Source organism: Trichosurus vulpecula, chromosome 3 (genome assembly GCF_011100635.1).
Source record: "Trichosurus vulpecula isolate mTriVul1 chromosome 3, mTriVul1.pri, whole genome shotgun sequence".
NCBI classification, from domain to species: domain Eukaryota; kingdom Metazoa; phylum Chordata; class Mammalia; order Diprotodontia; family Phalangeridae; genus Trichosurus; species Trichosurus vulpecula.
The window spans coordinates 233,025,675-233,314,032 of NC_050575.1; the positions used below are offsets into that span (position 1 = coordinate 233,025,675).

At 37.3% G+C, this 288,358-nt stretch overlaps 2 protein-coding genes across 6 annotated transcripts; one reads left to right on the forward strand and one right to left on the reverse strand.

The window, feature by feature from the left end:
• Nucleotides 1–426: 426 nt before the first annotated feature.
• Nucleotides 427–169,488, forward strand: KIDINS220 (kinase D interacting substrate 220). Of its 5 annotated transcripts, none has more exons than XM_036748322.1 (32): nucleotides 432–575; nucleotides 13,581–13,725; nucleotides 23,827–23,925; nucleotides 24,505–24,603; nucleotides 30,454–30,552; nucleotides 31,672–31,773; nucleotides 33,646–33,744; nucleotides 35,922–36,119; nucleotides 41,245–41,343; nucleotides 47,737–47,835; nucleotides 48,571–48,669; nucleotides 50,536–50,713; nucleotides 51,312–51,476; nucleotides 53,380–53,559; nucleotides 54,367–54,532; nucleotides 56,478–56,629; nucleotides 56,823–57,112; nucleotides 60,402–60,542; nucleotides 63,712–63,955; nucleotides 64,112–64,200; nucleotides 66,575–66,719; nucleotides 69,362–69,524; nucleotides 115,453–115,631; nucleotides 128,918–129,132; nucleotides 131,682–131,795; nucleotides 132,608–132,664; nucleotides 136,291–136,326; nucleotides 137,892–137,924; nucleotides 154,570–154,695; nucleotides 158,006–158,104; nucleotides 163,143–163,379; nucleotides 166,267–169,488. In XM_036748322.1, the coding sequence occupies exons 2-32, from the start codon at nucleotides 13,618–13,620 to the stop codon at nucleotides 167,539–167,541; spliced, it is 5,385 nt and encodes a 1,794-aa protein (XP_036604217.1). In that variant the 5' UTR covers nucleotides 432–575; nucleotides 13,581–13,617; the 3' UTR covers nucleotides 167,542–169,488. The 5 variants fall into 5 exon arrangements, with proteins under 5 accessions (XP_036604221.1, XP_036604220.1, XP_036604217.1 ...); XM_036748323.1 differs by having other exon boundaries at nucleotides 137,895–137,924; XM_036748324.1 differs by lacking the exon at nucleotides 136,291–136,326.
• Nucleotides 169,489–214,330: 44,842 nt separating this feature from the next.
• ID2 (inhibitor of DNA binding 2) lies at nucleotides 214,331–216,786 on the reverse strand. Its single transcript, XM_036752616.1, has 3 exons — nucleotides 216,325–216,786; nucleotides 215,902–215,965; nucleotides 214,331–215,109 (listed from the first exon to the last, which is right to left on the reverse strand). Exons 1-2 carry the CDS (start codon nucleotides 216,670–216,672, stop codon nucleotides 215,909–215,911), a joined length of 405 nt encoding a protein of 134 aa, XP_036608511.1. The 5' UTR covers nucleotides 216,673–216,786; the 3' UTR covers nucleotides 214,331–215,109; nucleotides 215,902–215,908.
• Nucleotides 216,787–288,358: the final 71,572 nt, after the last annotated feature.

Here is a 288,358-nt window from a genome sequence, read left to right on the forward strand (position 1 = left end):
CCTCCAAATCCACTTCCCATTACATCTGGGAAGAACTGGTATTTGGTGACCCGTATATCCTTGCTTCCCCTCCCCTCTCCCTCCTTTCCTCCCTCTTTCTCCCCTCCCCTCCTCCCCCTTCCTACTTTCTTCCTTCCTTTCCTCCTCCTCCCCGCTTCCCTCCCCCCTCCCCTCCCTTCTTTTTATTCCCCCTTGCCCTTCCCTCCCCTCTCCTCCTTTTCCTCCTCCCCCTCTCCGTCCCTCCCCTTCCCCTACTCCTCTTCCTCCCTCCCCTCTCCTCCTCCCTACCCTTCTCCTCCTCCTCCCCCTCTCCCCCTCTCCCTCCCTGTCCCGCAGCCTCCTTCTCCCTCCTTTCTGTCCCCACCCCCTCCTGGCCCGGCCCTCTCCTCAGACGCCCCTCCTTTTTCCCCCGTGGCGGCACGTGATCTGTCAGTTTGAGGGAGAAGGAGGAAAATGGCCGCTCGGGCTGAGCGGTAGACGGCGGCTCGGAGTCTCCTTTTCAGTCTGACAGCGCCGGTCGTATAGAGGGCTCCTCCGCGGGGGCCAGAAAGAGGCCCCAGCCGGGCTTCCAGACGGTGAGTGGTGGACGGCGGGGCCGGGGAGCGGGACGTTCGCTCCTTAGGGCGGTGGCAGCGGCTTTGTGGGGAGCAGGGAGGGGCGGCTGGTGGCGCCGGCGGGGCCGGGAGGGAGGGAGAGTCTGTGTGTGCGTGAGTGTGGACACGGGAGGGAGCGAGCGGGGCGCGATTGTGTGTGTGCGTGTGTGCGCGCGCACGAGTGAGCTGGCGGCGTGTGTGTGTTCAGGAGGATCTAGCGGGGTGTGTGTGCGTGCGTGTGTATTCACTTAGGGAGCTAGTGAGGTGTGTGGGTGTGTTCGTGTGTTCATGGAGGGAGCTAGCGGTGCATGTGTGTGTTCGTAGAGGAGGGGTTTAGCGAGGGGTGTGTGTTCAGAGAAGGGAGCTAGCGAGGTGTGTGGGTGCGTTCATAGGAGTGAGCTAGCGGTGTGTGTGGTGTGTATGTTCAGGGAGGGAGACAGCAGGGTGTGTTGTGCGCACAGAGGAGAGCTGTTTGTGTTCACGGGAGGGAGCCAGGGTGGGTGTGTGCGCGCGCGTGCACCGGAGGGATCTAGCGGGGCGTGTGTGTGTGTTCATAGAGGGAGCTAGGTGGGTGTGTTGTGTGCACAGAGGTGTGTGGGTGTGTTCATAGGGAGCTAGCGGTGTGTGTGGTGTGTGTGTTTAGAGGATGGAGCTAGCGGGAGGGGGTGTGTGAGTGTAGGGTTACATTTTTCTCGTCTGAGGTGAGGAAATTGAACGGAATGGGCTCCCAGGTGTCTGCAGCTGAACACTGAAGCCGTGAACGTGTGGGAGAGACAGAAGCGATGGCTCAGTACGCGCGTGTGTGTGCATTTGTGCACACACGCCGATCTAAAAACATGATGTGCGGTGCGTGTACGTGTGTCTCCCAGTACGAGCTTTGCACAGCCCCGTGCCTGCCCCCGGCCCCCGGAGGGTCTCCGCGGAGGCTGATAAACAAAAGGTGGCGGTGCGCTTTAGGGTGGGGCTGCCGCAGCCGCCACGGTGTTTTTTCTCCGCTTCAGTTCCTTCCAGGTGGGGGGCGGGGCTGGGCTGCTCCTCTCTGGGGCCGGGACTTCGGAGATGAAAGCGGTCTCTCGTGCCTCTTCCCACCCTTGCGGTTCCTTGATAACCTTGCTTGTTTCTGTAGCCCTTTCCTTTAGGGTTTTTCCCTTTAGTTTTATTTTAAGGTTCAGAGCCAGCCTCTGCCGCTTACCATTCCGTGTGACCTTGGGCAGGCGGGCCTTAGTTTCCCCAACTGTAAAGAGATTTAGCTTCTAAGGTACTTCCGTCCCTAAAATATAAAGTTCTCTGAAGCACAGCCGTGTGAGGGAGGAGGGAGACGACGCAAGTTGATCGATCAGGACTGTTTTGTAGACGAGGAATCTGAGGTTGAGGCAAGTAACGACGTGGCCCGCAAACGTCAGAAACCGAATGTACCCGGGTCTTTTGCCTCTCGAGTCCTTTGTCCTCCTCTTTGCACGAGGCTTTGGGATGTACGGTAGTGCCCAGGGGCAGCTAGGTGGCACGGTGGACAGAGCGTTGGCCTTGGAATTGGAGAGACTCATCTTCACGAATTCAGATCTGGTCTCAGGCGGTAGCGGTGGGATCCTGGGCAAGTCACTTGATGTCTTTTGCCTGTCTCCTTACCAGTAAAATGAATTGGAGAAGGAAATGTGGAACCACTCCAGTATCTCTGCTACGAAGACCTCAGATGGAGTCGAGAAGAGTCAGACACAAAGACAAAGTGATAAAGCATCAAAAATTATATGTGTGTATGCATGTATGTACACATATACGTACACATACATTCACACATGCACACACTCCCTGAAGACCCACTGGCCCTCAGCTGAAGAGCCCTAGATGATCTTTTACACCCTTTCCAGTTTTGTAACACAAATTTTTAAATATTTGGCTAAATACTGTATGTGTGTATGTATGTATGTGTGTCTCTCTATTCATATACACACTATTATTACAAGCACCTTTGCAGAATTGAACTCGATGACATTCAGCCAATCATTTTAAAATCTGGGAGCTCAAATTACAGAATTTAGAACTAGATAAAGGATCTTGAAGATGATCTAATCCTTTTACTAAGGCTCAGAAAAATGAAGTTAGAGGTATCCTGGGAAATGTTTAACTGCTGACTCTCAAGAAAAAAAATGTACCGGCAAACAAACAATACATTAAGCCCTGATTTGTAGCATTGGGTTTCCAGGATGTAACTGCTCATACTGAAAATCTAACAATCAACTTGAACTAGTTCGAGCTGGCTCCAGAACCCCCATGGGTGAAGTCCTGCTATAAATGCCAGTCAAATTGAAGTGACTTATTTAGCATCGTTCACGTTCTGGATTTGAGCCTTAGATTATTTGACTCTAAATCCTGAATTCTTTCTGCTACACCAGACTGCCCCATCGTGGCAGTGTTCTTTAATGCCTTTCAGACCAAACAGTAAGAGTCTTTTTCTTAAGTTCCTTTGTGTGGTGAATTTTAAGAAAAAATTCTTTTTAGAGGGCTTCATATTCTTGGTGTGGAAATAATGTAAAATGTGAATTGTAAAATGAGGATGTTCCACTAAATGAGGCTTGGTTTTTATTAACTTTTGTGCGCGTGTGTGTCTGTGTCTGTCTGTGTGTCTTAGACCCTTTGGCAGTTTGGTGAAGTAACATAGATTATTCTGAGAATAATAATGTTTTATATAATATAAAATAAACTATAAAATATTGTATAAAATAAATATATATAAAATAAAAATACAAAAATATATTTTATAAAATAAATATGAATATATATTTAATATAAAATATAAATACAATATAAAATAAAATACAAAAGACTACAAAGGGAACCAGTTATGTTGAAATAGTTATTAAAATATTTGAAAAACAACTTCATGGACCTCCCATTAAGAATACCTGGACTAGGTGATCTCTCAGACCCTTTCCAGGTTTGTAACACACATTTATAAATAGCTAAATTTTATCAAATCAGACTTTCAATGCTATCCTTTTCAAAAGTGAATGCAAATAACTTTCATTAATATAGTCCATCAGGGTTACAAAAAAAAAAAGTTTTCGAGCATTATCTCTGATTCTCACAGCCACCTTGGTAGGTAGGTGGTACGTTATTGCTCGTGGTTTTTTTTTTATATGTATTCGGTGGGCTTTTTTTTTTTTTTACTACTAAACTATGCCTTTGTTACAGCACTTAGCTCTTGAGATAGAGATTTAGTGACACTGCCTTAGAGCTTTAGTGCCACTTTTATGTAGGAATAGTAAATGGACTAACAGGGAAAGCTGTGACCTCTAAAGACTCACTGGTTAATTCTGGGCAGAAAGATTCTCTCAGTCTTTAGCACTGGCTTGGATGCTCAGGCCCATTCAGATAAGTAGTTTATAATTTACAAGAAATGCCTTCTTGGTTCAGAACAGATCTGTATTTGGAGAGACATGGAAAAAGCCACAGACTAGGAGCCAAAAGACTCAGTTTCTTGTTTCTTACTCAATATTGTGGAGTCTTGGACAACACTTCAATGTCTCTCAAACTTAGTTACTTCATTTTAAAAACTTGAATATTATAATTTTTGCCTTGCTGACAGGTTTATTGTATCAGTGAGATAATGTGTGTGAAAATGCTTTGTAAGCTGTAATACTGAAGTAATTTTTTCCGTATTCAACTTTGTTTTATATTAAATTTTCTTTGCATATTTTCTGTCCTAGTCAAACTGACCTGCTGGCTTTTTCTGATACTTAATACTCCATTTCCTTCCTCTGTACATTTGGATAAGACCCTTCCTCACCCTTACCCTTTTACTCTTCCTTGTAGAATCCCTAAGTTTCTTTCTTTCCTTATTTTTTTATTTTAAAAATTTAAACAGTCTTTCAAATTCAGTTTTATTTTAATTTCAGCTGTGAATTTTTTCCTTTCCTTCCCCTGACCCCCTTAAGAAAGCCAGACAAAAACCAAACTATGGGAGTACTTTTTTAAAAGGACCTGTGCCTTGCACATAGTAGGTACTTATTAAATGTTTATCGAATTGCATTTGTCTTGTCTTGTCTTTATCAACTGCTACAGCTAAGTCATCCTCTGGTGATCAATTCTCTGTATCAGTGTAAGTTATTTAGATCATTGGGTTAAGCATGTTTGTCTTTAGGTACTATTTACTGACCCTATGGCAGGACTTAAGTTATAAAAATTTCTGTTTCTTGACAATTCTGTGATTCTACTAGAGAAATAAATGGAACAACATAATTTCAAGCTGGAAGGACATCGTGAAATCATGAAAAATCCTGGAAAACTGGAACAATAATGCTTAACCATTTTACTTACTGATAAATCTCTGACTGATAAATTCTGTGTTCCGCACTATAAAGGCTCCACCTGATGCTCTGCCAATAACTGCTCTTTGACCTTGAGCAGGTCATGTGACCTCCCTGAACCTCAATTTCCCATTGTATAAGTAGGACTTTGGTGTGTGAGAAAATGAAAAGTTGTACTGATTTAGGGGCAGCTGGTGGCACAGTGGACAGAGCGCAGCGCCTCTTGGAGTCAGTAAGACGAGTTCAGATGCAGCCTCAGACACTTACTAACTTTGGGACCCTCACTGAATAACTGTTTGTCTCAATTCTCATCTATAAAATAGGAATAGTAAGAGCGCCTACCTTCCAGTGTTGTCATGAGGATCAAATGAGATAATAGCTGTAGAGCCTGACCCAGAGTAAGCACAATAGAAATGGTAGCTGTTTTTATTATTAGATGACCTCTGAGGTCCGTTTGAACTCTTAATCTGTAGATCCTACATACAAGCATATTTATCCTAGATTTAGTTAGCTAGGTGTTTGTACAAATAACATAAATACTGCAATTTTGGTAAAAATATTTACACGTCAGCTTCTGTATGCTAATTAACACATAGGAATTAAAAAGTTTGTCTTGGAGATAGGTAGAATTGAAGGTACTGTCTCAGGATTGTGTGGATGGAAAATCCTTTTCGAAAGAATAGTTTAGAGAGCAATTAATTGTGGATTTAGAGTCGGAGGATTTGGGTTTGAATTTTGACTGTACCACTGATTGGCAGTCTATGAAACCTTGGGCAAGTAACTTCACTTATCTGGCTTCAGTTCCCTCTTGTGAAATGAAGGAGTGAACTAGCTGACTTTTGAAGTTCCTTCTACCTATAAAATGTGATCCTATGATTGCCTAAGGTTCTAGGTAGCTAGTGTGTGGCCTTTAGGTCAAATTAAGCTTGTCCAAAATTTTTAGCCACAAAAATTCATACCTAATTAGCCAGCATATACGAATTAGTAAGCAAGTAGAATTTAAGCATCTGTGTACCCCTATGGTTGTATATGTTAGATTTTATGCTAGCGGGTTTGAGTCACGAAATGTAATTGAAACTAAAAGTAAAGATCTAATTCAGGTAACACATATTTCTGGTCATGTGGCCCACTATTGAATGAAAAACACATAGATAACCCTGGTCCAAGACATAGTGCATGGTGGGATGTTGTTGTTTGTCCTTTGTTTTGAAGAGGACCGATGACATCATGAAGGTGATGACTTGTGAGCGAATTGGATTTAAGGTGAGGCAGTGTTTCACAAAGTTACCAGCTTAAGCATGTTGGACTTGGAATCAGGAGTTCAGTTCAGTTCAAGCTCTGAGACTTTCTAGCTTTGTGACTTTGGCCACTTCTCTGGTAAAATGAAGATAGTAATACTTCTAACGTATTCTCTGCTTCACAAAGCCATGCCAAGTACAGTGCTTGTAGTGCTTATAGCTTAAAGCTATATAAATATATGAGACCATTATAAAGCATGAGCCCTTGTTTATTCTCTTCCCAAAGATTTTTTGCTTCAGCCTTGTCAAATGGTAGGTTAAACATGGCTAATTTTTATTTTAGTCAGTCAGTAAACATTCGTTAAGCTCCTACCTTGTGCCAGGCATTGTGCCAAGTGCTGGGGATACAAATAAAAGCAAAGGCAAGGCCTGCCCTCAGAGAGCTTATAAGCTAATAGGAGAAAATAACACAAAAAAACTAGCTAAAAAGGAGGTTGGCAAAGAAGGTACCCGATAGAGGGTTGTGTTAGAGAGGTTCAGAGAAGTACAGAATCAATGAGGTTCATGAGAAGTGGAGGTAAAAACTGCTGAGTCCCCTCTTTAAGTAGAGGCCCTGGAGGCCGTTGCCCTTCCCTCCATCAGAGGGTCCAGTCAGAGGGAAGAGTATGCTAATGAGATGTGAGGACCAGGCAGATTCAGTCTTTTAGAATAATGAAATTTCACAATGATAAGTTTCACAGGGAAGGAAGATATGTTAGAGAGTTCCAACATAGGTGGTTTACTCATTTAAAAAGCACAAACTGGGGGCAGCTAGGTGGTGCAGTGAGTAGAGAACTGACCCTGGAGTCAGGAGGACATGAGTTCAAATCCGGCCTCAGACACTTGACACATATACCAGCTGTGTGACCTTGGGCAAGTAACTTAACCCCAATTGCCCTGCCAAAAAGCAAAAAAAAAAAAAAAAAAGCACAAACTTACTGCAATAAGGAAATTTTCATTTTTTTGATTTGGTGGTTCTGGGGGGAATAAGTAGCAAGATGTGGGATTTTAAATTTTGTAATGAATTTGTTACAAAAAAAAGCAATTGCCACTTCAAGCTTCATTGTTGAAAATGTATGTAACAAGAATGTTTAGTGAAGGGGGAGGGAAGGAGATTGGAGGCTGAGAAGTTTGCGTAGGAAGTTTGAATCTGATTTCCGTTTTTATCAATTGAAGATCAAGAATCAGGGAATTAAGTAGGGAAGCTCAAAGGGCTAGAGGCAAGATGTGGTATCTGAAGTAGAGTCAAAATGAGGAATTCTAACAATGTTTGGAGATTTGTTGGATATGTTTGTAGTGGAGATTCCTTTTTTGAGAATGGAATTAAATGGCCTTTTCCAGCTGTAAAATTACGTGATTCTGTGGTTCTCAATACCAGCCAAATGAAGGAATTGAACTAGACAAAGAGAGATCTCAGTTGTACTCAGTTTGACCATGCTTCTCCTGAAGCGTCTTAAGCTGTTGGTCCTGCCGTTATTATTTTCCGTGATAACAAAAAAGATCCTGCAGCTTATGTGAAAAAAAGTCCACAGTCTTGAGTTTTTATTTCCATTATTCAAGAAAATATATAAAGCTTTTGTTACAAGTGACCCATAGCAGTGTTTGTGAGAATGGTCTGTCAGTTCTTGCTATTCACATGGATTTGTGATCTCATCAATTTGGCTGTTGGAGGTCACAGCCCATGTATCTGTTCATCCTGTGAAGCTATTGTTCATGTTCTCCCATAATTCTTCACAGAGGTCAGCCCAGTGTGATAGAGACCTTCCTCATTTTCTCTTGATGCAATAGGACCAGCCCTTATCATTCCTATCATCTTAATGACATTTTAATGAAGGCGATAAGCATGGGTAGCATCTATCCATCACTTTAAGGTTTGCAAAGCACTTTCACAGTAATCCTGGGAGGTTGATGCTATTATTATTCTATTTTACAGTTGAGGAAATTGAGGCAGACAGCAGTTAACTGTCTTGCCCTAGGTCACGCAGCTAGTGCCTTTGGCAGCATTTGAATTCAGATCTTTGTGACTCCAGGCCCATTCATTTTCTCCACTGTGCCACCTTGCTGACTATCTTTTATTCTTGTTCTTAAAAGTTCCCTACTGATTGTATGTTCTACCTGCTCAACCTCACCATGTTCCTCCCTTGTCTTCTCTGTGATACTCACTTCCGTTTCTTTGGAGAGTGCTGTATATCATGTTTTGCTGCCTTACAGCATCACTGATAGAATGCTGATATTAGAAAGATGTGTTATTCTTCTTGGGAAGAGCATTGTGTCACTAAAGGAGCTTTGTGGTTTCCTAAAGACAATCCAGAGGCAGCTAGGTGGCTCAGTGGATAGAGTGCCTGGTCTGGAGTCAGGAAAGACCTGAGTTCAAATATGGTCTCAGATACTTACTAGCTATGTGACCCTGAGCTAATCACTTAACCTCTGTTTGCCAAAATTCACTGGAGAAGGAAATGGCAAACCACTCCAGTGTCCTTGCCAAGAAAACCCCATGGACAGTATTGACATGCTCTGGCCCACAGGGCCACAAAAGTAGGATATTATGACTGAAAGACTGAACAACAATAAAGGCAATCCAGCATACTTTGATCCTGTTCCACTCTAGGCCCATCTCATTGTCCATTTGTGCTGCCTGTTGTAGATGTGAATGTGTCTCATCCAGTTACTCTTCTCATCTCTCATATTTTTAGTGACAGTTCTACTTTTCTTAGAACCAGATCTAGGACTATGAATTAGAGCCCAAGGGTGGTGCCTCTTGATGGTGAAAATGATTTGTTATTATTAGCTTTTTCATGTTTTTCTTCTTTGTTGCCCTATTTCCATTAGATTAAGACTGTGGAAAATTTTGCAGATATATAGTCAGCTTAATTATTTATATATATATATATATATGTATACACACACACATATATATGTATATATGTGTGTGTGTATAAAACATAAACAGTATATAATAATATATTATGCAAAAACATTATGTCACCCAGGTGAGACTGGATTATTGAAGACTAAGCCAGTAGAACGTGAATTTCAGGAGGTTCTACCATTTTGGAAAGGCTTTGAGTATTAATGCCAGATAATAGAATGAGTCTGTTCTTTCTGGACCACCCCCCTAAATATAGTCAGCCTAATTGTATTGTGTGCATATGTGATCACATATGATATATTACATAATTATATAATGTATAATCTTTGTGTTATATATAATTAAGCTGACTGTCAGAACAGCAATATATCATCCTTCAAGAAAAGAGAAAACAGCTATGTGAATAATTACACATTTGGCATTGGCTACACCAACAAGTTTTTCCTGCAAGAAAATACAGCTTAGCATAATAAATGGAGGGGACTCTAGTCAAATAAACTTTTAACATTTTTTAAAGCCTGTATGTGAATGAATTCATTTTCAATTTTCAACATTCATTTCCATAAGTTTTAAATTTTCTCCCCCTCCCTCCCCAAGACAGCATGCAATCCAGTATGGGCCCTACACATACATTCCTATTAAACACATTTTCACATTAGTTATGTTGCATAGAAGAGAAACCTTGAGAAAGAAAACAAAACAAAATAAAAGAGTAAAGAGTCTGCTTCACTCTGCATTCCAACTCCATAGTTTTTTCTCTGGATATGGATGGCATTTTCCATCATGAGTCCTTTGGAAAAGTTTTAGGTCCTTGCATTGCTGAGAAGGGTTAATTCTATCAAAATCAATCCTCGAACACTGTGGCTGTTACTGTGTACAATGTTCTCCTGGTTCTGCTCACTTCACGCAGCATCAGTTCATATGTCTTTCCAGGTTTTCCCAAAGTCCACCTGCTCATCATTTCTTATAGCACAATAGTATTCCATTACATTCATATACCACAACTTGTGCAGCCATTCCTCAACTGATGGGCATCCCTTCGATTTCCAGTTCTTGGCCTATGTAAATGAATTCTAAAGTGAAAAATAATCAATTCATACTCTTAATATTATACAGAGACAAAAGATTTATTTTTGGTTTTGTTCAGTCGTTTAGTTATGACTGAGTCTTTGTGACCCCATGGACCATAACACGACAAGCCTTTCTGTCCTCCGTTATCTCTCAAAGTCTGTCCAAGTTCATGTTTGTTGTTTTTGTCATGACACTGTCTATACATCTCAACCCCTGCTGTTCCTCTTTCCTTTTGCTTTTGATCTTTCCCAACATGAGAGTTTTCTCCAGTGAGTCCCATCTACTCATTATGTGGCCAAAGTATTTAAGCTTCATTTTCAGTATTTGACTTTCCAATGAATAGCCTTAATTAATTCCTTTGAGTGTTTGACTTATTTGATCTTCTTGCTGTGCAAGGGACTCCCAAAAGTCTTCTCTAGCACCACAGTTTGAAAGTGTTGATTCTTTGGCCCTCGGCTTTTCTTATAGACCAACTCTCACAGCTAGACATCGGTACTGGAACCCTATCTTTGACTATATGGACCTTTGTCAACAAGATGATGTTTCTGCTCTTTGGTATTCTGTTCAGATTTGCCATAACTTTCCTTCCAAGGAGCAAGCAACTTTTAATTTCAGGGCTTCAGTTGCTGTCGGCAATGATCTTTGAGCTCAAGAATATAATACTTACAGTTTCCATTTCTTCTCCCTCTATTTTCTGGGTAGTGATGGGTTCATTTGCTAAGTTCTTGGTTTTTTGGATGTTAGCTTCAAGTTGGCTTTTATACTCTACTCTTTTAATTTCACCAAGAGGTTTCTTAATTCTTCTTCATTTTCTGCCATCAGATTGGTATCCTCTGCATATCTGAGATTATTTCTCCTGGCAGCCTTAATTGCATCTTTTGGTTCATCCAGCTTGGCATTTTGCATGATGTACTCTGCATATAAATTAAATAAATAAGGTGCCAATATAAAACCCTGTTATATTCCTTTTTCAATCTTAAGTCAGCCAGTTATTCCATGTTTGATTCTAACTTTTGCTTCTTGGCCTGCATATGTAGGTTCCTCAGGAGACAAGTAAAATGATCTGGACTCCCATCTCTTTGAGGATTTGCTACATTTTGTTGTGATCTACAAAGTCAAAAAGTTTTAGTGTAGTCAATGAAGCAAAAGTAGATGTTTTTCTGGAACTGCCTTGCTTTCTCCATAATCCAGTGAATGTTGGCAATTTGGTGGCTAGTTCCTCTGCCTTTTTGAAAACCGGCCTGCTGTTCTGATAATTTTCAGTTTACATATTGCTGAAGACTTTCTTGAGGAATCAAGTATAACCTTGCTGGTGTGTGAAATGAGTGCAATTGTTCAGTAATTTGAGTGTTCCTTCTCATTGCCCTTCTTAAGGATTGTGTTGTAAACTGATCTTTCAAATCCAGCGGCCACTCTTTGAGATTATCAAATCTGCTGGCATATTGAGTGCAGCTCTTTAATAGCATCATCTTTTAGGATTTCAAATAGCTCGGCTGGAATTCCATCACCTCTACCAGCCTTATTGTTACCAATGCTTCCTAGGCCCACTTGACTTCATTCTCCAAGATGTCTGACTCTAGATCAGTAACCGCACCATTGTAAGTATCAGTGATGTTAAATCTTTCTTATATAGTTCTTTTGTGTTTTCTTGCCACTTCTTAATCATTTCTGCTTCTGTTAAATCCTCACCATTTGATCCCTACCAATGATCCACTGGAGAAGGAAATGGCAAATCACTTTAGTATCTTTGCCAAGGAAACTCCATGGACACTGTTGGAAGGTGTCCAAAGCTCTGCTGGGGAAGAGTGGAGTTCAACTACACATAGTTTCAGTACTAATGAAGTGGTGGCTAGGATAAATCTGAAGGGAAGCTCAGCTGTAGAGGTATCTGGTGATGAAAGGAAATTCGAGTGCTGTAAAGATTGATATTGCAAAAGAACCTGGAATGTAAGGTCTGTGAATCAAAGAAAGCTGAATGTGGTTAAACAGGAGACGGAAAGATTAAACATCAATATATTAGTTATCAGTGAACTTAAATGGATGTGAATGAGTGAATTTAATTCAGGTGCTCTTCACATATACTACAGTGGGCAAGAATCCCTTAGAAGAAATAGAATAGCTCTCATAGTCAATAAAACTGTCGGGTTTAATCTCAAAAATGACTGGATGATATCTGTTGGATTCCAAAGGAAACCGTTCAACATCACAGTAATACAAATCTATGCTCCAACTACTGATACCAAAGAGGCCAAAGTTGGTCAAGTCTATGAAGACCTAGAACATCTTTTAGAAATAACACCATAAAAGATGTCACATTCATCATAAAGGATAGGAATGCTAATGTAGGAAATCAAAAGATAATTGGAATAGCAGGCTGGATTGGACTTGGCATACACAATGAAGCAGGGCAGAGACTATTAATAGAGTTTTGTCAAGATAACTACTCTTTTTTAACAACCCAAAAGGCTACTTCTACACATGGACGTTGCCAGATGGTCAATATAGAAATCAGATTGATTATATACTTTGCAGTCAGAGGTGGAGAAACATGACCTAGAGCTGTCTGTGGCTGAGATCATGAGCTTCTTATTGCAAGATTCAGACTTAGATTGAAGAAAGTAGGGAAAACTATCACACAATATAGGTATGACCTAAATAACATCCCTTATGAATATAAAGTGGAGGTGATGAATGGATTTAAGGGTTAGATCTGGTAGTTAGAGTGCCTGAAGAACTATGCACAGAGGTTTGCAGTGTTGTACAGGAGGCAACAACAAAAATCATTCCAAAGAAGAGGAAGAAAGCACAATGGCTGTCTGATGAAGCTTTACAATTAATTGATGAAAGAAGGAAAGTGAAAGATAAAGGAGAAGGGAGAGATATGCCCAACTGAATTCAGAATTCCAGAGGATAGCAAGGAGAGAGAAAGTTTTCTTAAATGAGCAATGCAAAGATTTATTAGAGTGTTCTAAGCCGCTGTTCTGTGATATGTGTTAAGAAATGACGGTTAAAACCCTAAATGTTCCATTTGTTCATATACCATGTGATAATGATTGCTTTAAGTTGTGTAAAGAGCTTTACATAGATTTTCATTTCATCTTCATCTTATGGCTTTTCCTGTAGAGTTAGAGTTTTGATTAATTAGTAACAAAAGACTTTGGTGATGATGGTAAATAAATATAAGATCATTTGTAGGATTTGTGTTGTGGTCAGAAACTGGGCTGCTCTGGGAAGGACTAAAAACAGAATTATACATTTGGAAATCTAGAAAGAAATATGAAATTAGTGACTGAATTCTAAGATTTCTACTAAAGAACTTTTCACCATAGTTTGTTGACAATAAGTAAAAAAAGACTGATTTAAAATGACGTCTTTAGAAGGCATGGATTTGTAGATGACTTTTAATGTCTTTTTTGTTTTTGCTTTCTAGTTATGTTTTTAAATATACTTTAATTTTTTTAAATAGGCACTGAAATACAGCTAACTGAAGCTTTTCTGTGAAGATGGCGAACCTTTTGAGTGATAGTCTGCTGACTTATGTGGAAGAGGAAAATATTCCTGGCCTGAGAGCATTTCTAGAAAAATGCAAGGATGTGGATGAAAGAAATGAGGTAAGACAAAGAAGCAGAATCTTTTCTTAGATTGTTCATTTAATTGAAAATATAAATTCTGTATTTTCATTTAAAAATAGTTTGTTATTTTTATTTTTCAAATAACAACTATTTTTAAAATATGTCCCTCTCACTATTCCCCCTCACTCAAGTGACCAAATGAAAAAACAGCAAAAAACCCCCAAAAGTTCCTCAATATGTGGCTATGTTGTCCAGCAAAACAAATTCCCACATAAGTCATGTATGAAAGTGAGTATCTCTTTCTGCATTTTAAATTCATCACTTCTATTAGGACTGAAATGGTTTGTTTCATCTTCATTCTTTTGGACTCAAGGTTTATTATTGCTGCGATCAGAATCTGAAAGTCTTTTCGGTTTTTTTCTCCCTATAATGTTGTCATCATTGTATAAATTGTTCTTTTGGTCCTGTTTGTTTTCTGCTTCAGTTCACAAAAGCATTCCCAGTTTCCTCTGAAATGGTCCATTTTATCATATTCACTAATATTCTATTACATTAATATACTGCAATTTATTTAGTCATTTCCCATTGGGGTACCCTGCCTTAGTTTCCAGTTTTTGGCTACTTCAAAAAGAGCTGCAATAAATCTTTTTATAAATATAGATACTTTTCCATTTTTGTTGATTTCTTTTGGGGGTGTAGGCCTAGTAGTAGTGATGTAGCTAGAACAAAACGGAATGCACAATTTGGTTATTTTCTGGGCATATTGCTTTGCAGAGTGATTAGATCAATTCACAGCTCAGCCAACAGAGTACCAGTATACTTGTTTTTGATAGCCCTTCCAACATTTATCATTTTCTTTTTTGTCATCTTTGCCACTCCGATGGTTGTTATATGGAACCTCAAAGTTGCTTTAATTTATATTTCTACAATTATTAGTGATTTTGAGCTTTTTTTCCACATTGTTTTTGATAGCTTGGATTTCTTTCTTTAAAAACTGCCTATTCATATCCTTTGACCATTTATCCATGGGGGGAAATGGCTCTTTGTCTTATAAGTTGTATGATTCCTTTTATTTTTGGATACGAGACCCTTATCAGAAAAATTTGTTAACAGAGATTTTTTTTTCCAGTTACCTGTTTCCCTTCAAAATTTTACTGCATTTGATTTTTTTGTGCAGAAACTTTTAAATTTTATATATTTGAATTTGTCCATTTTATCTTTCGTGATCTCTGTCACTTGTTTATTCATGAACTCCCATCCGTAGAGCTGAAAGGTAGTTTCTTCTTTGCTCTTTCAACTTGCTCCTCCAATTATGTGACCATTGATATCTAGATTATGTGTCCATTTGGAGCTAATCATGGTATATAGTGTGTGAGTTGTTCTAAAATTAATTTGTGCCATTTGTTGTTGTTGACTGCTATCCAATTTTCCCAGAAGTTTTAAGTATCTCAGAATTAAGTCATTCCATCAGGGCAGCTAGGTGATGCCGGGAATAGGGTTCTGGCCCTAGAGTTAGGAAGACTCACCTTCCTGATTTCAAATCTGCCCTCACTTACCAGCTATGTTACCCTGGGCAAGTCGCTTAACCTTCTTTGCCTCAGTTTTCTCATCTGTAGAATGAGCTGGAGAAGCCAAGAAAACCCTAAATGGGGTCACAAAGAGTCTGACACAACTGAAAAATGACTGAACAACAAAACCTCTGACCCCAAAGCCAGTGCTCTTTCCATGACATCCTACTGCTTAGGGAGGGTTGATTCTATAGGTTTTCTAAGTAAACTGGTATATGCAGAGAGCAATAATTTTGTTTCTTCTTTGCCTGTGCCTATTTATTTTCTCATTTCTTTTTCTTCTCCACTGTTATATTTGGCATTCAGCTTAGCATTTAGCTTCAGTATTCATCAAGAATATTGGTCTGTAAAATTTTCTGTTTTTGGAAGTACATCATTTTTAATTTATTAGAAGTTTTGAGTTAAATTGTATATTTGTCTTTAGAGTTGGCATTTTTATTTCATGGATTGTAATTTGATTCCTAAATAAGGACATAGAGCCGTGGAATCAGAAGTCATATTTAGGCCCTGCAGCTAATTAGCTGTGTAGCCTTAGGCAATTAGCTTAACCTCTCTAGATCACCTTAGTCTCATCTGTAAGATGAGAAGGTGTTGGCTCTGATAATTTCTAAGGTCACCTAGCTCTGAAATATACTTCTTTGACCTTATAAAATCCTATAGTGATTATATCATCTCTGTTTCCAGACTGATCAACACATACAGTATAGATAGTTGTCTGTTTTCTTGAAAATCTCTGTCAGTTGGAGATTCCAAAGTGTTCCTTTTATACCTCATTCAAATGTTCTGTTATCCTGATGGTCAGAAGTTAAATTTGTATGGATATTTATATGGATCTGTGTTCACATTAGTGTGGTGCAGATCATATATAGCCCTTTTACAGCTTATCATCCTGTGCAGTTCTTGTTCATGGTTTTTGTGTGTATCCTCTGTAGAAATTCACTTAGAAATGTAATCAGAAAACCAAGGAACATTTTATATTTATTTATTTTTTATTGATAGCCAAGGCCAAAGTAAAGTATATCACTGATCATTAGCCTTCTTGTGATAACCTTCTCTATATTTAACTAGGCTAATTATTGGATAGCAGACACAATTGAAGTTGAAAATTGGATCCATACTGAAAGCCTTTCTAGTTTAGTAAAACCTGCCAGAATTCATTTTTTTTACTGACATAGTCTTTGAGAACCCAAAGTCACTGCAGCCTCATAAGGCAGGATTAGAATAGGAATTTTGTACTAATAGGACTTTTTTGTATTAATAATTGAAGCAGTACAAAAGATGCTATCAGGGAGTTCTATGACTGGAAAAGAAGGTAGGCAAGTGGGCAGCCATGTGGCAAGAACAAAGAATAACTGATACCACCTGCTCCATTGGTGTCTCAATTTAATTCAGTAAATATTTATTAAGCTCCTACTATGTTCTAGGTACTGTACTGAGCGCTAAAGATACAAATAAAAAAAAAGACAGCCCCTGATCTCAAGGAACTAACAATCTAATGGGGAAAGATAGTGCACAAGTGGAAGCTGGAAAATAGGGTCACCTTGGGGTACCCAGTGTGAGAGCATCTTGTACTACAGAGTTGAGACCATGCAGAGCTGCAGGTGGAAAGTGGAGTCAGCTGTAAAATCTAGGGTCTGCCCTTTATAAAAGAAGGTTTTGAGTTTAGTTCTCCATTCAGCCCCCTGGTGGATTCAGAGGGCAGAAGAGGTTAAGGGATTTGGGAAAGTATTGAGTATATTTGAGGCTTTGTATCTAATTGCCACATTGTTAAGATAATTAGAGGAAGTTAATTGCCTGATTTCAAATTATTTTATAAAACAGTAATCATAAAAGGGGCAACTAGGTGGCACAATGGATAGAATGCTGGACCTGGAGTCAGGAAGACTCTTCCTGAATTCAGATCTGGCCTCAGATGCTTAGTAGCTTAGTGACCCTGGCCAAGTGACTTAACCCTGTTTGTGTCTGAAATGGAGAAGGAAATGGCAAACTACTGTAGTTATCTTTTCCAGGAATACTCCAAATGGGGTCACAAAGAGTTGGATACAACTGAAAACAACTGAAAAACAACAACCACAACAACAACAAATTATGAAAATTATTTGACGTGTTAAAAAAATAGAAAAGTAGACCTGAGAAACTGGGTTAGGCAAGACCCAAAAGCATTTGAACATAGCAACCCAGTTTTAAATGAACCCGAAAATATTCTGGTTGGGGAAAACCTTTATTCTTGAGAACTTACGGGAAAACAGTTTAGTAGAAATTAAGATTAGGACCATCACTGGCCATCTCCTCAAGTCTGAAATGCACTCTCTCCTCACCTCTGCCTCAGAATCCCTTACTTTCTTCAAAACGCAGCTCAAGCATCACTTTTTACATGATGCCTTTTCTTAACACTCCAATTCCTAATGCTTCTCTCTTTAAATACCTTGTATTTCTTTGTTTTTATACGTACATATTGTCTTCTGGTGGGTGTAAGCTCTTTGATAGCAGAGATATTTTCTTTTTTTTCTTTTTATTCTCTGTACCTTCAAACTGTTTGTTATATAATAGGAACATAACAAATCATTATTGATTCTCCAGAACCAAAATAGTAATCATTACTGGTTTAATGTCAGCTTAGAAGGAATCTGTGATTGGCCCTGTGTTTAACAATTTTATTGGTAGCTTGGATATAAGTATAGATGGTTTGCTTATCAGATTATCTGATGGCCACAAAGCTAGGGAAGATAGCTGATTTATTATATCACAGGATCCAAAAAGATATCAACTGGATTGAATGTTAGGTTGAATTTAATAAGGCCCAATTGAATAGGGATAAATATAAAAGTCTTACTCTTGGGTTAAAAAAAGGTGGTGTCATGAGAGCAAAATGGGATAGACTTAAGTATATAGATGTTTGAAAAAGAATGGGAGATTTTAGTGGACTGTAGGCTCAATATTAGTCATTTGTGTGATTCTCCAGTGCATCACTAGATATGTGTTCTTACTTATGGGTATTCCTTCCGGTGATGTGGATTATATCACATCCATGCTGGTTCCTTGATTTATGTGACTATTGTCCATTTATTCCCACAAGTTCACCTTGGTTGATGGGAATTGGTGGTATTCAACATTCTCTTCCTCTAGCTCTTTTGAAATCATGTTAATACCAATAGAGCAAGCTATCCATTAGTTATCTCTCTTACTACGTGACCATACATATTAGCAAGGCAATAAACACAACATAGATGATAATTGTCAATATGCCTATCTGGTTCTGTGTCACAAAATATAAGAGACTCTCCATATAGAAGGTAGAAGTAAACCATTTATTCAGACACCAAAGAACCAGATCCCAAAACAATAAACCAAATCTGTCACAGCAGCAAAGAATTCAATACACAATATCATAGCCGAGAACCACTCCATTCCATAACGTTCCTGCCCCTTGCTGGGGCCTTGCCACCAACAAACTCACAGCACAGCACATGTCTGCTTCTTCCCTCAGTTCTAACTGCTCTCCCTCTGAGCATTTCCTGTGACACACTTTCCTTTCCTGGTCAGGAAGCCCCTCCCACCACATGTGACTTAGGCTTCCTGTGATGTAAGCAGGTCACATGGCCTATTAATGAGTGGGAAAGATTTTCAAATCTAAACTACCATTATAGCATATTGAATTAAAAATAAGAGTATATATTGGAACTAATGAATACTTATCACATGGTTAACATAGAAATGAAGTTTTCTAGTGAGGCATCTTAGAAAAGGACTAATTTTGCTAATTTTAAAAATCTTTTATTAGAAACCTTTGTTTGGCCTTCACTTGGATTTAGTAGACATTTACTGAGTGCCTACAGACCTATTGTGAAACTTGAGATACAATTCTTTTATAGTCATTCTTATTTAGAATAGCAAATTGTAAATAGATTTCTTCTTTGGAAGACAGAGGAATCTACTTCATAGCTGTTTTAATAGTCAAAATGAATCAGAACAAATAATTTCATTTGGAAAAGAAAAAAAAGATGACATCAGTAGACATTTAAAAAGAGCTTTTTGATTTTGTTGCCATAACGAATGTGGTGTACCCATTATAGTATATAACATAGGCTTATGCACAAAATACTGCTTAATGAACATGTGAATATCATTTCTAGTCAGTGAATGATTATATCTAATTAAATTTGATGAAAATTGGTTATGGTTCCCTCTAAAGCTTAGGGAAATACTATCAAATATTTTGATTCTTTAACTGCTGTACATTATTTTATTTTCACAAAAGTCTAAAGAAACTTCCATCTGCTATTCTTCACCCTTTAGTACCCCAAGTAAACTATTTAGGCAGTTTTATTTTTTCTCTCTGAAGACTAATACCCAGTAATATAACATCCAGTGTATGTATGACTAAATTGAAATATAGTAAACTCTTGTTAAGCTAGAATGCTAATTAATTTGTGTTCTAGCTAATGGAATTTTTCTGGCTGAGTGTTTATCAGAAAGCAGAAAACATTTTTTTGTATTAGTTCTTGTTGAAAATCTTTCATAAAATGATTTTATCCACTTTCTTGCATTAAGAAACATATAATGAGAAAAAACTCATGCGTTTCACACAGAATTATTGTAGTGATCAGATAAGACAATGTGAATATACGTTTTTATATTGTTAAACATGGCTTAGATATACTAAGAGTAGTTACTAAAGTAATATGACTAACTTTAAAAACCTTTATCACAATTTTATCTAAATGAGTGTTATCCCCTTTCAAGTTAGTTTCTTTGAGATCAACCATTCCAGGGTATTAATAATAAATAATGATACATACCTCCTGACAGAGGTAGTGGACTCATTTTGTTAGATGAGATATACATTTTTGTATATAACTGTTGTGAGAATTTGTTTTGCTTGATTAACCATATTTGTCAGAGGTTTTGTTTTTTCCTGAAGGCTTTGGGAAGTGGGGAGAATAAATAATTGTTAATTGAAAAATAATTGATTGAAAAAAGAAAAGAAACAGTTAATTGCCTTGAGAGGTTATATACTTGTTCCAATAATGCTGGCATTGCTTAAAATTGCTTTAAGTTCTATGATTCTATTTTGGAATTTTCTTTGGAGTTTGCAGCACTTTCTTTGAAATATTAAAAATTAAGGCAAATCTTCATCCTTTCAAGAGTGTATTTGATTTTTTTTTTTTGCCAAAAATCACTAGGTGTCAAATCTAATTAGTAAAGTAGGTGAACAAGCTGGACAATCTTATTTTGTGTTTAAAAGACAAATGTGGCTATAAAATGATAAAACCAAAATTCTTTCATTATTATTTTTTTGGAGGGGGGGGAGGCAGGGCAATTGGGGTTAAGCAACTTGCCCAAGGTCACACAGCTAATAAGTGTGTCAGGCGTCTGAGGCTGGATTTGAACTCAGGTGCCCCTGACTCTGGAGCTGGTGCTCTTATCGCTGTACCACCTAGCTGTCCCAAAAACCAAAATTCTTGTTTGGGAAACTGGTTCTGAAGATATTTCCGAAGGAGACATTTCCAGAAACACTTAAAAGCGTAAGCATACTTGAAATAAGTAGATAGCCTCCCAAGGATACTACTTTAAAGGACAACAGTGAACAGAATATATGATATGTTTATAACAAACCAGTTTTTTTCCATTTATTACTAGAATCCTCCTTGCTGATAAAGGACCGTGCAATGACCCAGGATGATTATTTCTGAAAATCACTTGGTTTTGTTTGGTATTGTAAACATAGGAGGTTTAATATTTTGGGTTTAAATGTTGTCTTTTTCATAAGCTATCTTTTAACTTGGTCCCTATTTTCAGCCAATTTTTGTTGTCATGTGCTGTTCTTTCTGAGCCTTCTGTGGACAGTATTTCAAGATTCGTGGACTTGTCAGATTAAATGAAATAGCCACTGCTAGTCCTTAACTTAATTTCTGCTGAGCTGCTTTCCAGTTTTCCTATCAGTTTTTAATCTCATATATTAATACTTATACTACACATTTATGTCCCTCCTTGAAAACAAACACATGAGGAAATATAGATTTAGAGTGAGAAAGCAGAGACCATTTATTCCCTCCCCCTCATTTTACAGGTGAGGAAATAATCTCGGAAGGTCAAGTGATTGCCTCAAGTTACACATGCAGCAGAGCTGGGATTTGAATTAGGGTTCCTTTGACCCTAAATCTTATGTTCTTTTTACTGTACAGCATATAAAATTTGAAAGATATATAAATTTTTTCAGATAATTTTAGATGACAGAAATAAAGACAAAAATAGGAATAAAGCATCATTTATTATAATATATAAATTAGTTTACTTAAAGGACAAGTGAGAGTGGGGGTGGGGCAGAGACTGAACTCCAAAATATTAAATTCAGTACATCCATGAAAGGAAGGGAGTGTACCTAAGATGGTGCTAGGGCTAGATTAAAAAAAAATACAAACATTGAAAAGTGAGGGACGATGGGAAGGGTAGTACCTTTGGAAAAATAAAAAAGATAATAAGATACCTTTTAGGGTATAGACTGTATTTATCAGGATCACTTTCAATAACTTGTAGGTATGGTTTATTCTGAAAAAGTTAGGGAGAATATAAGAGCTTCATGGCTAAGACTGAAATGTGAAAATATTAACCTGATTTTTATAAGAGAAAAGAAGATAGAGTCTTTATATAAGCAGCCAGTGATGTTCATTTAGATTCCTGGCAAAATTCTAGAATGTATTATTAAAGAGATGGCTTGTGAGCATTTAGTCTTCTCAGATTTAACCTAATTTAATTTAGGCAAGGTTCTTAGATTGCTAGATCAGGGGAATGTTCTACATATTATATATCAGCAATTTAGCCAAGTATGGAATAGCAGAGATGGAGAGAAGTGGACTGATAAATTAATTGGTGGTTTTGGAGCTATTTAAATGATCAGAATAGTAATTAAAAGGTAATGTGGTATATGATTGTGACGGAATACTACTGTGCTATAAGAAATGATGAGCAGGTTGATTTTAGAAAAACATGAAAATGCTTGCATGAAATAAGTGAAATGAGCAGAACCAAGAGAATGTTGGATATAGTAACAGCTGTATTGTTCAAAGAATAACTGTGAATGACTGATCTATTATGAGTATTATGAATATTCAAATCAACTACAAAGGACCCATGAAGGAATATACTATCAACTTCCAAAGAACTGATAAATGTAAGTATGCATAGTATGGTTCTATATATATGTACACACACACAGGTATCAAATGGTGCCCTTCTCTAGTGTGGGATGGGGAGGAAGGGAGGGGCAGAGACAGTTTAGGGCTTAAAATGTAGCAAAAAATAATAAAGAAAAGGTAATGTTGATATCCCCTTTCATCCAGCTATCAACTGCTAGGCCTATGTCACAAAGAGATCACAGGAGGAAAAATTCCTATATGTACAAAAATATTTATAGCATCTCTTTTTGTGGTGGCAAAAAACTGGAAACTGAAGAAATGTCCCTCAATTTGGTAATAGCTGAACAAATTATGGTTTATGAATGTAATGGAATTCTGTTGTGCTATGAAAAATAAGGAAATAGATGATTTCAAAGTGACGTGGAAAGACTTGTATGAAGTGAAGCGGAATGAAGTGAGCATATACTATATTTATACTATAATATTAATATTTTTAAAATGTACAATTTTGAAGTCTTATATAAACTGATGAAGAATGAATTGAGCAGAACCAGGAGACCAATTTATAAGAACAACACCGTAAAAACAAACAACTTTGAAAGCTTTAAGAACTCTGGTTATAACAGTGACCAAGATTCCAAAGGATTGATGACAAAACATGTTATCTGTCACCTGACAGAAAGGTGGTGGAATCAGAGTGCAGAATGAGACATTTTTAAAATACAGCCATTGAAGAAATTTGTTTTTCTTGACTATACATATTTGTTACAAGGAAATTCTTTTTCTTCTAATGGGGTAGGGGCTTGGAAGGAGAGAAAATGGATTGATGTTAATAAAATTTAATTTGCTTACCTTTTGAGTGCCACAGCGGCCTCTCTCTTCAGCACCTGTTTGTCTAGAATTTTCACAAGTGACAGATTAAGTCACAGCCTACTTATTAAGTGTCCTGGGGACTTTAAACTTAAAGATAAAACTAATCTATTGGTTGACAGACGATGGCTAGAATGATGAGCTAAACCTAATAAGATGAAATTAAATGGGGATAAATGTAAAGCACTGTAATTCAGCTCAGAATATCAGCTGAACAAATGCAGGATGAGGGAAGCAAGGCTAAGTAACAATTTATGTGAAATAGGTCTTAGGGTTTCAAGGCCGATTGAACTTGTTATAAGGAACTTTCTAAAAATTACAGTGCTTTCACAACAGCAGTGAAAAGCCAACTGTACATGTCAACAGAAGGGTTGCAATATGCATTAGTGGAAAGAGTATCTACATCAGGAAATCAAAGATAACTGGAATATTAAAAGTTTCAGTAATATTTCTGAATCAAAGCATAATGTCCAGATAGCTAGACTTTTAATCTTAACTTCATGAAAATCCTGTAAGTCTGTTGTATTTGACTTGGCATTTTAATAAAAGCCTGTTTTTTATTTCAGTGTGGCCAGACTCCATTGATGTTAGCTGCTGAAAATGGCAATCTTGAGATAGTAAAAGAGCTAATTAAGAATGGAGCTAACTGCAATCTGGAAGATGTGGTATGAAATTCATTCATATCCTCTTTATTATTTCTTTGCTTAAAAAAAACCCCCTTGATATTTAAATAAGTTTAAAATTTTTATTTCCACACATACACGTCAAATAACCATGTCAGTACTAGTTTTTTTGTTCAACTCTTTCTTTGAATTTATACATATGAAAAGGAATTATAGTACAAAGTGTATCTCCTTTGTTTTTAAAAGTCTGACAGCTGTTTTGGTCTGTTGCCTGAAGTAAATCATTTTGGGGTTTTTCTTTAGTAGATCGTGAATCATTTTCATAAGCATCATTACATAGTCTTTAATTTTTAGTTATAGTAAGTAATTGATTACTTAAGTTAATATTCTGTTAGGAATTTAGTGAAATGCCAGGACAAACAGTTGTAAAATAATTTTTAAACTATTATTGCCTGAATAATTTTAGGATACAGTAGACAGATAAATGTAATAGTGAAGTTGCATTTTAGTGCTAATCAAACCAGTCCAATGTCCACTTCATTTTGTATGTACTTTAAATATTTTTTTCTGTTTTGAATGGCTTATTTTTTTTGAAATGGTAAAATATGTGTGTTTTTTAAGGATAACTGGACAGCTCTTATATCAGCAGCAAAAGAAGGCCATGTAGCTATTGTGAAGGAGCTACTTAAATGCAATGTTAGTTTGGAGCATAAAGATATGGTATGTATATTTCCTAATATATTGCTAATTGTATACATTTTAGAGGCATAGAGTCTTATTTTTAAATCAGTGAAATGATACTAAAGCATTTTAAGCTATGCAATTACCTATAAGATGTAGTGAAATTTTATCCATTAAATCTATTGTGAGTATAGACCTTTTAGGAATTTTTTAAGTCAGTGTCATTTTATTTCAGAGCTTAATATTCTGATATCTCTTTCAACATAGCTTATTGTCTTTGGAGACTTTTTTATAGGACTGCTTTGCTACATTTAAAAACATTTGGAAAAATTACTTTGGTTTTCTTCAAGTATGAATTTGGGAGGTAGAAAGCACAGTATTTTTATACTGCCCCCTTTAAAAAAATTGTCATTGTTGAAGATTACAGCTTTCAAGATATTATTTTAGCATTTTTAATAATTTAGTTCAGTTTAGGCATGATTCTTAATTCTCACTAGGTAGTTTTGACATTCTTAGAAAATGTAGAAATGAACAAAGGAAATTCATATTTGTTGGATTTGATGTTCAGTTGTTACTTTAATTATTATCAGATGTAACTTTATTTTGTCCAATTATCTTCCTTTGTGTATTAAACCATCCCCTGCCAATTGACCATAAAATTGGTCTTATTGAATATTCCTAGAAATGTACATCTCTAATTTGGTCTAAAACAAATCCTGTAAAAACTTTAAGTTGCTGATTAATATTTATATTGTTGCTTCTCAATCATAAAACATATATGAAAGGCTTACTATTTTCCAGGCATTGTGATAGGAGCTGGCAATAGAAAGACAGAAATGAAATAGTTCCTGTTCTCAGGGAGCTTACATTTTATCAGGGAGAAAGCATGTACAGAACTGAAAAGAATAGATGATCCCTCCAGGTATTGTGGCAGAGTTTCTTGCTGCTCATTGGAGAAGTTATGTATGGCCCTGCCCAAAAAGCAAGCATCACTATCACTGAAAGTAGGTCCATAGCATTGACTTGTCTGGACAACTGCAGTGGCAAGCGGAGTGGGACTTTTTGCTGTTTTTTGTTTTGGAGTGCTTCTTAGCACTAAGGCAGTCAGGTGCCTTTGAGTCTTGTCTTTGTTTCAATCAAGAGTCTTTGATTGATTGGGGAGTCTTTGATGACCTGCTTAAGTCATGGGAAGGTCTAGGTCACATGGGTTTGGATGGCATGGTTATGATGCCCTCTGACCCTGAAGAAGCATATATGTACTCTGAGGTTAGTATTTTGCTTGGGGGCTCATTCATTGGAAGACTGTCATGTGGAGACTCTGGGTAGCCATTAAGGAGCCACCCTAGCATGAAAACCCAGATGTTGGTGCCTCTCTCTCTCTCTGGTAACTATGTATGTATAGCTTTGGTCAGATAGCTACAAGCCTGTCTGTTTATTTGTGTTATTTTCTCTGTTTATAATTTCTGTTTGTATTTGCTCTGAAGTTCAGGGTGCTGGCTTTTCCCTCTGAACTAAGTGAATGATATATGTATGTTTAATTAAAGTGAAATTGTTAACCCCTTAAAGTTGCTTTCCTTAGAAAAACAGATCAGAGAACCTATGCTAGCAGCCCTCCTGTGTGCTGGTGTTATTGGCCTTACACAGCCATAGTAGCTGCAAGTAACATTGTTGTTATAACAACGTGGACCCTTATTGTGGTGATTGTGGTAGATGGAAGATTGAGAATCCATTAGAGGCAGCCTGGTATCGTTCAAAGAATGCTGGATTTGGGATAGAAGAACCTGGACCTCTTCCTTGCCACCTGAGGCTTTGAAGCATGCCTTTTGTTGTGATGGATTCCTTTTGCAGTCTGGGGAAGCCTCTGGACTCCTTTTCAGAATAATATTCTTAAAAGCATAAAACACTAAGGAAATGAATTATATTGCAATACAGTTTTCAAAATATTTTAAAACAAGGTTTTGAACTCTAGATCAAGAACTTCTGGCATAGTGGAAAGAATTCTAGATTTGGAGTTGAGAGGGCCAATCATGGCTTTGCCATGGCACTTTACTCCTCAGCACCCTTAGCTACCCCCATCCCTCTGATTTGAAGCCTGTAGGTCAGAGCAATAAACTCCCAAATTCCTTTCCTTTATAGAAGGCTCAGGACTTGCCAGCTAAACTCTTCATTTTGTGTGAGCTTCACTGCTTGGTTTCACCTTCATGAACAGCCACTCCACCCCATCCCTTTTAGGTGTTATCTTCCCCTATTAGTTTGTAAGCTCCTTGAAAGCAGGGACTGTCTTTTTCTTATTTGTATCCTCCTTAGCAGAGTGCCTGACTCATAGTGGAAATACTCTTTGTTGCTATGACTGTGACTACCCATGTGACCTTGGGTGAGCCACTTAAACTTTTTGGGCTCCAATTTCCTCAGCTGCAGAATGAAGGGTTTGCAGTGTATCAAATGGGCAGCAGTAATTAAAAGCAGTGAAACAAAAGTCCCTTGACATCAGAGACGGTTATGGTCTTGGTATCCTCAGTGCTCGTAGCAGAGTTCTTGGCACCTAAGTCTTTGATTAATGCTTGCTGACTGACTGACTGACTGACTGACTGACTGACACTCATTGCTGAGGAGATTGTGCAGATAGGCATACTCATTGATTGCTGTTAGAATCGCAAACTTGTAACATTTTGAAGAGCATTTTGGCAGTTTTTAGTGAAAATTTTTTTTAAAAATCGTATCCTTTGACACAGTAATTCTCTTGTTGAAACTGTACCCTGAAAGTCTTATCAGGAGTGAAGAAAGGGCCTATGTTCAGAGATTATCGTAGAGGTATTATATAGAATAAAAAAAAACTAGGGGAATGGTTAAATAAATTGTGGTATGTTAATGCAATGGAATGCTTAAATGCAACCAAGATAGACAAGTATGAGGAATACAAATGAGTCCATGAGCAGTTTTAGTTAAGTGACGAGGTCCAAAGCCAGCTGCATGGGGCTGAGAAGTGAATGAGAAAAAAGAAAGGAAGAGAAATGTGAGGAGCCCATTTTCCTCAGAAGGTTGGATGCTAGCTTGAGAATTACTCACGTGACGATTTTTTTAAAATTGAGGAAGTGTGGTCATTCTGTCTCTTTACCTCTCTGGGCCTTAGTTTCTTCATCTACAAAATGAATTGCCTGTACTGGGTGTTCTCTGGGGCCGCTTTCATTAATAAGTATTTGTGTTTTTGCTTCTTTGGATTCTGTCTGAGTTGTTTCACATTTCTGTTTAGCACTCTACATTTAGGCCAATGTATTTTTTAGGAAAAATTTCCTAAAACCAAATAGGAATTGGTTTGATTTTTATGCAATATATTATATGTATAAGCTATCAAGTTTTAACTTGCTTTTACTAATTTTTACCAACTTTTAGTAACTTATCTCCTTGTCTCCATGTGATTCTATAATAATAGACTGCTATCTCTTCTGGTCTCATCTTCCACATAAGATTTTATTCTATTCCAGACTGCTTTTCTCCCTCACTCCCCATGCTTGATATAATTTATTTCCCATTTATATGATCTTTTTCATCTTAAAAAATAAAATTAAAAAATTTTTAATTTTTGTATATCTTAATGACCTGTACTTTAGTTTTAAAGGAAATATATTAATTTCCCCAGTTTAAAAAAAGGCAGTTGTTTTGATTTAATTAGTACTGGTTTGATTATCTTTTTCCTTTTTACTATGACATTTGATGTTGTAATGTACTATCTCTGACTAGATCTAATGGTTATTTTAATATTATTAATTTTAGTATTTTTAAATATACACATATTTTATAATAGATTCTGTCACTGACGAAGATCTAGATAGGTCTGGAAAACAGTAAGAAGCTGTAGACTAAATAGGGATAGTAGGAGAAATAATAAGGAAAGGGATAGGTTAGTAAGACTAGTTGATTATTTTTGTGAGGGTCATGGTTCGGGTTAGAATGAAGGATAATAGTAGGGAAAGGAGTTAGGAAAACAATTTTAGTTCATAGGGCTAAATTAGGAGTCATTAGCGCAATTTAAAATCAATTTTTATTTTCTGTTTGCTTAGAAAATTATTATCGAAAACTAGCCCTGAGTCAGTGGCCTTAAATGAAGATAATACTAATTTAGAAAATTATTTAATAGACTTCCCATTGGCTGTAGATTTTACATGTCAGATTTGTGACTTATTCCAAAATTCCATAAAATGCATGGAGACTTACCTAAACTTGCCTTTAAATGTGCTAGATGTCAGGTAGTATTAAGGAATTTAGAAAACACCGACAAGGAAACACAGCTTCATGCAACAAATTAAAACCAGCGATGGAGTCTTTGATGATAATAAGGCAAGTTTCATCCTTTTTTATGCCTACAGAGTGGCAGGTGGCTTCAGAAAGTCAGCAACTAGGAAACAAAAGGCTAATATCAGAACAAACAAAACTTTCCAACAAAGATGTTAAGGAGCTAACTTATACAGAGGGCCTTAGGAATGTGAGATCTATATTATGTTCTCTAAATTAAAGATTAGTATGAGGTATGCTAGTCTGATGAAGAAGCTGATGGTATGGAACTCTTTATCAGGTGGAGCAGGGACATATACATAGAGCATATAACCAGAGTTAGGCAGTATGCAGAATGAACTCTTGATATGAATATAGTAAGAAACGACAGTGCTTCCTTATTGATTTATACCCAGTATTCCATGAATTTTCCATGTGATCTGTTTAATGATTAATGTTCATCTCTTTGGATTTTATATTGCACTCTTACTATTATGAAGTATTTGATTGTTTAACCCTATAAAATGTAGCACGTGATTGAAATGCCTATAAACCTGTTTACTTAACCATTAGTGTTTATAAAACATAGTAATTCACTTTTTGTTATTTTATAGATGAGGAAACTAAAGTTCTAGGAATTAATGATTTGATCAGGATTATAGATTAAGGAATATTAAGTTATGATTTGAACCCAGGTCTCTTGAGATCAAGTCTAGTGCTTTTTTCATTACAGTCTCCATAGTCTTAAATGTCAGTATTACTAGATAACAGGAGTCTTTAAATACATGACACCTAGCATCTAATAGACCCTTGATAAATAAATGTATGAATTTAATGTCCTAGAGAGCAGGATATCTTTTTAGCTATGTAGGATTTAAAGAGATTGTTCCAAAGTTATGATCTATTGCATGGTATATTACAACTTTCCCCCATGAGGAGAAAGAGCTTCTGAAGCTGTTGTGTCTTAGAAGTTGACATGTTGCGATGTCTTGTAATCTTCAAAATGTCTTTAGATCCAGGGTGAGTCATTTACTGTAATATGGTTTTTCAAGAAGGGATCTGGAGTGCTACCAGTAGTGAGTGTATCTGGACAGGTGTGGAGTGCTTGCTGAGAGGGAACAACTATCAATACAACAAAGCCTCTTTTTCTGTTGCAAGTTAAATGCTATAGAGGAGTGCTTATGGCAGCACTGTAAGGAGAGGCAATGGGATGTAACGGAAATGGTGCTAGATTTTGAGTCAAGATACATGGGTTCAGATCATAGGTGTACGCCTTATGATATCACGGGTCTTCAGTTTCCTCATCTACAAAAAGAAATAGATTATCCAACTCTTCTATCTCAAAATTCTATTATCTGTAAAATCCCAATAATCCTGTTAGGAGACCTGATTCCTGTTCCCTGTAGTATTGTTGGTTTTGTGATGACCTCAGGAAAATAATTTCAATCCTCTTTAGTGTTATACCTGCTCTTTACTTTTCTACCCCTTCTCATAATGATTTTGTTAGGATTAGTGGTAGCTAATATATGCAAGTACTTTTTTGTCATAGGCTAAATGGCCTATGATAAATCTCTACTGGAAAAAAATAGAGATTTTTATAATGTTCTTTGTTTTCTTTAGGGAGGATGGACAGCTCTTATGTGGGCATGTTATAAAGGCCGTACAGAAGTAGTAGATTTGCTCCTTTCAAAAGGTGCCAATCCAAACGTCACTGGACTGGTAAGCTTTCATTAAAAATAATTGGTAAAAGGAAACAGTTATATTTCTTTGGAAACCAGAAATTGATTAGAGTTTATCTTTTCTATTACTTAAATTTAAATGTTGATGAATTAGTTGTTCCATTTAAGAAAATTTCATCACAGTTGCAGGATAGATAGAATGCTAAAGATTATCATGAACAAACAGTGAGTACACTACTGAAAATTTATTTTTTTCCAATTATTTGCTCCTGATTATTTTGAGCAGTTACCATAAGACTCTAATGTTATTTGTAAGAAATCACAAAAGTAAAATGCTAATATTTTAAATGGTAAGCGATCTCACCAGGCATGGTAGCACATAACTACCATGCCTGGTACTAAGGATGCTGAGTCTAATGGATTGCTTGAATTTAGGAGTTCTGAGCTGCAGTTGGGCTAAAGCCTCTTGGGTGTCCACACTAAGTCTGGCACCAATATGATAATCTCCTAGGAGCAGGTGACCACAAGACTGCCTTAGGTGGGACAAACCAGCCCAGGACAGAAACAAAACAGGATGAGCTTCTGCACTGATGGGTCACAGTGGGATTGGGTCCATGACTAGCCTGGGTGAGATAGGGAGACCCAGTCTCAAAAAAATTTTTTTTTTGAAGTTTAGTTTTCAATTCCTACTAATTTTAATGAGAAGTAAATTCTGTCTTAAGCATTTAGAAATATTCATAAATTCTAGGTACCATGTCAGATTTTAGTGGAATTTAGTACTTCTGTACTATGAATGCTAAGTTATTTGCAAGACTGATAAAGAAAGTTTTATATTCTTATATTCTTATACCGGCTGAACTAGTTACTCAAATGAAGTGTATCTGGTATGTAAAATTCTTCAAGGCTGATTTGTGTCCTTTAATGCTTTTATTAATAATTCAAATTTCCTCAGTATAGAGAAGTATGTTTGTAGGGGATATGCAGTATGTAGATTTCACCTGCTTTTTTGACATTTATTTTGAGTATTTTTGATAATTTCTTACTAGTTATATAAATATTTGTTAAGTATAAATGTAAGACCATTAATATACAAAATATATAACCACAAAAAGATGGACTTCTTATACCTAAGATTTTTTTTATGTTTTCAATATTTCAGCAATATAACGTATATCCAATCATTTGGGCTGCTGGGCGAGGCCATGCAGATATTGTATATCTGTTACTGAAAAATGGAGCTAAAGTCAATTGTACTGATAAGGTAGGTTTATTTAAAGCCTGCTCATAGTCAGTTTAGAGTTGATATTATGCCCCTCTTGGTATATCCAAGAACTGAGAGATACCCTGTGCAAGAACAGGCTTTGCTGGAGGAACTTTGTTTTTAATGCTAATGAACTTCTGGTTGACAGCTCTTAGGGAAAAATCAGTTAAAAAAATAGAACATAATGCCTTCTTGCAGAACACAGTGGGATCTTGTATTGTCTTTGTCTTTCAGTCAGTTGTTTAATTGTAAAAATGTGTTCTGCTATAAAATGTTATTTGCAAAAAATTGCCTGTTCCTCTCATACCTTCAGCAAGGATGCTCTTGATGTATATGTAGGCAATTCTTATCAAAACCTTTAGAGCATTAAAAAGAGGCATGTATTGTAGCTATTAATAGTCTTCATTACCTTTAGGTAATAATATTCTGAAACTTTTTTCAGGCCTTTAGTAAACTTTCTCTCTCAAATACCTAGAATATCAGTCCTTAATGCCCTCAAAACTGTCATCTCCAGCATGGATCTCTTCCATGTGTATATACTTATCTAGTCAAAGTGTTCTTTCTATTTTTGTTTTCTTCAGTACCATTTCTATTTCCTCAAGTCAAAATGTGGTGCCTCTACTCTGACTTAGAGAAAAGATATCATTGTATACTTTTTTGAAATTTCTTTTCCATTCATTATCTCTTAGTTGACTTTTCCTTAGGTTTATTATTCTTTACAAGCTTCAGCTAATTTTAGGCTCCTTCTTCTTATCTTATCTGCTTATCTTCTAGGTGCTATTGTTAGAAGGGCTTCCTAGTCTTTTGTATTCGGTATATACTCTCTTGACTTTTTGAAGTCAGGTAGTTAGGTAGGGTGCTTCTCAGGTAGCCAAATCTGTGTCTGTTTAGTCCTTTTTATTTTTCATTGGACTCATTTGTAATTCTATTTTTAAAATCTTGTTCTTGTGAGCTTCTCATTCTTTTTGCTTAAGTGTCCCTTTTAGAATATTGGTCTGTGGGATTGATTATGCCTGTCTTTTCTGTGAAGTTTTTGAATATATTTGAGCAACAGTAAGTAGGCTAGGTATGCAAAGTTTGTGTAAAAGAGTAGGGGGAAGTAAGATTGAATAAGTAGCTGGTGGTGAGGTTGTAGAAGATTTTGAATACTAGTTCTAAATCTTTGATTCTGCAATCCTATGAAGAGAAGCAAAATAGGTCACTGGAGAATGGTAGTAGAGTTAAGGGCAGGTTTTTTCTCTTAGGATGAGGAAACTTAAGCATACTTATACTCAGAAGAGAAAGAATCTCTAGAACCAGGGAGACTAAAGGTGTAACAAAAATGGTTTAATTAATGGAGCAAGGCCCTAAAGGAATCAGAAGGGGATGAGGATCAAGAACATTGTGAAGTAGGAGTTAGCTTTAATAAGGAGGTCAATCTTATACTCTGATGCAGGAGGCAGAGGAAAAGAATTTAATTAAAAGATGGAAATATTAAGGTTTTGGTAAATGGAGTTAGGTGGGACAGTGAAGGATCTTGTACTATACAGTCCTGGCCCTCCCATTAGAGCAGGAGGCAAGTTTATCTGCTGAGAGTGAGGAAGGCAGAGGTGGGGTTGGAAGCTTGAGGAATGTGAAAAAAAAATTAGGAAATACAGTGGACAAAAAGATACAGAGTCCATAAAGAATGAATAAAAGATTTACCAAATAGTAATAAAGGCCTAATTGAAACATGAATTTGTATGATTAAAGTGATAAAGTTCTAAGATTGACATAACTAGTATAGTTACATAAATCATTTCAAAGTATGATTTTAGTCAAATTGAATGTGAATCTTTTTTCATGACATATACTTAATATATACATGTTAATAACTTTAAATTTGTCTTACAGTATGGAACTACCCCCTTAGTTTGGGCTGCACGTAAGGGCCATTTGGAATGTGTTAAGCACTTATTGAATATGGGAGCAGATGTCGATCAAGAAGGAGCTGTAAGTTATGTGTGTTTTTGTGTGCTTGTGTGTATGTGTGTGTGTGTGTGTGTGTATGTGTATATATATGGGTTAAAACTGGAAGAGCCATAAGACTTCGTATTTTTTATTTATCCAAGGAGAAAGATGATTAAATTTTAGGCAGTAAAAATAAATATCTCTGCATATATATATAATATATATACGTTATATATATATACACACACACACATATATATATATATACACATATATATGAAGTTGTTTTCCACATTTAGATAAAATTAACATGGAGAAAATTTTTCCTTTAAAGTAGTCGCGTAGTAGATTACTTACATGTTGTGTTTTTAAATTTTTGCATTTAGGAATTTAATGGTAACATGAATATTTTTGTGGGTTTGTTAATTTTAGTAAATGGCAAAACTTAAAATTTCTAAGTAAAGTGGAAAAATAATTCAAATTATTTTCAGATCCATAGTTTTAAAGATTATTTGTATACTACATTAAAAGACTTTCTCAAACATTTGTAAATGAATATTATTTTTATACTTGGTAGCATATAGCTTATATTGCCTTTTGAGCAAACAGATTAAAACTGGCATAGAATCAAAGGTGAAACTTTTTACATTGTTAAGCATATCAACATATGTCTTTTGATCATCTATTAGTGACAAATTTTATGCTACATAATACTGTGAGATACTGAGGAGGAACCTAAGATTATTTTCCCTTGGAGAGTTTTAATTGGGGCATATGCTTCACGAACAGTATAAAATAGCATATAATGAAATGCTAAAAATGTGTGTTAATGGGTAAGGTGTAGGTATAGTGTTAAAAGAATTTACAGAAAAGATTACCACTATTTTTTATTTCCACAAGACTACAGTAAGGATAATTCGCTGCCTGATTTTTTTAACCAATGTTAGCTTCTTGAAAGCTAGCTTTCTACCTACCCCAAATGAAGATAAAATTTTCTGAGAAATATAACATGATTTTAGCCAATGGCAGTAACCACCGGTTTGCATAAGCCTTTTACTACTTAATTCAGTAAACATTTATCAGACGCTCAGTTTTTAAATGTTACTCTTGGTCTCTGACAATACATAGTTGGATATGGTAGACTTTGTTGGATGAATAAATTGACATATTGCATAACTATTGACAGTATTCTTTAGTTATTAACTGCTGAAGTGGAAGTTACAAGACAGTGTGATTTTTAAATTGAAGAACATTATGGATGTTATTGAATTGGTTCAACCCTCAGTTCATATTATATTAATTGGTTCTTGAAACTTAAGATCTGGATAATTATATTAACAACTCATTTTTCTAAATGATACAGGTTTATAAAATGCTTTCTACACAACCTTAAGAGGTAGAATCCAAAGAATCATAGGATTCAGACCTGAGTTCAGATTTGACCTTAAGAGACTGAATGACTTTTCCTAAGGTCATAGTCCAGAGAGACCACAAATTGTCATATGGAAATTGTTTAATTTGAGGGAGAGAAATATCCCTAGAGAGTGTATTATGCCTCTTCTTTTTAAGAGTAAAATCTTAATACAAAGTGAATTCCTTGTAGAAAAATAGGTGTTTGGGAGGGACGGTCACTCTTTTAGAGTACAAAATAGTGTATTGTCATGACTTGAAAGAGAGCCCCCCCCCCCTTTCAGAAAAAGAAGAATTGCTGAGACATACTGGCAAATACAGTTTTTAAACTACCATGAAAGATAAAATGTATCGTATTTCTTGATGTTGGCTTATCATTGTTACCATATTGATATTTTTGCTGTTTAGTTAGAGCATATTGTCACGTCTTGATTTGTGTATGGTAGACTTTGATTTAACGAAACAGGTAGTTTTGATTGTTGTTTAAAACTTGATTGTGTTATAAGAGAGCAAGTTGCTTTTTATATATTAACTCTTGAAACACATGGCTGTGAAGAGGTAATGAACCCAATAATGAATTAAACAACTGAGCATTTTATTTCTTCATCATTACTAGATAAATTGCGACACTTATGTCAGTGAGATCACAAAGCCGTTGACATATCACTAGTATTTCTTTGGTTTATTATTTCCTTGAGCGTTTTAGGACCAAAGGACTTTTATCAAGTATATCAGATTTTTAAGAGTGACAGTCTTAAAAATATAATTGATCTTCTTCAGTATGCACTAATCTTTTTTTTTAATTACAGAATTCAATGACTGCACTTATTGTGGCAGTAAAGGGTGGCTACACACAGTCAGTAAAGGAAATTTTGAAAAGGAATCCAAATGTGAATTTAACAGATAAAGATGGAAATACAGCTTTGATGATTGCATCAAAGGAGGGACACACTGAAATTGTACAGGATTTACTTGATGCTGGAACATATGTGAATATTCCTGATAGGGTGAGTGATGGGTCATGAAAATTTCCTTCCAAAGAGGAATAACTACATTAACCAATGAAATTGATTAGAAAATGTCGTATATACTTGTATTACATATTCCTCAGATGCTTAGTGTATATTTTTTGCCATTAGTTAACAAATTTCTTTTAATTCATTTCAATTCACCAAGAATCTATTAAGATTCTGTTATATGCTAAGCACTGTATTAGGTGCTGAGGATATAAAGACAAAAAAGAGCCAGTCCCTTTCTTTGAGGAGCTCACATTTTACTGAAAGGAACAGCATGTATACAGAAAATACAACATGTTTTTTTCAGTATAGGGAGCTCCTAGGAAGAAATGCCTTTTTTTTAAAGTACAGATGAGGAAATTATGGTCTTACAGAGGGGCCTAGGTGCACTGAGAGTTTGGGTGACATGCCCTGAACCAGAGTGGGTTTGTATGTGTCTAATGGATCTTCCTGATTCTAAAGTGAGCTATCTACTACCATGATACCTCTCTTTAAATGCAGTGTTTATACATAGTCATTTAAAAATACACTTTGAAATCAGCATTATTAAAAACTAATCAGTTTATGACAAAATTTTGTGGTTTTGTTATTTGAAGGACATCACATAATATTAATATATAATTACCCTTACTTTTCTTGCTCACTCTACATTATCACAGACAACAGCAATTTAATATTGATTGCTGTCAATCTAATAGTTTATTTTAATCATCCTAAGTAGGAGTACTTAAAAGTGTATTTAAAAGACTAATCATTAAAAGGTTAGAATAAAGGTAACATAAAAACAAAATGTCTCATTTTTTCAAGTTTAATAAGTACATTTTCCACTTCTAGGCCCCTGATGAAACTAGTTGCCTTCAATTCAACCATCAGATTATCAATACCTTATGTTCCACACTTGTAGTTGCATGTTTTCTTTCTTTTTTGGGTGGGGGACAGTTTTGAGTTTTTGTTTTTAAAGTGAAGTCTGTATGTTATCATCAAGTGCCCAGGTTTGGTGGGGGAGGGGGGGATGTCACTAATCCAAAGGCTCCTGCCCACAGCAAGTACTCCTTTCTCCATTAGCTTTGTTACCTTTGAACAGTTGAAGTGAGTGGAGGTACCAGGTCTCCTACCTAATACTCTGTGTGGGAGAATGGGCTTTCATTCTTGACCCCTCATTATTTTAGAGGCCTCCCCTACCCCTCTGAAATAACCTACTGCTGCTTGTGGAGGAAATATTACCTCTTCCTTGGTTCCCTTAACCATTCTGGGAAAACAATGTCTCAACCTTCTGTTACCACTGAGTGCCACAGGACCAGATTTGGAGGCATTTTCACCCAAGATCTTACTTCCTTGTGTGGAGGGACTACTTTCCCCTGTCCTACTTTACCAAACTCTAATGTAAGTAACAGTGTTTCACTTCTCTCCTAACCATCTCATGCCCAGACTTCAGATCTAGAATCAGGTACCAAATACCAGAATCAAATACCAAACTAGCCAAAAGCCAAGTGCATATCATTGTTCTGGATATCTTTTGGGTGTGTATTATCCTCAGTGCCTTGAGAGGAAGGAAAGAAACTGGAGTCATTTTTGAGCATAATTGGTCCTTGGGGACCTGGTCTTTTGAGGTCTTTACTGATCCAGACACTAAACCTGATATCTTTTCCTAATTAAATTCCTTTTTTTCTGTAATTGGAGAGAGAAGATGCCACCTTTTGACTCTGATGCCAGCTTCTTTCAACTAAGGATCTTCACTTGATACTTGCCCCACTCCACCTCACCCCCCACAATCTCCCTGCTTTTAGTGTTGCCAGCTTCTAATGAAAATGCTTTTCTGATCACTCCTTGCTTTTTCATCTCCATCCACTTCAGTTTTTAGTGACTTCATTCTTTGCCCTCCTAACCTTCCCTTCTATTATGTATACCTTATGTAATCCTGGTACCATCATTTAAAAACTCTCCTTCATCCTAAATTTCTTACTTTCACATTGTTCCTAATTTCTGGCATTAATGGATATTTGGGTCTCTCTAGGAAAGAATGTATCTTGTTCTCCTGCTACAGTATGGGGCATTCCTTCTTAAGCCCCTGACACATTGGGCCAGGAGAAAGCACAGATATACTTTTTCCTTGTTGCCACTTCTAGGCCATGCATTTGTATGGCCTTTAGCAACTTTCCTTATTTTTAAGGTTTCACTTCCTATGCCTCTGACTACTAGTAAAGACTTTTGTTGAAGTCTGTCAGCTTCCAGATCTTTCTTTTTTCTCAAGGAGTTTCTCAGATACTAGTCTGGCTTATAGTTTTCTCCTCTACTCTAAAGCTTACCCTCTTTCTGAGGGTATTTCAGTATACACATTATTCATGTCACCTTGAACACCATTCTTATGACTTAGATTTTCCCACATTCTAGGTTATACCATCGCCTCTTCCTAGGTCATCTTGATTCTGAAATTCTTCTCTCTGAACCCAACTTACTTTTCGGTCGCCTCCTCAGCTTCCCTTCTCTCAAACGTTCTGACCGCACCATCCAAGCCCTCTACCCTTTCCTCTTTTCCCAGTCTGTCCGCCTTGATCTGATGTAACTTTCTTCTTTTCATAGTCAGCATCTCATTGCTGACATTTTTGCCTCCCCCAGTATCCCACATTCATTTGCCTTTACCACTCAGAGCTCTACCCTGGGCTATTCTTACCATTCTCTTTTCTCTGTTTCTCCTTGCAGTCTAGTGAAGCCTACAGACCCCTTTGTTTAAATGCTTGAAATAAGATAAATAGGATTACAAAGGAAACTAATTTTGTTGAAATAAAGTTATCAAAATATTTTTAAAAACTCAGGTTCATGGATGCTGGATTAAGAACTCCTATACTGTCATGTTGAACATTGTTGAAAAAAGTCACCACGTAACTCTACTAACTAGGTCCATTATGAAGTTCAATTACCTTATTTCAGATGGGCCCTTATTGCTGCATGGCAGTCTTTTAATTTTTTTTCCTGATTGACTCCTCGTAACACACCCCACAGTAGCTGTAATAAGCTTTCTCTTCTGTCCTCAGGCCCCTCCATACTATCCCTACCTCCTCCCTTAAAGTAGAGGACCTCTTCTTCTACTGGGAAAAGAGTCAAAATGGACATAATTTCTCTTTTCTCTTCTTGCAAACCTTAAAACACCTCTACATCATTCCTCATTCTTCTTTTCCTGTGGTCTTTTATGTGAAGAGGTAGGGGGTCCTTCTTCCCAAAGTTAATCCTTCTTGTGCCTTTGGTATTGTCCTGTTCTATTTCTTTTGGCCATTTTCTTTCTTTAATCTTAAATTTTTCATTGTTTACTGATTCTTTCCTTGTGGCTTGCTTTTGGGGATAGCATACTACAGTCGGGAAGACTTGTGTTTGAATACCAGTGCAGATACAGTTTCCTCATCTGTTAAAAAAAAGGTGGGGAGAATAATAATAATAGCACCTTCCACATAGGGTCATAATGATAAGCATATGAAATAGTGTATGTGATATACTTTGTAAACCTTAAAAACTATATAAATGTGAGCTACTGTGTTATGACACCATGCATATACCTCTTCTGTCCTTCTAAAAACACGTTCAACTTTGCTTCAAGCCATCACCCCATGATAATTCTACTTTTACAATTAGATTACTAGAAAAGAGCCATCAGCAGCTATTGCTTCCATTTCTTCACTTCTGCTTACTTTTCTACCTCTGTAGTCTAGTTTCTAACCCTGCTGCTAAACTGAAACCCCTCTCAAGGATTGCCAGTGATAGCTTAATAGCTATTAAGCTATATAATGTGTGTTTCCCTCCCCTTGGGTCTCAACGTATTTTTCCTCTCTTCAACTTACTTTCAAGCTGCTCTATAATACAATTAAGATTAAGATTCCCTAGTCCAGGGGTGGGGAACCTGTGGCCTCAAGGTCACATGTGGCCTTCCATGTCCTTGGGTGTGGCCTTTTGACTGAGTCCCAAATTTTATAGAGCGAATCCTTTTATTAAGTTTGCCTCTATTCTCTTCTAGGTATTACAAATATATTGTTATAAGGACTAAGGCCAGCTGACTCTGTCAACTAGGTCTTATTTGGCATTAAACTGTTTATCACCATGATTCCAAATCTTCATGGGATCTCAATGCACAGTTCTTTCAGCATTGAGTCAACATTGCCCTGAAATCACTGCTATCCAGATTCATACAGAACTCATTTATAAATCAGAAAATTAATTTATTAATTTTCAGTATGAGATGTTTCTGTCACAAAACCCAAATACTTATTTCTCTTCAGCATATTTATTCCCTTCTTAGCCCCAGAATAGTTGGGATGTTAATGATCAGAAATTACATTTTGAAAATAGTCATAGGGGCAAAAGGGAGTCATATAATCATATGACTATATATGACCATATATAACCATATAGGGAGTATTTTCATCAGCCTTTTCATTGGCCTTCTAAGAAGTTACCTTTCTATACTGTATGATTGTAGAGGAGGTAAGGGAATAAGCATTACCCCTTGAATGGGACTGAGACGTGCTGAAAGGGTACTATTGTCTAACTCCTTTTTCTGGATTTCGCAGTGACCATTACCTTTCTTTTTGCACTTATTGTGGAATCACTATTCCAGCATGTTTTTATCATGCTATAATTTCCAAATTTATGTTGTATGTACTGGCAGCTTTATCAGTAATGATAGTTTGCCTTTCTTTAATGTGCTCTGATGCTTCATTGTTGCATAAGCAATTACTCTAGTTTCAAAAGCTGTACTAGCAAGATACAAACTTTAGCATGTTCTTCCAAAGTGTGAAAGCTTGGGATGAGTGTCATTCTAGAAACAACCTTGTTAATGTTTAGAGAGGCTTGTAAGAAGGTTATCCACCAAACTTTTAATTACAGGATGTCACAAAACTGTCTCCTGAGACATAGAGGAATTGCAGTCTACATTGGCAGAGGTAGTACCTAGTCCCAGCAAACTTCTAAATCTTTTCAAGCCACCATCTTGGCTCCACCCCCATCTTCAAAATCTTTTGAAGTACTAAAGATACATGCTTTACTCCAAATCAGATTTTCAAGAAAATATATTTTATTAAATTTCAAATCTAAGTTTATCCTTTCTCATCATCAATTCATTTTTTTTCAGAGTGGGGACACTGTGCTAATTGGTGCTGTCAGGGGTAGTCATGTTGAAATTGTTCGAGCCCTTCTACAAAAATATGCTGACATAGATATTAGAGGACATGTAAGTACAACTACATTATTTTTAGTTGGAATATAAATGAGATGTTTTGGCAAACATCTACTATCTTAAAACCTAAAAACTTTTAACTTGTAAAACCTAGCAGGTTTTGTATATTTTTGTTATTCTAAAATTCCTTTGGAAAAAATCCTGTGAATCAGGGATGGGAGTAAGGACTGGTCTTGTAATTTCATTGTGATAGGGAATTCCCTCCTGAGGGAGTATTCTTTGCTGGTGTAGGTCTTCTCTGCAGTTTATAGAGAGTTTTCCATAGAACTGACTGACAGTTAAGCAACTTACTGAGAGTCACACAGCCAGCATGTGTCAGAGGCAGGCTTTGAACCCAGGTCTTTCTTGCTTTAACCCTAGCTTTCTATCTACTGCTCCATGCTATGTGAAGTAAGATTACTTTTCTTAGCCTGTAGGATTTTTTCTTAGGATAAAAAGTAGAATTTTATCAATTTCTACCCATTTTAATTTCTATGTTTTTCTCTCCTTATGCCTCTCCAAAACAGTTTTAATGAGCATCCATACTAAGAAAGAAAAAAGTAGAGCCTGTACACAAAATATGTATCTGAATGAGACTTATTGGAAGATACTCTTTATGGCTAAGGCTGAAAGACTGAAAATGCTGCAGAGTTTGAAATCTGAATCAGATCATCTTTGTTTGAGAGGAAGGTAGCAGCTGCAGAGATGGTTTGCAGCTTTCCCATTTGTTTGGAAAAGGTCCTATATCTGATATATGTCAGTGATATTTTACCAGGTACTTGGTTACCTGCGATTCTAACGCATTGACTGGTGGGGAAGTAAGGTGTTGTCTGTTACCATTTTGGAAGTTCTAAGCTTTGGGATCATTGAGAATTGTAATTTCAGTTTAACTGGGATGAAGGGCACAGAATTATAATACTCATTTCATTTCTCACTGCTAAGAGTTTATTAACAAGGGACTAAGAAGATCTATTATCTATGAATCAGGAATAGGAGTAAGGACTGGATTTGTAATTTCATTGTGATAGAGAATTCCCATCTGAGGGAGATATCCACAGGTGCTGTGGGAGAATATCTTCAGGATGTCTTCTCATATGAGAGGGTAAAGGCTCTTGGATAGAGTAGAGGGGAGGGCTTACAGTTTTCCTTTGATGCTTTATATGTGAATGCTATTTCAGATTCTGGAAAAAAAGGATACAGGGAAGTTTATGTAGTGGAGAAAAAAACTGACACACCAATGATTTTAATTTTAGAGGAAAAACTATCAATATATTAGTGAATAAATGTGTAAAAGCACCTGTATATTGTCTAAAAAGCAGTGTTAATTCATTTACATTCATCAAGGAAGATGGCACTTGCAGTCACAAAAATCCTAAATAGTGAATATTATATTAAGGGTTACAGCAGTGGAGCCAAGATGGAGGCTGGAAAGCAGGGACTTGGGTAAGCTCTCCCGCATATCCCTCCAAACACCTGTAAAAAATGGCTCTGAACGAATTCTAGAGCTGCAGAACACACAAAATAGCAGAGGGGAACAGGTCTCCAGCCCAGGAGAGCACAGTGCTGAGAGCGGAGGGCTGCCCAGCGTGGGCTGCGCTAGGACAGACCAGACCCTGCGTCAGCCAGCTGGAACAGGCCTGTGGGGCCATGAAACAGTGAGCTGTGGCAGTTATCAGACTTCTCAACCCACAAACGCCAAAGAACAGATTAGGGGAAAACTGTGGGATCGAGTTGAGAGCGGTCCAGCTGCCAACTCTGGGGGTGGAGGAAGTGGTGCAATGGTGGTCATAGCAGGAGCAGCAAGCTCCTTAGGCTGCTTCCAGAGTGTCAGCTGCTTCCTGAGTCCCTGGCTCACATGGTGGGAAGAATCTAACAGCGAATCAGAGTGGGAGTACAAGGACCACTCAGTGGGCACAAAGGCAGATTCTCTTGCTGTGCCCTTCTTGGATCTGCATTGTGGTCCTGGTTGGCAGTTCTTGGGGGAGGAGGAGCCTGGGGTGACTGTGGAGTAGAAGTAGCTCCGAAAACAGCAGTGCTTGGGACAAAGTACTCTCTACTCTACAAGCAGTCATACCCCAACTAAAAGCTCAAGGGTCAAGTAGTTGGCTGGCAACATGAGCAGGCAGTGAAAACGAACTCAGACTCAAACTTAAACTCTAGATTCCTTTTTTGGTGACAGAGAAGACCAAAACATACAGCCAGAAGAAGTCAACAAAGTCAAAGAGCCTACATCAAAAGCCTCCAAGAAAAACAAGAACTGGTCTCAGGCCATGGAAGAGCTCAAAAAGGATTTGGAAAAGCAAGTTAGAGAAGTAGAGGAAAAATTGGGAAGAGAAATGAGAAGGATGCGAGAAAACCATGAAAAACAAGTCAATGACTTGCTAAAGGAGACTCAAAAAAATACTGAAGAAAATAGCACCTTAATAAATAGACTAACTCAAATGGCAAAAGGGCTCCAAAAAGCCAATGAGGAGAAGAATGCCTTGAAAGGCAGTATTAGCCAAATGGAAAACGAGGTCCGAAAGACCACTGAAGAAAATACCACCTTAAAAATTAGATTGGAGCAAGTGGAAGCTAGTGACTTGATGAGAAATCAAGATATTATACAACAGAACCAAAGGAATGCAAAAATGGAACACAATGCGAAATATCTCATTGGAAAAAACCACTGACCTGGAGAATAGATCCAGGAGAGATAATTTAAAAATTATTGGACTACCTGAAAGCCATGATCAAAAAAAGAGCCTAGATATCATCTTTCAAGAAATTATCAAGGAAAGCTGTCCTGATATTCTAGAGCCACAGGGTAAAATAGAAATTGAAAGAATCTACTGATCACCTCTTGAAAAAGATCCCAAAAAAGAAAACTCCTAGGAATATTGTCACCAAATTCCAGAGTTTCCAGGTCAAGGAGAAAATACTGCAAGCAGCCAGAAAGAAACAATTTGAATATTGTTGAAACATAATCAGGATAACACAAGATCTAGCAGCTTCTACTTTTAAGGAATTGAAGGGCTTGGAATATGATATTCTGGAGGTCAAAAGAGCTAGGATTAAAACCAAGAATAACCTGCCCAGCAAAACTGAGTATCATACTCCAGGGCAAAATATGGATTTGCAATATAATAGAGGACTTCACGCTTTCTCAAGGAAAAGACCAGAGCTGAATAGAAAATTTGACTTTCAAATACAAGAACCAAGAGAAGTATGAAAAGGTAAACAAGAAAGAGAATTCATAAGGGACTTACTAAAGTTGAACTGTTTTGTTTACATTCCTATATGGAGGGATGATGTGTGTAATTGATGAGACCTTTCTCAGTATTAGCGGAGTTGAAGGGAATATAGACAGAGGGCACAGGATGAGTTGAATATGAACGGATGATATCTAAAAAAATGAAATAAATTTAAGGGGTGAGAGAGGAATATATTGAGAGAGGGAGAAAGGGAGAGATAGAATGGGGTAAATTATCTCACATGAAAGTGGCAAAAAAAAAGCAGTTCTGTTGGAAGGGAAGAGGGGGCAGGTGAGGGGGAATGAGTGAATCTTATTCTCATCGGATTCAACTTGAGGAGGGAATAACATACACAATCAATTGGGTATCTTCACAGGAAAGTAAGGGGAAGGAGATTAAAAAAGGGGGGGATGATAGAAGGGAGGTCAGGTAGGGGGAGGAGTTAAGCAAAAGCAAACACCTTTGAAAAGGGACAGGAATGTATTTATTCTAGCTATTCTTTTCACTAGTGTCACTGAACACACTTCCACAGCACTTGTTTTAAATTTTCATATTTAAGCTCCCATTTTCACCCCAATCCTTTCTCAATCAACAAGTGACTTTTCCTCCTACTCTGCTGAGAAAATTGAGGCCCTAATTTCTCATCACACATTAATACTGCTTTATATCCTCACTTACCATTTTCTCTACATGCAGAGAATAAGGTTGCCCTTCTCCTTGCTCATTCTAACCACTACAATTGTCCCTTTTCTATCTGTTTTAGGAGCTTGCTTCAGTGATCATTCAGTTTTTTATCTTTAGATTCTCCCTTTATCTAACTGCTTTTCTGTTGCCTGCAAACATGCTCATATATCCCCTATTCTTAGAAAACCTTTATGTGACCTTCCAAACTCTCAGGCTCTTGTCTTAAATCTTCCTTTCTTTTCCCTGCTTATTTCCCAGAGTACCCTGCACCCTAACCCTTTCTTATCACTCCTTATTAATTCTAACCCTTTACTGTCAAGCTTGTGAAGTTACCACTGTAATGCAACTACTCTCTCTAAGGTGACCAGAGACCTCTTAATCCAGCCAGTCGAGAAGCATTTATTAAAAGTTTACTATGGGGCAGCTAGATGGTGCAGTGAGTAGAGCACTAGCCCTGGAGTCAGGAGGACCTGAGTTCAAATCCAGCCTCAGACATGTGGCACACTTACTGGCTGTGTGACCTTGGGCAAGTCACTTAACCCAAATTGCCCTGCCTACTCCCCTCCGAAGAAAAAAAGTAAAAAAAAGTTTACTATGTAGTGTGTGTTGCGCTAAGGAATGAGGATACAAAGAAAAACAAAAACCCCAACCCTTTCCCCCCCAAAAGAACCCCAACCTAGTTCCTACCCTGAAGGAACAAACAGTTGAATGGGGGAGATAATATGAAAAATACAAGGTAATTACAGAGTAGGTAGAAAGTAATCTTAAAGAGGAAAGCACTAGCAACTGGAGGAACAGGACAGGCCTCTTACAGAAGGTGGCGTTTGAACCCAGCCTTGAAGGAAACCAGGCAAAGTTAAGTAGTAGAGATGGAACATTGTAGGCATGGGGGATAGGCAGTAGTACAAAGTCACAGAGATGCAAGATTAAACATTTTGTGTTAGGAACAGTAAGTAGACCAGTATGGCTGGAGGAAAGTGTTAGAAGACTAGAAAGGTAGGAAGGAGTCATTATGAGGAACTCTGATTGTAAAATGCAGAAATTTCTCTTTGATCCTGGAGGTAACAGGGAGCTCCTGGAGCTCATTCAGCAGGCTAGACTTATATTGTGTTGTGAAAAAAAATTTTGGCAGCACAATGGAAGGATTGGAGTGGAGAGAGACTTGATACTGGAAGAACAATTAAAAGATTATTCTGGTAGCTTAAGTGACAAGTGTTAAGGACCTAAGCCAGGGTTGTCATTCTGTGATGGGAGAGAAGGGGACATATACAAGTGGCATTGTGATGGTAGTAATGATAAGAATTGGCAGTGGATTGGCTATGTGGAGTGAGTTAAAATGGGAAGTGTCCTAAGTCTGGGTGAGTGGGAGAACAGTGTTGCCCTCAGCATTAGTAAGGAAGTTTAGAAGTAGGGAGGTTTGGGGGCAGAGAGATATTGAGTTGTCTTTCAGATATGTTGTGTTTGAGATGTCCAGTGTACATCCAATTTAGATGTCCAAGAGGCAGCCTTACATGTAGCTTAGCAGAAAGACTAGGGCTTTAGATATTTAAACCCTTTGGAGCTGATGATATCATCAAGTAAAATAGTGTTGAATAAAAAGAGAAAGGGTCTAGGCCTGAGCCTTGGATATCACCCACAGTTAGTGGGTGTGGTATGGATGAAGAACCAACAGAGGAGGCAATGAAGAAGTCTTCTGACAGATAGGAAAAGAACTACGAGACAGCATTGTCACAAAAACCTAGAGAGGAGAGGATCCAGCAAGAGCAGGTGGGTAGTAGACTCAAATTGCTGTAAGGTCAGGGAGTATCAGGATTGAGAATAGGCCATTAAATCAATTAGTAATCACTCAGTAAATGTTTATTAAGCACCTTCTATGTGCCTAGCACTGTGCTAATGCAGATTTGGCAATTAAGAGATTATTGGTAACTTTAGAGAGAGTTGCAGTTAAATAATGAGTTTAGAAACCAGCTTACAGAAGGTTTAGAAAGAGTGAGGAGAAGAGTTGTGGAGGCACTATTGACAAACTGTTTTTTTCAAGGAGTGTAGCCACCAAAGTGGGGAGAGATATAGGATGACAGTGAGTGGGATTAGGTAGATCTAGTGAGGGTTTTTTAAGGATGGGGCAGTTGTGGATGTGATTGTAGGCAGTAAAAAAGCAACTAGTAGACAAGGAGAGATTTAAGATGAGAAACAGTAGAGAAGGGAGTAGGGGCATTTTTCTGGAGAAGATGGGTTTGGATAGGCCAATACTTAGTAGCTGTGTGATGGTGGATAAATCACTTAATATCTGCCTAAGTTTTCTTGTCTGTAAAATGACAGCTTTGATACCTACCTTACAGGATTGTTGTTAGGCTCAAATAAAATGATGTATGCTATGCATACCTTAGAGCGAATAGTTATTATTTCTGCCATGAATGTTAATGATATTTTATATCACCACAATACCATTTTTATATTATATTTTGTATTAAAATATCTGATAATTTTATAGGATAATAAAACTGCTTTGTATTGGGCTGTTGAAAAAGGCAATGCAGCAATGGTGAGAGATATCCTGCAGTGCAATCCAGATACTGAAATATGCTCAAAGGTATGTGCTTAGCTTAATAAAAATTCAAATAAAACAGGAGTATTTAGTTCCCTTGGTCTCATCATATCATTAAAAAAAGTTCATTTTTTTGTAGATTTCTCTTTATAATTGAAAATCTTCAGGCAGGTACTATTCTAGTGAAGATAGTCCTAATTTATCCACAATAAATTATGGTTAACATCATGGGAGCAAGTGGTTAAGAGTTACACAGAATGAGAAGGTGTAGATGAGATTGGCATTATTAGAGGGAGGACCCCCATCAATATGGATATAGATATATTTGAATGTTGTAAAGTAACTTTGTGGAATGTATCCAGGCTCTTAAGATACATTTCTGGTTTGCAGTATTTTTCACATTTGCATTTTATTGTGTCTAGTTGCTAACTTAAAGTACATTTTAGCAATATTAATATAACAATATAGTATTATAATAATTACATTGTTATAATGTGTGATATATAATTTAATAATGATTATGTTGTATAAATAATTATAATATTAATGAATATAAAATTAATTTCAGACAGCTTAGGTAAAGAAAAACTTTTATTTTAAGGCAGATTTTTAACATGAGACCATCTTAAACTGAACTCTGTTAACCATATATAACTCCTTTATTTTTTAGGACTTGTAAATTCTTTAAATCCATAACACTAGTATAATTTGTTTTTTAAAATACCATTGTTAATTAAAAATTTTAGGTTAGTAAACATAAAAAAACATCTTTGTCCTTAGGATGGTGAAACACCCCTCATAAAGGCCACGAAGATGAGAAATATTGAAGTGGTTGAACTTCTGCTAGATAAAGGAGCTAAGGTGTCTGCTGTAGATAAGGTAAAAAAAGGGGAAAACCCCACAAACTTATACCAGTAATTTCTATGTAGAGGTAATATTTTGGATGGCAGTGCTTGGTCTGACCAGTTTTGTTCATTCAGGCTCAAGAGTGTTAAGGTCTGTTTTTGTGGAGAGAAGGGGTAGTTTGAGTAGTTACGTGTATGATTGCAAAATTGTATTGTCTTTTCCATTGGTATTAATATGTCATGTCAAAATAAGGGACTAGTGTGATAAAAAAAATCTGCTTAAATTTCTTTTTATATTAGTTATAATAGCCCATTGTAGGACAAACGTTTGAACCCTTTCCAACTTAGTGTATATATGTATTACGTATAAACCCTGTGCTTTAGATGTTATTTCTGGTTCTTTTTGGTCTGTTTTTTGAGAAATCTGTCAGTGAAAGGAAGGAAAGTTTTGAGAGTAGCTGAAGAGAAGCAAGAAAAAATTTTTAAATGATAGGAGAGACTTAAATATATTTGTAGGGAAAGCAAAAGAAAGAAAACTATCTTACAACAGAGAAAGGGATTATTTGAAGGAGTAAGGTTCTAAAGAAAATTAGAAAAGATGAAAACCAGTAAACAGATGGAAAGAAAACATCTTTCTCTTAAAAAGGAGGGAAAGATTAAAGTAGATAAAATTAGTGATGTTATTGAATGGATAGGGGAGGGTATGGTGATAGATGGAATGGGAAGAAGAGTACAAAGAGCATTTGCCAGATAATTTCAATAAAATAGGAGATGCATTCCTCTAGTGATGATGAGAGATGTGGGTTAGAATCATTCATTTGAGAAATACTGAAAAAGTTTGAAAGAGCTGATGTGTGACTGAATTAAGAGATAATTTAAAGGATTTCCAAAAAGCAATTGAAGCCTTTTTAAGGTTAGATAACATTAATCTGTAGCAGATCTAGTTAACATATTTTCTAGACTTTGTAACAGCATTGCTAGATTTCCCAGGAATGGAATTAGGAAAAAAAAAACAGAATTGGAATGCGACAAGTTGGTAATTGGCATAGAAAGCATAATAATCACAGAAAATGAAATTAAACACACCATAAAAGAAATAATAAAAAAAAGAAATTCTGTTGTGGACAGATTTAGAGGAGGATCTAACCAAATATTTAAAGATAAATTAATTCCCATGACACCTGGCTCATTCTTACTGACAAGAAAATTACTCAACAAAATATCTTTTATGAGACAGATATGTTCCTAATACCTAAACCAGGCAGGGCCAAGCAGAGAAAGAGAGATGTTGAACATCACTAATAGATACTGATACAACAATTTTAAATAAAATTGTAGTGAAAACACTGCACCAGAATAGTAAAAAATATTTCTTTATGACCAGGTTAGAATTATCCAGGAATTCACAAATAATTGTAGTAATGAAGACTTGGAAAGAAAGTGGAGTCTCTTTGATTAGGGAGAGGTCAAAAAAATTGTTTCGTATCAGTGTAATGCAATATAAGAAGCAATAAATATGGGGAATTCAGAAAAACACAGGAAGACATATCAACTGATGTAGCACAATGTAAGCAGACCCAAGGAGACAAACTAAATAATGACTAAAACAATGTAAATGGAAAGAAAAAAAGTAATAATAAAGTCTCCACAGTCCCAAAGACTCTACTTGGCCCTAGTTGGATTTTTTTCACTGCTTCTGTTTTTTGTTACCAGGAACAGTTCTGATATTCTAGATGGGCATGAGATTAAAGGGGAGATTGTGACTTAGAATAGTTAAGTGTCGATGAAAAGGGTAATGATACTTTTAACTAATTCAGGCTGTTTCTCATTTAGTTTGAATTTGTGAGGTTTGATTGTGTATAAATATATGAAAACCCAAATATTTGTCATGATTTTATAGAAAGGAGATACTCCTCTCCATATTGCCATTCGTGGCAGAAGCCGGAAGTTAGCAGAACTCCTTTTAAGAAATCCAAAAGATGGACGACTGCTTTATAGGCCAAACAAAGCAGGAGAGACACCATACAACATTGACTGTAGCCATCAGAAAAGTATTTTAACTCAAATATTTGGAGCCAGTAAGTATTGTTTTATGTCTGAGTGAGTTTATTTTTCTTTAACGAAATACACTTCCTTTATGAAAGTATAAAGTAATCAAATATTTCAAGGAATGTGTTTGTGTGTGTGTGTGAGTATATGCATTCATTGATTTAATTGACCTGTCTACCTCTATCATATCTATGGAACAAGAGTTCCTGAACTACTTTTACATTGTCACATACTTGAAATAGATATTCTGTGAAATATCAAATATGCAAGGTTTTAATGTGGGAAAAGATGAACATTATAAAGTAAGTGTTCATATGTGGCCTTTAAAATATATTAGGGAAGCTTTAAACACAATTTATGAATATTTGTGATAGATCCAGAAAACAATTTGAGGCACAAAGGTTCTAAAAGCCTTTCCATTTGTTTTTTTATTTTGGTATACATTTATTTAGATTTAATTTTTAATATTTTTGAAGGCTGTTTACGTCATCTCTTTATTTGAAAGGTAATTTTTTTGTTTTCCTTGATTATATGAATCCAAAGAAAGTAATACTATTTCATATTACTTTCAAATGATACGAATAAAATCATCTTTTAATACAATTGTGTGATATTTTTAATTTACAGGACACTTATCTCCTACTGATGCTGATGGAGACATGCTCGGTTATGACTTGTATAGCAGTGCTCTGGCTGATATTCTTAGTGAACCAACCATGCAACCCCCGATTTGTGTGGGATTGTATGCCCAGTGGGGAAGTGGGAAATCTTTTTTGCTCAAGAAATTAGAAGGTAAAGTGATTGAACTAATTTTTATATGTATATATCTAAAGAGCACATTTCTAAGAATTTCTTATGTAGTAAGTTTTTAGATTATCATTAAAAATATTTTTAAAGAAAAGAATTTTATGTAAGATTTTGTAAAGCATGATATAATCCCTGTTGTGGCACCTCAAGCTCTGGCCTTACCTGGATGAAGTTCAGTTTCTAGGGGCTGGCCTCAAATCATATCTCCTGAGAGTGCTTTTTTTTTTTTTGGCCTTTTTTGTATCTCCAGTATTTAGTGCTGTGTGTCTGTCAATAATAAGTGCTTAATAAATGTTAATTGACTGACTGCCTTTGGCTTATTTTGTCCCCACCTAGAGTTCATTTTGAAACCTCAAAATACAGCTTGTGTCTAGGTCTTCACCAACTAGTGTGGTTAAAAGGATCTTAACTTGTGTGCAACCGTGCAAGACAACAAAGCATAGTAGGCACAAGACAGCTTTTTTTTTACTTCACAGAAAATGTAAAAGCACGTAAGAGATTCACAGTGGCCTGGAAATTGTCAGTAAAATTATTTTTCCCTTTCCATTATTTCTTTTCACCCTGGGGACTTTTATAGGCCTTTCGCCTTACAGTACTACCTGAAAGGGTTTACTCTCCTTAGGAGAGAAATGCATTTGGAATTGTAATAGAGTCACCCCAACATTCTGGTGGCCCTTGCATTTTACCTTAACCATCTATAATGGCCTGTAGCTATATGGTCCCAAGAACTTGAACTTTTCCCTAGAAGGAAGTGAACCTAGGTTTCTTAAAGAAGCAACCTCTTTCCCATCTGAATTGTATAAGTAGAATAATTTGTGGTAGTAGCAGATGTCAAAGTCCAGGTTTTTGCTTCTCTATATCAGGGTTCAGTCCTTTAGCTGTAGGGCCAGATGTGTGATCCTCAGTCTAAGAACTCTTGATATTCCTCCAGAAGGCTTGAAATCTGAAACTCTATCTGATGACATAGATTCCCTCACAATAACAAAATACCATTCCTCAGTCTGAGAGGTCAGGTCCCTGCCTCTCTACAGCTAAACCCAAGAACCCCTCTATTTAGGATATTTTGTAATATGGCTCCATTGGCTTCTGCAACCACTTGGTTAAGAGGTCCCATCACTATTATCTCATTGCCATGGCCAGGGAAACGCTATGCAGTTGTATGTGTGAGTGAGAGCATTTGCAACTAATGTACATGGTATTCCTATCCTTCCCTTCCCTGATTTTCCAGTTTGCTCTTAAGTCTCTGTTTTTTGGTACATGCACAGCTCTCATACAATAAATAGCCTGAACCAGTCAGATCATCCTGAAATTCTAAGATTTAATCATCTCTCCTCAGTAAGTAAAGTAAGTTAACTAACAAATATTCAACATTCATTGCCCCCAAATGTCCTTGATTTGCTCATCAGATATCTTCATTAGGCAGGTAAAAATGACAAATAATGCTTTACCTCTGCAACCAGAAGTGGATCAGACAATCTTGATCACATTTATCTCCTATTGAGACAGATGGAGACATACTTGATTATGAAATAGGCAAGGGTGCTTGTATGGAATTGTGTATGCACGTTGGAAAAGTGGGAAATCTATCAGTTTCAAAAAAAAATTGGAAAATGAAGTAGTTGACCTAATTGGTAGATTTACACCTGCTTTCAAGGTGTGTTTTCAAAAAGTTATCACACCACGAGTTTTTATAAGCAAATTGTTTTGTTGTAAATTGCTTGAAAAATGAAAAATTTTATGTCGAATGAGACAGCAAAAATTACTTAAAATGCTTTTATTCTGATTTTTTTCAAAATGTTTTATAGATATTTTGAAAATATTAGAACTTAAAATGATTTTGTATCTGTGCATTTCTGTTCTTAAGAATTTTACCCTATTTCTCTTTCAGATGAAATGAAGACTTTTGCTGGACAACAAATTGAACCTCTTTTCCAGTTCTCATGGCTTATAGTATTTCTCACACTGTTGCTTTGTGGAGGGTTGGGTTTATTGCTTGCTTTTACTGTGGACCTGAAACTTGGAATAGCAGTGGCATTAAGCTTCTTGGCACTTCTGTATATATTCTTTAGTAAGTCTTTGCTTTTATTCTTTTCATTCATTGAAAAACATGTCAGACTTCATTGTTTTACTTAATATGATTGACATTTTGATTTTTTTTTTCATTGAAAGTTAAAATTACTATTGCTGGAAGTATAACGTATAATAATATGAGTGGAAAAGTTTAACCATAAATTACGTACACTTGCCTACTAATTCTTTTTACCATACTAATTGGCTCAGAAAAAAAGCTATATTCTAATTGGTTTCAGTGTCTTACAAAATCTATGTAAAATTTCTTTTACCAGACATAAGCATTATTATAAGAAAGTCTCTTAGTTTTATATTGCTTCCATTAGACTTTATTTAAATAAAATTATATTGTTATATTTTTCTAGTTGCAGAATTGAATAACTCCTCTAGTTTAGGGGAGCACTGGCTATCACTGCATTTTTCCTGAAACAAGGGAGATAAAAATAATCCCTAATCCCTCTTCTGAGTGTTGTCTTCATTTGTAAGAAAAGAACTATTTGTGTATTCTACTACTATGTGAACCATAGATTTGTTTTTCTAATCATGTTTTCCTTAGGCAAACATTAAATGTGTCTATAGACCATAAATGTACACCAGTGAGAGGTGGGTGGTGGGTAGTATAATTGGATGCCTCAGGATTATAGCATTTAGTATAGGGAAGTTGGCATTAAATTTAAAACTAATGTAGTACATAATTCACTTGTGAGTCGAATGAAACCTGACTACTTGAATTTTATTCCTTAGGGAAATGAATATGAAAGTGATTACCTAAAATGATTTCATTGGGTTTATTTTTACATTTCAGCTGTAATTTACTTTGGTGGTCGAAGGGAAGGGGAAAGTTGGAATTGGGCCTGGGTGGTAAGCACTAGGTTGGCAAGACATATTGGCTACTTGGAACTCCTCCTCAAACTGATGTTCGTAAACCCCCCTGAACTGCCAGAGCAAACTACAAAAGCTTTACCCGTCAGGTGAGCTGAATAATTTTTGTTTCTCATTTCTTCCTTTGAAATACTGTGCTGCGTTCAGTCAAAAGTAAAAATTTAATGGATTAAGGAAAAAATTATCTTCTGGATATGTTAATTTTTTAGTATGTACAAAATTCTATGGAATGTATAATTTAAAAAGTTTTCTTTGGTGGTTTAGTAGCTAAATCTCTTAATTTGTCGCCATGAAAGATTTAATGTTAAAAAAAAAGAAAGATTTAATGTTTTTTTTTTATTTGTAAACATTTCCCAATTAAGCTTAATAGTAAGTTGATAAAGATTTTATATTCATAATTGTATTTTGGATATGGAAACTCAGAGGCAAAGATGCCTTAGTCTTCTCAGAAAATCAGCTACACTTGTAACAGAAACTAGATTATGAGTAATTTTATTTAGAATTCATTTTATTTTCTTAAATTTATTTTGCAATTTGAAAGTATTATTTACTATGAATTTTTATCTTGTTCCTTTTGGCTTTAGAGCATATATCAAAGAACAATAGGGGAAGGTTGCAAAAAGGCAAATTCAGCCTTGATATCAGGAAAAACATATTTGCCATCATTAGCTATCTGAAGGCAGAATGAGAGGCTTCAGGAGGTAGCAGAATGGGTTTCCCTGATTGGCAGGATGACTACTTAGGATCATATCCAGGCCAACAACTCATGCCAGAAATGGAATATTTACTGCAAGATGAGCAAACCAGTGATTACGTAGCCTTTGCTTGAAGATAACCAATGAATAGAGCTCACCTCTCAACCCTCCTTCCCCTCCCTCTGCCAAGACAACTCATTCCACTTTGATTACATAAAGAACTGAAGAAAGATACACCTACTATTTCATATGGAAACATGTCTTAGTTGTGTCTCAGATTCTGGTCTCAGATTCTTGGATACACTGAAACTGAGGGAATGAAAGGGGCTGTGTAGAGGAGTGATAATAGGCAGATTGTACTGGGGCTCATCATAGTGTTGATCAAATAGAAATTATGTGGAAAAAGATATTCTACTGTTCATATCCTTTGATACAGTGATCACATTCCTCATCTTACTATAGGGAAATTTAAAAAACAGAAATAAACCTCCAATATATGATAAAACATTTATAGCATTTCTTTGTGTCCAAAAACAGAGTAGGTGCCTGTTAATTAGTGAAATGACCGAACTATAGTACATGAATGTATGGAACATTCTTGTGCACTAAGAAATGAATTTCCTGCCGTGTTCTCCCTTCTAATATCTGTGTGCCTCTTGGATTCAAGACACAACTAAAATTCTGCTTTCTTCAGGAATTCTTTCTTGATCAGTCTTAATTCAAGTGCTTTCCCGCTGTTGATTATATCCAATTTATACTGTCTGTGTGTGTGTGTGTGTGTGTGTGTGTGTGTGTATAGATCTACCTGGTTTTCTTTCTATCTTGTGTGTGTAGATCTACCTGGTTTTCTTTCTATCTCTCTAGCCAGCTATCTAGCTTGCACATAGTTGTTTGAATGTTGTATCTTCCATTAGACTTTGAACTCCTTGAGAATAGAGACTGTCTTTTTTGCCTTTCTTTGTATCCCGAGCACTTAGCACAGTGCCTGGCACATAATAGTAGGTGCTTAATAAATGTTTATTGATTAGTGGCTGAATATGAGGAATTCAGAGAAACTTTGGAATATTTGTTTGGATCTGATGCAAAGTAAAATAAAGAGAACCAGAAGAACAATAAACACAATTCCCCTAATAATGCACTTGAAAAGAATAATAAAAATAAAAGTAACTCTACTTAAGTATTATAACCAATCTGTTCCTGAAGAACAACCAGTAATGCACAACTTCTTTGTCTAAGCAGAGAGGACAGAATCTGAATGCATTGTCAGACTTAGTCATTGTATGAGTTTTTGTTTTTGGTTTATTCAAATAATGAAATATATTTTTCTTTTTTTAAAAAGATTTTTATTTACAGATTACAATAGACTCTCTAGTGTGGGTGGAGAAACTTCATTGGCTGAGATGATTGCAACTCTTTCTGATGCTTGTGAAAGGGAATTTGGTTTCTTAGCCACAAGACTTTTTCGAGTATTCAAGACTGAAGATACACAGGGTAGAACTTTTATATTTCTCTTTTTGTGTATTTTAGCATAATAGTTTTGTTTATTTCTTTTTACGTATTTTAAATTCCTCACAGTATGTTATCTTGTATCCTAATAATTTTATATTGTACTTTGACTGTTGAATTAAGCTATCTAGACAGTAAAAGCATCAATAATGGCCAAAACTCTTTTTATGTGTTACAGGAAAAAAAAAGTGGAAGAAAACTTGCTGCCTCCCATCTTTTGTCATCTTCATTTTCATCTTGGGGTGTATTATTGCTGGAATCACTCTCCTTGCTATCTTTAGAGTTGACCAAAAACATATGACAGTGAATGCTATTCTTATATCAATTGCCTCTATTGTTGGTTTGGCCTTCATCTTAAACTGTCGTACTTGGTGGAAAGTACTAGACTCTATCCTAAATTCTCAGCGTAAACGTCTCCATAAAGCTGCCACCAAACTGCATAAGTTGAAAAGTGAAGGTTTCATGAAGGTAAGTAAACATTGAAATATTTATAACAAAAGCTCTAGCTCATGAATTTCCTAGGATTATAAGCATTGAGCTTTGTTTAAAACATTGTGATCTTTAAAAATTTTAGTTTTAATTTCATTTGGAATTAAATTCAAGTACATTCCCTAACTGTGGGTACACTCGAAAGCCTTCTCTTGGCATCCCTTATCCACTCAGATTAATTGTTATCTCTACACTGATAACTGTTGTTGGCTGCTGTCTACGTGAAACTTTTCCTGATTTCATTAGCTGCTTGTTTTGTTCTTTCCCCTCAATTTACTGGGTACATCTTTGTAAATTCATGTTGTCTTCTTTGATAAAATGTGATCTTCTTGAGGACAGGAACTGTTTAATTTTTGTCATTGTTTCCTTACTGTCTAGAATGGTGCCTGGCACCTGGTAAGTGCTTTGTAAACCCTTGGTGATTGATGAATACGTATCCTGCTGTAATGTGTGTGTGTGTGTGTGTGTGTGTGTGTATCTTTCTACATATGCTATTCTATATCCCCTCTGTTTAGCTTCAGTCCCACATTACCAACTGGCTTCTGGACCTTTTGAATTGGATGCTGTATAGATATCTCAAACTCAGTGTTCAAAACAATATTCATTAACCTCCATCAAGTGAATTTACCTTTTTCTGTTGAGGTCACCAGTGTTCTCCCAGTCATGAAGATTCACTTCCTTGGAGTCATCCTCTAATACTCATTTGCTTACTGTCCACATATCTACTTACTTGTCAGGTCTCATCAATTCTTCCTTTACAACATCTCTTGCATTTGTTTCTTTCTCTCCACTTACATGGCCACCACACTAGTTCAGGCTCTTGTTACAGCTTTTCCTGAACTATTACAGTAGCTTTCTAATTGGTCTCTCCATCTCAGATCTGTCTTCTGCACAGGTCTGACCATGTCACTCACTCCAGTAACTCCTTATTACTTCTAGGATCAATACAAATTATTCCCTTTTTGGTATTTAAAGTCATTCACTAGCTGTCCTCAACTGACCTCTACAGCCTTAATATACATTCCTTTAGTCTTGCTGTTTCTCACGTACAACAGTTTATTTCCATCTACGTGACTTTGTTTTGATTGTTGCCCATGTCCTAGAATGTACTCTCTTTTCATCTCTGCCCTTGAGAATTTATACTTTCTTTGAAGCTCAGCTCAGACCTCACTTCTTACGTGAGGCCTTTCCTTATGCTTCTAGTTTCTATTGTTTCCCTTCCTCCCAATTACCTTGTGTTTCTTTTGTACATACTAATCCGTACGGTTCTCTCTTGTTAGAATGTAAGTTCCTTGAGGGCAGAGATTATTTCATTTTTATGGGTGTGTGTGTGTATGTGTGTATGTATTCCTAGTGCCTAATATAGTGTTTGGCATGTAGAAGGTGATTGATAAATTACTATTGGTTGATTTGACGGGTTAATTTTTGAGATGAAATGCAAACGATAATATCTTTTTAAGGCAAGAAACTATCATTTCTAAGGACTTCAAAGGGATTTTCAGGGCTTTCCATAAACAGTAATTATTTCCTTTAGAGCAGAAAAAAGGAATAGATATTAGCTCTGCCCAGGGAAGCTGAGGCAAGGCAGAATGGCATAATAGAAAAAGTATTGGTAGTTTGGAGACCTGGATTCAAGTTCTAGTCTGTTCTTTATTAGTAGTGAGATTCTCTGAGCCTTAGTTTTCTTACTTGTAAAATGAAAGCACTAGATCGTGATGTCTAAGCTCCCTTCCAGTGGTGAATTTTTTAATTCCTAGTACCTTGATCATAGATAGACCAATAATGTGTAAATGATCTCTCTTTGATCAGTTTTCCAGGTAAGTTGTTTTCCTATCAGATATTTCATCTTTTCTTCTACTTTTTTGAGTCTTTTACTTTGTTTTGTTATTTCTTGATATCTCATGGAGTCATTAAATTCCATTTGGCCAGTTCTAATTTTTAAGGTGTTATTTTCTGCAGTAAGGTTTTGTACCTATTTTATCAAGCTGTTAATTCTCTTTTCATAACTTTCTTGGTTAGCTCTTATTTCTTTTCCCATTTTTTCCTCTACCTTTCTTATTTAGTTTTTTAAATCACTTTTTTAAAGCTCTTACTTTAAACACTTCTAGGCATTCTTTTTGGGCTAATGTCCAATCTGCATTTTTTTCTTGAGGCTTTGCTTGTAGATATTTTCAAGTCACTTTTTCCTTCTGTGTTGGGTCTTGAGTTTCCCTGTGACCATAGTAACTATTTTGGCCAGCTTCTTTTTTTGTTTGTTTGCTCTTTCTTCTAGCCAACTTCTTCACTTTGGACTTTATGTTAGTGTTGGGCTCTCCTTGTTTCTGGCAGGATATAAGATATCTGACCTGAGTTTGTCACTTTCACAGCTCAATCTGGGGGAACCTGCAAGCTTTTGGTGCTTCTAAAGTGATGGGATCCAAGGAGAGTTCTGTTCACAGCCCTCCTGGTCTGAGCTCTGGAAGTTCCTGACCCCGGTTTGGGTTTCTTGACTTATATGTGGTTGAGTTTCGGTAGTGTGTAGCTGGACTCAGTCACTGTTAGCCTACTGTGAGGTTCTGCAGTTTCAGAGAGACTGAGCTGCTGGCTGCCCTTTGATCTTAGTCTCCTGCCCTCGTTTTTCCAGTCTTTGTTCTGGTCTAAAAGTTAGAACTGAGTCATTTCGTTGATTGTAGGCTCAGAGCCACACAAGCTCAGTTTCTGGAATTTGTGCTCATTATTCATCTAGGGCCCTTTGCTTGGTAACAGCTGTTGCTCTGCATTCTTGGATCTGTGACCTAGAACTGGGCATTGAGTGACAGAGCTGCCAGATGGCTCATGCTCCCAGCACTAATTAAGAAGTCCTCTGGGAGTCTGCCCCAGTGCTAGCTCCTGTCTCACTGCCACTATCACCAACCCTGTACTCCTGACCAGCCTCTATATTAGCATTTGTAGACTTTTCCGTTTATTTTCCTAAGTTGCCCTGAGCTGGAAAAATGACTGATTGTGACTTTTTCTTGGTTTTCTGTCAGTCTGGCATGTTTTCTAAGTTGTTGTGGAGATGTGTTGATAGAGGTAGGCAAAAATCCCACTCTGCCATCTTGACTCCACCCTCTAAGTAACTTGTTTAAAGGAATGTAATATCATGAGTGAAGCCAGAATTTGAAGCTTGGATTCTAGACTCTTGAATCTGTATTTGTTTTACTGGATTATTTTGCATTAATATTAAAATAAAAAACAACTTTCTTTTATGAAATATTTCCTTATAACTTAAATGTTTTCTTTTGAGCAGGTTCTGAAATGTGAAGTGGAATTGATGGCTAGAAAGGCAAAAACCATAGACAGCTTCACACAGAATCAGACGAGACTAGTGGTCATCATTGATGGGCTGGATGCTTGTGAGCAAGACAAAGTCCTACAGATGCTAGACACAGTATGTTTTCAGTCATTTTAACTTACTCAAAGAATTTTATATATTTGGTGGTTGACTATAGAGGCCAAATTTGATATTATTTTAATTGAAGTAAATTTGAGAGTTTTGTATTAAGTAGATGCCATGGGGTATAGTATGTGTCCTTTTTCATTAATATTCTTTTTTAAAAGTAATTTTCAACTCTTTTCATGGTTTTGATTTATCTGTAGTAATATAAGATAGCATTTCTCATATGGAAACATGAAGGTATGACAGCTGAAAAAGCAATATGGTAAAGAGCAATGAATTTGGAGTCAGGGGGATACAAAATTGAGTTTTGGCTCTGCTGTTCAGTAACTCTGTGACCTTGGACCAATCATTTAACCTCTTAGTTCAGTTCTCTTGTCTGTAAAATGAAGCTGTTAGACCAGATGGCCTCCTCTAAGTTCTTTTCTAATCTTATAACTTATATTTTAAGTCTAATGAGAATGCATGATAGAAAGGGCGAAGATCTTTCTTTAGGGGTTTCTGTGAGTCACTATGGATGCTTGTGGACAGAATTCGAGGTGGTAGTGGGGAACCCTAAGTGCTGTTAATAAATAGGCCACATGAGGTATACTTCTAAGTAGTAGCATAAAGTGCCCCACTGTGGACCATAATGATGAGTAACAAATGGTGCCTGTCGTCAGTCTAATTGAGAAAAAGGCTATAGAAATAATTATGGAGGGACCAAATCATAGAGCAATGTGTGTATGGGAAAGTGGAAGAGGAGAAGTGGGGAATCTCTGGTGTACTTGAAGGACTGTCCCTTACTCACTCCCCCCAACCCCCCAAAAAACACTTGAGAAATTTGAATCACAGTGGAGAGAAGTGATCAGTATTCAGTGGGTTGACAAAAAATGTACCAGTCATATCCATTACACTAAAGGCAAGTAAGCCTAAAGAAATTAGTTCAACTCTTACTCCTAAAACTTTTTCAATCAAAGCAGTTCATACTGAAGATGACTATAGTGAATCAGAAAACATGCACCACCAGAAGGAAAGATGCAAAATAAGAGTATTTAGAGTGATACATCTCTATCAGCAGGACTTAACCTCGAACAAAGAAAAGCATTCTGATAACTCTTTTCTTTGGGCACAAAATGTGAAAAACTTTGGAAATGTCCATGACCAAGATGATGACTAAATGTTATGTTTTGAGATTGATTGGGCTGTGGGGTAGATGTGATGTTAAACAACTTTATTTTTTTAAGAATTGCTTAAAATAATTATAGATGTTACTTTTAAAATTGTTATATTAATAAACGAAAGTTTGAAATTAGAGATAATTCATGCTTTATATGCAGATTTCAAAGCATGTGCTAATTTAGTAGTTTCATATGATTAGTTTCAAAGAATTGTAGATAATAAAAAGGTAATGCAATACTTTTGGAAGAATGCATATCTAGTCACAGTTATTAGCACATTAAGGAGGAAACACTATGTCTTTTTAAATGTTTTTAAATTTTTAATTGTATATGGAATTCTTTAAATTATGAGCCATTTGGAAAAATCTGCACTAGACTTTTAAAAAGCTTTGCCATAAAATGATATTTTCTTGAAAATTCCTTCAATGTTAAATTTGAAGATGGCTTCAGACTTTTCTACTAGTGGTAAATGTCGATTAAGATGCTGGCTGACTTTTAATATATATTTCTAATACTTTTATCCAGTTGCATCTATATTTAAAATAAGCCCCAAGTAAAAAACTGAAAATGTGTATAGAACTATCAGTTCTTCCTTATTCACTTAATCACATCAAAATACATAAATTTACATTTAGATGCTTTAGGCAAATTTTGCATTTTTGTCCATTTTATTATTAGTTTTAAAGTGGGAGTTCTTTATCTTTTTTTGTGTCGTGGTCTCCTTTAGCATTGTGGTAAAGACTATGGAACTATGGACCCCTTCTCAGTAAATGTTTTTAAATGCGTAAAATAAAATACATAGGATTACAAAGGTAACTAATTGTATTGAAATATACTTATCAAAATAATAATTTAATAAAGACCATATATCTGAAGTTAACACCTGCCTGATTTAAAGTACGAATTCTTCTGAGTATTTTCCTGATTCAAATGAAATAACAGTCTTAAAATGGGAGAGAAAATTGAATGAGAAGATGAGTGTCTCTCCTAAAATACCAATGAATTTTGTTAAACTCAAACAGTAAAAATAATTATAATGTAAAGGATCATTTGATAAGAGTTTGGAGAGATGTAAAAGAAAAAAATACCATGAAATATTTGGTTGGTGTCAAGGAAAACTTTATAAACAAAGCAGTATCTGCTGACCTTGGAGAATGAGTGAGTTTCGAAAGATGAAAAAGGTAGAATAATGTATTTATTCTAGGTCTAGGGGCAGCACAAAACAAATATTAAATGTGTAACAAAAGATCACTTTAAGGTTTGCAAAGCACTTCACAATAAGTTTAGAGTGTAGGTAATGCAAGCAATGTTATCTTCATTTTACAGATCAAGCAACTGAGGCTCAGAAACATAAAGTAAATTGCCACTAGTCACACTACTAATAAATATCCGAATTGGGGGTTGGATTTGGGTCTTTAGACTTCTGAAAACCAATGCTTTTTTTTCATTGCACTACTTCTTGAAGATATTTATCTTGCTTCTGTTACCATCAATAGCATTTTAGAGATCTCAAGGAAAGAAAAGATGAAGGGAGGGAGGGAGGGAAGGAGGGAAGGAGAGAGAGAGAGAGAGATCACCTTCTATGTGCCAGCCACTATGCTGAACTTTTTACAGATATTATTTGATCCTCATAACAATCCTGGAAGGTAGGTGCTATTCAATTGAGGAAACCGTGGTAGAGAGAAGATAAGTGATTTGTCCAGGGTCACACATCCAGCGTTTGAGGTCATAATTAAACTCAGGTATTCTTGACCTCCACGCTCAGAGATCTAGCTGCCTCAAAAAGGACACATTTCATTTGTCTCATACAGAGATTGTAAGCTCTTGAGAGAAGTGGATGATGTCTCCTATTGCATTTCATAGCACTGATTGTTGCTCAATATAGTGTTTCTCATTAAATTAATTTATATGAAATTTAGGTGTATATGTGTGACTATATATGTGAATATATATATATATATATGTGAAGATATATATGTATGTAAACTTCTCTTATGTTACAGGTCCGAGTTCTGTTTTCAAAAGGTCCATTCATTGCTATTTTTGCAAGTGATCCACACATTATCATAAAGGCAATTAACCAGAACCTCAATAGTGTACTTCGTGATTCAAATATAAATGGTCATGACTATATGCGCAATATAGTTCATTTGCCTGTTTTCCTTAATAGTCGTGGATTAAGCAGCGCAAGAAAATTTCTCGTAACTGCCACTCCAAATGGAGAAGTTGTATGTTCTGATAGCACAGGTAAAAACCAAACTGCTAAACTATTGAAGTTCTTAGAATAGTTAAAAATTAGATTTGCTTTGGAAGAGAATACTTTTAACTTAATAATACTTTGGAGAGTTGTGCTTCTTAAAGTAACACAGAAGTATTTCAGTGTGTAAATTGTCTTATTTTAAGGATTACATGAAGATGCTGACAGAAGAGTTTCACAGAACAGCCTTGGGGAAATGACCAAACTTGGCAGCAAGACAGCCCTCAACAGAAGGGTAAGATGCTTGTTTTCAGTCAGACTTCTGTGTTATAATACATTTGAAAGAAAGGTAAAATGTGTTATTAAAATCTTTTATAGCTATCGATTTATTACTTTTCAAATGAAATTTATCATTGGATTTCCTTGCAGCAGCTTCAGGTGGGCTTTCAGGGACTGTCTAAATGTAGAGCCATAGTAACTCAAATCTACTGTATACTTAGATGTGCCCCATCTTGCTCCTTTGTAACTTTCTTCACTTAACCCATGTCCAGGTTTACTCAAAAGAATCTACTGTGAGGAAAAAGTAAAACAAATGTAAGGAATGAGAAATAAGGATTGTTTGTGCAGAGACTCTTCTGCTTTTTCCTGCCTACCAATTTACCTCCTTTATCTGAAGCCTACGAGGTTTTTTCTCCCTTTCTGTATATTGCTAGACCTTTCCGCCCTCTTTACCACTTGAAATGGATGACTTTTGCCAAATCCTTCAATCAGCAGTGCTTGTTGTAGGATTTATTCAGTGGCCAAGGCAGTCTTTAATTGTTACAGCTTCTAGGGAAGAACTTAGACTACAGATACGTGATGGAAGCCATATCTGTCTTCATTCACCTTAAATGAAGCTGAGCAGTTTGTTGTCTTTTCACACAGTTTTGAGAAGATGAAAGATAAAAGGTAGTAAAGAGTTGGAAGTCAAAGGGAATTTCAAGATCGAGGTAGGTGTAGTTGTAACATTTCAGGATCATTGATAGAATGTGTTTGCAGCAAGTCAAGCAATGGAACGTTTCTCATAGTTCTTTAAGATGGAAATGTCTAGCTTACCTATAGCATCTTGTAGTAATTTCAGGCTCTGAATAAGTGTAACAAAACAAGTCCTAGGATCTTGATTGCACACACTGTTCTTCATTCTCCAAAGCCCCTTTCAGTGTCTGCTTCAGATCAAGATAGTGTCATGAAACAGCTTACCTTATAGGTGAGTTCTGAGACTATCACTTGTTCAGCATCAGAGAGTGGAATTTGGCATAGACAGAATGAGTAGGAAAGTTGTGTTACCATTAAATTAGCAACTGATGCTTTGCTTACATTCTGTGCTCCCTCCCCCCAAATCCAGTTTCAGGAAGACCTGAGTTCAGATGCAGCTTCAGACACTTAGTAGCTGTGTGACCCTGGGCAAGCCATTTAACCTTTGCTTCAGTTTCCTTAATTGTAAAATAGGGATAATAATAGTACCGATCTCCCAGAGTTGTTGTAAGGATATTTATAAAAAAGTGTTTAGCATAGTGTCTAGAACATATAAGGTACTGTATAAATGCTTTTTCCTTCCCTCCTTTCCAGAACTGATTCTTGTTTTAGGTCTGGCACTAACTTACTGCTTGATATTGGACAGATGTTTACTACTGGTGAGAGGCAGTGTAGGGTAGTAGAATGAGCTCACGATGTGGAATCAGAGGACCTAGGTTTGAATTCTGCCTCTTCTGCTTACTACCTATATGACCTGGGCCAAATCGCTTACATTCTCTAGGCCTCAATTTTACCATCTCTAAAATGGAGAGATTGGACTAGATGATCTCTAAGCTCTCTCCCAGGTTTGAATATGATTCTTTGATCCTGTGATCCTATTGTGGTAAATGACTGATATCTGGCCCTGAGAAAAAGTGCCTTGAGCAATTAGGATAAGGCATTATATAAACTCAGAGTGAGTGGAATTAGCTACAATGTACCCTCTTTTAGGCAAAACCAAATAGTGGATGCATGATAAATATTAATTACATTTAAAGGGAAAATCTCAACTTCAAAACTTGTACAAACCAGGTAGTAATTATTGTGTCTTTAAAGAGTGAGCTTCTTCAGTGGTCATAAGTCATGTCTCTTTACAAGATTAATACTTATTGTATTAACATAGCTCCATAAATTAAGTCACATCTGTATTTGAAACTATAGGCAGCTAAGTCATGAAATTTGATGGAGTAGATTGATCATTCTCTGTTTTTTGTTGAGAATCTGAATTTTTGTGGTAGCATAGTATTGATGAGAATGTTTTCTTCTTTTGAGAGGCAGACACCATAGCATAGTGGAGAGAGCCAGCCTTGAAGGTCGGAGGGTACAAGTTCAAGTCTTGCCTCTGACATGTATTGTCTGTTTTATCCCTGGACAAATCACAACTGCTCTCTGCTCGAGGCAACTCTGTAAGGCTATAAGTTGTATAAAAGGTGTCAACTTGGCATTTTTCCGGAGTTTCCTCATCTGAAAGAAAGTGGTGTAAGAAATTTCTTACACCAGTGAAAGGATGGGTCCAGCCCCTCTCACTATTCACTTTCACTGTTTTCTTTTTCAAGTTGCTAGATTCTCAGTCTTGTCATATAAATGAATTCTCGTTTGTACTGTGTTGTTTTTAGGATACTTACCGAAGAAGACAGATGCAGCGGAGCATTACACGTCAGATGTCTTTTGATCTTACAAAGCTATTAGTAACAGAAGACTGGTTCAGTGACATCAGTCCTCAGACTATGAGAAGACTACTTAATATTGTTTCTGTGACAGGTAAGTCTTTTACTCTTGTTTTCTTTAGTATAGGAAATAATCTTTGACAGTAATAAATGACATTTTCAGAAACAAGTTAAAGTAACACAGTATAGTGTGCTTATAAGATTTACATTACTAAGAATGCAGTAGAAGCTATTTTTAAACCATTTGTTACTTCTTTAAAACCTCATTCTATAATGCAACTAATGCTTAATGAAATAACAAGAAGCCACACAACTAAAATTCAGCTTATGTTTGGGCTGTTACAAAATATGTTGATAATCAAACGTTTGAAAGCTCGAATGGATCTTTCATCTCATTGAAATTCTCTCCAATCCTATAGATCAAAATTCATTTTTGCTCATTCTGAATGTTTTTTTTTTCGTTCTTTAAGTCAGATTCACCTCAGGGTTCGCTCCTCATGCTATGGGCTTTCCTCAGTTTCTTTTAACATTATACTGATATCAGGAATAGGAACTATCTAATGGTTTTGCAAATACTTACTTATGACTGCTGCAGCACAAGGTGACCAAATGTCTCATGAAATGGTGATTCTTGTTGTCTTTGAACACATTATAAAATAAACTTCCCCAAAGAATCAGTGATTCATTGTTTCATTTAGTTGTAATGTGCTTTTTTGCCTTCTGTTTTTATTTATGTATGTTAATTAAGATTAACATGATTCAGTTCCTCCAGGGATATGTCCTCTCAATGATCCACTAATGTTTCTCTCTCCCTCCCAAATGACCCCTAACATTTACGTTGTATCGCTTATATACATAAAAGTATTGTCTCTGTGGATAAATTAAAATTTCTTTGAAAGCAGGGACTGTTTCTTTTCTGTCCTTGTATACCACATGCTTAGCACAGTGCATGCATGCAACATAATAGGTGCTGAATTAGCTTGTTGACTGATTGGTCACTGGCTAAGGATTTCACATGTAGAATATCAACATTTAAATTAATGTATATAAATAGTTTTCAAACAACGTGAATCTTGGTTCCCTTTATCACCCTTTTGTATCACTTTGTGATTATCCCTGCAGGAGTGGATTGGAGATGCATCACGGGTTACTGTGACCACCAAAGAGTTCCACCCGAAGTGTGGTGTGGAATTCCTACTCATTTAATTTGATCCTTAGAAAAAAATCTGTTACAGTTACCATACTCAAAGCCTTTCTAGCATTTTAGGACCCACTAGAGACTCTGTGCTCTTGTCATAAATATCAAGAACACAGGGAAATTTCCATTCCATGATGAGTCATTAGAGTAGGACTTTCTAGAGATTTTTCTTATGATAGGGGAAAAATCTGATTTTGAACTCAGATTAAATTTTATATAAAGTTTTGTTTTTATATAATTTACCATAGTAACAATCACATTAGTGTAGGGATTTAATATTTACAGAACTAGTTTTTATAGTAATTATCTCATTCATTGAAAGAAAAGAGTTTGAATTTTATAGAAGATAATCACACAGATTTTTTAAGTGCCTGTCATGCCCCAACCAATGAGCTAGACCCTGAGGATACAAACAGAAAAGGGGAGACAGTTCTTGTGTCAAGGAGCATTTATTTTACTCGAGGAAAGAGTGTTTTATGTTCACAGATAAATAAACATAATGTACATGTGAAATAAAAACAAATGATTTTTTGGGGAGGAAAAGGAGAAGGGCTGGAACTAACATAAAGGGTAATCAGGAAAGGCCTTTTAGAAGTCAGTAGTGTTGGAGCTGATCCTGGAAGAGAGCTGAATTCTCAAGCAGTGAAGGGGAAGAGGAGAACATTCCAGGGTGAGGGGCAGTCTTATAAACATGAAGGCAAGAAGGAATTCTGTGTACAGGGAACTGGAAGCAGGCCAATTAAGTAGATTGCCTGAGTAATCAGGCATCTTATGGAGAGTAATGTGTATCTGCTTGGAAAGATAGGCAGGCTAGCTAGGTGTCGCATTGTATAGAGTGCTGGGCCACATTTATGAGCCTGTACACTTTTTTCCTAGTTCTTTTCATTTCTAAGTGATAGAGCAGTAATATACTTAAATCCTTTAAATTCTCTGCATAATATCCATGAATTTCATTATCACTGTTCTGGTTTTGTTTAAATGTTTTCAGGATCTTACCTGTTTGTTTTTTTAGGCTAGGACTACAATCATGAGTCCCTGGCTCTAAAGCATCTTAGAGATTTATGTAATCTGAATGACTTTATTAACCAGCATAACCTATTTTCATAAAGCCAGTCTATACTTTGACTTGCTGAATAACTTGCTACAGAGGGCCATATATGAATCATATCTAAAGTAGGTAGTATTAGAATTCCTGAAATGTACAGCAAGATACATATAATCTTTAGGATAGTTTAAGATATTACAGTTCTGGAATAAACATAGAAACACTCTTTTCAGGTAGGTTTATGAGATCTTGGTTTTCATTGTGTATATGTGTAAAATACCCCAAAAAATCATTATCCTAAAAACTATAATCAAGTTATTGCTTAAAAAACTAGAAAATTCACAACAACTCAGATGATCACAAAATATAAAATCATCATTTGACATGCTTGGCGTTTCACTTTGTTTAGAGCAAAGTTACTTGGACAGTTTGCTGATTTTTTTTGCTTTTACTTATGTTAACTTATAAAACGTTTTCTTTTCATACTCTATAGGACGATTATTGAGAGCCAATCAAATTAGTTTCAATTGGGATAGGCTTGCTAGCTGGATCAACATTACAGAACAATGGCCCTACCGAACTTCATGGCTCATACTGTATCTGGAGGAAACTGAAGGCGTTCCAGATCAAATGACATTAAAAACGATCTATGAGAGGTACTACAATTGCTAACTTATGCTTTTTTTATGTCTTCGAGTTGAATTTGTAGTTTCTTTATGTGTTAAAAGTGTTCTGGGAGAGTATGCAAAGTGAATATTCGCATATTGAATCAAATTTTTCTTTTATATTTGCTATAATTTCAGAGTTGTGTTCCCATATATCCTTTTGTGCCAGTATGTAATAGATTCAGCACTTTCATGAAGCAACCTTTTGCCTTTATCAGTATAGCACATGTACAGGAAATTTTCCAAATTAATAGTTAGTATACATATTCTTTTGGATGGACATACACACATGTGTAAACACACACGTATACTTTCATTGACTGTTTATATTTACTACGGGGAATAATGAAAGCAGTTATACCATCCAAACTGTTATTTAGTTATTTAGGAAGATGTCATGCTTGGAAGACCTATGTGGAAGTGCTTTCTTAGGTAGCTTAGAAAATACTAATTATTCATGATTATTATTAAACAATAAAGTATTGGTATCCCTTAAAATTAAGTGGTGTGTTACTTGATAAACCTTAAACATAAATTGACCGTAATAAATTAAGTTAAAGAAGTTCATCTAATTTCTTCATCTAATAAGAAGTGTTGACATACTGCAGTCCTGGCTCTGACTCAAAATAAAAGATTTGTTTGATCTTGTGATTGCCACATTTTGTCAGATTTACAAATTGGAACTTAAGTGAGTGTAGTTAAAGTGAAGTTTCTCTGTAGTTACTCCACAAGCATTCATTGTATTCTGTGGTATCTCAGAAATGTTTGTAAGATGACAAATTACTAAGTGAAGAACTCATCCACAGTTACTACCATGCATAGCCAGTTATTTGCCTAGTCTTGTTAATTTTGCTCTCTCAAGATGCCTGTCCCCTTCTTACCATTTACAGAGCTACTATTCTAGTTCAGTCCCTCGTAATCTGTCTCCTTAACTGTTGCAGTCACCTCCTATCTGTGTCCTCTCCAATTTATCTTCCAGTAAGCTGCCAAAATAATTTCCATAAAATATACATTTTACCACATGAGTAACTTTCTTAAGAAACTTTTTTGGCTTATTTTTCTATGATAAAGTACAAACTCCTTTTCTTGGCTTGTAAAGTTTTTCACAGTTTAACTCCAACTCTTTTCTATACTTTCATATTACCTTCCGTATACCTGTTACCTTCTAGCCATACTGACTTGTTCCTATTTACCAAACAAGAATTTTGTTTCCCACTTGTGTGACTTTGCATAGGATTTCCCCAGTGTCTGGAAATGCTTTTTTCTTGTCTTTTTTTCTGATAAACTTCATTCAAGGTTCAGCTCATCTGCCACCTCCTGTAGGAAACCTTTCCTGATTCCCCTACTTTTTGTGCTCAGATCATAATGTATATTTTTTATCAGTTCATATTTTGTATCTCCTCCTTGAGAGTTTTCGTAGTTAAACATGCTGCTAGCTTGGTGATCTGCAGATAGTGAGCACTTAAATGCTTGTTGGATTGGATGAGATGATATTGCTAGAAATACTTACAGACATAGTCTTGCCATTGTGGAGTGAAAATTATGCTTTTTACCAGACCAGAAGTTTAGAACTTAGAAACAATTAATATGTGGGCGTGAAGATTTAATTCTTTTACGATTTAAGTATATGGACATTAGCTTTATAGGTTTTCTTTCATTGTTAGAGGTTAGCTTCTTATTCTTTCAGTTTCATTTCAGAAGTCTGCTAACTGTAGGTGGCCTACAAGTTAGCCCTTTTTTCTCCTCCCTCTATACTACTTCACTTAGGGATCCTTCAGAGCCCATAGATTTAATTCCCGTATCTATGATTCTTAAATCTACCTTTCCTACTCCAGTCTCTCTGCTCTCCTCCAGTATCACATCTCCAGCTGCCTTTCAGATACCTTGAGCTGGATGGAGATATCTTAAACTCAACATGTTCAGAACAGAACTCGTTATCTTTGCCCCTAAACCATCTTCCCTCCCCATCTTCCCTATTACCATAGAGGGCAATACTATCCTCTCAGCCTCTTAGGCTTGCAACCTAAGAGTCATGCTAGATTTCCCACTATCTCTCCATTTGCCATATCTAAGCTGTTGCCAAGGCCTTTTGATTTCACCTTTGCAACAGTTCTTGAATATGCCCTCTTCTTACCTTTGACACTGTCACCACTCTGGTATAGGCCCTCATCATCTTATACTTGGACTGTTGTAATAATCTGCTGTGGGTCTGCCTTCCTCAAATATCTCCCTATAACAATTCTTTTCAGCCTCTTTTCAGCCACTGAAGTGATTTTACTAAAACACAGATCTGCCCATGTCATCAGCCTACTTGGTGAACTCAGTTGGCTCCCTCTTACCTCTAAGAACAAATTCAAAATGCTCTTTTTGGCTTTCAAAGCCCTTTATAACCTAGCCCCACCCTGTCTTTCCAGTCTTCTTAAATTTTACTCTCCAACATGTACTGTTTGATCCAGCGATTGTGGGCTCTTGGGTGTTCCATAAACAAGGCGTTCCATTTCTTAGCTCTGAGCATTTTCTCTCGCTGTCCTCCTACCTGGAATGCTCTTTCTCCTCATTTCTGCCTTCTGGCTTCCCTGGCTTCTTTTAAGTCTCAACAAAAATTCCTTTCAATCATTTCTTATTCATCATATATATATATATATATATATACATATATATATATATATATATGTGTACATATATATGTACATATATACATACATACACACATACATACATATATATCACTTGTTTTTGTATATTTGCTCGTTTGTTGTCCCCCAACTAGATGTGAACTACTCAAGGGTAGAGACTGTCTTTTGTCTCTTTTTGAATCCCCAGCCCTTAACACAGAATCTGGGATTTAGTAAACACTTAATGTTTGTTAATTGTGATTATTTACCATGCTATGCTTTTATGTTATTTAATTATTGAAGTTCTTTTAGCATTGATCATTATGTTAAATTCACACTTTGTACATAAAAGGCAGTTAGTTGTTGAATTACTGAGTTGTTCAGAATTGAAGCTGTTAATTTGGTGCAAAGTTTAAGTTGTTTTCTTTAATTACTAATCTACTAAGGGTAACAAAATATTTTGGTAGTATTTTGTTTCAGTCATTCTTAATGTATAAACTTTAAATTCATGTTCTCAACTGTTAGCTAAGTATTTTCTTTCCATTTATGTATTACAAGATTTAAATATGTATACACATTAACCATCCCCCCGCCAAAAAAAATCTGGTTGGCTAATAAAGTTACTCAAGGGGATATGTGATCACATCAGGTTGGATGTTTCCTCCAATTATGCAAATTGTAGATCATAACCCAACCATACCTGCCCATCTTATGGCTTCCCATAATTTCATCACAAGGGGCTGGAAGTCTTTCCTGATTTCTCCAGACATCATGAAGATACCAGTGGAGCACTCTGTCTAGGCACTTGTCATCTCTACTCTTTACCACATGACCACTTTGTCTTTCTTTGCATTTTCCTGATGACTTCTTTTACTCTTTTCTCTTTCAAAGTACTTCATTGGTTATATGTTGTAGCCTCCACAAACCTACCATATACCTCTCCATTGCTCTCTATGTCATAATTTTCAGTTCATTGGAGACTGTATGATGTGTCACAGCCATAGGTCAATTCTGACACAGTATTGATATTAAAAAGATGGGCCTTAGGTTCTGGGAAATGGGATCATTAAAAGAACTTGTCAGTTTCTTGAAGATACTGCATCCTGCTCTATTCCTCCTCTTTAATTCTGGCCTAGGCTATCCATTTGTATTATCTATCTATAGTACCCATGAACAATCTATTTAGGTTATCTTTCCAAAAATATGTCATAATCTTAGCAGAAGACATTCTTCATCCACTTAGCTTTTCCTTTCTGGATGAGGAGGCTAAACTTTTTTCAGTGGTTATGTATTTATTTTAAGAGCCATTTCACTAATGTGAAGTTTAATTCTTCCATGACAAAGTCATCTACAAATAAGAACATATGGAGGATTTTGCCATTCAGAAAGTCCTTCTTTAATTGGACTCTGCGCTGGATCATCTCCATTATAAGATGAACCCTCTTTTTGAGTCTTGCTTGATATTTTATTATTAGAGAATCATTGAACACTGTTATTTCTGTTTTAATATCATTCAAACAATATGGAATGATTTTGCTAAATGGATGGGGAGGCACCTGGTTGGAAAAGAGCCTTCAAGGTGGTGTTCTACTCTACCAACTAAGGTATTTTTCCATTATCAACAAACATTAAGCACAGTGGGATCGTATATACTCTACTTCTTTCAGTTAATTTGGAGGTGGTGAAGGTGTGATTGATTGTAATGTTACTTGGTTTTTTTTAATATTTTATTTCCCCAAGTACATGTAAAAACAATTTTTGACATTTTTTTAAAGTTTTGAATTTCAGATATTATCCTTCTCTCCCTCCCTTATGCCCTCCCTGTGGTGGTAAGCAATCTGATATAGGGTATACATGTGCAATCATGTGAAACATTTCTGTATTCATTGTTTGGTACGAGGAGACTGAAAGGAAGGAAGGAAGGAGGAAAGAAAGAGCATACTTCAGTCTGGATTCAGACAACACCAGTTCTTTCTCTGGAGGTGGATAGCAGTTTTCATCATAAGTCCTTTGGGGTTGTCTTGGATCATTGTATTGCTGAGAATAGCTAAGTCATTTATAGTTAATCATCATAAAATATTGCTGTTCCTGTGTACAGCCTTCTAGTTCTGCTCACTTCACTTTGTGTCAGTTCATATAAGTCTTTCCAGGTTTTCTGAGCTCATCCTGCTTATCATTTCTTTTAGCACAATAATATTCCATTACAATCATATACCACAACTTGTTTAGCCATTTCCCAATTGATGGACATCCCCTCAATTTCCAGTTTCTTGGCCACTACAAAAAGAGCTGCTGTAAATATTTTTGTGCAAGTAAGTCCTTTTCCCTTTTTTTCCTCATGTCTTTGAGATATAGATCTAGTAGCAGTATTGCTGGATCAAAGGGTATGCACAATTTTATAGCCCTTTTGGCACAGTAGCATGTCACTTGTGGCAGTCTCTGATCAATACTAATAAACTTATTGAGGATATCTTTGATATTTGTATAGAAGAATCATAAATCTTTTTTCAGAAGGAAAAAATATAAGCACTTAGGTTTGTGTTTGCTATCATTTTCTTGTTTACCTTTTTTAGAATTAACAATTTCAGAGATTTTTTTTTCCATTGATGTGGTGGATCTTCAGATACTTTGTGAATTGATCCCACAAATGTCCTGCTGGTTGTGTTGCTTCCAGTCTGTATCTTCTATATGTATGTACACTTAGTCTATCCTGGCTGCTTTTTTCTTCTTTGTTCTCTTTAGTGCCATTTTTACCCACTCTATAAACATATCTAGGACTACGATTTTAGAGTCCAAGTAGAGTACCTCTACTGTTCTTGCTGGGGAACAGGGTTTGTTATGAAAATCTTTGTAAACGTTTTCCATTTTTTCTTTTGTTTATTTATTCAGCTTTCATTTTTAAATTCTCTTAAGATAACTTGACTTAGTTGGATCTCTGGCCAAACTTCTTCCTTCTACTCTGCGAGGTAGACATCATCATAGTCTTATCCTCATCCAATCATCTATCATCTTTCCTCCTAAAATTTTTACAAATGTGTTTAGGGTAGAAAGAGTGCTGGATTTGAAATCAAGAGATCCTGGATTCAAATTCTGTCTTGCCACTTAAGACCTTAACTTCTCTGGGCCTCATTTTCCTAAAATCAAATAAACATCTATTTAGTGTCTGTAATATGCCAGACACTATGCTAAGCACCAGGGATACAAAGAAGGGCTAAAGATATATCCTGTTCACAGAAAACAGTTATGTAAAAATAAGATATATGCAGGATAAATTGGAGATAATCTTAAGGGGGAAGTCACTAATATTAAGGAGGAATCAGGAAAGTTTTCCTGTAGAAGGCGGGATTTTAGCTGGGACTTGAAGGAAGCAGGGATAGGTGGAAGATAGAGATGAAAGGGAGAGAATACTAGTCATGGTGGATATCCAGGGAAAATATCCAGAGTTGAGAGATGCAGTTTCTTGAATGAGGAATAGCAAAGAGGTCAGTGTTACTGGGTCACTGAATACAGTGGTGGGAGATTGATGGGATGTAACATGTAAGAATACCAGAAAGATCGGAAGGTACTAAGTTATGAAAGTCTTAAACTACAAACAGGATTTTGTATTTGATCTTGGAGATAATAGGGAATCACTGGAGTTTATTGACCAGTGTTTTAGGGAGATCACTTTGGCAGCTGAGTGAAGGATGAACTGGAATTGGTAGAGGCTTGTGGCATTGATACCATCATGCAGGTTATTGCAATAATCTGGATGTGAGGTGATAAGAACCAGCACCAGGGTGGTGGTAGTGTTAGAAGAGAGAAGGGGATGTATACATTTATCTCCTGAACTGTAAAATGATGGGCTTGGATCAGATAATCTAGAAAAATCCCTTTTTTCAGTAATTTTGTAATGGTATAATCCTATATTTGAAATTGTTGTTGCCTGGCTACCTTCTTATGCCAGTTTGCAAATATGTACAGTGTTGCTTACTGAGGCATTTTTTTTCCATGTTTTTGGTTGTTGATTTACATTGGTTAAAGTTCTGTATTAAATTATTTTAGTCAATGTCAATCTAATTTCTGCTATTTATAACCTATTTTCATTATCAGTTGCTTAAAAAGTTCAGGATACCAGTTGCTCATTTAAAATTTATAGACAATCAAAAAACCAACAGTTACTTTGTTATAAAAAGGGTGGAGCACTTAAAAATTATCTTTATAACGTTGGAACTTTTAAATAGAACTGATTCACGATTCTAGAAAACCCATACTTGATTTATAGTACAGTTTTAAAGCATTTCACATGTAATATGTGTAGGGCTTTATGTGATTTGACAGTCTTTGACTTGGAAGAGCTTGGGAGTGTGTAACAACATAACGCACTTATTTCAAAGGGATGTAAAAGTGTCAAATTAATATTGGGAGTGAAATTTGCAGTAAGAATGCATAAGCCTTTATTATTATTTTAAAAAAATATACCTCATGCCTTTAAAAGATGAAGGTGCTCTTCTAGATTTCTTTCTATCTCTGAAAAAGATAAACAGAAACATTCAAAATTAATTTTAAAAACATCACCGTTGTAAATAACTGTTTAGCACATAGAAGTGAAACTTTATAATAAGTACTTTAAAAAGATGTTTGATAATTTTTTACCTACTACCTACTAAAACTTTTGCTCTAGTATTATAAAGTATTAGTAGTATTTATATTTCGTTCATGGATTTTCATTCTTCTAAGTTTTACCTTGTTTAAATTCAACATTAAATCACTATAAAAAGTGTACACACTGTGCTAAGTGTTCCAGTAGATGGCAGTGCTGCATAATTATTTAGGGCCTTTGAAAAAGAATTAAATTCTATCTGGTCTTCCATAATTTAGAAAACCATTTTTCTGTTTGCAAAATTAATGACTTGATTTCTTTCCTCTTGGTACTGTTATAATATTAAGTTTTATTACCAAAAATTAAATGCTTCTCTCTATATACAAGTACTTAATTATGAATGTTCAGTAGACTATAACAAAGTAATTTTGTGTAATTAAAAAGTTAGATTCCATGCATCTATTGGAAAATATTTGACTTTAACTTATTACAAAATATTTTTACTATTTAATGTAGCATTTGTGTTAATACTTAAGACATTTCTTTTCCTTAAATGTATGGTAATAATTGAATTAAGTATGGGATGTTCCTTCTAGATGTTCCCTTTATTATTTAGAAACCAATTCTTTGCCCTTGGAGAAAAAATGATGTCTGAGGGATGGGATGGCGTTTTGTAGAGGAACTATGGGCCTTGGTTGGCATTTCAGGAGAAGCTTAGGAGAGTCTGAAGGTATTTTGAGGAAGGAATGTCTGAATTGCATGGTATTTCTCTGGAATTAGTGTGTTGGGGACAATTTCTTCACTCCTGATGTTACTGAGGAAAGGTATTTGAACTTCATGAATTGTATTTGTATCCTACTGGAACAAGTGCCTCCTGGGGTTCAAGTATTAAGGTGAAACAAGGAAGTGAGAAATGATATAATTTAAATTATCTGAAATTAATAAATATTAAAAGTAATAATGCTAGCACATATTTATGTTGTGTTATGCAACTTACATAATGTTTTCTTCAGAAGAACCCTCCGGGGATAGATGGTTCCAATGTGTTCCCCATTATGCTATTGGGGAGAAGCTCTGAGAGGTCAAATGATCTCCTTGCCAGAGATCCTATGACCAATAAGTGGTGGAAGCCCAGTTCTTTTTTCTTTTAAAATAATTTTTTGATATTATGAATCTAGCAGTCAACAAACATGAACTTTAGTATATACGATGAACAGAAAAAGAGGATTGTATATGAAAATGCAAATTTCTCTTACATAGTTTCTTTTATTTAAAAGTCTATAATAAATTCAGCATGTTAATTTCAAGATGATTCCACTTGTTTCTTTTTCTCAGAACTTCCTTATGTTCTCTTTTGTCCATTTTTGGCATCTCTATCATCAGCTCCTGCCCCTTTCCCTAATCTGTCCCCTCTTTCCAAATGAAAAATGACCCTCCCTCATAACAAATGGGAACAATCAAACAAAACAAATCAACACATTGACTATGTTCTTCTTTTCTTTCTTTCTTTCTTTCTTTGTTTATTTAATATTTTTAGTTTTCAGCATTGATTTTCACAAGAGTTTGAATTACAAATTTTCTCCCCATTCCTACCCTCCCCCCACTCCAAGATGGCATATATGCTGATTGCCCTGTTCCCCAGTCAGCCCTCCCTTCTGTCACCCCACTCCACCCCATCCCCTTTTCCCTTACTTTCTTGTAAGGCAGGATAGATTTCTATGCCCCATTGCCTGTATATCTTATTTCCTAGTTGCATGCAAAAACTTTTTTTTAACATCTGCTTTTAAAACTTTGAGTTCCAAATTCTCTCCCCTCTTCCCTTCCTACCCACTCTCCCTAAGAAGGCAAGCAATTCAACATAGGCCACATGTGTATCATTATGCAAAACCCTTCCACAATACTCATGTTTTTTGCTCCTTCCTATCCTATCCCCCTTTGTTCAATTTTCTTCCTTGACCCTGTCCCTTTTCGAAAGTTTGTTTTTGATTACCTCTTCCCCCATGTGCCCTCCCTTCTATTGTCCCCCCTTTTTTATCTCCTTCCTTCTTTCCTGTGGGGTAAGATACCCAATTGAGTGTGCATGTTATTCCCTCCTCAGGTCAAATCCGATGAGGGCAAGATTCACTCATTCCCCCTCACCTTTCCTGAAAGGCATTCTTCTCCTCATTGGCTTTTTGGAGCTCTTTTGCCATTTGAGTTAGTCTATTTTTAAGGTGTTATTTTCCTCAGTATTTTTTTGGGTCTCCTTTAGCAAGTCATTGACTTGTTCTTCATGGTTTTCCCACATCACTCTCATTTCTCTTCCCAATTTTTCCTCTACTTCTCTGACTTGCTTTTCCAAATCCTTTTTGAGCTCTTCCATGGCCCGATACCAGTTCATATTTTTCTTGGAGTCTTTTGATATAGGCTCTTTGACTTTGTTGACTTCTTCTGACTGTATGTTTTGGTCTTCTTTGTCACCAAAGAAAGATTCCAAAGTCTGAGTCTGAATCTGAGTGCACTTTCGCTGCCTGGCCATGCTCCCAGCCAACTACTTGACCCTTGAGTTTTTTGTCATGGTATGACTGCTTGTAGAGTAAAGAGTACTTTGTCCCAAGCTTGAGGGGCTGTGCTGTTGTTTTCAGAGCTTTTTCTACTCAGCAAGCTCTGCCACACCAGCACTCCTCCTCCCCCAAGAACCACCAACCCGGGTGACTAAGATCTGAGCAGGTTCTGCACTGCTGCTCTGATCCGCCACTTAATTCCTCCCTCCAGGTGGGCCTAGGGCCAGAAGCAACTGCAGCTGTAGTTCTGTAGCTGTACCACCTCCACTGCCCCCCCCCCCCCCCCCCCCCCCGGGGTAGTGGCCAAACTGCAAACTCCTTTCACTCTGTCCCCTGCAGCTTTTCCCACTAACCTTCTGTTTTGTCTTTGGTATTTGTGGGTTGAGAAGTCTGGTAACTGCCACAGCTCACTGACTCAGGGCACTAGGGCCTGTTCCGCCCTGCTCCTGGTCTGGTTGCTCCTGGCGCAGCCCATGCTGGGCTCTGCTCTGCTCCCAGCTCCGTGGGTGATAGACCTTACCCCGCGACCATCCAGGCTGTCCTGGGCTGGAGCCTTGCTTTCCTCTGCTATTTCGTGGGTTCTGCAGTGCTAGAATTTGTTCAGAGCCATTTTTATAGGTGTTTGAAGGGTCCTGGGGGAGAGCTTTAGGTATGTCCCTGCTTTCTAGCTGCCATCTTGGCTCTACCCCACCATGTTCTTCTTTAAAAGAAAATCTTGCTCTGCTAGATATCCTTCATTACTTAGTTCTGTGTCTCATTTTGTGCCTGTAGTTCATCACCTTTCTGTCAAGAGTTGGGAAGCACATTTTACAGTCATTCTCTGGAATCATGACTGGTCATTGTATTGATCAGAGCTCTTGACCCTTTTGGAATTGCTTTTCCTTACAATGTTATAGTCATGCATAAATCAGGGGTTCTTAACCCAGAGCCTAGGAACTTATTTTGTAATATTTTCATATATATATTTCATTATATTTAAGTTATAATTTTTATTATATTTTTATTATTTTATTCATAAATTTATAAATATTTCTATAGTTCATATGTAATTATATATTTAAACATTATAATTAACTTCTTTGTTTTGATATCTGTTTCATTATAATTAACTTCTTTGCTGACCCCTGTTTCAAGTGTCAATAGTGAGATCAATTCATATTTGTTCCTGAGTCTATTTCCTGGGCTTGTATTGAAAGCTTTCACCTCTCTTGATGTTTCCACCATCAGAATACTGTTAGACTTAATGATCTCTGTTCAGAGCTTTGTATTCTTCTGGCCTCACTGGGGGTATTCCCCTTAAGGTGCTGCTTCCATCTTTAGTCTGTGTATTGCTGTGGGCTTCTGGCCTGTTCATTTGAGCTAGTGCTGGTTTCCCTGGTGGTACCTGACTTCTTCGAGCATCTGTGGCTTCTGTTGATCTTTCTGTGTAGTCCTGGGATGGTTGAGGGAGCTTATCATGTTTCTCTTTGAATCACTTTATCATTATTCAGTCTGTTACTCTTTTTGATAATTGCTGGGTTGTATTTTGAAGAGTTTGTATCTTCTATGGACTTTCATGCTGTTGTTCAGTGCTCTTTTATTCAATGATCTTTCAGTTATATAATTTTAAAGGATGATATAGTTGGATATCAGCGAACTTTTACTTTTTCTCATTCCCTTGTATATACTCCGGTATACTTTATAGAAATATTGAAGTGGCATGCTGCTGTTAGGCATTTGTGTTGGTGATCATTAATAGTGTTTTGTTAATAGAATATTTTATATCATTTCTATTATTGAATATGTATTTCATAATTTGAAAATGTCTATATAAAGCAAATGATTCTGTAGTGTTTATTGTATTTTGAAAGCCATTTTTAGCCTCATCAGAAGTTCATATCTCCTTCAGTTTAGTGTTCACTTTAAAAAAGTAATTTCTATTGGCTTTTATAATTCCTACAAAGTTTTTGATATTAGAGTACAAAAAAGCTGATAGGATGTACAGTTTCTTCAACTTTTAGGTGACAAGATACTAGACAGAGTAGCTAATATTGGCAGACAAAATTGGAATCTTTCCACCCCTTTTCCTCTCCCAAAATTTCAAAACAGCAATTTTAGAAATGCAGGAACTATAGTTTAGAAAGCAGTTCAAATGAAAGAGACTTGGGGGCTTTAGTGGATTCTGTCATAATACTCAGTATAAGTCAGCAATTTGATGTTGTATCCAAATGTAATCTTAGTCTTTCATTGATAATAACATGTGGCATTTTAAGATTTACAAAGTGCTTTGTTTATAAAAATTCTGTGATGGTAAATAGTACAAGTATCATTGTTCCCATTTTGTAGATGAGGAAGCTGAGAAGTTAACTGACTTTCATTCTGGAATTCTCACTATAATGATGGAAACCCTAGAAAAGTGGGAGCATCTCTAATGCTCTTCAGAGATGGTATTTTTTTTAACGGAAAGCTAGAAAGCTTTGTTGAGCACTGCAGCATTTCCACAGTCTGGATATAGATTTAAAGGTTCAGTAGAGCTTGTGCATTCTTCCTTTTCTCTTCTCTGCTGCAGGCATTGGGGGGTTACCATGTAGCTTATTTGGAGAGGCACTTGCCAATAAATGAAGGAGTCATCGCCGAGGCTCCTTATTTTAAAGTCTGCCATCTTAGAGAACACTTCATTCTGATTGCTGTAGTTGGTGGTCCTTGTTTAGTTACCTTGGTAAAATTACTTCACATATTGAATTTTGGTTTACTCACCAACTAAAAATGGTATAAAACAGTATTTTTACTAACTGCTTAACAGGGTTGTTTTCAAGAAAATATTTTATAAACCTTGAAGTGCTAAAAAGATATATAAATTATATATAAAAGACATATATAATATAAACATGTATAAAGATCTTGTATATAAAGATATAAAGATCTTTATAAAGATATATAAATATATAATCTATAAAGATATATAAATAACCAGTTAACAAGAGTGTATTAAGCACTTAGTATATGCCAGACTCTAGGAATTAAAAGACAAAGTTGAAATAATCACTGTTCTCAAGGAGCCTACATTCTGTAAGGGAAATAATGTATAAGTATATACAGTATCCATATACAGCAAATACAAGATAATTGAGAGTGGTGGGAGTACTAACAGCTTGAGTGTGTGGGGAATTCTTCACGTAGGAGGTGGTGAGTGGACTCAGCTTTGAAGGAAACTAGGGATTCCAAGATGTGGAGGTGAGGGAAGCTGTGTATTCCAGATTGGTGGCAGATGGTTTGTGCTAAGATCTGGAGATAGATGAGAGATAAAATTTTATTTGTGAGGTCATGCAAGATCAGTGTGACTTGACCATAGAGTGAATGAAGAGGGGAATAATATGTAACAAGTATTGAAAGGTAGATTGGAGCCAGTTGTGAAGAACTTTAAGTGCCAAACAGAGGAGTATGTATGTGATCCAGGAGGCAGGAAAGACCCACTGGAGTTTTTTTGAATAGCATCATGCTTCATGATTTATAGTCATATGGCATTGTGGGGAGAAATGATGTTACAAAGATAGATTTTTGTGTTAGAGCTAAGGCTCTCTGCAGAGTTTTCCAAATGCTCTAGTCTCTCCTTCCATTTATTTTAGGACCCAGGTTATTGTTCATTTGCAGTGCTTGTCACAGATATGTTTATTATTAGATAAACTCAGGCTGTACCTTCAACTGAATGTCATAATTTATATTAAGTATTCACTTATCACTTTAGAGAGTGGCTGTGGGACTTGCTGAGGAATCTTTGGAGTATTCTGGACCTTGGTGTAATCACCACAATGACATCCAGGAGCACTTTGAAAACCTCCTTGTCTTCCATTTGGACTTAGCTCAGGACATCCTCCGTAATAGTAATAAACTTTTTGGGTCAGTAGTACAAGTATAGGGTTTTATGCTCTAATGAATTCTTTTCCTAAATTTCATTTGAGGATGCACCCCTGCCACCCATGCTCTCTGCAAACCTAGAGTAGCTCATGACTCCCCAGATACTACTTCTCCACCTTGCCCTTGTGTGGGGAACTGATTCCACTTCCAACCCCCAATTCTTTCCTTTTACGTTTTAGCTCTTTTATGTATTGTCTTCTTCCACTAGAATGTATGCTCCTTAAATTTAGGGATTGTCTTCTTTTGTGTTTGTGGTTGTATTCTCAACACAGCATATTCTTGGCACCTAGTAAGCACTTAGTAAGTACTTATTCTGTCCATTTAGTTTTGCTTGATATTAGCCATCAGAGGATTGTCATTGAACAGTTTTTTCGTTAATTTTATCTGTCAAGGAATTTTGTATGATCCTCTGCATGAATGAACATGTTTGAATATGTTCATGGAAAATTCATGGTTTTATTGCTTTAAAAAACCTAGTTGAGAAGATGTTAGTAACTGCCAACTTATATACTTCTTTACTTCCTGGCTATCATCTTACTGTACTCTCTCCCTGCAGATTTCTAGTTCTAGAATCATAATCAAATCAATGCTACCCTTGCTTTGAAAAAGGGCACGTCACTCTACTCTCCTAGGAGTCTCCTAACTATCTCTGTAGCTTTGCAAACCACAATGCCCTTCCTTGGTCACCCCTCTCTTTTCCAAGATGCTTTGTCTTCCTCTACTAACATACAAGCTCCTTGAACGTAAAGACAGGTGGTCTTTGCTTGTTTCCAGAGTATCTTTGATGAAAATATTAGAAGAGAACAGGTAGGCTTTCCTAGGTGGTTTTCTACTGAGAGAACATATCTTTTTTTTAGTTATAATTGACTGAAGTAAAGAATGCCCAATTATCTTGTGGTTATTACTTGTTGCTTTTATTAAAAAGGCATTTTTAAAAAAATGGTTGAATTGTTTTCAATCAGCAAAAATCCACCTTCTTGCCTTCCCTTCAATACCACCCCCCCCTTCAATTGAGAATAAAAGAAAAATAAAACCAGTTATAAATGTGTAATCAATTGAAGCAAATTTCTACATTGACATGTCTGCAAACAGTCTGGCTCATTATGCACTTTGAGTCCTTCACCTTTCTCTATCAGGAGGTAGGTGGCCTCATTAGTCCTTTGGAATCATATTTGGTTATTACGTTGATGTGAGTTCCTGATTCTTTCAAAATTGACTGAACCTAGTCAGAATAACATTTTGTAAGGGAGAATACATACACACGCAGAGTTGGATACATAAATACATTTCACTCCAAATGGAAATAGGAAAGAAAGAATAGAAGAAGGAAGAGGGAGTTAGAAGAGTAGACTAAGGAAAGGAGTATTCTTAAGCAAAATAAACTAAATATGTACAAAAATATTTACAGCTGTTTTTAGGGGGGCAAAGAATAGGAATCTGATGGGGTACTCATAAATTGGGAAATGGATGAATAAGTTATGGTATATAAATGTAATGGAATACTATTGTGCTATAAAATATGGAGATCATTTATCAGGAACACAGTTTATGTAAACAACAACAATATGGTAAAGGTAAACAATTTTGATGATAGAAAATTGCCAGGGTAGAGAGCTAAATGGTATGTGAAGTATGCTGCGGTCTGAGGTCAGATGAAGGGCATTGAATCCATCTCATATGTGAATAGGTTGATGTAATTAGGGATATTTCAACTAGAGAAGATGGGTGCAGGGGCAGAGGAAGGAGAGAAAGAGAACTGATCACTTTAAGCCATCTCTTTAAGTCAAGTATTTGGAGGGCTGTCGTGAGGGAGAAGCTAGACTCTGTCTGTTTGGCCCCAGAGGTAAGAACCATGATCAGTGGGTGGGAATTACATGGAGATAAATTTAGGTTTGATATCAGGAAAAAAGTCAGTATAATTAGAGCAGTCCAAAAGTGGAATAGGATGCCTTAGGAAGTAGTAATTTCCTCTTCGTTGGAAGTATTTGGGTTGGATGACCATTTGTTTGATATGTTAGTTATAATAGGGTTTCTTTTTGGGTATGGGTAAGTGGACTTTGAGGTCTTGTGGTAGCAGTGGTATCTGTTTTGAGAAGGTTGTGTTGGTTTTTCTTTAAAGGGGCAAGGAGGCTGTCTTCATGATTTGATTGGTCTTAGGGATTAGAGCTTGAACAAATGGTGAGGCTTCCTGGCTGCTTGAGATATTTAAAAGCCCAGCCTATGAGGAGGCTTCTCAGGCCTCGTTGAATTCTACTGCCTTGTGAGTCGATATACCTCTCTGATTAGATGGTGCCACCATGACAGATGTTGAGGTAGAGGGGAGCCACTTATACCTAAATCAATATTGTATCCTTATTGGTTTTGTGGTTGAATAAACTTCCCCTTATTAAATATGAGTGTCAGTGAGTCAGAACTACTGTCCTGGCCTGTTAAACCTGGCCCAGAAGAAGTCTCTTTTAACTGAAAACCTATGTTGTTCATTATGTAGTATTCTCTTGAATATAGCTTGCTCTGTTTAAGTTTTATATGTTATTTGCTTTAAGCAAATGAACAAAGAATGTGATAGTGGCATAAGTTTATTCTTGGCTTTCTTATATCCATTTATTATTTTTTCATCCAACAGGCCTTTTACTGAAGACTTTTGTGTACCTAGGACTACCTAACTTTGTTGCACATATATTTAAGGATGCAGAGTGTAATGGGGAGGGAGAAAGATACAAAGAAAAATGAGGTACTGCAGTCATCTTGAGGAACTCATAGTCTGATTGGGGTATAAAACAGTCTTTTAAAAAGAGGCAGAAAAGTTACAAATAATTTTTAAAATCTTATTTGTACCAAATGGCCAATTTTGGTGTGTTTTTCATATTTGATCACGTTTGCTAAATTACTTATCTTTCATTTCAGCAGGGCATTTAACCTAAAAAATGTTTTGAAGTATTAAATTTTTTTCATGTCAGAACTTATGTGGGCTTCTTGAAAGACAATTAATTGACGAATACTTTATGCTTTATTTATAGAGAATGACATAAAGCTTTTCCAGTAAGAAATAAGATAAACCAGTTAGCCTTTTTGGAGAATTAATAAGGAAATGACATAACATAGTAAACACACTAAAATGTATTTGTAATAATGAAATCTTAGATGATAACTTGGTCATCCTATTATATTTAAATTAGAATGATATCATTCTGTTTCTAGTTAAATAGTAGTTAATACTTTTACTTTTGTCACTTGAATATGAAAAAAAGTTGCATTTATAGGCTGAAAGCATCAGTAGGATATAACTGGCATACATTCCTCTGATTATTAAGGAAATCTGATTTAGTAAAACAATCAGAAAATAGTATTTTTTAGCACTAGTAGTAAAATTTATTTTTTTCCCATAAAAAGCCTCATTTATTTTTATAGCAATTTGATGACACATCTGCTTGCTTTATGCAGCTGAAAAAGAAAATGTTGGTTCTTGGTGTTTGGTAAAATTGCTTTGTTAAATTATTTTCTAAATTGTTCAACTTTTAACAAATGACATTTGATACTAACACTGGAAAGCAATTTCAGCTAATTAAGTAGATCCTTCTATAAACCATTGGAACATTAAGATGACATACTGTTCATTCAGGATTATTTTAATTGGTACAATTATTGTAATTTTGTTGCAATTATGTGTTGAGCTAAAAGCTTTTGTCTAAATCATTTGAGGGTTTTTGTTAACATACATAAGTAAAAAAAAGAGTAAAATAAAAACTGAAGATAAGCATTATCCTGTCTACTTTTTTATTATAGTATTTTAGACAACCATTGAATTATTTCTGTATAAAACTCTACTTCAGATATTTTCATTAAACCTTTTAAACAGTGACAGAAAAATTTAAAAGATCAGATTAAACATAGTTTTCTTAAAGATGATCATATTTTTAATTTCTGTTTTGACACTATTTAACAGTTATTTTAGGAAGATATTTTAAGAATACCTTTATGATAGTGGAGCAGAGTACCTTAAGGTTATTTTGATTTTATTAATAGTTAGTAATTTCATAAGTTCTGAAGTTATTTCAGCATGATATGTATTTTCCATTGCATTCATATATGAAGGTCTCTGGTTCATTTCCTTGTCAGCCCACAGAATTCTAGTCTATTTTTAAATAATTCAAGGAGTGGTGTTTCTATTGCTTTTCTTAGGAGACTTTTCATAATAAAAGATGGTATTATATTATGATACTTTTCCTAACATTAAGCTAAGTTTTCATTAACTTAATTTTATGTCTTTGTATTATTTTATTTCTCCCTTGACTCTCACTAGTTTCCTTTTTCTTCACGTGTTAGTTGACTGTTATGAAATCTCTCCAGTATTTTGCCCAAATTATACACAGTCTCCTTTCTTTTACATACCTATCAAAGTTGTAAGTGTGATTTGGAGTAAAAATAAGATGCTAGTTGTGTGGATTATTGAGTCTATCCCTTTTGTTATTTTTGGTAAGTTTGCTTTACTTTTCTAATTTTGAGTTACCAAGATAAGTACTATGTACTGATCCATGAATTGTTTTATGAGTGTCATATCGATGTCTTTGTATGTCCCCCAGAAAGTGTCTTCTTGCATACAGTAAGCACTTAATAAGTACATAATACTTTCAGTTGAATTGAATCATCCTCACATCTCTTCCAGGGTGCCTTCTTAAACAAAGAGAAGTGATGGCTTCCTCTAGCCTCACTTTAAGTATAGAAGTTAATCATTCAACAAACATTTATTTATCAGCTACCTTGTGTATAATTATTTCCCCCCTCTTCACTCCACAAATATACCTATGCTTATTTAAAAAACATGCCTATGCTTTATTAATTATTCAACATTTATATTCTCCTTCCAGTGCCGTATCATGCTGTGAAGGTGATGCTGGGTTTTAGAAGCTTATTTTAGCAGGTTGTGAGCAGCGATAGATTTTCCCACACTGGAAGTTTAATTCACAACCATTTATGATGTGCCTGTTACCTTGTTAGATGCTGATGATACAAAGGTGAAACAAAAGACTGTTGGGCCTGGTGAAAGAATGTATGTCTGTAATTGGAGGGCTATCCTAGTTATATTCAGAGAGACTCATCCCTAGAGAGTTCAAGTGAGAAATATTTTTTGAGCACAGCCACTCATGAATTAACTCCATGCAGGTTATTCATCTTTGTTCGAATGGGGAATTAAAAAACAAATTTTTTTTTGTTTTAAACAATAATCCTGGTTTAGCTCTCCCCTAAAATTTATTCCTTGCTGAGTAATGATTTGTTTTGTGTTTTGCTGGTTGGTTTCTCTACTTTTTGTGGAGAATTTTTGATTAGCTGTGTAACAACTCTTAGGAATGTTGTAAGGGTTGAACTAATTGACCTTTATGGGCCCTGTCAACTCTGAAACTCCATGATTTAGTCATTTCCTATTTTTGACTTTAAAATGACAACCTGGATCTCTTAAATGGCTTTATACCTTTCCACAGAATAAAAGAATCACAAAATTTGAGAGTTAGAAGGGAATTTATCAGCCAACTAATCAAACCCACACATGAAAGGAATCTCCACTATAGCATACCTACCTGACAAGTGGATGTCCAGCCTCTGCATGAAGGACATCCAAAGAGGGGGACATCTCTTGAGGCAGGCTGTTTTACTTTTGGACTGCTCTGATTACTAGCAAGTTTTTCATGAAATCATGAATTGATTTTCCTCTTTGTAACTTCTACACATTGCTCCTGATTTTAGCCTCTGGAGCCAGATGACAAGTGTAATCTCTTTGCCACCTGACAGCCCTTCAAGTACATGAAAACATCTATCATATTCTCTCTAGTCCCCTCTTCTCCAGGTAAAACATGCCCAGTTTCTTCAGTTGATTCTCATATGACATTAAGTCAAGGTCCTTCACTATCCTGGTTGTACTCCTCTGTCTACTTTCCAGCTTATCAATGATACTCTTAAACCCCTTCTCAGAACTGAACACAGTAACTCCAGAAGAGAATACATTTAGAGCATCACCTCACTATTCCTGAAAACTGTGTCTCCTCTTAATGTATCCCAAGATCACATAAGCTTTTTTGGCTTCCACATTACACTGATTCATGTTGAGCTTGCAATCCATTAAAATCCCTAAATCTTTTTCAAAACAACTGCTATCTTGCCATGCTTTCCCAGGCTTATATATGTGAAGATGATTTCTTTACCAATGTGGAAACTTTTACATTTATATCTTTGTTGCATTTCAGCTTAATTAGATTTTAACCTGTCGTGATTCAGTTGGTTCCTGATTCTGTTGGTTCCTGATTCTGTTAGCTGTCTTACATAGCTATGCAAACTTGATGAGTCATCTGTGTCATTATATAAGTCAGTGAGAAAAATGTTAAACAACACAAGGTCAGTCATAGATTCCTGGGACTACTCCACTGAAGACCTCCTGCCATGCTGATATCGGATTATTAACAATTTTGGATTGTTGATATTGAACCAACAAACTGTCTTTGAATAGCCATTCAATGAGTTCTGAATCTATTTAACTGTATTATTGTCTAATTCATATCTTGCCATCTTTACCACGAGTCGTGTAAGATATTTTATCAGATTCTTTGCTAAAGTCTAGTAAAACTATACCCACAGAATTTTTATCATCTACTAGTTTAGTAAGTCTGTTCAAAAAGGAAGTAAGACTTGTCTGGCGTGACTTCTTTTATCGATGAAACCATATTGACCCTTTGTAATCAACACTTATGTCTGCCAATAATCTCATCAACTATCCATTTTAGAATTTCTCTAGAATCCAGTGTGGTTGAGACATGAATTTTTTCAAAAAATATTTTTGGTTTTACATAGTTTTATAATTGAATCAAAAGATATAAAAGTAATTGTACTGAGGCTTGCTTATTTTCATAAAGTTTATTTAATTTTCACTGATTATCTACCAATCATATTTATTAATTGCAGTATCTGAACACTTCTTAGTGCGCCTTTAATTATTTGGAAGGCTAACTTTATCTTTTTCAGAAGTGAAAAACATGTATAATTGATATTATTTTGTTTGCCTTTTCAGTGGGTAGGGGAAGGGCTGGGAGGAGGGAAGGAATTTAGATCTCAAAATTTAAGAAAAAATAAGGCTAAAATAGATAGGTAAAATGAAAGAACAAAAGGTAGAAAGAGAAAAACTAAAAAATGGAAAAATTAAACAATCTATGTAACACCCCAAGTAGTCACCTTCATAGTACTGATCTGTTCTTGGTTCTAGCCACAGGTTTTGCCTGGACATCTTTTAGAATATCATTTTTAATGTAACAAATTGGTATGTTTGTTTGCAAAAGCTTTTGCAACAATTTATATTGATCAAAGGGCTCTGACTTTTGCAAGGTAGCTTTGTCAAAGTATAGCCTTATTTGAATAAGGAAAAACATTCTAAAACATTTTTTTTATTCATGATGGAGTTTTCAGTGTTTTATGTTAATTAATCATGAAAAGTAAGGTCATAAATTTAGAGCAAGGCTAGTCATTGAAGAAGTGGGCATTTGAACCCAAGGGTTTTTCTTTCAAATACAGTACTCTTTTCACCATACTAGTTTACATGTAATCTTTTTAAGCGTTCTAAATATTGCTGATTAGCAGTATAAAGACCCAAGACAATTTTGAAGGACCTGTGATGAAAAATGCTCTCTACTTCCGGAGAAAAAGCTGCTGGAATCTGAATGCTTATAGAAACATACTTTTTTTTTAAACTTTATTTTTCTTGTTTGTTTTTGTTTGTTTATGTGTGCATGCATGTGTGTATTTTCTTTTTACAACATGACTAAGATGGAAAAATTAAGTAAATATTGCTGGTTATTCATGGTTGAATTTTTCTTGAAGTCAGTTGTGAATTGAATGTAGTCACTTTTCCAAAATATTATGTAGAAATTTTTCATTAATTTTTTTTAGGTTTCCAGTATTAAATATAATTTTAAAAGGAAGATTAAAGAGAATGAAATAAGGAAAAAAATATTTCTTCTCTGTTATAAAAGCAAACTCCAAGTGTATTCTTTGGAGTATAGAGTTCATTCTTTTCTCAGTTTTCCTTGACCTTGATGTTCTTCATTCACTGGCCTCCTGGGCCATTGCTAGTTGTCTTGACTTTTGTCTTATCACTATACTTTGATGACTCTGGAGTGGAGAGTGAAGCTAATGACTCTGCAGCTCCGTCTCACTTAAATCCAGTTCACATGCAAGTGAAGACATTACTTTTGTGATGTCATTGGTTCTCTTTGAGAATGAAGGATGAACAACAACATGCATTCAGATTTAAGAGTTGAGTTTGAGATATCAAGATTTCCAGTGATATATCTAGATTCAAGTCTACACTCTGCTATTAAGTAGTTGTGTGACCTTGTATAATAAGTTACTTAACTTCTCTGGGCCCCAGCTCCTTCATCAGTCAATGATCTCTATGATCCCTTTGATTCTATTAGTTTTCTAAGCAGTTAATGTCATTAGAGTTTGGGACAGGTTAGGTGGGTGCGTGGGATGATATTTATTCAATAATATTTTGTATTTCAAAATCAAAGACTCTTCAAAGAATCTAATTTTAGAACAAAATAAAAGCAAAATACAGTGAATTTTTAAGCAGAAGGATAAAAGGAATTTTAGGGTTCTAGTTAACAGTGTGACACAAATGGTCTTTGGTGGTATTATCTTAAAAGTCCACAAGATGGTGATATTTCTTATGCAAGTACAGTAGGCTTTTCAAACCAGATAATGAAGTTCAGTTCCTTTCCCTACCTTTCTGGTATAAAAAATGAGAAGACAGGACTGTGTGAACACCTGTGTTTAGAAACTTTAATTAGGATTTTTGGCTCTTTATATAATTATTTATGTATGGTGTTTTAAAAAACATGCAGAATCAATAAATTTAGTGAAACTCTCAAGTGTTTATTAATGACCTTACTTAATACCTCACTTAATGCCATATTGAGTCTTATGGGGGATACTTACCTGTCTCCAAAAGGTCCACTAAGTTAGATGTATGCCTTATATGTTTCCATAATTAGTTAAATTCAAAACCATAGGCAAATGATGGGGTATATTTCTTTTTATCAGGAGGTATGTTTGCTTTGACTTCAATAATATATTTTGTGAGCTTATTCTTTTGATACCAAGTTGTGCAAAAATATATATAAACTTTTGGTGGTGCTATGGACTAGTCCAACTATTTTGGAAAACAGTTTAGAGTTAAGGTTTAAAAAAAATGTGCCTCTTCCCTTCATGGAGAGGTAGGAGACTGAGTATGTAATACATAGACTGTCTGGCATAGTTGATGTGGTAGTCTTCTGAACTGCTTTTTCCCCCTCTTTTTAATCTTTGTTATAATCTTTGCTTGGTAGGGCACTGGGGAAATGGGAGCTATCAGTAATAGGCATCAATACTTTTTTAAAGGAATATCATTTTGGCATCAGTTTGGAGGATGGATTGCAGAGTGGGCAGGCAAAAGGCTGGGAGACAAATTAAACCCTAAAATGCGAAGTGTGACTTGACTGAAAAGCATTGAGATCGGTTTTCTTGTGTGACTTAATAATCAGGTTCTTAAAAGCATTTCAAAAAAGAAATTTTAAAAAATACTTAGAACAGTAGCAAATGCATAATTTTCCATCTTTTGAAAGACAGCACATGTGTGATTTGTGACTATTCTTTTGGTATTTAAAAAAGGAAAAGTAAAATTAAATCTGCCTCAGTACTTTTTAGTGAGAGTTTTCAGTGTTCTGTGATGGGGGAAATAACACATCTTAAGGTCACTCATTGAAATATATAATTTTTTTCTGGCTATCAGCATACTAACATACTTAAAATATTTAATTCTTTATCTAAATCAAGTACTGAGCAGAAATAATGTTTCTAAATATTATGTTTGGGAGTCTAATCCCAGTCAAAAATATCAGGTCCTTTCTTGGAACAAGCCCTCTGTAATGGTAATTAAGGTGGGACTCTTTTAGAATGCTAAAGTAATCAAGTGCCTTTGATTAAGTCTTACTAGGTGCTAAGCCCCAGGCTCACACCCTTTTGCTGATTAGGTTTGAAACCATCCAGCCCTGAACAGGGTATATAACTCAGAGTTCAGCATTTTGTTTGGGGCTTTTACTCACTGAAAGAGTGTTGGTGTGGAGACTTGGGTAGCCGCTGGAGCCCCAGCTTTGGAAAACCAAAATGTTGGTGCTTCTCTGGTCACTATGTATATTGTGATTTGTTTAGACAGAGATGTTGATCTGTTGATATTTTCTGTTTGTAATTTTTGTTTGAATTCTCTCTGAAGTTCAGGGTGCTGGCTTTTCCCCCTGAACTAAGTGAATGATATATGTATGTTTGATTAAAGTGAGATTGTTAACCCCTTAAAGTTGCTTTCCTTAGAAAAGCAGATCAAAGAACCTTTGTTAGCAGCCCTCTTGTTGTTGGTCTTGTGTTAGTCTTTTACCCCCACAACAGCTGCTAGCCCAGTTGTTGTTATACCCTCAAAGACACAAAAAAGTTATTCTAGTAAAAAATATTCAAATATTTGTTACTTTAATTGGACACTAGACCAGTGTTTTTTGGTTTTGGATTGATTTTGGACCATTTTTCCTTACTAGCCGGCCTTAAAATGGTCATCACAAAATTCCAATAAATTAAATACTTGCAGAATCTTCCTTCCAAATTAAGAAGCCAATTTGGATGTTCAGTGTCATTACGTATGTAGCTGTAAATTACAGATACTTTTTATTAAATGGTATAGCACTCATCCTCTACATTTATTAAGTGATTAGGATTTATATCTTAAAAATTATTTTGTTGTATTTTAACGGTAGACATTTGTAAGTATACTTTTAGGATTTTCAGCATTTGTTTACACCTGTAGTCATATTTATGTTGAGACTTTTCTGTGGCAAAGGCTTGCTAATATCTTTTGATTTTCTTTCATAAAGAGCTCGTTTACTACTAAGTGAATTCTTCTGTGCTTAGGGCAGCCCCCAGCACTGTAGACCATTTATTATAATAGTCTACTTGGTTTATTTAAGTGCAAGCTTCTTGGTTATCCCTGTAATTCTACTTGAACAACCACAGATCTCTTGTTTAAATCATAGGATCTTAGGATTTAGAGCTGAAAATTAGACCTTTGAGATCTTTCAGGCCTTAGTCTCTGCCTCCCAGGTCCATTTGATAACATTTCCCAAACCCTCTTTAAACTTCTTTTCGCTATTACCTTTACGAGTCTGGGCAAATGGGCCTGGAATCAGGAAGACCTTAATTCAAATCCTGCTGTAGACACTTAATAGTTATGTGGCTTGGGGCAAGTCACTTAACCTCTGCTTTCCTCAGTTTCCTTATTTGTAAAATGAGGGTAGTAATAGCACCTACTTCCAAGGGTTGTCATGAGCATCAAATAAGATAATATTTGTAAAGTGCTATACAAGTCCTATCATTATTAAATAATGTAAAGCCTTTTGCAAGCTTTACATAAAGTGCTATATAAATGTTAGTTTGTTACCACCACTGGAACCCATTAAAGGAATTCTCATTATTCACTTGTTAATTGAATCTTACAGATTTAATATACTTGCCCAAACAATGATAAGTGCACACAGAATGATCCAGATATAATGTCCAAATTAGATACAAATAAATTAATATCTGTTGCTTGCTGGCATCTATCTAAGAAGTTTTATGGAACTGTTAGTCACAGGGTAAAAGAGCATACTTAATCTAGAACTGTGAAGCTCTTGAGAAGGTGCAGAAAGATAGTGCAGCAGAATATAGGAAGAGCCTGACTCAGAATCTGTTCCCTGGGTCACTCTCTAACTCTGTGATTCAGGATAAGTCTCTTAAATGCTAGTGCCTCCCAAGATTTCTCTTCTAAGACACAAATGATTTGAAATCTCTGTTGGTGCAGGAAGTTGCCACACCAATAATTCCCCACACTGCCAACACCATAGTTCTTTAAAATATTCATGTAAAAACAAAAAGATCTCATTGAAGTTTACTAAATCATCTTCCTAAAGAAGGAAGAGAATACCTTGCTTGTGGTGACTGACAAGGTAATTTTGTGTATTGGGGGTGTGGGGGTGGGAGTTGGGTCTTTGTTGACCTTCAGTTTCTCATTTCCCTAAATCTTCTCATTTATTCTACTGAATAGACTCTAGTACTGAGGGTCCTCAAATAGGTGGTACTTTTTTCCCCTCCACTTTTTGTTCTGGCCATTCCCCTTCTGTCTAAATTGTAATAGGCCCTTCTCTATAACTCAGTATCTACTTTTAGGAATCATGAGTTGAGGCAGGAAGATTACTTCATTATAGTAGGCCAGGTGGGTGATAATGAAGATCCATACTAACTAACATGGTGGCCATAAGAAAAGCTGTCCAAGAAATACTGCAGAGGTGAAATTGGTAAGACCTGGCCACTGATTGAACATGGGAGGTGGTGCCAGTGTCAGAAGTAGAGAGGTTAGAAGGACTAGTAGATTTTAGAAAGGACAAATTTAGTTTGAGGAATGTTAACATACAAGTAGAAATGGCTTGTGGGCATTTGGAGGTTGGCTGAGGGTTTAGGACTAGAAATATAAATGTAGGAGATCTTTTCAAGAGGTGATGATTAAAGCCATCATTATAGTCTACCCTCTAAGGTTTGTTGTTAGGACCAGGAGGGTTAGTGAATGTCAAAAATGCTTTAAGAAATGATTCTTATTTAAATTTAAAGCCATTGCCATTTTTATTGTCTTCCAAAAATGTATAGGGTGTTTTTAGTCTTTCCACACACATGCTGGTTGAATTAATATAAGGTTAAATGTAGTAAGGTAAAAATATACATGCATCATTTCTATTCAATTCAACACATTAAGTGCCTACTATCCAAGGCACTGTACTTCATTCTGAGAATACAAAGACAAAAATGAAACAGTTCCTGCCCTCAATAAGTTTATACCCTAATGGTTCTGGCAAAAATACTTGTTATCTATATCTTTTGAAACTACATACTTAAGAAACTATATCTTCATTGAAATGGTCAAGATTTATGATACTGACAAAGTAGATCAGGAAAACTTGTATAACTCTTTTCTCCATCTATTAAGACCCTCTTCATCAGCATTGCTTATGTGTTAACTCCCCTGTGATACTTGACTATTCTTACCCCCTTGTATTTTTTTTCTTGAACTCCTGTAGCACTTGTGATCTATACCACAATTTAGCATCTAATTATGGATTGTAAAGTTGTACAAGTCTTCCAAGATTTCTGAGAAACTGTATCTATTACATCTTAGGGCACAATAATAATTCTGTTCAGTCATTGCCCAGTTGATGGTTACCATCTTCTTTCCAGTTCTACCAACAGCGCACTAATGTGACTATTTTCCTGCAACCCCTACATTTGTCATTTTCTTCTTTTGTCAACTTTGCTAATATAGTTGGCATGAAGTGGAACATCATTTTCCTCTGAAAACTTCTATTCATATGCTTTGACCATTTGACAATTGGGGGATGGCTTTTATTCTTGTAAATTTAATCAGTTCCTTGTATGTCTTGGAATTGAGATCTTAATCAGAGAAACTTGCTGCAAATAATTTTCCCAGTTAACTTTCCCTCCTAATTTTAGCTCCTTTGATTTTGTTGTGCAAAAACTTTTAAGATTTTTGTAGTCAAATTGACCGTGTTTTCTTCTGTGATTTCCTTATCCCTTCGTTGGTCATTAATGTTTCTCTTATCCACATTTATTAAAGATTTTTCTTCCTTCTCTAATTTGTTTATAATGAGACTTTTTATATTTAAGCTGTCTATATGTTTGCGTACATATCTTGGTACTTCCTGTGAGGTGGTAGTCTGTACCTAATTCTGTCAGACTATATGTTATACATACTACGAGACCATTAACTGTGAGGAAGTCAGTATCATTCTTTATTGTTGACACTCTGGGATCATGGTTGAGCAATGCATTGATTAGAAATCTTAAATCCTTTAAAGTTGTTCCTTTTTGCAATTTTGCTGTTGCTTAAATTGTTTTCCTGCTTCTGTTCATTTAACTCTGTGTCAGTGTTTGATAAATCCAAGGCTGCCAGTTATTGGGGTAACAATTCACCACTCAACAGAAAGTGCTAGGAGAACTGGAAAGCAGTATTTTAGATTTTGCCTTGTTGAGACTTCTGTTACAGCATTTAAAGTGAATCTTGTTTTTACATATGAAATGTCTGGGCAACTGTCTTAGATAAAGTATAAGGAATACAAATTTTCTCAAAAGAAGTTTTAAAAATACATTTCAAATGAAAATTACATGAATGTATATGTCTAAATGTCTGTGCATATATTTATACATACATACACAGATGCATACACACACACACACACACACACACACACACACACACACCCACCCACCCACCCACCCACCATTCTTTGGCCAAGGATAGGCCTCTAGAAAACTATCATTTATAGGCAAAACATTTTAAAATTATTTAGAAGGTAGTACTATGGAGTATTGTTCTGTTGGTACTATAAAAGTGATACTGCATTAAAATTACTACCTCCTTGATACCTAAGATGTTATAATGCTTTTGTAGGTCATTTTGCTACAAATATCTTTAATTCATGAGATTCATAATATTGGAAATTTGAATCAATACTTCCTTAAAGAGTGAAATCTCTTTTAAGATTCTTCATCTACTCTCCTTTTGAAAAATGTAACTGCAAAATAAGGGTACATGTGATTTCAATGGACCATTGCCAAAAGATTATCATTTACATAAATACCTCCTTCAGCAGAAGACTTTAATGTATTAAGCTCAAAAGGTTAGAATAGAGAATTCAGTCTGTAAACCAGCAGTAGAGTTGGCTTGTGAACAGCAGTATTGTTCATCATATTCAGAACACGGTTCACATTCAGGCTTGAGCAGAGCTGGCATTAAAATTTCACTGATTTGTTTCATGTGACTTGTCAGCTGTGTGTTTTTATTTAAATCTTTTTTTAAGTATTTTCTTTTACAGTTTCAAATAACTGAAACAGGTAGACTACCTTTTTTAACTGCTTAATTTCTGTTTTTGGTCAGAGTTGAATAGTTACCAGAAAAAAAATTGCATATGTCTTTGGGAAGCCCTTAGTCTAGGTCTATATTCAATTTTTCATTAATATTTAATAATGAAGTTGAAGGCTGTTGTAGTAGACTTGTCAAGCTTTTTAATTCCCTTCCCCCCCCTTTTTTTTTGGTGACAAAGAGATCTTCTGAATTTGTGATGTATAAGAAACCATCATGGTTCTAGTCTGAAATTAACATACTTTATTATCTCCTCCCTAGAATCCTATTCTTTTTTTGCCTGATTTTATTCTCATGCATTCTTCTTATGTTTGGATGTTAGCCAAATGTTGACTGTCACTGTTGGGAGTAGTAGAAATATTGTTGTTAGAGTAGACCACTGTTATAATTTGTTTGAATTTATTTCAGTGGAGATTTGAAAGAGTTAATGATCTTCTGAAAGTACTCCTTTAGCTGGCTGACTTTGGCAGTAATCTTAAATTATTTTTGAGAATTAAAACTTTGAAAATTCTAGATTTGTTTAATTTTGTTCTATAATGATACCAGTTCCATGAAGAAGGGATTTTTTCATATTAAAAACATTTCAGATATTTTGTGTGGACTTCAATTTAATTTTATGTATACATATACATGTATATGCATATATATGTATACATGTGTGTGTATTTTATAATCTTGTGGTTTGTCAACAGGCATTTGCTGCACAGACCAGCCTCCCAAGTGCTGGGAGTGCTGGGCCTAGAATCAGAAGGACCTGAGTTCACATGTAGCCTCAGATGCATAACGGTGTGACCCTCAACAGATCACTCAATCTCTGCATCAGTTTCCTTATCTGTAAAATGGGGATAATAATAGCACCTACCTCTTAGGGCTGTCCTGAGGATTAAATGAGATAGTATTTGTAGAGTGCTTAGCACAGTGGCTGGAATATAATACATAAGTACTATGTAAATGCTTATTCCTTTTTCCTAAGCCCCTCTCTGCTTTTTCTGGATATAGAACAAGTAGTGTAAGTTGGAATAGTGGTAGCAGTACCAGTACTTTACTGGAGGCATACCATCTTGCTTATTTGACCTTTATAAGTCTTCTGATAAGACTTTTGTGGAAAGATTGAAGGCAGAAAGAGAAGAGGATGGCAGAGGGTGAGGTGGATAGTGTCAAGGAAGCAGTGAGCATGAACTTGGAGAGACTTTAGAAGATATTGGAGGATATAAGGGCCTGATATGCTATGATATGGGGTCATGAAAACCATAGGGTCCAAAATGACTGAATGACTAAACAATAAAATCTTTTGAAGATTCATGGTACAGTGGAGATGACTGTGTTCTCAAAAGCTGTGGTAGCAAAATGCCAATTCTAATGAGAAGACTGAATGTGGCCCTAACAACATAAAATTTCTGCTTTTTCAGGACCAGCTTAGTGTGAAGAGGCTTATTGTTTATAGGCTGGCTTATTGGTAGCAATTTTTTTTTTCTCACGAAGACCTATGAAACAGATAAATAAGATGTAAAAAAATAAATAAGCTGCAAAGAGCCTTCAGTCCTTTGTAGTCCCTCTCAGCTTATGCTGTGCTGGTTGCAGAAAACTTGTCAGAGGGTGCCAAGAATCATATTGCTTTTAGATTTTCTGTAACTACTACTGTAGTTATTGCTGGGGTGTATGGGTTATACAGGGAGGACTGGCATCTCTAGTGTGAGGGTTTGCCAAGCCCTTTTCAGGGCTGATTATCCATCTTTGATGTCCATCTGTCCCTTAGCTTTCAACTGTGGTTCTAAGAAGCTGTAACGTGCTCAGTGACATACCGTGGTAAAAACTGTCTCAGCAGATGGGCTAAACCAGGTTGAGGGTAACTGATAGGCCTCAATCCTGTTGGTGAGGTCCCAAACACATGAAGATTCTTCCTGGTAGAATCAGTGAATGAGAACAATTTGTTGCAAGGTCCACGAAGGCAGCTGAAAGCAGGTGCTGTAGTTCACTCAGCTTGGTCAGGCATTGAAGACTACATCCTCTGTCATTGCCAGTTGTTCAGACTTTTGCCTAGCCACTAGACTTTGATGCCTCTGGAAGAGAGAGTGAGGCTGAAGACTTCATGCAGCTCTGCTTCACTTAGATCCAACTCACTTGCAAGTCAAGACATCACTCTGTGATGTCATTTGTTCATCCATGAAGGATGAACAGCAGCAATAATTATTGGTACTCTGAGCTCCTTGTCCACCAACTTCAGAAGGAACTGAACTTCAGAAGAAATGTTGGCATTCCCAATATAACGGAAGCTAGATGACAAAAAGAATATGCAACTAAATGTTGGAAACTTATGTCTCAGGGTCAAAAAATAAAAGATGCCAAACATTTGTGGACCACAGAGAAACATCAAGTTTGAATATAAAGAATACTTGCTTTAAAAAGAAAGCCAGAAGAAATCTGAATACGGTGATCTTCAAATGGTATCCAAAAAATGCATTTTGTCTGAGTTTTAACAGACATGAAACAACTGGCAAATATTATGGAATCCCTTTCTTTATCATCTAATTAAAGCAAAAGTTAAAATCAATAACAAGTTGAGGGAAAAAATAAAACTCAGAATATATGGAATACAATTGAGATAACTTCACCATACCTACTTAAAGGAGCTGTTGATATTGAAAAACAGGAAATGGACAAAAGAACAGATGAAGAAGGGAAATATACATTTATTGAGAGTGTACTCTGTACTAGACACTGTGCTAAGTGTTTTACAGATCCTCACTTGATTCTTGAAACAACCCTGGAAGGTAGGTCCTATTATTATCCCTATTTTACAAATGAAAAAAACTGAGGCAGACAGTTTAAGCAACTTCCCCAAAGTCACACAGCTAATAAATGCCTGAGTCAAATTTGAACTCAGATCTCCTTGACTCGAGATGACACAAGCGGTCACCATTTCCTTAGGAATTTTGACTAATATAAAATAGTCACCATAAAGAAGAGACCAAAAGAGCATAGAAACTACATCAGCCAGCAAACATTTAGCTTCCTTTCCATCCAGAGATAAATAAGCACAACCAAAGGCTAAATATTGGTTTAGAATATAAACTCATCTTTATAAACTTATCAAGTAGGTTAATGTAAAATTATAAGCAATATTGCCTCACAAAACAGCCAAACCAGATCATCTGAAGTGTGTTCCAGCCACATTGGTCTACTTGCCATTTCCTCATAGCTATTCCATTTTCTGCTTCTGTATCAGTAAGGCAAGATTCATGACCTTTAGGATGACCATGAACATGCCTGAATGGTTCAGAATCACCAAGTATGAAAACTCTCTAGGTAGAAGGCAGAGGAAGTATAACATTTATTTAGGCACCAGAGGATCGGATCCCAAGACCAATAACTCCAATTTGATACAGCGCTAATTATTTTCCAAAACCAGGAAGCCCACCTCAATGTAGCAAGAAGAAAATTATAACACAGTATCATAGCAAGGAACCAAGTCATCCTGTAACCTTCTTCCCTGCTGGGGCCTCCCTGTAAACACTCATGAATCTTAACTGTCTGCTTTCCTGTGTTCTCTCCCCCCTCAGTTCTGTGGTCTCCAAAGCTCCCTGGTTTCCACTCCACTGTCTGCTCTGCACTCTTTTTGCAGTTCTGTTGTCTCATAGTTCTTCTCCTCCTTGTAGTGTCTGACTAGTGAATTCTGAATTCTCAGTTCTCAATGGCTGCCTTCTGAGTGTATATACTCTTTTTAGGGCCCAAGGGCTTCATGCCCAATTAGCAAAAGGGTGTGGGCCTGAGGCTTAGTTCCTAATAAGTAAAGGGAGTAGGCCTGCCTACAAATAAACTTCTAATCAAGCTTCCCTTAATTGGCCCCACCTGCAGTCTATTGAGTGGGTGGGAAAGGTCTTTAATCACTGATTGGCATCACACAAGTGGGTGTGCCTCTAATCAAGCCTTCCTTTGTTGGCCCCACCTAAGGCCTATTGAATGGGCGGGAAAGATCTTTAATTACTGATTGGCATTGAAGCCTCTATGCCTTTGTATAGGCTATCCACCCTACCTGAAATCTTCTCACTCCTTACCTCAGCTTTTTACCTAATTCCTTTTAAGGCTCAGTTCAAATGCTACTGAAGTGACATGAAGCCCTTGTTAGTGTTCTTCCCTCAAGTGAAATTACTTTCTATTTAGTTTGTTTTTACATCATCTGTGTACACATTGTTTCCTCAGGTAGAATACAAACTCCTAGAGGTTAGAGATTGTTTCATTTTTGTCTTTGTATTTTCTGCATCTAGTACAATGCCTGGTACATATTAAGTACTTATCAGAGGCTTGTTGAATTAAATGAAAGGTGAAGCTATATCCTAGCCCTGTCAAAAGCCAAATAAAACATAAAAGTAGGAGATAGAATTAGTCACAGTAGAACACTTCATAGGAAGACAGGTCCTAGGGGTACATTCTTCAGACATGGAAAAAGCCTTTTAGAATACAGGGCTACCCCAACACCTGGGTTCCAGCACTGATTGGGCTGAGCAACAAGCCTGAGACCAATATGAGCTCCAGCATCAATTAGGCCTGTTAGGATGACTTTTGAGATTGAAACCAATTCCCAGTTGAGTATTGTGAAAAAAATAAGGACAAAAAGACCATCCAAGGCCAGAAATCCCAGTGAATCACCAAGACACCAAAACTGAGTCCAGAGATCAAAGAAGAGAATGAGGCCTAATAGTAATCATCCCATCCTGATCAGCATTTGTATCCAGACTCTATGGGGGGGGACAGGACCAAAAAAAAAAAAAACCCTTTTCAACCCAACCAAGTGTACTAGAAGGTATTGGCCTGAGTACAAAATTCCAAACCAAAATTAGAGGCTGAAAATATGAGCAAGCAGAAGAAAATGCCGATAACCATTAAGAAATACTCTGGCTTATGAAAAGTCCAAGGGAGAACCCCACCTCAAATGAGAGTAATCCCAGTAAACTGTTTGAGGGGGGAAAGTGGCTATGACTTGACCATGAAGACTATGAGACTGGCTAAAAGAAATGAAGCAAAGGATTTTTAAAATGAAATGAGTTTTGGAAGGAAAAATAGGTTAGAATAGAAAGTAGAAAACTTTACCTAATTAATATATTCCCAGAATAATAGAATGGATGAAACAGGACTTAGTGATTCCATGAGACAAGAAGATATATTAGAATAAGTCAGCAATCATTTATTTAGATCTACCTATGTGCCAGGCACCATGCCAAGGTGTGGGGATTTAAAGGAGAACAAAAATAGTCCCTGCTTTCAGGGTGCTCACAGTCTGATGAGGGGTGGGAGGGAGACAGTATGCAAATAATTATGTATTTATTCAGGAGAAATCCAGATAATCTCAGAGTGAAGACACTGACATAAAAGGGGATTGGGGAAGGCTTTTTACAGAAATTGGGGTTTTAGCTGGAACTTGAAAGAATATAAGAGATAGAAATAAGGAATGAATTCTAAGCATGGGGGATAGAAAATGCTCAGTCAGGAGGTGAGAGTATCATTGTCAGTATTATCAGGACACCGCCACATTTTATTTCCTTTTTGTGGTAAATTTTTAAAATTTATTTTAAACTTAAATACAAAATGAGAAAAGAAAAAATAAGCATTTCCGTGTACACAGTGGAACATAAGAGAGGATTCAGGGCAGCTAAATAGCACAGTGAGAAGAGCACTGGCCCCTGAGTCAGGAGGGCCTGAGTTCAAATCCGGCCTCAGACACTTGACATACTTAACTAGCTGTGTGACCTTGGGCAAGTCACTTAACCCCAATTGCCTTGCCATCCCCCCAAAAAATGAACATAAGAGAGGATTCAATGTAAATCATTTTCCATTTCAAGAAAACTTATATAACAAAAATTCCATTTCAAAACTGCTCTGTTTTTCTTTTTTTCTTTGTAGGTTTTGTTTTGTTCTCAGCTATGCACTATTTACTTTATTTTTCCCCCCTCCCTTCTCCCCCCCTTGCCATAAAGAAGGCTACAATTAAGCAAGGATATATATATATATGTATATATATGTATATATATATATATATATATATATATATATATGTATATATATATATACACACACACACACACATATATATATATACATATACATATCTATAAAGATGCACGTATACCCTCATACAGATGTATATAAGTCTGTACTGTGCTTATTTCCATTTGTCGTCTGTTTTTCCAAAGGTGGATAGCATCTTCCTTCATAAATCTAAGTCTTTCGATGTTTTTCTAAATCAACCAGCTTATCATTTCCTGTACCACAGCATATTCCAACCTAATCACATCCAATCTGAGAGATTGTCTATGAAAATTTTCCCCCAATTTTCTGCATTCCTTCTATTCTTGGCTGCACAGTTTTTATTTATCTAAGAAAATTTTAATTTAAAATAATGAAAATTAACCATTTTATACTTCAGTAATACTCTCACTTTATAATATAGCTTAAGGTCTGATATAGCTGAATCTACTTCCTTTACATCTTTTTTCCCCTGGTTTCTTTTAAGTTCCTGGCCTTTTGTTCTTCAACTGAACTTTGTTATTATTTTTTCTAACTCAGATAATTTTTTGGTAACTTAATTAGGATAGCATTGAATAAATAGACTACTTATGTAAAATTGTCATTTTTTCTTTATCAGTTTTATTTCATTGTTGGTTTTACCTACCCATGAACAATAAATATTATTTCAGTTATTTGGATCTGACTTTATTTGTATAAAATGTGTTTTATGTTTATGTTCATATAGTTCCCATGTCTATTTTTGCAGGTATTTTATACTGTCTGGCTATTTTAAATGGTCTAAAGCAATACAGAATAATATTTCTGACACATAGTATAATTTTCCTACTTTTCTCTTTTGATTAAATCTATTTTAGCTTTAACTTTGTCTGAGATCATGATTACTCCCCTGCTCTTTTTTTACATAATAAATTCTTTTCCTGCCCTTTATTTTATCTTTGTGTGTATCTCATTTTGTTTTTAGTGTTTTCTGAAAGCAACATATTGGTGAATTCAAATTTTTAATCTGTCAGTTTCCATTTTATGGGTAAATTGATCCCATTCACATTTTAAGCTATAATTACTTGTGTATTTTCCTCCTTCCTATTTTTCCTCACTGTCTTTCTCACCCTATTTACCCTATCTGTCCTCACTCCTCTGCTTTACTTCTACCCTGCTACCTTGCCTTCCTATTCCTTAGCCTTCCTACCCCTCCAAGAGTCCCTCCCTTACCTCTATCCCCCACCTTATCCCCTTGACTTATTTCTTTCTGAATTTAGAAGACTTTTATACCCCTCTAGATATATATGTTGTTCCCTCTTTTACCCAATCCCCAGTGAGAGTAAGGTTCTAGCACTACCTACCCTCCCCGCTACTATCTTCTTCTGTATTAGTTTTTCATTTTATGCCTCATTTGTATGAGATAATTACTCCTTCTTACCTCTCCCTATACTGTTTTATTTTTTAGAATCTCCCCATCATACTCAGCTCAGCCCAAACCTTTCTTTAAAACTACCCAAATAATAATGATAGTCGTAAGAGTACTTATTGGTAATATTTTTACATGTAAGAAGTAAACAATTTGACTGTATTGATTCCCTTGTAATTGATCTTTAATATTTAGCTTATATTTCTCCTGGATGTTATATGTTGAATTTTCCCTTAAGTTCTGCTGTTTTTGTCACAAATACCTGAAAGTCTTTCAGTTCATTAAATGTCCATTTTTTTTTCATTCAAGATTATGCTTAAATTTTCAGGCCAAGTTACCCTTAGTCATAATCTCAGCTCTTTTGCTCTACAAAATATAGTATTCCACTATATATGGTTCTTCAACTTAGTAGCTGCTAGGTCTTGTATAATCCTTAGTGTAGCTCCATGATATTTAAGTTTTTTTTTCTTACAATATTTTCACCTTAACTTGGGAGCTTCAAAACTTGGCTATGATATTCCTGTAAGTTTTCCTCTTGGGACCTTTTCAGGTGGTGTTTGGTGGATTTCTTTTTTTCTATTTCTGCTTTGCCTTCTAAGTCCAGAACTTCAGGGCAGTTTTCCTTGATAATTTCTCATAATATTGTATCAAGATTCTTTTTTTTTAATCATAATTTTCAGATAGTCCAACTATTTTTATGTTATTTCTACCTAGTCTAATCTCCAGATTAGTTATTTTTCTTTTTTTTTTAAATTCAAATTTATTTATTTAACATATTTAGTTTTCAGCATTGATTTTCACAAGAGTTTGAATTACAAATTTTCTCCCCATTCTACCCTCCCCCCCACTCCAAGGTGGCATATATTCTGATTGCCCTGTTCCCCAGTCAGCCCTCCCCTCCATCACCCCACCCCAACCCCCTTTTCCCTTCCTTTCTTGTAGGGCAAGATAAATTTCCACACCCCATTGCCTGCATATCTTATTTTCTAGTTGCATGCAAAAACTTTTTTTTTTGAACATCTGTTTTTAAAACTTTGAGTTCCAAATTCTCTCCCCTCTTCCCTTCTCATCCACCCTCGCTAAGAAGTCAAGCAATTCAACATAGGCCACATGTGTATCATTATGTATAACCCTTCCACAATACTCATGTTGTGAAAGACTAACTATATTTTGCTCCTTCCCAACCCATCCCCCTTTATTGAATTTTCTCTCTTAACCCTGTCCCCTTTCCAAAGTGTTTGTTTTTGATTACCTCCACCCCTATCTGCCCTCCCCTCCATCATCTCCCCCTTTCATTTTTTTATCTTCCTCCCTCTTCTTTCCTGTGGGGTAAGATACCCAATTGAGTATGTATGGTATTCCCTCCTCAGGCCAAATCTGATGAGAGCAAGGTTCACTCATTCCCCCCTCACCTGCCCTCTCCCCTCCTCCCACAGAACTGCTTCCTCTTGCCACCTTTATGTGAGATATTCCACCCCATTCTATCTCTCCCTATCTCCCTCTCTTAGTATGTTGCTCTCTCATCCCTTAATTTCATTTTATTTCTTTTAGATATCTTCCCTTCATCTTCAACTCACCTTGTGTCTGCTCTCTCTCTCTTTTATATACACACACACACACACACACACACACACAGATATATACATACATACACATTCACATATATATATACATATTCCCTTCAGTTACCCTAATACTGAGGTCTCATGAATCATACATGTCATCTTTCCATGTAGGAATGTAAACAAAACAGTTCAGCTTTAGTAAGTCCCTTGCAATTTCTGTTTCTTGATTACCTTTTCATGTTTCTCTTGAATCTTGTGTTGGAAAGTCAGATTTTCTATTCAGTTCTGGTCTTTTCACTGAGAAAGCTTGAAAGTCCTCTGTTTTATTGAAAATCCATATTTTGCCTTGGAGCATGATACTCAGTTTTGCTGGGTAGGTGATTCTAGGTTTTAATCCTAGCTCCATTGACCTTCGGAATATCGCATTCCAAGCCCTTCGATCTCTTAATGTAGAAGCTGCCAGATCTTGGATTATTCTGATAGTATTTCCACAATCCTCAAATTGTTTCTTTCTGGCTGCTTGCAGTATTTTCTCCTTGATCTGGGAGGTCTGGAATTTGGCAACAATATTCCTAGGAGATTTCTTTTTGGGATCTATTTGAGGAGGCGATCGATGGATTCTTTCAATTTCTATTTTGCCCTGTGGCTCTAGAATATCAGGGCAGTTCTCCTTGATTATTTCTTGAAAGATGATATCTAGGCTCTTTTTTGATCATGGCTTTCAGGTAGTCCAATAATTTTTAAATTCTCTCTCCTGGATCTATTTTCCAGGTCAGTGGTTTTTCCAAGGAGATATTTCACATTGTCTTCCATTTTTTCATTCCTTTGGTTCTGTTTTATATTATCTTGATTTCTCATAAAGTCACTAGCTTCCACTTGCTCCAATCTAATTTTTAAAGTAGTATTTTCTTCAGTGGTCTTTTGGACCTCCTTTTCCATTTGGCTAATTCTGCCTTTCAAGGCATTCTTCTCCTCATTGGCTTTTTGGAGCTCTTTTGCCATTTGAGTTAATCTATTTTTTAAGGTGTTGTTTTCTTCAGTGTATTTTTCAGTATTTTTTTGGGTCTCCTTTAGCAAGTCATTGACTTGTTTTTCATGGTTTTCTCGCATCCTTCTCATTTCTCTTCCCAATTTTTCCTCTACTTCTCTAACTTGCTTTTCCAAACCCTTTTTGAGCTCTTCCATGGCCTGGGGCCAGTTCATGTTTTTCTTGGAGGCTTTTGTTGTAGGCTCTATGACTTTGTTGTCTTCTTTAGGCTATATGTTTTGGTCTTCTTTGTCACCAAAGAAAGAATCCAAAGTCTGAGACTGAATCTGGGTGTGTTTTCGCTGCCTGGCCATATTCCCAACCAACTAACTTGACCCTTAAGTTTTTCAGTGGGCTATGACTGCTTGTAGACTAAAGAGTTCTATGTTCCACATTTGGGGGGGAGGTTCCAGCTCTGTCACACCAGCACTCCTCCTTCCCCAAGAACCCCCAACCCAAACTGGGCTTAGATCTTCAGCAGGCTGTGCACTCCTGCTCTGATCCGCCATTTAATTCCTCCCACCAGGTGGGCTTAGGGCCAGAAGTGGCAGCAGCTGTAGCTGCCCCACCTCCGCTGCACCTCCCCACCCCCCCCCACCCCCCGGGGCTGGAAGCCTAACTGCGAACTCCTTCCACTCCTGCAGCTTTTCCCACTAACCTTCTCCGCAGTCTTTGGTGTTTGTGGGTTGAGGAGTCTAGTAACTGCCGCAGCTCACTGATTCAGGGTGCTAGGGCCCCCTCCTCCCAGCTTCTGGTCTGGATGGTCCACGCCGCTCAGGCTGAGTTCTGCTCCACTCCGTTCCCAGCTCCCAGCTCCGTGTGGGATAGACCTCACCCAGAGACCGTCCAGGCTGTCCTGGGCTTGAGCCCTGCTTCCCTCTGCTGTTTTGTGGGTTCTGCAGTTCTAGAATTGGTTCAGAGCCATTTTTTATAGGTTTTTGGAGGGACTCAGTACGGAGCTCATGCTAGTCCCTGCTTTCCAGCTGCCATCTTGGCTCCGCCCCCCAGTTGTTTTTCTGATAAGATGTTCCACATTTGCTTGTATTTTTTCATTCTTTTGATTTTATCATTTCTTGGTGTCTTAGAAGGTCATTAGCTTTCATTTGTCCAATTCTCGTTTTCAGGGAATTATTTTCTTCCTGAAGTTTTTGACTATTTCAAATTGGTAGGCTTTCCTTTAATAATTTTCTTGGGTTGCCTTTTTTTTTTTCTAATTTTTCCTCAGTCTCTCTTATTTGATTTCAAAAGTCCTTTTTAAGTTCTTCCAAGAACTCTTTTTGTGCTTGGGATCATTTGATGTTTCTCATTTAAAAAGGAGTGGCTTTTTTTTAGCTCCATCATCTTCCTCTGAATATGAACCCAGATCTTCTCTATCCTTATCTATGGTTGGGTTCTTTCTCCTTTGCTTATTCATTTTTATTCATTCATTCATTCATTAATTTATGTGTCAGCTATTAGTGTAATTAAGTTCTAGTTCCAAGGTATGAGGAATGATGCCCCAAATCTCAGGTCTTTCTTACTGTTATTTTCTGAGATCTGTGTGTGGGCCCAACCTTGCTCTCCACTCTTAAACCTAGGGCCCCCAGCCACACTGTCCTGGAAATGATCTTGCTCGCTGTGGTCTTTCACGTGGCTGCAAACTACACTGTCTTCTCTGCCTCTCTCAAAGCAGAGAATCTGCTCTCTTGAAGGTGCCCACAGCCAGCAGGTCCCCTCTATCAGGTGTGTGCTAGCTTCTCCCCCCACAGCTGCAGCCTGGAACCATCTGGTCAGCACAGCTGTGCTTGGGTCCCTTGACAGTAGAAAGTCTTTCAGTCTTTTCCTACTCAGCCTTCAAATCTCTGCTGTCAGCCAGAAAAAGTTTCTAAGGCTGAGGCTGCCTCTCAACCCAGCTGCCACCAGGGCTTGTTTATTGATTTTGCAGAGCCTGGAGTTGTTTGCACTTCATTCAGGTTGAACCTCTACCTCTGGAGGTTGAGTCTTTCCCAGGGTCTTCTTAAGTTGTCTTAGGAAGACAAGTGTTTTACCCCAACTTTTGTTTTATTTCCTCTGCTTTCTGTTCCCTCTGAGGTGATGTTCTATCTCTTTTTGTGGAGGAAGTTTGGAGAGCTGAAAGTTTTCTGACGTGTTCCACCATCTTCCCAGAATCCTCTCAGCAAGTTTCCCACATTTCATTTCCTAAAATTTTATGTGAAGTAATAATTACGGATTATCGTTATTGTTATCTACAAATAAATCATATAAACTTTTGTCAGTCAGCTATCATTTATGAAACACTTACTAAGTTCCAGGTACTGTATTGACTACTAGAGATGCAAAAAGTAACAAATTGCAAAAGGCCCTGCTTTCAAGGAGTTCACAGTCTAAGGAAGGAGACAGCATACAAACAACTATGTCCAAAAAAGCTATTTAGAGGATAAGATTAAGGAGTAGAAAAAACTTCTTGCAGAAAGTAGGACTTTAGCTGAGATTTCAAGGAAGGGGTGGAGATGAGTAGGGAGCAAGTTGTAGGTGGGGGAGAGGGACTGCTACTGAAAGTACTCTGAATTGAGAGATGGGAATGCCACATGTGAGGAACAGCAAGGAGGCCAAATGTCACTGGATTACAGAGTATGTTGGTGGGGGTGAGAGGTGGGGTGTAAAGTGTAAAAATACAGGAAAGACAAGAAGGGGCCATGTTATGAAGGGCTTTAAAAGTCAAAGAATTTTATATTTGAGCCTGGACTTGATCAGACTTGTGCTTTAGGAAGTTCATTTTGACAACTGAGTGGAGGATAGATTGGAGTGGAGAGAGACCAACCAGCAGGTTATTGCAATAGTCCAGATATGAGGTGATGAAGACTTGTATTAGGCTGGTGGCAGTTTCAGAGGAGGTAAGGTGGCATATATGAGATGTATGAGAGATATGAGATAAGACAGAAACAACAGGATTTGGCCCCTGAAGGTAAGGTGTGGGGGAAAGATAGTGACTTCACTTTTTGATATGATGAATATAATATGTCTCTGCGACATCCAGTTGAAGATGTGTAAATGGCAGTTGGAGATACAAGACTGGAAGTTGTGAAAGAGATTAGGACTGGACGAATGAATCTGAGAATCATCTGTGTGGAAATGGTAATTGAATTCATGGGAACTGGTAAGATAAGAAGAGGAGTGCTTAGGACAGAGCCCTGTGGCTTTGTGTGACACATAGTTAGCAAAGGGGGACCTGATGAAGATGCAGCAAAGGAGACTGAGGAGTGGTCACATAGATAGCAGGAGAACCAGGAGACAGTAGTATCCCTAAAACACTAGAGAGAAGAGAGTATCAAGGAGAAGAAGGTTATTCATAGTGTCAAGGGCTACAGAGGTCAGTAAAGATGAGGATTGAGAAAAGACCTTTGGATTTGATAGTTATGAGATCATTGGTAACTTTGAGGAGAGCATCTTCACCTCAGTGATGAGGTATTCAGACTACAAAGAGTTAAGAGAGCGAGTTTCACCAGAAGAGGGAGGAGAGAGCTATAGGATGATAGAAATGACAGGACTTGTCAAGATGGTTGATTCAGTTGAGGATTAATGAGTCATGGGAATGTTATAGACAGTATGGAAGCAGCCAGTAGAAAGGAACAGATTAAAGATAAGCTAAAAGATGGGGATAATAGAGCAGTATGCTAGAGAAGATGGGATGGAATGGGATCACTTCTGCATATTATATAGAGGGATTTGCTTGGCAAGGAGAATGGCCACTCTCTTCATGTGAAACAGGGATGAAAGGAGGAGATAGTAGCAGAAGGTAGCTTAGTGATGTCTGGTGAAGAGGAGGGTAAATTTGTTGGTCTTTTCAGAAAATAGAGCTAAAACTAGTTCAGACACAGTAGTTGAAAACTGTTGATGAATTATTGGTCTAATTTTTTTTTCATGAAATGAGTTTTAAACTGTTATCTAATATACCCAGAATTCCTTAATCTTCAGTTTTAATTGTAAAGCTTTGTTAAAATATAAATTTTCTAACCATTTTGCTTTGTTGTGTTTTTCCAAAAAGGTATTTGTCACATTTTTCAAATTAAATTTTAATTAATAACCTTTGTTTTTTCAGTGCCTACATTTCTCTCTGTATATGTATCCCCCTCTTGTTCAGAGATCTCTCTCCTTTAAAAAAAGAACTTATTATAAAAAAGAAAAGGAGCAAGAGGAGAAAAAAAATCAGCAAAATTGATCAATACATCAAAAAAATCTGATAATCTTTTTAATATTTTACCTCCTGGAAATTCTCTACCTCTTCAAAAGCAGAGATAAGGGGAGGGGAGATGTTTTCTCATATCTCTCTCTTCTTTGGGGCTGGCTATCTTTATTCTTTGTAATTTTGTAATCATCTTCAGTTATTTTGTGGTGGTTTTTCTTTTTATTTACCTTGTTGGTGTCATGCTTGTAGTTTAGCTCTGTTTACTTCACTTTGCATTCATTGATATGTCTTTCCATGCTTTTTTAAAATTTATCACATTTATAATTTCTTATAGCACCAAATATTCCATTACCTTTGTGTACAACAGTTTTTTTACCCATGACTCATTTGGTGGACATTTACTTTGTTTCCAGTTCTTTTCTACCCCAAAAAGTGCTGCTATAAATATTTTGTTTTTATTTTAGACTTCCTTTTTTCAGATTATGAATAGGCATTTATTGTATTTACTAAAGTTTTTATTTGAAGTCCTATACATTGAATTTTTAAAAAATATACAGCATTAGAAAATTTGGTATGGTAGAAACCTAGTGACTGAACATGAGGGATTATTTGTTGCTCTAATTAGTTCAGGAAAAGTTCAAATAATTTAGTATGTTGCTGTGGGCATGCTTTGAAAACAAACAAAAAAATTATCTTAAAGTGCTGTTCCTTTTATTTCACTCCTGGCTAATTAATTTTCTTCTGGCCAATATTTCAGAGCTGAAGTGATGACTTTACTTAAATACAAAAGTGAAATAATACTCCCTCATTGAATCTTTCAAAACACCATTAACTTGATTATTCAAAATTATGGAGATGAGCCAAGTAATACAAATATCAAAAGATCATTTTGTTTTGATTTGCATCATAGAATTTGGGGGTGGAATGATATTCATCTTCCTAAATATTTATTTCCTTAGAGCTATTAAAATTAACATACACAGCCTGGACACATGGAGGGCAGAAGCTCAAAAGCATTATTGAAATGGTAAGGGAAAGGCTAGATTAAGGTTCGAGTGGACATATGAGAAATGACTACATACTGATAAACATTTTATTTGTCAAATATGTTAAAAATAACTAAATCTGAGAGTACTTACGTACCATGTCCTGTCTTCTTTTGATTGAAAATTTCACATGGTGATCTTTAAGTATTATTGAATTATTAAAAAAAACACAAATGCAACAACTTCTTTTCTAGAGTAGTTTTCCTTTCAAATAAGTATGTAAATGGTACTGTCTGCTATATATAGAGCTTTTAAAAAGTAGGCATCTATGAAGCCACACATACAGCAAACTGATTGTTGGCCATCACATTTTGTATCTTAACAAAACTGTGGCTAGTTAATCCTCATGTGCTAACTATAATTATTTGAGCTAGTCAAAGATACAGAAATCCAAATGATTATTCACAGATAAGAACATTAAAATAAAAAAAAATGGTCGTAAACGAATCAAGTAGTGGATCTACATAAATAGGACCTATGGCCTTAATATTCACTTACAACTGCAGATTAACCTGAATTAAGTGTAAAATTTCCAGAAGTGAATTGAGACTAATTTTGAACTTGTCTGCACCTTTAAGAGATATAGGAAGGGCAAAATAAAAGTTTAGCTATAGAATTTTAAAGCTGGAACAGGGCAATTAAGCTTAAAGGAATTGAATCAAACCTTCTTATTGAAGAAACTGACAGACAGATGAAGAAGTATCCATGGTCATTCAGCTAATTTGTGGAGAGACTTCCTTTTTATCAATATTAGATTTGGAGTGTATGGCTAGCAGAGGCAGTTGATGGCACAGTAGATTGAGTGCTGGGCCTGGAGTCAGGAAGAAAAGACCTTAGTTCACATTTGGCTTCAGATACATACCAACTGTGTGACCCTGCCTCAGCTTCTCCATTTGTAAAATGAAGATAATAATAGCATCTACCTCTCAGGGTTGTTGTGAGGATCAAATGTGATAATATTTGTTAAAAGCACAGCGCCTGGCTCATAACAGGCACTATGTAAATGCTTATTCCCTTCCCTTTGTAGGATTTCTGTCAAGTGGTATGGATATTTTAGCCTCTTTATTCACATAATTCTATATTGCTTTTCAGAATGCTTAGATCTTTTTATATCTTTAATAGCATATTAGTATATCTATCTTTCCAGACCTCTTCCAGTCTTGACTCTTTCCATCTTTTTTCATCTTCGCCAGTTTTCTAGGGATAAAGTGAAATCTCTGGGTTATTTTGATTTGCATTTTTTAAATTGTTAGTGATTTGAAGCAGTCTTTCAGATGTTGTTAATAGTTGGCAATTCTTTTGAGAACTGCTTGTTCATATCCTCCAACCATTTATGTATCAGAGAATAGCTTTTGGTCTTATATTTTAGTTTTTCATATATATATCTATATATGTGTATGTATATGTATATAAATGCATACACATACACACATACATACATACATATACGTATATTCACATCCATACCTACATATACCCACACACATACATATACATATATATCCTCTTATCTGACAAATTTGTGGCAAATGAATTTTTCCATTCTGCTTCTTTTCCTAGGTGCAAGAAGCTTTTGAATTTCATTTGATCAGAATTATCTCTTTTAAATTTTTTATTGCCTCTATCTTTTGTTTTGTTAAGAATATATCTAGTTATAAATATGAAAGGTGGATCTTTAATATTAAGGTTGCATATCCATTTTCACTTTATTGTGTGATACAGTATAAAACATTGGTCCGAACCTATTTTTTTTATTCCTCTCCAGCAGTTCTTAACAAATGTAGAGGTTTTTTTCCTGAATAATTTATGTGTATCCTTCATTGAAAACTGAGTTATTGAATTCTCTTATTTCTGATTCTCTTTTATCTAGTCTGTTCTATTTTTAAACCCAATAGCAACTGGTTGTGATGACTGCTGCTGTAACTTAGTTTTTAAGAGAAACAAAATCTTTTTGTTAAAGATAATCTGCTTATACAGTAATAATATTGACTATTTTACATTGTTATCTTCATTTCTTTTTTTTCAAAGAATATCGAAGAATATCCCAACAACTAAAGATGTTGAGCCATTGCTTGAAATTGACGGTGACATAAGGAACTTTGAAGTGTTTTTGTCTTCACGAACACCTGTTCTTGTGGCTCGAGATGTAAAAACGTTTTTGCCATGTACTGTAAATCTGGATCCCAAACTTCGAGAAATTATTGCAGGTGGGTAATGGTGATTAGATTTTTTTGTAAGTGTGTGAAGTCTTCATGATACTTAAGGCTCTCAAAGCTTCACTATTTCTTACTCGCTTTATTAAATTTCTGCTGGGACAGTGGGTGGCAGCATAATTTACTGCTTTTTATGTATTTTGTGATCCAGCTACAGTGACTTATCAGCAGTTCCACATAACACTCTGCTTCTGGTCTGATAGTCAGCATGGTGAATTCTAGTCCTGGCTCTGCTACTATCTCTTTGATCTTTTGGATGTCAGTTCATTTCACTGACTTGAGTTTTTCATCTAGAATCAAGATGTTTTTTCTAGTTTTTTAAGGTTCCTTCCAATAAAAAGTTTATGTATTTTATAGATGACTCTGATAATGCTGTATTTGTTTTTGGCCTGCCTTTTAAAGGTATATTGTAAGGATAAATTCTAAGATATGTTGTAGGTAATTAATACCTTATCTTGTGGGAGAATTAAGGAGTTATAATGTCTATAATAAGAACTAGCTGTAGCACTTTAAGATTTGCAAAGTGCTTTACAAATGGCGCTATTATTCCCATCTTGCCTCTGAATGAGGAAGATGAGAAAAGACAGAGGTTAAATGACTTGCCCACAATCACACAGTGAGGGCATTTCTGAGGCTGGATTTGAATTCAGCTTTTCCAGGCTCCAGGTTTAGCTCTGTATCCACTAGGTCACTTAGTTGTGTTTTTAAATAGATTCTTCATAGGGTTGTTGTGAGCATCAAATGAGATAATATGTAAAGCACTTTGCAAATCTCGAAGCACTGTATAAATCTTTGCCATTATTACCGAATTATTTTCCCTGTAAGTTTTCTTTCTCTGTGTCCATCTCTCTGGCTTTCAAGGGAATTGTGAATTTTTAAATGAAAATAACACTGTCTATTAAGATAGCTTCACTTAAATAGTACTGGGGTTAAAGTCAGGAAGACCTGTTTTCAGACACTTACTAGCTGTGTCGTCCTGGGCTAGTTACTTAGCATTTCTGAACCTCGGGATCCTAATATGTAACACTGATGAGGTTGTACTTGATGGTCTCTGAGATTCATTTCAGATATAAATCAATTGTCCTGCGAAATAGTGGTATTAAATGTTAGATTTCTTATAGAGCAAGTGTACTTACACTTTTAACAAGTAGAATTTGGTTGTCTTTGACATTAATCCCAAACTGTTAACAATAGCAGCTTAATCTAATCTGATTCCTATTCTTTGATAAATTTATTATTTAAGAAAGTGAGAAAATTATACTTCAGTTTTCACTGAGTTCATCAGTGCATTTTTGGAGGTGGGTAGCATTTTCTTTAGAATTTCTCGAATCACTATATTGATCAGTGTCGCCAAGTCTTTCACAGTTGATCAACATTACAAGATTGCTGTTACTGTGCACAATGGTCTCCCTGTTGCTGTCACTTCACTGCGTCAGTTCATCTAGGTCTTGGTATGTTTTTTTTCTGGAACTACTTCCCTTGTCATTTTTTTTTTGAGAGGAGAAAGCAGGGCAGTAATTTGCCCAAGGTCACACAGCTAGTAAGTGTGTCAAGTGTCTGAGGCCAGATTTGAACTCAGGTCCTCCTGACTCCAGGGCCAATGCTCTACTCACTGCGCTACCTAGCTGCCCCCCATATCATTTCTTATAGGACAGTAGTACTCCATCACAATCATATTTCCAAATCTTTGCCACCACAAAAAGAGCTGCTATAAATATTTTTGTACATATAGGTCCTTTTCCTTTGATCTCTTTGGGATATAGACTTAATAGGGGTATTAGTGGGTCAAAGGATATGCATGGTTTTATAGCTATTTAGGCATAGTTCCAAACTGTTCTTCAGAATCGTTAGACCAGTTTATACCTCTGCTAGCAGTTTATTAGTGTACCTATTTTCCCTCATCCCCTCCAGCATTTGTCATTTCTAATAGATGTAAGGTGGTACCTGATAGCTGTTTTAATTTGCCTTTCTCTGATCAGTAGTGACTTGGAGCATTTTTTCGTATGACTATAAGTGACTTTGATTTCTTCTGAAAATTGCCTGTTGTTATTCTTTGACTATTTATCAATTGGGGAATGGCTCTTATTTTTATAAATTTGACTCAGTTCTCTATATATTTGAGAAATGAGGCCTTTATTAGAGAAACTTGCTGTAAAATTTTTTTGTATTAGTTCATTGTCTATGGTACCTCTTAGCAAAATAGTTTCCCTGATTATCTCTTTTAATTAGATCTCTTTTTCCTTTTGCTTTGTCTGATATCATGATTGCTACCTCTTTTTTTACTTCTGTTGAAATGTGATAGATTCTGCTCCAGCCATTTATTTTAACTCTGCATGTGTCTTTCTATTTCAAATATCTCTCTCGTAAATATCATATTAGATTCTGTTTTCTAATCAATTCTCCTATCAGCTTCCATTTTATGGGTGAGCTTATCCTGTTCACAGTCACAGTTACGATTACTGTGTATTTTCCTCCATCTTATTTTCTTCTATTTATCCTTCTCTCTTTCTCTCTTTTTTCCTGTCCCTCCTCAGAAATCTGTTTTGCTTCTGACCACCACCTCTCTTTTATCTGCCTTCCTTTTTATCATTCTTGCCTCCTTCCCCCCATATACCTTATCCCCCTTTCCTCCTATTTCCCAATTGGGTAAGATAAATTTGTATACCCAATCGAGTGTGTATCTATTCTTCCCTCTAATTCCGATGAGAGTGAGGTTCAACCATTACTCACCCACCCCTCTTTTCCTCTCCAGTATAAAAAATCTTCCTTGTGTGCTTTTATGTGAGAAAAATTTCCCCATTTTGTCTCTCCCTTCATCCTTCTCCTAGTGCATCCCTCTTTCTCACCCCTTTTTTTTTGTTGTTGATCATCCCAACAAAATCAGCTCACACTTTTGCCGTCTGTTTATGTGGACTCCTTCTTACTGCTCTAATAATAATAAAGTTTTTAGGAGTTTTATGTCTCATCTTCCCATATAAGAATGTAAACAGTTTAACTTTATTGAGTCCTTTATGACTACTCTTTCATGTTTACCTTTTTTATGCTTCTTTTGAGTTTTGAGTTTGAATGTCAAATTTTCTACAGTTATCCTTTCTACATTGTGGGGGTTAGGGACTCAGTGCCCCACAATCTGGAAAATCTGTGTAAATTTTTTGGCCCTCCCTTCATACCAGAGAAGAAATTTGAATTATTGTGGTATTAAAAGATAAATTATGTTGATATTATATAATACTATACATATATTTTATGCATTTCTGAGTTTCTAAACTTTTGTATATCATCTACAGCTTCTGCAATATTCCCCCAAAATTCCAATTTAATTTCTCATGCTGACCTGCTGTATATTGAAACTATGATGGGAAAAGTCACTATGTGGAGGGGTAACTGTATTCAGCTCTGATGCTTTCATCAGGAATGCTTTATAAAGTCCTCGGTTTCATCAAATGTCCATTCTTGTCCCCCCCACCCCCCTCCCGAAGAATTATACTCAGTTTTGTTAGGGTTATTGTAATCCTAGCTCCTTTTCCTTCTGGAATATCATATTCCAAGCCCTCTGATCTTTTGATGGAGAAACTGGTAAACCTTGTGTGAGCCTTATTATGGTTCAATGGTAATTGAATGGATACTTTCTGGCTACTTGGAATATTTTCTTTTTGACCTCGAAGCTCTAGAATTGGGATATAATGATCCTGGAAGTTTTTATTTTGGGACCTCTTTCAGGAGGTGATCAATGAATTCTTCAGCAGTTTTCTTTATATTTTCTTGAAATGATGTCTAGGCTTTTCTTTTCTATTTTTAAAGATTAATGTATTTATTTTTAGTTTTCAACATTCATTTCTATAAGATTTTGAGTTACAAATTTTCTCCCCATCTCTCCCTTCACCCCACCCCAAGATGACATGTATTCTGATTGCCTCTTTCCCCAGTCTGCCCTCCCTTCTATCACCCTACTCCTCGCCCATCCCCTTTACTGTTACTTTCTCATATAGCAAGATGGATTTCTATACCCCATTGCCTGTATATCTTATTTCCCAGTTGCATGTAAAATCAATTTTTAACATTTGTTAACTTTGAGTTCCAAATTCTCTCCCTTCCTCCCCTCCCCCACCCTCATTGAGAAGGCAAGCAATTCAATATAGGTGTATACATGTATCATTATGCAAAACATTTCCTTAATAGTCATGTTGTGAAAGACTAACTATATTTCCCTCCATCCTATCCTGTCCCCCATTTATTGAATTTTCTCCTTTGGCTCTGTCCCTTTTCAAAGGTCTGTACTTCTGAGTACCCCCTCCCCCAGTCTGTCCTCCCTTCTATCATTCCTCCTGCTCCCCTTCCCCCCTACTTTCCCGTAGGGTAAGATACCCAATTGAGTGTGTATGTTATTACCTCCTTAAGTTAAATCCTTGAGAGTAAGGTTCACTCATTCCCTTTCACCTCTTCCCTTCCATTATAATGGCTTTTTTTTTTTGCCTCTTTTATGTGAGATAATTTACCCCATTCTGTCTCTCCCTTTCTCCTTCTCCCAATATATTCCTCTCTCACCTCTTTATTTTTTAGATATCACTTCATATTCAACCCACCCCATGCTCTCTGTCTATATATACGTGTATTCCCTTCAACTACCCTAGTACGAAAAAAGGACTCATGAGTTACAAATACCATCTTTCCATATAGGAATGTAAACAGTTCACCTTTAATAAGTTCCTTATGATTTCTCTTTCCTGTTTATCTTTTCATGCTTCTCTTGATTCTTTTATTTTTAAAGTCAGATTTTTTTTATTCGGCTCTGGTCTTTTCATCAAGAATACTTGAAAGTCCTCTATTTCATTGAAAATTCATTTTTTTCCCCTGAAGTATTATGCTCAATTTTGCTGGTTGTGTGATTCTTGGTTTTAATCCTAGTTTCCTCGACCTCTAGAATATCGTATTCCAAGCCCTTTGATACCTTAATGTAGAAGCTGCTAGATAATTGTGTTATCATTGAATTGGTTTTCTTTTTTTTTCTGGCTGCTTGCAATATTTTCTCCTTGACCTGGGAACTCTGGAATTTGGCTCCAGTATTCCTAGGAGTTTTCTTTTTGGGATCTTTTTCAAGAGATGATTGGTGGATTCAATTTCTATTTTCCCCTCTGGTTCTAGAATATCAGGGCAGTTTTCCTTGATAATTTCTTGAAAGATGATATCTGGGCTCTTTTTTTTATCATGGCTTTTAGCTAGTCCAACAATTTTTAAATTATCTCTCCTGGATCTATTGTCCAGGTCAGTACTGTTTTTCCAGTGAGATATTTCACGTTGTCTTCTATTTTTTCATTTTTTGGATTCTGTTTTATAATTTCTTGATTTCTCATAAAGTCATTAGCTTCCATTTGCTTCATTCTAATTTTTAAGGAATTATTTTCTTCAGTGAGCTTTTGGAGATCCTTTGACATTTGGCCAGTTCTATTTTTTAAGGCATTCTTCTCCTCATTGGCTTTTGGGACCTCTTTTGCCATTTGGGTTAGTGTATTTTTTTTTAATTTAAATTTATTATTTAACATATTTGGTTTTCAACATTGATTTTCACAACAGTTTGGATTACAAATTTTCTCCCCATTTCTACCCTCCCCCCCACTCCAAGATGGCATATATTCTGGTTGCCCTGTTCTTTTCTTCCCTCCCCTCTATCACCCCCTCCCCTCTCATCCCCTTTTCCCTTCCTTTCTTGTAGGGCAAGATAAATTTCTACACCCCATTGCCTGCATATCTTATTTTCTAGTTGCATGCAAAAACTTTTTTTTTTGAACATCTGTTTTCAAAACTTTGAGTTCCAAATTCTCTCCCCTCTTCCCTTCCCACCCACCCTCCCTAAGAAGTCGAGCAATTCAACCTAGGCCACACGTGTATCATTATGTATAACCCTTCCACAATACTCATGTTGTGAAAGGCTAACTACATTTTGCTCCTTCCCAACCCATCCCGCTTTATTGAATTTTCTCCTTTGACCCTGTCCCCTTTCCAAAGTGTTTGTTTTGATTACCTCCACCCCCATCTGCCCTCCTCTCCATCATCCCCCCCCTTTTATTTATTTTTTTATCTTCCTCCCTCTTCTTTCCTGTGGGGTAAGATACCCAACTGAGTATGTATGGTATTCCCTCTTCAGGCCAAATCTGATGAGAGCAAGGTTCACTCATTGCCCCCTCACCTGCCCTCTCCCCTCCTCCCACAGAGCTGCTTCCTCTTGCCACCTTTATGTGAGATAATCCACCCCATTCTGTCTTTCCCTATCTCCCTCTCTCAGTATGTTGCTCTCTCATCCCTTAATTTCATTTTATTTCTTTTAGATATCTTCCCTTCATCTTCAACTCACCCTGTGTCTACTCTCTCTCTTTTACATATATATATATATATATATACATACACATATATATACATACATACATATACACATAGATATATACATACATACACATTCACTTATATATATACATAAACATATATATGCATATTCCCTTCAACTACCCTAATACTGAGGTCTCATGAATCATACACATCATCTTTCCATGTAGGAATGTAAACAAAACAGTTCAATTTTAGTAAGTCCCTTGCAATTTCTGTTTCTTGATTACCTTTTCATGCTTCTCTTGATTCTTGTGTTTGAAAGTCAAATTTTCTACTCAGTTCTGGTCTTTTCACTGAGAAAGCTTGAAAGTCCTCTATTTTATTGAAACTCCATATTTTGCCTTGGAACATGATACTCAGCTTTGCTGGGTAGGTGATTCTAGGTTTTAATCCTAGTTCCATTGACCTCCGGAATATCGCATTCCAAGCCCTTCGATCTCTTAATGTAGAAGCTGCCAGATCTTGGGTTATTCTGATTGGGTTTCCACAGTACTCAAATTGTTTCTTTCTGGCTGCTTGCAGTATTTTCTCCTTGATCTGGGAGCTCTGGAATTTGGCAACAATATTCCTAGGAGATTTCTTTTTGGGATCTATTTGAGGAGGTGATCGATGGATTCTTTCAATTTCTATTTTGCCCTGTGGCTCTAGAATATCAGGGCAGTTCTCCTTGATAATTTCTTGAAAGATGGTATCTAGGCTCTTTTTTTGATCATGGCTTTCAGGTAGTCCAATAATTTTTAAATTATCTCTCCTGGATCTATTTTCCAGGTCAGTGGTTTTTCCAAGGAGATATTTCACATTGTCTTCCATTTTTTCATTCCTTTGGTTCTGTTTTATAATATCCTGCTTTCTCATCAAGTCACTAGCTTCCACTTGCTCCAATCTAATTTTTAAAGTAGTATTTTCTTCAGTGGTCTTTTGGACCTCCTTTTCCATTTGGCTAATTCTGCCTTTCAAGGCATTCTTCTCCTCATTGGCTTTTTGGAGCTCTTTTGCCATTTGAGTTAGTCTGTTTTTTAAGGTGTTGTTTTCTTCAGTGTATTTTTCAGTATTTTTTTGGGTCTCCTTTAGCAAGTCATTGACTTGTTTTTCATGGTTTTCTCGCATCCTTCTCATTTCTCTTCCCAATTTTTCCTCTACTTCTCTAACTTGCTTTTCCAAATCCTTTTTGAGCTCTTCCATGGCCTGGGACCAGTTCATGTTTTTCTTGGAGGCTTTTGTTGTAGGCTCTATGACTTTGTTGTCTTCTTTAGGCTGTATGTTTTGGTCTTCTTTGTCACCAAAGAAAGAATCCAAAGTCTGAGACTGAATCTGTGCGCGTTTTCGCTGCCTGGCCATATTCCCAACCAACTAACTTGACCTTTGAGTTTTTCAGTGGGGTATGACTGCTTGTAGACTAACGAGTTCTATGTTCCACGTTTGGGGGGGAGGTGCCAGCTCTGCCATACCAGCACTGCCCCTTCCCCAACCCCCAACCTGAACTGGGCTTAGATCTTCAGCAGGCTGTGCACCCCTGCTCTGATCCGCCACTTAATTCCTCCCACCAGGTGGGCCTGGAGCCGGAAGTAACAACAGCTGTAGCTGCCCTACCTCCGCTGCCGAACCGCGAACCCCTTCTACTCCCGCAGCTTTTCCCACTAACCTTCTCCGCAGTCTTTGGTGTTTGTGGGTCAAGGGGTCTGGCAACTGCCGCAGCTCACTGATCCAGGGCGCTGGGGCCCCCTCTGCCTGGCTTCTGGTCTGGATGTTCCACACCGCTCAGGCTGGGCTCTGCTCCACTCCATTCCCAGCTCCCAGCTCCGTGTGGGATAGAGCTCACTCAGAGACCATCCAGGCTGTCCTGGGCTTGAGCCCTGCTTCCCTCTGCTGTTCTGTGGGTTCTGCCGTTCTAGAATTGGTTCAGAGCCATTTTGTATAGGTTTTTGGAGGGGCTCGGTAGGGAGCTCACTCCAGTCCCTGCTTACCAGCTGCCATCTTGGTTCCGCCCCCCCCCCCCCCGTTTAGTGTATTTTTTAATGTTCTATTTTCTTCTGCATTTTTGGGGTCTCCTTTAGCAAGCTGTTGACTCATTTTTCTTGCATCCCTCTCATTTCTCTTTACAGTTTTTACTCTACTTCTCTGAGTTGCTTTTCCAAATCCTTTTTGAGCTCCTCCATGACCTGAGACCAATTCATATTTTTCTTGGAAGCTTTTGATGTAGGATCTTTGACTTTGTTGTCTTCTTCTGGTTGTGTGTTTGATCTTCTTTGTCACCAAAGTAATATTCTATAATCTTGAGGTTTTTTACACTGTCTGCTCCTTTTCCCAGCCAATTGACTTTTGAGCTCTTTGTCAAGGTGTGACTCTACTTCTAGAGTGGAGAGTGTTCTGTCCCAAGCTTCAGGGGTTTTGTGCTGATGTTTTCCAAGCTACTTGTAGGCACTTGTAAATTTTCAGTTCTTCTTAGGTGGTATGATCCACGGAGAGGCGTTTCCTCCTCTCCTGGCCTGTGCTCTGGTCTGTGAGTGACCTCAAGCACTCTTTTCTGCCTTGGAACTGCTTGGAGGACTCCCTCTCCATGGCCACCACAAAGCTCTGCTACGCCAGTGCTCGTCCTCACCCCAGGACTGCCACCCAGGACAGGGACCCAGATCCAACCAGCTCAAAGCAAGAGAATCCTGTCTCAGTGCCAGCAAAGAGATCCCTGTACTCCTCCCCTGTTCAGCCTCTTGATTCCCTCCACCATCTATGGGCCTGGAGCTCTGGAAGCAGCTTCTGCTGCTGCTGTGTCACTGCCACTACAGCCACCTCCACTGCCCTGGGGCTGGGGCCGGACCACACCCTTCTCTCACCCAGGTTCAGTAGAGTTTTCCTACTGACCTGCTAAGTTGTCTTTGGTGTTTGTGGGTTGAGAAGTCTGGAAACTGCCACAGCTCCTCTTTTTTTGTTGTTTGTTACTGATCATGGCTTTCAGGTAGTCTTATGATTCTTAAATTATCTCTCTATGATCTATTTTCCAGGTAAGTTGTTTTTCCAGTGAGATATTTCACATTTTCTTCTATTTTTTTCGCTTGTAGCTTTGCTTTATTATTTCTTGATGTCTCATGGTGTCATTATCTTCCCCTTGCCCTATTCTGATTTTTAAGGAATTATTTTCTTCAGTGAGCTTTTGTGTCTCTTGATTCCATTCTTTTCTTTTTAAGTAGTTCTTTGGTGAATTTTTGCACCTCCTTTTCCATTTGGCCTATTCTGCTTTCTAAGGAGTTCTTTTCTTCAGTGAATTTTTGTGCCTCTTTTTACCATTTGGCATCCACAGATATCTATACATCTTTGTCAGAAAAGCTGCTTTCTTACTTTGCTTGCCTTACTTTGTAAAAAGAAAAAAATTGAACCCAAATGAAAGACATTTACCATATTGAATTTATGAAACATTTTGGTTTAGTGAATAGAAAGATAACTTGTATTCAAGTTCCACTTCTGATACAAACTGGCTGTGTGGTGTTGGGCAAGTCACTGAACTTCTCAATGTGACAGAACTAATACTACAATTGCAGAATAGTTGTTGATCTACATTGGTTGAGGGATTTTCATATACATATCAAAATGTAAATAAAGTTAGCCTAGCATGGGCTATTTTTATGTAGCCATGTTAGCTCTTTGTCATCGCTCTCCCATTTTTATATATTCACTAACCCTAGCTTTAATAATGCACTCCACAATTTTAACAGCAACAATAATACTAATGATGATAATAATAATTGCTAACATTTAATGCCTACTATGTGTCAGTCAGTGTGATGAACACTTTACAGTTACTGTCTCATTTGATGCACACAACAATCCTATGAGGTACATGCTGTTATTATCTTTATTTTATAGGTGAGGGAACTGAAGCAAAAAGAGGTTAAGGTACTTGACCAGAATTACGCAGCTAGTATGTGTCTGAGGCTAGATTTGAACTCAAGTCTTCCTGACTCCAGTCTGCAATTCTTACCAGGAATTGCAGTCAGTTTTGTTGATGTATAATTTGCAGGTACAGTCTTTATCCAGTTTTAAAATGGAGACAATATTTTCCTTCTTGGTCCTATGGAGGCATCCTGAACCAAGTGAGCCAGGCAGTTTTCTGCCTGACTTACTTTCTGTTTCCTCAGACCTCACTCTCCAAGCAGTTCTTTTATCCAAACTTCCACAGAAGCAAGAATGTGGTGAGAAAATCTTTAGCCATTTAAGGGAAAGAAAGATTTGGTTAAGGTTGAATGGGGTCATCACTATAAAAGGAATTTGAAAGGCTTTAAGAATATACAGTATTACCAAGATCATCTTAAAACTGGAAAGGTTTTAATTTAAATTATAAATTCTTAAGTTGAGAAATTGTATTTTTCTCTTTCTGGTCAGGAAATAAATTTCATTACTGGGTATCATCGTAAAATTAATAGGAAAAACTTCTTTGTATCTAGAACCTTAAGGTTTATAGAGCATTATCAGGAATAAGTAGATAGGAAGAAGGTGACATGTCCCTTGGAGAGTGGTCTTTTAGATTCCCTAGAGTTCCCTAGGCATTAGGAAGTTCAAACTGAGCCCTCTTTCTTATATTTGGAAGAAATGTGATGTTTTAAATGTTTTATAGTAACTAAAGGTTTCAAGTAATTTATCATGTAATATTTATTTTCATTCTCTCCTGCTACTCCAACAAGAATGTTTTCCAGGGAGCAGCAGATACTCCTGTCCCCAGTAGCTCTTGGAGAGTATATAGTTTGGTGGAGAGAGGAGACAGTCTGCTTCACCAGAGTAAATTCACGTTCTTCCTTTGTCACTGTTAGTAAGCCAGACTTCTAGGCCTATCAGTCAACAAGCATCAAGTGAGCTCCAGTTATGTTCAGGTGACCCAAAGCGAGAAGGGATAGCTGATATACTGGATGATAAATTCAGGAACCAGGGACTATAAAGATCTTGACAGGGCAGCATTATGTACTTTATGTTCTACTCTGTCATTCTCTGAAATGAATAGCTTCCATTGAAGTTCACTTTAAGAATAAAAATCATCTGTCTTGAGAACCAACTGATGAATAGAGCCATTAAAATGGTGAAAAGGTTATATTAGCAAGTTCTTATACTTTGTTAATTATTATCAAGGCTATAGTAATATATGAAAATAAAAGAACATGGTATAAGCCCAGAGACCTTCAATAGCGCTGTCTGTTAAAGAAATGAAACAGAACTCTAATGAGAAGGAAAAGACGTACTGTCCTTTTATCCTAAGTAGGTGGGTTATTCTACATTTGGAGGTTTAGAGAATGTTGGTGGGGAAAATCTTTCCAGTTTTCTTGTCTTTGACAAGTTACTAATACTGTCTTTTTTTTTTAAACCAGAATAGTTAGTTGAGGAAGTAATAGGTTGGCTGACCTGCTCAAGGAAAGACACTCTGATTTCCTTTACCATTATTCTCTATTTCTTATTTGACACCTAACATTATTTTGTTATAGTTATTTTTACATGTACATGTCATTCCTAAACTAAAATATAAGTTCCAAGGCAACAGCTAGCTTACAGATCTTATTCGTTTTTGAATATCTGAAAGTGCCTGGCACCTAGTAGGGATGATGCTAATGATATGCCATAAAGTAAGAGTGAACCCATTTTGTGTGAATTCTCTGTGACTTTGGGTTTCATTGTGCTTATGGCTGTAGAAGCTGCTTTCCATACTGGCAGAATATCAAGACAGATTTGGAAATCAGAGTGATTTAATGTAAAGTATATTGTAGTAGATTTCACTACTAGCACCTTTGCTCCTAGAGACTCAAGATTTATGTTGCTATCTTTGTTTTTGTACTTCTGTATTTTTAAAATTATTCTTTAATGGGGTAGCTAGGTGGCCCAGGGGATATAACACTGGGCTTGGAATTAGGAAGACTTCATGAATTCAAATCTGGCCTCAGATACTCACTAGCCAGGTGATCCTGGGCAAGTCACTTAACCCTGTTTGCCTCAATTTCTTATATGTAAAATGAGCTGGAGAAGAAAATGACTATTCCAGTATCTCTGTAAGAAAAGCCCAAATGGGGTTATGTAAAGTTGGATATGAATGACTGAACAACAACAAATTTTTAATAGTGTTTCATGGGGACGGGAAGATCTATCAAATATTGGCAGACTTTATTGACAGTTTGTATCCATCTCTACGAGCTATTTTTTTTTTCTTTATGTGGTTTTATGTCGAAAAAGTTTTCTGTCAGGTATTATGTGAGTGACAACTGACTATTAACTCTAATAAGCCTTTCCACTAAATAAATACAGCAGTGTGTACAATTGAAGTTAAACTAGCATTAGATGTTGGACATTTTCAGATTCCCTTGAATAATGTAGACTATGAACAAAATAAGGAAGGATTTAGAAGCCAACAGTGGATTGTTCCCCCTGCTAATGATGCTAAAGTACTGTAGATGTTTTGACATAGCATATTATCTTTGGTTTGTTTAACAAAATTGAAATTATGTTATTTTAAATTTTGTTGCCATTTGGAAGTGGCCTGTTACCTTTAAAAAAACTGAGACTAGCAACAATATCTTATTTTGCTAACTAGAGCTAGTGATTTTGTGTTTTGAAAATGATTCTTGTCAACAAAGAAATGAAAGGCTATTTTGAAATTGATCCTCTAAATTTCACTGTATCAATTGAGTTTTAATCATCTGGGTTAGTACTGCCCTTTCTTAAGCACCTGGTTTCTAGAGGCCTTATCAGCTAGTTTTAATTGTATTAATATTTACTTTGTATAAATCAACAGTTCTTTAATTCCAGATTTCTTTGATCTGAGTAAGTCAAAATCATTTATCTTACTTGAATGTGGTAAAAGCTACAAAACATGGATATTTAAATTATACTTTTCTTTCTTTCCACTCTCTGTGAATAATTCAAAATTTTAGATGTTCGTGCTGCAAGAGAACAGATTGGAGGACTTCAGTACTCGGCTATGCAGCTAGATGTGAATCCTCGAGCCCCATCTGCATTTAATCTGCCTGCAAGTGTGAGTTCTTCAGCATCCTTTAATGGACCTTTTCCTGGTAATATGATATCACCACAACCTCCTAGCAGCTCTTACAGTGGCTTGACAGGACCTCAGCATCCCTTCTATAACCGGGTAAGTCAATGCTACTACCTTGTCATTTCAAGAATTGGCTTTCAACGTGATGCCAAGTAGTTCCTGGTTTCCTTGGTTTTTTGAAATTGTATTTTGTTCTTAAAATGCAAATGAAACTATAAAGATAGTATTTGAAATAGTTGACTATTGAGGTAAATATTCAAGAAAGAAGAAAGAAATTAAATTAGAATGAGTTCTAAGTACAATGCAAATATAAGATGTGCTTTTTAATTTCACAGGGAAATGATTTTGACATAGGTATAATCAGACAATCAGAACTTGTTCTCATGTTCATATATTTTCTATAATATATACCCACTGATATAAATAGAAACATGATTTAATTTGAAGATCATCCTCTGTTTTTGTTTATGCATGTTTCACTTGTCCTGTTTAATGTTTTAAAATTGACAGTTGAGGCAGTGAGGTGGCAGCATAGCTGTGGATAGAACGGGGCATGGAATCAGGAAGACCTGAATTCAAATGTAGCCCCAGACACTTATCAGTTGTGTAACTCTGAGCAAGGCACCTAACCTTTGTTTATTTCAGTTTCCTCATCTTCAAAATGGGGATAATAACAGTACCTTCCACCAGGGTTGTTGTGAGGATGAGTTGAGTTAATATTTGCAAAAAAAGAGCTTAGCATAGTGCCTGGAACCCTCTAGGTGCTCTATAAATGCTTGCTCTCTTTGCCTTCCTGCTTATTTGGATCTTTCATAAACTTTGGTCAGTTTTTGGTTTTTGATATTTTTTTGTACCTCAGTACCTTAGTAAAGATAGAAAACAACTGAAATTCAAAACTCAAAATTTTTAGTGTTGATTTTTATAGTTAAATATGACATTTTACATATTTAAGAATGTAAAGTAAAATTTTAGAAACATGACGTTTTTGTTATGAATATAAATTTATAAGGATCTGTACTTGAATATAAATAGTGTAATCTATGTATTATTATTGTCAGTAATATAGAGCTGCTAATTCATGATAAATGTGTAAAAACTACTTTTACTTTCTAGAAGTTTGCACTCATGAGCCATGACTTTGGATGCACTAGGGAATTTATGACTAGGGAAATGGAAACGAACTTAAATTCAAACAGGATTGATCTTACACAACCACATTGAAGAGGACAGAACCATCTTTTGTTGTTTAGTCATCCTAAACATAGTTCTTGCATCAAGGCAAATTTGGTAAATCCTAAATTTATGCTTTGTGGTTCGATGGCAGCAATTTATCTTCAGCAACCTCCATGCTGAGTTTGGATTCTACCTATTGTTGATAGGAAGAATCAACCTGCCAAAATATATTACCTTTAGGATGCTATTCAAGGGCTGTTTGATGTAAAGAATGCACAGTAGAATTTTATGATGATTTTGAAAATATTTACATAAAAAAGGAAACCCAAATAAAATTGAATATTCAGTTAGTAAGGTGATTGGCCACAGACATCTTATGCCAGCTGCCTTGATTATTCTAACCTTGTTACTAGAACAGAAATAAATTTTATAAGTGAAATTTAAATGCAACAACTTTCATCATAATAAAATTTCTCTGTAGAAGCAGCAGCTTGGCAAGCAGAGCTCATGTTTCTGCACAGTTTTAGTTTAATGGAAATTTTATTCTTACAGATTTTATGTTAAATCACCTACTGGTCAAAATTCATACTTTAGCACAGATTGTGTCCTTTGATATTTAGATACTAGTTCAAGGTTTGAGATTCAGAAACATCTTTTGAAAGTGAGAAAAATGAGAGAAAGGTAATATAGATTGCTAGACTGAGTAGTCAATAACATTGATTTCTGTTTTCTCAAGATTTTAGTGTTTTTGACCCATTTTTCTGAGGAATGACCTGTTTTGGCCTTGATAGTGAAAGCAGAACAATACTTTTGGGACTAAAATAAATTGGATAGGTTCCAGAAACTTAATAGAATTGAGACTTATGAATTTTAATGTATACCTACCATAGTATGAAATTTTTAAGCAACATTTCAATTTATCCAAGTATAATACATCATGAAATTTTAGCTGAGCAGTGTGTTCTACCCTTGAAGTAATATGCTTGCTTATTAAAAATTGCTCCTAAGTCTTAATATAATTATGCTGCCCTTCAGATCACTGCCAGGGCTGTAACATAGCTGAGGTCCTTTTTAGCATATTAGAATAGCTAACCCACCTTGGATAATATCTAAGTTAGATCCTTCTGGTAGCATTCTTTATATAGAATGACTACTTAGTTGTGTATTGGTTGTATTGTCTATTTTGTTTAAGGGAAGCAAAAAGGAGCCAAATTTTAGTTTTTAAAAAATATATAATATCTTTTGTGGTTACAGAACAAAGCAAAAATGTAAATAATTTCACTTTCCTGAATTTATTTTTAATATAATATCTATGCAAAATAAAGCTTTTTGGGGCTTGTTTTTGGTTTACACATTAGGCTTAAAAAAGAGGAATTGCATTTTGTTGGATTAATAAGTTTATTTTGATCATAATATAATTTGATTTCTGTAATTGTTTATCCCCCTTTTTTGTTACATGTTTCTTTCCATAGCCATTCTTTGTCCCATATGTTAACCTGCCAGGGTATTACCCTGGCAGTTTCCAACATGCCATCCCACGTTCATCTATAAAAACGAGTTTTTCCAGAGATCAGAACAGTGGCCTAGTAAGTATGTGAAGGGTAATGAAAATATTGATCTAGATACATATAGATGACCTTAAAAATTAGTTTGGTAATTTCCTTTCAGCACAAATAATATAAATTATTTAATAAATATCTCTAAGAATTACTAAGCTATTGCCAATGCAAAATGTATTTTGTTTATGTTTAATTAGTTATGATATAGAAGGAAAATTACTTTGTGTTAGTAGTGAATGTTAACTTGTTTGTAATCATAGTCTTCTGTTTTATAATAGTTTTCTTGTATTTTTTTAATGAACATTGCCATCTATGAGTTCTCATTTAATTTTTGGTAGACTTGAATATGAAATATCTAAAAATACTATGTTACATAAATGAGAGGTGTTGAAAGATTATCCTAAAGCATTTTGTTAAATAAGTTAAAATTATTTTTAAAACTATTACAAGAAAATAAAATGGAAACAAAATACATTTTGTATTTAAATATACTTTATTTCCAGTCCTTTATGATAACTATGTTTTATGCAAATTTAAATAATTTTAAAAGGGAAAAAACCTATCATGTATCTGTTTAAAGAGAAAAATACACTTCCCCCTTAACTAAATTTTTCTGAAAGGAAGATTTAGAACTCAAAAAAATTAACTTGCCTTTTTAATTCTAAAATGTTACTACCAGAAAAAGTTATAGAAAGTTTTTTTAAAAAAAAAATTAATTACAGCTATAAAATGTTTACTTAATATCATGATAATCTTGAACGTCATTTTCATTCATTGTCATATTTTGGTTTAAGCCTCAATTGATTCACCCATATTGTATTGTTTTGTTGTGTTGTTAGGAGGTTATCAAGGAGGATGCTGCTGAGGGGCTTTCTTCACCCACAGACTCCTCCATGGTAATAACTGAGTAGTCATGTGGTGTGGAACTCTAGCATCTCGTTGCTTTTCAACAATAATGATATTATATTAATTGTAATTTTAGCAATTCACTAACACTGCATTTGTGTTGTGATGGGCAACTAGCATAGTGTAGCTAAACACTAATAAGTGTAGTTTTTTAAATGAATTTAAGAGCTACTTTGTTTCTTTGCCCCTTTCTTTCCCCTATCTTACCTCTTCTTGAGTTACCATAAAATGTATTTTTTTAGTTTTATTATTTATTTCTGCAGTTTTCATTAGTAGTTCATTGCTGATTTGTAAGAGCTCTTGCACATTCCTAATTCTTTAGAACTAAATCTTTTATAACCAAGTTATGATTTATCATTTTACTCTAGCCTTTATCACTACCATCATGTTGTTGTAGTTAGTGCTATAGAGATAGAAGAATTTTGCATTAAAATAGTTGAAATAATCATTCAAGAGCTACAGTGTTGAAATTGGAATCATTTTCAGTAACTTCTACATAAACCTATGTCTGCAGTACTCATATCATAAATGCCATATTACCTTCTTTTCTGCAGTAACCCACAAAATATATGCTAGGACTACAAGAATATCTTATCACAAAAGAACTAATAGTCATTTTTTGCTAACATCTCAAGATATGAATTCTTTTTAGTTGCAAGAAATTTTAATTTAAAATTTTTCTCACGTTCCTGTGTTTAGTAAGACATTAACTCAGTGTAAGAGCTTGGAAATAAACACTATATATTAAACAAAATTCAGATTCTTTTGAACTCATTCTATGTGTATCCTGCTATTTAATTTATTTTATTTTATTTAATAGTACATTACTGCACATGTAAGTATGATCAGTTTGGTTCTAAAGTGCTCTTAAAAAGTGGGACAGTTGACAATTGAACTAATTTAGTGAATTGTATCCTGAATTCCTACATACTTGTGAACTTGATGTGCTTTTAAGTCAGCGTTAAGATTCCAATTTGTTATTAATGGTAGTAGAAAAAAGATGAAACTGTTTTTTGAGCATCTATCGAGAGTGTAAATTCTTCTGAAGCATTAGCATCTCAGTAGATATATTCAGGTCTTTCCAATTAGCCACAAATAATGAATACAGTAGTCCATAATTCTTTTGAAATGTTTAGGGAGTTTTTCATTCATAGATCAATTGATAGTATGTGCCATAATAACTTTTACTTAAGGAGTCTTTATTACATATACTCATGATGACAGATGTTATTCTTTATGCTAAAAAATTTTGCGAAATATTTATGAAAACCAGACACAAGCATATTCTGCATATTACCCTGACCAGTGTTATTTAATAATACTATCAATGCATCATAACCAAATTTCAGTGTAATGTCTCAATACTTAGCTGTAATATCATTAGGTCAGTTATTTCGTCAGTTGGCGATAACCCCACCTTAACTCACAGTATTCTTAACTCCCTTTTAATATCAATCTACTTACTAATGATATTACTGTTATATGTGCCTAAACATTGTTCTGATGAGACTAATTTTTCCCTGAAAGATTGAGTCATCTAATATCAAATTTCAACACAACTATTACTGATGTTAGGTGAGGTATGCCTTTACTGTGAGCAGTTTAAGAGTTGTAATAGTTCGAACATGCTAAATTAGTTAACGTTCTACTCTAAATAATGTATAAGAATTTTAATAGAGAATTCTGTAGAACCATTATGCGATCTTCCATTTAAGGATAGTCTTCAAAGTTCCTTTTTGAGGAAGGAGAAAATATTAAGTGAAATGTTTAAAAGATGCTGAAAATAAGAATTAATTCTTTGTTTAGTAAATGTTCTATAGTGTTTTGCTGTTTATAATATTAAAAAAATGTTGCCATGTGCCTAGCATATGAATGCTTTGCTTTTAAAAAAAAATTAACAGTTACAATAGCATAGGAGATTGCCTTTTTATAGACTAGAGGATTGATTAGTAAAAATAAGCAAAGACGTGGTTCAGCTTTTTGGGAATTAATTCAGTAGTGGAACTGAAAAGAAATCTATAAGGAAGTTTTTCTGTGATCTTCTAACCAAAGTAACATAAAAGCATTTTAAAATATAGATGTTTTAACTGAAAGAATATTTTAAAAATACCAACATTTCTTTATTACACCTCATTCTTGAAAATTATGTCCAAAATGCATTATTTTAAATTATATTTTTCATAGGAAAAGTGTTAAATGTATTTCTGATCAGAGAACAAATAAAAATAAGACAAATAGTGAGAAAATTAAAAATAGAGTAATACTAAAGCCCTATATTAATTTTAAATAGGAAAATTTGGCCTCAAGTTCTATAAAATGGGCGTGTGTGTGTGTGTGTGTGTGTGTGTGTGTGTGTGTGTGTATTGTTCACAATTAGCAGTAAACATTTTTTAGCCACTAGCTTTGTGCAAAATACTTTGCCAAGTTCTCAGGATATAATAATTTAAATTGGCTTGGCCTCTGCCATCAAGGAGTATACTTCTTTAGTACATCAGGATTTTTTCACAGGTATGGCAACTCATTCTGATAAATACTTCAACCCTCTTATAACTTAGTGTATGGGCTTTAAGAGATGTTATGACTAAAAAATTTATTACCCTGAAGCCTTGTAATGACTAGTCATTATACTGTGTAGGTATCAGAAAATGCTGCATACTTCAGTCCATTTTTGTGAGTGTTCTGTACATCAGTGCAGATTTCAACCTAACCATGCTGTCTTATCGAATATAATTCTTGTTGCCTGTTCTCTCATAGGATCCTCCACAGGTCTTCCTCTAGATCTTTAACATTTCATGAATAGCAGTTTTAGTACTTGTCATGGATAAATGTAGTAGATTAAAAACTCTTACTCATTTTACTGGAGTTCATAATATGTTATCATAACCATTAGTAATTTGGATGGTCTTTGTCTCTTAAAGAGTGATTCCAAATGTAGTTTGTATCCCAGTGCATTATTTTCCTTGTAGTAAATTTTCTTGTAGTAAGTGGTGACATTGAGAATCATTCCATAAATTGTTTTGAGCTGTACTCTCAAATTATTCAAGTGGGTTTTCAGTAAATGCTTATTGTTGATAATGGTAATGGTATTTCTTTCATTTATTGAATTTTAAAAAATAAAGAGCTGTTCTAGTCCTTTAGTCATTTAAAAATAAAGCTACTCACTGTCAGACTAAATAAAAGGTACCAGAAAACAATGTGCTATTAAGTCAATCTGTTATATTTATTGCCAGTACCTCTTTCACACTTTAACAGCTATCAACATTACTTTCTCCTTAAGAACAACCAGCAGCAATAACCCAAACCTTAAAAACAATTACCAGGTCTTTAGAACAGTGATAAAAGAAGCTTCAGAATATTGTTCAAAGAATTGTTAGGGTTGTCTAGAAAAGAAAAATATGTATGCCTTTATGTTCATATATTAGTTTAACCTGGAATAAAGAGATAAATTGATGTTTAGTTAGTTTCAAACAAGTAGAAGGCTTAAGTATGAAATGGCTTAAGTTGAGGAATTACATGTCTATTCCTGTGTTCACTTCTGGTTTAGGATATCCTAAGCTGCTTTTAAAAGAACTTTTGTCCTTATACCCAAACCATAATTTTTACTGTCTCTGCTTAGGAGGAGGCCAAGACAAGAAAAATAAAGATGCCATGGGTAAGGAATAAGGTGCATTCAGAACTTTTTCAAAAGCCTGTTCAGAGTAGCTGCTCATGTTGTCTACTACTCACCAGTTCTTGTCAGTTTGTGGGTCAGCTTGAAAAATGAAAATGATTCAAAAAGTTTTCAAATAACCCCATTCCCCTCTTTTTTAGCTCAGAACCGGACAAGTTATTCTTTTTTGTCTTTTGAAGGGTAACTTTAAAAAAGTAATTTATCTTCTACTTGAGAGTCATTGTATTGTATTCCAGGCTAGAACTTTAAAAAAAATCAAGCTATAATCTTTAATTCTGTTACTAGAACATTTTAATGGAAAGGTTTTGAATCCATAACAGCAATACATACATACATATTTTTACACACATATACTAGTTTCAATGTCTACATATTATAGTGATCAAAAACTTGTGATAAAATTAATTTCATTGAAATTTTATAAAAGTTTAATGATTTTCAAAAGATTGCCTTGAAAACAAACCTTAGTTAGTGTTAGTGATAAATAAAACCCATCTTTCAGACTCTCCGTATGCCAATTAGTATTTCATTTGTAGCTGTGATTTTGATTTGAAGTAGCAAAGCCACATTTTCCTACATTATTGGCACTAGTTTGTTTTTTAACAAGTTGTTTCCTTATAGCAAAATGATATCAGTTTCAGATACTCTTAAAGTGTCTGGGATCAGTTGCGTTCACAACCATTTGTGTAGTTTAAAGTGCTCAATCTTGGCCACTTCAAAACAGAAGTATGACAGTGGAATCATACTGCAAGGAAGTAGTATATCAGCTTTAATGAGTTAGTGTTGTCAACTAACTCGATATATTAACAGCAATACAGATTATTTTAGAATATCTAGAAACACCTGTAAGATTTGATAATAAGAGTAATTGTTGCATGCTCTGACTTTAGTTAGAATTTTAAAAATCTGCATTACTCTAAAAACGTATTAAAGGTAGCATAGCAATGCTTCCCCACAATCAATTTTAGTTTCTTACTGCATGCTATGAAGGTTTTTTCCTTAAAATGTCATGGTTTGGAGTTGTTCCTCATGCTCTGCAAACCTTTTGTAAAATAACAGAGTACTTTCTTTCAGATACGTTCCTGGATATGCTCTGTGTTATGTAATGTTTATTTGAGTTAAATAACTTTATATTTTACCCTTAGCCAAATAATAGAACATTTGTTGTTAGAAATAAAAAAAGGTAAATAACCCCCAACTGTTAATTTCTCAAATTAGGGAGATGTTCTTCATTAATTTTAAACTTTAATTTGGTAATATTTAACAGTTGATAAACTCTGAAGTTTCATAGACTAGATACATCTCAATTTCACTTCATATAAAATGTCAGCCTATGTCAATATTGTATATCAGTTTGGTATATCAAATAGTGATGACCCATAATATATTGTTACAGAGTTAGATTGTAGGGTTTGGGTTTTTTTTTTTGGTCGTTGTTAAATAAAATGAATGGTAAAAGTGCTACTATCTATATTAGTTATTACACGTTATGTTTGATGTTTTCATCTTAATATTATCTTTCATTCTGTTTTATTCCTTTCTTAAAGCAGTGTAAATCTGGGTTTAACAAACAGAGACAGGTACAGCAACTTTTTGTGAATTCTCATTCACTTACCTTATTAGAATTGTTTAGAGGCTATCCTTGGCACTTTCAAGCTGGGCTGAAAATAAACTAATGCTCATTTTGATCTTTTTGTTTAGTTTGAAAAGCGCTTTTAGCTTTTTGCATGGCATGAATTTCTGGCTGATGATTTCTGAGCTTATTTATTAAAGAAAATAAAGCTAATGTTGTGTCATAACATGTTTTGACACAAAATAAATTATCCTCAAAGTAATTTAACTTTTTAAAAATACTGAACCCTTTAATGTAGGTGCTGCTTTTATGAAGAATTCAAATTTTTGTGCAACTTTTTGAAGTTTACATTTTAACAAGTAATTCCAACATGCTATTTTTTGTACTTAACATTACAATAATTTGCTCTTTGCCAATAAAGCATGTTGACTTGAAATAAGAATATAGCTAAATTTCAGTCTTCCCATTGTAATAATTCACGTGTTCACTGTGAAATAATACATTTGAATATTTTTAATTTGATAATAATTGAAACAAATTGGAAAAAATTAAATTAGCTATGGTTATTGGCACTTTGAGACTCCTTTTTCATTTCCTAAGTTTTCCACCAATAATAACATTTATGCAGTACTTTAAGGTTATAGAAGTTTTTCCTTTTATAGCAACCCTGTGAGGTAGGTAATAAAGATAAAGAAACTGAGGCACTGAGAAATTAAGTGACCTACCCTTTGCTGTTAAACAGCTAGTAAAGTTTTGAGGGTAGGATTTGAACTCAGATTTTTTTACTCCAAAATGGACTGTTTACTATACCAAAAAGATATGATATGGTAGGTTGTTGTTATTTTCAAGATCTGTTTCAGGATAATTATGATCTATGATTATTATTCTAGAAAGGACCTTACAGTTAAAATTAAAAGATAATGCAGTGGTTGACTCCAAACTTTCTAAAAATAGCTTAGTAATGAATTTTATTTGTTCATATGGATAAATTTTGAATACATCACATAAGTTGTTCAGAATTATAATGTTAGTGATTTTTAAAAACTGCCTAATAGTTTAGTTTTTTAAGCAGTCAAGATAAGGTAATAACAATGTGAAATCTTGCTATTTTTTTTCTTTTTTTTTTATTTCTTCTTTTTGCAAACCATTTTTTAATGTTCCTTAGAGGTTGCTGCTTATCTAAATAAGTATAATTAGAAGTGAATGATTAGCTGAGAGACCTGAAACAACTTTGCCATGTTTTTTTTTTAAATTTATTTTTATTCTTTTCATTTAACAAAAATCTGCTTTATCTCCCTCCTACTGCCTACCCTTCCTTCAATTGAAAAACAAAGGGGAAAAAAGGAAAACAAAATCCTTATAATAAATGTGAATGATTAAACAAAGCAAATTTCTGCCTTAGCTATGTCTGATAAATATGTCTCATTCTGTACTCTTAAGTCCCTCCTCTGTCAAGAATAAAGACAGAATGTTTCATCATCATTTCTTTGGAATTATGGTTGATGATTACCTCGATCAGAGTTCTTTAATCTTTCAGAGTTGCTTGTCTTTACAGAGTTGTTATGATTGGGTACTCTGTTGTCCTGGTTCTGCTCAATTTACTGTATATCAATTCATACAAGTCTTCCCAGGTTTTTCTGAAACCACCTGCTTCATTATTTCTGTGGTACAGTGGTATTCCATTATACTCACATATGTTTGGTTCAGCTATTTCTTAGTTTATTGGCACTTTGTTTCTAGTTCTTTTATGCAACATAAAGAACTCCTAAAAATATTTTGTTTATATCAGTCCTTTACATCTTTGATCTCTTTTGGGGCATAGGCATTTTATAGTATTGTTGGATTAAAGAGTATGCACAGTTCAGTAACCTTTTGTACACAGTTACACATTATTTTGCAGAATGGCTATTTCAATGTCACTTTGTAATGTTATAGTTAATTTTTATTTGAGGAAAAAATTTTTCAAGTAGCATAGACATACAAGATGTTGCACATGATTTAAAACAAGAAAATCCCAGCGTAGAAGGCTTTTCTCCAATGCAATGTCTTACATGAATATGTTTTTAATAACATTTTATTTTTCCTAATTGTATCTAAAAATAATTTTTGACATTTGTTTTTTAAAATTTTGAGTTCCAAATTCTCTGTGTACCTCCCTTCCCATTCTCCACCCTGAGAAGGTAAGCAGTTTAATGTAGGTTGTATATGTGCAGTCATGCAAAACATATTTTCATATTAGTCATGTTACGAAAGAAAAAACAGACAACCCCCCTTCTCCAAAATAAAGAAAGTGAAAAGTAGTATGCTATGATTGGCATTCAGATTCCAACATTTCTTTCTCTGGAAGTAGATAGCATTTTTTCATCACAACTCCTTTGGAATTGTCTTGGATCATTGTATTGCTGAGAATAGCTAAATCATTCACAATTCTTCATTGTATGGTATTGCTATACAATGTTCTCATGGTGCTGCTCACTTCACTCTGCATCAGTTCATGTAATTCTTTACAGGATTTTCTGAAATCGTGCTGCTTGTCATTTCTTTTTTAAAATTATTTTTAGTTTTCAACATTCATTTCCAAAAGATTTTGAGTTCCAAATTTTCTCCCCATCTCTCCCCTCCCCTCCACCTCAAGATGGCATGGGTTCTGATTACCCCTTCCCCCAGTCTGCCCTTACTTCTATCACCCCGCCTTATCCACTTCCCCCTTATTTTCTTTTAGGGCAAGATAGATTTTTATACCCCATTGACTGTATATCTTATTTCCCAGTTGCATGTAAAATCAGTTTTTAACATTTGTTGACTTTGAGTTCCAAATTCTCTCCCTTCCTCCCCACCCCCCCACCCTCGTTGAGAAGGCAAGCAATTCAATATAGGTTTATACATGTGTCATTATGCGAAACACTTCCATAATAGTCATGTTGTGAAAGACTAACTATATTTCCCTCCATCCTATCCTGTCCCCCATTTATTCTATTCTGTCCTTTGTTCCTGTCCCTTTTAAAAAGTGTTTGCTTCTGACTATCTCCTCCCCCAATCTGCCCTCCCTTCTATCATCTTCCCCCTCTTATCCCCTTCTCTCCTACTTTCCTGTAAGGTAAGATACCCAATTGAATGTGTATGTTATTCCCTCCTTAAGGCAAATCTGATGAGAGTAAGGTTCACTCATTGCCTTTCACCTCCCCCCTCTTCCCTTCCATTGTAAAACCTGTTTCTTGCTTCTTTTATGTGAGATAGTTTACCCCATTCTATCTCTCCCTTCTCCCAATATAGTCCTCTCTCACCCCTTATATTCAACTCACACTGTGCCCTCTTTCTATATGTGTGCGTATATACATATATACATACATACATATACATACACATATGTGTGTATACATACACACACACACACACACACATATACACATATACATATATTCCCTCCAACTACTCTAATACTGAGAAAGGTCTCATGAGTTACAAATATCATCTTTCCATGTAGGAATATAAACAGTTCAACTTTAATAAGGCTCTTATGATTTCTCTTTCCTGTTTACCTTTTCATGCTTCTCTTGATTCTTGTATTTGAAAGTCACATTTTCTATTCAGCTCTGGTGTTTTCATCAAGAATGCTTGAAAGTCCTTTATTTCAGTGAATATCCATTTTTTCCCCTGAAACATTATACCCAGTTTTGCTGGCTGGGTGATTCTTGGTTTTAATCCTAGCTCCTTTGACTTCCAGAATATCATATTCCAAGTCTTCTGATCCCTTAATATAGAAGCTGCTAGATCTTGTGTTATCCTGATTGTGTTTCCACAATACTTGAATTGTTTCTTTCTGGCTGTGTGGAATATTTTCTCCTTGACCTGGGAACTCTGGAATTTGAATACAATATTCCTAGGAGTTTTCCTTGGGGTATCTCTTTCAGGAGGAAATCAGTGGATTCTTTCAATTTCTATTTTCCCCTCTGGTTCTAGAATATCAGGGCAGTTTTCCTTGATAATTTCTTGAAATTTGATGTCTAGGCTCTATTTTTGATCATGGCTTTCAGGTAGTACAATGATTTTTAAAATCTCTTTTCCAGCTCAGTGGTTTCCAATGAGATACTTCACATTGTCTTCTATTTTTTCATACTTTTGGTTCTATTTAATAATTTCTTGATTTGTCATAAAGTTATTAGCTTCTGTTTGCTTGATTCTAATTTTTAAGGACTTATTTTCTTCAGTGAGCTTTTGGACCTCCTTTTCTGTTTGGCCAATTCTGCTTTTTAAGGTATTATTCTCCTCATTGTCTTTTTGGACTTCTCTTGCCATTTGGGTTAGTCTATTTTTTAAGGTGTTATTTTCTTTGGTATTTTTTGGGTCTCCTTTAGCAAACTGTTGACTCGTTTTTCATGATTTTCTTGCATCACTCTCATTTCTCTTCTCTGTTTTTCTTCTACTTTTCTTACTTGATTTTCCAAATTCTTTTTGAGCTCTTCGATGATCTGTGACCAATTCATATTTTTCTTGGAGGCTTTGGATGTAGGAATTTTGACTTTGTCGTCTTCTTCTGGTTGTATGTTTTTATCTTCTTTGTCACCAAAGTAAGATTCTGTAATCTGGGTTTTTTTACTCTGCTCATTTTCCCAGCCAAATATTTGACTTTCTAACTGTTTGTTAAGGTAGGACTCTATTTCTGGTGTGTAGGGTGTCCTGTCCCAAATTTCTGGGGTTTTGTGCAGCTGTTTTCAAAGATACTTCTAGGGACTTCAGCTCTTCCAAAGTGGTGTGATCAAAGGAGAGGTGTTTACTCCTTTCCTGGCCTGTGCTCTGGTCTGTGAATGACCACAAGCACTCTTTTCTGCCTTAGAACTGTGAGGAGGATTCCCTTTCCACCACAGCCATAAACTGTGCCACACCAGCACTCCCTCTCACCCCAAGACTGCTACCCAGGACTGAGACCCAGATCCAAGCAGGGCAAAACAAGAGAGTCCTGCCTCAGCACCAGCAGAGAAATCCCCCTCTGAACAGCTGCATAATCCCCCACCATCTGTGGGCTGGGAACTCCAGAAGCAGCTGCTGCTGCCCTGCTGCTGCCACTACCACCACCACCACCACCACCACCACCACCACCACCACTATAACAGATCTTTCCCACTAACCTTCTAAGTTGTCTTTGGCATTTGTGGGTTGAGAAGTCTGGAAACCGCCACAGCTGCCAGTGATTCAGTCCCCTGCTCCAGCCCTGTCTGTGCTGGTGCAGCCCGTGGTGGACTATGCTCGTCTCCCAGCCTGGTGCAATCAACCTTTTGTGTCGAGTTTTTACATTGTCTTGGGCTAGATATTTGTTTCACTCTGACATTTTGTGGGTTTTGCAGCTCTAGAATTTCTTTAGAGTCATTTTTACAGGTATTTGGAGGGGTTTGGAGGAGAGCTCAAGCAAGTCCCTGCTTTTACTCTGCCATCTTGGCTCTGCCCCCAATATTTTCCCCTGCTTATCATTTCTTTTAACACAATAATATCCCATTACAATCATATACCACAATTTGTTCAGCTATTCCTAAATTGATGGGCATCCCCTCAGTTTCTAATTCTTTGCCACTATAACAAAAGCTCCTATAAATATTTTTGTACAAATAGGTCCTTTTCTCTCTGTCTCTCTCTCTCTCTCTCTCTCTCTCTCTCTCTCTCTCTCTCTCTCTCTGTGTCTGTCTCTCTGTCTCTCTCTGTCTCTCTCTCATCTCCTTGGGATACAGACCTAGTAGATTTATCACACTCTGGGTATAGTTGCAAATTGCTCTCCAGAATGTTTGGATCAGTTCACAACTCCACCAGGAGTGCATTAGTGTCTCAATTTTCCCACATCCCCTCTAACATTTATCATTTAACTTTTCCAATGTATTAGTCATTCTGCTAGGTGTGAAGTGGTAACGCAGGGCATCAAAGAGCTCAAAAAGAATTTGGAAAATCAGTCAGAGTTGCTTTGATTTGCACTTCTCCAATCAGTAGTAATTTAGAACATTTTTTTTCATATGACTATAGATAGTTTTTATTTCTTGCCTGAAACTGCCTATTCATATCCTTTGACCATTTATCAGTTGGGGAATGACTTGTATTCTTATAAATATGACTCAGTTCTCTATGTATTTGAGAAATGAGACCTTTATTAGAGATACTTGTAAAAAAAAAATTCCCCCTAGCTTTCCGTTTTCCTTATCTTGGCTGCATGGGTTTTGTTTGCGCAGTTTAAGATAATCAAAATTTTCCATTTGGTGGACTCATTTTGCTAGTACCAGATCATCAGTTGATGTCAGGGTAGGGACAGTATGTTCAGTAGCAGTCTTTGCTAGTTGATCAGCATGTGCATTGTACTTATGTTCTGGCATGGTGAGGGCCACATGAGCATCTACATGAAAAACTGACAAATCAGTAACCAAAGACATGTCCCACATATCTTCCCATAATTCCCCATATATCTTCCCATAATTCTTTGCCCCAAACTTGTTTACCATGAACTTCCCAATTTTGTTTACTCCACATGGGCATCCATGTAGCTAACCCATTCGCTATCACCTATGAATCAGTGAATTATAACACTGTCCTCCTTGTTCTGTTTTGGTAGCTTGATATACTGCCATAAGTTGAGCATATGGACTACTTCTATCTGTCCCAGTACTTTCCAAAGTCCGCTTAGTACATGGGTTATAGGCTACTACTTTCCAATGTCTTTTATGGCCCAAATATTTTGCTGTCCCATCAGTAAACCATGAATGTTATTTCTGTTCTTCATCCCTCATTCCATTTTACCAAGGACCATACCAACTGTTGTCTTTGTTCAGGGAGTTTATCATTTCCCTCAGTGTTCTGTGTTTGCTATAGATTCGTGTAGAGCAGAAACTCCACTTTTGCCTGTTTTAGATCTATTTTGAATATGCCATTTCCATTTAGTTAGTTTTGTGCATGTCCAATTCTGTGAGAAGCTAGGATACTCATTACCTAGGTCATAATTGGGATTCCAGGCCTTAATATTACTTTATGGCCCATAGTCAGTTATTCAGTCTCTACCAAAGCCCAGTACGCAGCTAACAGCTGCTTTTCCAAAAGTGTATATTGAGTTCCAGATGAAAGAAGTTTCCTGGACCAGAATCCCAAGAGTACATTTCGGCTTTGTTGTTTTTGCCATAAACTCCAGTTTGTATATTCATCCTGCACAGTCACTTGTACTTCCACTGGACCATTTTGCATGGGCCATAAATCTAGAGCCAATTGTATAGCAGCTTTAGCTTCTTCAAATGCTTTAGTTCAAGTCCCCAATCAAATTCATATTTTTTCCTAGTAACTTTATATAAGGGTTTCAAAATCTATCCCAAATGCGGAATGTGATGTCTCCAATATCTAAACAGTTCTATGAACTTTGGGGTCTCTTTCTTATTGGTAGGGATAGGAAAATCTTGAGTCTTTTGTTGGGCTTGTGGGATAATTTCTCACAGCCCCTTATTCTATTGTATACCCCAAAATTTTATGGTTTGATCTGGTCCTTGAATCTTTGCAGGGGTAATTTCCCATCCTTTGCTTTTCATATGCTTAATTAAAAGTGTCAAACTCTTCTCTACTGCTTTTATGTTTCCTCCCTGTATCATGCTGTCATCTATGTAGTGGGTAAGCTATACACCAGGTAGCTTTAATTTATCCAAATGTTAAGCCACAGTCCTATGACAAATAGTGGGGCTATGCAAATATCCTTGTGGCAAGTGTGTAAAAGTATATTGTTGGCCCTGCTACGTGAAAGCAAACTGGACTCATTGTTTAGAGTCTATTGGGATCATAAAGAAAGCCTTGGCTAAATCAGTAACTGCATACCAAATCCCTTCATATTTCTGGATCCTTTCTATTAAGGTAACAGTATCTGGAACAGTAGCATGCAAGGGAGGAGTCACTTTATTCAGTTGTCTATAATCCACTGTCATTTTCCACATCCCATCTGACTTTTGCACTGGCCAGACAGGATTATTCTATCTAGTGGTTGTAGGGACTAACACTCCTGCCTCAACATATTCCTTTATAATACTGGTAATTTCATCTTTGCCCACTGGGCACATGATACTGCTTTAAAGTAATTACTTCAGAAGATTCAAGTAAAATGATTAAGTCCATTTTTACTCTTCCCACTGAAACTGTATTAATTCCTATCTTCCTTACTGCAAATTGATATCTCCCTTCAAGTGACTTCATAGTCATGCCTTTCAGTATATCTATTCCAATAATGTATTCAGGAATGGGTACAATAACCATGGTATATTCTTTCTTAGGCAATTATTCCATTTTCATCATCAGTTTGACTTGTCTGGCTGATAGTTCAGCCCCTCCCAGTCCTGTGATAGTAATAGGAGTTCCATGCTTAAACTTATCAGGGTTTCCATATATAAGGGAGGCCTCTGCCTCAGTATCTATTAATGCTCTAGGTACAGTATTTGATCCATTTTTCCAATATGTAGTCAGATTAATATGGGGTCTGTAATCCTGTGTGTTTCTTTAATTGGACCTAGGACTTGGCCTATTTCCTAGTCTCCCTGAAGGTGTGACTCACTTGGATACAAGGGTTCAAGATTTGCAGGGGCAGTTCTTACTATCATATTTGTATGGGAGATTCCCAAGGGAGTATCAAAATAAACCTCAGCATTCCCCATCATGATAGCAGTCTTCATTACCTCCTTCTTTAACTTTCTCATACAGTCCCTAAGTGAATACCAGGGTCTGTCTGCAATAGGCCACATAGAATCAGTGGGATACTCTCTGTTACATCCTTTTGCTGATAAAGCTAACAGAGTGCTTGTCCTGTTGCCTCCTTGCTGTACAAGAGGATTCTTACTAATCCTTATGAATTTCACACAGTCCACACTATCTACAGAAACTCTGCTGGCCCTTTCATCACTGATTCTCACCATCCCTTTCTCTGGGTGAACCTACTCAAGACGTCTGTGACTTCTGCTGTGTAAAATCTTCAAGCACCTCTCTGAGCACTGTATTGTCTCCCTGGGTCTCTTGTTTCCTTCATAGTACAGGATATGCTTCTGTCTGAGGACCTAACAGTGTCTCATTGTGTGGCTCAGGAGCATCTTGCTACACAGTATCATTTTCTACTGACTCTCCCCATCATGATGGCAACAATACTGGCAACTAGACTCCACCTGTCTTGAACTTATATGCACTTTTGACCTTTTTGCTTTTCACTTTTTCCAGCCAAATTAACGGCAAAATTCCCATTCAAATCAGTTGATTCTTAAACAATAATCTGTTCTTCTCCTGCCTGAGATTCCCCATCTTGTTGTGGCATAGAAATATTCCCATTTGAGCTAACCAATTCTCTAACCATCTAAGTTCTTTCTTTTAACAGCCTGTCCCTGCTTTCATATATAATATGATACTGTGTGAGTAAAATCCAGCCTCTCCTACTCACTGCTGCCAGAGTCCTGGTCCTTTAGCCATTTTCTTGCTAGGGAGGAATAAGTTACATCTTCCCATCCTTGGATAGCCATTTCTTCCTCTAAAGCCCTTCTACCTCTAATAGAGGTTTTATATCTTGCAATCCTGTTTGTGATGCCAAATGTATCAACAAGGCAATAATTACAACATCCATGATAATTGTGAATATGTCTGTAGTTCTGTATCACAAAATATGAGACTCTCCATATAGAAAGAAGAAGAAATAAAACATTTATTCAAACACCAAAGAACCAAGCCTCAGAACCAGTAAGTCCACTTCATCCAAGCAGCAACTAAATCCCGAAGTCCACTTCATCCTAACAGCAAGGAACTTAAGACACAGTATCACAGCATGGAGCATTGCCATCCCATTAGCCTTTCCCCCTGCTGGGGCCTTCCCACAAACACACTCACAGCACAGCTAGCTTGCCTGTATCTTCTCTCTCCCTCAGTGCTAACTGCTCTGAGCATCTCCTGCTCTGTCCTTCCAATTCCAATCATTCAGCAAGCTCTTCCCACCACATGTGAGTTAGGCTTCCTGTGATATAAGCAGGTCACATGGGCCTGTGAATGGGTGGGAAAGATCTTCAAATTTAAATTACCATTACAAGGCAATAGGAGGCCACTGGAGTTTTTTAAATAGGGGCTGACATAATCAGGTCTTTCTTTTTTTTTTTTTAATTTAATTTATTTAATATATTTAGTTTTCAGCACTGATTTTCACAAGACTTTGAATTATGAATTTTCTCCCCATTTCTACCCTCCCACCCACTCCAAGATGGCATATATTCTGGTTGCCCTATTCTCCAGTCAGCCCTCCCTTCCGTCACCCCACTTGCCGCCAATCCATTTTCCCTTACTTTCTTGTAGGGCAAGATAGATTTCTATGCCCCATTGCCTATATATCTTTTTTCCTAGTTGCATGCAAAAACTTTTTTTTGAACATCTGCTTTTAAAACTTTGAGTTCCAAATTCTCTCCTCTCTTCCCTCCCCACCTACCCTCCCTAAGAAGGCAAGCAATTCAACATGGGCCACATGCTTATTGTTATATAAAACCCTTCCACAATACTCATGTTGTGAAAGACTATGTTTTGCTCCTTCCTAACCTATCCCCCTTTATTGAATTTTCTCCCTTGATCCCTGTCCCTTTTCGAAAGTGTTTGTTTTTGATTACCTCCTCCCCCATCTGCCCTCCCTTCTGTCATCCCCCCCTTTTTTATCTTCTTCCTCCTCCTTTCCTGTGGGGTAAGATACCCAATTGAGTGTGTATGGTATTCCCTCCTCATCCGATGAGAGCAAGATTTACTCATTCCTCCTCACCTGCTCCCTCTTCCCTTCCTACAGAACTGCTTTTTCTTAGCACTTTTATGCGAGATAATTTACCCCATTCTATCTCTCCCTTTCTCCCTCTCTCAATACATTCCTCTCTTATCCCTTAATTTGATTTTATATTTTTAGATATCATCCCTTCATATTCAACTCACCCTGTACCCTCTCTCTATATATATACGTACATACGCACATATGTGTGTGTGTGTGTGTGTGTGTATGTATATATGCATATTCTTTTCAGCTACTCTGATACTGAGGTCTCATGAATCATACACATCATCTTTCCATGTAGGAATGTAAACAAAACAGTTCAACTTTAGTAAGTCCCTTACGATTTCTCTTTCTTGTTTACCTTTTCGTGCTTCTCTTGATTCTTGTGTTTAAAAGTCAAATTTTCTATTCAGCTCTCGTCTTTTCACTGAGAAAGCTTGAAAGTCCTCTATTTTATTGAAAGTCCATATTTTGCCTTGGAGCATGATACTCAGTTTTGCTGGCTAGGTGATTCTTGATTTTAATCCTAGCTCCATTGACCTCCGGAATATCATATTCCAAGCCCTTTGATCCCTTAATGTGGAAGCTGCTAGACCCTGTGTTATCCTGATTGTTTTTCCACAATACTCAAATTGTTTCTTTCTGGCTACTTGCAGTGTTTTGTCCTTTACCTGGGAGCTCTGGAATTTGACAACTATTCCTAGGAGTTTTCTTTTTGGGATCTTTTTTAAGAGGCAATCTGTGGATTCTTTCAATTTCCGTTTTACGCTCTGGTTCTGGAGTATCAGGGCAGTTCTCCTTGATAATTTCTTGAAATATGATATCTAGGCTCTTTTTTTGATCATGGCTTTCAGGTAGTGCAGTAATTTTTAAATTATCTCTCCTGGATCTATTTTCCAGGTCAGTGTTTTTTCCAATGAGATATTTCACATTGTCTTCCACTTTTTCATTCCTTTGGTTCTGTTTTATAATATCTTGATTTCTCATCAAGTCACTAGCTTTCACTTGCTCCAATCTAATTTTTAAGGTAGTATTTTCTTTAGTGATCTTTTGGACCTCGTTTTCCATTTGGCTAATTCTGCCTTTTAAGGCATTCTTCTCATTGGCCTTTTGGAGCTCTTTTGCCATTTGAGTTAGTCTGTTTTTTCAGGTGTTGTTTTCTTCAATATTTTTTCAGTATTTTTTTGGTTCTCCTTTAGCAAGTCATTGACTTGTTTTTCATGGTTTTCTCACATCACTCTCATTTCTCTTCCCAATTTTTCCTCTACTTCTCTAACTTGCTTTTCCAAATCCTTTTTGAGCTGTTCCATGGCCTGAGACCAGTTCATGTTTTTGTTGGAGGCTTTTGATGTAGGCTCTTTGACTTTGTTGACTTCTTCCGACTGTATATTTTGGTCGTCTTTGTCACCAAAGAAAGATTCCAAAGTCTGAGCCTGAATCTGAGTCCGTTTTTGCTGCCTGGCCATGTTCCCAGCCAACTTACTTGACCCTTGAGTTTTTTAGCAGAGTATGACTGCTTGTAGAGTAAAGAGTACTTTGTTCCAAGCTTGAGGGCATGCACTGTTGATTTCAGAGCTATTTCTCTACAGCCAGCTCTGCCACACCAGCACTCCTCCTTCCTCAAGAACCGCCAACCTGGACCTGACGCAAATCTTAAGCAGGCTCTGCACTCCTGCTCTGATCTGCCACTTAATTCCTCCCACCAGGTGGGCCTGGGGCCAGAAGCAACTGCAGCTATAGTTCTGTAGCTGCACCACCCCTGCTTCCCCTGGGGTGGTGGCTGAACCTCGAACTCTTTTCACTCTGTCCCCCGCAACTTTTCCCACTAACCTTCTGTGTTGTCTTTGGTGTTTGTGGGTTGAGAAGTCTGGTAACTGCCACAGCTCACTGATTCAGGGTGCTGGGGTGCGCTCCACCCAGCTCCTGGTCTGGTTGGTCCGCGCCGCTCACGCTGGGCTCTGCTCCGCTCCGGTCCCAGCTCCGTGCAGGATATACCTCACCCAGCGACCATCCAGGCTGTCCTGGGCTGGAGCCCTGCTTCCCTCTGCTATTTTGTCGGTTCTGCCATTCTAGAATTGGTTCAGAGCATTTTTTATAGGTTTTTGGAGGGACTTGGCGGGGAGCTCACGCAAGTCCCTGCTTTCCAGCCGCCATCTTGGCTCCACCCCCCCCCCCCAGGTCTTTCTTTCTAGATGATCATTTTGACAGCTGAGTGGAAGGTGGATTGGGGTGAGGAGAGAAACTTGAGGTGGGGATTCAAACAAGTATTGTAAAGTAATTGAGACGTGAAGTGATAAAGGGCTATACCAGCATGGTCATAGCTATATGAAGGACAGCAGAATGGACAGGACTTGGCAGCAGATTATCAGGGGTGTGAGAGAGGGTGAAGAGTCAAAGGTCACAACTGGGTTGTCAGCCTTGGTGACTAAGAGGAGAGTGATACCCATAGTATTAGTAGGAAAGTTAGCGGAAGCACTTGGGGATGAGGAGATAATTCAGTTTTGACATGTTGAGTTTAAGCTGCCTCTCGGACATCCACTTTGATATGTCTAAGAAGGGAGGTGGAGATGTGAGACTAGAAGTCAAACATGTTAAGGCTGGAGAAGTCAATTTGAGGACCATAAGCATAGGAATACAAATGGAAACCACAGGAGTTGAGATCACCTAATATAGAGAGAGGGGAGATAAGATAGTGTAAGACAACTTTGGGAGACCCCCCTCTCCCCACTGTTAGCTGGAGAAATATGAGTGAAAACCAACCAAAGGAGATAGAGAAGTTAGATAGAAGAACCAGAAAATAACAATGTCATAAAAAGGTAGAAGAAAATATCAAAAAGCAGAGGGCGGTTTACAGTGTAAAAGGCTTTATTTTTAAAATACCTATATTGCACCCTAGCATTCTCTTTCTTCCTATGCAAATTAATCAAGTGAAAAATTTATTATATTGCATTAGCATGAATGTAATGCTGGGTCTAGTATCTATTCATTTTTTTTAAAATAACAATTACATTTACTTAGCCCTTGAAGAGTATAAGATTTGTATTTTCAAATTGGGCAGGTCACCAAAAAAACGTTTTGTGCATTGTTTGTAAAAGGAGTTTAGAGTGAATTTTTATAAACACATTCAACTATAGCTCTAAGCAAAGAATAAATATAGAGCACATAGTATTTATAGTAATGTGAATTTTTACATTTTAGAAATGTCCATGAAATTTGTGAATTTATTGAATAATAGGAATTTTATCTAAATATAAAGCTTAATGAATATTTAAACAAGTTATTGCTTATTTAGGGCAACTACTTACTTTTAAGTAGCTAGAACCTACTAATAGCCTACAATTACATCTTTCATGTAATTACAGTCTTTGAGGGAATTCTTGGAATATTTGTACACTGCAAAATCTTTAAGGATACTCTGTTATTTTTCATTAGTGGTTTAAACATTCACCTACCTAAATTCAAGGGATTGGACCAGTCATCTCTAAGGATTCTTCTTGTACATGTTATCTTAAATTATATTTTAGCCACAATGATAATTTTCATTATTTATGACTATAAAAATTTAAGCTTGTGCTTGCCTAGATTTTTTTGGGCTTAGATGGGTCTGTATTGCTCTCCAAGGATTTTTAGATTTATTTAGTTCTTCATCGATTACAGACTTTTTTGCCTTTAAAATACATTTATCTAATAGTGAGCATATTGATTCTTTACACATAACTATATGTTGTTTATTCACTAGTAAATTTGAGTAGTACTTGTTACATGGAGACATTTTTTCCTAGTGTTAAAAGGTTAGAACCCTGCCTCATGATGAGAGAATAGAATACATTCCATAGATGTAGTTTCTAGCCCAGTAATCTACCTCTTTGTGGACAAATGAATAAAGCGTTCCCTGGATATATTTTGGAACTTAAATCTATGCTCTTTTAATATATTCTTGCCTTTTATATAACTGGTAGCCTGAATATATTATTCCTCTGAAAGTGTTCTCTGAAAGTATCTGAAATTGAATTGGACTTTTTAGCATTTATTACTAAATTATAGACCAGTGATTATTGATTTAAAATTTAATTTAATGTAATTAAACATAATATAACATTAACATAATTTAACTGAGTCTAATGAACATTTTTATGTGTAAGATCATTTTAAAAGTATGAATTGATTCAATATGTCTTTCTTTCCTTTTCACTGATCTTCCCCCTAAAAAAGCTTCATAATGATATTGTTGACGATAGTATTTTATATAGGGAATATAATTCTCTTAGGACTTAGTTATTCAGTGACATAATTCAGTTAAAACACCAAACATGAAAGTAAATAATACTTATAATTTCATTGCAGAAATGCTGATAATTTTTTTGTTTTTCTATAGTACCTGATAACCCTGCTCTTCTAGTATGTTATGTCTGTATTTTGTAGTATTTATGTAGTATTTTGTGTCTGTGTGTTTTCTTTGTGATTATGTATTTTCAAATAAAATGAATGCTTTTACCTCCAGTATATTTTACATCATGGTGTTCTCAACTTTTTCTGTCAGTGATGTGATTGTCAATTTGCTGGAGATCATAGGGGTTATTTAAGTGCCATTTGTATGACTTCACCCATTGCTCCAAATATGTTAATACATATAAACAAAATAGAGTATGTTTTAAGTGGGCGGTATATACAAATGTCTTGTGTATGTTTCAACTAGAGTTTAATGGCATGTTAATATCTAACATTTAATAACATTCTACAGCAGTCTTGGAGGTTAATATATCCTCTGTCATTCAGATCATGTAATTTTTACTTGGAGGTAGGTTTCTTAAATGATCTTCTAGAATAGTCTTGGTTTCTATTAAGTGTGATATATTAACTTGGAGGTAGGTTTCTTAAATGATCTTCTAGAATGGTCTTAGTTTCTGCTAAGTATGATATATTAAGTTCCCCCAGCTGGTATTTATGATGGTGAGTACAAGAACTAAAGACATTCTTTATTCTCCCTCTAGTGTTTGCATATCCCTAGCCTGATGTAAAATCGACAGAAGGAGACAGGAAAACAGTATATCCTGCTACACTGATCTGCCTTTGCTATAAATAACTATTATAAACTACTCTTATTTTTGCCTTTTAAAAAATAGATTAAAAATTTTTCAGTATGGTATCTTCAACTAATGGCATAACTATGAAATAAATCTACTTTTTTTTTCATGGCGGGCAGCTTACATTGTTTCAAAGGAAATTTAAAATTCTGCCACCATTCTTTATCAACAAATAATTTACTTAAAATATAGCAGATACCAGAAATCTTTAGGATTTATATGTTTGTTTTTTATTTTAATTGAGGATTCTATAGGGTGAATTATAGAATTGGAGAAGAAACATAAATAATTGCATTTGGGGGTTACTTTTTTCTTTTGGTGTTTGTAGGCTCTTGGAATTCTCTGTGTAAGCTCTCTCCTTTTATATAGTTCTTTTTCCTACTTCTCTCTTTTCCCAAATTTATCTTTTTTGGTCTTGCTCTTGATTGAGGCATATTCAGGAAACACTCTTCCACTTGGGCTTGCTTGGTGGCTAAATGACCTAGTCTTCTGTTTTTTTTTTTTTAATAGCAATTTTTGATTTGAATGAAACTGCAGCTTTTCCATAGCAAGGCAAAACATTGGCAATCCAACATTTTAAAATAATTTTGCACTATGTCTTAAGTAATATTTCCTTCTTCATAAGTACAAGGGAGTTTGGACCATTCCTTGTGATAATTTCTTAAGTTATTGAATTCAGTGTTAATCGTGATGTTTTTAAAGCTCTATACCACGAGATTTTACACTCCTACATTACAAGACTTTGTATCTATAAATCATTTAAAAATACTATAAATGTGTATTTTTCCCTTCCCTAGGGAACAGTGTCAGGACAGTCACTGACATTGAACTCAATGAATGTGGATTCTGTGTGTGAGAAACTGAAACAAATAGAGGGCTTGGACCAAAGTATGATACCACAGTACTGTGCAACAATAAAAAAGGTGATGTATATATTTATATACCAGACTAATAAATAAGAGAAGAGAAAATGGGATTGTATAAAGATGGTGAAGCCAATGAATTTAACCTCTTAAAGTATACTCCGTCAAGAACAGAAAAACCTGACTCTAAGTATGGTTCTGTCCTCATTATCCCAAATTTTCAGTTTTTCCCATTAATGTGTAAAATGGGTATGAGATCTAAAAATAAAAAAGCATTTTATGAAACTGTTACTATAGTCATATGGTAGATTTTAAGCTCTACTTTCAGTTGAGAACTCCATCTTTTGTGTTTTATTTATATGATTTTAAATAATTATCAAAATTTGCAAGATTTAATGCAATTTTTAAAAAATGTTCTTTTTAGGAACTGTGAACTTTATAATTGTGTATTTCTTCACTTAATGGTTTTGGGTTGGCACAGCTATGCTGAAAGAAAGAGTTATATGACCTCCTAGCCAATATACCTAGAATTTGATTAGCTACCATTAATTGACTTTTAGTACTTCTTAAGTCACATAGCCATGCATTCAAGTAGAAAGACTTCATTTTGATTAATCACCTTGCAATTGAATGCATTTCTAGCAAGTTATATTATCTTAATCAAGAGTATTTTCATTGAAAAATTATCAATAATAGTGAAGAACAAGTATTCCTCTACTGAATCACAAGCTTTATTAGGTCCCATTGAATTAGAAAGCATTTGAGTATAGGTTCAAGGGACAGACTGTGAACTTGTTTCAGAATCATCCAGTCTTATCTCTAGGAAGTTAATCATGACCTTAAGTTTTTTAGCACAATAGCTCATGAAACAGATAATCATAAATATTATTCTGATACTTAAAAGAATGTTAGTTTAGAGCCAGAATTAGAGAAATATAAGCATGTACTGTAATAACCTTCTCTCTAGTCTTCAGCTATTTTTCTAACCCTGCTTCCTTCCTCTTTTCTCTACCCCAAAAATTGTCCTTGGTCCCTTGTTTGGCCTCAACTCTTAAGTTTTGAGTGAGGGATGAATTTTATTTACTTCCTATTTGTTAAAATCTGTTTATTGCCTTCTGTTAAAATCCCTGGAGCCTTTCTTCTATTGCTGGTTTTATATGAAAATGTTTTTTAGTAGCATGGGCTTTTTTTTTTTTTTTTACTATGCTAGCTGGTGCTTACTTAACTTTCTCTCACAGTTTCTCTATATCTGTTTAAAGAAAGAAATTGACTTTTTTCAAAAAAGAGATATATAATGTGGATGGTTCTCTTCTAATCAGAAGAGAATAATTTTCTTCCATCAAACTAATCTCCTGATGTTTAAAACTAGAATCTGTGTAAAATTTAACTTAAAATTACCATCTTATTGGCTTGTTAGGAACCTTTGCTGTTTTGTTTTGTTTTTTTTTTTTTTTAGTTATAGCCAGGCCTTTGATACAGACTTTTATACATTTAAAGGATCCCTCCACATCTTCTCTTCAGAATCTTCAAACATGGCAATGTACCATTTAGAAGAGATTATAATGTAGCTTCTACACAAATCAGATGACCTACCTTATCATTTCCTGCTATTTTTTGAGAAATCATGAAATAAACTCATTCCTTCTTCTTGAATAAATGAATTAATGAAAGAAAAGGCATATATTAAATGCTTTCTATGTGCAAAGTACTTCATTAAGTGCTGGGGGTAATGTTGCACAAATAAAAATGTGGAAACAGTCTCAGTTTTCAGAGAGTTCATATTTTAATAGGAGAAAAAACACATAAAAGAAGTTTCAGCTTCAAATAGAAAAAAATTGATGGCTCTTAGGGCAGAATGGCAAAAATGAGGATGATGCATTTTCTTTAATGCCATTTCATTGGATACATCCATATGTGTTTATGTTCAGCACTGCCAAGGACTTGATGAGAACTTCGTTTTCTGGGTCTGCTATGGCTACTGAGGAGTCGGAAGCTGTAGCATAGCTGTTAGAGGTGATGGTTGAGGCAGTAGGGGTGGTTTGACTTTCTTGGCACATGCTTCCTTCAGACCTCCTTGCTCTTCACATGGGTTAGATTTCCTGCCCTGCTGGTGGAAGTTAGTGGGGATGGGTGACCCCTTTCCCACAGGTTTGCTTTCCTGAATGATGACTTCAGGGACTAGACTGGGATTAGGGATGATGGGCACTATTATTCCCAGGGTCCTGTGCTATCTTCATCAGAATCTGAGAGGAGTTGTTGGTCAAGAGAGTGGCACCTGCCCGCTACCTATCTCTTTCTTGAATGCCTTACTACTTCTTAAATTTTTAGTGCTAGGCAATTATTCTTGTTGAGAACCAAGATTTTGGTAAGAATTCACAAACATTTTTGTGTATTTAATTGCTACAGATTAATGAATTAAAAGTCCTGATGATTATAGTTATACCCCCCCCCAAAAAAAACCCCAAATTTGTCTCCATTTGTATCACAATGACATTTTTATAGGTGGGAAGATGTCAGAATCACAGAACTTTAGGGTTGGAAAGGATCTCTGCAGTCATTTGCTGCAATTCATATCTAAAAATAAATTCCCATTACAACATACCCCATAAGTAACTATTCAGCTATTTCTTAAAGACCTCCAATGGTTTCTTTACACTACAAAATGGTGCTTCTCACGTGCATGAAAAAGTTAAATTATAATGCAGTATATAATTAGTTCCTCAACTAAAGTCCATTCCAATATCTAATCATGATGTGAAAGTGAACCTGCATTCTCAAAGACTATCCTCCCTGTGTGCAAGCTCTACTAGTACCTACCAATTTAGAGGGATTTGAAATATAGGACTAGGTGAAAAGCACTCATCCTTGAATCAGCTAGTTGAGTACTAAGAGGGAAACCTGTGAGAAGATTAAAATCAAAGAATGTGACATTTGGGTAAAATGTTTGTTAAGTATTGTGATTTACCTTGGAGGAGTGTTTCCATACTGATGAAGTTAGATTTTTGAATTCACGAAGGATACGATACATTGCCAAAATAAGTAGTAGACATTAAGTGCTATAAGAGTTCAGAGACTGGAAAAGTTTGGAGTGAATGAAGTGGTACGTAAACTGGCCCCTAAAGTGTTAGTAGAATTTAGGTAGGCAGAGATAGAAGAGCTTATGACTTACTCATCTTTTCCCTAATAAAGTACTTTGAAATTGTTGGAATAATATCCAAATTATTAAAGTAAAATGATAATGGATGATGATTCTTCTTTACAACCTTTTCTAGTCTGTAACAGTTATCTTAAAACTAGACTGAATTAGTTCAGAAATCTTTCGTGTTGCTTTTGTGTTTACATGTGTTTATTCAATTTTTAATTTAATCAGGCAAATATTAATGGCCGTGTACTGGCTCAGTGTAACATTGATGAATTGAAGAAAGAAATGAACATGCATTTTGGGGACTGGCATCTTTTCAGAAGTGTGGTAAGATTAAATAATTTTTATTCACTTCTTCATTAAAGGCTATTGAGGAATCAACCAAGCATTTATTAAATATCTCTTCTGTGTCCAGCATTGTGCTCCGTTCTAGGGAGAAAAAAGACAAAAATAAAAAAGCAGCTGCTCTCAAGGAGCTTACTTTCTATCAGGGGGAATATATACACATAGAAATATATAAAGGATACATACAAAATAGTAATTGAATTAGTCCCTGTTATTAATCCAGTAAGAGATAATCCAAGTATTTATTTATTCCTCATATTTGAATAATGTTAATAGGATTTCTAATTTTATATATTGATGTTTGCCAAATCACACCTAAATTTATTTTCAGCATTGATTTTCACCAGAGTTTGAATTACAAATTTCCTCCCCATTTCTACCCTTCCACCCACTCCAAGATGGCATATATTCTGATTGCCCTGTTCCCCAGTCAGCCCTCCCTTCTGTCATCCCACTCCCCCCAATCCATTTTCCCTTACTTTCTTGTAGAGCAAGATAGATTTCTATGCCCCATTGCCTATATATCTTTTTTCCTAGTTGCATGCAAAAACTTTTTTTTGAACATCTGCTTTTAAAACTTTGAGTTCCAAATTCTCTCCCCTCTTCCCTCCCCACCCACCTTCCCTAAGAAGGCAAGCAATTCAGCATAGGCCACATGCTTATCATTATGTAAAACCCTTCCCCAATACTTATGTTGTGAAAGACTAACTATTGTTTTGCTCCTTCCTAACCTATCCCCCTTTATTGAATTTTCTCCCTTGACCCTGTCCCTTTTAGAAAGTGTTTGTTTTTGATTACCTCCTCCCCCTATCTGCCCTCCCTTCTGTCATCCCCCCTTTTTTATCTCCTTCTTCCTTCTTTCCTGTGGGGTAAGATACCCAATTGAGTATGTATGTTATTCCCTCCTCAGGTCAAATCGGATGAGAGCAAGATTCACGCATTCCCCCTCACCTGCTCCCTCTTCCCTTCCTACAGAACTGCTTTTTCTTGCTGCTTTTATGTGAGATAATTTACCCCATTCTATCTCTCCCTTTCTCCCTCTCTCCCTTTCTCAATATATTCCTCTCATCCCTTAATTTGATTTTACTTTTTTAGATATCATCCCTTCATATTCAACTCACCCTGTGCCCTCCGTCTGTGTGTGTGTGTGTGTGTGTGTGTGTGTGTGTGTATACATATGTATGTATGTATATTCCCTTCAGCTACCCTAATACTGAGGTCTCATTAATTATACACATCATCTTTCCGTGTAGGAATGTAAACAAAACAGTTCAACTTTAGTAAGTCGCTTATGATTTCTCTTTCTTGTTTACCTTTTCATGCTTCTCTTGATTCTTGTGTTTGAAAGTCAGATTTTCTATTCAGCTCTGGTCTTTTCACTGAGAAAGCTTGAAAGTCCTCTATTTTTGGCGAAGCCAAGATGGTGGCTGGAAAGCAGGGACTTGCGTGAGCTACCCCCCCAGGTCCCTCCAAAAACCTATAAAAAGATGGCTCTGAACAAAATAGCAGAGGGAAGCAGGGCTCCAGCCCAGGACAGGCTGGATGGTCGCGGGGTAAGGTGTATTGCTCAGGGACCTGGGAGCAGAGCAGAGCCCAGCGTGGGCTGTGCCCAGACCAACCAGATTGGGAGCTGGGCTGAACAGGCCCTAGCAACCTGAATCAGTGAGCTGTGGCAGTTACTAGACTTCTCAACCCACTAACACCAAAGACAACAGAGAAGGCTAGTGGGAAAAGCTGTGGGGGACAGAGTGAAAGGAGTTAGCTGTTTGGCCACTGCCCCAAGGGCGGGGCAGCAGGGTGGTGCAGCTTCAGAGCTACAGCTGCAGTTACTTCCAGCCCCAGGTCCACCTGGCAGGAGGAAGTAAGTGGCAGATCAGAGCAGGAGTGTAGAGCCTGCATAAGATCTGAGTCCAGTCCAGGTTGGCGGTTCTTGGGGGAGGAGGAGTGCTGGTGTAGCAGAGCTGGCTATATAGAAATAGCTCTGGTGCACAGCCACAGATATATGGATTCTGTGAGGACCAACCCTGACATACTGTGCTCTTATCAGCCACCTAAGGGGCAAGGACAACTCCAGGGGACTCACGATGGAGAATGCTATCTTCATCCAGAGAAAGAACTGTGAAGTTTGAATACAGATCGAGGCGCACTACGTGCTCGCCTTTTTTGCTTCTCTTTTGTTTTTGTTTTTGGGTTGTTTTTTTTTTTTTGGTTCTGTTTCTTTTTTCTCATGATTCATTCCATTGGTCAAAATTCTTCTCCACAACTTGACTAGTACATAAATTAATTCAATGCGAGGTTATATATGACAGTTATATGAGATTCCATGCTGTCTTGGGGAGGGAGGGGAGAAAATCTGGAACTCAAAACTATGTAGAACCGTGTGTGGTAAACTAAAAATAAATAAATAAATTTAAAAAAAAAAAAGAAATAGCTCTGAAAACAACAGCGCATCCCCTAAAGCTTGGAATAAAGTACTCTGTGCTCTGCAAGCAGTCATAACCCAACAAAAAACCCAAGGGTCAAGTAGTTGGCTGGGAACATGGCCAGGCAGCAAAACCAGATTCAGACTCAGACTTTGGAATCTTTCTTTGGTGGTGACAAAGAAGACCAAAACATACAGCCAGAAGAAGTCAACAGAGTCAAAGAGCCTACATCAAAAGCCTCCAAGAAAAACATGAACTGGTCTCAGGCCATGGAACAGCTCAAAAAGGATTTGGAAAAGCAAGTTACAGAAATCGAGGAAAAATTGGGAAGAGAAATGAGAATGATGCGAGAAAACCATGAAAAACAAATCAATGACTTGCTAAAGGAGACCCAAAAACATACTGAAGAAAACAACACCTTAAAAAATAGCCTAACTCAAATGACAAAAGAGCTCCAAAAAGCCAATGAGGAGAAGAATGCCTTGAAAGACAGAACTACCCAAATGGAAAAGGAGGTCCAAAAGACCAATGAAAGTCCTCTATTTTATTGAAAATCCATATTTTGCCTTGGAGCATTATACTCAGTTTTGCTGGGTAGGTGATTCTTGGTTTTAATCCCAGCTCCATTGACCTCCGGAATATCATACTCCAAGCTCTTCCATCCCTTAATATAGAAGCTGCTAGATCTTGTGTTATCCTGATTGTGTTTCCAAGATACTCAAATTGTTTCTTTCTGGCTGCCTGCAGTATTTTCTCCTTGACCTGGGAGCTCTGGAATTTGGCGACAGTATTCCTAGGAGTTTTCTTTTTGGGATCTTTTTCAGGAGGTGATTGTTGGAGTCTTTCCATTTTACCCTCTGGTTCTAGAATATCAGGGCAGTTCTCCTTGATAATTTCTTGAAAGATGATAACCTAGGCTCTTTTTTTGATCTTGTCTTTCAGGTAGTCCAATAATTTTTAAATGATCTCTCCTGGATCTGTTTTCCAGGTCAGTGGTTTTTGCAGTGAGATATTTCACATTGTCTTCCATTTTTGCATTTCTTTGGTTCAGTTTTATAATATCTTGATTTCTCATCAAGTCACTAGCTTCCACTTGCTCCAATCTAATTTTTAAGGTAGTATTTTTTTCAGTGGTCTTTTGGACCTCCTTTTCCATTTGGCTAATTCTGCCTTTCAAGGCATTCTTCTCCTCATTGGCTTTTTGGAGCTCTTTTGCCATTTGAGTTAGTCTATTTTTTAAGGTGTTACTTTCTTCAGTATGTTTTTGGTTCTCCTTTAGCAAGTCATTGACTTGTTTTTCATGGTTCTCTCACATCACTCTCATTTCTCTTCCCAGTTTTTCCTCTACTTCTCTTACTTGCTTTTCCAAATCCTTTTTGAGCTGTTCCATGGCCTGAGACCAGTTCATGTTTTTGTTGGAGGCTTTTGATGTAGGCTCTTTGACTTTGTTGACTTCTTCTGGCTGTATGTTTTGGTCTTTTTTGTCACCAAAGAAAGATTCCAAAGTCTGAGTCTGAATCTGAGTCTGTTTTCACTGCCTGGCCATGTTTCCAGCCAACTACTTGACTCTTGAGTTTTTTGTTGGGGTATGACTGCTTGTAGAGTAGAGCGTACTTTGTTCCAAGCTTGAGGGGCTGCGCTATTGTTTTCAGAGCTATTTCTACACAGGAAGCTCTGCCACACCAGCATGCCTCCTCCCTCAAGAACTGCCAACTCGGACTTACACTCAGATCTTCGGCAGGCTCTGCACCCCTGCTCTGATCTGCCACTTAATTCCTCCCACCAGGTGGGCCTGGGGCTGGAAGCAACTGCATCTGTAGTTCTGTAAGCAGCTTTGGAGCTGCACCACCTCCACTGCCCCCAGGGCAGTAGCCAAACCTCGAACTCTTTTCACTCTGTCCCTGCAGTTTTTCCCACTAGCCTTCTCTGTTGTCTTTGGTGTTTGTGGGTTGAGAAGTCTGGTAACTGCCACAGCTCACTGATTCAGGGTGCTAGGGCCTGTTCTCCCTGTCTCCTGGTCTGGTTGGTCCCGGCATGGCCCACGCTGGGCTCTGCTCCACTCCCAGCGCCCTGCAGTAGACCTTACCCAGCGACCATCCAGGCTGTCCGGGGTTGGAGCCCTGCTTTCCTCTGGTATTTTGTGGGTTTTGCAGTTCTAGAATTTGTTCAGAGCCATTTTTATAGGTGTTTGGAGGGTCCTGGGGGAGAGTTTTAGGCAAGTCCCTGCTTTCCAGCCACCATCTTGGCTGTGCCCTAAATTTATTTTATACGGAAGTTTAGTTTATAGCACCTTTGTTCATTTTCCTGACTTGTGTTAAATATCATTGTTTTCTTCATCCCAATTTTATTTCAAAGTAATACTGATAATATGGTGGACATATTATAAGGCAGTGTTGCCCTTAATTTAAAATGTTCAGTATCTATTACATTATTACTTACCAAAGGCATTATAGGTAGCCATATATTCTGTTTGCAATTTGTTTAAAATGTATTTTCAGATTTTCTGCTGTCTAATATAACTGGGAATTTTAAAAATAACTTTTAAGGCCTGGTTTTCCATTAGCACTACTAATATTAGTTTTCCTTGTTTTGTTAAGGTACTTGATATGAGAAGTGCAGAAAACCAGCCAATTCCTGAAGAATCACACGTAATGTCGGATCACAGTGATATCTCCGTCCCTCATGGCGAATCTCTTCGTCGCTCATTACATAATGAATTGCCACATACAGAGCTTTCTAGTCACGCTCCCTACACATTGAACTTCAGTTTTGAAGAACTCAACACTCTTGGTCTTGATGAAGCTCCTCCACGCCACAGTAATTTAAGTTGGCAGGTACTTATTAAATTTTTGCCTTTAGTGTCTGAAGTAAAAGGAAAATGAATTATTTGTTGGGAAAATATTGGTCATATTTCATTCCTTTTGGTATTTTCATATTGGATTAGATTAAGTGATAAATGGTTAAAACATTACAGAACTGTATATACACAAAGTAGTAAAAGAACTATAGAAGCTTATCATAATCACACTTTCTCATCTGATGTTAAATATAACTGGAAATATTAAAAACAGTGACAGATATTTTAGCGTGCAGGCTCTTTGGATGCGCTACAAAAAGGGAAGGAAGAGGACAGGTGAAGAGCAGGAAAAGGAAGAGGAAAGAGAGTAACAAAAAAGGATGAATGAGGGAAAGAAGAGTCAGAAGGAATACATGAGCAGGATTCAGGAAATGAAGGAAAGACAAGGGAAAAGACAAAAGGATAAATGTGAGAGAATGAAAAATAGAAATCATCTATGAGGAATCTCAATTTAAAGGAAAAAATATTCAGGAGAAGCAGTTCATTTAATGCATGGTAGGTCTACTATTATTTAATAAGGATAATTTTTCGGGAACCAATTGGGAAATATTTTTATTCATTTCTCTTGTATTTCCTTCTTTAAAAAATTTCTACCTCCCATTGTTCCTTTTTCATTTTTTCTTCCTTTCATTATAAATTGTTGGAGTCTAGTCTTTAATGCCTGTCTACTCAAGGCCAAAGCTCAATTTTTTTAAAGTTAGAAAATAGAGTTTTTTAAAAATATTCTGTTACTTGAATTTTTTAAAAAGACTAATTAAAGGAGAGAATAGGTCAAAACTTTATTCTACTTCCCTTATTCCTCTCCCACCCTCCCAACCTGATTAGCTCCTTTTCTTCCTTCTGGGTTGTCTTCATTGTCTTTAGAATTCATCTGTATTCTATGCTTCACGTTTCTTACAGTGACCTAAAATCTGACCTTTCTTTAAATTTCAGTGGCAGAACTTTTGTAATTAGTGTCAGATGTGAGTAAATATAAGAAGGGAAACAAAACATTTCTCCCTCATTGAGGGCTCACTGTATTGCTTCCACATACTTTTTACCTTTTTTTCTCTAGTTTTTCCTTACCCCTTTCCTTTGATTCTATGCCTGTTTTCCACCTCCATATTTTCCTTGTCACTTATTCGATCCTTTTAAAATTTAAAGTAACTCTGATCTCTTATCTGGGCTGCACTTATAGAAGCATCCAAAATGAAAAATTTTAATAGTCCTACAGTGCCATGGATCAGAAAACATGGAGTATTATTTTTAATTCTGAATTTCACGCATCAGGAAAGACACTAACAGAAAATTACACCTAGAGAAGGGCTACCAAAATGGTGAGGAGACATAAAGTCTTGTTGTGAAATAGTTGAAGGAAGTTAGGAAATTTATTCTGAAGAAGAGAAGACTTTGGGGAACAGCTGGATTTTGATTGCTATCTTCAAATATTTAAAGAACTATATGAAAGGGAGATTATATTTATTCTATTTTACTATAGAGGTAAGAACTATAAGTAACAGGTGAATGTCATAGTAGGCAGATTTTGACTCACTATAAGAATTTGCTGTCACTTGGAGCTATTTAAAAATGGAATTAAACAGCTTCCTGAGACAGTGATTTCCCAATTACTGGAGGTGTTCAAAGAGAGAGTTGGTTACTACTTTAGGGAATATTAAGAAGGATTGTTTCATTTTCAAATTAAATATTAAAAAGGATTCATTCACAGACAAGGTTTTTTTTTTCTTCATGACAGTAGCAGCTCTTGAGAATTCTCTGATTCCAAGTTGATTTGGACACCTGTTCTCTCTTGCTTCATCTATCTTTTTTTAAAAATGCAACTCTAAGCCTTATAGCTCCTTTCTCTTGTTCTTCTGCATCTTTTATTCACTTTATATGTTTTTCCTTGTATCCTTTTCCTCCCTGAATTTGGCACTTGACAGGAAAAGTACAGTCACAAGCAAGTAATATTGGTTATTCTTTGTGTTTAACACTGTACAGTATACAGTAACAGTCCGTATGTTACGACCCTGTGACTTAGTTGATGTTCGTACATTGTGTGTAATTTTCCTCCACTGATACACAACTTAATCCATCTATAGCTTATGATTTTAGAGACTTGTCTAAAGTTCAGAGTGATAGTATGTAGGACTACAATTTATCTTCTTTTTAAAATTTTTTTTCAGTTAAAAAAATCCCACCCCCCCCCCCTTAAAAAAAGAAAGAAAAACAAAACTCTTGTAATAAATATGTATTAGCAAGAAAACATTTAGGATATTCCCATATACCCTAATGAACCTATGCCCCAGTGTGCACTTAGAGGTCATCACCTTTCTTATCAGGGAGTGTTTTAGGTTGCTTCATTATAAGTTCTCTGGAATCCTAATTAGTCATTACATTGACCAGAATTCTTAAATCTTTCAAAGTTGTTAGACAAGTAACTTCTGAAACGATGTTGAAAACTGATATTTTAACGTTAAAATATTTCTTATCTCTTTCTCCTGCTTTTTTCCCTTTCTTCCATGACACTATTTTATTAGTCTTTATTAACTTTTAATCGACTAAAGTGACAGTTTGTAGATATAAAAAGAAAGTGCCAAGATTGTTTGCTGATGCAAGTGCTGATTACTATATATTTTAAAATACTACTTTAAATGAATTTGCTAAAAATCTTTACATAAAATAATTTTAAAATAATGTCAGAATTGAAAAATTTCTAAAACTTCTTGAGCCATAGAACTTAAATGGAATAACATTAATTTTTCATAATATGCTGATAATTTTAAGTGACTTTTGAGAACTCCAGGATTTCAAAATTCCTGGATTTGTTGTTATTCTTTATTGCTTAGTTGAATGCTTAAAGTATTTTCTTTTTTCTGTCTTCACAGTCACAAACTCGCAGAACCCCAAGTCTTTCAAGTCTCAATTCACAGGATTCCAGTATTGAAATCTCAAAGCTTACTGATAAGGTTCAGGCAGAGTATAGAGATGCCTATAGAGAATATATTGCTCAGATGTCTCAGCTAGAAGGGGGCGCAAGTTCTGCAACAATTAGTGGCAGATCTTCTCCACACAGCACAGGGCTATACTATATGGGTCAGAGTTCATCAGGGGGCTCCATTCATTCCTCTATAGAGCAAGAAAAAGGAAAGGATAGTGAACTGAAACAAGATGATGCAAGGAAGTCATTTTTGATCAAGAGGGGAGATGTTATAGATTATTCATCTTCAGGTGTTTCCACTAATGATGCATCTCCTTTGGATCCCATCACTGAAGAAGATGAAAAATCTGATCAGTCTGGAAGTAAGCTTCTTCCAGGAAAGAAATCTTCAGAAAGACCAAGCCTCTTCCAGACAGATTTGAAACTAAAAGGAAGTGGGCTGCGCTATCAAAAACTTCCAAGTGATGAAGACGAGTCTGGGACAGAAGAATCAGATAATACTCCACTTCTCAAAGAAGATAAAGATAAAAAAGCAGAAGGGAAAGTAGATAGAATACCTAAATCTCCAGAACAAAACACAGAGCCTATTAGAACCTTCATTAAAGCAAAAGAGTATTTATCAGATGCCCTCCTAGATAAAAAAGATTCCTCTGATTCAGGAGTAAGGTCTAATGAAAGTTCTCCAAATCATTCCCTTCACAATGAAGTTGCTGATGATTCTCATCTTGAAAAGGCCAACCTCATAGAACTTGAAGATGACAGCCACAGTGGAAAACAGGGAATACCACACAGCTTAAGTGGCCTTCAGGATCCAGTTGTAGCACGTATGTCCATTTGCTCAGAAGACAAGAAGAGTCCTTCAGAATGCAGCTTGATAGCTAGTAGCCCTGAGGAAAATTGGCCAGGTATAACTGTCCAAAAAGGCTATAACTTGAATCGAACACCCAGTACTGTGACCCTAAATAACAACAGTGCTCCATCCAATAGAGCTAACCAAAATTTTGAAGAAACAGAAGGAATTAGGGATACTTCTCAAGTTATTTTGCGGCCTGGTTCCAGTTCTAACTCAAGTGGTATTCAGAATGAAAATCTAAAAAGCATGACCCATAAAAGAAGCCAACGTTCAAGTTATGCAAGGCTTTCAAAAGATTCTTCAGAGCTTCTTACGGTGACCTCTTCTGACACTGCAGGTTTTGGTGAAGAAAGAGAAAGCATTCTTTAAGGGAAACAAGAAGAAAAAATCATTATTATTATGCCTCCAAGTCAAGATTTTCTTAAAAGTCCATCAAACAAGAATTTAGTAGTTAGTTTTAAGAACTTTTAGGAAATAAAAGATTGTCCTGTAATTAAAAGAATGGAATTCCATTTTTATTTTTAAAAATTTTTGTGGTTATCTGGCTCCATGTATTTTAAAGTGAAAATCTAAGGCTAAATCTGAGAGTAATGAACCTTTTGTTAAATCTTAAAAACATTGTTTCCAAATGTAAAGAAAATGAGACTATTATACTTCCCTTTTAGAAAACAAAATTTGCTTGTTGGGAGACTGCAATAATGTGTAAAATTGAGCAATCCATAAATCCAGTCTTGCAAGCGTTTTTTAAGGCACCTTTATGTGCAGAGCCTTATGCTGTGCTCTGGGCTTTAAAAAAAAAAAGACAGTACAAATAGACCCTGAACTAAAAGCAGCTAACATTCCATTGACAGCCATTGTTGAGACATTTTTCTGCATGAAAAAATAAATATTCCCAATGGTTACATTTTGAAGCACTAAACAGATAATTTAGTAGGACTTTAAGAAAGTAACTTAATAGTGCCCAGGGATAGGCCCAGGGAAGCTTTGATTTTATCTTTCCTTTTTTCCATGCTTCTTGATTGAGATTCTTTATATTACTGAAGACCTGGAAGTAGGTATACCTAATATTAGCCAGAGTGGGTGCATTGTACTTTGTTATTCACAACCCTGAATTTAACATTCAACTCATCTGTTGGTTCAAGAGCTAAGCTAATGAAAACACACTTAGCTATAATGGCATTTCATGAGTCAGAACCAGAATATGGTACCTTTTTCCCTAATGTACTTGACTTTTCCACTGTGTTGATATGTTTAATTAATTATATAGCCACTTACAAAAAAAATATAGCAGCCCACTAGTAATTGTGTTTTTAACCATTATGACTATTTCATCCAATAAGTATTATGTGCTTCCTTTGAACAAAGAATTATACTAAAATCTAGCTGGGGAGACATAAGCATATAAGAAGCATGCCAGTATTTCTTGAATGAATGAGTAAATTGAACTATTTGTACATGAAACAATTACATAATAATTCAAGATAATGTATTCTTAGAAGATAAAAATATCCATCACTGAAAGGAAATGCACCCATTTTATTTATTCCTAAACTTGCATCATTTTTTTCTTATTTGGGGAGGAAAGCATCATGGAACCTTTAATTTAAACCTCTGTAACAAAGCAGGACAGAAATGTTCAAAGTCAATGTGAATATAAAAAATCTAGATTCCATTTACATTGGTATTCCCACATTTACTGGAATATCTATATTTGTGTGGATTAGTAAGTATATCACAATCACCTAGTGATTTGCTGTAGGCTTTAGAAGTAACTTTTTATTTATGCAGCACACACCTGATAGTCACAACTAGGAAGAAATACATATGTGCAAAGTATAAGGATCATATGGTTTTAGTTGAATAATCTTATTGTGATGGGTACTTAATAGTCAATATCTTTTCATTAATATAATAAGTGAATCATTAGCTGGACTGGAATCTTTCAATTATGGTACTAAGTAGTGGCTCCCTTGTGGCACCTAGTGAAGACTGCATTATTGTTGTGTGTTATCTAATAACTCATAAAATAATTATTTTATGCTATCTTTCATCAAAAGAAGTATTTATCCAGTTACAAAACAAAAGGACTAGGCTGGTTATTGACAGATTATTGGCTTTTAGAATTTAATAATCAGCACATTGATCTGCGAAATTCTGTGAGTAGTTTAGGCCAACTATTTCATTCCTTTTAGATGAGTAATTGTCGTATCAGTGTCACTTTAACACATGCCTTACCCTCGAAGTGAATTTGCATGGTTTTCAGAACTTAAGAATCAAGTGTGTAGATTTAGAAAACAATAAAAAATTGACATGCTATTTTTGACTCGAGTATTTATTTATTGTAATGATAATTCATACTCTGAGCTGTTTGTATGTTTGCTTTTTTATGACATTGATATACTTTACATGTTCAATTTGACATTAATTTACTTGTCTAGAGTCTTTACCAATAGTTATTCCTGTGATTGAACCAATCATTTAGGTAAATGACTTAAAAGTATTTGGTGATTAACCCTTCTAGTGCACGGTTACACTAATGAGCTAAAAAATTCAATATGTACCAACTAACATACAGTGCAGCCCTACAGCTACAGCCCCAGAAGTAGCTTACTCACCAGTAGGACTCTAGGGAAAATAAATCACTGTTCATTTCTATGACTTTCACCCTAGAAAAGTATACTTTGTGGTAAAGATGGAAAAATTATTTGTTAAAAACAGTAAGAGTTCACTTTTCTCAGTGTAGTTACTAGTACTTCTCCAAAATTTATACTCCATTTAGCCATTCCTGAGTTGTAGGTTAATTTCTTCCTTCTTATTGCTATGCTCAGAAAAGTGGATATAAAAGGAATTCTGAATACTTTTACTTTAGCCACAAATAATTTTCTGGTCATAGCATGATCTCTGAGCACTTGCCTCTATCTTAGCGAGATGGTAATATTCACATGAATGATACATTACTTCTGGGAAAAAAATCCTGTATCTTATAGATGACTTAGCTATCACATTTACAGATGGTTATACAAAATATTACATGATGTAAAACTTTAAAAGTGTCATAACTATTTAATCACTTTTTTATTATCTTGAAAGAAAAGGTCTTATATTCTCATGTTACTTTTGTATAATGGTTAAAATAATTTTCTCTGCCCAAATAATTGTTTTAGCAAGTTATCTACCAAAAGTCTACTAATAACTTTATTATTGATTATAAAAATGTTTTGCATGTTTTATTCCTACAATAGTATTGATCTTTAATATGTCATTTTTCTTATAAAAGCTAACCTTGAGGAAATATTTTTGAATGAGGAGACTATTAACTTTTCTCCTTTATGATTGACTACGATAACAAGTGTAAGAACCTACATAATATCTCTGGTTATACTAGGGATTCTCAGCCTGTTTGGAATGACTATAAAGTTTAGTAGCTTCAGAAAAATACTTGCTGGGTGAAATTGATTCTTGTGAGAGTAAGTCACTAAAAGGAAGGGTGAGAGTTAGAGGAGTAGTACTCCTTTCATTTCTGTGTGTGAATGGTATTGAAGCAGTGTGAAAAAATTAAAGTAAGAAAAAACTAAAAATTTAATGTGCAGTGAAGTTAGACAATGTGGATTTCTACAACTAACTTTTAAATATTCAAGAGCTGATTGCTTAGGTCCCTAGCTTTTCTTTATTTCTTGGCTTTTTGCCATTTCTGCTTGTTTAAATATCTCCCAGAGAGTATGCAAAGGGGAAAAGTAAAAGGAGATAAAATATAAACCATTTTTGCAAGTTTTTTTTTTCTAAGAAATGCCCTGGCCTGGAAAATCTGAAACCCTGGATAAAAATTAGACTTTTGGATTTCCCTATTCCAGTACTCCTGTTTTCTACTGGCAGGGAAAATGCAGAATTTATTATAAAAATGTAAATGAAAGGAAAAGACAGTCTTACATAGAGCAGTGTGCCTGATCTGTGGATATGAACATTTAAGTGTTCATGGTGGAAAAGGTTGAGAATCTCTGGGTAAAACCACCTAAGGAATAGAGAGATCATCTTAGTATCTTACATAATTTTAACCCCTTTCATGCCTAGGAAGAAAATGACATCCAAGGTAATGGCATCTGAAAAAGGAGAATTCAGTCTGAATAAAGGTATGTGGAAGTCAAACTACTGTATCCAAATTTTCAAAGTCCTATGATTAAAAAAAAATAGATTTTAGGAGTGTTTGAAGATAGTTCTTTGTAATTGAGTAGTTCTCTATCCTATAATTCAGTTAAATGTCTATTCTACAGTCTCATTAGAGATATAAGAAATATCCAAAATAAGTGTCATACGTTGACTCCTACATCATAAAGTTGTGGGAACCACTTATGGTAGACTGTGAATATAAAGAGTGTAAAATATTTAGTTGTGTCAGTTATGTTATACCATGGGGATAAAGCAGTGATAAAATACCAGACTCCAATGACATCTCAAAAACTGTATGCTAAACTTATTACCACATGCATAAAACATTTTGAAGGAAAAATATAAATCTTTTTCTCTAAACCAGTCTACAGGACAAGCACATATATGTATAGATGTTATAGTCAGCTAAGGTCAGATCATGACATCCACAAAGTCCAGCTTCTAGCCAATCAGAACTAATTGATTGCTAGCCCCTAGTTCAGTATAAAACAGTTTTGTTGAGTGTGTATATATAATGAGTATTGTATTTCTTTCCTTCTCAATGGATGGGGTAGGGAGGGAGAGAATTTGGAACTAGAAAAAGAAAAAAAGAAAAGTCTAAGCCTACACAATTAAAAACCTGGGGTTGGAACCCATACTTTCCAATTCCAAGATGATTACTCTATATGTTTGACTGAAGTGGACTTTAGTGGACTTAATTAAGCTGTATGTTAGAATATGATTATTAAATAAAGATGATAAAAAATTATTTAAAAAGGAAAATATACATATAGGTAAAAAATATAACTGTAGCTGTAATATTAAACGTATTTAAGAATGTGTTAAAAATTCCGAGTAATTTATATAAAAACCTTCACACTCCATTCAAGTTGTTATCTGCTTATATTGAGCTGAAGTATGTTGTAGGTAAAATCTATAACACAGTCATTCTAGTACTTGAATAAGAAGTCTCTCAGATGCTGTCTGAAGTAGCCTTGATTTCTAATGAATTCCATGATGTGACAAACGGTGAGGTTCCAATGTAGTCCTGTTTTTGAGAGGAGAATAGTTACAGAAATGTTGGCAAGGGATAAATCAACATACAAATTGTAGCTGTTAACAAAAAAAAACCCATTGAATAACTAACATATGATAAGCTTCCTAATTTAGTCTAATTGGAAAGGTCAACCAGAATTTCAATTTAAACATCTTGAATCATGCTCTGATTATCTTCAAGTAATTTTATCAAACTTCTTACAAAATTTTAAGATGTAGTCATGTTATCTGCTTAAAATAACAGAAAATAACACTTTTAATTAGCATAATTTGCATGCAGTTGGTGTGCTGAAGTCCTTGAAAATTTTTTCTCTTTAAGCAGGTTAGATATGTCCTCATCAATCTCTTGATAGCGCTATAAATCTGTGACACCACCCCAAATAATTGCACCCTCTGGATTGTTGGAGCCTGAATTAATGTTGTATTAATGTAAAGCAAATTAGGCTGTGTTTCTCAGTATTACATAAAGTAAGGAGTGATAGAGAACTATTAAGAACAAGGAAGGATACTGTTAGCCAGGTGATAGTAATCATTTTGTAACTTGCATTTTCTTTATACTTGCTCTTCTGTTTGCTATCAAGGCAAAGTGGATTCTATCTCTTTATTACTATCCTATCTACTGAGCAAAGCAATATTGCTTTCTCTCCCTATTGACAAATAACTTTTCCTGACAGTTGATTCTTCTCTCCAAAAATAACTGAGAAAAGAAGAGGCTGCCTTGCCAATGAATAATCCTGCTATCCAATGGAGCTGAGAAGAAAGACAAATCAAATTTAACCGTAGTTATTTTTTGTAGTGTAGCAGTTGAGTTAATAAAGTTTTTCTTAAAACCAAGTGTTTTTAAGCAGCATAAAATTTTGAGACAAGTGCAGATTTATGATAGCATGTATGCAATCTAGATATAAACCAACATTTCTTCTTCTTTTTCATATTTTCATGCCAAAATTTTAATAAAAGTATGTATTTCTAACCATTAACTTTCTGATCCCTGTTCAGTGCAAGTATTTGTCTCCCTGGCACCCTCAGATTGCACTTTCATTCCAACTAAATTTTCTTTGCTTTAACTTTTAAGGTTGCTTATTATTCTCTTTAACTTATTTCAATATTTTGATCCAACTTTCCACTTTTCACATGTATTCCTCCTTTTTTCCATTTGGAAAGATTTAAGTGAGGCAGTTCTGATTAAACTACTACTTTGCATTGGTTTGAAAATCAAACTAAATCTTTTGGAGAAAACTTGGTAGCGAATGTAGCACCTGTCTCCAAATACTAGAAGGTGATCATTTGGTGGAAAAATTGGACTAATTCTGCTAGGTCCCAGAAAAGAGAATTAAGACAAGTAGGTAGAAGTTTCAGAGGGAGATACTGTTTCAACATAGTAAAAAAGAAAACAAAAGCAGCATGCATGATGACTAAGGAGTGTTAGCCTTGGAGTCAGGAGGACCTCGGTTCAAATCCTTTCTCTGAAACATACTAGCTTCATTACTGTTGGCAAATCATTTAATCTTTTAATTTGAGATTATTGTTACTGACAAGTTGCTTAGTTGAACATCTGGAGGGAATTTCCATGCTGGGAATTCCTTATACCAATGAAATCTTAGGCCAGAATCTAATTAGAAAGGGAAACTACTTTAACAGTTAATTCTGTCTGAAAAACTAATGAGGTGGAAATCATCCAGAGAGGGGCAACTGGAAAAGCCTCAGCACCATGCCTTATCATTTCAAGAAGCTAGAGATGTTAAGAGAAACCTTGGAAGAGACATAAAAGCCATCTTTAAATATTTGAAAGGTGGTCTTGCAGTGAGTGGTAAGGTTTTGCTTGACCCTAGATGGCAGAGGTAGGAGAAATTGGTCAAAATTTTATTGGTTGTTGTAGAGAGAGATTTAGGTTTGAAAGCATCTACCATTTTATATTATCCAAACTCTTTTTCCCCATTAATGTGCATAATTGAGAATTGACTATACCAAAATTTCATGTAATAAGCAATCTTTCTCCTAGAGGGATTTGACCTACTTATGATTCACTTCTTTAGAGTTCATTTAAAATTTAACATAGTTTTATGGGCTTTTGAATTTCTGCTCTTGTTGCTGTTATTCCCACCACAGCAGATCTGTTTTTAAAAAACAAACAAACAAACAATACAAGCTTTGTTACTTGCTTGTTCCATTCCACTCCTTTCAAGGCAAGTTAGTTGAGGTATATCGAGACTGTCAGAAACCTCAGCTTCCAGCATACTTACTTTCTTTCCTATAACATTGGCAAAAACCAACAGAGATCAGTGAGATGCCCAATCCTCTCCTTGCTGGGGGGTGGGAGGAACCTGCCATGCCCTTGGCTGATGTCAGTCATGCTGCACTTCACTCCTCTTTACCCCCCTCCTCCACAACTTCCTAGCCAACTGTATTGCTGCCTTTCTTTACCCCTATGCTCCTGGGACTGTGAACTATGATCAAATCAATTTTACCATTGATTCTGTACGACCCCATTCTCCGTCTCTGTAACTCATTGGGACAGTTACCCTCCTTTACTTCTGCATCCCTATGTGCATTGTTTTCTCCATTAGAGTGTAAGCCCTTGAGTACCAGGACTATCTTTGCTTTTATATTTGTATCTCCAGATACACATAGTAAGCACTTAGTAAGTGCTTTTTTAAGTTAATTTTTCGCCTTCCTTCTATCAGAGTTTAAAAACAAAAAAGTGAGGATTGACTATGGAATTTTGGTTTAAAGCCAAGTTTGTTGGAATCCACTTGTATTGAGGTTTCTAGTTCTTAAGAGTTTTATCACACTAATGCATGCCAGTATACTTTTTTTTCCAGTAACATCATCATGTTGATGATTCAAATTCAACTTGTTCATTTTGATTCTAAAATTTTTGATGTTGAGTTTGTGTTTAACCTATTCGTTATTCCAGATACCACTGCTATCTTTATAGGTGACATTCGCTCTTTTGGAGTGTATCTTTTCTTTTATCTTCATTCTGGTTTGAGTTGAAACATTTTTTTCTCATTTGCCAAAACACCTTTGGATTCTAGTCACATTTTGCTCTACCAGTTCTGGGATTATGAAAATTGCTTAACAAAAGCCTTCATATTCTTATAAAATTTGTTTTAGAGGCAAAGTATTTTGGTTTTTGCAGCAGCTAATTTTGAAATAAAATCAGGACTATTATTGCTTGAAAGTGGATGGCTTTTTTGTTTTTATTCTGTATTTCTTCCATACTCCCCACATTTTTATGATCCTGTGAATTAAGTTAGCATGCTAAAGCATGTGCACAATATCAGTATAAATAATTTTACTCTTATCCTTACTCTTATCAATGAATTTGTAGGTCTGCTACCTCTCCCTGACTTAATGCTGCTTGACTTACCAAGTAATTTGTTTCTTTCTACATCTGACCTTGCCAGGGTTTTTTTTTTTAATTTTCTTTTTTAAGTAAATGTTATTTTTTTTCAGTCAATGAAAATCTCCCTTGTGTTGCCACCTCTTCACTGTTTCCCTTCTCCCCCGGGCCCCCAAGAAAGGAAAAAAACCCCAACACTTCATTATAAACATGTATAGTCAAGCAAAACTAAAATTACATAAAGACTCTTTTAAAAAATGGCTCAATCTATTATCTGAATTTATCACCTCTCCATCAGGATGTGTGTAACTTATTTCAGGAGGAGTCCTTTGGAAGCATGGTTGGTCATTGAGATGATCAGAACTTCTCAGGTGTTTGTTTTTATAATACTGTTGTCATTGTCTATATATTTTCATTCTGCTCGCTTTGCCCTGTATCAGTTCATACTGATTCAAGTCTGAGAAGACTATTTCAAGTCTTCCCAGATTTTCTCTGAAACCATCCCTTTCACCAAGTCTCACCAGCATAATAGTGTTCAATCACATTCACATACCATACCTTGTTCATTCATTTCCCAATTGACAGACATCTCCTCAGGTTCCAAATCTTTTATTATTATTTTTAACGTTAAAAATTTTTTTGAGTTCAAATTCTTTCTCATCCATTGAGAATGTAAGCAATATGGTACGCATTATACATATGAAATTATGCAAAACATATTTCTGTATTAGCCATGTTGCCATAAAAACCCCAAGAAATAAAAAGTGAAAAGCAATATGCTTCAGTCTGCACTACAGTTCTCTCTGGAGGTGGGTAACACTTTTTATCATGAGTGAGTCCTTTGGAATTGTCTTGACTTGCTGCATTTATCAGAGTAGCTAAGTCTCACAATTGATCACTACTACAATATTGCTGTCACTGTGTACAGTGTTGTCCTGGTTCTGCTCACTTTACTTGGCATCAGCTCATATAAATCTTCACAGGTTGTTTTAGAAACTATGCCCCTCATCATTTCTTATAGCATTTTATAGCATAGTGTATTCTATCACAATTATATACCACAACTTGTTCAGCCATTCCCCAATTGATGGTTCCCCTCAGTTTCCAATTCTTTGCCACCACAAAAATAGCTGCTATAAATTTTTTGGTACATCTTTCAAGTTTGTTTTTCTTAGGACTAATATTTCCCTTAATCTACTTTCCCTCTTATTCTTCCCATCCATTTCCTTCTCCCCTTTCCCTGTTCATTGAAATATGTTCCTGGACTCAACTCTGTGTATGAGGTTCAAATGTCATCTGCTCTCCCCACCCTTCATCCTTTCTTGTATAGCACCTTGTGTACCCATGTGCACCATGATGATGTAAAATAATCTTTCTTTCCTCTCTCTTTTCTTCCCTTCCCATTCTCCTTTAAAAATCATCAAAATATAGAACCATTCCTGAGCCCTTTTTTTAAATTAGTCTCCCCCCAGAGCGACATTTGCCTTTAATTTTTTTTTTCTTTTGGCTCCTGTGTTTGCACTTCAGAAGTAGTTCTGAGGAGGTGGTGCAATGAGTAGAGCACTGGCCCTGGAGTCAGGAGGACCTGAGTTTAAATCCGGCCTCAGACACTTGACACATGTACTAGCTGTGTGACCTTGGGCAAGTCACTTAACCCCAATTGCCCTGCCAAAAAAACAAAAAAAAGAAGTAGTTCTGGTCTTTTCATCAGGAATATTTAAGTGTCCTGTATCTCATTAGAGGTTCACTCCCACTCTCTCCACTCCCCATAGGATTAAAATATAACTCAGTTTTGCTGGGTAAGTTCTTTTTTGTTGCAAGTCTGTGTATTTTGTCTTTTAGAATATTATATTCCAAACTCTTTGCTCCTTTATGATGGTGGCTGCTAAATCATGTGTGATCCCCACTGTGGCTCTTTGGTACTTGAATTCTTTCTGTATGTCTGCTTGAACATGAACTGGGTTTTGGCTGTGACATTCTTGGGAGTTATCATTTTGGGAATTCAGGAGGTGACTAGTGGATTCTTTCAGTTTCTACTTTTCCCTCTGTTTCTAAGAGATCCAAGCAGTTTTCTTTTATGATTTCTTGAAATATGATGCCTAGGCTCTGTTTTTAGTCATGTATTTCAGGTGTACAATGGTTATTAAATTATTTCTCTTTCGTCTCTTTTCGTGTTAATTGTTTTTGCTATAAAATGTTTTCTTCTATTTTTTTAAACTTTTGGCTTTGTTTTAATATTTCTTTATGTTATGTGGTTATTATCTTATACCTGATCCATTGTAATTTTTCAGGGATTTTGTTGCTAGAGTAAGATTTTATACCTCTTTTGCCAAGCTGCTAATTGCCTTCTAATTCTTTCTTCCATGTTTTCATTTCTTTTACTCTTTTTTTCTAGAGTTCTCCTTTCATTTATAAAAACGTTTTTAAAATTCTTGCTTTCTCTCTCCCAGGATTTCTAGTTGAACTTATATCCAAGCTGTGTTTTTCTTTGAGGCTTTGGTTATTGATGTTTTGGAATCATTCCCTCCTTTTGGGTTTATGTCTTGTGTCCCTTTCACCATAATAGCTTCTTGTGATGGGATTCTTTTTTTGTTGTCTCATTTTTCTAGCCTACTTCCTGATTTTGGACTTGCCAGGTTCTGTGCTTATCTGGAGGTAATTTTGGGACTGAGTTTGTGTCCTCTATGGTCTTGCTTTCTTGGGGAGTATTGAGTAGTGTGTTATTCCAGAGTCTTATGAACAGCTCAGGTTGGAGAGCAAAAAGCTTTTAGTGATCTGAAAGTAGTATAAGTGCCCTCCTGGTATGAGCTCTGTAAGTTCCTGACCTGGGTTTGGATCTGAGCAACACATCTGTGGGCCAGTAGACTGCTGCTAGACTTTCTTACTATTGGCCAAACTAGAAAATTCTACTATTTCAGCCACAGAACTGCAGGCTCCCCTATGGTCTTTGATTCCTGCCCTCATTCTTCTTCTGAAAGCTTTAGAGTGGACTGGATACTAGAAATGAGCCCTGTTCTGCTCCTGAGTTCAGAGCCACATAGCTGTTGCTTGCCTCTAAACTTGCTCCTAGTACTCAGTACAAAGCCTTTGACCCTCTTCCATTCTGTTGTACCCCTAGGTGCATGACCCCTCTTCAGTCCATCCTGGATCTGTGACCCAAAACTGAGTAGTGACAGCTTCTAATGTGACCTACAGAAGATCAGACTCCTTTGTGCTCTTCTTGATGTAGTATATAGCTTCTCTCTGCCCTGAAATGTTCTGGTCATTCCTGGCTAGGGCTTATTCCCAGTCTTCAGACTTCTCTATCTCTCTTTTTGCCAACATTAATATGAGAAAATGACTCGCTGTGATTTTTTTTTAAAAAAACTTCCCGATCAAGATTCAGTCTAGTGTATTTTTTAGATCTTTGTGGAAGTATTGTTGACCTTCTTAATTTTGTTTTTAGTTATAACCTTTGGAGGCAGGCAAGCCACAAGTATTTATCAGGCACTTGCCATGCATTTTACTAAGTGCTAGGGATACGAATACAAGCAAAAGAAAGACAGTCCTTGCCCTCAAGATGCATACATTTTAATGGAAAAAGACAATACATAAAAGCAGAAAAAAAGGCACAGCACTGAAATGCAAAGAGCCAGGAGCATGACCTTGAGAATGAAGAATGACCAGGCTGAGCCCATCCTCAAAATACAAGCCTCTAAGCCTTCACTAATGGTAATAGAAGGGTAGCCTGGCAGAGGGGTGGATGTTCCAGGGTTGAGAAAGGCCTAGTTCTGAGTTTCAGGGTCAGAAGGTAATTGAGTCCTGTTGACGAAGTCCAGGGACTCCGAATCACAGCCAGGAGGGGAATATGTATATCAGAACAATAAATTTAATTTAATTTTAATTTAGCGTGTTCATATTAATGCTGAGTACTGATAGATCAGAGTGCTTTGGTGTACTCATGATGTCATCAAAATGGATATGGATATTCCCTCTAGGAGCCCATCCATGCCTTTTCATCTATACAAACCTTGCCCATCTCCTCCCAATAATCCTTTACAGTGTCTATCCTTCATGAATGAAAACATTTTATAAGTGCTTATTATGTGCAGAGCACTATGCTGTGTGATGAGAATACAAATGAAAAAAAGCAAGAAAGTGTCTGCTCTCGTGAAGCTTACATAGTCTAGTAGGGAAAGACAGTATAGGTTTTAGCTACAAGTCCAATGGAAAGGTTCACTGAAGCTCTGGTACAGCGGCAAAGCAGGAAGTGATACAGCTTCCTTAATGACGTTTCCACTAATAAAACCTTATTAATGTCTAACCGTGAAGCATTCAACAATGCCAAAGTCTTGGGTGGCATTAACCCTTTTTTTAAAACAGGTTTTTAGCGGCTGTTGTTGAGGAAACAAGCATTTGCCATCCAGGTTGCATCTCCATGGGAGTTAACTTTCTGTTATGATAGTTGAGGGGGCTAGGCTGGATACCGGGGCAGTGGTTTGAGGGCATTGCTATTTCCAGGGCTGCTGGGCTAAGTCTAGGTCTGTGTCCATCAGGATCTTAGGGATTGTGGTGGTGATTTGACTTGCCTGAGCCTGCTGCCTCTGATCTCTAGGAGTGCCTTGTTGCTTCAGCTAGGCTGCCTCGCCTATCCCCTAGTGGCCATTATTGGGAATGCCTGGCTCCTCCTCCACAGAGGTTGCTTCCCTGATGACAACTGCATGGGGTAATCTGGAAGCCAGTCCTTATTGGAGGGTTGGGAAGATGCTGTGCTGCTGTTCCCACGGCCCGTGGGCTAACTTGCTTGTTGGTAGTAGTCACCAGTTTCTGGTGGGTCCCTTCTCCCCTCAGTGCTGGCTGTGTATCTAGATAATCTATATCTAAATAGATCTAGAAGTAGGTCCAGTGGTCATGTCTCTTGACTATGTGGATATAAACTATCAGTTACCCTTAGTGTCTTTATATGACTGTTTCACTTCCTTTTTCAGTTGTACATCCTCCCTGATGAGATCTTTTATGCCACTTGTCCTGTACAGTGATTTTTTGCTATATTGCAGCCTACTCATGCCCACCACGTGACTCTCCATTGCCCTTTGGATGAACTGTAAGTTTTAATTCTTCAGACAGTGTGGCATTTCTTTGCTTATAGTTGTACAGCATCACTGGAAGAATATTGGTATTTAAGAGTTGGGCCTTTGTTTTAAAGGAAACAGGAAAGGAAGTAAACTCCAGTGGCTCTCTGTTGTCTCTAGTGTCAAATATAAACTCCTCTGTTTGACATTTAAAGTTCTTCATTACTTTTCCATTCTTCTCACACTTGGCATTTCGTCTGTACTGGCCAAATTTGGGGTTCTACGCCAGGACACTCGTCTCCACCTCTTTGCATTGCCTGTCCCTGATGCCTGGAATGTACTGCCTCCTCACTTCTGCCTTTTGGAATCTCTGGTTTCCTTCAAGACTAAGCTCAAGTGCCATCTTTTTTCATGAAGGCTTTTCAGATCTCTCTAGATTCTAGGGGACCCCTCCTGAAATTCTCCTGTATATATTCTGTATATATTTGTAGTTGTACAAGTTACCTCCCTTTGTATGCTAGTAGGGACTATTTAATTTTGTCTCTTTATCAAAGACAGAAGTGAAACAGAAGCAGCTTGGTGGCACGATGTGTAGAGCAGTGGGCCTAGATTTTGGAAGACTCAAGTTCAAATGTGGCCTCAGACATGTACTAACCCTGAGCAAGTTATTTAACCTCTGCCTCTTTTTGCTCTTCTATAAAATGGCAGTAATGATAGCTCCTACCTCACAGCGTTGCTGTAAGGACCAAATGAGGTAATAATTGTGAAGTGCTCAGCACTGTACCTGGTGCCTAGTAAGCACTCTATAATGTTAGCCATTAGCAGCAGCAGGAGTGTCATGAATGCTGCTCACAGTGCCTTGTACATGGTAAACTTTTAAATGTTTGTGGATTGATTGACAGAGGCATTAAAAAGACTAGATAAAATTCAGTCTTGAATATTATCCTCTTCCTATCAGTGCTGGTCCTGGTTCGTTGTTTATCTCCAGCATCTACACAAACCAGCTGTATAGTTGTCCATGTAACTATAACATAGATGTGTCAAACTCACTGGCAGTAAGCACTGGAAAACACATGTGCAGCCAGCCTGAACTACGTTAGAGTGTAATTGGGAAATGTTTAACAAGATGAAAAGGGAACCAAGGCAGGAACTTGCCTGAGCTGCCAAAATCCTCTCCAAACAACTTTAAAATAATGCCTCAAAATGAGTTCTGGAGTGGCAGAACCAATGAAAAGGATGAGGTAAAACAATTTTTCAGCCTAAGACCTCTTAGAAGGTCGACAAGAAAGGTCTGTTTTACTCAGATGAGAGTGAAGTGCAGATGGCCCAGGCAAGCCAGTAGAAAGCCACACCCCAGCAAACCAGCAGTGAGGCTCTGCACCTGGGCATGAGCCAGCAGAGAGGTACCCTGCACTGGCACATGCCAGCAGTGAGGTGCAGAGCCCTCTCCCTTAACCCTGGTGCAAGCCAGCAGCTAGGCCCAGCACCCAAGGAGGAGCCAGCAGTGGTCCCTGCCCCAGCAAGCCAGTGCAGGCCTTGGGGGCAACAGAATCATCAAGAGGGACTTACTTCAGAGCTCTCAGCCCACAGATGGTAAAGGGGTCAGGACAGCTAGTCAGAAGGTGATTACAGGACACTGGGTACTGGACTCTGTTGCATTGCCCAAATGGGGATCTGAGTCACAGACCCAGGTCACAGTTCCAGGGTGAGAAGAAGCTGTACATACTAGAGTGTGCAGCCACAGAGGAATGGGGGTCCTGGACACAGGTCCAGGGTAGAAAAGAATGCTGTAGTCATTCATAGACCAGAGCATAGGACAAATGAGCAATGAACACACCTCTCCTTAGATCATACCATCTTGGAAGGACCAAAAATTTATAGGTCCCCAGAATTAGCTTGGAAAACAGTAGCATGAACAGCTTTATGCTTGGGACAGTACCCCCTTCACCCCAGGAACTGAGCTTAACTTTAACATGAAGTTAAAAATCAAGAAACAAGTGAAAAAATGGGTTTTTCTTTTAGAAAAGGACTTGGCCATAGAAAGTTACTATGATGACAGGGAAGAACAAAACACAAACTTAGAAAAGGACAGCAATGTCAAAATGGTTACATGAGAAGCTTTAAAGAAAAATGTAGAATTGGTATCAGGCCCAAAAAGAACTAGAAGAACTCAAAAAAGACTTTAAAAATCAAATAAGAGAGGTAGAAGAAAAAGTGGGAAAAGCAATGAGAATAATACAAGGGAATCAAAAAAGTCAACAGCTTGGTAAAGGAAGCACAAAATGTGGGAAAAGGTGTACAAAAATTCACTGAAGAAAACTCCTTAAAAAATAGAAGTGGTCAAATGGTAAAGGAGGTACATAAATTTACCAAAAACAAAACAAAATTCCTTGAAAAGAGTTGGCCAAATGGATAATAGATACAAAAGCTCACTGAAGAAAACAATTCCTTAAAAATTAGTATGTGGCAAGTGGAACCTACTGACTCCACAAGACATCAAGAAACAATAAGATAAAATCAAAAGAAGGAAAGAAATAGAAGGAAATGTGAAATATCTCATTGGAAAAAAACAACTGAGCTGGAAAATAGATTGCAGAGATATAATTTAAGAATTATTAGACTACCTGAAAGCCATGATCAAAAAAAGAGCCTAGACATCGCCTTACAAGAAATTATCAAGGAAAAGTGCCCTGGTATCCTAGAACCAATGGGTAAAGTAGATCACCTCCTGAAAGAGATCCCAAAATGAAAACTCCCAGGATGTTATACCTAAATTCCAGAGCTTCCAGGTCAAGGAGAAAATACTTCAAGCAGCCAGAAAGAAACAATTTAAATATCATGAAGCCACAGTAAGGATTACATAGGATTTAGCAGCTGCTACATTAAAGAATTGGAGGGCTTTTAGAATATAATGTTCCAGAGAGCAAAGAAGCTAGCATTACAACTAAGAATCACCTACCCAGAAAAACAGAGTATCAAAGGGGAAAGGAATGTATAATCAATGAAATAGAGGACTTTCAAGCGTTCCTGATGGAAAGTCCAGAACCAAATAGAAAATTTTACTTTCAAACACAAGACTCAAAAGAAACATAAAAAAGTAAATAGAAAAGAGAAATCATAAGGGATTCAAAAGGTTAAACTACTTCTTATATGGGAAGATGATACTTGTAATTCCTAAGAACTTCTTCACCATTATTAGGGCAGTTAGAAGTATACAAATAAGGCATGGGTGTGAGTCGAATATGATGGGATGATATCTAAGATATCTGAAAGAAAACAAGATGAAGGGTGAATAAGAGGGACACACTGGGAGAAGGGAGAAGGGCTAAGAAGAAGGGAGTAAACTATCTTGCATAAAAGAGGCATGCAAAAAGCTCTTACAGTGGAGGGGAAGATGGGGAGTGGGGTGGCAGGCTACCCTCATCAGAACTGGCCCAAAGAGGAAATAACATACACACTCAGTTGGATGTAGAAATCTATCTTACCCTATAAGGAACTAGGAAAAGAGGAGAATAAGAGAAGGGGAGGGGACAGATAGAAGAGAGGGTGAATTGGGGGAGGTGATGGTCCAAAGCAAAACACTTGTGAAGAGGGACAGGAGAGGCAGAGAGGGAGGAAAGAGAGATGGAGGCAGGGATAGGATGGAAGGAAATAACACAGTAATCATAACTGAATATGAATTGGATGAACTTGTTCATAAAACAGAAGCAGAGTGGATTAAAAACCAGAATCCTACAACGTATTGCTTACAAGAGACGTATATGAAGCAGACAGACACAGAGACAAGTAAGGTCCTGGAGCAGAATTTATTATGCTTCAGTTTAAGTAAAAAAAAAAAAAAAAGGCAAGGGTAGCAGTCATCATCTCAGACAAAGCAAAAGCAAAAGTAGATCTTAGGGAAACTACATCTTGCTGAAAGTTACCATAGACAATGAAGCAATGTTGATACTAAACATATGTGTACCAAATAGTATAGCATCCAAATTTTTAAAGAAGTTAAGTGAGCTACAAGAGGAAATAGACAAGAAAATTATATTAGTGGAGGACCTCGACTTTCCCCTCTCAGAATTAGATAAATCCAACAAAAAAAAGTTAAGGAGGTGAATAGAATTTTAGAAAAGTTTGATGTGATGGACCTCTGAAGAAAATTGATTGGAAATAGAAAGGAATATGCCTTTTTTCCTTAGTAGTACATAGCACCTACACAAAAACTGACCATGTATTAGAACACAAAAAACTCACAAGCAAATGCAGAAAAGCAGAAATATTAAATGCATCCTTTTCAGATCATAACGCAATAAAAATTACATTTAAGAAAGAGCCCTGGGAAGATAGCTAAAAAATGAATGGAAAACTAAATCTAATCATAAAGAATGAGTGGGTCAAAGAACAAGTCATAAAAACAATTTCATTAAAGAGAATGATAACAATGAGCCCGCCAGAATTTATGGGATGTAGCCAAAGTATACTTTGAAAATTTATATCTCTAAACAATTAACATCAGTAAAGTAGACCAGATCGATGAATTGGACATGCAACTAAAACAGTTAGAAAAAGAACAAATTAAAAAACCCCAATTAAAAACCAAATTTGAAATCTTGAATGTCAAAGGAGAGATTAATAAAATAGAAAGTAAAAAAAACTATTGAATTAATAAAACTAGGGGCTGGTTTTATGGGGGGAAACCAATAAAATAGATAAACCATTGATTGATTTAAAAAATAAATTTTACCAGAATCAAAATTGAAAAGGGTGAATTTACCACAAATGAAGATGAAATTAAAACAATCATTAAGAGCTCTTTTGCCCAATTATGTCCCAATAAAAATGACAATCTAAGAGAAATGGATGAATGTTGACAAAATATAAATTGCTCAGATTAACAGAAGAGAAAATAGACTACTTAACCTCATTGTAGAAGAAGAAATTGAACAAGCCATTAATGGAGTCCCTGGGAAAAAATGCCCAGGGCCAGATGGATTTACAAGTAAATTCTACCAAACATTTAAAGGACATTTAATGCCTATACTATATAAACTATTAGGAAAAATTGGCAAATTCCTTTTATGACACAAATATAGTGCTGATACCTAAACCAAGAAGGAGGAAAACAGAGAAAAAAAACTGTAGACAAATTTTCCTAGTGAATATTGATGCAAAAATTTTAAATAAAATACTAGCAGGGAGATTATAGAAGTATTATCATAAGGATCACACACTATGACCAGGTGGGATTTATAAAGGAATGCAGGGCTGGTTTCAATATTAGGAAAATAATTAGCATAATATATCAGTTGACCAATAGAAACCATATGATTATCTCAATAGATGCAGAAAAAGTTATGACAAAATACAGCACCCATTCCTTGAAAAATACTAGAGAGTATAGGAATAAATGGAGCTTTCCTTAAAGTAAGTAATATTTATCTGATACCATCAGCAAGCATTATCTGTAATGGAAATGAACTAGAAGCCTTCCCAATAAGATCAGAGGTGAAGCCATAATGCCCATTGTCACCACTATTATTCAGTATTGTGCTAGAAATACTAGCTGTAGCAATAAGAGAAGAAAAAAAATGAAGGATTTAGAAATAGGCAAAAAGGAAACAAAACTCATTCTTTACAGATAATGTGATGGTATACTTAAGAGAATCCTAAAAAAAATCAACTAAAAAGCTAGTTAAAGTAATTAACAATTTTAGCAGAGTCGCAGGTTATAAAACAAACCCATATAAGTCATCAGCATTTCTATATATCACCAACAAAGCCCAGTAGCGAGAGACAGAAAGAGAAATTCCATTTAAAATAACAGCAGACAATATAAAATACTTGGGAGTCTACCTGCTAAGACAAACCCAGGAACTGTATAAACACATTAAAAAACATTTCATACAAAGTCAGAACTAAACAATTGGAATGTAATAAAAATGACAATTCTCTATAATTTAATTTACTTATTCAGTGAGATACCAATCATATTGCCAAAAATTATTTTATAGAGCTAGAAATAATAACAAAATCCATCTAGCAGAAAAAAAGGTCAAGAATATTGAGGAAATTAATTGGGAAAAAATGTAAAGGAAGGTAGTCTAGCCATACCAGACTTCAAGCTATTATAGAGTGGTAATCATCAAAAGCAGTCTGGTATTAGCAAAGAAAAAGAGTGGTAGATCAGTGGAATAGGCAAGGTATACAGTAGTAAATGACCATAGTAATCTAGAGTTTGATAAACCCAAAGATCCAAGCTTTTGGGACAACTCACTATTTGAGAAAAACTGTCGGGAAAACTGTAAAACAGTCTGGCAGAAACTAGGTACAGAAACTAGATACCAAAAGCAAATTAGGCAAGCATGGAATAGTTTTAAGAACTTATGACCAAACAAGACATAGGATCCACAGGAAGGAAAAATGAATAATTTTGATTATATTAAATTTAAAAGTTTTTGAACAAAATGAATGTAGCCAAAATTAGAGAGCAGAAATCTGGGGGAAATTTTTCTTCCAACAAGTATCTCTGATAAAGACCTCATTTCTCAAATATTTAGAGAATTGAGTCAAATTTATAAGAATACAAGTTATTCCCTATTTGATAAATGGTCAAAGGATATAAACAGGCAGTGTTTAGAAGAAGAAATCAAAGCTATTTTTGGTCATGTGAAAAAATTCCCTAAATCACTATTGATTTTAAAAAATGCGAAGTACAGCAATCCAGGTACCACCTCACACCTACCAAACTGGCTAATATGACAGAAAAGAGAAATGATAAATGTTGGAGGGGATATGGGAAAATTGTAACACTAATGCATTGTTGGTAGAGTTGTGAAGTGATCCAACCATTCTGGAGAGCAATTTAAAACTGTGATCAAAGGGCTATAAAACTGCATGTCCTTTGACCCAGCAGTGCCACTATTAGGTATCTACCCCAAAGAAATGAAAGAAAAAGGAAAAAGACCTATATGTATAAAAATATTTGTAGCAGCTCTTTTAGTGGTGGCAAAGAATTGGAAATTGAGGGGATGCCCATCAATTGGGGAATGGCTCAACAATTTTTGATATGTGATTGTAATGGAACACTATTGTGCTATAAGAAATGATAAGCAGGATGATTTCAGAAAAAATTGTAAAGACTTGACTTACATGAACTGATGCAAAGTGAAGTAAGCAGAACCAGAAGAACATTGTACACAGTAACTGCAATATTTTACAATGATTGGCTGTGAATAACTTAGCTATTCTCAGCAATACAACAACTCAAGACAGTTCCAAAGGACTCATTATGAAAAATGCTATCCACCTCCAGAGGAAAAACTGATGGAGTCTGAATGCAGATCGAAGCATGCTGTTTTTCACTTTGTTTTTCACTTTTGTGTGGGTTTTTTGTGTCTGTATTTTGTTTTACAACATGACTAATATGGAAATATGTTTTGCATGATTGCACATGTATAACCTATATCAAATTGCTTTCTGTCTCAGGGAAGGGATATAAGAGGTAGGGAGGGAGTGAATTTGAAACTCAAAATTTAAAAAAAAACAAATGTTAAAAGTTGTTTTTACATGTAACTAGGAAGAAATAAAATATTTAAAAAACCAAAAATTTAATATTACAAAGGTAATATTAATTTGTGGTTTTCTAAAACAATAAGCTACTGACATTTCTATTTGAGTTTGATACCAATGGGACTCCAGACAATAGGAATTGTTATACCACTTGGGTTTCCCTCAGTGTATTCTTAGGCCATATTCTTTTGAGTGATTATGGATCTAGATTAGGAGTCTACAATGTTATTGGGTTCATTCAGTCAGTACAATGTCATCTGCAAACAGGATCATTTGGGTGAGTTCCCTATCTTTGGATAACCCATCTTCCATTTGGACTCTATACTGTACTTCACAGGGGTACTAACCATATTTGGTGACCTTATATCACCTTGTTTTATGCCTTGCTTGATACCAATCAGAGTGTTGTTAAACTTTTTATTTCCCTTGTTTTATCTTTCAAGAAACTATATATGATTGATCTTTTAACATTTTTAAAATTAATTTTATCTTTAGATCCTCATTTTCTTTCTATTCCTTCTCTTTTCCCCAACTGAGAAGGCAAGAAAAACAAAACCCCTGTTACAAAAATGTATTTTCAAGGAAGACAAATTCCCATATTGGCCATATCTAAAAAAAATATCCCAATCTCTCCTCTGAGACCATCACTGGAGGTGGGAAGCATGTTTCATCTTGTGGCCTCTGGAATTGTGGTTGGTCATTGTGCTGATTGTAGTTCCTAAGTCAGAAACTTTATATGATTTTGATATTCATTAGAAACACCTTTCAGGTAGGGTTTTGTGTTAAAAATAATCAAATGCTTTTTAATAGAAAAATACAATAAACATAGTGGGATCTTATATTCTCTATACCTTTTCAGTTATTTCTGTGATTGTAAGAATATAGTCTGTGAAAGTCTTTCTTTCCTATTCCTTTACTAGACTTTCTATACTTTAATGTATGTAGAATGTTGGTATGTATGTAGAATATTCTCAGAAAGATTTTTAAGGAATGTAAAAACAATTGTTGGTAGTTATTTATATTTTCTTAGTCTCTCTTTTTGGTAATATTTTATTGTTTTCCTCCCAAGTAATTGTTATCCTGTATTTTAAATATCTGGAGGATCGATCCCTCAATGCTGTCAAAATTTTGTTGACTCCACCGTGAACTTCCTCTATGTACACTTGATCTAGTCCAGTTGCTCTTACTATGCTTATTTTCTCCTAATACCTTTTCTACCTCTTCATTCAGCAAATGAGAGACTCTGATGTTGGAGTTCAATGTGATGACTCTCTTGTGACTGATGGCTAAAAAAAATTTGTTATAGAAATCTTCAAAGTATTTTTCTGGTTTTTACTTAAGTATGTCTTTCTAAAAAAGTAAGTTTTCAATAACTTGTTTACTCTCACCCCACCCCAACACACATGTGGTGATACTGTTCTTATTCTTTAAATGTTCTCAGGAAATGGTGATAATCTTGCCTTAATATCTGTTCTTTAACCAGTGTGAATATTACGTTTAAAAAAATCTGTACTTCATGGAGGTTTTCAGAGATTGTTCCTTTGCCAGGAACTATCTTTAAAGACAGAAGAAGAGAAAATATATATGCATATTAGGCTGGGACAGTAACCATTATCTATTTCAGAAAAAAAGAATTAAATATCAAATATGCATAACTATTTAAGCAAATTGGAAGAGAAAACAAATACCTGTGAAAATCTATGGCACATTGAAGAAAAAAAATGTGGCCTAGCCATATCTTAATTTGAGTAGCTTCTACCTTATAGGCCACTGAGTATCTCTGGATCTCAGTTCCCTCATTTCTAAAATGAAGATATTTGAAGAAAGCTATCATTCCTTTCTTCCTCCAACTCTCCTCTTAAAACAAAAACTCCCTAATTCTTTAGTCATTCCTCATATAATATTATTTCCAGACCTTTTGTGACCTAGCCATATCTCTTCTAGATTTATTTCAGTTTGTCTGTACTCCTCATAAAATGTGGCACTTAGGGGCAGTTAGGTGGTGCAGTGAGTAGAGCATTGGCCCTGGAGTCAGGAGGACCTGAGTTCAAATCCGGCCTCAGACACTTGACACATGTACTAGCTGTGTGACCTTGGGCAAGTCACTTAACCCCAATTGCCCTGCCTTCCCGCCTCCAAAAAAAAGAGAAAAAAAGTGTGGCACTTAGAAATAAATACATATGTCTTGATGTAGTCTGACTAAAGATAAATATTGTTATAGCGTTTACTTTTGGAGTAGCCTTTCCATGGACTGCTGTTGAGTATTTGGTCACCCCAAGCCCTAAATCTCATTCACTTGAACTGTTAAATCAGGTAGGTCTCCCATTTTTTTAAACTTAAGTGAAGGACTCTACTTTTTTCTCTCTTAATTTTTAACTTTTTGAATCATAATTTTGTTTAACAAATTTACTAACACTCTTAGGTTTGTCGTCTGTCATCAGGTTTGTCATTTGCATCTTCTGTGCCTGGAGGAAGTAATATAACTGTTTCGCCTAGGTTCACTACAAATTTATGTTATCTAAACTTGATAGGTCCTTATTACAGCAAAGCAATCCTTGTGCTTCTGTTTAATTCTTTATCTGACTACCCATAGCAGCAGCTATTCCAAATCTTCTTGCCTCCCATAGCACCACCATCATGCCACCTTCTCAGAAGAGGACCTTGCCTCATACTTTATTAAAAAAGGAGAAGCCATTTACCATGAACATCTTCACTATTCTCTACCTCTATATTTTAAAACACCTTGAAACATCCCCCATTCTTCTCCTTTATTCCAGTTTGATGAAGAGGTAGGCCTTCTCACTAAGGCCACACTTCTACTTGTACTCTGTGCCTATAATCATACCCTCTCTTTTATCTTTAAGTTATCCTTATCTATTGGCTTATTTCCTGTGGTTTACCATCTTATATGTCTCCCTCTTTTCACAACAAAACTCCCAAACTCCGGAAAAACAGCTTACACTCACTGTCTCCCTTTCCTAATTTTCAACCATTTGTAGTCTGGCTTCTGACCTCATCACTCAATTGAATCTATTCTCCAAGGTTTCCGATAATCTCTTGATTGTCAAGTATGATGGTATCTTCTCAATCTTTTCCCTTCTTTCCTTCTCTGTAACATTTGATATTATTGACCACCCTTTCCTCCCAGATGATCTGTGGCATTTAATGTTATTGGCCACACAAACCTCTCAGATATGTTTTCCTTTCTGGACTTTCATGACACTTCTCTCTCTATTCTTGGTGACCTCATAAGCACATGTGACAGTAATTGTCATCTCTGTGCTGATGATAATCATTCATATACCCAGCCCTAGTCTCTCTTCTGATCTTCAGTTCCAACTCACTAGCTGCCTGTTAAACATTTCCAAGTGGATATCCAGTAGACTTCTCAAATTCAGTATGCCTACAACAAATTAGCTTCTCCGCACCACCACCCCGCCCCCCGCCCATTCTAAGCTTCTCTATTTCTTTTGCACTCATTGCTGTTCTTTTAGTCACCCCAGTTTGCTTTCTTGTAAAGCTCTTTGCACAGTGTCAGGAACATAGTTGGTTTGTTTGCTTCCTTCCATCCTCATACACCACACTCCATCTTCTCCAAGCCTTTACATTGACTGTCCCCTGTGACTGGAATGTACTCTCTCTTTGCCTCTGCCTCTTAGAATTCTTAGTCTGATTTCAAGTTTCACCTTGTACAGGAAGCCTTTTCTAATTCCTCCCAACTGCTAGTGACCTTCCCTAAATTACCTTTTGTAATGCCCTCTCTGGGCTACCCTCTAGATTACAATTGGTTGGTTGGGTCTCCCAGGGCATACTTATACTTCATTCAGGGTAGTTTGTGGTTTTATATTCTAAAAAACTAGCGCAAGAGCTCCCACTGGGGTCTTAATCTTCAACTTAATAGTCAATGACATTAGCTCAACAGCATTTTTTGGAATAACATAGCATGAACAATGGTTACAAAATCTTCTCACCATAAACTTGGGGAACATTCTTCCATGAATAAATACATGCAACAGTGGAAACACAGGAAATCCATGTAGCCAATAGTAGTCAAAGTGGCACTGCATGGACCTAGTATCTTTTTTTATGACATATCTTTATTATAGATAGGGCACTTTCCTGAACTCCCTGGACCTGTTCCTCTTAGAAGCTCAGCTTGACTCCACAGCTGGCCTGTCCAGACCCGGATTTCAGATTAGGCAAGTTGCTCTTTAACAAGATGTCATTGTCAATGCATGTGTGTTTGGGAGAGGGGGTGGGGGAGTAGGGTAAAGGGGAGAACAATTCCCTCAGGATCTGAGTTCTTTTATAGCTTGCTCTCTTTTTGACTGCGGACTCCTTAGAGCTTGCTCACATCTTTTAAAGGCTTTAGGGGAGTGGCTTATCCTTCAGTCAGCCAGTGTCTAGCTGCCCTATAATTCCATCAAGTTTATTGAGGAAGTCTTCATGTCTCCTGAAGGTGGAAAGGGGGAGGAGAAATAGAACACACATTTATTACACATCTACTGTGTGCCAGACGATGTGCTGAGCCCTTTATATTTTTTTTCACTTGAACCTTTCAGCAACCTTGCGGGGGGAGGGGTACTACTATTATCTCCATTTTATAGTTAAAGAAACTGGGGCAGAGTGGTTAAATGACTTGTCCAGGGTCAGCTAGTCAATATCTGAAGCAGGATTTTAAACTTGGGTCTTCCTGACTCCAGGTCCAGCACTCTATTGACTGTACCACTTAAGTGCCTCAGACAAGTGGTAAAGAAGCGTAAACCCCTCTTTACACTTCTATAATCATGGTCAATCAGAATCCAAAGGGGCACATCCTTTGTAAGTGAAAATTGGCAATTATAAAGTCTGAAAGAGCTGCTCCTTTATGTCTCATTGTATCTGCTACCTGCTCCTTATGTCTTGTAATTTCATCAGATGAGTTGGGAGGAAGAGAAAAAGATTCAATTGATCAGAGATCCACGAGCAACCCTTTGCTACATTTATATTTATTTTGCATGTTTGCACATACATAGATACAAATGCACATGTTTTCATCTAATAGAATGTAAGTTCCTTGAAGTCAAGGACTGTTTCACCTTTGTCCTCATATTGCTAGTGCCTAGCATAGTGCCTGGCACATAGTAGGTACTTAATAGATGCTTATTGATTGGTTCAATATTGAATAAGACAATGTCAATGACAGGACCAAGTTGGCATCCGGAAGTTGGTTGGAAGAACCTGATGGCCTTACAGCTCTTTTTGAATCAAGTTATATAGTATAGCTTCATTATTTTCTTTCAAGGAGAGGATTATCGGCGTCAATGTTACTCATATATAAATGGAATTAGAACAACTTAAAAGTAACCAATCATATGAATAATTCTTGGATTGTCTTGTCACTGTTTCCTCATCTTATCATGTACAGCTGGATACTAATGTAAATAAAAAATGATTGCAATTTCTCTGAGAAAATAAGATTCTTTAAACGTTGTTGTTGAAGTTCATAGAATGTGTTGCAACATGTTTCTACATATAGCATCAGTACTTTCAAGATCAACCATCCAGCTGATCTTGTGCTAGCAACTATGGTAAATAGAAATTTGCGTTCTATGATCATATAAGAATAAATTGTTTTGTTTAGAGGGAAGAACATCAGAATCACAGAATTTCAAAGATGGGAGAGATGTCAGTGGCCAAAAGAGCTACTGGCTTCTTTGTTAAATTAAGGGAAACATAGCTTCCGGGAATAAGGAGGTACTTAGTTACTATGCTCTCTGCCCTGGTCATAGACTGCATCTGGAGTATTTTATTCAGTTCAAGAACATTAAGAAGCTGGAGAGTATGTAACAGGTAGCAGTTAAGATGGTAAAGCACCTTGAATCCATGTTGCTTAAGAAATGATTAAAAAAAGTAGAGCTTGAAGAAGAGAAGAATGGGGATTATGATAACTGTTTCCAAGTATTTGAAATGCTGTCGTGCAGAAGAGACATTGGCCTTGTTCTTTTTGACCCTAGAGGGCAGATCCAGGGGAAGTGGGTAGAAGTTTCAAAGAGACAAATTTAGGTTTAATTCCAGGAAAACTTCACTACAAATAGAATTATATAAAAGTAGAATGATCCATTTTGGGAGGTAGTATATTCCTCTCATTTCTGGGTTTAATCGTCTTCAAATTGAGGCAGCAGGGCACTTTGTAGGGAAAGGAGATGGCCTTAATGGCACTTTTATCAGTGGAAGACAAGAACTGAAGAGCTCTAATTCCTAGTCTATTCAAATCATACTGCCTGAAGGGTTGGTTACATAACCTACTTCCACTTACTAACAGTAACACACAATAGGTATAATACTAATAATAAAAAGCTATGCAGCATTATAAATTTCCATTTTAAAATTAATTGTTTCAATCATTTCCTCCATCAAGTCTTTAACCCAAGCTGCTAAATTGTGTAAACTAGGATTTCACTGCTCTCTGCTCTATTCCTCTTGGTAGGGATATTGTTAAACAGTGAGCTCAAACTACGTGCAAAGCTAATTATGCCTGTGAAACTTACTATGTTAAAAATTTTGGGGAAGAAGTAGTGATATGGCAAAGTATCCTTCACTGGGAATAGGGCCAAGATGGAAGGTATAAGTGGATCCTGAGGGTATCTCAGCTATTAGAAGCATTCAGCAACCCAGAACAGGCTATCTCATGTTATGCAGATTTAAATTGCTAGACATGGGACCAGGAATCTCAATACGTTTATGAAGTTTTTTTTGATGATACCAATGCAGCCATTCAGTGGGAAAGAGGGATGTCATTGCTACTAAAGGTTCAAGAACAAAGTAAATGATTCCTCCTGATACCAAGGAATCCATGAACTAAAACAGGATTGGAAAGACCCTTGAAGATAAGGATAGCAGCTGGACAGTCTTCTGTGAATTAACTGCTTTGTAAAACATCTTATTTTATGCAAATGTACATCCACGTGACTCATTTGTAAGTTATGTCGACATTCAAGAGGATACAGGAAGAAGACATGGTTAATCCCACTGCTTTTCTGAGTGCTGTGATGATATTATATGGGATGACATGACCATGCTGGAAAATATAGAAACTGTATTTTGCAAAAATTAAAAGATACCATATTTCCCCATGTATAAGACACATTCTTTTTCAAAAAATTTGGGGTCTAAAAGCTGGGTGCTTCTTATACAGTGGTTGTAGATTTTTTTACTTGCATTTCCTGCTTCTTCATGCTTGTCTCTGCGCTCATTGTTTAGCATGTTACCAGTATATGTTAGGTTATGTTTTGCCACATTCTGCCCAGAAATGGCTCAGAAAAGATTTTCATACAGTGTTGAATTCAAGTTAAAAGTGATCCAGTTTGCAAAAGTGAATGGAAATCATGCTGCTAAATGTAAGTTTGGTTGTCCTCCAACTGAGAAAACAATCCAAGACTGGCTACAGGAAGAAGAAACCCTACTGAAAACGCCACGGCAGAAGAAGGCCATGAGAGGCAAGTCAGCAAAATAGCCTGATTTAGAGAGGGAATTGAAGATATGGATTGAAGAACAAAGGGCAATTGGAGTTCCTGTGTCCACAAAGATGGTTCAGCATGAGGCAAGAAGAATTGCTGATGAAAAAGAAGTTACTGATTTCAAAGGAGGACACAATTGGTCCTTCAGGTTCATGAAACAGAATGGACTAAGCATGCATACATGCACCAGACTTGCCCAAAAGATGCCTGAAAGCTATGAGCAGATGAATAAAACTTGAGTTCAATAACTTTATGTAATACATTTTTTTTCAAATTTTGGGCCCCAAAATTAAGGTGCATCTTATATATGGGGAAATATGGTAGGCGAGACTTGACAGAAGATTTGGAAAGAAATGTAAAATATTCAAACTTTACATCTGACATCTTCAGTTAAATCCCCTACTTAGATGAAAAGAAATATTCCTCATGTTGCATGTTATTTGCAGGGATCACTCCAACAGACCCATCACAAAAATATCCATTCACACATTTGATTTGCCTCTGTCTGGCACTTGCTTTCAGTGAACTTTAATAAAATTCTTTGTTTAATTAGATGTGTCTATCTAGTGAAAAAGTTATATGCTTTAAGTATGAGTTTTCGGACTGTCATTTTCCATTAATTTCCATTTCAGACCAGTTAAAGCCATTTTCTCTCAACAGAAAGATTCACTGTAAATATCAAGATAATGAATTAACAAGAAAAAAAGCTAACTTGCAAAAGGAAACTTTCAAAAGGAGAATCTTTTTCTCTTTGGTATATGTGAAATATAATGAAAATGTAATGTGAGTGAATGACCTAGGGGCCATTACTTAGAGCATGTATGGACAGTCACTGCTTGGTTCTAGTAAACAGTGTGGAATCTTGGTGATGCTAGCTTCCAGCCATGCATGACTCATTGTGAGAGAGTGTAGTATTTGATGGTTATTGATGTTGATTATTGAGGTTGAACACCTGATAAATCAGGGGCTTTTAGTGGGTTCTTATGAAGAGTTTCCTATTTAGGTGCTAAACTAGAACTCAGTGCATACAGGAAAGGAATCATCCCTCTACCTCTCTTTCTTTTGGCTTTGAAGAATGGGCACAGCTTTGAGCTGCATTCTGAGAGCATGTTGGAGTGAGGGGCAAATAGCCCCATTCTTACATACAACTTCCATGCTACTGGCAGTCAATGTCATGACTATGTAAGCCTGAGCCTAGGTTTGGGCAGCCCTTTTGGTATCTCCATCCTTAAGCAGGTGATCAAGAAGCAAACTGGAGATAGATGCGTCCAGGCCACCTTGTGAGTTCTGGAAGATTTGAAGATCCTATGAGACCTTGAAGTGCCAGTGGTTGCAGAGTTCCTGGAACGACAGTGGCTGACAGTAGGGGCAGTATCTCTACTTCAGAGAGTTCAACTATCAACAAAAGAAAGATTGGCCTAACTTGGCCTTTTTTTCCACAAAGTGCTGAGAGTGATCACTGAGTGCCCAGTGCTGAGGTGAAATGTGAAATATCCAATTAGCAGTATTGTAAAACTGCTTCGTGATCTGATGAGAACTACGATGTCAGCCTCCCAGCCAATAGTAACCATAGTTATTGTAGTTATAAATTGTTACTAAGTCCTGTTAATGCATATCATTATTCCCTCATGCCATTCCATCCCATATTCCTTCTTTCCATGTAGAAATAAATTACTTGACCCATACCTGATTCATTTTATACATTGAGTACCTCTTTTGCTTTCTTTTGCTTTCTCTTTTGGGGAGACCCAAACAGGAGCCTTATCTCCAATTGTATTTACCATAATCTGTGAGAGGTTGTTATCAAGCCAATGAGCATGAAACTGGAGAACATACACCCCATAATCAGAAATCAGCTTTCCCCAAGAATGAACTCTATCACAATCATTGTTTTATGGCTAGTTAAAAGAAAGAGAGAACAGATACCCCAGCTCTCTTTCTCCCAAGGCCTATCTCTGTTAGATAAGAATTCACAATAACTACTGATGTATGTCAGAGTAAGTGGGTGGAATTTCCTGAATGAAACACTATGTAGTTGGAAAGGGAAATAAAGAAGAATAAAACTAGCTACTACAATTGAAGTATAGTGTGGTACAGTGGAGAGAACCTTGGATTTGGCGTCAAAATAACTGGCTACCAAATCCCACCCCTGCTTCTTATTATATGATTTAGAGCAGGTTACTTATCTTCTCCAGGCTTCACTTCCCTTATTATCTCTAAGATGAGGGAATCTCCAAGGCCCTTTCCAGCTTTAATTCCTATAATTTTATAAATCTAGAGGTATAGGATAGGCCCTAATTTTTTAATGAATGAATTACAATAATTTCTGAAATCATTATTACTATCTGTTCATACTCAAATGGAGGCTATGTGTACACCTGCTTAAATCATATTTATTATCCCAGCTTGACCTTTTGAGGTTAATATCAGAGAGGAAAACTCTGCCCTCTCACCAAACATCCCATAATGGCCTAGAAAGGCTAGAGTTTTACTAGCCAAGCATAATATTTATGTTTCTTTTTAAAATACATTTTATTAATAGCCTTTTTTATGTCATCTAAATTTCCCCTTGTATTCCTCCCTCCTCTTACCTTCCAGAGAGCCATCTCTTACAATAAGGAATTTTTAAAAAGAAATGAAGAGACAATAGTCAATAAAATCTCTCATTAAGTTAAAAAATATATATGTGTATATATGTCTGAAAATATATGTGATATTCCATAACCATGGATCATTTACACTGCAGAAGAATGGGGAGACATGTTTTCTCATTTCTCTTCTTTGAGGTCAAATTTGTTTTTTATAATTTTGCAACATTCTCTTTATTGTTCTTTCATTGTTCTATTGTTATAATCATTGTGTATATTGTTGTCTTGGCTTTAATAACTTCACCTAACACCAGTTTGTGTAAGTTTTTCCCAAGCATAGTATTTCTTACGGTTGTTATTATTTATTTTCTTCCTTCTTTCCAGGGTTTGGATATTACCTTTATTCATAGATTCCATTGCAGTATAGAATAGTGAAAAACAACTATTCTGCTTGCTATATTACTATATGTATGTCCTTTTCAAGTTTAGTTCACTATCTCATTTCCCATGGCCATATGTCAGATGTTAATCCACTAGTCAAAGCATCAGAAAAAATAAGACCTTAGATTTAAGAACTGTACCAAAAGGAAAGGGAAGAATCTTAATAGAAAATCCTTGAAATTAAGTTCGTGTTTTTCTTTAGCGTAGGAGCCCTAAATCTATATTTGATTGTGAATAGTCTTATTGTGTTCCTTCTTCACTTTGTTTGGAAATGCCATTTAAAATTTCTATCCCTACAACAGTAAAATAGATACAAAAAATAGAATTTGGTGGCCTCCTTTTCATATGCTGTCACTATCTCTTTCTGGCATATAACTGCCAGCGAGAAATGTTTTCTTCTCTTTCACCAAGATTTGGCTATGGAAACTCAGAAAACTTGGGCTCTTGCCTATAATTGAGAATACAAAGGCTTTACACACACACGTGTGCGTGTGCGCGCACACACACACAGAGTGTGCTTTTCTGGAATGCAAATTAACATAAGATTCAGAATTCAAGTTTCTTCACATATCTAGAACTGTTGCACAAAAGCTACCTATCCTTTTTATGCATAATTTCATGGAGAAAATTTTCAGAACTCTGGTCCTTTTTATGTACTTGAAGTGAGTTTTAGATTCAGGCAAGCCCAGTGTTTTCAATACGAGGCCTCTTGCCTTTCTAAATGTTTTTCCATCTCTGGATGCAATGAATTTCCCAGTGTATAGGGTAGGTTGGGTTGTTAAACCCTGCAAAAGAGAAAAAGGTAGACGCTGCTAACATCAGCCTATTGAACTGACTTAACTTGACACAGAGGCAGCTGTGTGATACAGTGGATAGAGCACCAGGCCTGAAGTCAGAAAGACTCATCTTCTTGAGTTCAAATCACACTTATTAGCTGTGTGACCCTGGGCCAGACACTTAGCCTCGTTTGCCTCAGTTCCTTTATCTGTAAAATGAACTGGAAATAGCAAACCACTCAAGTATTTTTGCCAAGAAAACCCAAAGTGGGTCAGGAAGAGTCAGATGTGACTGAAACAACTGAACAACAACAAACTTGATACAGGCAGGGCCAATAACTGTACAACTATAACTTACAAATGACACACGACTCTAAAGCAATGAGATCATTTTTGTAAATTTACACATAAAAATCAGTCCGATCCCTTTATTGGTCAATCACTTAACCAGTGACTCTATAAAGTCATGTATATTCTTCAAAATATCACATATAACTCTTAAGGATGCTGGATTACTTTAAGACAGAGATAATAACAGTGTGGTGTAAGAAATATTGGATCCGGAGCTACTTTCTGTACATCTTTGAACAGGCCATTTAGCTCCTCAGCCACTATGAAATGAGGAGATTGAACTAGATGATATCTAGAGCCCATTCCAGCTCTAAATTTGTGATACTGTGATTTTACCATGATGAAATCAAACACCCCCACAGAAGATTGGAGGTAAGTAACCTTTCTGCCTCAGGTATGAAATTCTAACACTTCTGGTCCTCTGGACAATAAATAAGGGTACTTATAGAGTTTATAATAGATTTGTCACTTCCACATTAGATCATAAAATTCTGCATGGGATTTAAACTTGCTTTGAGAAATCATGTATGTATACATAGTAACTGAACGTCTAATTTTGGAGTTGAGTATTTTATGTATTTTAATAGTGCAGGTAACATAACAGAATCCTTTTCATTCGTGTTATATAAAGAGTACATACAGCAAAGCCCCTTTCAGACTTAGACTGGCTGTATCTGTCTATGAAAGGCTAGGAATGAGTAGAAGAGAAGAGATGGTGACCTTATAACCTGGTTTTAGCTTATGCCTGGGTCTTTTCTCTCTGCATTTATATACATGAGAGAATGGAAGAGAGGAGGATTTTAAAACTGGAGAGTCCTGAACCCCAGAGTTCTTTAGTAGTTTAGGGACAATAACCATTACCTAGTATGTAGTCTTTGGAGACTACAAAATGGAAAGTATATAGATGCTCATTATAACTTAGGGTGAAATATTTGACAGACTCAAGCCGTGGGAGAGGAATCAGAGAAAATGCTAAACCTGAAGGCAACCGTAATGGAGGACATTGTTCTTTGTTCTAAAGAGCTTGGTCCCTTGTGCTAGATGTGAGGTCTAAGGGAACAAGGCAGGTATGTCTTTTTGGTGGTCCTAGGTCAAGGCCTTTCTTCCTTTTCTAAATCAAAAACAAAAAAACCACAAGCTTTGTTTAAACTGAAAGTTATTTGGTAGGGTTATTTCTCAGTTTTTTAGAATAATTTGTGAGAACAATTGTACTAATTCACAGCTCCACCAACAATACGTTAGTACACCTGTTTTTCCACAACTTCACTCTACCTCAATATTGACTATTCCTGAATTTGGCAAGTTGGCCAATTTATTGGGTGTGGGGTGAAACCTCAGGGTTGTTTTAATGTGCAATTCTTTATTATTATTAGTTATTCGGAGCATGCTTTCATACGATTGCTAATTGTTTTCAGTTCTTATTTGTTCATATCCTTTGACTACCTGTCTATTGGGCGATAGCTTTTGGGCTTATATTTCTATTTGTTGTCTGTATGTCATATATCAGAGATATTTGGTATCCCATTCTGCATCAGCACTTGGTTATGAGGTAGGTTATCATGTATCATTTGTCCTCTGGAATCATGGTTGATCATTGCACTAATTAGAGTTCTTAAATCTTTCAAAATTGTTTATTTTTACAACGTTGTCATAGCATATTTTTTCCTAGTTCTTCTCAATTCACTCTGTATCAGTTCATACAAATCTTCCTAGGTTCTCTGAAACCATCTGAACATGTCTTACAATATAATAGTTTTCCATTATATCTGTATACCATAATTAGTTCAGCTACTCTCCAATTGATAGGCACCTCTAAATTTTAAGTTCTTTGCTCTTACAAAAGAGCTATTACAAATATATACATATAAATATAGACAGAAGTGTGTATGTGTATATACATACATATACACAAACATATGTATATACATGTGTGATATATAAAATAGGATTTTTTCCTATTTATTTGTTTTTTCTTCTGAAGGGTGTTTACCTAATAGTGGTATAGCTGGATCAAATGGTATATACAGTTTGTAGTGACTCTTTGTGCATAGTTCCAAATCGCTCTCAGGAATGGTTATGCCAATTCATCATTCCCCCAAGACAGCATTAATGTCCCTAGTTTCCCGAAGCCCCTCTAACTTTTGCCATTTTCTGTTTTTGTCAACTTTGCCAATCTGATGGGTATGTGAGACACAATCTCAGTTTTGCTTTAATATTCATTTAACTGTTAGTGATTTGGCATATTTTTGATTTAGTTGTTGGTAGCTTGGATTTTTCACTTGAGAACTGTCTGTTCAAGCTCTTTGACCATTTTTTTCTGTTGGAGAATGAATCTTATTCTTATAACTTTGAATTTCTTATGTAGCTTGGAAATGAGACCTTTATCAGAGAAACTTGCTGCAAAGATTTTTCTCATTTAGTTGTTTTCCTTATAATTTTAGCTGCATTGGATTTCTTTTTCCCAAAAACTTCTTTGTAATCAAAATTGTTCATTTTATCTTCTTTGGTCTTCTCTATACCTTGTTTGGTTATGAACTCATTCCCCTATCTATAGATCTGAATGGTAATCACTTCTTGTTCTTCTAAGTTGTTTATTATACAACCTTTGATTTATAGGCCCTTTATCCACTTGGGGCTTATCTTGGTATATGCTACGAGGTGTTGGTCTACACTTAATTTCTGTCATACTGCTGTCCAGTTTTCCCTGCAGCTTTTATGAAATAGTGAATCCTTACCCCAACTCATACTGTGGGGAGAAGAGAGTAGGAGGCAGAACAGATGGTTGGATGGTTGGGTGCCCCTTGAGATTCCGGAAAGTAAGTTCCTTTAGATGAATTTCATTATATTTTTCTAGCCCTACAAAAGTATTCTTTTGGTAGTATTGGTTGGTATGGCACTGAATAAGTAAATTAATTTGGTAGCATTGTCATTTTTATATTGGTTTGGCAAATGCATGAGCAGTCAATATTTCTTTGACTTTATTTCTATAAAGAATATTTTATAGTTGTATTTTTATATTTCCTATGTATGTTTTTGGTAGGTAGATTCCTAAGTATTTTATATATTCTGTAGTTATTTTAAATGGAATTTTTCTTTCTCTCTTTTCCTACTGGTTTTTAATGTGGTAAATAGACATGCTGATGATCTATATAAATTTATTTTACATCCTGTAACTTTGCTACAGTTGTTAGGCAGCTAGACAATACAATGGATAGAGCTCTGGCCTCAGATTAGGAAGATCTGAGTTTGAAACTTGCCTCTGATATGTACTAGCTATGTTACCCTGGAGAAGTCACTTAACCTTTCTCAGCCTCAGTTTCCTCATTTGTGAAATGAGAATAAGAATTAGCACCTACCTCACAGAGTTATGGAGGTTAAATGAGATTAGATGTGTAATATACTCTATAAAAAGTGCTATGCACATACTGCAATTATTGTTTCAATTAGTTTTTTTAGTTACTTCTAGTGTTTTCTACACCATCATGTCAACAGCAAAAGGGGATTTTGTTTCTTCTTTATCTATGCTTATTCCCTCAATTACTTTTTCTTATTTTATTGCTATAGCTAGTATTTCTAATACTATATCTTTATGATATTTTTTGTATCCTCAGTCAACAAATGTTTAAGTGCCTACTCTGTACAAGGCACTGAACTAAGTGCTGGGGATATAAAGGGAAGCAAAAGACAGTCTCTGCTTTCAAAGAGTTCACAGTCTAAGGGGGTACTCTTAATATTTTATTTTAAAATTTTGGATCAACATCATTAGAGATGTTAGTCTATCTCTTTTAGAATGAAAGCAAATTCAACTAGAATTCCTGAAAGAGATGAAGCAAAAATCTAAAAAAAAGAGTTAAAATGTATTTTTATAAATAAAATGAGAGTCCTAGAAGAGTAAACTGGTAAAGAAATGAGAGCTATAGGGAGGAAGAAAAGAATTACAAAGGGAATTAATAGCTAGGCATGAGAGATATAAAACCTTGCCCAAGCACCAAACTTCCTGAAAATTTGAATGGACTAAATAAGAGCCAATGACTCCTTGAAATAATAAGAAATATTAAAATGAAGTCAGAATACTAAAAGAAAAATGAAGAAAATATTAGAAATCTCATTGCAAAAACAACTAAGCTAAAAAAAATAGAAAAAAATTAATAGTAATTGGGCTCCCTGAATACCCTGACTGTAAAACAGCAATGACATTCTAATTCTAAAAGAAAGCTGTCCAAATTTTTTAGAACTATGGAGCAAAGTGGAAGTAGAATCAACTAATTACTGAAAGAAACCTCAAAATTAAAACTCCTACGACAATTATAGTTAAAATCCAGAGCTTTCGGGTCAAAGATAAAATACTGCAAGCAATTAGAAAGAAAGATTTCAAGTACCAAGGAGCCACAGTCAGGATCATACATGATTTATCCGGTATCACTGTGAAAAAGTGGAAAATTTGAAATTCCATTGCAACAACAATGCTGCCTGCCTCTAACTGTGGCTGTGTAAGGCCAATAACACCAGCACACAGGAGGGCTACTAGCACAGGTTTTTTGATCTGCTTTTCTAAGGAAAGCAACTTTAAGGGGTTTACAATCTCACTTTAATTAAATATACATATATCATTCACTTAGTTCAGGGGAGAAAGTCAGCACCCTGAACTTCAGAGAAAACACAAACAGAAATTACAAGCAGAGAAAATATAAACAGAGCAAAATAACGCAAATCAGTAGACAGGCTTCTATCTGTCTGACCAAAGCAATACATACACAGTTACCAGAGAGAGAAGCACTAACATCTGGATTTTCTAAGCTAGAGGGGCTCCTTGACAGCTACCCAGAGTCTCCATACCAACACTCTTCCAAAGAGTGTGCCCCCAAACAAAATGCTAACCTCGGAGCATGTATACACTTCTTCAGGGTCAGAGCACTTCACACCTCTTGAGGATTTCACACCTCTTGTGACCTAATTAGCAAAAGGGTGTAAGCCTTTCTATAAAGGCAAGACTCAATCAAAGGCACTTGATAGCCTTAGTGTTGAGAGGCCTCCAACACAAAAGACAACAAAAAGTCCCACTTTGCTTGGCCTTACAACCATATGCCACAAGGCAGTGTATAGCCTACAGACTTACAACCAAGAATAATTTATCCAGTAATCATACAGGGATAAAAATGAACCTTTAATGAAATAGAGGATTTCCCAACATTCCTAATAAAAAGACCAGAGCTACATAGAAAACTTAAAGTTTAAGCACCAGAATTAAGAGAAATATAAGAAGGTAAACACAAACAAATCATAAGGAACTAAATAAGGATAAACTGCATACATTCTAATATGGAAAGATGGTATGTGTCCCCTTTGAACCTTATCATCATCAGAGGTCATAGAAGAAGTCTAATTAGACAAGGCCTAAGAATGGTTCTGTTATGTTTTGATGATCTTAAGAATAGAATGGAAAAAGAGAGGAAGAGGAGTATACTTGGAGAGGCGAGGGAGTTGGGTAGCAATATACATTTCACTTAATAGGAAAATAAGAGGGAAAAGGTAGGAAGGGAAATTAGAGGGAGGATAACTTAAAGGAGGGCTTAATCATAAGTAAAATGAACTCTAAATAAGGATATACTTTACTTTTCTATTATTAATCAGTACCAAATAATTCTACGATTACTGTTTCATATAAGTTGATTCTAAAATTGCTTTCTCTTCATACTTTTCAGAAATTATTTTTCTTGAGATTCTAGACTCTTGTTCTTGTAAATGGATTTTGTTATTATTTTGTCCAGCTCTCTAATTTGCCTCCATGGTATTTTTATTAGTATGGCAGTAAATCTCTTAATTAGATAGTATCATAGTTATTATTATTATTTGCATGGTTCAGCCATGTGCAATGAGTATTCATATTTCAAGTTATTAGAAGTCATTCTTGACTTCCTTAAAAAAATGTTTTATAATTGTCTTTATGTCTTGATTTTGCCTTGATAGTTTGGCTCCCAGATATTTTATGCATTTTGTATTCAAGTGGGATTTCTGTTCCTAGTTTTACTTCCTGATTTCTGTTATTATTATATAAAATGCTATTTATTCTTGTGAATTTATTTTGTGTCTTTCTGTTATTCTGAAGTATTGTCTCAATTAGTTTCTTTGCTGATTCCCTTGGATTTTATAAGTAAATGATTGTGTCAGCAAATATGGACAGTTTGGGCTTCTTCTTGCTAGTGTTTATATTTGTAATTTCTTTCTCCTATCTTGTTGCTATTGATAATATTTATATAACAATATCAAGTAACAATGGGGGAAGGCAGAATCTTCTATTTATTTGGAAAGCTTTTAGTGCTTCTGTGTTACAGATAATGTTAGTGCTGTCAAATGGTTCTGTATCAGAAATGGACATATTTTTGTTATAGGAAATGACACTGAAGAAGATGCTTTGCCATAAAACTCTAAGGTCCATTGGGGTCTTCCCATCTTACTTGTCACTAAAACCTTGTATTTGTGTTGTCTCTACCTATTAGAACGTGAGGTTCTTTAGAGAGGAAACTGTTTATATCAACAGTACTTTGTACATAATAAGCAATTAATATGTTTTCTTATTCATTCATTCATTTCTTATAGATAGGAAATATCTTCCAGATGTTTCTATTTATAAATGCCATTGTTTTAATTTCATCATACTTTAGAATATTGCAGATCCACCTAAATGAAATATATAACTTAACAGGATTCAGCTAACTATCCATATAGGAAAAACCAAGTGGATGAAGAATGCCTAGTGTTCAGACTATTGGATTCAACAATCCATGGAACTGGTCAATCAGTCAATCAGTCAACAATCAACAATCAACCAATTTATTAAGTGCCTTCTCTGTGCCAAGGACATGGGGATACAAAGGGAAAAGATGAGACAGCCCCTCCCCTCAAGCAGTTTGCAATCTATTGGACAAGATAGCATTTACATCAATATATTTTGCAGTACTTGGTCAGTTGCTATATACAGACTATGGACTGAACCCAGAACTGAATAGGAAGAGACTGACTGTCTTTGGAAAACTGCTCAGTGCTTTTAATGATCCTAATCTTCTATCTGAGATAAAGACCTGTCTTTTTAATATCAATATTCTTGCAGTGATGCTATGTTGTAAATTGTGAGTCATTAAATACCATAGTCTCAAGAAATTTAAGTTACAGGTCACTCAAATGACAATGGAGAAGCATCTACTATGTGTGTTGTGGGTAAAATTGTTGGTTCCAGAACAAACCAGAGCCAGAACCAAAAGTTAAGGAATCAAGGAGGGTTTATTGAGATTGCCAGCAAAAGAGCCCCATTCATGCAGGTGGAGACTCCCTGAAGGAATAAAAGGACAAAGCTTATGTAAGTTTCAATTTAAGCAGGAGGTGAATTGGGCATGGGGCAGATGGGTGGCACAGTGAATAGAGTGCCAAGCCTGGAGTCAGGAAAACTCATCTTCCTGAGTTTGAATATGGCCTCAGACACTAGCTGTATGACCCTGGACAAGTCACTTAACCCTGTTTGCCTCCATTTCCTCATCTGTAAATGAGCTGGAGAAGGAAGTAGCAAACCACTCCAGTATCTTTTCCAAGAAAACTCCAAATGAGGTCATGAAGAGTTGCAAATAACTGAACAACAAGAAGAATTGGGTACGGGATACTTCTGGATTGTACAGGGATTGTTGCTGAAGCCTTGCAGAGCAGGAATAGGGGAGATGGCATCCCTTGATTGATTGGACAGAGGCTGTTTCTGGGGCTAGTAACAGGAAAGGCTCTTCTCCAGGTTAACTCTCTTTCATAAACCTACCGTAAAAGATAGGACTGTTTCAGGTATTTGCTATTTCAGCAGAAAGAAAGGGAGCAAGGAAGGGGGAGTGTGAGCTTCAATACAAACAGGGGGCAAGATAGAGAAACTACAGACAACATGGAGTTGCTTTAGCTTTATTGGCTACCTACAGTGTGAATAGGCTACAGCATATTTTCAGGGAAGAATTTTTAAAGATAAGTGTGTAAAGGATGCCATCAAAGTCAGTAAATATTTATTAAATGCCTAATACATGCAAGGTACTATGCTAAGTGCTGGAGATGCAGCTCTTAAGCAGATCATAGTCTAATGGGAGAGACAACATGCAAACAACTATGTACAAACAAACTATTTATACTGAATAAGTTGGAAATAATCCATAGAGGGAAAGCCACGGTAGTTAAGAAAGATTGGGAAAGGCTTCCTTTAGAAGGTGGGATTTAAGCTGGGACTTGAAGGAAGCCGGAGAAGCCTGGAAGGGGACATGAGGAGGGGAAAGATTCCAGGCATGAGGCATGACAACTGGTTAAAATGCCCAGATTCAGGAGATAGAGTGTTGCAACAAGGAGATCAATGTCACTGGATTGAAGAGTACATGATGGGATGTAAGACACTGGAAAAGTAGGGGTTGGGGCTAGGTTATGAAGGGCTTTGATTACCAGAGAATTTTATATTTGATTCTGGAGGAGATAGGGAGCCACTGGAGTTTATTGAGTAGAGGTGTCACATGGTTGGACCTGGGCTTTATAAAAATCCCTTTGTTGAGTGGAGAATGGACTGGAATGGAGAGAGACTCATGTCAGGGAGCCCAAACAATGGTCCAGACATGTAGAAATGAAGGCCTGTACCAGGGTGGTAGCAGTATCACGGAAGAGAAGGGGGCATATTGGAGAGATGTTACAAAGGTGAAATCAAAAGGTTTTGGCAACGGTTTGGACATGGGGGCAAGATATAGTGGGGAGTCAAATTTAATGCCTAGGTTGTGAGCCGGGAACTAGAAGGATAATGATATCCTTCACAGTAATAGGGACATTTTGAAGAAGGACAGGTTTAGGAGGAATGATAATAAGTTTGTTTTTTATTTCATATTAAGTTTAAGATGGCTATGGGACATCCATTTAGAGATGTCCAGTGTGCAGACGGAGATGTGAGACTGGAAGTCAGCAGAGATGTTAGATCTTGTTAAGTAGATTTGAGAATCATCAGCATAGAGATGATAATTGAATTCATGAGAGCTGAAGAGATCACCAAGTGAAATAGTAAAGAGGGAGAAGAGAAGAGAAGAGGAACCAGGACAGAGTTCTGTGGGAAACGCGTAGGCTGGAAAGAAGTACTCAGATAGGACCAAGAGAGAATAGTGTCCTGAAAACCTACAGAAGAGAGTTTCAAAAAGAGGGTGTTTGACGGTGTCAAAGGTTCAAAGACATCAAGAAGAATGAGGATTGAGAAAAGGCCTTTAGATTTGGCAACTAAGAGATCACTGGTAACTTTAGAGTGCTTTCACTTAAATGATGAGGTCAGAAGACAGCTGCAGGGGGTCAAGAAGAGTCCGAAGAGAGAAAGTGGAGGCACCTGTTGTAGGTGGCCCTCTCAAGGAGTGTAGCCATAAAAGGGAGGAGAGTTGTAGGACATTAGTTAGTGGAGATGGAAAAATGAAGTGATGGTTTTTTTTGAGGATGAGGGAAATATGAGTGTAGTTGGAGGAGGTAGGGAGGCAGCCAGCAGACATGGAAAGATTGAATATAAGTGAGAGAGCATGACAGAGGGGTCAATCTGCTGGAGGAGATGGGATGGAATGGAATCACTCATGCAGGTGTCATGTGAGACAAGAGGAGATAGTGGTAGAATGCATCTGGGTGATATGTGAGACGAGGAGGGGAGAAGAGGGATACCTCAATTAATGTCCTCAATTTTTTTCAGTAAAATGTGAGGCAAGACTCCTAATTGGGAGTGGGGAAGAGGGAACCATAGGAGGCTTAAGGAGAGATGAAAAAGTTTGGAAGAACCACTGTGGAGAGTGTGATAGTGAGTTAATGAAGCAGGTATAGAAGGATTACCTAACAGCAGTGAGGACCCACTTAAGGTTATGTTACATAAATTTGTAATGTAGTCATTATGGTTCTATGATTTTTTCTACCTTCATTCTGCAGGAGTAGGAATGAAGGCTGTAGATGAGTGAATGATCCAAGGCTGAGGCTTGGGAGGGCACAATCAGCAGTGTGAAAAGTTGGCAAGAGACTTGAGAAGACAACATAGAGTTTAACTCTTTCACCAAGGAGTCAAGATGGTGAAAGGAGAAGACTAGTGCCGGGGTGGTGGCTAGAGAGAGATCTGAGGAGGTCAGGGACTGGGGATCATGGCATGGACAGAGAGCAAGGTTTGGCAATGAAGAGCAGAGGGAGGGATAGAAATCCAGTAAATTGTGATCAGGTAAGGTAATTCCAGAGTTCATGAGCATAGACATGGTGCACATGGTGCATGGTGATGACAGCAGGATGCAGGGAATGACTATTTTTGTGTGTGGCTGAGGAAGTGGAAGAGTAGGCAATAGGAAATTAGTAAATTGATAAAACTGGGAGGCTAGAGTATTAGAGGGAGTATCCATATGGATGTTAAAGTCTCCTAATGGGGGGGGGGGAGGGGAGGAGAGAAAGATTGAGAGCCATGTAACTGAATTCATTGAGGAAGAAAGGGGAGTGGCCTGGCGGTCTGTAGACAACAGCTCTGAGGATTTTGATTGGATAGTAGCCGTGGATTGTATGAACCTCAAAAAAAAGAGAGGTTATTGAATGATGGTGGTAGGGGTAAATCTGGATGTGGTAATGGGGAGTATGGAGTATTCCAACTCCCCCACCTCAGCCAGTGTATTGGTGGGGAGGGTGGGGTAGAGGAATGAGTGAAAGTGCAAACCAGTGCTGGAAAGAATAGATAGGGAGGCTGTGTCATCAGGAGGGAGCCAGGTCTCTGTGAGAGCCAGCAGATGGAATAAGTGGAGAAAGAAATGATTTAAAATGAAAGCAAATTTGTTTCTTGTGTAGCAGGCCTTCCAGAGGGCACAGTGAAAGGGATGAGTAGCTTTTTGTTGGGACTTTGGAGGGGGGAGGAAGAGGAGAATGGGAATAAGAAATCAGAAGAGCAGTATGTCTGGAAAATAAAGGCAGTCTGATCATGTAGTGAGCATGAGTGTTAAACTTGTGCAAGGTTGTGCAAACAACTTTCTGGAGAATAATGTATACTAGACACTTTAAAGTTTAATCTTCATTATTAACATTTTCTCTATCACTTTCTTAAGTTTAGACAATGAACAAAACAATAAATGAAGCCTTGATTTCTCATGAGCTGAGTTGAGCTGGCTCCAGCACACCCCTGAACCTATAGAATGTCTATATGTTTCACTGGTATCCATCCACACAGGGTCAAAGTACCTTCAGCATGTTGGGTGAACCCCCATTGAAGATTTGTGAGAAGACATGGACCAAAGTCATAGAGGATGAGCAAGTGTTAATGGGTTGTTATCTGCATTATTCCCAAATTGGTAAGGTCATGGTTCTATCAAAGAGTTTTGGAAACACAGCATTTTCTCCTGTGATTCATTAATCTAAGGCAGAAATGCTTGTTCTTGTTGCAAAGATTTATTTGTAGTAACCAAACCGTGAATAGCTGCCTTCTCTTATTAGGCCAGAAGGTGGTGCTCAGGCTCCATCATTTGGAATCCCCTGCTTTGAAGGGTAGGCTTTGGAAGAAACACAGAGGATATAGTCCAGTACCCTTATTTTATAGATGAGAAAACTGAGGCCCAGGTAGATGAAGTGACATGTTCAAAGGTAGTTAAGAAATAAGCCTGGATTTATACTCAGGTCCTTTGATTCCAAATCTAGTACACTTAAGAGAAAGAATAAAGATAGGAATTGGAGCTATGATTTCACTGGCATAGGGAACTCTTAGGTGAGGCAAGCCCCCTCTTTCCAATACAGGTTGGCACCTCTGTATCTTATAGTTTTAGAAGATACTGATTTTCATTCTTAAAATAGACTAGTTTTAATCATAATGTAAAGTTCAACATATTAAAAGTATTTTAATCCTCGAAGAAGCCTTTTAAACAGCCGATGACCAGTGACTTACAGATGCACTACGATGTGCATTATTCCCAATCCCAGCTCCCCTCAGCCTTTTCAGAACAAACTGTGTCCTGCCCCTAAAATTAGATATTTATTTATGAATCAGAAATTCTCCTTTCACACGCTCTTAAGCCGGTAGAATTTAGATTGGTTGAGAGTTAGGGTATGTTCAGAGGGCCAGCCCCAAGATGCTCAGCAAATGATGGGGGAAATGTGTAAGTGCAAGATGTCAGTTATTATCATCATCATCTATTTTGGGTTCATTCCCAAGATACAGGAACTGGTCTAGTTGGGGTTCTCTTTAGGAATAGACTTTTTTACTTCAAACCAAGTAAATCTCCTCAAATCTCGAAGGTTTTGGAAAGCAGTACTAGATATTTCCCAAGTTTTCTTTCCTTATCTTGCTGTGATCAACATTTCTTGATCTTGTGCTGTGTTGGTAGGGGACAGTGTACAAGCAGAGGTGCTACAAAATAGGTATCATGGTATATTGGCAAGAGTTCAAATCTTGACTCCACCACATACTAGGTATATGGTCCTAAGTAATTTTTCCACTCAGTCTCAGTTTCCTATAAAAGAGATATTAATGCTTGTCCAGAGAGAACTTTGCAAACCCTAAAGGCCCTACCCTAGAAAATATTGTCATATAAAAGCAACTAAAGAAAATGCTAGCATATACCTAGTATCAAATGAACCATATAGAGGAGTATTACAAAGGAGGATAGTGGCGAGAGGTGCTTGCCATAGTCCACAGCCAGCCCTTGAACTTTTAGCTTTATTTTTTTTTTTTTATTTATTGATTCATTCTTTGGATGGAGCCCTTGTACCTCCTTTCCAGGGCTATTGTTTTATAGCCAACTCCTTCACTACCTCACTTAGGCTGCACCTCCCCTAGAGGAAGGTTTTGAGAGAAGTATGAGAAAGAGAGGAAGTAGGGAGCTTCATTTTGTCCAGATGAAGAATTTAGAGAATAAGACCAAAGACCTAATGCTGTTTTTCAGAATTGTAATGATATAAGGGAAACCAAATAGCAAACCTTAGGCCTGCAGTATGAATTACTCATAGAATGTCACCCTTTTAATTCCTTTTGGAGCGAGGGAGAAGGGGAAAGAGAATAGTATGGTGACTTAATGAAGTCCTGCTCAGTCACCCTGCTCTGACAGCACCTAGCCAGCAGAGGGAAACCGTCTTCAGAAGATAATGATGGGCTCTTGCTAAATAGTTGTAGCTTGGATTGATTGTAGCTGGTTTATAATGCAAGGCTTGGTTTTCCCCTTGCATCTCTGACTATTTTCTCTTCTCCCAATTCAAGGCTTCAGCCAGTACCCAGAGTTCATCAATCACTGGGAACTGTTTTATCCCTAGATTGTGCCTGGCACAATAAGAAATCAAGCCCAGCTTTCTTGTTCCCTCTTCTACTCCTTCGCCCACTGGAGTCCTAAATGGGTGGTAGGTTTTGTGTCAAGGGCAGGCACTGGTGGACTCTGTGGCACCACCCACACACCTGTTCAGTCCAGTGAAAGTGGCCTCAGGTAAGACTCCTCAGAAAGGCCCAACCCTTTTCCCCTCAATATTCCTAACCACAGAAAGGCCACCTACCCCTAGGAAGTAATTTGTTTTTAGAGATTTTAAGTAGTTTTTATAAACTTCCAAATTTTGCAACTAATGGCCTAAAGTTGAAATAGCTCATTAATATTTTCTATAGTTTGCACATATTTCTCCCTTACCCCTTTATCTCCACTAGGGCATTATGGAGATGTAGTAAATCAACTCAAGATTTATTTAATGGGTCTCACAACTAGAAGGGAGACACAGGTAAACCACCTTGTATTAAATAGCTAGACTGAGTTGTATGAGTAAGAATATGAAAGCCTGTTGTCATAACTTTTTCTTAAGTGTCTTATTACAGACTAATTCAATTCTGATAGAAAAGCAAGAGTCGAGGAGCAGCCAAAATTTAATCAGTTACATAGCAGAGTTCTTCCAGTTCTTAGCTATGTCAGAGGCTTTACAACTATTTTTTTTAAATTAAAGAGCTGTTCACATACATATTCTTGTAAATTCCCACCCAGAAAGGTAGCTGCTGGCCCATCCCTTCTACGTTAAAGCCAACTTTATTCTAACTGAAAAATTAAACAACAGTCTTAGTTCCACAGCTCTTATAATTAACTTTAAACTAAAAGGAAATGCCATAGCCTCTCAGAACTTAAAATACTAATCACCGTAAGGATCAGGGGAAAATTCTGAGTGAGTTTCTGTACTTTTCAGTTAAGCAACCTTCCTCTCGTGCCCCCCTCCCCCAATCCCCGATTTGGGAGGTGTGCCTCACATCTGATAAGGTTTGCTCAGGATCATATTTCCAATCTTTATTAAGAGGCAAGGTGGGAGGAGAGGGGAAAATAAGAGTTGAGTGGAATGAGATTCAAAAATCATGCAGATATTGGGTATTCACTTCAAGCATGTTTTATTAATCATATACATTCTACATAAATTTGAACTTGTATTTATTTGGATTCAATTATGACATAACATAATAAAAATCAAAGCACTGGTCCTCCGAAATAAAGCAGGCAATCACCATTCAATAAACACACTTGATTTATTTTGTATAAAAGGGTTAAGTTTACAACTAAACTTTTATAAAAAGTTTAGCATGATTAAGTACATCATTACACTTTTTGCAGAAATGTACATCTCTGCCACTATACAAGAAAACTCTAATTAAAGAGTTCACAAGGTTTCACTCAATATATATATATATATATTTATATATAAATATATACACAGCATTCAGTAGGCTTTGTCAAAAAAGATAATTTCTGACCAAAAGACTTCATTTAAGTAACTGAACACTGGATCCTTCTAGTACTCACGCTCCACCTTTGAAAAAAGGCAAAGTCTGCTTAAAATGGGCAATTCCTTGTGAGTTTTAACGTTTCGCTCCCCATGGTGGGAATAGTATATAAAGAAAACCTTCCAACTGCAGAAAGGGCATTTAAAAGTCTCTTCATAAATAACTAAAATCAGTCCAGGTCATAGAACACGCTGGGGTGGGGTTAGGGGGGTATTCATGCTCAATTTTTCTTTTTTTTTTTTTAAGGTCCATTTAACTTGATGTTGACCTCCCTCATTACATGGTTGAAAAATAAAGTTCAGCGCCTGAAAAGATCCTGTAGATTTTTTGTTGTTGTTGTGCAAAAAAAAAAGGGTCGTGAACACCTGCAAAAGATTGAGAGAGGAGAGAGGCATGTTTAGGAGAATGTAACATAAGGGCAGAGATCCGGACAGACTGGCGCCAGGGAGGAAGCCACAGTTTGAACATTTAACCAAACACTCAAAGATTGGGCAAACCCTGGCGTCCAGATGCAACACACACACTGCCTCAAAAGCGCAAATTAAACATTAAAATAGCAGACATTCAGGAGAAAAAACTTCACAATCCAATCTCTTATTTGGATCTCCAAGCAGAGCTCAGAGGCGCCAGTCTGCCTCTTACAGCAATTATTTGATTAAAAACAGCCACTTATTTAACTGATAGAGAAGACAATCCCAGAACACCAGATTTCAGGGGCAGGACAGTAATCCTCCCTTACCCATAACTCCCAGAAGGGTTAGAGTTTTAGGAAAGGAGAGTCCACCATGGAATTTGTCACAGATTAATTTTCAGGAAGCTTAACACTTCATATAATCAGAGTAACAGTAGAGAAGAGCCTGGACACAAATTCCCTCCATAGGCCAACACACATTTCATTTGGGCCACTATCACAGTGAATTACAGACGTGATTTTAAAAAGGAAATGTTTTGTTTGGTCAGCGATGAAAGAGGCATTTCCAAGGTGTTAGAAGCCCATTACTTTTGTTGAGATTAAATGAACATCTATCTACTGTCAACAGTGTTCTTTAAAGTAAAGATTCACGAACACTTTCACAACAGGACCTTCAGAATCAAATGGGGAAAAAGACACCAGGCATAACACTTCGCCATTCAACACAGAAGCTACAAACACTCACCATATATTTAGCCACAGAGTGCTTTGCTCTCATTTGACATTAGCTCTGAGGGGAATTCAGAAGCCTGTAAGCGGGGGAAAAGGGAAGGAGGAAAGAATGGAAGCACAATGTTAGCATCTAAAACGTGAAAACCTTGTAAAGTATTCTTACAGAACTTCCAGTTACCATTTCACAAATCTATGACAATTCAGATTTACAAACGTAAGGTGTAATATCTCGAGAACTTATTAGCAATTTCAATACCAATTCAATCTATTTTAAGTTATTTTTAATTAACAACAACAAATATACTTAACACTAACCGCCTAATTGTCTCAACAGTGGGGCTGTTAGTGACAGCCAGCACAAGGAATTATCTACGAATGAACTGGCCAAAGAGGGTGAGGAGGGGGTGGTGGTAGAGAAGCACGGGCAGGAATTTACCTGTAAGGAAAGGATGCTGATGTCTGTGTTCAAAGTGGTCAGAGGTGTTCTAGAAGATGGATTTTGTCCCGGCCTCTGGTGATGAAGGCTGACGATGCTGGGATGCGAGTCTAGAGCTATCTGCAGGTCCAAGATGTAGTCAATGACATGCTGCAGGATTTCCATCTTGCTCACTTTCTTGTTCTGGGGGATGCTAGGCACCAGCTCCTTTAATTTGGAGTAGCAGTCGTTCATATTGTAAAGCAAACTCATAGGATCATCCACCGGGGTTTTGCTACGGGATATCCCCAGGTTGTGGTCAGAGAGGCTGTTTTTCCTAACGGATCTCACAGGACTGAAGGCTTTCATGTTGGACGCACGGCACAGAAAGAGCGGCTTGCTTCTAGCGCTCTGCCTCGCTGAAGCAGGCTCTCCTCTGCAGCTGGACTCCGAACAGCTCTCTGCGTTCAGAATGAAGCTGTAGGCTGTCGAGGCTGCTTTTATTCTAACACTCTAGGACTCCCAAATCCAATTTCTCTCGGCTGTTATTGGTGGAACTTGACTTGTCCATCAGGCTAGAAAGAGGCTGCCATTGGTGGGAGTGAAAGCTCAAAGAACGTTCAGTCCTTCCGCGTTCTAAGCCAATCTTCACCAAGTGGGGGGCGTGGCCAAGGGAGCCCAGCTGGGCTGGTAAATACTGTACGGTTGCCACTGAGCCCTGGAAAGGAGGAAGACTGTGGGGAAGGAGTGGAGGAGTAGACGGATTTAGAAAATTTAAAATGTGCTTTCTCGAATTTTAATTCCAGTGATTAAGTACTTAGAACGCACAAGCCCTGGTGAATTTAGGAGTACGGGGTACGTAATAATGGCCTTTCCATACATACCTTTTGAGCTTTTAACTACCCAAAGTTGTAATGAGTGAAAGTTTAGCGTAAGGAAGTGGAATCCAAAGTAGAATGTAACAAATGGAACACCATTGAGAAAAAGGAAAAGTATTCCATCAGTGATAGCAAATAATACCGACCCTGAAAATTGATGTTTTAAAGGTGAATGACTGCGCTACGGGTGGTGCTCTTCAAAGTACATTTTAAAACAAAGTTGGTAGGCACACATTGATTCTCGTTTACTTTGGAACACCGTAAGCTGGAGGTAGGTAGGAAGAATAATGGTATTAGGGCTGAAATAAATGTATAACAAACTTGCGCTCCGTCCTTAGCCAGAAAGCTCTGAAAACTGGAGCTCTTTACTAGACGTTGTTTTCCCTTTCGGGAGAGGGGCTGGATTATTTTAAAAGATCATGTTAATCGGAAATCATTAAGTAAATTTGCATATCGAAACTCCATTTACATACGTTGCCCTTGAAAGCCCGCTGGTCTGCTCCCTCCAGGGTAAGTGGCATACTACTGTAATTAATTATGCACCAATAATTGTTTGTGGTGACACTTCTCCTTGCTCTTGTACTTCATAAGCTTTGTGACAGGTAGCTATTTCTATAGCCAAGGATAAGTATCTTCCAAAAGTATTTAATTTTTTTTATAAAGACAGCTTGTTTGCGATTTCTTCTGATTTTTTTAGACACTTCGCTGACTCTAGCTACCGTTTTACTTCAGTAAGCCCTAATTGAGAAATTGTCTGTACTTACATGTACAGACTAAAAAAGACCGAGGCTATTATTATATTTTCAGTTACTTTATACTACTCCCTCCTATGAAAAGAGCATCTAACTGAATTTTTGTGTTTTGCAATATAATTTATCCCTTTTGGGTTTGGTAATGAGCTAAAGAAGATCAGTAGATCTCTGAGAAATGCAATTTAAGCAAATAAGTCTAAAGCTTATCAAATTTGATCTGTAACAAATCTGCTCCACACTACCTTGAGGAAGATGAAGAGGCATAACTAGTATGCAATATTGTAACCTATGGATACATTCCTCTCTGTCCTCTTCACTCCCCCTACCCCTTAATGTTGATTTCCTCAGCGGGTGCAGGAAGATCTCAGAATGCTCAGTTTTGCTTACTGTGTGGCATTTGAACAATGTGACTCATTGGTCCCTGAGTTTTTAGTCTGGGACTGAATTCTACCTGGAATAATTCAGGTCATTTCAAGTTTTGAGGGGGGAAAGGGGAAGGCTGGAGTATTGTCAAAATCTACCACAAACTCAGGCAAGAATTGCAAATAAGCAAACTTACTGAAATGAAAGAGACTAATTCCTTCTGAATCTTTAGTCATTTCAGCATTAAAGTAACAAAATTTTGTCTGATATTAAATCAGGAAATGATTTACCACATTTTACCCCCTAAATGTAATGATTTAATGTAGGTGTTACTGTCCCATGACTGCGACAAGGGAACAGATTTTTTTGCATTGACACTTTTAGTGAGTGGCGTTATACTTTTAATGTCAACATGTTTAGATTTCTGGAATTATTTTTTTCTCATTTTTGGACATTAAAACAATTTGTACTTGACATATTCTTAGTTCTTTTTGAAGGACAATGTCTGTCTCCATCATAGCTTCATTATTGTAACAGTGGTTCTGCCATTTAGGCGTGGATTTGTGTTTTGTTGTTGTTACCTGAAAAGTTGATTAAACCAGTATACTCCCCAGATGATCATTTTGAACTCATTGGAAAACTCATATATGCTTAAAGTTTTAAAAAGTTTCCAGTCTGATTCTACAGAACTGCCACTGATCCACAACCTAATTTTATATTTAGGATAAGTGTAACAAGTTTGTAAAAGTGATAAAAATAACCACCGAGTAGTTTAGTTGCAGGTTTATGTCCCAGAGGTTACCAATGTTAGATCTTTTAAATTATGTGTTAGCAAAGTTGCTACAGCATTATTTTCTGTGTAGGTTACAATGAATAAAAACCCATCCATTTAGGCATAATGTGTTTGCATTTGAAGACTCCAAAGTTCAAATGATCCCAGCTGGAAGAGAGGGTCTTGAAATGACTAAACTTGTATGTGGCAAAAAGGTGTGAAGGGTTTCCTGTGGGGTAGTAGGTGTTTTTTTCCCTCTCCCTCCTTAATTACATACTATACACCCTCAACCCCATGAGTTCTGGAAGTCCCCTTTATATTTTAAGACTTGCTCATTTGTCCTGTATCTTTATTCCAAATACTATAGTTGTTCCTAACATCTGTGTCCAGGCCAATTCTGCTCTAATCAGAAGCAGCTCTCTGTTGGGTGCACATACAGCCACAGCTCAAGCATTGCAAGGGGCTGGGGGAAGGAGGCGGCTTTGCAATTGCTGTGTGATGCAATGTGATTGGTGTTGGGGGGGGGGGGTGAGGGGCAAGGGAGATGCTGGGAGGAAGAAGGGGGGGAGCTGAAATTCTCAAGGTCCTTTTGCACATCTGGCGCAATTGGGATTTCTCTCCTTTCTTCCCCCTGGTTTTGTTCTCACAGCTGTGTCCATTTCGCCTGTGACCCCCTGAGTGATCCCTGACAGGTGATGAATTGGCAGCAGCAGCAACAGCAGCGAGCAACCCAGGCCGCTGCAGAGCCGGAGCCGCGAGCCCCGGAGCAGACTCTCTGGCGCCAGGCGCGTGACGCCGCCCATTCACCGCCGCCCTCCAGCCTTGTCCTCGCGGCGCCGCTCAGGCGGCTGCCACGGCAACCGCGGCTGTCAGTCAGCGGGCTCTCCCAGCTGATCAATGCCTCTGAGACAGGGGCAGTTTCATGCCTCACCTCGGCCCTTGGCTGCTCCAGGGCCAGCAAGCACCTGCAGCCAGTTGCATGTCTTAAGTTACTAGTTATTTGTGGGAGGGAAAGAAAAAGAGAGAGGAGAGAGAAATCTTCCTTTGCAAAGAGTTGTGCGAGGGAAAAATGGTAAAAGCATAATCTAATGCAGGTTTTGCCAAAATAAAATATATTTACTTTTTTTCTTCAAACTAGGTTGTGCTGGAATGGAAGTCTAGAAGATGGAGTTAGGAAGCTTACTTTTTCTAGAAAATACTGGTATTTTTCGCCCTTTCTTTATATCCACAATGGATGGCTTTGATCCCAAGGCTCCTAAAGATATCCTTAAAGGATTTTCTTTCCTTCCCCAGTCTTCCCCTTAGGAACCGCAGATTACAGAAAATGCCATTTTATTTTTCCATAGAAGCCCCTAAGGGAGGATGTGCACAGCTTCTGCCCCCACCCCCCACCCCAACCCCACCCTGCGGCTTTTCCTTTACCCCTCCAGTGACTGTAGGGCAGTAAGCCAGAAGTGAGAACAAGCCAGTTTACACCCCTCATTACCACTACAAAGTGAACATCCAGATTTAGTCCAGAACGAAGACTACATTTTAAACCAAAAAAGATAAAGAGTACAGAAACTTAAAGACAGCTTGTTGAGATTTCCTCTGTCTTTGGTTTATCTTGAAGCAAAGTTCCCCATTAGGAACCAGATGCAAACATTCCCATACAGTTTATGGCATCCGGAATCCATGATCTACAACTGCAGTCTGAAAGTGCTAATAATTATTTATCATCTTTCCCCCAACTGATTTAATGTATGTAGTCCGCTGAACTTTAGAAAAAGAGAGTGGGGATGGGGAATGGAAAATATTCCTGATTATGTTATCTAGTTAAAGGGTTTGTTGTGGTTTTCTAGGAAGCAGCGTGTGGATTACAAGTCCATGTTTTTCCACTTGTTTATTTAATACCTTGGCACAGGAAGTCGTTAGCCTGAAACAAGATTCAGTTCAACAGTTATTACGTATTTTTCTATGTGCAAAACACTATGCAATTCGTTGGGGTTGCAGACATGAAAAATAACAGTCCTTACCCTCAAGAAGCTTAAGTTCTACCTAGGATGGTATCTACGCATATGTGGTATCTACAATAGGTAGGGAACAATGGAAAAGTGGACAAAACAGGATTCTAAGAAAAACTAAGAAGGGACACCTGAATTTTACTTTAAAATATTTTCAAATGGAGGAGTCCTCAAAAGACAAATAGATATTTGGTGTTTACCTCTTAGGTACTTTTGAAAACTTAGCAGTATATGACTTCTAGTATTACAAATAAGTAATAAATTACTTTAACAAAACGGTTCTGCTTCTAAAATGGATTATTACTTTCCAAACCCACCATAATTTTGAATAGTTCCTTCAGGCATTCCAATGCTGCCTTATTTGCCCCGAGATTTTTAAATGGACCAGGTAAAATGTCTTGCTAAATCAATTGCTTTCAACTGTCTGATCCCCTTTAGAGATATCGCCTTTCAGATCCGTTCAAAGAAAGCAGAGTTTGAGAAGTTTTTTTGGAAAGGTTGATTTAACTACCAGCACTGCAAATATTTAGTTACAAATGCTGTGAAGTGCACCGATCTGTAACAGCGTTTTGCTTTCACAAAGGATTTTCCTGTTACTTTTGTTCCGGTCACAAAATTAAAAAGAAAATTAACTTGAGCTAGAGATAAGGTCTGGAAAACAATCTGGAGCTGCCAGCGTGTTGGTGGGAGCTCCGCAGGCTGGCGTCAGGAAGTCTGCGCCTCCTTCTAGGACTGCGGCTCCGCTCTGCGCAGCTGCGCTCAGCACAATTAGCTTGTAGTAACAATCCGGCTTGTAGGCGGCCTCTTCCCCTCAAAGTGCTTTTCTATCCTGATCCCTCACATCTTGACGCTGGAAATCAAATCACAAGCTGACCACTGTTTGGCCAACATCATCTGTGGGAATTCATTAACATCCATCTCAAAGAGCGGTTTTGTCCAGAATTAAACTACATCTTAACATTATAATGTAGCGTAGAAAGAAAAAACCTGAGTCCCTGCCTTTTGAGTTCCTAACAAGAAACACATTGTGCGCTATTTTTTTTTCTTGGCCAAAACCACCTATGTGCTGCTGGTTGGGATAAAGTTAGCCAGCACAATGACTTCACTTCAACTTTTAAAGAATTCGAGCGGCCCGGAGCCCCACGTGCACCAACTCTTGGGTCCCCGGAATAGGTCTGCCTGCCTCATCCCTTCGCTGGGCGCTCTGGCAAAGCTCTTTTCTGACAGCTTTCCATCCTTCTCACCCGCTGACACATTTTCTCCACAATACGTGCTGTGCAGACAAGTCCTTCCTTAACCAGGAGTTAAGTTAGAGCTTTCCACCTGCCTGTAAAGGCTGTTTTTGCACTCAAAGCTCCGGTAATTCCATTCAACGCAAATAGCAAGTTGGGAGGGGCTGGGGGTTCTTTTTTCTCTCTTTTGGCGTACTCTGCAGCTGTACCTGGGTCGAGTATTTTTCTTCCTTTTTTCTTAAAAAAAATATACAGTGCAGTCATCCTCTCCATTTTGGTGGGGAAACGCTGCTCAGCTCCCCACAAACCTCCGTGCCACGCGCCTGTCGCGTGCCGTCAAAGCCCGAACCTCCCCGGGAGGCTCGCGCGACCCGGGTTCCCAAGGCAGCCCCGGAAGGGGGGCCAGGGGCGGGACCGAGGGATCTACGTCGGCTAAAGGATCTGACTCGCAAGTAGAGACCCCAGGGTGGGGACGCGGCGGGGGATTGGAGGGGATCCTCGTGACGCAGGGTCAAGTTGGAGCCCGCTGGGAGGCGGTGCCACCCACCGTACCTAGGGCGCCAGGACGTCCCAATTCGGGAGCAGGGACTGTAGCTTTAACCCCGCCCCACCGTAGCACGTCAGGAGCGTGACCAAAGCTCTCGGCTAGTTGGGCTGTGTCTGTCCTCGACAGTCACATCCCTCGGAAAGGCTCACAAGGGGCGCCTCCTGATACATCTTGGAGACCGTCCAGAACTCATTTTACAGCTAAAGAAACTGAGGCACAGATAGGCCAAAGAACTAGTCCAAAGTAACCAAGGTAGTGAGTGGCAGAGCACCAGGTACTCTGAGGCTAAATCCACTGTGTTTCCACGGCACCACAGATACCTTTTCAAGTCACCGATCCCGGAGATAGTATCCAATGGTAATTGAGAAAGGAGTGCAGTTATTTGCTTTAAATTCTTACTGATTTTTACCTCAACGATATTTCCCAGTATATCCTTCTCCTTCCCCTCACAAAGAGATGACCCTTACAACAAAGGATAGAAAGGGGGGGGGGGGGAACTAGCCACTATGTCAACTAAGTCCTAAGTTACATTCAGTGTTCCACACTTACAGTTCCCTTTTCCCACCCCCACTTCCACAAACTTCGGTAAAGTTTTGTAACATCTGCGCATACATCCTCCTTTGTATTTGACATCTGAGCCACATGCCTGAGAATCCTGGTTCTTCCCTTTGCTATTTGTGTGATCTAGGAAAAATCACTTTTCCTCTCCAGGCCTCAGTTACCTCATCTGTAAAACAAACTGAACTAGTCCAGGGATGGGAAACCTGCAGCCCTGAGGCCACATGTAGCCTTCTAGGTCCTTAAGTGCGGCCCTTTGAATCCAAACTTCACAGAACAAATCCCCTTAATAAAAGAATTTGTTCTGTAAAATTTGGACTCAGTCAAAAGGCCTCACCCAAGAACCAGACCATCTCTAAGGCTCCTTCCAGCACTGAATCCCATGATCCTAAGTGTAGGTCGAATATGTTTTAAAAATCAGAGTTCGGAATAAGATGCCAGCTCAGTCTCTAGCCCAAGAGTCAAGTAACCAGGACTCTAGCCCCAGCTATTCCACCCCTAACATGCTACAGGAGGAGAGCAAACCCTGGACCTCAGTTTCCTTGACCACAGAATTTGGATAATACTACTTTCCTTGTCAACCTTATAGGATTACTTTGAAGAATTGGCAGTTGGGAGCCTTGGGTTCTACTGCCAGCTGTGCCACTGGCTAGTTGTATAACCTCAGCAATACACTTTCCTTCTGGACCTCATTTTCTTTGTAAATGAAGGAGATTGAATGAGAAACTTGATGTCCTTTCCATTTCCTAAGATCTTGTAATCTTGTGAGCGAATGTATGTGAAAGCACTTTGTAAGTGGTAAAAGCTTTTCATATTTAATGAATTATTAAACTCTAGAATATGGAGTGATTTCTTTGCCCATGGACCTTTGGGCAAGGACAGCTTTCAGGGGGGTCTGTGAACCTGGGTGGAGGAAAATGACATCTTTTTTTAATTAGCCTCTAACAGAAACTTAGCATTTCCTTAAATTATCTAAAAACATTATTTTGAAAGGGGATCCATAGACTTCACCAGACAGCCAAAGGGTTCTGTAATTCGAAAGAGGTTAAGAGTCCCTATCTTAGTAGAATAAATGGAACTCAAAAGTGGAAAGGTCATTATGGACTTATCTATCTCAAATCTTTCATTTTACAGTAAATAATTTTATAGTTAATAGATGATCCAGGGATAGAGCTCAGGCGTCCTCACTTCCAGTGAAAAGGACTCTTTTTGCTACATAATTAGATAATTATTTCTTATGTGAATTATGCATCCCCAGACTTTCCCCTGATCCTTTCTAACCAAAGTTTAATCTTAATTTTACCTCAGAAGAGGTAAATAAGGGGAATAGGTAACCTACAAGACTCTAAATCTAGCAGTTAGAGCTGTTCCCTTGGGTGTGAAGTGTGAAGTTTTTAGGCCTCAGCATTCTGGCTTGACATTTCAGGAGCATCCAACAGTAAAGCATTACCGTTTTTAAAAGAAAATCCCTCAATTTGTTAAGCCACGGGTTTTATTATTATTGGTAATGATATATTTACTTATTTTATGGAAAGAACCATGTTAAGTCCTCTATAGAAGATTTGCAGAGATATATGGATAAAGTCTGTACCCTTAAGGGGAGTACCCGTACCAAATGAGATCACAGATCTGTTGGAGCATTGAAATAGTCTTAAAAATTAACTGTGGGAGGCAACATGGGGAAAGAACACCGATTCTACTGTCAGAGAATATGGGGTCAACTTTTATCTCTGATGCTTAACCCTATGTAATATGGGGCAAGTCACTTCACTTTTCTTGGTGTCAGTTTCCCCATCTATTAAATTAGAAGGTTGGACTAGATGAACTCTGAGGTCCCATCTGGCTCTAGATCTATAGTTCTATGATACCCTGGCAGTAGGGTAACAATTTTGCTGTGGTATCAGTTGAATAGAACAAATATTTCTTAAGCATATACAAGGCACTACGCTGACTGCTATATTAAACAAACACAAAAAGTGACATGGTTCTCTTTAGGAATTTACAGCATAGTAATTATATAGTATAAGACACCCCTCCTGGATCACTGTTTTGTCTTGGCTGAGGGGCTTGTATAACTCAATAAAACTATGAACTATGCCATGCAGGGTTACCCGAGATGGACAGGTTATGGTGGAGAGTTCTGACAAAAGGTAATCCAGAGAAGGAAATGGCAAATCACTCCAGCATCTTTGCCAAGAAAAACCCATGAACAGTAGTAGAATGTTTCACATTGGAAGATGAGCTCCTTGGTGAGCTATCGTCCACGAGGTCACAAAGAGTCCGATGTGACTGAACAACAATGTAGTAAGACAACTATGAAATTAAAGAGGATATGAGGTAGAAAGTGGTACAAGCAAAGAAATAATCTACATACTGTGTTATAAGAAGCAGGCAGAAGTTGTAGGTCTGGAAGGGTCATGGTAAGAAGTGGTTTCTGAGTTAAGACTTTAAGAAGGAAAAGGATATCAACGGGCAGAGATAGAAAGAAGCCAATTCAAGGCTGTGGGGACAGCTTGAAATGCATGTGTAGTGGGGGAGGGAGATTTGATTTCCACCACCCCTAGCTTATTTAATGTAATCACAGAAGGTAAGAGGAGGGTAATAGAGGTAATGAGTTGTTGATAATGGTAAGGAAGTGCAAAGATGCATCTGTATCCCTTTCAACTCTTTATAAGTTGGGGGGAAACCCCTCCAATTGAATTGGAAAGGGAACTTAGCCATTGGCTAAGTGGAGTTGGCCTGTACCCTTCCCCTCCCCGCCCCCAGCCCTGGGGGCGTGTGTGTGAGTGTGTGTGTGTGTGTGTGTGTGTGTGACAGAGAGAGAGAGAGAGAGAGAGAAAGACAGAATGACGGAGACAGAGAAAGAGTTAAAGTGAGAGTTTTTGAGGGAGAGTTGCGATATACCCCACAGAGAGCAAAAACACATAAAAAACCACCCAGGATGACAACATCCCAGGCAAGAAGCATCTTCAAATAGCACTACCCTGGTAGCAAAGAAGAGGGCACAGTGTGGTTTCACGAAAGAGGCAATACATGTCTTTAGCCTGGGCCAATACAGTTAATCCTGGACTCACAGTTTTGATTTTTGATTAAAATTCTGCCTTATTGTTTTCTTTTAGGCCAGGCCTCATTCATTTCTCCTTCCAGCATACTTCTTTGTGTTTTCTTTCTTCTCTACTCTTTTGTAGTTTCTCAATACCTTTCGTTATTCACTTCAATTCATAGGATCATAAATCTAGAGCTGGAAGGAACCTTAAAGGACATCTAGTCCAATCTCCTCATCTTACAGGTGAGGAAACTGAGGCCTAAGGAGATTAAGTAACTTTTCCAAGGTCACACAGGTGCTAAGTATCAGAAGTTGTCTTTGAACCGAAATCCTCTCATTGTAGAGCCAGCGCTCTTAAAATAGGGAGCCCGAGTTGCCAGTATTGGCAAAATAAATTTCTGAGTCTGAATGACCACTTGTAATATGTTATTAGAGAGGGCTCTTGGGCAGATATGGGGTGGACTAGATGGCCTCTGAGGTCTATTCTGGCTCTGATTTAAGAAGCTCTAAATTAGATCATATGATAGCTTTAGAAGAAAGTTGTCTTAGAATTAGGTAGTCAGGTTTTGTCAGATGTTATCCAGACAGGTGGGCAGTTGGGTGGGACAGTAGATATAGAGTGCCGGTCCCTGGAATCAGGAAGACTTGAGTTCAAATCTGGCCTTAGATACTTACTAGCTGTGTGACCCTGGGCAAGTCACTTAATCCTGTTTGCCTCAGTTCCCTCATCTGTAAAATGAGCTAGAGAAGGAAATGGAAAACCACTCCAGTATCTTTGCCAAGAAAACCCCTCATGGGGTCACAAAGAGAAGAACATGACTGAAATGACTAAAGAACAGTGCCACCCAGACAGGTAGAGTGAGCCATCTTGTTATTTCTAGTGTCTCCATGTGGTGACTCATTTCTATCAAGGGACTAAAGAAGGGAGTTTGGTGAAGTGGATAGAGCATTAGACTTGAAGTTGTGGCTTGTGGGTTTAAATTTTTCAAATATGTATGGAAGTAACTGTCTTAGGGAAGCCATTTAATACTTCAATGCCTCAGTTTACTCACCTGTAAGATGGGAGTAAGAAATACATGCACAGCCTGACTCATAGGATTATTTTAAGGAAAGGGATTTGTAAGCCTTCAAAATGCTGTAGAAATGTGAATTATTACAGTAGGTTCAAAACAGTTCTCAAAAATCTGTGGGAAATTGGAATGTGAAACAATTTTGTTGTAGTGGGAAAAGCACTGGTCCAGAGGTCAGAAGAGCTGGGTTCTGGTTCTGTCTCTGTCACTAACTACCCATGGGTCTTTGGATATGTCACTTTCCTTCTCCAGACCTCAGTGGTCTTGTCTGTAAGGTGAAGGGGGTAGATTACATGTCTCAATGCGGCTCTTAATGTCATAACTTATTTATTTCAAGGAAGATTTTGTAGAGATATGAACAATATGTAGGTACAGAATGGAAGGTTAAGTATCCCAGCTAGAAGTGAATGGTCATCTGTTTACAGGTTGTATGTGCCAGCCCAAAATAAGAATTTCAGACCCTAAGAAAGGCCCAGCAAGTAGGTTATTGCTTCCCCTGCACATCGTGATATGTTATAAATGAAAAACTAGCCCCTTTGGGCCTCATTTTCCTCATCGATTAAATTAAAAGATTGGACGAGGTGATGTTTCTGGTCTCACCCAGCTCTGAATTCTGTGATCTTGATCCTAGTGACTCCCAGGAGTGAAGGCATCATAGCAATGCAGAATAACAATTCGGATGTAATTTAGTATGGCTATTTGATACAGTAATTTTCGTTACCGTCGTTTCCAGAGGCAGTGGAAAGATCGTATGAGTGTTAGAATGCAAAGCGCCGTATTTTAATATGAATGCCTTGCATTTGTGTAACATTTTATATGTTTCAAACTGATCTCTCTTTTGAGCTTTGCAATGATCCTGTGAGGCTGTATTGTGCATGTACTGTTAACCCCATTTTACAGATGAATAAACTAAGGCATCATGAGTTAAAGTGATAGGCAGAAGTTAACATAATTAGTTACCTGCAGAATCAGGACATAGAGCCTACTTTTCTGACTCCTAATGCTCTACCACAATATACTACCTCCTGGGCTAGAAAGTATAGCCACCTGCAAATGAGTGTGGAAAATGTATTTATGACATAGGAGCATAGAATTGGAGCTTGAAGGAACCTTAGAGATCTTAATGACAATAACATTAATAACTAGCATTTATATAGTGCTTTAAGGTTTGCAAAGCACTTGGCAAATATCTCATTTTATTTTTACAACAACCCTGGGAGGTAGAGGCTATCATTACACCCATTTTACAGTTGAGGAAACTGAGGCTGAATGCTTTGCCCCCCAAAGTTACAGGGCAAAGTAAGTGTCTAAGGCTGAATTTGAAATCAGGTCTTCCTGACTCTAGGGGCAGCTTTCTATTCACTGCACTACCTAGCTGTCCACTATAGCACCTAGCTGTCTGAGAAATGAGGGCTTTGCTTCCTTAGTTTGTAAGTTTTTTCAGGGCAGGAATTCAGTAATTATCCATGAATCGGAGAAAATTTGCATAGTACCTAGCTTTATTCTCTTCACATTTGCTTCAGTAGCTTTTTTAAAAAAATCATCTGTGATTTTATCGCTGTGAGTCTTCCCCTTCCTTCCTCTGCATGAGTTGCTGTGATCCCAAACTCCATCACCAGTTCACCAGTGTTCTGGTGCTGAGCCTCTTGGAGCTTACCTCGACAACAATCTGTTCCCAGGCCTATACTATGAATCCCTCCAGCTTTGTGCAACTGCCAGATCTTGTGCTGCAGTGGGAGAGCATTCAAGAACTAGGGTCACGTTCCCATTAGAGAAGACACAGGACAGGAGATTTGTTGAATTTTTTTTTTAATTTAAAGGAATCTGAATTTGAGAAGGGGACCTTTTAAGGTCCAGATAACCCTGAGGTCCCTTCCAGATAGAAATCAGTGATCCTAAGAGTGAGAAAACGTGCGTGCGTGTGTGCATGCGTGCGTGTGTGCGTGACTCCCTTGAAAATATGACAGGCCAGACAAGTACAGATACTTACATAGAATTATGATCATGATTTTATATGAATATGACTCTGTCTATTCGTTGGTACACACCTTTTGCTTAAGTTATAGAGATTAAAAGAAAATCAGATTTATTTTCCAATTGTAAGGAAAGTTCCATTCTTATTTTTTTAAAGTGTGGTTAATTGAACAGATGGGTACACTGTTGCCATCTGCTAAATTAACCATAAATGTGGTTAATTTCACAGATGACAACTTTCAGCTGACCCACCTGGGCTTTATTTGAATAGGTGATAGACACAGAGGTGAAAACTTTGCCCTATTCTTGCTGCTGTGGTTATTTTAACCCCAATTTTAGAGGGTAAACAATCATATTTTCTATTTAAATAATTTAACCAAGATTGGTAAAGAAAAAAAATATGTTCTAACTTTAAGGATTTTTAATTTGTTCATCTCATAACAGAATATGCCCATCAATTCTACTTCCAGCATAGTAATGACAAGACTTTATAGGAGGCTACAGCAAAATGAGCAACTGGATTCATACCCAGAAGAACAAAATTTGAATTCCAGCTATGCACTGAACCTTTGTAATCTTCCTTTTACTCCTCCGTAACACTGGGATAAGGCCTTTGTTACCTGCTTTACAGGGTTATTGTGAGGATGAAATGAGATTGTTTTCATCTTATCATTATTTCTTCTGCACCTAGCGTGGTGCCTTGTGTACAGCAGGCATATAATAAGTAGTTGTTGTATTGGATGACATAATGTCCATAAATACTTCGTAAAACTATAACTTTTATGTAAATGTCAGCTATGGTCACAGAGCTCTTTCCTAAAATCAGCATTCTTGTGAAGCTAGAATGCGAGGCAGCAATGTTAAACATTCATTTTATTCATTCATACTTTCATTCATTCAATAAACAATTTCCTGTTCTCAAGGACATTCTATTTGGGGAAAACAACAAAAACTCACGGAAACCCAGAAGATACATACAAAGTAGATACAAAGAAAATTCTGGAGAAGAGGTCCCCCCTCTCTCTTTTTTTCAATTCATCCCATGAGTTCAGTTGTAATTTCTATAAATATGCTTCCCACATCTATATATCCAGCCCTAGTTTCTCACCTTAGCCACAATCCGGCATCGCCAACTACCTGTTAGACACCTCTGTATCACCAAATGCTTACTGAACACATCTAAAACAAAACTCATGGTTTCCCCCCTCCCTGAATACTTCCCTCTCCCAAAATGCTCTATGTCTTGAGAGTACTACATCCTTCTAGTCACTCAGTTTTGTAATCCTGATATCATCCTCAATTCCTCCCTTTCTCTCACCCCTCATAGCCAATCAATTGACAAGTCATGTTGATCCTTTCTCCAAAACCTCTTTCACATCTATCTCCTTGTCTTCAGTTACATAACCATCATCCTGGTTCAGGTCTCTACCACCTCTTGCCTAAAAGCAATCCTATCAAATTCCCTGTATGACACAAATATGATCTTCTTCTTGATCTTGATACCTAAATCAGGGAAACAGAGAGAGAAAATTATAGACTAATATTCTTAATGAAAATTGGTGCAAAATTTTTAAATAAAATATTAGCAAGAAGACCACACCAACATGTTAGAAAGATTGTATACTCATCACCTGGATTTTATACCAAGATTGCAAGGATGGCTTAACATTAGGAAGACTGTGAATGTAATGGACCATATTAATGACAGGAAAAACAAAATCATATAATTATATAAAGAAATGAGAAAAAAAAAACTTGTGACAAGACATAACATCCATTTTTGTCAGAAACACCAGAATGAATAAGAATAAACAGATCTTTTCTTAATATGATAGGGAGTATTTATCTAAAACCAAGATCCACCATTATCTATAATGAGGATAAACTAGAGGCCTAATAAGATCAGGGGTAAACCAAGGATGTCAGTTATCACCATTACTATTCAGTATAGTGCTGAAACTGCTAGCTATAGTGGTAAGGTCAAAAAAAAAAGTTAAGGGAATAAGCATAGGAAAAGAAGAAACTAAATTATTGCTTTTTTTAGATGGTATGATAGTTTACTTAGCCCTACAGAGTCAACCAAAACTAATTGAAACAACCAGCTTCAATAAAATTACATGATATAAACTAAACCCATGTGAATTATTAACATTTCTGTATATTACCAACAAAATCTGGCAATAAGTTATAGAAAAAGAAATTCCATTTAAAATAACTGTAGAAAATATGAAATACTTGAGAGGCTACCTGCCAAGACAAACAATAGAACTAAATGAACACAATTATAAAACATTCTTTTTACAAATAAAGACAGATCTAAATAGTTGGAGAAATGTAGTTGTTCATGGGTAAGCTCAATCAATTAATAACTTTGAAGAAAGCAGTTTGAGTTCATTGATGAAATTAGAAACCAGTTTTCAGAGGATTCAGAAGAGAGTAAAAGGAGAAGAAATGGAGGCCTCAAGTGCAGATGGCTTTCTGAAAGAGTTTAGCTGAGAAGGGGAGGAGAGATAGAAGATATTAGTAGGGATGGTTGAATCAAGTGACGATTTTTTTTTAAGAATGGGGGAGACATGGATATTTTCATAGGCAGCAGGGAGGCAACCAGTATAACCATTGTGTATAGAGCTGATAATGATTCCACTTTTTTATTTTTTCTGTTACTTTGCTATTTTGTCCTGGTTAAGTACTTTGGTATTTGATTTGTGGTTGTGTTGTCAGTGTGGCTGGTATGTTGGTATAGAATACATTGGATAAGCCACAAGTTGCATATTAACCCCAAAATAAAACAAAATCCCTAAGTGATTCTAGAGTGTAATACCCATTAAATACCAAACAAATTATTTAATGAAGAATCAAATCCAAGATAAGTAAGGAAAGGATAAGCGAATATAACCTTTAATTAATTCAAGATGGCAGGCTTGGATGATTACCCAGGAGATAGAGAGTAATTGTGAATATGCTGGTAGTTAGTAGGCACTTAATAAACGTTTGTTCAATTTAGTTGAATTGATTGAATTAATTTCTGAGCTGCTGTTAATGATCTTTCAAACATCATAGAATATGGAGAGGTACCACAAGACTGGAAATAGACAGCCTCATTTCTTCTTAGTGGTCTTCCTCACAAAGTAGTCATCACATATGAAAGCTACTAGACCAGTAGATCAGGGAATGTTGTAAACAAAGGGTACCTGGATTTAAGTAAAACATTTGGCAAAACAGTTCCTTGAGGAAAAATATTGAGATGTAGGCTGGGTGATATGGCACAATTAGGTGGATTTGGAACTGGTTGAATAACTAAGTACAGAGAATAGTGACTGATGTCAACCTGTAGGAAAATCTAATAAAAGAAGTCAATGAAGGTTTAGGTGGGATATATATTAATTTTTCAGATAGCATAAAACTAGCAAGGATAGCTAATATGTTGGTTGATAAAGATGAATTCCAAAAAGAATGAGACAAACTTACAGGATGGGCTAAATCTAATAGCATGAAATTTAATAGAGACAAACTTAAAGTCCTACAGTTGTCAAGTACAAAACACAGAAAGTCAAGTGCAGGATTATTAATACATGGCAAATAATGATTCTTGTGCTCAGTGAGTCAATATAGAACATGGCAGCCAAAAAAAAGCTAGTGAGGTCTAAGGACATTGTCCTTAGACAATAGAAGCATGGTGGTCAGAATAAAATAGTTTATAATTTCATTGTCCTTTGTCCTGATCAGACCACATCTGGAATACTGTGTTCCTTTCTGGTTGTTGTATTTCATGAAGAACTTTGATAAACTGGAGCATATCCATAGGAACATGATTCATATGACGAGGAAACTGTGCTATATGAGGATAAGTTGAAGTAATTGGGGATGTTTAGCCTGGAGGATGGAAGATTAACAGGGTCTTCAAATAATTTTTTATCTGAGTTAATACAAATCATAACAATTACCTACATTTCTGTAATGCTTTATAAAGCAGTTTCTTCAAATGGACTACATGAAGAAGTAAGATTTGTATCTGGCCCAGTACACATACAGATTTTCAAAATCTATGAACCGTATATATGAACAACAGTACAGACTTATTCATGGGTTCAACAAGTACCTACTATGCAAAACTTAGAATAAGGTGCCAGAAGAAAAGTCAAACAAAAATAAAACAGGGTCCTTGATTTCTTGGAGCTAACAAAAATCAGAGAAGAAAGTCATTCACCCAAGTAACTCTGATACAAGGCAGAATTTTAAAATGCAACAAGAGAGGTATTGGATGCCATGGGATCTCAAAGGATGGGAAGATCTCTTCGGACTGGGAAGAAGAGGGAAAGCTTCCTAAAGTGAGTTCAACTTCTCTGGACATTTAAGCTAGACTTCAAAAGGATATGTAGAAATCAAAACAAGCAGAACTAGAGTGGGGTGAGGAAAATGACTGAATAAAGCAGTTGGATATAACTGTTCCTTTGGATCTAAGAAACAAATAGGGCACCATAAGGTTCCACATCAACCTACATCATAACAAATCAATAATACCAATACCCAAACTGCTGGAAATATTTTGGTACAGTTGGTATTGAACTAAAGAAGGTAAACCATGAGTAGACATGAAATGAACTGAAGACACAAATACTTTTATTATGTGCCAGTGATATATCTCAACAGAATTGTAAATAGATTTTAGCAGTTATAGGCAAGACTTCATATTCTAGTTGTTGTTGTGTGTGATAGTCTTATCTCCACGTTGCCCAATAGCATTTTAGAGAACAGCACAGAGTCATTGTAAGAAATAACTTCATTCTGAAACCCAGATTAGTTAAAATAAGAGCAAAAACTGAGGAGTCACTTAATCTGAAGAGGGAAAAGGTGAAGAAGGTCCTGAAGACGTTAAAAGCCTATACTAAATACAAACTGCAGAAGTGCTGCCTACTAACGAAATAGATGGCAAATATGATGCAAATGCCTCAAATGATTGTGAAAAGGTGATGGACACACTTAGACTGGAATTTTGAACTCTTTTGAGTCTGATGCCAGAAGCCCACCTAATAGGCCAACTATATCCAAACAGAATAACTTTTCTAAAAGTTAGCATCTGCTTTAACTATTATGTGTTAACTCTATTCTGTCAGCCACTACATAACCTCCCGCCCCCCACCATTTGACAGAAAGTATAAAAAAATTTCAGATTCTTCACACAATGGTACATGTTGCAGCCATCCTATGATAATGATGCTATGAGAACTCCTAGAACACTATCTTTCTTCCTAATGACTGGCACAGTACCACCATGGCAGAAGTTATTTGAGAAAACTATTGAAAACCCACAGAAAGACTCTGGAAGATTTCACCAACATCTCTGTGGTGGTACAGTGGAAAATTTAAACACCATACTGCCCAATGAAAGGCAATAGAAAAGAAAAAAATAGAACAAAACCTGGAAGACAAAAGTATACCAGGAGTTTTTGATACCTTGTTGATTTTAATCAGTAGCCAGAACTGGAAACTCAAAAGGTTAACCAAAAGATGATTTGAGGATTCAGAGCAGTGGAAAGAATGAAAATAAACAGTTAAATATCAATAAAAATATAGAAGCTTGAGAAACAAAGAGAGAGAGAGAGAGAGAGAGAGAGAGAGAGAGAGAGAGAGAGAGAGAGAGAGATAAAAGCATAGAAAGATAGAGAGAAGACAGAGAGAGAACCCCTGAAGAAGGAAGATGGGGAAAACTTCTTATCATCTTTGTGGTTAAAGCCCAATATAATGAAAGTACAAGTTGTGTCAGACACAAAACAGAAAGCTCACGTATCATTAGTATAATGAGCAAGAGAATGGCTATGTCAAGGGTGACTGAAACTCTAGCTAATTTACAAAACTGAAAAGTATCAGGTCTAGATAAGTTCCAGAACTATTGACTCAGATGCTTCACAGAGGTGCATAAATTATTAGCAAAACACGTTACCAACTTTCTTTTTGATGCAAGCCTGATTCCATCTTTCTTAACAGAAGGCATCACATATTTGTTACCAAAAGATGAGAACACCAATGACCCTTCCAGATATAGGCCAGTTTTGTGTTTGTATACTTTATGCAAAACCATTCACAGCTTGTATGGCTCAAAAAAAAATCTAATAACATTTATAAGAATACATTCTATTGGCTATGGGGCAAAAATGGTTGCTAAAAGTCACAGGAATGTAAAGTGCAATTTTTTTTTTTTGGTGATCATTGAGCAAGTCACACAGAAGCACCATAACACTCATACCACTTTTATTGATTATTACAAATCAGTGCAATATATGAGTTGGATTCAAGTTCTGCACTTATGACTCTTATATATTGCAAATATATCAAATGGATCCAAGCATAAGGAAAAGACTAGAATATTTGATGTCCATATGGAAAACTGTTCTCTATTTAAAACATGCCACTAATATAATTATTTCAAGAACAACTGATACAAAACATGGCATCTTCCAGGGGGATAGTTTAAACCTGTCATAGTTATGCCTAACCTTAAACCAATCATCCTTACTCCTTAATAGATCTGAGCATGGCTTTCAAGTAAAAGAGAAATCCATAGGTACATGGATGACATCAGGTTATATATCTGTACTGAATAACACAATAAACTTATATTTCATCTCATGAAAATTTTTTTCCAATGAAATAAAAATGTTATTTGGACTTACAAAGTGTAAAATTCTTAATGTGTTCCAAAGAAGAATAGAAAGTTAAGGCTTTGAATTTGTCTCTGGAGGCCAGATAGTACCAGTGGATGAACATAATGCTTACAAATAGCTGGTTTTTCTAGGCAAAGCACTTTGAACCTAAGACTATATTTTAAGAGATTTGTTACTGTCCTGAAATCAAAGTTTTGTTAGAAGAAGAAATTTACAATAAAATTAACATGTATATAATACCTGTCTTAAAATGTACTTTCAGCACAGTAAATGAATAACAATGTTTAAACAATATCTAAAAGGTGTACACATAAAAATCTGTAAAAAGTTAATGAAAAACAGATTTATCACCCCAAGGTAGATATAGATATATTCTTTGTCAAAAAGCAAGATGAGGATCAATAGATATTCTAAGAGCACAGAATAAACAAGTTAAAAATCTACAGAAATGCTTTTGGAGAAAATAGACATTACTTTTCAAAACACAATAAAGGATGACATGTTCATATGCCACTAGATTTGTTGAATGTAATCAAAAGTGGTTTATCTATTGATGGAGAGTAGAAAATAGAAAAAAAATAGAAGATCAGAGAGTAGAAATAAAAGGTGCTCCATGGGTGATGTCCATATGAACTCAACCAACCAGAATGTGATAGTGAAAATAACCACATTAACAATAGCAACAACAACAGCAATACCAGCTGACATTTATGTAGTGCTTTCATATTTATAGTTTGTATAATTTTTCTTTTATGAATTTAGATGCTAAGGCATTTTGAACACATAAGTTTAACAATGTTGGTTTGTTTATTGCTTACGATTCCTTCTAGGATGTGTAGTTTATCCCCTTTTGTGTAGTAAATGTTTCTTTTTGCTTTGTCTGATATCATGATTGCAACACCTTCTTTTTTGGATTCACCTGGTCTATAATAAGTTTTTTTCTAGTCCTTCATGTTTACTCTGTGTCTTTGTTTTTTAATGTGTGTTCTTACAAGCAACAGGTTTTGTTTTCTTATCCAATCTGCCATCTTTTTCATTTTATTGGATTATTTAATCCATTCGCATTTAAAGTTATGAGAGTTAGGTTTATATTTACTTTGTTTGTCTCTAATATTGCTTCCTCCCCCCCCCCACCCCATTAGTATTTCCTCTCCTGATGAAAACATGATACTTTCTGTCTTCACTTATTTTTGCTTAATCACTTAAAAGCAGTTCTATTCCCACTGATCTCTTTTCCTTACCTTTGAATGCTCTCCCTCTCCTTTCTTGCTCCTCTCCATGGTTTCATTTAGCTTATTCATTACTGTTTTTTTTTCTTGCCTTTATTTGGTTATTTAATTCTTCCCTTGTTTAGTTTTCTCCTCTCAGTTAAGTAGTCAGGTAAAGTCTCTCTTCCTCATCTGCTTTTTATTCATTAGTTTTTAAAATGTCACTTTTTCTACCTTTTTCTAAAAAAGATTTCTTCATTCTCTTCATTTATGTTCCCTTTCTGTCTATTCTAGACTTTTATGTTTGATTCATGGCTTTTATATTTATTTAGTCCTTCTTTAGTATCTATTCTTCATGAAATTAAAGCTTTAAAAGTACCCATTTTAGCTTCCCTCTGCAAAATAGTTTCTGTGTTATTACCTTGTAGTTCTAGCCTTTTGACCCTTTTTTTTTTTGTGTTGTGCTGAACTCTTAGAAATACCAGTTCCTGCAGGTGATAGAGAACATATCCCATGGCAAGAATTCTCCCCTGTCCCTGATTGTGCAGTTCATTATTAATCTCTGCCCTCCTCATGGCCATCTTTTTGGTCAAAGGGCCACACTTAAGGACCTAGAGGGCCACATGTGGCCTCCAGGCTACAGTTTCCCCACCCTTGTCCTGGAGCATAACGAATGATCTCTCTAAGCAGTAATTGACTGAAGATTATACCCATTGTAAGATACCCCTCTCCCATTATGGGATATCTCTATCTTCCCCATGGGAGCATTTGTTGATGGTACCCCCTCCTACTGCTGAAATAAAGTTTCTCTCTCCCCCCATCCCCCCTGCCCCTTCAGTCCCTCCTTTCCCCTCTTCTCTTATTCTCTCATAGGCTTTCTTGTTTCTGAAAGTCTGCAGGAGTCATTTTCCTCTTCATTCTTAACCTTTGACTTGATTAGGGAACATCCCTTTTCCTTCTATCTTCTTCTTCCCCTCTTCTCCTTTATGTGCACCCCTCCCCCCAGTTTAGTTCCATAAACATCATCAGCTCTCCTATAGGGTGCAGTGGACAGACATGATATTTCAGGACTGTTTCTCCACCGTTACTTGTATTTGACTTTTGCTCTCATCCTTGTCTCCTTGTGTACTTGTACATGTTTCCTATTTTCTAGAAGTTTGAGAGGATGTGGGAATCAGAGCAAATGTCCAATTCTCCATCTTTTGGGTCATGTGACTATGACTTAATGTTTGCAGGTCACTTTACATGTATTACCTCATCAGGTTCTCCCAACAAGTCTGTGCTATCCCCATTTAATAGATGAAGTGACTGAGGCTGAGGAGAGGTGACTAGCCCATTGAAAGGGGATTGAATCTAAGAATCAAACATGAGATAATTTCTAATTAACTCAAGTATCGTACCAGGTCCATTCACTGGTGGTGGTCACATGCACAGTGGGGAGCTAATGCTGTTCTCCCCCCTTCACCCTACCATGTCCTGTAATTGGAGAATCCTGACTGCATGACCTTGGGAGGAGGTCTCTTATTAGAGAAGCTGATGGAAGAGAAAATATGGGAAAGGAATTTGGAGCTATTGGTAGCCGGATGACAAAGTGTGGATGAGATCTGAGTAACAAAGCTGGACAGCAGGAACAGCGTAGTAGAACACCAGTGACAGAGACAAAGATACAGAAAAACAGAGAGAAAGAAGCACACACACACACACACACAAACACAAGCAGTGAACCTAAGTTCTAGCCACAAGCACACTACCCCTCTTGTCTTTGCTCACTTTGCTTAAAGCCTACAAAAGGCCTCACAGCCTGAATAGGAGGGCTATGTCTGTGTTGGGTTAATTAGTTTCTTGTGGGTTGTTTTTATGCCCCTCTACCCTAAGCCCCACGTTATTGTTGTTCAGTTATTTCAGTCATGTTTGACTCTTCGTGACCCCATTTGGAGTTTTCTTGGCAAACATCCTGGAGTGGTTTGCCATTTCCTTCTCCAGCCCATTTTACAGATGAAGAAACTGAGGCAAACAGGGTTAAGTGACTTGGCCAGGGTCACATAGCTAGTAAGTATCTGAGACCACATTTGTACCACCTAGCTACCCCAGAGCCCCATAGTCACTATCTGCGATGTTTCCATCTCCATCTGGGGACTGAAGGTACATAATGTGTGTTAATGAGACCATTCCCTTCTTATTTTGCCTTTACCTCCAGAAAGACACTATGGAGTAGTGGGGAGAGCACTGGGCTTGGAATCAGAAGACCTGGCTCTGCTGCCACCATGACCTCTAGGAAGATGCTTTAAGACTTCCAAGAGCCACAGTGTCTTCATAAAATGAAAATGAAAATAATAAGTATTCTGCCTACCTCCTGGGGTTGTGAGGCTCCAATAAGCTAATGGATGTGAAAGTGCTTTGTAAAGTGAAACCCAATTGTAATGTATCATATATTAGTCACTGCTGCAAAGTAAAAATTAGTGGTGCTTCTTTTGGGTAGCCTATCATTTTTTACTTTGGGAACATAAACTCACATTCAGTGATGCATCACAATTACTGGTGTGGTCTTTAAATATATGTGTATATGTGTATGTGTGTATATTAAAATAAAACACAAAATATTCAATTCACTTTAACATGAACTATACAATATTGAAAGGTACCTAGTATTTTTTTTAAGTACAACTCTCTCTTTTTTTCTACCTAGAGGAAGCCTGAAGGGGGTAATTAGAAACAGCTCAGGCTTCACAGTGACACAGGGCACATGCTGTTACTTGTTATGTCAACGATGCTCTTCCCTTGTTACTGAAGCAGACCCTGCAAGCATTTTTGAGCAAACTCCATCTTTCCCCTCCAACCCCAACCATGAGTTGGTAGAAGAGGGAGCAGTGAAGACATGGCAGAACAAAAAGAGCCCAGATGTGCTAGCTACGAGAAACAGTGGCCTTCTTTGACATCCAGCCATGCCTGCTGTTATAAAGATCAACAGGAGGCATTGCCCGACAATTCTGGTGACCTGTCTTGGCTACTTGCCTTTGCTCACAAGAGGAACACTGCTGAGAGATGTTGGACTCCCCAAAGGAAATATTAACAGGACCACGTGAACCAAGACCTTCTGTGTCCACTGTGATGGGGACTCCTCTCCCTGTGGTATACTTGTATGTATGGGTGTATCCACCTCAGAGCCTCTCCATTCCGAACAGTGTTTGCTGGCATTACTGGTGAGTAGATAACCTCTTTACATTGTGTATGTGGATAGTAGAAGGCAACTAACTACCTGTGTGTAAGCCCTTTGTGTAAATCCTTTAACCTCTCTGGACATCAGTTTCCTCATCTGTAAAGTGCCTGACTAGATGACCTCTGAGGTCTCCTCTAGCTCTGTGGTCCTATGAAGGGAGCCTCTGTCCTTTGATTAAGAGTTAGTTCTGATGAGAAGTGGCCCTCAGACTAGGGCTTCTGTTTGAGAGCTCTCAGGCTCTGAAGTAACGTCTAACTATGAGCATATCATCGTCGTCATCATCATCGTCATATTTTGGGAAGAAGTATTCTCATATTTTTGTTTGAGTGTGATAAAAGTTCCACTTCTATCTATTTATTTGGCTAACCACCAGTTTCTTCTGACCTCTTGACATCTTTAGTCTTTCTAGTTTAACCCATTCTTAATAGTGTAAGTAATCATAGCCCCAGCAAATGCTTCATTAACTCTGTTTTGTTAGCACTGTTGCAAATAGCCCTCTGAAATTCACCCAATTTGAAGCTTTTTTGGCCTCTCACAGCAAGCAAACAACTTTGTTCTGTTTTGTTCTGTCTCTTGGACCAAACTTCTCCTGGTGTCTCCAACCATCCTTTATAATGGAGAGATGTGCTACCCTTACATATGCCCCAGCTGTTTCTTATTATCTCCTTAGGGGCTTTCTCTTCTAGGTGAATGACTCAGCATGACTTAGCAAACTGAGGGGCCAGACTATTTTGCCATACAACATATTTAATTTATCGTTGTTTTAAATTTAATAGCCATCAACAAAACAAATAACCAAATAAACACTTTTTTAAAAAAAAGACCCAAACTATACAAAAATATATTTAAAAAAACCCCAACCCCAAACAACCCAGCATTTAATAAGGTAGGAGCAAACAAATGAAACAACAGCAAACAAACAAAAGCTACTTTTGCTCTGTACCCTCTTCTAGGTCTGTCTGAAGCTCTGCTATCATCTGGCTTTGTTTTCTTCCTTACACATTTTTTTTTTTAGAGTTCTACTACATGTGTGCACGGTTCTGGTTCAACCACTTGCCCTTTGGATCACTGCATAGACACCAACAGATGTGAAAGTCGCCAATGTAACACAAAACTGGAAATTAAACATGACTCCTTTTGCCTCCCCCCAAGAAAAAAACCAAACCAAACCAAAATACGTAAGTATGCTTTGTCTTTTTTATACCCAAACTAGAGAAACCTGTTTAAAAATGGGCGATACAGTTAAAGGGAAGCTGGTTTTCTCAGGGATAAAGCAGAAGAGATAGCCAATGAAGGGTGACCCAAGGAGAGGGTAGAAATAGTAACAAGAGAAGTTTAGCCATGAGAGAGGACTCAAGGAGATATACTCATCACTTTAGAAAGAAGAAGGTGGCAAGTCAAGATGGGCAAATTCTGCTTATTTTAACTAATTGTCATCTTTCCTATGTCATCTTTATTTGGTGGTGAGGAACAATTTATTCTGAATTTTAAGTTTTATGAATCACTCATCTCTGGCCTTACAAAAAGCCCAGCATCAAAATATGGATATTTTAAAAAGGGCTTTGCAGTCACTGAAGCTTGGGAGCTGCTGCAAATGAGATTTCAAAGCCTTCAGTGTGCTGTGGGGATAGTTTGAGCATCTCTCATCTTAATTCTAGCATGTGTGCAACATTTCCAGAGTTATGTGGTTAAACTTTCAGTTTCAGGACAGTCTCTGAGAAGCCCCTGGCACAGGCCACTCTGTAGTGCTTGGAATTGTTTCTAGGTATTTGCTGCCCAAATGAGAAATCATTTGCAGTTTTTTATGCTTTTAAAGTTGGGTGTTCTTTTTAGCTGCTGAAACTTGTCATGTTTCAGGAGAAAGATTTGCTTTATTAGGTGTTAGGTATTATTAGTCTAATACCTTTATTAGGTATTAGACTGCTAGGGGAAGAGATTGGGGTAGTATGAATTATTATCTTTCCCCCAACTTCAGGGTAAGCTGCTGCAAGGAGGTGCAGTGAAGGATCTGGAAATAGTGATTAGCTAACAGGAATGATCTGAAGGAGATGGGGAACCCTATGACATTACTTGACTAGAATTGGCATCTCTGTCCTGTCCTATAGACGTGAATGTCTCAGGTATGGTAGCCACCAAATTGATATTGTTAATATTGGACCATATCATTCCCCTGATCAAGAATCTTCAGTATTTCCTATAGGATAAAATAATGGACTTCTAGTTCTAGTCTCCCTTTCCAGGTTTATTTCATATTATTCCCTTTTACCCACTGTATGGTTCAGGGGTGAACAAATGTCTCCCTTGTCTCATAGATTTAGAGCTGGAAGACAACTCAAAGGACATCTAGTTCAACTCCCTCACTTTACAGATAAGACTGTGAGATCCAGGGAGGTTCCATAGGAACTAAATGCCAAGTTAAGTGACATGCCCAATATTACTCAGATAGTAAGTGACAGAAGTGGGATTTGAACCCAGGTGCTATTTATTACTCCATAGCCAGTGCTTTTTCTTTTAATTTTTTTCAGTGGACAAAAATCTATTTTTTCTTTCTCTCACCTCCCCTCCACAAAGAAAAACAAAACCTTTATAACAAAAATGCATGGTTGGCAAAAAAAAAAATCCACAAAACAAACCAAAAAACTCCAACAACACTACATTGACCATTTTTGGGCAACATATACAAAAAGATGCTTCTTTCTGCACCTTGAACCCCTCACTTCCTTGGGCTTCAGTTTTGTCATCTGTGAAAATGAAGGGGCTCGACTAGATGGAAACAGACCCCCATTGCAGTCAAAGGCAGTGCATCAAAGTGAGATGGGAAAGGAGCCAGAAATGCAGATGAAGTAGGGATAAAGTAGGTTTTATGCTTTAGCAGAAAGGACCCCAGACTTGGAGTTACAGGACCTGTGGTTGAGTCTGCACTCCATCACTTACTAGCTGTGTGGCCATGAAAAGTAACTTCCCCTCACTGTTCCTCAGTTTCCACAAATGTAAAATGAGGGGGCTCAACTAGATTATCTTTAAGATCCCTTCCAGATGTAATATTATGTGACTAGGAGAACCAGGACAGAAGTCACTTAATCGGGAACCAGAGAATCAGTCAGTCACAGAGAAGAAAGACGGGTTGCCAGACAAAGGTCTATCATAGCCTCTGTGTGATTTTCCTTTAACAGTGAATTAGGGTATACTGACCACATTCCCTTCTGGTCTTGAAGGGACCTCCTGGAATTTGGTACCTAGACGGAGAAGACTGCCCAGACACTGAAGGGCATTTCGGTAGCTTAGGCATTGAGCATGTGATGCTTGTCAAATCGTCTAATCTCCCCCAGCCTCTTTCCTCTTTTACAGTAGGGATAATAATATCCGCAGATAACAGGGCTATTGTGAGGACTATTAAAATATGTAAAATGCTTTATAAGTCTCAAAAATTTATATAAATGCCTACTTTTATTGTCCTCCCTTCCCCTCAAATACAGAAACTCCTTGAGGGCAATGACTTTTTATGGTTTAGCCTTAGAAGCCTGAGCATTTTTCTTCTCCCTTCTCTCCATCTGACTTTCTGGATTTTGATGCCAGACTTCAGTGGCTATTTCACCCGGGAATTTCCCTCTATCATACTGGCCACCTTCTCCCACTGGTGATTTCCTGCTGAGGCCTCCATTTTTGGAAGTTTGAGAGAAAGGGCACTAGCATGTGAGAGATTGCCCCTCCTCCCCCCTTGCCCACCAAAGGGAATCAGGAAAGGCTTCATGTAGGAGGCAATGTATGAGATGCATACAAGAAGAAAGGGATTTTATGAAATGGAGACAGAGAGGGAGGGAATTTCAGGCCTGGGGGTCAAGCAGACACAAAGGCACAGAGACAAGAGATGAAGTGCTGTGTGATACGAACAGAGAGGCCAGTTTGTCTGGATTGTACATTGTGGGAGGGGAGTAATGTCCAATGTAACTTGAAAGATAAGTTTGGGCAAGGTTATTTAGGACTTGAAAAGCTAAACAGAGGAGTTAATTTGTGATTCTAAGGAAAATCACTTTGGTAGCTGTTGGAGTCCAGACTGGAGTGGGGACAGATTTGAGGCAGGGAGACCAATTAGGAGGCTGTTGCAATAATGTAGATGAGAAGTGATAAGAGTCTGAACTAAAGAGGTAGCTATGTGAGCAGAGGCCGGGATGGGATTGCCAGAGATGCTGTAGAGGTAAAAATAGCAAGACCTGGTAACTGATTGGATGTGTGGGGTGAGGAAGAGTGAATGTTGAGGATAATACCAAGGTTATACACCTGGGAGACTGGAAGGACTTTTTGCAGATTGAAGTTAAATTTTGACTCACTATTTTAATAGACCAAATCCAATGAAGGGTGGGACAGTTGAAGGAATAAGACTAGAAATAGAGACTTGACCATAATTCCTGGCTGTGCCACTAACTTGTGTTTGACCTTGAGACTCATTGTCTTAGCCCCGTTGGGGTTTCTGGAATGAGGTGATCTCTAAGGGCCTTTCCAATTCTGATTCTTTGCTTATATTCTAGGTTTTTCTCCTATCCCCGAAAACACGACACTGTACTTAAGACAGTATAGTCTTAGAGGCTGTCTAGATTTGTTGGCTTGGATTTTCACTCTTTATGCTATACAGCCCATACCACTATAGCTGGACCTGAGAAATACCAGAAACCTGATAGGGGTTTGATATTTTTTCTTATTCACCAGACCCCTACAAAATGGAAACATAAAAGTGCAAACTCATGCTGTTCTCTTTCTGCTTCAGTCAGTATTTTCCAAACTGTCCCACATGTGAGACTGAAGTTTGTAGAAATGAACTCAGTATTTCGGCTTCTGACTTCTTCATTTCCTCAAGCAAGTCAAAATTTAAACCTGTAGGGAGTACTTGAATTGTCAGGACAGCAGAGTGTAAAATGCTTCTTTTATTGCTGAAAGGTGTCATGATTTTGGAAATTCCTTTAGGATTTCAGTTCTTAATTTTGGATACTGTTACTTTCATTGCAAGGAGGAAAAAGAAAAGCCTTTCTCCTTTCATCTGTTTGCTGTTGGGCTATTGGAAGCATTTCCTTTGGGAGTATTCCCAAGATGCCCTAGAATTTCCAATTCAACACCTGATGTATAATAATCATTTGCTAAGTTGGTCTGCACCTGATGGGGAAACAGGGAATTTGTCCCAATAGGAATGTTAAGTTTATCCTCTGGAAATTGGACCAAAGTGAAAAATCTCAGTTTTCTGCTGCTTCTATCTACAAAGTATTCCCATTTATAAAATATACAAAATCTCACACAATTCACTGATTTTTTTTCCTTTACTTTACTAGAGCCAATTACCTCTTAGTCAAATTGCCTTCTCACATGCTGCTTAAGTTTTTCATCTATCAAGTTAGTGAGATCTTTTTGAGGAAAGATGACAAAAATGAAATTGGCTAACTCAGGAATTCTTAAACTTTTTTTGTGTCACGGACACTTTGACAATATGGGGACGATTATGGACCCCTTCTCAGAATCATGTTTTTAAATGCAAAAAACAAAATGCAGAGGATTACAAAGGAAACCAAGCATATTGAAATACAATTATCAAAATATTTTTTTTTAACATTCATGGACTCCAGGGTAAGAACCCTTGATATAACCAGTGGAAAGATCAGGGATAAGTGAATAAGGGTCTTGGCTAAGTATATCTCAAGAGGTATAGAATATGTACGTACCTCACGTTGTGTTGTGGAGAGGTGATCCAAGGCTTTCCAAGGATATACTAATGAAATACAAACTTTGACAATTCCTACTAAGCTGGAAAGGATTTGAATATGGTTATTCTTGGTGATTGACAATAGAATTTTTTGTACAAGGACCAACGTAAGAGTGGCTCACCACCAAGTTGGTCACAGGATAATGAATTTTTCAGTTATAGTAGCTCTGGGGGAATGATACAATAACTTATGGGGTGTAGCAGTCTGCTTCAGGGAAGACAATACCCATGATAATGAAAACACAGGTCCTTCAAATGTTAAAGTATGGGAGATATTACCCAGTTTGTCTCAATTCAATTCAATCCTATTTAATTCAATAAGTATTAATTAACCACCTACTGTGTGCAGGGGTCAATAATAGGTACTCAGATACAAAGACAAAAGGAGCTTAAGAAGCTCACATAGAACTGGTAGGGGTAGGGGTGGGGGTAGGGAAACACAATATGTACACAGATGAGTAAATATATAAGGTACATTCAAAGTAATTTCAAAAATGAAATATTTGACAACTGGATAATCAAAAAAGGCCTCTAGTAGAAGTGATATCTGAGTTGTGTGTTGAAGAATGAAAGGTACTATGTTTTGAAGTGATTCTAAAATCCAGAGGTGAGTGCATCCCAGGCATGTGCATCCCTTGCAAAGACATGGAGGCAGGAGATGAAGTATTATATGCCTAGAATATTTAGAAAACCAGTTTGACTAAAGTTCATGGAGGAGTTGGGGTGGGAGAGGGATGGGAATATGAAACAAACCTTGAAAGGCAAGCTGAGGCTATATTGTGAAGGACTTTAAATGTTTCTATTTTATTTTATGGGCAATAGGGAACCAATCAAGATTTTTAAGAGGGTGTTTGACATGGTCAGATATGTGTTTTTAGAAATAACAGTTTGACAATGGCTGGAAGACAGATTGGAGAAGAGAGAGAGTGGAGTCAGGGAGATCAGTGCCACATTCTTGGCGAGAGGTGAAGAAGGTTTAAACTAGGTTTGAGACCGTTTGAGTCAAGAGAAAGGGAGATGTGAAGCTAGAATAAATAAGTCATGGTAACTGATGATGTGGATATTAAGAGGAAGGGAAGGCGTGACAGGAAGGTTGTAAAAGTGGTGACTAGAAGGATTGTGGTACCTTCAATAAAAATAAGGAAGTTGGGAATAGGGATGGATTTTGGGGGGAATTTGAAATCCTTATGGAAAATCCAGGTGGATATATCCCACCGACAACTGATAATGCAGGACTAAAGTTCAGGAAAGAGATTAAGGCTGAAAGCATAGATTTTATAAGTGATAATTGAACCCTTGAGAGCTGAGGAGATCACCAGAAAGGAGAGAAAATAAAGAGATAAAAGAAGAGAACTCAGGACAAAGCCTTGGGAAATGGTCAAATCTAGTGAGGAAGAACAGCAAAGGAGGCAAGAAATGATTAGACAGGTAGGAAGAAAACCAAAAAAGAGCAGTGTCACAGAAACCAAGAAAGGAGAGAATGGTGGGATTTTGGGGGGCTGGAGGGGGCAGTCAAGAGTGTCAAGAGTTGCTGAGGACAAGTGAAATGAAGATGGAGGAAAAGCTACTGGATTTTTACCATTAAGAGCTTGTTGGTAACCTTGGAGGGGACAGGTTGAGTCAGATGGTGTATTTGAACGTTGAATTGCAAGGGATTGAGAACAGAGAGATGATGAAATTGAGATGGATAGTGTGGATGGCTTTTTCTGAGATTTGGCTGTAAAAAGGATAATAATAATAATAATAATATATATGTATGTGTGTGTGTATATATATATATATATGTATATATATATGTATATAATAGCTCAAGGAGATGACAGGATATTATTATCGCAAATGAAGTTGCTGTTGTTTTGAAGGAATGGAGAGACTTACCATGTTTGTAAAAACATGAAAAAGAAACCAGTGGATAAGGAGAAAATAAAGATGAGGGGGGAAAAAAGGAAATGATTGAAAGAATAAGCTCCTTGAAGAGATGGGTCTGCATGAGATCAAGAAAATAGGTAGAAGGGTTAACTTTGGTAAGAAGGGCCACCTCTTCTTCAGAGACTAGAACAATGGAGGAGAAAATGGGGAATATAAAGAGGGATTTTGAGTTAAGGACTTGGGGAAAAGAGGGAAATTGAGATAGAATGTCTCTATTTACCTAGTTAAGTAGGAAGTTAGATTCTCTTCTTGTAAGGGAAGGGAGAAGAGGTAGTTTAGGAGCTATTAGGAGGGAAGAGGTTTGGGAGTAGCAGCTGTGGAGAAAGTAAAAGAGAATAAACCTAAAAGGACTGATAAGCATCACCAACCTCTTGAGATAAGTTAATGAATTTAAAATGAACCTGGTCAACAGTTTCATATTGTTTTACCAGAGGATTTAGAATCATATGAGTAGAAAAGTAGAAGGTGGATAGTGATAGGACAGGAGGCAAAGAAATTAAGGGTAGCTGATAGTTGGGGAAACCTGTTAAAATACAACAACTTTCCTTTTTAGTTTCTATAGAAATATTAAGAAATAATAATTTTTTCTAAATCCCTTTCCAGACCCCAGGGAAAAGACCATTGGAAAAGTGAGTAATAGGTTGGGGATAAAAAGGCCTTACTTGAGGTGAATGGATTAATGGGCAATCTCTTTATTCCTGACAGGATTAGACTGGGGTCCACCCTATGGAAAGTACCCTTTTTCTCTACAGGGAAGCACTTTCACCACAACCTATTCAATTTGGATTCTGATATAGATCTCTGGGTGGGACCCCATTGATTCCAAGGCTAGTAGTTCAAGAATAATAGGATGGTGGCAACTTACTCAACTTTGTTTCTCTCTCTCTCTTTCTCTTTCACACACACACACACACACACACACACACACACACGCACGCACGCACACACATGCGCACACACACTCGCGCTCCCTTCCCTCCTCCTCCTGGAAATAGCTTAGATTAATTGATAAATAAAAATAATTTCTAACAGATTAGGGTCTAAATGTGAAGTATTTGTATTGATAGTTTTTCTTCAACATAGTGTATGGTTGAAATGGTCAATCACAGATAGGGGACATTTTCCCAGAAAACTGAAGAAATCTTAGTATATCTATTATATCAAAATACCACATTTTAAGGCATTTTATAAATGGTACTTCCTTATCACATATTCTTGGAGTTGGAAGGGACCTCAGACTTCATCCAGTCTCAGTCATCCCTGAGCAACTGCCCTTTTTACAACATCCCTACAAGTGGTCACCTGACCTTCACTTGGGTGAAGATGCCTAAAAGTCGTGGACTTGTTACTTCTTAGAGCAGCCTACTCCACTTGTAGACAACTGTCATTGTTTTGAAGTTTGAGAGTCTAAGGACTGAGCTTGTTAAAGAAAGAAGCTTTCCTGATTTAATAGAACGTGTTCTTTTGAGAAAGAAGATCATCCACATGGTTCCTGAACAGCATCTCACTGGGAGAACAAAGCCTGTGATTTATTTGGACAGTGCAGGTCTGATAGGAAGGGGGTTGCTTATTCAGCAGCCTCAAAGTGTGCTTGCTTTCTGGGAGAAAGCCAAACCACAGGGTGAAACTATGAGGTTGTGGGGGACTGTGTAGGGAGGGCCCTGTAAGAAGGTTAGCAATCTACTACAGTGTCAGAGATTTGCCCCAATGTTCGGTTCCCTTCCAAGGGGGAGCTAATAAGCTATTTGAATGTTTTATGGGTCTATCTATTTATGGGCTCTTGTGAATCTTTTGTATTTTTTTCTGCAGTGAAATTTTAAAGGCTGTCATACCCATAGGCTTTATTATCTTGAGTGCTTATATGAGAGCTGAGACCCTGTACATACATTTGTGGAAATATAGACGCATAGAAAACTTTTTGGAGTGATTCTAAGTAGGATTAATGAGCCAAAGAGAGAAAATAACCTTCTTTTGGTCAGGTCCCCAAGAATGAGGATTCCTTTAGGGCCCTGGGCCATGTGTTACAAGTACAAAGAATGAACTTCTTATAGCACATGAATTGCTGTAAAATGGAGGACTGTTACTGGCTGTTTTCTTTCTCCGCTTCAGATAGAAGATGGGGTGTGTTTAAAGTTTTGGATGATCACTTCTCGTGAATAGGAGTTATCAAACATTTGAAAGCAGTTCATTGTGAAAAATTGTCTTGTAGCAGAAAGAGCATTGGTTTTGTAGTCAGAGGATCTGAGTTTGGATTCTGACTTTGCTATTTGTCACCCATGTTACTTTGGGCAAGTTCATTCTTCTGGGCATCCATCCAGTGAGAAGGTTGGATTGGACATTCCTTCTGGATCTCAATATTATGCTCATTACAGCTTTTATAATAGGTTATGCAATTATTTGTTCTAGATGGCAATATAGCCTTGCTAATAGGAAATTTTAGGGCCTTCTACACCAACCTATGACACTTTCCAGATCTTACCATAATGATATGTTATATGAGACTTATATAATGCCTTAATGTTTAAAAAACCTTTAATATGCCTTATCTTAATTTTATCCTTATGACAACCCTGTGAGGTAGGTAACAGAGGTATAATTTTGTTTTTGTTTTTCAGTCATTTTTAATCAGGTCCAACTCTTCATGACCCCATTTGGGGTTTTCTTGGCAAGATATTGAAGTGGTTTGCCATTTCTTTCTCCAGTTCCTTTTATAGATGAGGAAACTGAAGCAAACGGGGTTAAGTGATTTGCCCAGAGTCACACAGCTGGTAAATATCTGAGGCTAGATTTGAACTTAGGAAGATGAGTCTTCCTCCTGAGTTGGCACTCCATTTACTGTGCCCCATATTTTCCCCATCTTAAATATGAAGAAATGGAGGCTTAGATACCTTAAATAAAAGATGGAGCGATTGGCCCATTGTGACACAGATAGTAAATGTCAGAGGTGGGAGCATTAACCTAAGTCTCCATTACTCTGTTTCTTCATGCACCATCACCATATTACCCCTACCATCCAGATTAGTAGTGCGCAACCACACATATTTCAGAGGGATGGAGGGGAGAAAATGCTTCCTTTTTATATCTCAATCTAAAAAGGTTTATATTGGGTTAGATGGTGAAGTGCTCAGGTGTGGCTGATGTTTTGAAAACCCATGATATCACATGTGTAGCGGTGGTAGCTGCATAGCCAAATTGGAGGAGGCATTATCTGCCCCATCCCTGAGTGAAACCCTTTGGTGGACCTCCCTCTGTGGGTTTATTCGAGCCTAGCCTCCTCTCTGGGTGTTCAAAAATCAAGTTAGAGACATAATTTTCTCTTTACTGAAATACATATTTAATTTTAATAAAAAATAACTGGTGGAATATTTTCCTTAGGATAAGCTAAAATTTGAATCCACAAAGAGATTTAAACTGCTTTTCTCTAAACTATGAAAATTAGTTCACTTTTTGACAAACAACCAAGTGTGAGAAACTTCAGCTGAAAAGATAATTATCTTGAAAAGTTAGGAAAGAGTCAGTGATGATGGAATAGAAGCTGTCTTAACCATAACCAGCTAATGAGTAAATGCTGGAAAGTTTTGAAAAGGGGAAAGTGCACAGGATGGGTAAGCCAGCAATGAAAGATGATTGGAAATGAGCCCATTTCAGGAAAAAAGAGAGAGACTCCTACGTAACTTCCCAAAAGTTGCAACTTATAAGGCAAATGGTTGACCTGCCCATTAATTGGTCATGGTATTTTTATCAGTGTCCTTTAAGGAAAGTCTGGGAGCACAAACAATACATGTGTTTCCTCCTTGTCCCTTTAGAGACTTGTTTCCAATTAATTACTAGATCCCTATGTACTATTTCTAAGCATAGGATTTTTCAAGCCAGAACAGTTAATATTCTTTAGAAGTCCAACCCTCTTCACAATTGCAACTTCCTGGTCTCAATTGCAACTTCCTGCAGGATGCACACACATCCGCTATCACTATTGGACTTTGAAGCCATTGGCATGTAAATTTGGCTAGTTCTTTAGGTAATAGATTGTTGCCAGAGGAAAATGGTGGTGAATAGTATTCAATTGGAAGAAAAGTTTCCAGCTCCTGACCTGAAGTGTTGACTTTTTTGTTTGAGATTGAGACCTGAATGACTTCCAACTTCAATAGCTTTTCGTCCTTTTCTTCTCTCTTCTCACAGCAATAAAGTGAACAGGGTTGCTGGTGAATATGATCCCATAAATAGCCACAGCTGTGAACGCTTGCAAAACAACAAGGGTAGGGGTGAGATTGAAGGTAGGGTTGACTGTTCCATCTGCAAGGGGACTAATGCACCATGCTCCAGGCATGTTTGGAAAAATCCAGGATACTTCATTCCAAACTAAAAAAACAAATTTTTTTTTTTAATTTCCTCAGAGAGTGTTTATTACTCCCTTCAAAAAAAAAATTTAAGAGAAAAATATGTGGTGTGATGGGTAAGAATACTGGATTTGGAGGCAGGGGACCTGGATTCGAATCTCTCCCTGTTACCATATTTGTGACCCTGAGCAAGTCCTTCTTAGGACTTCATTTTTCTTATCTCTTTAATAAGGGTATTGTACTAGATCTCTCAAGTCTTTAAAGTCTTTAAATGTATGGATACTTTGCCCCATTACAAATAATGCTAAAGCAACAAAAATACCAATGACGACCAAAACAATCCCAAATCTTGAGTTCACTTTTGAGAATTTGGAAAAACAATTCATTCCAGCAGTGAATTTAAACCTCTATGTAATGAAGAGAATTTATATGGGATGTAAAGAGGAATGTATAAAGAAAGAAGTATCATTTCTACCTTTTCTGTCTCATGATTATGGAATACTATTTATTAAGATCCAAAATATGTATAGCATTGAAGACAGGATATTTAAAAACAAATACTATAAAATATAATCTTTATTATTGTTAATCTTTTATGTTTTACGTTGTGTATGGGGCTTGCAAAGCAAGCCTATGAAGTAGCTAGCACAATTGTTACCTCTGTTTTTCAGATGAGGAAACTGAGACTCAGAGCCTAAGGACCTTGGCGAAGGTCATACAGCTCACACTTACTATCCTGAGCTCCTCATCCCTGGATTTATTCATGCAGAACATGGATGAGATCATCTATTGAGGTAATGTATGTGTCATCCTGGAATTAACCGATTAGCTGAGTGACGGGACTAGACTCCACTGAGGTCTCATCCTGCCCTAAGATTCTGTAATTCCAGATCCCTGAAGCCCCACTGGAGGCTTCCATTTCCTTATGTATATGATGAGAGCTGCTGAAACAAGTGGGGGGCCTTTCAGAAGTTTTTCTTGGATGCCTAGAATTGAAATTCCTTCTATTAGAGAAATTGCATCTCTTCCTGGAATACCACCACCTGTGGAGTCAAGTACATGGGTTTTTTAAACTACATATAGCAGTGCAAAACAAAAAGGAACAGAAGCAAACATTTTCTTATTCAAGTACAACTAAAGAATGAATTTAGGAAGGCAGAAAGAAGCAAATTGCCCGAGCTGGAATTTGGCCAGGCATTTGGGGTATATACCTTTAAAGCTTATTCCAAAAAAAAAATTCTGGGAACTTTTACATTTGAAACACAGCATTTTTGGAGGCACCATGGTATGATGAAAAGGTATTTGAAATCAGAACCCCAGGTTCAAATCCTGGTTCTGCTACTTATGCTTCTTTGGGTAAGACATTTAAATTTGCAGCGGCTGTAGGCCCCTCATCTATAAACTGAGGGGCTGAAATAGATTACTTTTAAAAGTCTTTCCAGTCCTAAATTTATGACTCGATTTTCACCCATATCTAACACCAAGAAACATTGATTAAACACCTTCAATTGCCAGGTAGTATGTTAGGTAGGATGGCTAAGTGGCACAGTAGATGGAGCAGCAGCCTGGAGCCAGGAATACTCATCTTCCTGAGTTCAAATCTGTCCTCTGACACTTACTAGCTATGTGACCCTAGGCAAGTCACTTAACCCTGTTTGCCTCAGTTTCCTCATCTATAAAATGATCTGATAGAAGAAAATGGAAAACCACTCCTAGTGTCTTTGCCAAGAAAACCCCAAATGAAGTCATGAAGAGTCAGAAACAACTGAAAACAACTGAACAATAACAATATGTTAGATGCTGGGGATTACAAAGACTAATATATTGTCACCTGGATAAGACATCGTTCTGTGTAGGCAGGGTTCTGTTACCATGCAATATCTTACCAATATGCACTGTTGACTCTTCAAAGGGAGATGGAGCTATTACTTAGAAATAGAGAATCTTAGAGTTGGAAGAAACTTTAGAGGTCAGCTGGTCCAATCAATAAGCCTTTATTAAGCACCTACCATGTGCTGGAGATAGAAAGATGAAGATGAAACAGTGCCTGCTTCGAGGAGCTTACACATCATCAGACCAACATTCCAGTGTGGGAGTTCTTTCTATGTGTCCCAGATAGATGGCCATGTCACCTCTGTTTGAGGCAAGGAGGGGACCACTTCAGGGGACAGCCTATTCTGCTCTTAGCTTTCATGGTTAGGAATGTTTTCCTTGGATATGAAGCAAAATAATTGAGGTAGGGGTAGTATAGAAGAAAGAGCCCTAGATTTAGAGTCAGAAACCTGGGCTCGAATTGTGACTTTATTGTTTATTAGTAACATGACCTTTAGTAAGTCACTTAAAGTCTTCTGAGCCTCCTTTTCCTCTGAAAAATGAATAGATTTGATTTGATCAGGATTCTTAACCTGGGGGAGGGGTGGTAGTGTTGATAGACCCCCACAAGGTCTGTGGATAGATTCCAGTGAGTCTGTGAGATTGTATGGGAAAAGAATCGCATCTTTATTTACACTAATCTCTAACTGAAATTCAACATTTGCTTCAATTGTGAATTAAAAAAACTCCACAACAGCAACAGCATCTCCTTCTGAGAAGGGGTCCATAGGCTTCACCATGCAGCCAGAGAGGTCAATTACCCTAAAAAGGTGAAGAGCCACTGGGACTAGAGGATCTTTCAGCTCTCTTCCAATTTTGACATCTGTGATTCTATGATCACATGAGCCCTAAGATCTCATCCGTCTCTAAACCTGATGAAAATTGGCCTTCTTGGAATTTCTAACCCTCACTCCTAGGTCTGTCCTCTGAAGCAGCATGACTTTTTTCTCCTTCCTCTTTCCCAGTCTAAAACTATTGTCCTCAATATTTTCATCTCCCTTTTCAGGCTGCCCTCTAGTTTGTTGTTGTCTCTCTACTGTACAAGCATTGCTTGGAGGAAATGGGGATACTGAACTTCAGACAGAGTTGTTAGGGAGATCCTCGAGAAGAAGGACTGCTTGGCTCCAGGTGGCAGAACCAGGAGAACTGAGTAGAAATTTCAGAGAGGCATATCATAGCTTAATGTAGGAAAACAAGCACTTTCTAGCAAGGACAGATGCATAAATGGAACAGGTTGGCTTTGGGAGGTAGTGAGTTCTCTGACACCTGGAGTCAAAGTCAGCATGATGTAATGGATTAACCATTGCAGCCAGGGGGTTTGGGGTTGAATCACTTCTTAGACACTTACTAGCCATGAGACCATGGGCAAATCACTTAGATTCCCAAAGCCTCAGTTTCCTCATCTATACAATGGGGATAATGATACTTGTACTACTAATAATAGAATTTTTTTTAAAGCATAAAAGTTTGTAAAGTGCTTTACATAGGAAAAAAAATACTGTCGACACTCGTCATCTCATCTCTTTCCAACCCTTTGAAATCTGGCTTCCCACCTCGTCACTCAACTGAAACTACTCTCTCCAAAGATACCAGTGATATCTTTATTGCCAAATCTGAACCGTCATTCTTCTTGACCTCTCTGCAACCTTTTACAATTTATCATCCTCCTTTTCTGGATAACATTGCTAAGGTTTCATGGGGCTGCTGTCTCTTGGTTCTCCTGCCACTTGTCTGACTGATCCTTCTCAGTCTCCTTTTCTGGATCATCATGGAGAGGAACGGAATAAGCCAAAATGGGGTCACAAAGAGTCAGACACACTGAAAATGACTCAGCAACAGCAACAACTTCCTGACTCCAGGCCCAGTGCTCTAACCATTGGGCAATCCTCTGTGTATGCACTCTGAGGCTCTATCCTGGGTCTGCTTTTCCCCTTTTACTCACTTAGTGACTTCATTGTCTTCCATTTATCATCTCCATGCAGAGGACTCCCAGATCTATCTCTCCTGAGTCTAGTCCTATATCACCAGCTACCTATTTGGCATTTCAAATTGGATGTCCCAGAAGCTTCTCAAACTCAACATCAAACAAACAAAACTCACTATTCCCTCACACCCTACCTTCTTCCAAACTTTCTTATTTTGATCAGAAGTTCCCTCATGCTTCTAGCCGTCCTCATTCAGCACCTTGAAGTAATTCCTTACTCGTCATTCTTTCATTCTACGTATTCCATATCTTATTGGTTCTACCTCCTCATCTATTGTATCTATCCTCTTCTTTCCACCAACACACCACCACCCCAGTTTGGGTCATCGCTTGTCTGGCCCATTGTATTAGCCTGTTGCTTGGTTTCCCTGCTTCACATCTCTTCCTTCTCCAACCCATCCTCTGCACAACTCCCAAAGTGGTGTTCCAAATGCACAGGTTTGTCTATGACACTTTCCCAGTTCAAGAAACTCCAGGGCTCCCAGTTGCTTCTAGGATCAAATACAATTTTTTTTTTGTCTGGCATTGAAAGCCCTTCCCAACCTTTGAAGCTCATCTCAAATGTCATCGTGTACATGAGAGTCTCCCATAGTCATTTAGTTATTCATGTCTCTTCCCCTCTTTCCCTTGCTTCCAACAACAATTACCTTATGTACTTAGATATACAGCCTTTCTTTCCTGATAGAACATAAGTTCCTTGAGGGAAGGAACTATTTACTTTTTGTCTTTGTATCTCCAGGACCTGGCGGTGTCTGGTATATAGCATACACTTACATGATCTCACTTGAACGTCGAAACAATGCCTATGAGGTATTAAGTTGGAACCCCCCACCCCTGCCCCCCCCAAAAAAAACAACTGAGGCCCCTAGAAGTTAAGTGACTTACCAATCAATGTTCATTGAGCTAGTGTCAGAGGCAGGATTTGAATCCAAGCCTTTTTGACCCCAAGTCTGGCACTTTATTCATTATATGTACCATGTTGCTTCAACCTATTCCACAGGATCTTTGTTAGGAAACTACTTTGCAAACCTTAAAGCACTATATGAATGTGGATCTTTAAAACGATTCAGATGGAGATTGGGTGACCACTTGTCAAGGATGTAGAGGACGTTCCTACTCAGGTACAGGTGGGACTCAATGAGCTCTGAGGTTCCTTCCAATGCTGACATTGATTCTGTGACTCTTAAGATGTGGTGCCTGGAAATGGTTGTGATGCTCTTGATGTGTCTGATAAAGTACTGGGGAATTCAGCTTCATTGTTCAGAATTCTGGTCAGACACAGTATCTAGATTACTGTGTCTATCTCTAAGCACATGCACATGACAGACATGCATGCCTTTATACATATTTTTAATAGAAACATTGGACAAGACACAGCCCAGGACACAGCCCTGTGGCATCCCTAGAACTCTCTTCCCAGGTTGATATTAATCCATTAATCACTGATCTTTAGGCTTTCCTAGTAGCTTCAAATCCACCTAACTATACCTAACTCATATCTGTCTGCAAGGATATCACAGCATCAGTTTCATAGGGAGGTAGAGAGAAAACTGCTTTGTAAATGTTCAAGCAGGCTAGAAATGTTTGTTGTGGTTACTGCTGTTTTGCTTTTTCCCGGGGTAGCTGAGAGACCTAAGCCTTTCTGGTAGCTATTGCTACTGCTGTTTTTGAAGGGGATTTTGAAAAGATTTCCTTCCTTGTGACCTCCGTGCCAGGGAGGAGTCAGCATGGTACACGGAGAGAGCCTGGCTTAGTGGCTAGAGGACTTAGGCTCGTTTCCTGGCTTGGGCCAGTCACTTACTCTCCTTAAGTCCTAGTTTCCTCATCTGTAAAATGAAAGGGTTAGTACTAAATGGCTTCAGAGGTGCCTCCCAGCTCCAAACCTATGATTCTGTGATCCTGCCTTGGACCATGAGATTGAGAGCCGGAAAGGACTTCAGTGATTACCTAGTCCAAGCAGGTGGTGAAACTGAGGACCAGAGAGGTGAAGTGATGAGAGTACCTTCCTGAAATGAAGACAGATACTCTAGCCAAATGGGCTAGCTACTGTCCCTGGAACACATGGTATTGGTCTATGTTGAGTCAGTAAACTTCCAGTGCTATCGTTGCTGCTCCTACCAGCTACGCTCCTGCTGCTCCTACCAGCTACGCTCCTTGCCGAGGCTGCAGATATTTCTTGGAGAACACCCATGCAGGTGGATGCTCAGGCCCGATTGCTTATCTGATGAAAAATCTGATGGGAGTGTAGCCTAAGGTAGTGGTGGGCTCATCACATTCCATTAATACTGTGACCCAGCCCACAAGTTTTCTTCCTCTGCAGTAGATAATGATCAGCTTTTCATGGAAACCGAAGCTGATGAAACTCAACAGGTTTCTCCATTTCTAAACTGGTTTTGTAGCTCTTCTTCTAAAGACAACAAAGACCATTTAGGGAAATAAAATAAGTTTTCTTTTCCCTTCCAAGGGAAAAGAAAATGTAAAAACTGCCAGAAATCCCTTCTAGCTATATCTCACACACACACAAAAAATCTCTCAAATCTCCACTCCTCTCCTGCTGCCTGCTACCTCTCTCCTCAAGACCCCATTTCTTCCCTCCTAGACTACTGTAGTCATCCAAATGTTTCCACCTCTAAGAGTCTCACCTCACTGTCCACCCTCCCCTCACCCCCACATTTATGCTTGGCTCATATCTTAAATACTTTCTGTGGCTCCCAATTGCTCTGCATTAAATAAACTTTAAGCTTCTTATTCTGGCATTCAAAGCTCTCTCCAAACTGGGTATCCAATCCAAACTACTTCTTAAACCTTATTTCATGCTGCTTTCATTTATGTATTTTATTGCCAAACCAAATCAATTATTTAACAAGCATTTATTAAGCACCTATAGTGGCTGCTCTCAGGAGCTCACCATAGCCCAATTAAACTATCCTCTATTAGGTTTTCATCTTGACCTCCCATCTCTGTGTTGCCTGCAATAGTCTCTCTTCCTCTACTTCTATCCCCATCGGTTAAAGTCCTTTCTTTCTTTCAGGTCCAACTCTGGTGCTACCTCCTCCATGGAGCCCTCCCAGGTGAAAATGAGCTCTCCTTTCTGACATTTTTCATAGCACCACCCCTTGGACTTTATTCTACTCTCCCTTATATCAAAGTTATTTCCTAAGTCTTCCTTCTCTCAGTTAGATTGCAGGCTCCGTGCTGTGTCTCTCTTTGTATGCCCAATGCCTAGCATCGGGTCTTATACTTAGCAAATGCTTAGTAATATGAGCTGAGCAAAATTGCATGACAGCACCCTGCCTTGAACTTATTTGTGAAAGCATCTGTAACTGCCTTCCTTGGAAGAAGGGACAGGGCCTCATTTATTTTCCTATCTTTCCTATCTCCTAGTACGATGCCTCCGCATGTAATAGAACTTAATAAATGATAAAGAGATTACTAAGGAAGGGGCCTCTTTCCTCACTGGACAGATATATTATAAGGGATAGAGGGAGGGACTAGATCTGTGATTCCCTTAGTATGGGGAGCTCCTAGATGATGAAAGCCCCTCTACCAAAGCAGGATGGCCTCTTCTATGCAACTGATAGTCTAAGAGAATTGTCTAGAGCACTAAAAGGTAAGTGACTTGTTCAGGGTGACACAGCCGGTGAATAAGGAGAATAAGGAGCAGGTGCATTCTTTCATCTGGGATCAAAAATAGTGTTTTGTACCTGTTCAGTGTGTGTTAGAGGCAGGATAACTAAGAAAGGAAGGAAGGAAGGGGGAAGGAGGGAGGAAGAAAGGAAAGAAGGGAGGGAGGGAGCAAGGGAGGGAGGGAAGAAAAAAAGGAGGGAGGAAGGAAGGAAGGAATAATTTAAAAAAAATATTCCTTAAGTACAGGTCTGTCTGTGCCATTGCACCCTGCTCTAGTGGCTCCCTAGTACCTTGAGGGCCAAATACACACTCCTGTTTGACCTTTAAAACCCTTCACATCGTGGTTCTGTGGTCTTGCCAAATTAGCCTGTTTGCCGTTACATACCAAATTCCATCTCCCATCTATGAGCTTTTGGGTATCACCACTATGCCTAACATCCTCACTTCTGCTGCTTAGGGTCATTGATCGAGATTTGGAAAGGACCTCAGAGGTCTAGCCTAACCCCTTCATTTTACAAATGAGGAAACTGAGACCTATAGAAGTTTAATGACATCACTCGAGTAGAGATTTAAACTCAGACCCCGGGACTCTCTCCACTGTACCACACTGTCTCACTAAGTTTCCTCTGAAATTCATCACAAATGCCACTAGAGACCTTTCCTGACCCCTCCAGACACTAAGGCCTCTTTCCTTGCAAAAATGATCTTGTATGTGTGTGTATATGCACATATTTAGTCATAGGTATACACATATGTCTGAAGAAGTAATTTATCTATACTAATATATGAGGCCTTCTAAAGGCAGCTTGGCATAATGAATAGAATACTGAGCTTAGGGTCTGGAAGATTTAGGTTCAAACCAGGTCCTTCTTCAATATTTACTAGCTCTGTGACCCTGTGCAAGCCACTTTACCTCTGTGTCTAAATCATAGATCTGAGTTAGTGGAGAGGATCCCCACAACTGGAATTGAAGATCCTGTCAGTACTCTCCTATTCTCACATATCAGGCCTTGGAGAAAAAGAAAGAAGCTGAACTTGGAGTTTCTCCCATAACACATTGGTGGTGTTGAGAATTCAGCTAAAGAATAGGATGCCTTGCATGACTGAATCACAGAGACCTAGGAATGACAGACTAGAGAATAAGGAGAACATGCATTCCTTCATCTGGGGTCACAAATAGTGTTTTGTGCTTACTCAGTATTTTTCTCCATCCACATAATTTGCAAACAATAATTTAACAACTTAAATTTTATTGAAGAATTGATAAATGACTCTTTTAATGAGTGATGATAAAGTTTTGGCACTCAGAGTCCCATGGCATTTTGACTGTAATTTCTGTTTCCAGTAATGAAACACACTTAAATTAGTTTTGTGATGAGCACAATTCACGTTTTCTAATTAGGAACTGAAATTCTGTTTTCTGGGGTGGCTGGATTGGGAGTGTGAGGAGAGAATTGGGGTCAAGGCCAGCTTGGCCTAGCAGAAAAGAACCCTGGATTTGAAACCAGAAGACCCAGCTCAGTTTCTGTCTGTCATCGTGGGCAAGTTACTTTCCCTCTCTGATTCTCAATTTTCTCATCCATAGAGTGGATGAACTGGACTTAGCCTCTCTTTTAAGATGGAAATGATAAATATGGTTTGTATTACTTCATAAGGTACTTCATGCTCTCTTATCTATCCTTTGATAAACTGTACAGTGTTTGAAAAAAGGCAACTCAGATGTCAAAGAGCTTTGAGGATTAATTGAGGAACTGGGTATATTTAGCCTAGAAAAGACTCAGAGGGACTGTCTTAAAGATAACTGTCTTTTGTGTGTGTGTGTGTGTGTGTGCGCGCGCGCGTGCACGCATGCGCCTGCATGTGAATTTACAGAGATGCAAATTTAGGTTTGATTTAAAGGAAAACTTCTTAACAGTTACAGTTACCTAGACATAGAATGCACTTCCTTGGATGATAGTAGGTTCCCCCCTGCTAATGTTCCTTAAGCAGAAACTGGATGACCACTCATCAATATGACTTAGTAGGTATTTTTGGGGGGTGGGGGTTGGGGGTTGAGATTGTGGTCAGACCATAGAGTTGCTGAAGTCTTTTACAACTGAAAAATCTGAGATTCTGAGATAGAATGATCTCTAAGCTCCTTTCTGGCTCTAAAGTTCTATAATCCTATGAACACCTATGAACAAGATTCATTGGAAGATATGACATCAAAAAGTACCCTGTTCATTGACCCCGTGATAGTAAGCATAAGCAAAGCCTAAAATGATATGATATGTGCTTGCCAAAGGTATTTGCCAATGTGATAGAGGAGATCTAGGGAAGTCTTGGTTGAAGAAGGAAGCCTGGCACATACTCCAGATGTTTATCTTTGTGGATGAAGTGATACTGATTGTGTCAAGCCTTATGATGTGACAGAATCTCCTGGAAGAGATTTGTAATCACTCAAAGGGATTTAGTTTGTCAATTCACACAGGGAAGACCAAGTGGATAAAGCATGTCGACTGCCCAGATTTCAACATGAATTTTAATAGATATCCTTATCCACCAGTATGTATATCTCAGACAGACTGCATAAATGATGGATAGACAGCAAACTGGACCCAGATTTGAACAGATAGGAAAGAGTAGGTTGGAATATCCTTGCAAAATTGCAAAGCTCCTTTGACCCCCAGGCTTTTTGTGAATGAAAGGGCCCATCTTTTAAATATTAATATTTTGCCAGTATTGCTCTATAGTACATGACTGCCTCTGAAGACTAAAAATAGATATTACCTAGAGGACAATGGAGAGATATATGATGGCAGGCTGCAACATAGAGCCAATAAGGAACTTGGAAGAAGAGTAGGAGTAAAAGTCATGGTTGAAGAATTGTATAATAGGAAAAGAAGGTGGGCTGGTAATGTGGCAAGAATGATCACAGGCAGCCCAAGAGCAGGCCACTGGTACCCTTGTAGTGTCTGAAGAAATTTAGGAAGACCTCCTATGTAACATGGACCTCCCGGGAGGATATGTACAGCATCTACACAGGAGAGGTGGGCCTGAATTGTGTTTGGTCTTGCTGGGAAGAACGGCATTGATGAGATCACATATGCGTTTGATTATTTGAGTATAAGCAGATGCAGTAGGTAGAGGAGGCAGATGATTTAAAGGCTCCTGAAAAACCTTGCTACTTAAAGCAATCTTTCCTAAATAACTACCCTGGTTCTTTTACTTCCCACCTTCAGTTTGTCCTTCAGACTAAGGGGTTGTGCCTTCAGAAGGTTCCTATTGAAATGTAAATGTGTCACTTGGGAGGGGTTGGCATATTGACTCATCATCATCCACTAACCCATTAGCACAAATGGGTTTATCTATGACTTAGCAGGCATTCTTAAAGGAGGGAGACAGAAGATAGGTTTTGGAGGAGTGAATAAATGAAAATGAATGAAAAAGCATTTGTTAAATGCTTGTTACATGTAAAGCATTGGGTTTAGTGCCAGTGATACAAATGGGGGAGATCACACATGTAAGGGGTTTTAGCTATGTAAAGAACAGTGCTGTAGGGGATGGGGTCCAGAGCAGTGAAGGGGTGACAACATTGCAGAGACATCTACATTGACAAAAAGGAATGTCGGATAGAATGTTAAACTTGGAGTCAGCGAGTCCTGGGTTTGAATCTCATCTCAGAAACTCACAAGCCATGTGACCTTATGTAATACCAATGGCAGCACACCTGAGGACTGCTGATGTGAATAATTTTAAGGGTCTAATCTCATAATATAATGAACTATTTATTCAGAACTAAACATTGTTCAATAAACTAAACCATAAAATTCATAGCAACATCCTTAAGAAAAACGTATCATTCCATATATGTCTCATAACACTCAGTATGTCATATGATACATGGCATACATCATTGCATTCAGTAGCATTTCCCAAAATACTTGTTTACACAAGCAGGGGGCCCCAGGCCAGGTTCTTCCCTAGCACAACATATCATCCTTAAGGCGTAAGCAGAAATACAAATACCATTCACCCCTAGGTCACAGTAAATCACAATTTCTTCAATCAACGCAGTGTCCAAGTAAAGTCCTCTTTTATCTCGACTCAAGGCTGACTTCCAAACCCCATGGTTCCTCCTCCATGGGCCGACCACTTCCAGCTCTTGCCTGGATTTACCATGCAGAGAGCTTTCTGCTCTTGCTCCTTTTCTCAGCTCATGCGGACTGGTCCACTCCAAGTTCTTCCTGCTTCTGCCGGATAGCATGCTCCAGAGGCTCCTGACCAAAGTTTCTGTTTCTGAGAAAGCAAAGCTTAACAGGGCTACAATGGTATTTACACACATTACCAGCACTATCATTTCAATTCTCTCATAAAGACCAACAGACAGGGCTTCTGTCTGGCAAATTAACAAAGACCTAGACAGGGATTTCTGTCTGAGAAATTAACCCAGATCAAGAGACAGTACTCCTGACCAAAGTTTCTGTTTCTGAGAAGGCAAAGCTTAACAGGGCTACAATGGTATTTACACACATTACCAGCACTATCATTTCAATTCACTCATAAAGACCAACAGACAGGACTTCTGTCCGAGAAATTAACACAGATCAACAGACAGGGCTTCTGTCTGGCAAATTAACAAAGACCTAGACAGGGATTTCTGTCTGAGAAATTAACCCAGATCAAGAGACAGTACTTCTGTCTGAGCAATTAACACAGACCAACAGACAGGGTGCCGACATCATAAACAGTCTTTCTGTTAGGCTTCCCCACAAGCAAGTTCCACTAGCCCGCTCAGGCTCACTTTTCTCTCTCAGCTCTTCTCTCTCTCAGCTCTACTTCTCTCTCTACCTTTTCTTCCAAGCAATATATACTGTTTCCAGTAAAAGACTCTTGATTCAGTCAAATGCTCTTGATTCAATCAAAGGCAAGACTCAGTCAAAGGCACTTGTTTGGCTTCATGCTGAGAAGAACTCCAAAAGAAAAAAAAACCAGCAAAAAATCCTACTTTGCTTGCCATTACACCTTGGGCAATTCACTTAACCTCTTTTGTCCTGTTTCCAGGGTGCCCAGTTGATAGAAACCTTTCATCCTTTCAACACAGAGCAACTAGCCCCTGACAAAGTGGTTACCAATAGGGGAGATTATGATTACCTAGCAGTTTAACATGAGCAGGCCTAGTCCTTGGTATGTTTTAAAAAGATCATTTAAAAAGAAAGGGTGAAGTTAAAACAGCAGGTCAAAACAACATTTTAGGTGACTTTGATAACACTTTTAGTTTTCCTAGTTGGGTTATTTAAAGAGCAACAAGTAGGTTTTATGGTGAAGGTATGTAATGCATAGATTTTGAGGCTGCAGCAAACTGGGCTGGAAAACCCCAGAGCTGTGATTTAGGAAGGTCACAAGATAGGAAAATGAATGAGTATTAGAGTATTCCAGATATGATTCAAGCTTGAATGAAGATTTTATTAAGAGAGTGAAGGTTCTTGGAATTTCTTATTCTTACAATAGTGTTAAGTGGAACTACTGAGTTGAGATGCACTGACACTCACATATAAAGACACATGATAATAATTGCTAGCATTTTAACAGAGCTTGAGGTTTGCAAAGTGCTTTACATATGTCTTGCAGACCTCTCTCTCATCATCACCATCATCATCATCATTATCACCAGTGGCTGACTTTTAAATAGCACTTTAAATTGCAAAGCACCACACATATATTTTCTCATTTGATCTTCACAACAACCCTCTAAGGTAGGTGCTACTATTATCATCCCTATTTTACTCAAGAGGGAGCTGAAGCTAAGGTTAAGTGACTTGCCCAGGGTCACACATCTAGTGCATGTCTGAGGCAAGATTTGAACTCAGTTCTCCTTACTCCAAGTCAAGGAATCAATCTACTGCACCACTTGTATTAGATTGTCAGAACTAGAAGGGACCTGTGCGTTGTGGTTGAAAGATCACTGCGTTTGAATTTAGGGGGTAATAGGTATATGTGCCATCTCTGTTACTCATTACCTTTCTAACACTGGATAGGCCACTTTTTCCTGTTGTCCTCATTCTCCTTATCTATAAAAAATGATGTTAGATTATATCTGAGTTGTCTTCTAGTTCTAAATCTTATGGTCTAAACCCAAACCCATCATCAAGTGAGATAATGTAAAGAGCTTTTTTTCCCCCTTCATTAATCGTGTAGATGTCAGATATTATTTTACTGATGAGGAAGCTGAGGGTTTTTATTTGGAGGACTGTTCTAATGTGTGACAGGACCTGAGTCATGAATATAGAAAACATTTTTAGCACTTTTTTTCTCTCTTGAACAGAAGTCTTTGAAGTATCTAGATATAGCAGGTTGTAACCTAAGTATATTTTTTAAAAGTATATTTCTGGGAACAATGCTCAAGGCTGTTAGGGGAAACGAAGCCGTGAAGTGAATGAGAAAAGGTAACGCAGGACAGGGGAAGGAGCAATGAATTCACAGTCAGAAGACCTGGTTTCAAATTTTAGCTCTGCTACTTGTTGTAAGTGTGATCGTGGGTCGGTCACTTTCCTTCTCTGGGCTTCATGTTCACATTTCTATCTGGGCCGACATTTTACAGGGTTGGGCTAGAGAATTTCTAAGGTCCTCACTGAGCCTAAAGCTGGGCTGGGATTTTTTTTTTTTTGGAGGGGGGAGGTAAGGCAATCAGGGTTAAATGACTTGTCCTAGGTCACACAGCTAGTGTCAAGTGTCTGAGGCCAGATTTGAACCCGGGTCCTCCTGATTCCAGGGCTGGTGCTCTATTCACTGCTCCACCTAGCTGCCCCATGGGATTTTGATAGATGTATGATCTATTAGACTGTAAGCTCCTTGTGAGCAAGAACTATCTTTTATCTCTTTTTGTATCCTGTGCTTAGCACAGTATTTGACACATGTTGTCAGTTGTTTTTTAGTCATGTCTGACTCTTCATGACCCCTTTTGGGGTGGTTCGCCATTTCCTTCTCCAGCTCATTTTACAGATGAGGAAACTGAGGCAAATAGGGGTAAGTGACTTGCCCAGGGTCTCATTGCCGGGTAAGTGTTTGAGGCCAGATTTGAATTCAAGAAGATGAGTGGCTTAGCACACTATCCACTGTACCACCTAGCTGCCATGTATATCTAGCGCATAGTAGGCATTTTAAAAATGTTTATTAAATGAAGAAATGAAAGGTAAGGCCATAAAGATATTGTCTGTTTTTTGTAAATAGTATTTCATTTTTTCCGATTACATGTAGAGATAGTTTTCAACTTTCATTTTTATAAGATTTTGAGTTCCAAATTTTTCTCCCCCTCTCCCTCCCATTCCCCCTCCCCAAGACAGCAAGCAATCTGATATTGGTTATACATGTGCAATCATGCAAATGTATTTCTATATTAGTCATGTTGTGAAAGAAGAAACAGAACAAGAGAGAAAAGCAACAAAAAACAACAAAAAAAGTGAAAATAGTATGCTTTGATCGGCATTCAAACTCCATAGTTCTTCATCTGGTTGTGGATAGCATTTTCCATAATGAGTCTTTTGGAATTTTCTTGGATCACTGTATTTCTGAGAAAAGCTAAATCAGTCATAGTTGATCATCACATAATTGTTACCATGTACAATATTTTCCTGGTTCTGCTCACTTCACTCAGCATCAGTTCATATATGTCTTTCCAGGTTTTCCTGAAATCTGCCTGCTCATCATTTCTTATAGAATAACAGTATTCCATTACATTCATATATCACAACTTTGTTCACCCATTCTGCAATTTCTGGGCATCCCCTCAATTTCCAATTCTTTGTTACCACAAAAAGAGCTTCAATAAATATTTTTGTACATGTAGGTTCTTTTCCCTTTTTCATGATCTCTTTGGGATATAGACCTAGTAGTGATATTGCTGAATTAAGGGGTATGCACAGTTTGATTGTCCTTTGGACATGGTTCCAAATTGCTCTCCAGAATGATCGGATCAATATACAACTCCACAAACAATGCATTAGTGTCCCAATTTTCTCACATCTTCTCCAACAACCAATCTGATAGGTGTGAGGTGGTACCTCAGAGTATCTTGAAGGGGCAAAGGGAAAAGTGAGAGTATATCCAGGATTGAACCTCATTCCACCTAAAGTAAAAAGTATTTTTAATTTGGTAGTTAAATTTCAGAGAATCCAGTCAAAGCAAGTTGAAGCAGGAACAAAATGTCCTTTTCCATTTAAGGGGAAAGCAGTGAGAGGCAATGTGATGTTATGGAAAGGTCATTACACTTTGAGACAGGAGACCTGGGTTTGAGTTCCAATCCTGATATTTACTGTGTCATTTTATCAGTCGATCAATAAGCATTTATTAAGTGGCTGCTATATGCCAGGCTCTGTGCTAGATGTTAGAGATACAAAGTTAAAAAAAACCCAAACAGTTCCTGTCCTCAAGGATGTTGTTTTATTGATGAGGAAGCTCATTCTATTCTATAGGAGGAGTCAACCTGTACATAGATATAGAGTATATACAAAAGGCATACAAGGTAATCTGAGGGAAAATGGTAGTACTAGAACTAGGGGCAGGATCAGGGAAGGCCTCATGATGGTTGTACTAAATTTTGAAGAAAAAGAGGAATTCTGAAAGCTGAGATAAGGAGGGAATGCCTTGTGTGCAAGGCAGGAAGGAAGAGCAGGACCACTTGGCTGGACCATCGAGTTCGTGGAGGGGAGGAATAATGTCTGAGACGGCTGGAAAGGCAGGTTGGAGCCAGGTTATGAAGGGCTGTAAATCCGCGAGCCATATTTCCCTCAGCTAGAAAATGAGGTTGATGTGTCTTCTGCCTACCTTGCTAGGGTTCTTGTGAGGATCAAATAGAGGCAGTTGTGATATAGGGGAAAGAGTGTGGTACTTGAAGTCAGGAGCCTTGAGTCTGAAATTTGACTTTGCCCCTCATACTTCATGTGATGGTCAGCAAACCCCTCGGCCTCTGAGCCTCCGTGTCCTCATTGGTCGAAATGGTCTAAAACCGTTATTGACCTTGAAGTTTCTTATAGCCCTAATATTCTGTGGTTTTACAAATGAGATAGTGTCACGTGAAACAGTGCGTAAGTGGAAAGTACTATATGCATGTGAAGAGGTTCCTATCATTAATGAGCCCTTTGAACCCTGGAGGCCTGAAGGCATCAAGAGTTTGGAGATGTATTGTATGTTGCAACTGGCTTACAGTTGGGTGTTGGCCAACGGCCTCACTTAGTGAAAGGGAATGTGCAGTGAGGAGCGGCTGATGCCTCTGGAGGTACAAGGTGTGAAACAGCAGAGGGAGGGAATGTGTTTATAAGAACAGGAAGGTAGATGAGGGAAGAAATAGGAGATTGAAGAAAGGGATTGAGGCAGGTGAGTCACTGAGACAGAGCTGAAGCAATTCAGCAAATACCACTGTAATAAAGATGTTGGCTCTCCCCCAAATGGGCATTGGGCCCACAGCTGAGGTGATAGAATGGTATGATGATGGCCCAGGGGAGTGATACCTGCAGAGTCCCAGAACTTGATTCAGAAGGGTTTGCTTGGCTTTGTCTTATATGGCTGTCAGCCTGAGAGCAGAGTAAATTAGAGAAGAGGAGATCTAGGACTAGGAGGGAACTCCTTGCCCACCTCCCTCATTTTACAGATGAGGAATTGAGGCCCAGGGGTTCAATGACTTTCCCAGGGGCATATGATTATCAAGGGTCTAAGGTGGGATCATAGCTCCAAAGTTCTTGCCAGTCTTTTGAATATCTTTGGAAAAGGCTCAAGTCTTATACCTAAAAAAAGGGCTTCTTCTTCAGAACTTTGATAGGTCAAATTCCTGGGGACTCTCATCTAGTCAAGAGCAGAAGCCCTAGCTGATCCTAGAAGCCTCTCCATCGCTTCAGAGGCTACTCTCTTCAGGAGGTCTAGCACCTCTGGTGTGAGGGCTTGCTGAGTCCTTTCAAGAGCTCTTCCACCTTAGGTATTCACTGATTTATCCACCTGTGGCTCCAAGAAGCTATATAATGTACAGTAGCCACACTCGGTAAACCAGCTCAGTAGATGGGCTAAGCCAACTTGAGGGCAACCAACAGGCTTCAGACCTGTCGGTGAGTTAGCAGGGTGTCTACCCTCAAACATGTGAAGACTTCCCATCAGAATGGGTGAATTAGAACAGTTTGTTCCAACAACCATGAAAGTGGCTGAAGCAGGCACCATGGAGGACTTAGAGCTTGGTCAGGCACTGAAGATACCAAGGTCATCCACTGGATCGTGGGCCATCGCCAGTCATCTTGACTCTTGTCTTGCCCTGGACTTTGAGGACTCTGGAAGAGAGAGTGAGGCTGACGACTTTATGTAACTCTGCCTCACTTAAATCCAATTCATGCACAAGTCAAGAGATCATCCCGTAATATCATTGGTCCTCTGAAAATGAAGGACAAACAACAACTCTCTTCACCTAGATGGAAGGCATTTATTGGAGGGGACCCTAGCACCCTGATTCCAGTCATCTTCTTTCTCTAGACCATTCCAGTTTTGCTGTTAGCAAGCTTTTCTTTACAATAAGTTGAAATTTGCCTCGTTCACACTCCTAGTTTTTCCTCTATATGGCCAAACAGAAGACATCTAATATCTCTTCCACATGATGGCCCTTCAAATAAATTATCTAGCATCATTTCTAGCCCCACTCCAAGTTTTTTCTTCCCCAGACTACACAGCCCTAGTTCTTCAATTGGTCCTTGTAAGATATGGCCCTGTGTCTGCCCACCATAATGATTTCTCTCCTCTGGATGTTTTTTGGCTACTTAGTGTCCTTAAAAAGGGGTGCCCATAACTGAACGAAGTATTTTAGTTGTGGTCTGATAAGAGCAGCATGTTAATCCTCCATACTTTTTCCGTTCTGTTCTTCTGGGATGGAAGTACCATAGAGTAAACCTGGATTGTTTTTTATTGAGCCCATATATCTCTGTCTAATAGCTGTGGGAAATTAATTTGCTGAGCTAACACAAACTGAATTCAACTTCCCCTAGGTCTATAGAACTTCATATTTAAAAAGACACATTTCTCATATCATTACTATGATGCTCACAGTCATTGTTCCTTTTGTCCCTCTTCAAATGTCCTTTAAGAACTGATGCCAGTGTTTATCCACCTCTCTTATTGCCTACACATTATAAAGTCATTGGCATAGTCCTTCAGATGCCCAGTGCAAGCTCCAGTGGTTGGGGTTTAGGGAGGGTGGAAAAGGAGAGGAATGGAGGGATGTTTGTATATCAGTTACTTGGTTCATTCTCTGAACCTGGTCTCTTCTAGTTTGGTCTTTTTGTTAGTTTGCCTTTCTTTTGGAGTCTGGTGAATCCTGCTGGCTTGCCTCTTCAACATTCATCTTCTCTCTAGACCTGTACTTTTTGAGATTAACAATCTTGGTAAGTAATGACTTTTATGTTTTAAAATTTAAAGTTGAATCTGTTAAGGTTATTTCTTCTGACTTCTGGCATATTTAATGCTTTGTTAGCTCTATAACAGAATGTTTTGGAATGTTATCACCTCTTTAATGTGACCTAGTATAACATTAGGTTTTTTGGCTGCCATGGCCAACTGGAGCTTCAGTCCACTAAATCCCACAGATTGATAAACAGGAGAATGCCCAGAAGAAGACAGTGATAAAGGACCCTGAGTATATATATCCTGGTTGTGGTTCCATTTTTAGTGCAATGGATCACACAGATCTTGGAGCTCAAATGATTTCTTTAATTAAAAACATATCCAAATATGTCCAGGTAAGAGCAATTCCCAAAGGAGTTGAAAAGTTGTTTCACAGGAAGATAAAAGCAGATAAAAGCCCCCAGCAAGGAGGTTAAGACAAAGAGCAAGGGATTTCTCTGGTGTCTTAAGAGCACTTCCCTCTCTTACCACAATACCTCCCCCAACCCCAAGAAAATTTTTTCTTGCCCCAAAGGCCCACAGGTGGGTGGATACCAGATCAATCCACTTGGGGGCAAAGTTAACTCAAACCACCCCAGGTCTACTCAGGGCTTCTTCAGTCACAACAGTCTTGGCTGGTGTTGTAGGAGTTGGGAGAGGGGTGAGGGGTGAGAAGGGAAGATTTGGTGGCAGTGTTAATTCATGCCTCCCCTGTATGAAGATCAATTTAAGTAACTGGGGACATTTAGTCCAGAGGAGAAAAGAGCAGCCAGTATTATTTCATTCTTCAATTATTTGAAGGACAGTCATGAAGAAGAGGGATTAGAATCATTCTATCTGCCCTTGGAAACAGAACTAGAAGTAAATGGATGTTACCAAGAGTCAGATTTCAGTTTAATGTAAGGGAAAACTTCCTAATAATTGAGCTATCCCAAAGTGCAATGGTCTTGGGGATAGGTGGGGGTGGGGCATGATGACTGTCTCTAAATATTTAGAAGGTTGCCATGTGGAAGGTGCTGCTTGACTCCAGAGGGCAGATCCTTGAGCACTGGGTAGAAGTCCTTGCCATTAGAGTGATGGGCTGGCGGAATGAGCTGGTTCCTCCTCACTGGCTGCCAGGTCACTTATTGGGTGTGTTTTAGTGGGTTTTCTCTTTCAATCATGATTTGGACTAGATGACCCCTGGAGCACCTTTTAGCCCTGAGATTAGGTGATCTTTTTTTTTTTTTCCACCCCTCACAAACTTTGTCCAGCTTTGGAAGGCCTTAGGATGGCACTTCCAGGGACAATTCTGCCTTCCCCTTTTTCTTCTCTAAAGAGCTATTCTTACTTTAGCAGGTGTGGAGAACCTGTGGCCTTGAGACCACATGTGGCCCTTTAGGTCCTCAAGTATAGCCCTTTGACTGAATCCAAACGTCACAAGAACAAATCCCCTTAATAAAAGGATTTGTTTTGTAAAGTTTGGATTCAGTCACAGGGCTGTACTTGAGGATCTAGAGCAGACCCGCACAACTTGGCAGTAGGTAGGGGCCAAAATTAAAATAGGGTAAACTTCTTTGGGCTACAGATAGGTTTTAGTGGCTCACTTCCCAAGTAAAGGTACAATTAATGATTAAACTGTTTTGCAAATAGACCATATTTTTAAAAAAGAAAAATTTCAATTAATATAAATTCATTACACTTATTACTCACTATTTTTATTTATCATGAAATCGCTCCTCTTAGACCAGAGACTGCTGATAGTTGGTTGCCATGGGTCATGTGACAAGCAGGAGCGAGTGCACAGTAGCAACCCACCTGCCAAGCTACGTGACAGGCGCAATAGTGATTGGTGGACGGCTGGTTAAGCAGGGCACGGACAAAGCACTTGTTACAGCTTTACTTTTTGGCTGACCAAAAGTGGCCTTTGGGCCATATGTTGTGCAGGCCTGACCTAGAGGGTCACATGTAGCCTCGAGGCCACAGGTTCTCCACCCCTGCTTTAGAGACTTCATCCCTCGGTTACTCTTCTTCTTTCAAAAGTGTACTACGGATAAAATGAGATAGGGAAAGTGTCCTGTTAAATGCTCTGAAAATGTAGGTATTGTTATTATTATTGCCACATAAGGCTTGTGATCTGTCTCCTCTCCTCCCCTACTTTCTCCTCCCTTCATCTTTCCCTTTCCCTCCATACCCTTCCCTTTCCTTTTACATTTTATTGCTATCTTTTATATCTACATTGCCTTTTTTCCCCAAATATATCCCCCTCTGCCTTCCCCTACCCATAGAGTCAGCCTACTTAAATAAAGAATAAAAAAGAGAGGGGCTGGGGGAAGAAAAAACATTTCAGCAAAACTAAGCAGACATCAACCGAGTCTTATTGTATAGACAATATTTTGCCTTTGTAGTATTCATCTCTTTAAAGGAGAGAGGGAGGTGCATTTTCTCATCTTTTTTTTTTCTTTTTTGGGGGGTTGGCGGGAGCTTGGTCATTACAATTACAGAGCCTAACATAATTTTCACTGTTTTCCCTCTGTTGGAGTTGGACGCCTGGGCAGTGAACTTTTAGTAGAATATAAGCTCCTTGAGGACAGGATCTTTTTGTTTTGTTTTGCTTTGTCTTCATATCTCTAGGACTTAGTATAAAGCCTCATCTATATAGACACTCAATAGATGCCTGCAATGTAGATTAGAAGGCCAGTGAAGTTGGGGCTGAAATGTTGAGTGTGAGACAGAGGGAAGCAGATTAGAAAATCTATGGTAGGAGAAACCTGGGTAGAAGTCTTTGAGTTGAGACAAGAATGAGAATGCATAATCTCAGGAAATAATTCTTTTACCCAACCCAGAGAGGGACGATTTCAGCAGATTCCCAAAATGCCAGGCCAAGTAGGCAGAGAGCTCCATTTGCCCCATGGAGAAGGTGTTAAAATGAGATAACACACATAAAATGCTTTGTGAACCTTAAAACATTATATGAAGGCTAACTCTAACAACAACAACAATAATAATTGTTACAATTATGAAAAGGAAAACATTGGGCCCATTGTGTAAATGCCTCACTGATGCTCTGAGTTTGCTTTCTGGGCTTTTTTACCAGCTTTTTCACTCTGTTGTGGAGAGTAAACCTTGGCTTGTCACCACTTAGAACACCAGAGAAAAAGGCAGCATGGTCTAAAGAATGCTGGGCTTGCAGTCAGAAAGACCAAGATTCAAATCCTGCATCAGCTACTTAACTAGCTGTGTGAGACCCTGAAGCAAGTCACTTTGGGCCTCAGTTTCCTCATTTGTTGTTGTGTTTGTCCTTTGTTCTTGAAGAGGACCATGACATCAGGGAAATGATGACGTGACTTGCAGCTGACTTTGATTTGAGTGAGGGAAGGCTGTGCAAGGTCACCAGCCTCATTTTCTCCTCCAGAGCCATGTGGGTCTAGTGGCCTGATATTCACCAGGATGACTGGAGATGGCCCAGGATGCATTGGGAGAACCTGGCCCTTTTAGGTTAATGTCTTTTCAGGTTCTCACTTTGAGTTGAGGTAACATCCATTCAGTGAATATGCCTCTTTAAGAAGTTAATTAAGGGAGGGAGTTGGACTGAATGACCTCTAAAGTGCTTTCTAATTAAAAATCTATGATCCTATGAACTGGGTTTAAATCCTGGCTCTGCTACTTATGACCCATTTGACCTTAGCAAATAATTTCCATTCTCTGTACCATTGGTTTCCTCTTTTGTACTACAAATGGATGGGATAAGATGGTCTCTAGGGCTTCTTCTGACTCTAAATTCTGTGATCCCAGAGAATGACTCCTAATCCTTCTTCTCTCTATGGTTTTCTTTTCATATTTCTATTTTCTTTCTTTCTTTTTTATTATGGGATTGAGGACGGAGAAGCATTTTTTTCTACTCTGTTTTCAGCACTTCCAGTCCAGAGTATGAAAATGCAATGTATGCACATTTGAGGTGGGCCACAAAAGGTCGTTGAATGAATAACCTCTGTTAGACAAGACGTCCTATGACCTTAGTAAAAAAAAAAAAAAACAACAGTTGTGACCTGAAAATTTTCCAAAAGTAACGATATATCAGCATAGGATCATTTGTGTGAAAAGTCTGTGAGGTGTGTCCTTTGTCATCCCTCCCCTGTCCATAAAACAAGAAAAATTCAGACTCGTGGCTAGAGTGCCTGTTTGAATGATCTGCTGCATGCATTCCAATTGTCAACCACAAGTTCATTTCATAAGCAGTCAAGAACATTTTATTCAAACTACCACTTGAATTTTGGCAGAAAAAAATGCATGCACAGTTAGAGCCAAAATTTACCCTCAGATATGCACATGTTACTTTCATTGAGAGGAACAAGGAAGTTTCCCCGTCAAACCCATCTCCAGGATCATCTGCAACTCTTTGTAATGAATGTGACATTTATTCTTCTCATCTGTTAGCATAGTCAGGTGAGGTGATTGTAGAGAGAATAAAGAAATCCTCATTTCCTCCACCCCCTTCCAAAAAGGGCTCTTAAATGTCAAATCAAATTAAATGAAATCATTGTATCAGGGCAGAATACGTATAAGTTGCAGATGTCGATAGTGTAGTCCTTCAATAAATTCCCTTAGTCTCCATGCTTTACTGGAGATTTTATTGACCTGGTCCAGATTAAACAAAGTTCAAATACACTTATTAGTTGAACAAATGTCATTTGCTAGAGCATGTATCAAATTCATTTAGCTAAAATCAATTCTCTCTCTCTCTCCCTGTCTCTTTTCTCTCTCTTTTTCTTTCCTTTCTTTCCTTCATTCCTTTCTCTTCTTTCCTTCCTTTATGTTCTTTCTACTCCTTCTTTCTTTCTTCTTTCCGTCTCTCTTTCTTTCTCTTTCTCTCTTTCTTCTTTCCGTCTCTCTTTCTTTCTTTCTCTCTTTCTTTCTCTCTCTCTCTTTCTTTCTCTCTCTCTCTCTTTCTTTCTTTCTCTCTCTCTTCTTTCTTTCTTTCTTTCTTTCTTTCTTTCTTTCTTTCTTTCTTTCTTTCTTTCTGTCTGTCTTTCTTTCTGTCTTCCTTTCCCTTTGCTCAGCTAATTATAAGATTCTCTATCAGGGAGTTTGCTTTTAAGAGGTGAATGTTGGTGTGCATGTTTAACACCTGGAAGTGAGTGGACAGAAATTTGATTGCAGGGCAGTGGTCTAAATCAAAGCCCTGGCATTTAAGGACAAATTAAGTCTCCCAACACAAAGGCCAAGAGAGGAGCCCTGCATGTTGGGGAGGGAAGCCCCTCTGTTTCATTTTGCCTCTGTGGTGGAGCTGGGACCCCTGTGTCACCTCCTGTTAACTAGTGTGTAAGGCATGGCACTCTAATAAAACATGCTAGACACCAAAAGGCCAAAACCCAGTTCACAGATGTTGTAATGTTATGAGATAATTTTCAGGCCTGAATGGGGTGAAAAGGGTGCATTTGTTCGAAAGGGGAATACCTATGGAGGTCTTTTCTGTGAGCAATACCATGACTTCATTACCATGTCAATTCTGGGAAAGGGCTCTGATTTAACACAGCAGTTGGCTGGATCCATATGGAGCTGATGAACCTCTGAATGAATAGTGAATGGAAAAACTGCTGGAATCTGCCTTCACTTTGTTTCCAGGATGACCAATGTAAGAGGCCTAAGAGCTATGCTGCACAGATGGGGTAAAGAGGGAGCAAGTCTACAGGACTTATTTAATTTTTTTAGCTGATTGGTTGGTGGTTTTCCCTCCATCTTTTTTATACATATTTCAGTTGCCTAACTGCATTTCCTTACATTCATCCGCTCAACAAAAACAAAATGAGCTTTAGGGAAATTAGAAATGAAACACAATAGCATATGTAGCAATAAACATTCAAACAGAAGAAAAAAAATTTGAAATTTAAAGCACCCAGTTTTGTACGGTTTAGGAGTAATTGAAAATGTAATTAAGAAATCATGAAAAAGACGATTAAAAGTTTGAGAGATAGTTTTCAAACTCTCCTAAACGAGATGAGAATATGCAGATTTCCTCCTTTATAACCTCATATATGTCCGAGAAGGTTACATGCCTTTCTGGTCCAAAGCTGCATCCCAAGTGCCAATACTGTAACTCAAAAGCCTCTCTGGCATTATCTAGTTTCCTTTCTGGCTTTAAAAGTGAGAACAGATGTCACAAGAGAGGACAAAATGGATTTTACCCACCAAGAGGAGCTTTTCTTGCGATCCTTAATAGGAAGCTCCTTGAAATGCTAATGTACACAGTTTGTGTTGCTGGGTTTGCATAGAGATGGTGGGAAACAGCTCTGATCTCAACAAAACCTTTTGTTATTAATCAAGAAAATCTGGTCTTCTTGAAGCAGCAAAGCCTGGAAATTGGTGTGGCTACCGGCAATGCTGAGATCTCTATAGCAATCTCCTGTGAACAAAAATGCCATAAAACACCCGAGCAGTCCTGTAAGATATGGCAGCTGGAGCCATAATAGATTTTCATGATTTTCCCCCTACATTCTTTACTCTCACTGGGCATCCATATTTAAAGAGGAAGAAGGAGTTTTTCTCATGTATTTTGTTCTTTAAAATCTTGTTTTGCTTTTCAGCAATTTCAAGAAGCAGCCTGGAAGGAGAGCCATTATAACAACACTAATGAAGGAGTGCCAAGAGATTTGTTTTTAAACACAACAAAATTCCAGTAAAAGCATTTTTTTTCCTTGGGCTGCTGCATTAGATGATAGAATTCTACAGGTCCTTTTATAATCTTGAATTTTAGTTTTCTCTGGATAGGAAACTGGCGTTTGGTTTTAAATGTACATGGTCATACCCACTGACAAGCCCTGTTAACATTGCCCTCTCCACGAAAGCATCCCTGTCTAAGGGTCAGTTATAAAAAGGTGACCTACATGATGATGTACTGTCTTGTAGTGGTCACTCTCTTCTTTAAACACTTAGACTACTTAATTGTGAACGGGGCCTGCCTTGTTTAGTGCTTAAACTGCTTTAAGGTTGCAAAACACTTGATGCACATTACTCAGTTTGAAGCTCACAACCATCCTGTGAGCTAGATGCTACAGCCACTACATTCCCTTTAATAGTTCAGGAAACTGAGGGTCAGAAAGATGAAAATGGCTTTCCCAGGGTCACGCAGTTAGTAAGTTGGAGGTGGGATCCGGCCCAAGTGTTGGCTCTGTTTGTTGTACCTTGTTGCTTTGTACTTCTTGGTGTTCCTTCTCCCCTCTTCCCCTCTTTCTTCAATTCATTTTTCAAGCACCTATAGTTAACAAAACATATTGCTGGAAATACAACCAAGGCATTTGTTGTTTGGTCATTTCAGTCACATCTGATTCTTTGTGACCCTGTTTGGGGTTTCCTTGGCAAAGATACTGAAGTGGTTTGCCTTTTCCTTTTCCAGCTCATTTTGCAGATGAGGAAACTGAGGCAAACAGAGTGAAGTGACTTGCCCAGAGTCACACAGCTAGTAAGTATCTGAGGCCAGATTTGAATTCAAGAAGAGGAGTCTTCTTAACTCCAGGCTGGGCACTCTATCCACTGAGCTACCTAGATAAGGCATAGTCCCTGTTTATAAGTTCCTTAAAAACTGGGGCATCATCTTCTGTGGCACCCCACCCCCTCAACAATATCTAACATGGAGACAGTATGGGGTGGTGGAAGGAGCCCTTGGACCCCAGAATTAGGAAACAGTTGCATTTGAACCCCAATTCCTGTACTTGCTGTCTATCTGATCCTGGGCAATTTTCTTAACCTCTCTCAGCCCCAGTTTCTTCATCTGTAAAATTGGGGCAATGTTGTTCATACTACACACCTCATGGGGTCATTGTAAATTTAAGTGCTAAAGGAGAAATATGAGCTATTGTTGCTAATGTAATAGGAACAAGCAATTTTTGGTCTCGACTTAAAAATGGGCAGAAGTTGTAGAGAGACAGGTTTCTGCTCAATATAAGGAGATGATTCCTAACAGAGCTGTCAGAAGAAATGAAATTGGTCACTATATAGGAAGTTCCCCATCACTGGAGCTTGGATGACTGACCACTTGCCAGACTTGCTGGAAAGGGTCTTCTAGATTAGAATAGGGTGCTGGGCTAGATAATTAGTATCAGTCTCATTTATATTACATTCTATAGTTCACAAAGCATATTCTTCATAACGACCCCAGGAAATGGATGGTACAAATAAGTATTATCCTCATCTTTTATAAATGAGAAAGATAAGATTCAGAGAGTTTAACCATAATCATGTAACTTGGAGATGGCTGAACCAGAACTTGAATCCAGGTCTTTTAACTCCAACTCTTGGCTAGTCGAATATGCTCTAGGTGGCTTATAAGGCTTTCTCTAACTGAGATTCCATGATTCTCTAGTTAAGGAAATAGAAGAAACATGAATAAATGAAACTCACTGATTATTCCAGGCCTCATTTTAGTCAATAGTTTAACTTCTTTCATCAAACATTTTGCCAAAGCAGCTGCTAGTAAACAAAACAATTGTCTGGTTTGAATTTCAACTCAGTGCTTTCCTTTAGTAGGCCTACTAATGAGCAGTGAAATGGAAGTCAGGATGGAAGTCTGAAAAGGAGGTGAAGCTACTGGATCAAACAATTCACATTCTTTATAATCAGCTCAGATTCTTGCAAGTTGTAAGTATGTTCTATTCTTGGGTGATAGATTTCTGCCCGTTGGTAGATTGGGCCCTGGGGATATGTAGCCCACCTGCCAATGAGTCTTTAATTCTAAGGCTGCAAATGTTAACAAGTATGTTTTAGGTGCCTTCTAGAGTTGTGATCCATGATCCCTACAAGAGCACCTTGCTTTTTGCAGTAGTTGGGCTTCTAAGGATTTTTTGGGCACAGAGTAGGTGCTTAATAAATTGTTGAACTCAATAAAATTGAAGAGTTGCACATAAATTGTAAATTAAAGCATATTCACTTCTTCATTTACTAATACATATTGAGTGCCTACTTTCTACAGTTTACTCTTTAAAAGAAATCTATGGTGAGCTCTGCTGTAATGTTCAAAAACAAAAGAAAGCAGAAAATCTTTCAGAGTGGATAATCACATGTCCTATTTCCATGTTTGCAGAAAGTGAAGTATTACCATGTTGGGAAAAAAGAAGTTCAAAGTGAATTCCCTATTGTAGTGGCATTCCTAGATGACCTTCCAAAGCCCCTTCCGGTTCTAAATCTATGATCCTGTCATCCTTCTGTCCCTAACAGTCTAGGATCCTAGGATTTTATTAACTTTCATGACATCTCTTTGATGGCTATAATACACAGTGAAGGAAAGAGTGTAGGTGTTTCTATAAACAGGTGGCATAGTATTTACTATGATCCATTTATTTTGGATGCCATGATGCAGATCATCCAGAAATGGCCATAAGTCCCAATCCCATGGACAGTAGGCATGATTAGACATGCTGCATAAAAGCCATGGATAGATGTGTTGTCTGCACATGAATCGGTGGGAGCACCACTCAACAAACTTGTTACGTGCGATAAAGATCCTGTCTTGTAAGATCATGGCGAGCTGGAATTGACTCTTGAGGTCATCTATTCCAATGCTTTCTTTAGAAGGTGCCTTAGAAGCCATCTAGTTCAATTTCCTCATTTCATAAATGAGGGAAACTGGGGCCTAGCGAGGTTAAGTGAGTTGCCCAATGTCAGACAGGTAACGAATGGTAGAGACTAGATTGCATTCAAGTCCTCTGATTCCAAATACAGTACTGTGCTACTTCTCAATCTTAAAAACAAAAACAAAAACAAAAACTAAGAATGTTGAGTAAAGTCTAAAACACATTAACGTTCATTGTATTATACTTTTAGACATTAAAACATGAAGACATTGATATTTTGAAAGCTAAGATATTTGTCCCTAGATTGAGATTTCATGCACCAGAAGATGAACTGGAGTGTTAAAAAAAAAGTGGCCCCGTTATAAACACCTTAAAATAGGCCTAGAAAAGAAATGCTGACATAATACCAGGCTTCTAGCACTAGACTCTACACAGTCAAAGCAAGAAAGCAAAGTCTGAGTGAATCAGTGAAAGTTAATGAGCACCATTATACTTTTGTACAAGATAGTGAAGGAGGTGCTTATGGTAGAGTAGTCAAAGACTAATCATGTGTTTTCTGAATATTTTTAAAAAGCAGCAGCTTTTATGCTAGTCTAAATGTCTGGACATGTCTGTTTTTCCTGGCTGTTTCATCTTCTTCCTATTGGTACGGATTAGACCTCTCCAGGGTAAATCACCAAAATGAAGAGAAAACCTAGTTTCTTACAAGTCTAAGAAAAAAAAGGCGTGTAATTTGGTCCGAATTGTCTCAGCTCTCTACTATGTAGTTACTACCTGAGTGTCTTATGAAAGGTATTTTCCCTTCCTTCTCACCCCCTAACCTGAAAAATGGTTTGGTTTTGTTTTTTCCCCAATACATGGGAAGGCTTGTTTGTTTGTTTGTTTTGAGGAGAGGAAAGCTTTCAGAGATCTGAGACTTTCTTGGTTTAGTAGAATTATCTCTCTCTCAATGGGAGACCTCCTTCATGTTCTGTTGTCTCCTACTTTCTTCCATTTCTTAGAGAAATGAGTTTCTTTGCTGCTTAAAAAAAATAAGATTTACTGATGCCTTTTGTCTTTATACCACAATAATTTCAATACCCCTCCCCCCTATTAACCACTCCCAGGTGCCAAAAAAAAATTAAGCAGAAGCACCCAGTACCTCGACCATATCTGACAATGTATATAATGTTTTGTCCAGTATTCCTCTTTTGACATATATATTTCTTCATCACCTAACCCCTTCTCTCCCTTTCTACGAACATGTTTCATTAGCTTTTCTCTGGGACCTTCATTTGTTTTTTCAGTTACTCAGAGTTCTTCCTTTAAGTGATCTTTTCATTTACACTATTGTAGTAATTGTATATATATTTTCTCTTGGTCCTCTTTAGTTCGCTTTGTGTCAGTTCATACAAATTTTTCCAAGTTTCTTCTGAGTTCCTCATATTTATCATATTAAATCTATTTCTGCCTTAGAAATATTCCTGGTGAGTTGTCATCTAGCCTCAGCAAGAAGAATTCTAGTGAAAGAGAACCCACTACCATCTAAGGCAGCCCGTTCTGCATTTGGATATTTGTAATTGTGACAAAGTTTCTCCTTGCCTCAAGCAGAAATCTGCTTCTACCCATTGCTTCTTATTCTACTGTTTGATTGCCCTGATCAGAACACACCCAGAGGACTGCTTTCAGTTCTAGGAGCTACGTTTTGGAAAGACTTATTAACTAGTAGGACTGTGTCTAGAGGAGGGCAACCAGTGCAGTGAGGGGACTGTAGATCATGAAGTCACTGCAAGGGTCACTTAAAGGAACTAGGGATAGTCACCTTGAACTAGTGGGTTCTCTTTTACTAGAGTTCTTCTAGCTGAGGTTAGATAACCACTCACTGGGGATAGTTCTAAACCAGAAATAGGTTTAATATGATAATGTCTGAAGTTCCTTCTAGCTCCTGAGATTCTGTGACTCTGAGTATAGTTGGGACTATCACCTCCCTTCTTCTAATACTATCCCTCTCAGAATGCAGCCTAAGTTAGAATTAGCTTTTTTTCTTTCATTAAACTACCTTGTCACTTTCTTTACTCATTGAAATTGTGTCTACCAAAAAACCCCATGATCTTTTCCATATTGTACATGTGTAGTGGATATTTTGAACCAAAGTGTTAGACCTCATTTTTAGAAAATGTGGAGATTCAGATGTGTTGGCAATCCAAATGGGCTCCTAGCACTCAGTTCAACCAAGTGCCCTTGAAGAGTTTGGCCTTTGTTTCCTTGATTAGATTGGGAGTCCTTGGTGACCTCCTTGCCTAAGGGAGGGCCTAGTTTACATGGGTTTGAGTGGCATGTTTGGGACATAAGAGGCTTTTAGATCACATGGGTTTAAGTTGCCTCTTTGTGATGATTTTAGGTCACGTGGGTGAGTTGCATGTGTGACTCACCCTTGACCCTGAAAAAGATATATAACTCGGGGTTGGCTTTCTCTTTCTCAGAGCTCTGAGCCACAGGAGTAGTGGCGCGTGACTCTGGGCCAGCCATTGTCGAGCTCCCTAGCTTGTGAACTCAGATGTTGATGCTTTTTGGTAACTATGAATTGTGATTTGGTCTGTTTCTAATGTATCTTTGTATTTGTATTTGCTCTGAAGTTTAGGGTGCTGGATTTTTCCCCTGAACTAAGTGAATGGTAATTGTGTGCCGGATTAAAGTGAGATTGTCAACCCCTTAATGCTGCTTTCCTTAGTAAAGCAGATCAAAAGAACTTGGGCTTTGGCAGCATTCCTGTTGTTGGGCTTGTGTTGGTCTTTCACTCCCACAACAGCTGCTAGTCAGATTGTTGAAACATCAGATCAGAACAAACCGTGACTCACTTTAAAATGATATTGTTAAAACCTGAATATCTAATTTCTTTAATCATGGGGAAATAAAATTCTTTATTACCTACTGTTACCTAAGAGGAGTAGTGGAAAGTACTTGATAAATTTTAGATCTTAATCTTTATCCTGTCATTGAGTTGATAAGTGACCTTATACAAGTCATAGTATATCTCTAGGTCTCAATTTCTCCATCTTTAGCATAGGACAAATGAAATTCCCAATCTGTGTATATCCTAGGATTCATCTGGGAATTAATGAGGCCCTGCTATCTACCTCTGGAGAGAGAACTGATGGAGTCTGTAGATTGAAGCATATATATATATATATATGTGTGTGTGTGTGTGTGTGTGTGTATATATATATATACATATGCATGTATGTATACACACACACACATATATACACATATACACACATACATACATATGTATATATGTATATATATTTTCTTATTCCCCCCCACATAGCTAATGTAGACATGTTTTGCATAATTTTATATGTATAGTATTATAAATATATATACATATATTTATGTGTTACGTATATGCTTTTTATATTGTCATTTACTTATATTTATGATATTATATTTCTTGCCTTTTCAATGGATGATGGAGGGGTGGAAGAAGAGGATGTTGAACTTAAAATTTTAAAAAAAATTTAAAAATTAAAAATTCATAGAAAATAAGGAAAGCCAGAAAAAAGCACAAAGTAACAGAACTGCTTTGAAAGTGAAGAGTTTTCTGTGAAAGAAAGGAAGGAAGGAAGGAAGAAAGAAAGAAAGAAAGCTGTACAAACAACTTTATAACAGTTTCACGGACAATCCCTGTTTCATTTGCTGTTAGTGAATCCAGAAAAAGAAAACAAATAAAAATGAAAAAAAAATGAATTAATGAGTCCTCATTTCCAAAGAGCTTTAGCATCTAGAAATGAAAGGCATTTTGAGAATATTAGGGATAGATTTATAATGGTCTTTGAATAGTCCGTACAAAGTGTTTTTTGCTCTTGGGAAATCTATAGGTAGTAGATAGGCAGCAATAGGCCCATTTCACAAGTGATTAAATGAACTCAGAGAGGTTAAGCTATTTTCCCAAGGCCACCAAAGAAGAGTGTTAGGGCCTAAATCAGCAATTTCAGAGCACCATGCCATGCTATTTCTAGTTCTACACAATAAAAATTGTTCCCAGCATTTCCACTAAATTATACCTGATTTGTTCAAATTCTGTCATCCTGTTCAAATTTATCCTTCTAACATCTTCTCACTTTTCTAGCGTGGGAAAAATCCCTCAACAAACCCCTACATAAAGGCAAAATCAACCCAAACCACACACACTTGGAGAAAATGATCCCTTTCTGTTCAAGAGGCCCAGGACCAAACATGAAAAACCATAACATGAACAATGTTGTGGGAATGATAATGAAAGAGTAATGGTAAATAATTAGGCAACAGTATTTCTATAACAATGTCTAGCACAACAGTTATATTTCTTATTGACCAGATGATGCCAACTAATTTGGCTATTAGTATCATATTGCCTCTCACTACTTTATTCTTATAAATTCCTGTATAAATCCCTAATTTTGTGTCTTGTAAACGGCAGTGGTAACTGCTTCCCCAAATTGCTCACCCAATCAGAAATTTCAGTGATTGTGGAGAACATTTTAGGAGGAAAACATTATGGGAAAAAAATCCTTAAGGTGCGTTCTGTTTTATCCTGTAAGATATTGAAATCCTGCTAAGGAGAAGTTAGTGGCAAGGCGATTATTTCAAAGTAAGGCCTCAAAATTGTTTGGTGGAGAAGAGAAAGAAAGGATATAAAAGAGTTCCCAAAATCAGGAGTTTGGGAAAGTGATGGAAGATACTTTCCTCTCTTCCTCTGTTCCAGTAGTGACTCCTCGAAGGGTTTTTTTTTTAAACCCCAGGAAGGTGCTCAATTATCTTAAAATATGTCATGAAATTCTCAAAACAAAATTAATTGGACCAGACTGAATTTTTTAAAAAATGACACTTTGCTGTTATAGGTGGCGTAACTAGTCATATTAGGTCTCTCACTAAGCCTTTTATTAATTGTGAAATAAGTACTTCCAACTAGGCCTCCCCCTCCCAAGCAGAGCCTACTGAGATAGTCTTTGCATTAATAGAGAGAGGAGGAAGCAAGCAGAGGCAGTCTCTCTTGCTTCTACTCTGGCATTGTCTCTGGCACTCTTTGCATTCTCTTTGGGGCCACTGTCAATAATTAATCTTCAGCAAGTGGAGTGGCTGACCTTCAGCCAGGGAGCAGAGAAGGTTTAACTGAACTGATGGCTCGTCAAAGTCGTGTTTGTACAGCTTTACATGTCATAGGATAATAGAATTTTAGAGCTGCAGAAGAATTTAAAGATCACACAGCCCTATTCCCCTTTTTGCCCCTTGTAGTATGTCAGAATGACTTCTAGATTGATCTCTAAGGGTCTCTTTAGCCTCTGGGCTCTTAAGTAAATATCCTCTGGCGAGGCATGGATTGTTGCTACACCAATGTATGACAGACAGTTATGCAATATTGGCACCTCCTCTCGCACAGTGTTGAGGAGAGGAAGGTTCTTTTCACATTCACTTTCTCTTGCTATAGAGATGAGCAATAACAGAAGTGGAGCATTACCCATACTGACAAATGTATTTTTGTCCTTCAGTTTTGCTTAAATATTTTTTCTTTTCTTTTTTTTCCTTATTAGGGAGGGTATTAATGGGTGAAGGGTCTATCAAAGTAGAATAAGTATCTCTGGAGGAGGTAGTACTTTTCTTTTTCTTGAGATTTTTAAACAAAGATTGGATGGCTACTCATTGGACTGTTTACAGAAGAGACATTTTTTTAGAGATGGTTTAGACTAGATAGTTCTGACCTCTCTTCTAACCCTGAAATTCTGTGACTCAGAGAGGGAAAATGACTTGCCCAAATCATATTGTTCATGGTGAAGCTGGAACTAGAATCCAGGACTCCTAATGTCTAGTCTACTACTTTTCAGGTTGGGCCAATTTCTGGAGGGCTTTGAAAACAAGGTGGAGGGCTTTGGATTTGATATGGTAGGAAATAGGGAGGTATTGAAAGTCCTTTTTTTTTTTTAAAGTAGGGGAATGTTATGATGAAAGTCGTTCATATATCTTTTCACCACCAAGGAATAGAAGAGGATAACTGAATTTCCTCTTCTCCCCCAGGGGAAGCCAGGTGTCAAGACACTTTTGGACCAACAACACCTCATGGGAAAGGAAGAAAACTGGGCCTCTATCCCAGGAAATGAAGTTGTCTGAGAGTCGAGAAGTAAGGAAAGCCAACATGCTTATAGCAACCGATAAACGGTTAGAAGCTGTGAAAGGAATGGTGGAGCTCATTAGAGAGAAAATAGAGGAGAGATTTCCCTGAGAAATACTAGAACCTCTTCTATAGATTTTTGGGGAGAGGGGATCCAGGACTTCAATAGCACAGGTACATCTCATGAAGGCGAGGCTATATTGAGATGCTGAGGAAGGAGTCTCATTTGAAGCTAATAGGAAGTGGGAAACTCTATATAGTGGGACATTTAAAGAGGCCCACCTCCCTATAGTGTAGAATGGGATGTTACAAAGAAATGTACAAAGGGAACAGGAAAGTCAGTATTAGGAGAGTGGGCAGGTAAAAAAACCTAAACCACAGGGATCCCATGCACTGCTTCAGCTAACCTTTGGGCTTTTTACTGTGTCTACAAGACTACAAAAATGCCTCTTAGTTAGATATGTGCCTCATGATCCAAGACCCATAGGAAATTAAGGACTTGAGTACATTTACATGTTTTTAGCAAGAATGAACAAGGAAAGAAGAGGGTAAAATTACCAAGACTGGAAAAGGAGACTGCTCTGGATTAGAAGCAGAATTCAATTGAGTAACCTCCAGTAAGAACCCACATGCCTAGACATAGGACTGAGTCCTACTTTGTCACTTACTAGCTGTGTGACCTTGGGCAAATCACCTGTTTGGAGACTCAATTCCTTATCTGTAAAATAGAAATAACGATCTCCTCTGTACCTACCTTACAGGGCAGAGAGGAAGATTTCACTTCCACAAATGGAAAAATATCAGAACAGTTAGAACTATCCTGAAATGGAAAGGACTGCTTTGGGAGGTAGTTGATTCCCCATCACTGGAGGTTTTCAGGCAAAAGCTGGACGCCCACCTGTCGTGGATGTTGTAGAGGGAATTCCTATTTGGATTTGGACTAGATGGACTTTGTGAGCCCTCCCAGCTTTGTTTCTTTGATTCATTGGACTGTCATGCCCAGGGCAAGCACATTTTATGGGGAGAGACCTCAGACCTGGGGACCAGTGTGGGGAGGGAGATGTCAGACATCAAGATACAAATCCCTGTGGGGTAAGTGAACCCAGGACACTGCCTATGGTGTGGGGAGGAAGTTCTCCAGGAGATACTGCTCTGAAGGTTACTACTGAGATCCCAGAGGACAGGGAGGGAGCATGGAGAACTGACTTGAGTTTAGCT

What these genes read in the sequence shown, in the direction of transcription:
- KIDINS220 (XM_036748322.1), top strand. Translation starts at nt 13,618, where the DNA reads ATGGCGAACCTTTTGAGTGATAGTCTGCTGACTTATGTGGAAGAGGAA. An exon ending in ACAAAAGCTTTACCCGTCAG is followed by an intron (nt 54,533 to 56,477) that starts GTGAGCTGAATA and finishes TTTTTTAAAAAG; the next exon opens with ATTTTTATTTACAGATTACA. An exon ending in CAAGACTGAAGATACACAGG is followed by an intron (nt 56,630 to 56,822) that starts GTAGAACTTTTA and finishes TATGTGTTACAG; the next exon opens with GAAAAAAAAAGTGGAAGAAA.
- ID2 (XM_036752616.1), bottom strand. Translation starts at nt 216,672, where the DNA reads ATGAAAGCCTTCAGTCCTGTGAGATCCGTTAGGAAAAACAGCCTCTCT. An exon ending in TCAGCATCCTTTCCTTACAG is followed by an intron (nt 215,966 to 216,324) that starts GTAAATTCCTGC and finishes CCCCGCTTACAG; the next exon opens with GCTTCTGAATTCCCCTCAGA.